Source organism: Drosophila takahashii, chromosome 3R, assembly GCF_030179915.1.
Source record: "Drosophila takahashii strain IR98-3 E-12201 chromosome 3R, DtakHiC1v2, whole genome shotgun sequence".
NCBI classification, from domain to species: Eukaryota; Metazoa; Arthropoda; class Insecta; order Diptera; family Drosophilidae; genus Drosophila; species Drosophila takahashii.
Window position 1 is genome coordinate 35,506,214 of NC_091681.1, and position 250,690 is coordinate 35,756,903.

Here is a 250,690-nt window from a genome sequence, read left to right on the forward strand (position 1 = left end):
GCGACGAGTCACGTGAAGCAGCCGCATTGCGCATACGCCATGTTAGCCCTGCTCGCTTTGCTTTGGTTTCGCGTGCATTGAACCGACTTCCGTCAGGGGTTTATACCTGTACCTATATGCCTATGCCACCTATTAACAGTCCATCACATTTAACTTTTAATAGAGTCTGTCGGCTAATTTGTTTTATCATTCCCTCAGCATTCCCATTGCAATGTCAATTGTTTGTCACCCGATAACTTTTTACTCTGTTGTTTCCGCTTTTTGTTTCTCTTGTTTGACTTTTTGTTTATCACTCCCAAATTGATTTGTTAATTTGCCCGGCTTGTTGGCAAGTCATTAGCACGACACTTTGGGCCCATAAATTGATTGGCCCGAACGCCGGCGGTTAGCACCTCTCAATTTTCTAAAATACAATGGGTTATAATCTGGATTGGATTGCACGCTACCGTGGGTGTAGTGCCCATAATGATTATTAGCTGCCCCGAGGGGCAAATGATAGCCACCAAATATTCCGATGATTTGCGTTTTGTCTGGCAGAACGAACCGCTTTGAATGGAGCCGCAACAACAAACAAGTCACACGACCCGTTGGCCATTCGAAATGACCACTTTGATGATTTGGAATATGCTTTACATTTAAATAAGCGCCGTTAGGGTTACTCCATGAAATTAATTTAAAAATTCTTAGAAATTAGTTTGAGATTAGTTTGCTTTTAATAGATTAAATATGGGCACTTCCAAAAAAAAGTCCACCAAGCCAAAAACCTTGAAACTTGAATAAAACATATTTCCACATGATTTTGCCCCGATATTAGTTTCTAATTAGTTGGATACTGAGCTTAACTACAAATTTGGAGTATAGTTTGATAATTTTTATGACAAACCCCACCAATATACGCAAAAATCAGTTTTTGGCTATTTTTTTGTTATTTTTTGGACCTGTCTTCTGTTGTAAATTTATCCTATAGGAATGCTAATATGTGAAATTTTTCTGTACTGAATGCTTCATTCACATGCTAAACTATTAAGTTAAAAGCAAAACATCCAGCAATTGAGAGATAGAGGTAAAGAAATCCGCTTTACAAAACAGTCGGAAAAAATGTCCCGAGCGACATGTCCCGAGCGAATGTGGTTGAACCTGCATTAAAAAAAAACGGCAAAGAATTTTTTAGTAAGACCAAAAGCATTTCACAGCGACATGTTTGAACAACATTCTAAAAAAAATCGCATTCAAATATTCCATCAGAATTCGCTAATTTCTGGTGTTGTATGAACTTCCCCAAAATCCACTTCTATTTTTGTCCCGAGCGAATACGGCAGTTTTTTACCGATATCTTAAAAACTAAAAGTGTTACAAAATTAAGATTTTTAACAAAAATAGAGCTTGGGAAGAGTGAAAAGAAAAGCCCATAATTAAAATTAAAATCCATTGTTTTACAATTTTTTTTCAACTTTAAAGGTGTGCAAATGTCCCGAGCGACATTTTGGAAGTGCCCATATGTAGATTATTATTATAGCTTCTGTGAGACTTTAGTTCTTATGAAATTCAATTCTTATGTATTTTATGAAATCTCTTTAGCTACACCGCAATATTTTTATTACCTCTGCTTGAGAACTGTGCAAATATATGAAAATCAAACATTTCTTATCAAAAAGTGGCAATTCCCAGAGCAACATTATGGACAAATATTAGTATTGGTTTATTTGATATTCCTTTTCCAGTTTTCAGCTACAGTCGAGCAACTTTCGCCATATCTTTTTTGGGTACCCCTGATGAGTGAGTGTTATGGATAAAAATATACGAGTGCCAGATGCTCATGTGTTTTTGTTATTTCTGTAGGTATATATCTACATTTTGTTTTCTTCTGGCTCGGTCATGTGACCAAATTAATTCAGTTTCGTTGCCACTGCAAATAATGCCGTGATAAAAAAAAACAGGCTACGCCACCTCTTTTCACTCCCCCTAACTTCTCGCCGGATCAAAGCGGATCGCGAATCACGTGAGAAGATGAAACCACTTTGGAAATGGATATGTCGTTATGGCGGATTTCAGGATTCCCCTCCGATCTCTGGTAGCCATTGAACTTGGTCCGTGACACGGTTTCCGCCAGCTTCCTTAAGCCGAAGTTCTCCAAAGGCCGCACAGGCTGACCTCAGACGGCATCGTAAATTCAGAGAGATCATGAATTTGGATACCCGACCGACGGGTTTGAGTCACGTGAAGCCTTACGTCGGGTACTTTACACGCCTCAATGCAGTTCGTTGCACAGCGGGAGGGGGCTTTCCAGGGGCTCAGTGGGCGGGGCAGGCGGTGGGAGGCTACTGATCGGCTTGCGTAATGTTTGGGATCTTATACAATTAACTGAATGCACAATTAACAGTTTTATTTGAGCGGCGATTGTCATTCATTGCAATTGTTTGAGCTTAACTTTAACTTTGTTTACCCGCCTGTCAATGCAGTTTCAGATACGAAGATAGCGATGCACAGAGAGAAACTTTGGATTTATTTAAAGTGCAAAGTTTGTTTAAAAATGTCTAGAATAAATCCATTATATTTTATTTCAATATTAAGAATTTTTTAGGGTTGTCGAAACATATTACTCATATAGAAATCATTAAATTCTTTGTTCTTTTATGAATAGCATTTTAATTCACACAAAGATAATTATATAAAATGTATATTTTGATTGATTTATATTATAAATATCTAAATTTTTATGAGTTTTAGTACTAGTTGGAGTTTTAGTACTTCAACATATGATAACATTTTAATATCCATTGGGAACACATATTTCAAAGATTTTTTTCTGTGTACGAATACAGTTACCCTACGTGTTGTCCATGTTTGATTGTGGGGCATACGCAGTGCATACAAATGGACAAGCCTTTCCGGCATGTGACCCCAAGGAGAGATGAGTTTCCCTTATCAAAACAGCCACACACCTTGAGATTTCACCGGCCAGATAACTGCCGAAATCTGGCCATGCTCAAGGGCCTTTAAAAATATATACATATATCTAAATCTCACCTTAAGTAGGCCGCCCACGCGCACAGAAGATTTATGCCTTCCAGAGAGCCAATCTCCCAAAATCTACTTGTTTTTCGAGATGATAGAAGAGAAAACAACGCGGAGACAGCTCAACGATAAACAGACAATTATCCGCACGCCAGCGAAATTAAAAGCAAATTAAATTTACTCAAAATTATAATTGACTTGCTGGCGGGGGGAATGGTTGGCTATGTACATTTAATTGTTGTCTAATGTGTTTGTGCCCACCCATTCCCCTCTGGCGGCTTACGCTGCGTATGAGTAATGCAAATTGACCGCACAAGTGTTACATATACCCAACTGCGACACATAATGGCCGATCAGTCGGACAATCTCCTAAACAAGTCAGCGACCTATAAATATTCATAACGAATGCCGCGAAAGTATCCCAGTAATGTCGATCAGAGATCAATTGTTACGGAGATCGATGTACAATTGTGGTCAAAGTAATATCTCTTGAATATCTGTGCCATTAAATCTAGTAGCTCATTAAGTACGCTTTTTTTAAAACTTTAAATGAAATGTAGTATTCATCCTAGATAGACAAATTAAATTCATTTTTTGTCAAATGTTTTTATCTGAAATGATTTTTCATTAAAAATGTAGTACCATCATTAAATTCTAAACATTGTAGTTAGATTTTTAATACCTTTCGATTTGATATATTTCATTCACCCTTAATCGTCAATTTACATTTAATTAAAGCCTTTTAATTGTTAATAACTAGTGCGAACTTAGTTATTACCTCATCTTTATAGATACGACCATTATGCAACAGTTTTTTATTAAGCTAGACTGTATGTCTATAAAAATCATCAAGAAAATGACGAAGCAAAATATTATTGTAATGTAGATCATTCATTGTAACAAGATATGATACTCTTTTTAAATCTGTACTAAACTTGTAGTACTATTATTTTGACCTGAATTGTGTAAGGGACATTAAAAGGAGAAGGGAACTTGATAGTTGTCACACTTTTCTCTGGGAAAATCCCCAGAGAAGGGCACCTGATCTTCGGCCTTCATGTAAAAGTTGTCTTGATTTTCATCAGTCCGTTTGGACTCGCAGTTTGTAACTTATTCATTTTCGATTCTGCGCCATCGATCAGCCGCTCGACGCGTGTTTGCCATTTGGGGAGAAGACTGTGCTTGGAAATGACTGGTTAGGCGGGTGATTAATGGCCAAGCCGGGCTTAAATTTGAGGGCTTCCAGACTGACCCAGACAAATAGACAGACAGCAGATGGCATGCAGCCAGAGCGTGTGGTCGAGGAAAATCCCGAGAAAAAAATCCCCAACTTTGGATTCCCCCAGTTTTGGATTCTGCAGAAAAGCTCTTTGCATGCAAATCGAATTGAGGTCCAAAACCAGAAGAGTCTGGCTGATAAAAAACCAGTCCGGAAACCAGGCTCTTTATAGGGGTTTCCAACTACCCGAAGTACAGACATTTGGAATTGCTAGATGATTTATTCGATGGACAGATTGACGGGCTAACCGGTTCGAAGTGATGCCAAAAAAGTAAACATCTCAACTACTCAGGGCGGAGTGGAACTCTCGAGTCCCGGCAAATTCCGGCCATTATCTCGGCCGTATACTTGATTTATGGAGCGCACTCTTCAAACTGATTTATATGCGCCGTCTTCCAAAAGGCTGATTGATTTCCCGTGTCGACAAACGACAAGCGATAGACGTCAGTAGCAGCACGCGATTGTCGGCGGATCATAAAGATATAGGGGTTAAAAAATTGGGGCAAAATTTCGGTAGAGCGGAGAAATTGCTACCTCTAAAACAAATAGCTTAACTCATCCGCGACGAATGAGGCATTACCATTCCCATTAATATTTATATTTGATTTCTTGATTTGTTTATTGCAAGTGCTAAAAAGCCTGAGAAACCTGCAAACCCCATGGGAAGATTAAAACAGAGCACAAAAACCTTTTAAGCCTGGCCTCCATCGGTTAACAAGAAATGCAGGGTGTGAAAATCCGTTCAATTAGCATGCAATAAAATACATTTCTTGACTCGTAATATTGCATTTGGCTGTGGTTCCCATGTTCGGTGCCAGCACGTGCGGAAAAATCACAACAAAGATTGTTGATTTTCTAAAGCAAACAACTGAAAGGGGAAAGAGACTTAGGAGTACCCTGTACTTTAAAATTATGTGTTACCATGAAGTTTTCAATAAACATACAAATATTATTTAATTCAAAGAAACCCCGGAAATGATCATCAACATTATTACATTGACAACTTGATTTATTCTCGAAATAATATTTTCAATATGTTCTATCGAAGGATTACTTGTAGCCTTAAACAGTCAATAAATATATTGATAAACTGTTTGAGCTAACTTGTTTTTATTGGAATGAGATTTGAATATACCTACACAAAAATAATATAAAAGAAACCTTTGAATACCCTGTATTTACATACAATAAAAGCTAATTTCTAAGGGAGCTTAATAATTATTGTTGATATTGAGCTTATAGTAAGAAATAAGTGTACATTGGATTGGTGGTTTTGTTTAATAGGAAATTTCCTAATGAAATTCAGAATGTGTAGGTTTAGGTAACAATCTAAATTTAGTTAGAAATACATAAATTTTTTTTATAGGCTCAATTGAGTTATGTTAATAGGAAGATTATAGGTGGAAAATACGTTATATGGGTGGTTTCCCACCATTACAAGTAGATCCCCATAGTATTGTGAAATACATAAAGATTAATTATAATCAACACATGATATAGGGTTCCCTGCATATACATATATACCCAATAAATGGAGTCGCAGTTCCTTCTGCGCCCATCTGCACCTCCCACGAGGTGTGTTGTCTTACCTGCTGGGCCTGTCCCAAGTTCCATGTTCCTCCCACTCGGTGGTCTGCGTCATTTCCATTTCTTCGGGGCTTACACTTACACGAGGAAAAGCCCCCCGCCCCGAGATCTCCAGAGAGCCGGTTTCAAACGAGAGCGGGAGCTGGAAGATTTCTGTAGAGAGTGCCAAGATCGGATCGTATCGGATCGGCGAGAGGTGGGAGATAACATAACGAAAGCCGGCGGATAGTCTCGAATATGCGCTGCCAGCGTTTCGCGAACCGCGATGCCTATTTACTATATAATCGGTGCCCAGCAGGCGGGCGGTTGTTAGTAGTGCTGCTGCTCTTTCTGCGGCTTCAAATCATTCCCGCAGTGGATGGCCACGCGATCGGTTCGGCTTTCAGAGATCCAGAGTATCGGTTTCCCGAGTGAGAGTGCCATGAAGCCTTAGAAACTTAGGAAATCTTACAGTTAAACAAAAAATCAAACCTAAGAAACAGTTTAAAAAAATCTAAAAAATGAGCAACGGTCACACGAACAGTGGTTTCAACGGGGGATCCGAGGTGTCCTTGGATATACCCACCAATACCCTATATCACACTTCGCGGGACTGTATAGTTCAGGAGGAGCAGGGACCCAACGAGAGCTGTTTGGAGGGCACCCAGAGCTGCTGCTCAAATCTGTGGTCCAATATCTTTAGGAAGAAAACCCTGTACAAGAGATTTCCCATCTTGACCTGGCTGCCGCAGTACAAAAAGGATTATATTTTCGGTGATATAGTGGCTGGGGTATCCGTCGCTCTAACGGTGATTCCCCAGGCTTTGGCCTACGCTGGAATAGCAGGATTGGATCTGCAATATGGATTGTATGCCTGTTTCCTGGGCTGCTTTATATACATCTTCATAGGATCTAGTAAGGATGTGCCCATAGGACCCACGGCCATTTCAGCGCTGTTATCCTTTCAAATCGCCGGTGGAAGTTGGCAAGTGGCCACCCTGTTGACCTTTCTCACAGGACTCATCGAGATCCTGATGGGTGTTTTCCGGTTGGGATTCCTCATCGATTTCGTTTCTGGACCCGTGGGAGCGGGCTTCACCAGTGCCGTTTCCCTGATCATCTTCAGCTCGCAGATGAAGGACTTTTTGGGCATCAAGACCAGCGGCAATACCTTCCTGCAAGTGTGGATTAGCATTGTGAATGATATACACAACATTAGCTGGCCGGATTTTATCCTGGGACTCATCTGTATTACCCTATTGCTGAGTTTGAGGGCCCTGGCTAGCTGCACTTTGGGTCCCAAGGAAGGAAAGACCACCAGTCAAAAACTGTTGACTGGAATATTTTGGACCATTGGAACAGCACGAAATGCTTTGTTGGTTTGTGGAACCGCAGGACTAGGCTACTGGTTGTTTGTCAACGGAAAGGAGAACCTGGTGAAAACCGTAGGTTTTGTTCCCAAGGGATTGCCCTCCTTCCAGCCACCTCCCTTCCACATGGATGCTATTGTGAATGGAACCACTGGGGAGATCATCCAAGAGGCCCAGAGCTTCTGGGACATGGTCAGTACCTTGGGATCTGGTCTCATAGTGGTTCCCTTGATTGCCCTCCTGGAAACAATGGCCGTTGTTCAAGCCTTTGGTGAGTTATTTATTTCATTTCGTGGTTTATTAGACAAGAAAGATGTATAAGTTTACGATTCTGATCTCGTTCTTCCCCGAACAAGTTCAAGAATCTTAAAAATTCGAGTAGGAAATGAATCATCCGTAATTAGTTTTCATTAAAAGCTTGTTTTTAAATCAGAATGACGAAAGCAACGTGTTTTTAAGTTTAAATTTTTAGAGCTTGTAGTTCAAGATTAGTGTCAACTTTTTGAACGGCATGTGCGAATTTTATTTAAATGGGGTCTTTATTGATTTCGATGGTTTTTTTTTAAGAACATATAAATTTTAGTGATATTATATCATTTCTTGATTTAATTTATTGGGTGACAAGATTTTAAATTAGTTTCTTTTCTTTTTGGGTGTTTAACTTTTTTAAGAACTAATGTAGTATTCGGAAATATTTTAAAGGAATATTTAATTTCCTTAATAGATTTAAATTGGTTAATTTTTTTAATAATATTTTGAAACCATTTCTGATTGTTTTCATCCACATTATATTATCCGAATATATGGATTGACCCCGAAAAACACCAGAAAATGAAAACAAATTAATAACACGTGACGGCAGTCACACTTTTATAATTGAGACGGATCATAATTGATGTACAAATTTGAAATTGGGTGTTTCGTCATTTGAATTTGAGTCATACCTTGGTTCCTTTATTCTTTGGGGAAGCACTTGTATTTTATATATATTTTTTGAGTGAATTATAATATTCCCCCTGTTTGTTTTCAGCTGATGGAAAACCCACGGACGCCACTCAGGAGTTGATAGCCTCCGGCGTTTGCAATGTGGCCAACTCATTTGTCCAGGGTCTGCGGAGCAACGGAGGCATCGCCAGGGGAGCCATCCTCAACGCCAGTGGAGTGAGGACCCAGCTGTCCAATCTCTACACCGGTGTGATCGTGATCATCGCCCTGCTCTATCTTACGCCCTGCTTTTATTACATTCCTAAGGCGGCACTGGCCTCTATTATTATTGCGGCGGTGATCTTCATGGTCCAGTACCGAGTGATCAAGCCCATGTGGCATAGTAAAAGTGAGTTAAAAATAGATGGGTTTTACAAGAAAGAGAAGTTGGTTACTAATATGTGTGTGATTTTTCTCTTTGCCCACAGAAACCGATCTCATACCCGGTTTGGGTGCCTTTTTCGCCTGTCTGGTTCTGCCCCTGCAATTGGGCATCCTTGTGGGCATCGGCATAAACGTGGTCTTTATTCTCTATCAGGCAGCCAGGCCAAAGCTGCGCATCGAAACTCTGGCGGTGAGTCATCCATAACTTAAGATAAGGTGGTCTTTAGGAACTTGAAAATATAACAAGAAAAGATTACCCTCAGTGGCTAAAAGTATGCTATAGAACTTAAAAATTCGGGATGCTAGTCAGAGTTATTTTCCCTTAGACTTCTTTACTATTATTAAGTGGTTCTAAAACCTCTTAAGTCTCAAAATATGTTAAACGTTATTTATTAAAAATATTTTAAAGCAAAAAAGTTACGATTAATCCGGTGTTTTTGTATAAATTTATTATAAAAATTAATATATACATTTAAAACAGTTAAAAAATTAAAGTTAAACAGTAGTAACGAGGGAAATCCTTCTTGGAAAATTGAAATATGTAAAATTAAAATTTAATATACTAAGTACCGTTAAAATTTTATTACTAATATTTTTGTACCTAATTTAATATCTGTAAATTTAAAAAAAGTACAAGTGTAAAATCCAAAATAATATTTATGATATTCATAAATCTTCTTTTTCATTACAGACAACTTCTGGCCTGAAGTACCTGATGCTCACCCCCGATCGCTGCCTGATCTTCCCCTCGATGGAGTTTGTGCGAAAGGTGATTAACAAGCAGGGCCAAAAGTCCACTTTACCAGTGGTCATAGATTGCACCCACATCTATGGAGCGGATTTCACGGCCGCCAAGGTGATCTCCACCATGGTGATGGACTTTAAGCTAAGGGAGCAGCCGCTCTTCTTCTACAATCTGCAGCCGCGAGTGGCGCAGGTCTTCGAGGGATTGAACAAGGATCTGATGGTCATATATGATATTACCACCCTGCACAGCAAGCTGGCGGAGAAGTCACCTCCTCCGATCTGAAGAGGGATCCAAAGAAATCCGACGGGAGAGATCAACGCTGCAACCTCGTCATGCGATAGTCTTAGTCTAATCTCGCTCTAGGTCTATGTGTATTAGTACTAGCAACTAGCAACTTAGTCTAGCTCGCCGAGGCCAGCGACTAAAACTTAAAATGTGGACTGCCCACGCTCATCGCCTTAGTTGAAGGTACCATTATACCATTCCATGTGGCTAAAGGCTAGCTCACCTTAATTAGCATTTAAGTTGCGGCAATATTCCACCTTTCCGCAGATCGGTCTGCACAATATTTATATTTATTCGGCCTCTGGCGAAACGCTGTGAATTTCCAGCCAGAGTTCCTCCCACCCGCGATTTTGCCGCTGAGCATAGTATTATTTACGAATAGCGAACGAAGAGTGTTAGCATAAGTACTTAAATAAATCGAGTAAATATTAAATAACCAATTGGTTTTATTTATTTTATTTATATTTTATCACATTTAACAAAATTTAATGAAAATATTTAGATATATTATAGGTGTTATTGGCCCCATTTGCTGCAAGAAATTATGGTATGGCTATTTTTCGAGTCCCTGATTGCCTACTCAGCTAGATTAAATATCTAATCAATTTTTGCCAAGATTTGAGGCTACCTTCAAACCTAAGACGTGTTGTGATTTAATTTGGCGCTTCATGTGGGCAGTAAATCTTTTGGCTCGAACGCATCATTAATAAACGAATCGCTTTTGAGATAAGATTGGTTGAAAGAAAGCTGAAAATGTAAACTCGATTAATAAATGTGGGAAATAAAAACTTTTGGAAAAAATATTTAAAGGTTTGAAATTCCAAATTATAAATATAATACAATTTAAAAACAAGAGAGACCGCTATAGTCGGGTTCGTGTCCCGACTATCTAATACCCGTCACTCGGCTAAAGGGAGTGCGAGGGAGATGGTTATATATTTTTGGATTGCGTATAACTTTTTAATGAATGGTCCGATTTGAAAAATGTCTTCTACATTTCGATAGGTATAAATATACACAACAAAATTGCATTTATACTTCTCGGAAATCTTCAAAGGTGTGACCGCCAGGCACATTTTAAAATCGTTAGTGGGCGATTGTGGGCGTTAGAGGGGGCGTGGCGCTCGTCTGAAATAAACTTGCGCTGCGTAGGAAGCCCAAGAATATGTGTGGAAAATCTCAACCTTCTAGCTTTTGTAGTTTCTGAGATCTCAGCGTTCATACGGACAGACAGACAGACAGACAGACAGACGGACAGACAGACGGACAGACGGACATGGCTAGATCGACTCGGCTAGTGACCCTGATCAAGAATATATATACTTTATGGGGTCGGAAACGCTTCCTTCTAGCTGTTACATACTTTTGCACGAATACAATATACCCTTTTACTCTACGAGTAACGGGTATAATGATAACGTTTAAATTTTTCCCATATTTAGCCTGTTCAAGAACCTTTCCGGAATCAAGTTTCCATCCCTTGGTTGTCAAACATTTTTCAGCACTGTAAAAAACTGTTGTCTCATCGCCCGCTTCAGTTCGTTTAAAAAAATAAACAAAATTGTATCAAGAATTTTAGGCAAAAGTAATAGAAACATTTTGGAGTTATTAAGGTATTGGATAGTGGAATTTCTAGATTTTAGAAACCCCTCTTATAAATTCTCTCCCAGATGAACATAGATGTAGGAATACCTGGGGATGGTGACGGTCCCGGTTTTCATTCGTACTTCACACAGAAAATATCAGAACTGCAGTTTACAGTCATCGAGCGGCAGAAGAACTTGCTGCGTTTGCAGGCTCAACGCAATGAACTCAACTCGAAGGGTGGATTAGATTATATTCTATATTATAATATCCTTTTTAATATCTTTCCCTGTAAGTTACAGTTCGCTTGCTGCGTGAGGAGCTACAGCTGCTCCAGGAACAGGGCAGCTATATTGCCGAGGTGGTAAAGCCCATGGATAAAAATAAGGTTCTGGTAAAGGTCCATCCCGAGGGAAAGTACGTGGTGGATGTGGACAAGGCCATCAATATTAAGGATGTGACGCCCAATTGTCGCGTTGCCCTTCGGAATGAGAGCTATACCCTTCACAAGATCTTGCCCAACAAAGTGGATCCCTTGGTGTCGCTGATGTTGGTGGAAAAGGTTCCCGACTCCACCTACGAAATGGTGGGTGGGTTGGACAAGCAAATCCAGGAGATCAAGGAGGTGATCGAGTTGCCCGTTAAGCATCCGGAATTATTTGATGCTCTGGGCATTGCCCAGCCAAAGGGAGTCCTCCTCTACGGACCTCCTGGCACCGGAAAAACTCTTTTAGCCCGGGCGGTGGCCCATCATACAGAGTGCACTTTTATCCGGGTTTCCGGATCGGAATTGGTGCAAAAATTCATAGGCGAAGGTTCGCGGATGGTGAGGGAACTCTTCGTGATGGCCCGGGAACATGCTCCTTCCATCATATTCATGGACGAGATTGATTCGATTGGTTCCGCTCGGTTAGAAACCGGAACTGGTGACTCGGAGGTGCAACGCACCATGTTAGAACTGCTCAATCAACTGGATGGCTTCGAGGCCACCAAGAATATCAAGGTTATCATGGCCACCAATAGGATAGATGTCTTGGATCAGGCTCTACTGCGACCCGGTCGCATTGATCGCAAAATAGAGTTTCCCCCACCGAATGAGGAGGCCCGGCTGGATATCTTAAAGATCCATTCCCGCAAGATGAACCTAACTAGGGGCATAAATCTTCGTAGGATCGCCGAACTTATGCCCGGGGCTTCGGGAGCCGAGGTCAAAGGGGTTTGCACCGAGGCCGGGATGTATGCGTTGAGGGAGAGACGCGTCCATGTCAACCAGGAGGACTTCGAAATGGCCGTGTCCAAGGTCATGATGAAGGACTCCGAGAAGAACATGTCTATAAGAAAGTTTTGGAAGTAGCTTCGGTATATTTCAAATCAGTCCATTAAATCAGTCTATATATAGACTTTTTTTCCTAAATCATTAAAAACTTAAAAGTACTTATCGAGTTGGTTGCGAAGACAAAGTAAGTTTACTACTTGTATTCATAATTACTAACATTTTAATCTTTATTTTTCTTTTTTTTTTAATCGACGAATACGATGATGATTACCTTCACTTAAGTTTATTAGATGCTGATCGTAACTTTAAAACTAATCCTAAAATTTAGGAATAGTTTGAAGTTGATTTTTACTAACAATTTAATGCAAATATATTGTCCTTAAGATTAATAATCAAATTATCCGGTACAAATATTTATTTGGTTTCGTTCAAAACACTGATTTTTTAAGTGTAAAATCCAGATCTACCTTTTTTGATAAAAAGAGAAATTTTTCTCTTTTATCCCAAAAACAAATAATGTTATTTTTTCGAAATGATAGATAACTTAACTTTATTTAGATCATAGTAAGACTAACTCCTGGCCAGTGAAAGAGTGCTGGCCATGCTGACGCATTCGCTAGCTCCATTTCCGGATTCGGCGTGATCGAGGGAGTCCACGGATCTCGAAAGATCCTGATCATCGGGTCGGAGTTCCTGGTTGAGGGCATGAGTGTTATAGCACAGCACCAACCTTGTGTTCAGTCCTTCAAAGACGCTAACCACACTGGGCTTCAGATTGAAGAATATGATCTTTTGCTGACGCCGCCGAAAGTCGTCCACAATGGAGGATATAACCTTGGCGGCCGTATAATCGGCTGCAAAGATATAGGTGCAGTCGATGACGACGGGCAGAGTGGATTTGCTGCCCAGCTTGAGCACCATATTTCTCACAAATTCCACCGAGGGAAAGATCAGACAGCGATCGGGAGTGATCTTCACGAATCGAATGCCCTGCTGGGTTTCCAGTTGCTCCAAAGTGACTTTTGGCCTGGCTGCATAGTACAGGATAAACAGGAGATTCACACCAATGGCCACCATAATGCCGATTTCCAGGGGCAGCACCAAACAGGTGACGAAGGCCAGGATTCCAGGCACTAGATCGGAACCTGGAAGAATTATAATAAGATTATAATATAATAAGATAATTATGAATACCATTTTCTATTGTTAAACATTTAAAATGAAAACGCGAATTCTTCAGAGCAAGATGAAATAATATTTTTGATAGGTTTCATTGCATAAAGCTATAGATAGATTGTTTCATAAATAAAATAAGACCGCGAATTCTTTAGTAAAAAGAGGAATGCCAAATATTTTTATCGAAAATATAAAATTTATAGCAATTAACATCAAATTGAAATTTTTAGGATCTCTTTTTTTGACATTATCTAAAGCCAAAGAAAAAGGGAAATGCCAATTATTTTTATCAAAAATAACAAATGGATGTTAATTAATATCATCTTGATATTTGTAGTGTCGATTTTTGTTTGATAATTTAGAATGTTATGATTTTTTCTGCGTTTAACTCACGTTTGCTCCTCCACATGGGCGTTACCACCTGGTACTGGACCTGAAAGATCACAGCCGATATGATAATAGCTGCCAGCACCGCCTTGGGGATAAATGCAAAGTAGTCTGTCAAGAAATTCAGGGCCAGCACCACGATGACACCGATGTACAGATTGGACATATTGGTGCGACATCCGCTGGCATTATTCACCGCCGATCGGGCCAAGCCGCCATTGCATCGATATCCCGAGAAAATGGAGGTGGCAATATTGCCCACCCCGCAGGCGATCATTTCCTGGGTGATATCAATCTGCTTTCCCTTGGCGAAGGCCTTGCAAACCGACATGGTTTCGAGGAGGGCCATCAGAGGTACGATAACGAGTCCATAGCCCAAACTTTGAACCATTTCGAGGAAGTTCTGCCCTTCGACTGGGGGAATTCCAGCCGTTTCATTTCCCGGCTGAGCTTCAATCGAAAATGGGGGAAGTGATGGTGTCGGCATGCCTTTGGGTATATTTCCAGTCAGTCGAAAGGGGTTAGTTTCCTGGGCATCCAGGTACATGGTGATCGCGGTAAATACAATCACCACCGAGGCATTCCGCGAGGTGGACAGGAATTTGATCACCTGGTTTATGACCCTCTGGAAACCATTCCTCCTCGCCTCATCCTTCGGGCCAATGGTGAACTTTCCCAGACTCCGCATGGCCAGAAGCAGGAAAACACAGCCGAAACCCAAACAGGTGTCGGCTACCCGGATGTTTTCGATATCCCGGAACATGCTAATCCAGGTGGCCAGAAAGGATCCGCCCTCGCTCTTCACTCCCAGCATCGAACGCATCTGGGAAGTGGACACTATCAACGCCACGGCACTCGTAAACCCAGCACTCACGGGTCCCGAAACGAACTCCACCAGGCAGCCCAGCTTGAAGATGGCCATCAGGATCTCTATGATGCCGGTGAGGAAGGTCAGGAGCACGGATCTCTGCCAGGATCCCTGGGCGAACTGGAAGGTCATCAGGGAGGCCACCGCTGTGCTGCCGATCGTACTGTCCTTACAGGTCCCCAAAAGGACATAGACGAAACAGCCCATAAAGGATCCATACAGGCCATACTAAATATAGAAAAAAATTTCACAATAATTCTTAGCTTTTCATTACTGTGTACCCTAAACATAGAAAAACTCAACAAATTTCTTAGATATACAATTTTTAAAATAACATTTGGTGTCATCCACAATATAGTGAATCATTTTAGGAAGCTTTTCGAAATTACCTATATATTGTAGGTTATATACTTCCTAAATAAGAATTTAGTCATTACAACTGGTAAAACCCTTAGGAAGTAAAATATAGTTCATTGACGCAATATATATCCCAAATATACCACTAACCGCAGTATAAAAAGCTGCGGAATATGAGGCATAACCATTAATTTACATTCAATCCCTTTATTTCGAAATTCGAACTCAAATACGACGGACAAAATGAAAAAGTGCTTCTTCTGTCTGATACTTCTCCTCACGAACGAATTTCTACTAATTAGTGGAAATAAAAACGAACACAATGGATATCCTGAATTAGGAAACAATGGACTTATACCTATAGATGATAACCAGACGGTAAATCAGTTGAGAGGCTGTATAGATCAGTTTTAATGCCCAATTATTTCTATATTCAACAGACAATCTATGCTCCCGAAAATCCCAATGAACTTTTGGAGGTTTGTTTGTTCGAAATTTTCCTGATAAATATTTCTTTAAATAATTATTTTATTATATATTTTTTTAGGAAGAAATGCCTAAGAGAGATCGCTTTAAAAGGCAGGCCTGGGGAACACCAACATCGCGTGATCATACGGGAAAAATAAAAAATAGGACACGGAATGGAAAATAATCGAAATAATTGGTTTTGGAACGTATTTTACCCAGAGGTTACTAAAGAAATATCTATCGATTGGATTATAATAATTATTTACATATAAACACCTTTCATATTAGTAGACCCGACTTTTGGAAAAAGATTCGAGCTATTTTGACACAGTTATGTATTAATAAAAAAGTATTTTTGAAAACTGCACTTCGTAATGTTACACTTTAAAAATCATAAATTCCAGATGAGATCTGAAATCTGCAGGATTAATATCCTTCTATTTTTAAAAGTTTCGAATTATTTCAAGGACAACGATTATATATCGATTTTATTCGCGCAGACCTGCTTCACCCGAGACACACTTGTGATAAGTGATCAAGATGTCACCTATAACTTAACTCGGTGCTTTTCCATTGCCCTTAACTTGTGAATAAGTTGAGAAAACAAGATGATATCTTGATTAACCAATCAAAAGAGGTACACGCTACAAAACTTTTTAGAGGCTTCTTAAGCATTTGAGACTTTTAAAATGGCAATACCATTTTTAAATATATAGTTACATATAGAGACTCACCTCTGGTGGCAGACCGACCACGCCCGAGTAGGCCAAACCCTGTGGGATCACGGTAAGACCCACAGTGAATCCGGCTATCAAATCGCCTATGCAGTCTTTGGAATTGTAGTGCGGTAGCCAGGTGAGGAATGGCAGTCGCCGCAGGAGGGTCTTCTTCCGGAAGATATTGCGGGCATATCGGGAGCAGCAGGATTCCGGATTCTCCGTCTCCTTGGAGGCCTCCAGCTGCTCCAAACTCTTGCTCTTCGAGGTGCGATGGTCAGTGATTAAAATGAAATCCGTGGAGGAGCTGTCGAACTGCGCCTCCAGACTGTGATTAACCTCCGCCCGTTTGCGGAAGGTCACCTCGTTCTCCAGCGTGGACATTCTGGCCGAGATCTCTGCGTGAACTGATGGCTGGGACGACACGCCGCCGGAACCTGATGATCCAAGGGGCTGCGTCACGCGCTCTTATCTCCGGAGGCTGTTTGCCCAGAAACCCGACGCGTGTCGTGTGTGGAAGCGGGATACAGGTTGTATCTTTCAGTTATATCCACAGCGGTTCCATAAACACGCCAAAGCGATCTTAACAATGACCGAAATCTATGTTTATCTTGGAATTGTCGACGACCGGGCAGCCAACTGGCACAAGTGTCCCCGATTGATAATCGGAATTTTTCCATTAATCAAGCGCAATCTGTGGAGAATCGTTAATCAAGTGTGCACTACTCGTTCACCGGGTAAATATTTATCTTCACAGTTATCCATCCACCTCGATACAGCTGTGATTAGAGGAGCTTTTCGGGTTGAAAGATCGCTTGATAATCGAAAGTGATGAGACACACTGTTTTTAGGTATTTAGATATTATCTAACCTTAGGCGGCTACTGTATAATCTGTTCTTATCTCAAAGAGCTAATAAAGTTTTACTATTTTTAGCTGATACTAAGCCCGTTGACGAAAGCAATTTGCGTAGAAACAGTAGTATTTAAAAAGTACTATCTAGACTTTAAATTTTAATCAATAACAAACAAAAAATAGTTTATAAATAAATTCATAACAAAATATGCTTTTCATTCCACCCCCAATAAATCACCATAGTAGCATAAATATCTTTTTTAGTTTTTTTTTATTTAATTTTAAAGTTTTTACATGATTTTTAAAAATTGTATTTTAAAAGCATTGCATTATGTCATATAAAGTAAGATATATCATTACATTATACAATTGTTTGTTTTTCATTTGTTTTGTGTGTTTAACCATAAGTTAAATTTATGTTTAAGCATTTTTATAATTCAATAGCAGTAAATTGTTTTCAGAGACCATGGCTATATATGTATCATATATATATAGTGTGTATAAGTATTATGTATGTTATGTGTTTGTATCATGTGTGTGGTGGTGTGCATATGTGTGGATATAAACACGACTAAAACTAAAAATTGTGAAATATCACCCCATCTAGGGGCTGAACAAAAATCGAAGGACAGAATGGAAGGTAAATAAAATAAAGTAAACGTGTGTATAGCTGCAGCGTAAATGTAAAGATTTCGCTTAAGGAAAGAATTATTTTAGAGCTGCCTGACGGAAAGCTAATCTTCGATCTGCGTGTGTGTGTGACAATGAACATTCGCCTAACTCGTAACAAACAAATGGTTATGATTATATATGGTGAACCGAACACAAACTCGAAACCGAAATCATCTGAATCTGTGAAGAACGCAACAAACATTAAACAAAACAATTTAAGAACAATTCTTCGCGTGAGAACAACAACAACAAGTATGACAACACTATTTTTAGGCTATTGCATTTTTCTCTTTTTCTCTCGGTGTAGCAAAGTGTAGACTCCAATAAATCCTACTGCCAGACGCCAATGGTGTAGTTCCTGCTCAGATGTCCCATGCGACGCTGACGTCCAACTGGAAAATATTCGAAAATCAGAATTAGTAATATTCTCGTTAAACATTTAACAAGATTGGTTCAAACGAGGCATGACGCACAACAGTTGAATAAGCATAGTACAGTGGCCACAGAAAAAAGCTAAGGCTAAGCTAATAGATTTGCTAATCAGGTTTCCTCTTTCGTACATATTTACCCACCCATTTAGGGTCTATTTTCGGGGCAATCTCGGCTAGCAGCGCTAAAATTGACGCTTTTCTGCTGACGGGGTCACCAGGCGATCTTAGGTGCTAACTTATGATGCTTCACTTGATGTGGTGAAATCGAAAAGTATACTTTTCCAGTGGTATATCATATGATGTCACTAAAACTTTTTAATATCTACTTAAGAAGTTCGGGGACTAGGCTTCTCTGTTTAAAACTGGAAAATTATCGATCATTTAGATATTTTCCCAATATTGATTAGATAATATCGATGTTTTAAGAGTAAACACGTATTAAATATCGATAAATGGCAAATTTTCGATATTTTTTCAAGCTTTTTCACTGTGTCTATAATTTTGAATACATTTTCTATATTTTTAATTAAATATAAAATAAATAAAACTGCATTTATAGTACAATGTTTTCCTGAATCTCTAATTTGTTTATATTTAAAAAATATATATAAACAAATGAAATGGACTTTGTATTTGTCAATGAACTGATGCTATAATTAAAAACCGACTTGTTAAAAAAATCACTTAATATTTAAGTTACCTTCGTAAAATACTTAAGCTATTATCCATAAGATACTTCACGTACTTCATGTCGCACATCATTCTTCGTTGTTAGTTCACAGCTGGTTGGTTGGATTCGTTGGGTGGATTGGTTTTCGGGGAGTACAGAGGAGTTCGGTTGGTTTGGGGAATTGTGGATAGACATATAGATCTGTTGTTCTTGTTGCCGTGGTTGCTCATGTTGTAGTTGTAGATGTTGTTCTTGTTTGCTGGGTTTTTGTTGCTTGTTAATTTGGTAATTATTTGATAATCAAATCAAGAGTCAGACAAACAAAACACACACACATATAGATGGCTTTCTGCTTGATTGTTGTTCTTGGGTTGGTGGCATGTTGTTGTTGGTTGGTTGCTTGGTTGCTGCTATATATTTCGTAATTTGTCTTTTTATTTACGCTGATTGAGGCGTTTCACACGTACTGGAAACACAGATACAGGATAACGAGAGTGTGTTTGTGCGTGGGCGGAAGGGCGAAAGAGAAGAAACAAATACATTGGCATTAGTCATTATAGAGAATATAGCATATGTGTGTCATTATAGAGAAGGATTCAACAATTTAGTTTTCGGGTTAGTTTCGAACTTCAGTCAATCAATCAATGTATAAAACAATCAAGAAAGGTAGCAGGTACAACATTCAAGTTGGCCCAAGTTTTTTGGGCTTTATTTCGGGCAAAGGTCCTTAAACACTAAAGCTGTTTCGGGGTTATTAATTATTAATCGGGGTTAATTTTCTTTTCGGCTGCAGATCAACACAACAATTACTTAGACAGAAGGGGGTACCAACTTTTTTGATCTGTTTCGAGATATTCTGCATCGTACTTAATATTTTTTGGTAGGTTTATTCATGGCTCTTCTCTGTCGGTGGTGTGCTGGATTTTTTTATTTTTCTGCTGTTAGTTGGTGGTTCTGATTGAATCATAAAAGTGTCTCAAATCTAGTTTTGTTATGGGTTTTTCTGCTACTATCGGATCGGATCTCTGGGAAACGCACTTAGATCATACATCGCAGTTTAATTCCTATACGAAGAGAACTTTATTAGAGCCGCCAATTCAAGCTCACTGCAAAGAGTTGTCTAAAGTGTGTGGATAGTGTTCTGAGATATGATCACACATATAACATGCAAATGGTTCGGCTGGGGGAAAATCGTGCAAAAACGGTGGGTTTAAAAAGCGAAAACATGCAGTTGATGGTTAAACTTAAACAGTATCATTTACACAATGAGGTCACAACATAAACGGATGCTAGTGTTCATGACTGATCAGTGGGTATTACACAAACAAAAGAGGAAGGTCTAGCTTCGAAGAGCCGAAGCTTCAGATACCCTTGCAGATATACTATATATATTCCATATATAAATTTGGAAAAAATATAAAAATAAATAATTTATAATTCATAGGTGTTATAATTTTCAAAGAAGATCATAAAAGTTACAGATCGGACATGAAAAGTATTTGAGAACTCCTTTAAAGTAATATTTGCAAGAGTATAAAAAGATCTTGGTTTAGTTTACAGTCGATACTGCTATAGATTTAGGCAAACAGTCAGCCAAATGCTCTCTCTAATCGAAAATCTGCGAAAGCTAGTTATAGGCTATATATATCGAAGCTATATATAGCAGAATGCCGGTTGCTCTTTTGGGGGTTTGGTTATTTTTTGCAATTCTTGCGAGTTAGCAGAAGAAATTGAAGTTGAAGAAGTGAAAGGAAGACAATCCGTGTTCATAGATACCTGTGTTAAGCGTTAGAGAAAATTATACACGTGATACGCCTAAACGATTTCTGCTGGGTTATAGAAGAGGCCTTGGATCACCATGGATCACGAGCCTGTTCGATCTGCGATCTTTATCGATATATATATATGGTTTATGCATTTAGTTTGATATTTCACTTCGTTTCTTTGGTTTCAGTTTGCTTTGCTTAGTTAAAGTCTCTAGAGTATATAGATATTTTTTCGGCTAGCTCGGTTTGTCGGCTGCTTTATCTTTAGCTTAAACTTCTGCTCCTGCTTCCTTCTTCTCTGTATCTTTATATATATTATATTATACACGTTCTTTCGTTGTTATGTGCTTCTGTTTTTCTTCGGTTCTTTGGGTTTAGATTACAAAACGCTTTAAAAATGGTTTAGTTTTAGTTGCTTGTTTTTTTTCTGGTCTGCTTATTGAATTCTTGTCGACTTTCTATGCAGATTATTGAAAAATCTGAACTGCAGTCGCAACTCAAGATCTTTTCTTACTGAAAACGAGAAACAGAAAGAGGGGAAGAGAGAGAGAGAGAATAGAACACATAAACAAAAGGTGATAAAGACAGGTCACAAAAAAGAGAGGGGGAATAAATAATAATTATGAGTTTTTCTGACTGTCTCGAGAACGGAATTTCTGAATCGTTTTTGGCTGATATCTCTGAATTCGTCTGTTTTTTGGGAGATAGAAAGACACAAAGATACAAAACACAGAGTGCTGCGATGAGAGTGTGTATGTGGGTGTGCCTGGGTGTGGGTTAATAGCACGCATCTGATCTGAATGATATAGGATATCGTGGCTGGATTATTTACACGGATCGATTTCGAATGGAAAAAGCGGCTGACAACGACGACATGGAAAACGGATATTAACAAAGGGAGTTTTGTGCTGGAATCACTTTCCGGTTTCTGCACAGTACAAAAAAATATTTCCAATAATTACCATCAATAGGTTTATTTTTATATTAAAATATCGTATGGGATTTTACAAATGCCACAGAAAACATATTTATAAAATTTTAGATTCTTAAAAAGGGTTTTAAATCATTTCATTCTTATATATATGTATTCACTTTTTTTAAAATTTAATTAATCGAAAATTAAAATAATCGACATTGTTAAAATATCGAAAATATCGATAATTTTCTAGCTCTAATTCGAGAAATCCCATTTAAATGATAGATTATTTTTATATAAAAAGAAGTATTGCTGGCAATTTGGAAATGATATTTTTTAGGGGTTTTTTTCCGCCTGGTTTTCATTGTGGGGTATGTACAAGTTCTTGGTCGGCAAGATCGCTGGACTGCATCCAGAGTCCAGGGTGTTTGGGTGTGTATTTGGCATTTCTGGCTGGTCAAAACGACAACGACAACATCGAGGGTTACATAACCAATGAGACAGAAAAAGGGAAAGGCGCGAGTGGATCGAATGACTGTCTGTACATGGCTCGAACTTGTGGTTGCTGTTGTGGTTTGCAGTGGTTTTCTGGTCTGTGGTGTTCTGTGGCTCCGGTGGTGCGGCTGCGGCAGTGGCTGCTCGACTTCTCACTCACGTGTGCGCTTGATAGACGCCCTCATCGTCGTAGTTTGGCGTCACGGACCGACTGCCCGGCACCACCATGTTGTCGGGATCGAACTCCGGATCGAAGGCATCGCCGCCGCCCCGGATGACCATATTATCCGGGTCCTCCTCCACTTCATAGTCCGCCGGGGGCTGCGGCGAAGGCGACGGCGAGGGCGTGGCCGATCGGTTATAGGCCACTAGATCCCGCTCAATCTCCATGTTGCCCGGCAGAATCAACTTGGGCAGATTGGGCTTGAGTTTCTGAACGCGGAAGACTGTGTTGTCGATTTTTTTTTCGGGTGTTTTGAGTTTTGAGAGTGGGCGTTGCAACATTTACAACAGACAAGTGGATAATTGGTTAATGTTCTTCTTTTTGGCGAAAGTCACTTTTTTTACATTCTATGGTAATTACAAGAAAAGGGCAGACGAGAGAGAAACGAGGGGGTGGCACAGAATATTACAAAGGTGGCGAGTTCCTGGCTCTAATCTATAGGGGTAACACATGGGTTAGCATCGAGTGGATATGGAAGAATGATATACGTACTGAACCCTCTTACCCTTAAATAATGTATGTAAATTATAATGTGGTAAATAATAGCACTAAAATATATTGAATTTAAGAAACCGCGAATTCTTCAGTACTTTTAAAACAGAGTAATGAAGTAAATAGAATTCATGATATTCCAATACCGCGAATTCTTCAGTAAAATAGGTACCGCGAATTCTTCAGTGCTATTACTTATTCTTTACAATACCCAACTTAATACGATTTATAAATATATCTTATGAGAACCCCGAACGCAGAACGATAACGACAGGTGTAAACGAACGATAACGTGATAACGAAAAGTGAACGATAACGATAACGCAACGAAGGCTGGTGAGACGATGTGAGAATGTAGAACGATGGGGTTAAGTCTGGAGATCTGCAGTGACGATGAGGCTAATGGAGGCCGAGAACGGATTACCTGGTTACCAGACACAATAGATATATAGAGATAAAACGATAGAGTGAAGAGTGGGGCTGGGGAGGACGCAACAAGAACGTGGAGCTGTTACTCTGTTACCAAACGGATGGTTCGCTCATCATTTTAAATCTTCTTCTCATCTCCAGCTCCCGACGAGGATGCGGATGCCACCGCCTCCGCCTGGAGATTGCGCACTAGACGCCCTGCAGGTGGCAAGTTATGGGTTACACTATCGGAAGGATCGGTATCGGTGGTCCAGGTGCGCGCCTTGATGAACTTCTCGAAGGCAGCCAGGCTCTTCAACCTGGTGGGCGAGATATCCTTGGCCGCCTTGGAGTCTGAATGGTCATGATGAATTGCGATTGCGGATGATGATGGCGAAGCGATGGTGGTGCTGGTGATTCCGCTGGCTAACATACCTTGTTGCAATTCACCTAAACGCGCGAGTGAGGCAACTCAGTCAATAAGAAATATACCTAATCCTATCGAGGGGAGGAGGAGGGTCAGCAGTGGAACTAGAACCCGGTGGAACCAACGCTGATGGCGGAATCGCTAGTAGATCGCTGGGAGTCAACTGTCAATCCCTAGGGTCAACTTACTTCTGTCGATGTTGCGCTGCAGGTGAGCGGCCACTCGGTGGCGGGCGTCGTTGAACTCCAGGTGCAAGCCCAGGCGCAAAAGGGAGGAGTTCTTCTCCACCAGGTCGGTGATCTCCATCTCGATCTTGTTGCCCAGCACCGCAGATCGCTGGGGGTAGTTAAATAAATAAATTAATATTAAATATATAAAATTAAATTAAGTATCTATTTGGCATTGAATAGTTACAATTTAATCTAAATTACATTCACCTGATTGGAGGCCCTGAACTCCTCGATGGTGTGGCACTTGAGCAGGGCTTGCACCAGCTTAACGATCACGGGCGGACTGATGAAGTTGGTCTCGACATTTAATACTCTCAGGGTTTTGCTCTTCTCGATGGCCTCGGCCAATAAAAGGGCTGTCTTGTCGGTGAGGCCGACATTTGTCAGCGAGAGGACTTCCAGATGTTCGTTCTGAGGCAGTGCGGCAAACAGTTGCTCGAGCTTCTCGTCCGAGATGTTCTAAAAAGTAATTAAATACACAAGTTAACAAGAAAGGAAGCTACCTTCGGCCAGCCGAAGCTTATATACCCTTGCAGATAAAGTAATGCTCACTCGGTGCAATTCCAGCGATTCCAGATTAAGCGTTTCTATTTCAATTTTGTTTTTAAGTAGTCAAGAATCAAAACGCCTACTTCCTACAAAGTTACAATGAATTTTCTTATATTTGTTTGAATATTCCTATGGAAGCCTTAAGATATAGTGGTCCGATCCGGCTCGCTCCGACATATGTACTACCTGCAATAGAAAGAAGACTTTCGGGAAAGTTTCATCGCGATAGCTTTAAAACTGAGAGACTAGTTCGCATAGAAACGGACAGACGGACAGACAGACAGACGGACAGACGGACAGACGGACAGACGGACAGACGGACATGGCTAGATAGACTCGGCTTTTGGTGCTGATCAAGAATATATATACTTTATGTGGTCGGAAACGTCTCCTTCACTGCGTTGCAAACATCTGACTGAAATTATAATACCCTCTACAAGGGTATAAAAAGGATAAATGATAATAGATAAAATCCAAGTAAAACCTTAATGTTGTTCAAGTTGAGGTCAATCAGCTTGGAGTCATCGTCCTTGACCCGCTTGATGGACTCCTCTACATCTGTGCTGTTGGGCGGATCCATGGGGAAGAGCTTCTGCTGGGTGGACTTTGTGATGCCATCCCAGCCCATGCCCACCGGCTGGCCCTTGTTGAGCAAGGAGGCGTGGTACTGGTCCTGGTTCATCATCGAGTGGAAGCCCAGGATGGCGGCCAGATCGATGATCTCCTCCTGCGTGGCATCGTTCAGCGCGTGCTCGTACTCCTCGCCCATGTCGATGGCGATCTGTTCCTCGGCCTCGATCTCGCGCACATCCCTCGGCGGTGGCACCCACTTCTTGCCGCGCACCTTGCCCTGGACATAGGGCTCGAATTCCGGCTGGTCGGGCGTCTCGATGGCCTGCTTGTTGATGTGCTCGATCAGCTGCTTGCGATTGAGCGGACCGGTGGCTTCCTTGGTGCACTCGTAGCTGTTGCGCTGGTCTGGCGGCAGGAAGTTGTCCTGTTGGTTAAAGAAGATAATGGTTAGAAATTATTTTATTTTATTTTGCAAAAGTCCACTCACATCGGGATCCACTTCTTTGGCCAGTATGGTTATCTCCTCCGGCGAGAGCTGGGCCAGCAGGCTCTCCACATCCACATCATCGTACTCACTCAGATCCTTGCCATACAGTTTGGCCGGGGTGGTGAGCGTGGTTGTCTTTGTGGTGGCTGAAGTCTAGAAAGGAAAATGGATTATTTAATAAAATAATTATTATTAAGATAGATATTTGGGAAGAGTTCCTTAAAAAAAATATTTACATAGATATAAATTTGTAAAAGTTTAATTAAGAGAGAAATTGAGGAAGAGTTTTTTACAGAAAATTATAAATGAAATACAAAATATTAAAATAAAGATAAAATTGGGATAAGAAAAGCCCTTGATAAGGATTTTTATTATAATTATTTATTTTTCCAGAATGTTTAAGGATTATTTATTTATTTTGTTTGGACAAGATAATTTTTAATGTGTAAAACCCATATTTTCCCATCTTAACCATTTGTAAAATATGATTATTATATTTTCTTTTTAAAATAATTTAGAACAATCTAAAATGATGATGAAGAAAATGAAGAAAGCTATCCATTCTTTTAATATGATTCCAAATTTCCATTTAAATTTATCTTCTCAATTTTTAAATGCCTTCATAATTATTAAATGAAAAGTGTGCAGATCACAATGGGTTGTATTTCCTACAATATAATCTGGTTTTCTCATTTCAAATTGCCATGTGAGGATCAGCCAACATTGCCCCTTAATCGCAGGGCAATCTTCCCACGCTTTTGCTCTCCTTTTCTATTGTGGAAAATACATTGTTTTCACTTTTGCACAGCACAGTTCACTTTTGCAGTTTCCCGCTTTTCCGTAGAGAGCGAAAGTTCAGCAAATGCTTTGCACGGGGTTTACGAGGTCTGGTAAAATGGGGTTTTCGGTGTGGTACTTAAAGCTACTTTTCGCACATTTTTATGCTTGAGACGGAGGCTCACTGGCGGCTGGGGGGCGCGGCGTTTGACCTTTGGCACCGGCCGCAGCTTTATCTGCTGGAACTCGGCCACCGGCAGGGCACTCTCCATTTTATTTTATCTTCACAGAACTGAACTGTCAAGAGGTGCCAATCGATATTGATATTAGGAATACGGAACACGGAATATGAAGCGCGCAATATGGCAAATCCAATTATGAATGCACCGAGGCGACTTGCAGCTTTCAGCTTGCAGCTCGAAAAGCCGGAGACTTTTGCGACTTGGGACTGGGTCTGCGTTCCACCACCGACTGACTGGCAAGAGAGACCCGCCGAAACAGCAGACCACCGCACCACCAGACCACCGAATTAAGGCGAGACAACGGCAACCACATCGAAAGCAAAGCGAGAGTCGTGCAACATTTGCTTCGAGCCAAGCCAAAACCCAAAGACAGGCTGCAATCGCTCAGCCAGTCAGTCATCCAGCCATTCAGTCAGTTAGTCAGTGAGTCAGGCGCACAGTTCGGGCCAAGTTAAATCGAGTCACTCAGCCAGTTGGCCCGTGGAGTTGCCAATGTAAATTAGGCACACAAAGAAAAATTAAGGGAGAATAAATATATTTTATACAGAGATTTAACTTTCAATATTCTTATTTTCATTTTAAGTCCCATATCTTGAAATAATATAAATAATCTTACCTACGCAAATTTGTTATGATGTAAGGAAAATAACTTTTAAGCAGAATTGATATTTATATATCTAAAAATTTATTTGCTTTTAGGATTTTCAAGAAATGAATTCTTCAACTTTAATAATATTGCAATGAAAACCCGAATTCTTCAGATAAATGCAGGTAATTTGATATGTGGGCTAAAACCCTTTCTTTAGTCGACTTATAAAACTCAAATAAATCAAATACAGATATTTGTGGTTCCTCTTATGAGATTAGTAATATTTTTTTGTTTTTTCAAAGTTGTTTAACATTTATTTTCCAGTGCAGAAGGCGGGGGACAGGGGCACTCAACTGTGGCATGACTTCTCGGCGGTGGTGTCTGCACTTAAACGACTTCTCGCTGGGAAATTGTTGTGCAACTCTGCCAGATTTCAAATAAATAAGTCAACAAATTGTGGCCCATAAACAAGCCGAGCGGAAGTCGTCGAAAAGCCACGAAATCGACATTAGACATGGAGGGGAAAACAGCTCAAGTGATTTGCATAAGACGATATTGTAAGAAAACTACACAACTTGGAGGGCGGAATATATGTTCTAGCTAAGCGTGACCGAAAAGGGGTATATAGTATTTACTATATAGTATTTAGTGCAGGTAAATCAAGAGTCAAGAGCCGATTGAAAACTGGTTTCCCCCGTGAGGGCAGAAAGAGTGCCAAGGAACCGCGACGGACAGTACAATGGCCATAAAACCGGGGCTTAAACTCCTCTTTGGCCGGCCGTTTACTTAGTGCTTTCGGGAACCGGTTCTTGGCCACAATAGGTACAGCTAAGCTACCATAGTGTACCAAGTACTAGCAAAACAAACCCACAAATGGCCAAGAGATGACGCTCCCAGATACTTTATACGTGTATCTGATGGATACAGCTAACTGGTAACTGGTAAATGCTAAATGCCAGCCACTGACCCACTTCCGAGTGTTGCTCCTCGTTTTTATATACATCTCTCATCGTTTTGGTGGGGGCGATTATGTCAGCTTCTAACGCCTCAAGTTGGAGTCAATTGTTGACATTTCAATTGGGGACAGAGAATAGAACTCCCTCAATGACACAGCAGCGTAGCAAACTCCACTCCACTTCCAATTCCAATCCAATCGAAAAGGAAGGCCTCTCCGGAGGTGAAGCAACTGTAAACTGTGGAATCATAAAAAGTAATTGCAAAAATAATTGAGTTCACGGCACTCCGGAGACACTTCGAAACGCTAGAGAGCCAAAGCAAATAAATTCAAGCCAAAACAAGATATTAAGTCTAGATTTTTACTAGTCGAAGTGGCGATTACCCTCAGCTCAAACAGAATTTACGATCTAGTTAAGCTTTACTTATAAATCTTAGTAAGTTTATGAATAATGGTCTATATTTTGTAAATATTCCAAGGTATTTGTTCAAGGAAAATCTTAAAAAAAGGAGGATTTTTTTCTCAATGAATAGAGAGAGAGAAGTTAAAATAATCTAGTTCTCTTTTTTTCAAGAAGAAAATTATCTCAAATTGGTTATTCATGGTATTTTTCCTGATTTAATCAACTATAATATCTGTTATACCTTTTACTACGATAATAATTCCTTTATCTTTGATCTAATATTCTCTTCTTCTAAGAGTACCTCAAATGAGACCTGTTCTTGGAGACCGAAAAACCCAGCCCACAATGCAAATCTGCACAGTGCCGTAAACAAGACGGGAACCGAACGAAACGTATCTGTCAGATACTCGTCGTCAGCACATTAAACATTAAAAACTGTTAACTGGCGTGCATCTGTCAGTGTTTTGAGTTTGGGTTCGGGTTTGGGCTCCGAGTGAGCCAATTAGAAGTCGAGAGATCCCAGTTAAATGGAGTGGCAGGCTCATTAATTGCAACGGGGCCTTTGCAAACGGTAGTTCGAAATAAACTAACTCATTTGGAGAGCTCTGCTCTTCAGGTTCTCCGCCCACACAGCCTGCAGCCTTCTGTCATCTCATTTTATGCAATTACAAAGCAAGTAGTACTTGTCAGAAGTTAAGGTTGAATGAAAGGCCTCGCTTAATGGAAAGCAGCTGCTTTGATTTTCAGATTTCCAGATTGGTCTGAAGGTTCCGTCAAAAACAGCTTCAGATACACTTGAGCATTCTAAATGCATTTGTTGCGGCACATTGAGTTATTCAAGTTCTTTATTAGGGCAAATAGAGGTAAGTAAGTGGATTTAATGGTATTACTTTTGCGAATAAGGAAACTGTATGCTAAGTTTCCAAAATGTGAGCTTGCTTAAGTAACAACTATGATAATTTTGGCCAAGAAGAATATTTTCGATAATCAGTGTTACTATTTTAAATGCGTTTATTCATTCACAAAGAATTTAAAGATCAAATGGCTTTTTGCTCAAAGCATTTTGTTTGTTGGCTTTTTTGTTTAATTTAATAAATCAATTAGGCTTAAAATCAAAAGGATGTTGCTGCCATAAAATCTTAAAATATTTATTTATCCTTGGCTATTTAGGTCATTTTGATTTGTTAGGTGTTCTTGTCATTTAATCTTCTTAAATCTTTTTTCTAAAATGTAATTTGGGTAATTTATTTAAATTGAGATAAGCTTTAAAATTAAAGTACTGACACATTGCAGTGCTATTTGTGTTGAAATGTTTTAATAGCTTTAAGTTGAGTAGTTAATTTCAGAATTTTATAGGTAAAATTTATAGTATACTATTTTAGCTACCAATTTAATACTTAGGTAAAAAATAAATACAAAATTCCTCTCTAACAATAAAATACCGCTAAAACCCGAAACCGAAACAGGAACAAATCCGGCTTAAGGCCGCACAAACAAATCCTCCTGGCCATGTGTGACCCACAAAAATTGAGCCCCTGAGCGGCGGAAATGTTTTTCGGTGATTCGCACAAATGTATCTTGTATCTCGGTAGTATTTGGGTAGCTGAATGGACGAATGGGCGGCGGTCGCCGAAATGCGAAAATCGGTCAAGGTGCTTAGGCGATTTAATTAAGCGGCAAACAACAAAACAGCACAAACAGTTTTCCAACAGCAGCAGGGGACAAACGGCAATGGTCACGTTTACAGCGAAAAATTTCACATTGCCCGCGGAGCGGAAAAACTGTGGAAAATCAAACAGAAGTGCATGAAAAGTTGGTCTCGCACACGTCGTTTCGTCGTTGTTTCGTCCCACGAAAGCAGGTAGCAATGATAAAATGAAAATGGACCCGGCTAATGACCAACAAACTCGCTGGAAATTCACGTAGGAAGCGAGGGAAACGGCCAGGGAAATTGCAGTTCGCGAGTTTGGAGGAAATCGTAGCAGGAAATTTCGAGCAAGAAACGTTAATTACATTTGCGACCAGGCCCGCTTTTATGGCCATCCGAAACTGAATCCGAGTCCGACAATTAGTCGCGTGGAAAACCAGAAACCGAAGGTGAAAAGATGCGTCCAATGAAAATGAGCGTTTGAGAGTCGAGTGAAAATGCGTATCTGGGGAAATTACCAGTTGCGACACAGGGGAAAAGCAGTAAAAGCAGTTGCATTTTCTTATCTCAATGGTATTTATTTAATTATGGTCTTTTTATTATAAGTTAAAGTGGAAAATTTTAATAGTAGAATATTTTGTGAACTATAATTTGGCAAAATTATATTATTTAATATCAATTTTACTAGTATTTCATGGTAAAAACGATATGTTCCTCATAATATAGGAACAAAATGTGTTACTTTAATAATAAAATCTACATTTCCAACTAAAAATAACCCTTTGATACCTATTTTCCCTTGTGTCAAGCGAAGTACAATGCAATTTTCTAAGCCATTGATAGATTGCCAGCTTTGTAAACCACATCACTTTTTACCCATACGGTTTTTTACTCCTCTGTGTGTGGGGTGAAAAATGTTTTATTGCATTTTTCCCGGGACTCCCCAAAGTGCCTGCATAAATGTGAAATATGCCCGGGCACTTTGGCAGCCTGGTAAGATGGAAGAGAAGTTTCTTGCTCCTAAGCCAATTCCCAGTGCCAGTCAATTGCATATTCAGTGAACACGAATATGCTTTTTATGTGGCAATATTTTATGCAATTTTCATGCCAACAGCAGGCAGCTTATGAGGAGCAAACGAGAAGAAAAGGTGAAGGTGGCCAGGAGTTCAACCTCCTGAAAGTTGAGACCCCAGTTGGTCAGTTGGCGAAAGGGAATACGCTTCTGGTCGAGCTCTATAACTACATATCTATATATATTCTGGTTCTGCCTTCAGTCAGGCGTTTCAACTGCTGAAAACTGAGACGTCGATAGTTCCGTCTCAATGCACTCGCATTTAAAACAAGTGAACTTCGGTTAATCTAAGGGATTCGAATGGCTTATACTGTGGAATTTATTTGAATTAAAAAAAAAACACCTGAAGATTTTTTAATTTTTTTTTTTTTACGAATATTGCTAATTTTATTTTTCCTTTAAATCAACAATTTATACTCGAATTTCGGCTTTTTAATTTAGATTTTTAAGTCAAGCAGTATTTGCAAAATAGTCAACCCATAGAAAAAAGTGTGGTCCCTTTTATAATTATAGATATATTAATTATATGAATTGTTTTTTAATTATGTGAACCCGATTTTTTTATTGACTTGATCTGATTTTTTCAGCATACCCAACTTCCCCCACACATACAGGGTATAGACCTCTGTCTCTGCCGCATCGCTGCAACCAGAAATCTCCGATTTCAAAGCGGTTAAGGGGGAAGTTGGGTAAGGAATCACTGGGGTGCTGGCAGCAACTGACAGTTGGCATGGCCATGGAAAACATAGAAAACTCAGATCAGAAAACTTGGCTGCAGTGCTGAGGCAACTTTCCCGATCTGAATTGAATCCGCACATAATGCACAGATGTCGCTAAAAGTTGCATGGTGGAAAGTCGGGGGGAAAGTGAAATTTGAGCAGCGGCAGACGCATTTAGACAAAATGAGAAACGTGCGTCGCATTCTCAGTTGGAGACTCTGAGCTCCAGTCATCAATAAGATGCCCAAATAAGCCCAAAGCAGCCCAGTAGAATCATAATAAATTATGGTCTTCAGTCTTCTTAGTCAAGAGTCCCGTCCCCGTTGAAAAGTACGCAAATTTATGTAGTTTACATTTGACTTTGAATTTCAAAAGTGCCTTTTTGCTCTGGGTCACGTTTCGGCAAATGTTTTTGTGCCCGGGAATGCTGTAAATAATAGGGAAATTCATTTTTGGGGCGGGGTAATGTGACAAACTGTCATGAGTGGCAGTGAAAGTTAAGTGGTAGACAAATTTAGATGTAAATTAATTAAAAATTCATGTAAATTTTCCCCTTTTTTCCCACTCTTTCTGGCTTTCTGCTGGGGTCTTTGACTTTGTGTGTATATATATCTAAGCATAATAACCATTTGTTTACACACGCTCCCTGGGAATTGTTTAAACAATCGGTTGCAAGTGCAGCAAGTTCGCTGAACCCTGAATCAGAATTTCCACCATGAGGTAATTTTCCAGATTAGAAAATGAAAGAAAAACAAAAGCTAACCACAAAGTGTGGCAACAATCGCGCATGCAATCTTTGTCGCCAGAAAGCACGCGATTTGGGGGCGATTTAAAACGCCACCGCAATAAATCCCACATTTCAGTGGGCGTGGCGCTCGTGCAACAGTATCTATAAATGAAAAACCAAGTCAGTTAGTCAGCATGTTATAAACAGTGCCAAATTAAAATTGCTGATGAAATTTATAGCCTTGCATAAGACATAAAATTCCCACACATGGGAGACTTCAACTATTCATAAATCAGTTATGCGCTGCATTTGATTGAAATTTACCAGGTTAAATAGTGCAATCCATCTTAATATATGCTGGGATTTATTTTATGCCTTGGTAGTCATGAGAAAATTTATAAAGTAGCGTTTTCATGGCTAACATGGAAATTAAAAATCCAAGATTTTGTGCTTTAGATAACCAAATTATGATTTTAACCTTTTTTGCCCACTTTTTCATCCGTTTGTTAAATTAAAAGGTATTATTACCTTTTATTCTTCTTTATAACAAAACTATGATCTAAACTTTTTAGTTCGTTTTCTCATCCGCCGGTTAAACTAAAAGTAGGTTTTTTTATGTTTGGAATGCTTTTATAAATATCACTATCTTTTATCCCTCTCATTTAAAATACCCAACATACATTACCGCACTTTAAAAAGCTTTTTAAGCTCCCATATTAAGCCCATCCTTCAGATGGTCATCTACCCTCCGAATCGAACTCACCTGCAATTAAAAAAAGGAGAACGAAATGCATTATTAAGTGAAAGGGGCCAACTTTGGTCGTAAATAAAAAAGGCAATGTCAGATTTATGTATATTGTGAGCAGAGATAAAATGGCAGCTGAAAACTTTCCCAGAAGACATGTAACAACAATACAGGACAAAAAATCCAGGGGACAGGAGATAGGCAGAGGTAATTACATGAAAGCCACGCAGAGAAAATTATGTGAACAGATTAAATTTGTAAGATAAATTGGAGTGGTGGGCAGGTCGTCGTCTTGTCAGTTCGTAGTCGGTAGTCACTTCCCAGGGAATCATAATAATACATATATTTTGATGGGAGATTGGAGAGATACTCGTATAAACAAGGGCGCATAAAATATATAAAAAAGCGGTTGCGGTAATAAATGAAAATTATGCAAAGTTTCAGCCGGAATGATGAGGTAATGCCCATCCAAGCCAGAAACGGTTAACGGAGCGTGTTATAAGGCCGGAGATTTAGGAGACTCAGGGTACCAGACTCCCAGAAACCCAGACTCTCGTTCTTCAGACATCCTGTCTCAGATGAGTAAGTGGAAATTTATGAAAATGCGAATGGGAATGCGAATGCCGGGGTAATAAATGTGGGCCGGTGGTCTTATGCCCTTCTGGCAGCTGCACTTCCACTTCCATGGAACTCCCAGAAGTTTTAAACCGGCGAAAAACCCACAAGCTTGTTTTTCCTCCTTGTTAACAGCCAAAATCTAAGTGGGCAACAACTTTTCCCTAAAAACTTTGCCTGACAGTTTGCGGGGCTGTTCTGGGAATTTTTAAAAGCTTTAATCGTGTCACGGCATTAGGCGACGATATTATCAACTCAGAACTTTTTTGAATAATATATACATCTATATATTTTTACAAACGAAGGGGTGCTAATTGAACACAGCAGGTCTATTCCACTTGGAAATCAAAATATTAGCAAAGCACTTATTTTTTATGCTTTTCATAAATTCAACGTACGGTTCTCATGTCATGTGTTTTATGTGTCATTTTTCAGAAGTCTATTTATAAAGCCTACAGTAAGTTTCTTGATTGGCAAGCCCATTGTAAATAATTTATTTGATAAGCGGTTTAGCATAACAACGGATGCTCATTGTTTCGATATATCAAACTGGGAAGTTTATCAGGTTGATATTTATTGTCCATATTTTAATAAGCTGATAATATTTTTGTTTTATGAAAAAGTGTGTCATTGTTATTATATATTTTATTCATTCATTATTAGAATAATTTTTTGAATTGGTCTGAATTACACATATTTTGTAAAATTGTTTCCGTTGTAGCTACAATAAAATTTGTATTTTTTATCTACAATTTGTAGTAATAATATTTTTATTTTAAATACTAACGTTTTTATATTTTAAGAAAATAATACGTTTATGTATAAGAATATACCTCAAAGTGAAAACAAACCCATTTAGACAGACTTTCTTTAATTTTTCCCTAATTCCCTAATTAAAGCCCTCATTGTAAGGTCATTTAAAAACCAATGACACCCGTTACACTGCCGAAACGCACTGTAGATAGGCACTTTGTTGTGGATTTTTCGGCGGGCAAACCAGTTTAATCTTTTTTTCGCTTTTGCGGCTACTGATGGTTTTGTCTTTCGTCAATTTTCATGTGTTTGGCGTCAATTAAACGACGGAAATGAGCAATTTTATGTTGGCCGACTTTGCCGTTTTGGTTTTTTTCTTTTTTTTCTGTACTTTTTGTATTCGTGCCCCTATTCCGTGGATGGGAAAAAAGCTTTTCATGTCTGCTTTGATGGCTGTCCATCCGTCCACAAAAAGTAAACGCCAAAGCGGAGGAAAGGCGATTAATTACTCAGCTCAGCGATGTTAAATGCGCTTTTGACGCCCCCGCGGATTTTCTTCCGGTTTTCCATATAAAGTATAGGATAGTACGTGAAAGAAGGTAAAAAGAAGGGTTCCAAAGGGTGGGGGCTCGGTTTAATTGGGGGCAAATGAGAACTGGGATTATCCCAAGCGTTTAGGCAAAGGACCGGCGTTCAAGGGGAAAACTTAATTAGGGAAATCACAAATTCACAAGCCGACCACGGAAAATTAACCCTACCTATTTAAGGTAATCCCTTGGATTATAAGCCACATTTTGCCATTTTACTACGTGCTTTAAGTAAATAATAGCTTATGGGGAAGCTTGGTATTTATTAGAGCCCTTTTTGAGTGATTAAAGGTGTAATAATTTGTAAGATATTTTGTAATGTCTTGCATTATGACGCTTATTTCCCCAATAAGTACTTTCAATAGTAACGGAACGGATGGTCATGATATAGGAAGTACTTTTATAGGTCGATTTAATTTACAGATTTTTAACAAAAAATTAAGAAATATATTATTTGATACATTTTATTTGGAGTATAATGGACAGTGGGGGTATTGTTATAATCAACCTCAGTTAGTCACCACAGTATTCGCCCTTCATCTAACTAAAGATTAAGGTATGATGATAAGATCAGTACCCAGAATCGTCTTGATACCGAAATGGAAATAACCCACGGTTTGGTGCAAAGGTTTATATACAAATTCAGGTGTACAATCTTTTTAAGAAAAGAATTTTTAAAAATGGAAAGGTACCCGAAATCGTAAAGTATTCAGAATCCAATGACTGGGGATATTACTATAATCAACATATTCTGGACAATAAAAGATATAATACCTGACCTTATAGGAGGTTAATCTTTCACAACAACTAACCGAGGGATTTGCAATCTCTACAGGTGGATAGTCGATATCTTTAGCGTCACTGCTGGGAAATGAGTAACTCGATATGGGCGATAAGGTCTCGACATAGCGGTAAACGAATATAAAACAGCTGTTTCAGCGCGATAAGGGAATTTAGTCCGATATTATATAAAAATGCTAAATATGCCGAAAATTCACAAAACAAAAGGCATTAAAAAAGAAAGCGATGACATAATAAGAGCTATTAAATTTGTGAATTAATTAATGGGAGGGGGAATCAATAATTAAGGGGTGGTGGGGGCGAAAAGGGGTGGAAGTTGAAGGTGAAAAAAAACAAAAATATTTGATGACGAAGAGTTTCTCTCTCTCTCTCAGAGAGCGCAAACTCCAGAATTCAAGAGAGAGAGAGCGATACAAAACTGACGTAATCGTGCGGCGGAGAGAGAAAGAGAGAGAAAAACTCGCAGCAAACAAAAAGTAAATTAATGAAATGAAATCATTCAAGGCAAACAACCCCAAAAACAAAAAAAACCAAGAAAAAGACATCAATGAAAAAACAATTTAAACACTTGAGCGGCAATAACAACACTACTAACCTCCATTGTTGTTGTTGTTTTTTGTGGCCTTTTGTTTGAGCGTTTGGATCACCGTTAGCTGCCCTTTGTTGTTGTTGTTATTGCACTGTTTTTGCTTTTTTGACACGCACTAGAATTTTGCCTTTGATTTTTGGGGCTTTTTTTGGGCGTGACACACCAAAAACCGTTAGGAAACCACTTTTATTGACTGAAAACCCGCGTGTTTTTTGGCTCACTTTTATCTCACGGATCGCACCAACAACTTGCAGCCAGCGCAATTGTTTAATTGTTAGTAGTTAACTGCGATATCTGCGCGAACAAACAACTTTATTTTCATTAAGTGGTGTATTTTTAAAAGTGACCGTTGTGAGTGCCGGAAAAATAACAGTCTATGGGGTGGTGGGTGGCTGGCGTTTCACCGTTATTTCCGTACGGTCACACTGCAAACCGGGCTCAAACAGTGTGACCGCAAATCTGGCTCGAATTTAAAAACAGAAAAAATTATTTTTCTAATTTTTTAACTTTGTAGAAATATTTTGATTAATTAATAACATTATTTAAACTTAAAGCCAAAATTGTTTTGTGGTATCTCGGGGACTTTTATACTTCCTCTTTATTTAAGAGAGAGAAGAGAATGTTGCACGATCTGCAGCTTACAGTTTGAGAGCCACCTCATTTTAAAGACCGCCAACATTTCGCAGCTACTGGAAATTCAAAATGAAGTTTTATAATCATCAATTGGAATAATTAAAACCTCATTTTTAATCAAAAAAAAATTAATTAGTTTTATTGATTGAAAATCGAGTGTTACTTATCATTGTCATTACTACCTTTCTTTAGTTAACCAAATATTAAGAATTTGTTTCTAACAAAAAACAACGGTTCAAATCCCAGTTATAAAAGTTACAGTCCTTTTTACAACAGTGATGCCAAATAATAAAAATATTAATTACGATTCATAAACTTGACTATAAACCTAGGCCACAAAAATACCATTTACCTTCGCCCGAAGTAGACCCATTTTCAGTTAGTCCTAAATAAAATGACAAATTTTCCATACGGGTAATTTTTATGGGCACAACATAAAATTAAAATTAACCAGAATGCATGCCATAAATCAAGCGGCTTGGTCCCAAGAATCCAGATGCGGCCTTTTTCCATTTTCCGCCCTGCATATCATTTTCATTCTCGTTTCATTTTATCAACTTTTCTTGTGTAATTTTTTGAGCGAATTGCGTTAAATTAATTAGGGTGGTGGCAAGAGGGGGCCTGAAGAGGGGTCAGAAGGCGAGGGAAAAACTTTCGCGGTATTTCCATAAACAACAATAACAGAAGATGCTGCATACTTTTCAAGAGGAAATGCCGGGCGGTAGTGGGTTAACTACACTGGGAAAAACATAACAAAATGGGTAATAAAAAACTCTTAGAAAATGTTGTATAATTAATTGTACATTGTACATTAATTAAAAAATTCATTAAATTTTATATATTCTTGAAACCCAAAGCACCATTTTTGTTTTCAATATTTATAACAGAAATATTTTTAAATCTAATCTAATTCAAAAAATCTATTTTATTTAAATGTAAAAACATTTAGCACAAATATAGTGTTTTTAAAAAGTTTTTCATGACGTAAATGAATAGTACTTTTTTGCAGTGCATGGGGGGTCAGGGGGCATGGCAGCTAGGGCAAAACGTGATGCGCAGACAAATAGAAGACGTCATAAAAATGCCATTGTAAGTAGTTGAGCTTTCTGTGTTTTTTTATTTTTGGCTTTTGCTGGCATTGTGACAGGAGGTTTCTGCTGTTAGTTGTTGTTGTTGTTGCTGATATCCTTGCAGGCTGTTATCCTTATTGCTGTTGTTGTTGGTGTGGCAAATCGACAAAAGGCACGCAAAGGAGCCAGAAACTCATTTCACTTGTGTCGAAAAGATAAATGCGAAGCGCTTAAAAAAGCAATTACCGCATAAATTGCGCTACAACGCGGTATGACTACAGGGAAGCCCCCCTCTTAAATTACAACCCCTCCCCCTTTTCGTTTTTGTGCACAGGATGCGGCGCATAAAACTTGCTACAAAAGACAGTCCTTCCTTGGCGGCTTTTTCTCACAAAACAAATGTTGGCAACACGCGAAAAACATGCAAAATGCATTGGGAAGAAGCACAGTGGCGGGGCGGGGAGGGGCGTTCACTGAGGGGGGTCCGGCTTAATTGAAAAATCAATAGTGGTCCCCCTCCACCCCCTCCGCAACACACCCGCTCACTAAACTCGCGTAAATCAAGTTAAAAATCGCAGCAATCAAAGCACCTGAAGCGCAATAAAAACTCATTAAAAGGAGCCCTTAAAGTGCACTGGGAAAAATTTATTGAGGATGAATAGTTAAAATAAACAAATTACTTGCAGTCTAATAACTTGAAATAGATTGAAAATATGGAAAAAATATTATTAAAATGTATATCTCAAGTGAAAATGATAGACAAGTGAAACTTTAAGTAAAATAGAAACATGTTGAATATATTTAGGAATTTAACATTTTATAACAGGATGCATAAAACCATACCTTTTTCGACACTTATGTTATAATTAACGTGTTTATTTGATGAGTAAATTATTAAAATTGGTCCTTCAAGCAATTTAAAAATACGTATTTATTTTTTATAAATTACATTACATTAGTTTTTTTCTCTGTGTACTTTCCGGATCCCGTGACGATTGGGGGCCAGGTGTTTTGTCCGGACTTTGGACTCCGGACTATGGTTACAGCCACGGCCGTACTCCGAAATTGGATTTGAACAAATTACAACACATCGATTTCTCATTAGAGGATGGGAAGTGGAAAAGGAAGCCAGGGGGAAATCTAAGGAAAAAGGGAAAAGCGGCAGGCGGAGATGAAGGGAAGCTGCGACATTTGATGGCGACAGAAATCACTTAAAGGGAAAATTTAATTGACTCGACTGCGGAAGTCAGCTGCCAATTTGTTGGCCATGCCCCACTGGCACAGGAAATTTCGTCGACTTCCTGATTTAAATAATAACAAACTGTGCCGATGTCTGCTCAGCCTGCTTTCCCCGCTTTTCCTCACGCTTTCCCTCGCTTTCACATCCTGTAAGTCTAAAGTCTTGCTTGTCACGCCAACTGACGGCAGGGAAAACCCCCTGTTTTCCCTCTCCCAACGCCCCTGTTTTCCCAAGAACATGATTGGCGTCATCAGCGAAGGATCTGCAAAAAGATATAGGGGGTGTCAACGTTGATTTTGGTCAGCGTTTGCCTGCCGGCTTAGTTGAGTGTCAATATTTGTGCGCCTCCCTTTGAGTGGGCGGTGTGTTTTTTGTGGGGGTTGGGGGGCGTGGCACTACAGGCTATGCCAAATTAAAATGTTTGCCTTATGATGCGGCTGGAAATATAAACATGACAGGGCGGAAGGCGGGGCAACACGACACATTGGGGGAAAATATTTTGACTGGTTTTTGACAGATCGATATGATATAAACGATTAAATGAGAAAACCGGGGAGGAAAGGGGTTTAAGTGGATATATTTAAGAATTTGTATAATCCCAGATGGTAATTAACAACAGAATATAACATTTAAATGATAAAAAGAAAATAATTAATATTAATAACAACATTCCAATAATATTATTCATTTAAAATATTTTATTACAAAACAAAAGAATTCATGTTTTTTTATGAATTTTATTTTATAATATATACTCGTTATTCAGCTAACGGGAGTGCGAGGGAGATGGAAATATGCAAATGCCAAAGCTACTGTATCCACCTAGCGGCCATTTAATTTTTGGCTCATAACTTTTTAATGAATTATATTCCTTCTGTAATATGAGACCCTCAGTTAAAGTAGAAATACAAAAGTTTCTTCACTTTAGACTTCTAAATCTATACCAACAAATTCCTTAAGAAAATTTAAATAGTCTTTCTGAAAGCCACGTTAAAGATGTTTAAAAATAACTAAAACCTTTCTAATTTTTTTCCCCGAATTCCCTCTACATTCCGCTGTGTGAATCATCCCTTTAAGCCAGCAATTTGGCAGTGCAATTTTGATAAGATCACCGTTCAGCGAATTCCAGCGATTCCACAAGGATGTGCCAGGATGTGCAGCGCCTTGGCTATTTGTTTCTTGTTTTTCCTGCCTGTTGACTGGCAAACTCTTTGCATTTGTTGAACAACAATTTCCGGCACGAAGGGTCCGAGAACCGAAACCCAAAGAGCCGAATGGCCAGCCGAACGCGAGGCTCAACTGGTGAGGTTTCGGTTGCAGGACGATTGAGGACGAAGGATAAAGGACGAAGCTGGAGCCACGAACTCTGCTATAAGAAGCCGCATCCATTGAACAATATCCAGAGTCGCGTCAGCAACGTCGAACTGAAAACAACGCGACTTGAGCCGGAAAAGCGCCCGGGAAAAACATATCAAAGAACGAAATATCACGCATACGCGGCGTTGAACCGAAAAGAATTGCAAGTGAAGTGATATATAAAAAAAAAAAACAAAATAGGAAGGAAGGCTCGTTAGTGGAATTTTTTGTTGCCTTTTTGGGCAGTTTACGAGCGGCTCAGCATAAATTGGTAATGTGTATATCCTTTTTTTTTATAGATGGGGGGAAGGATATTTCTCATAAAAGTGCGTGAGCTCAGAGTATTTGTCCATGAATGGAATCCCGGCAGCAGCAGGCAGAAAACTCATGAATGAAGCTGCAAGGGATACTTCTAGTGATTTATGCCGCGAGTTTTTCCAACATGGTTGCTTTAATTATATGACTGCCTGACTGCCGAGGGAAGTTCCAACTTTGATGTGGGCATTTATGGAAGCCAAGCACGCAGAAATGCAAATGGAAAGCCGCAGAAAATTGGACACGTGTGTGTAAGGCCCCAAAAACACCGCAGGACATTTAACACTTCATTGACTTTTGTGGGCTCCCCTTTTGACTCGCTGACTCACTGACTCACCGACTGTCAAAGTTTCATTTGCATTTCGTGTGCGACGCCGACAGTGAAAATTAATGGCCGCAATGCCTCGGCAAGTTTTCCCTTTTTCGCCTTGCCAATTTGTTTGGCTTCGAACTCTTTAATAAGTTTCGCCCGCCAGGCGCCGCAAACTTTTGCCTCAGGCCGGAAATTCTTGCCCCAACTCCTTTGACAACCTTTGACCCTTTTCCACAAGCACACACACATAGAATATATACAGAATATATACCCACACGTGTTGCCATGTTGCCATGGCTGTCTGATCCTTCGGCTTTGACATCTAATTTATGAAGCGCTCGAAAATCCAAAAAGAAAAGGCACACTTTTCCTTTTCCGCTCCAAGCAACAGGCTGCACGCTTTCTTTTATTTTCTCGGGGGAGCCGTCTATTAGGGGGTATCACGTAGTCGTTCGTTTTTATTTACTACTATTATACTGCACTGCTGAGGCTAAGATAATAGTGCTGTTAAACAAGTTTAATAGCGTGTGACCATGAAGCAATAAAACAAGTTTGGCTGATGATTATGTTTCAAAGTGAAATTGAAACTAATTGAAACGGAATTGAAAGAACAAATCTCTAAAGAATTAATATTAAATAATAAAAAAGGATTAACAGTTTAGAGAAAAAGTGAGAGAATTAAATATTTCAAAAAATTAACTTTTAAAATGATATATTTCTAAAACAGTATTTATGAAAATTATTATTTTAAAGTGGGTAAATGTATTTATAATTCGAAAGTTGTATAGTTTTTTAATTTAAAGAAATAGCTTAAAAGTGACATTTATATAAATTGGTTTTAATAGTAATCAAAGTATTTATTTTATTTTATAAAGTAGTTAGTATTATTTTGTTTCCAAACTTTATGCCAATTAAATATTTAAATAAACTTTTATTTAAATAAATTTGATTTCAAACATTAAACACTTTTTAATGCAGTTTAAGTAAGTAAATTAAATTTAATAATTTTCCGTTGAAATTCTCTTTTTGTTTTTATTTTGCCTCTAAAGCTTAATTTATTTTGTTAAATTAGTGTTGATTTATTTTGTGCTCAACTAAATATGTGCTCTTTACTTTGTTATTACTTTCATTTTTTTCGCTAGACTGGAGGCTAAAAATAAAGAGCTTAAGGAGAAAACAAATCCCGTTGGCCATTTGCTACCAACTCCCCCATTACTTTCACCTCCCTGCCCCCTTTCTTTATTTCTTTCTTTTTTTATGTTTCATTTTCCCATTGACCTTAAGTTATGTTAAAGAAGAGGGGGCGTGGCAGCTGCGTCACATTCCTCAGTTTGTTAGATTTGCTGCCCCCGCCGAAACTTTTTTAATGAGTTTCATAATCTTTGATGCGCTTCGCTTTGTTTCAAATTCCCGCCCCTTTTTCGAAAGTCGGCCTAATGATGTGCGAGCCATGGAATGTGGCAGGGTCCTTTTGAAAATGGTTTTTCTCCTTATTTTGGGGGCTGGGTGGTGGAGAAAGTGGAGGAGGCAGGACATAGGACATAGGGCACAAAATTCCAGGGGGTCGAGGGCTAAAACTTATTCAGCGAGTGCTACGAATGCGATAAGCGTTTAATTGAAAGCGACCCCAGGATTTTTTGGGGGCGGCAAAAAGGATTTGAATTCGTACTCGGATTCGGATTCCAACTGCGATGTCCGTTCCAGGTCGTCGGTTGCCTGATGATTGCAGTTGGCAGCTCGCATTTTGCATTTTAATCCTCGAATGCAGTTCAAAAACTCATGACCGTAAACCCTTTTTTAAATAAAACTGGAGCCGTTTCTCCTACACTTAGAAAATTGTCCTGCTTATTTGAAGTAGAAGCAAATAGACACAAAAATGTAAGTTATCGGACACAAACATTTTGTTAATATTTAAATTTAATAAAAATTAAAGTTTAAATAAATGTTTTTTAATTTTCAAATAAAATAAATATCATAAATAGATATTTATAAATATTTAAAAAATAATAATAAAATATAAAAAGAACATCAGTGTTATTTCCCACAATAATTTTTACTTTTAGTGATATCGCTCTTGACCTACCGACTAATTAGTTTTGAACTATTACCCGAATCGGCCAATTAAATCATTTGAAAAACCCCAGATTAAATCCATGGCAAGCACTTCAATTATTTCAGGTGTTTGTGGCTATTTTTTGTCGAATTTTACTCGTAAATTCGGTTTGTTTTTTGCGGCCCAACTGGGATGCAATTTGATTTAAATTATTCCCCCACTAATTGAGAGCTCTTCGAGTGGATTCGAGTGGAAGTTGAGAGTGCAGGGGAAAAGGCTTGCCAAAAAGGGGGGAATTTCAAGGGGGTCAAAGAGTCAGGTCGAGTGGCATATGCATTCCGAGCACACATGTTGCTCATGTGGAAAGACCACCCTTCCCTTTTCGCATTTTCCGTTTCCCATTTAAATCTGAGAATCTAATTCCCTTTGTGGCGGCTCAGCTTAAATTTCATTTGTTTAATTTCCTTGCCACGTACGAAGAATTTCGAGCCCTTTCTCTTCTTTTCCAGGCCAACATATTGGGCAACATGCCGAGCCGAAATGTGCAACAAAAGGGGGCGAAAAACATCAGTGGCATCTGGCAACAAGAAATGCAATTGTGCAACACATCCTTGAATCCCTGGCAGAGGCATCTTCCATTCTCTCTCCTTTTTCCAGCCCACGCGGCGTATGCGTAATTTGTGTGTTCTGTTCCCTGTGTGTCGCAAAAGTCGCGGGTGGGAAAATGTCGGGCGAGAACTTTTCGTGTTGCCAGCAGGCAACTCTGGGGAAAAAAAGCGAGGAAGATTGAGACCAGCATGTAATTCACCGGGGAGAAGGACGAGCAGTACAGAAACCAGGCAACGGATTCCCAGTCGCCGTCCAAACATAATCCTTTGTCCACCGCACTCCTTCTTTATCTTTTTCTCAGATTTTTTCCCTGTAACTTTGTTGCCATCTTTTTGATAAATCACTCCAGTGGATACGCTACATTAAATATATATTTCCTGGACTGCCATATATTAATTTTTGTTGCTAAAGAGATTTGTATCGGTACCGTAGAAATATAAAATTAATTTAATGCTAGATACTTTACTTTAATGAGTTATATTTTATTAAATGTACATTTTTGTGCATGAAAAAATTTTAAAGGTTTGAAAACTCGTTAAAAAGTGTCTAGAAGTACGCAACAATATTTAAGCTTATTTTTCATTGCATACTTTTCGACACCTTTTTAAAGTGGTTTCATTGCTAACGAGTAGTAATTTCATAAAAATGTTAAAATTACATAAAATTAACTAAGAGTATCTGTGGTTTTCCAACTCCCACTTGTCACTCATTCATGGATATGTTTCCATCTTGTGGGGTTTCTTTTTCTGTTTCTGGTTCCGTTTTTTTTTCCTCCCAGGCGTGCGTGATGGAGGGATATGAATAATCTGCGCGTTATTTCCATCTGCTTTTCACTCACGACACCCCTCCCCGTTATGCTTTTCATTGCAGCTGGTCCCCATTTGATCCACCTCCGCCTCCGTTGCCCATTTGCCATTTCCCATTTGCACCGACCGTAATGAGGCAATGAGACGCGGGGCAGCCGGAAAAGGAAAAGCAACAGCGGGAAATTCAGCCGAGGAGCCATGACATCTGGAGTCTGCCGGAGTCTGGAGCTTTGGCCTTTGCCCGAGTGAACCGAGGAAAACTAAACCCCCGATCCCAGCGATGCTGCGCGATATCTTTCTGTATTTAGTTCTAATCGTTTTATTTTGCTTCATTTTCATGGCGCAGTTAATCGTCAACGTTTACGCGTTCCAGCGCCAGCCGTCGCCCCACAAAGCGGAGCGCAATGAAATTATATTTGTCTAGAAAGGAGACAAGCGGTCCACCCACAAAAACCACCCAAAAATACAGAGAAAAAAAAACATATATATCAATAACTTCAAAATGGAATTTATACCAAAAAGTTGAACAATTATAGTCACAGAAATTGACAAAGTTTATAAATATCATCTAATAATACTAGACATTAAGGTATATCTAAAATGGGAAAACGGTTTGACATAGAAATCTAAAAAACATAAGCAAATATTTATCTAATAAATTATATTTGTCTAGAAATGAGACTGTATCAGCCAATTTTCAATTTTACGTCAAAATATTACACATATTCATAAGCATTTATAAGTTCAAGTTTAAATTTCTCATAGATTTACACCTCACATACAATACTATCAAACAATAGCCATTTAAATAATCAAAATTATCATAAAAATATCAATAGGTCCAAGAACTCACACCACTCCTTTTCCAGTGCACCCTTGAGGGCCAAAAAAAGGAGGTTGAAAAATGAAGATGCTACAAAAGCAAAGGCTACAAGTCAAGCCGCCGTGGTTTCCATTTAATAAGAAAGGCAACTCAACTAGGTTCAACTCTCAGTTGAGTAAGAAAAGTGGGAAAAAGCTCAGGGGATGAGAGGGGGAAAATGGGATAGGGATGAGAAAAAGGGGGCGCGGCGGAGAGATCAAAGGGGGGATCACCGCAGGAGGAGGAAGATAAACCCTCGAAGAACTGTTAAACTAGGTTGCGCGCTAATTAGTAACGGTAGTCTTGGGAGTGCACAATACGCACCACACACCACTACACACGAAAGCCGCTGAAACACATGAAAACACTGAGCGAAAATATGGAAATTCAATTTCATATTCATTTGTAATATTTATACATGGATTTTATTTTATTTAAAACAATAACTATTTAAAATCCGTAGTAAAGTTGTCTAAAAGTATGCAGTAAATAAGGGAAATCCCTAAGACTTTTTTATAAATTATTTCAAAGCGCTAGTGATTGTTTTTATGGTTTCATGGATTTTTTTTAAATACCTAAGAAACTGATATTGTTATGTTTTTTTTTTCTCTGCATACACAAAGAAACTTTTCCGCAGCGACAGGTCTCCGCGGGAAATGGCAAGGAAAAACCACTGAAAAATCCCCAGCAGCAGAAGCTAAAGAATTCAGTGGAGTTCCGACCACTGAAGAAAGCGGGCAAAAACACAAATTAATTTCATAATTTGTTGCATTTTTTATTGAACACTTTTGCTGCTGCTGCCGACCCGCTTTGTTTGTCTTTCATTACACGCTCTTTTTTATCTGGGATTTTTCCAACAGTATATAAAATTAATTCACATTCTGTTGTTAAAGTAATTGATTGAATGTGACACCGAGAAATTTTCATTTAAAATTTTCATTGCCTACTTTCTGGCGGGCTTTAAATGGGTGGCGTTTTAATTCCCCCGACTTTTGTACTTTCTTTTCTATCGATTTCTGGCCTGTTTTCAGCCTTTTTGGGTTGCTTTTTGTTCAATGGCTGTTTTTCTTTCTATTTCTTTTTTTTTGCGTTTTGTAGCGCTTTCATATTTTTTGGTTGTTTTTCTTTTCGGCACGCCGCAGCGCGTTTTATTGTTTTCTTTTGAGCCTGAGCACTTGAGTCCTCGAGGGGCATACACACACTTGACCCCGTTTGAAAACGACGAGCATTGAAACTTTACAATGGGTCCTGGAAAAGGGGGCGGTGCGCAAAGGGGGCGTGGCCGGGCATTTAACTCTTGCCGGGGCGGTTTAACTTGATTGCTGTCAGTGTGTCCAAATGGAAATTAAAGTTTCATCAAACGCTCAAAGCTCTCTAAGCGGATGTGGGCCAAGTTTGCCCAGAGTTCACTTTTTTCGACGGGTTTCGTTTCGGGCTAAAAATTTAAATTGAAATTTAAACTGGAAAAGTGGTATAAAAGACTCACGCACACACAAAAACACTCACCCATATCGAAGGAGAATCAAAATGTATTAATCGAAAAATATAAAGTTTTACATTTAAACGGAAATCTATTATAGTGGAACATTTTACGAGTACGGTTATATACTCTACTATACATACTTAGATATATGATATATACATTCGAACAATAATAGTCTTAGTCGTCGGTCGATAAGTGCTAAGCAGCCCCAAAAAATTAAATTATACCCTTAAATTGTATCGAACTTGTAGCTAGATCTGAACAATGGAATCGAAGAAATCGAAGCGAGAATCGAAATAAATTAAATAAAGCGAATAAATGTTCTTTGGTGAAAAGGAGAGAAGTGGTGTTTTATTTGGGGGAAAAATAAATTTAAAGCTTAACGTAGAGCTTGAACATAATCGATATTTTCGATATTTTTGTTGAATCGATAATATAGATGTTTTAAAGTGAAAACACAAACCAAATTTCGAAAAAAAGCAAACTGTCCATTTTTTTTTAAACTGTAGTTTAAAGGTACATACAATAAATTTTTCTAAATTTAAAATGTTAATTATTTTCTAGTAATAAACTCAAAATACCAGAAATTCTCCTTAAATATTTGACCAACTGAAATGTATCCTTTGGATAGTAAACCAGGGGAAATCTGCATCTAATTTGCAATGCAGTCATCCCACTGGATCATCTGGGATTCTTTTTCAGCATCCCAAATCGAGGTTAACCCCACTTGGGCCGCCTTGGCTTTGTTGACCCCCCGGGCCTGTTCATTTTCGGCGCATTGAGTGACCAGTCCATTAACGTTCCCATTTTCACTTTGCAGCCCCTTGAGGAAGTGTTAAATGACATTGGGCAATTGGCATGAGGAGGAATGAATACATTATCTCAGCCATTTAGCTGCAAGGAGCGGGAAAGCGGGAAAGACGGCAGAAAACCGCTTGTCATGTCACTGGGTCCTCGGACAAAACTTTTGGCTCTCGTCCAGAATGCAAAAAGAAAAGCCCTCTCTGTTTTCCCATCTGTTTTATTTTCCTTGTATGCAACAAGCTTGGGAAAGGCTCCCTTTCCACCCAAAGAATTTTCCTGGGGCCACTGCATTTTTGCTGCCTTTCCCTTCGCCTACTGCGGGTTTGTTTTTATTGCATGCCAAGATGTCTGAGCTTTCAAAAGACCAACGGACATGATGGGCAACAAAAACAAAGAGCAGAGCCGCTGGGAAAAGAGGGAAAGGGGCAAGGGGGTTGGCAGGCCGAAATGCCACCGAAATGGATTTTTGTTATTGTTATTGTCGCTGGTCTCGTTTGCTGAATTTTATTGCATTACAATGAACTGCGCCTTGACCAAATTTGGTCAACAAATGAAACGAAATGAATGGGAAATTGATGCGAAAAAATGTACAGAGAAGAAAATACATTGGAAAATAAATTTCAGAATTTTTCAATATTTTTCTTATATTTTACTATAATTTATATGAGATGTTTTATATTAAAAGCAAAATATTTCCGATATATTTTCAGGACTTGTTTTTAATTTTATTTTGATATATTTTAGCTGCTAAAATATTAAATGACCCATGTTATTACGAACTATTAAGAAATTAAATTAAACAATTAAACACATTTAATTTACTTTTTAAAAAACCTTTTATGGTCAACAAATATTTCAATAATTAAATAAAAATATTTAATACACATAAAATGTGAAAATGTCAAGTATACAAAATCTGGAAAGCATAAACAAAATATGAGTTGGACTTATCCCATCGAAAATCGCTTAAAGCAGCCGACAGTCAATTTTTCACTTGGCATTGGCCGACAGCTGTCGAAGGTTGGCGAAGCAAACCAGCAGAGTGGGAAAAGCGGGAAAAATCACAGCGACTATATGGGGGAAAATCGGACAACACAACTCACAGTACTTATTTAATATTTATTTAATATTTATTTTGTGTCATTCGCCTGCCCACTTTGATCTGTGCAGCGACAAGTTCTTTGCCAAAGTCAAGTCAGCTGAGGAAAATGATGCGCGGAAATTGAGGGGGCGGGGGTAGACACAGGAAAATGAGTCCTTGTTCCACCCAATTGACAAAAGAAAATCAAAACTAATTAGACGCAAATTAATGAGCCATGCCACAACAGAATCAGCGAGCAAAATCAGCAGCCGCATCTTTGAGAAGAAAAACAAATGTGATGAAAATGCGATGTGAAAATGTGAGAAGCTGACAAACAATTTGGCAGCGTGGACAGCCAAAAGGGGGAGGGGTTTTTCCACCCTCCACTCCCCTGACCTTTAAGCTGAATGAAGGAAAACTGGTGGACTATCAAAATAAACCATCAAACAAAAGAGATGTCATTATCAAAGCTCCCTTAAAATTTCTAAAAATCGAACCAAAAGAGATGTATTTCTCCAGAGCGAGAAAATAAGGGAGAGAATAACCACACACACATTTATAGACTAATACAAACTAATACAAATACCACAATAGAATACAAATACAAATACAGAGGAAATGGGAATGGACCACACGGCGTATGCGCAATTCGCTTTGGCATCGTGCCAACGCTCTATACTTGGAGATCAACGGAAAAAGTTGCTGATTTTTTGCCAGAAATTATTTATAACTGCTTGTTCATGCACAATCACAAATATATATGCATATACACAACTATACTATATATATGAACCAGTATCTGTGTCTTATTTTCGAAACGAATCGCTCTTTTACTCATTTTCAGCTCAGCTGTGTTAACTTAGCCAGCAGAAATGTGTATAAGCCAATTCAAATTATTTCCATCTGATCGTGGAATCGAGTTGGAGATATTCTATTTTCTTATGGAGCGAGTGCATGAATGGAAAGAAGCATTTCTTGTTTAGATGAATGAATACCAAACTTACCCAGAAATACTATAGTTTTTGGGCGTGGATGTTCTCAAAATAAGGAGATTGCTTACCTGCAAAGAGAATGCAAATAAAAGAGGCACAATTAGTTGATTATTTATGATATAGATAAATATATTTCATGGATGAACGACTGCACTAATAAACAAATAATTAAACTGATATATAGCTATTAAAGTATTTTTAGCCGTCAATAAAATTTCTGATCAAATCGATTTGGCCATTAAAGGAAAATATGTAAATAGCAAATTAATAATATAGGGGAGTGTAGGGTAATTTGACGAGTAGGGTAATGTGACGAACTCGTCGAATCTCATATATGACGTCACGACAAAAATTCCAAATAAATGTAGTCGTCTCCCCTCATCGTGTCGACAATGTATTTACAGTAATATTAATAAGAAGTTCCGTAATTTGTTCGTGAGGTAATTTTCGCTAAAAATGTGGTGCGCAAACTAGCAAACCCATTCAATTTACTTGTGTTTCAGCAGTGCCAGAGCAAAGATGAGTGGAAAATAAAATCAGGCAAATATATGCACGTATACATGAGATCTTTATCAACAGTTTTTGGTACCTCGCGTTTTTTTCTTTTGCGCCGTTTGAGAGTGACACCGTTTTTGCCCCAAGTCTACCTTGTAGGGTATCGTGACGAACTTTTTGTAGGGTATTGTGACGAACTTTTTTTATTCAAGAATTTTAACTGTTATCGTTGATTATTTGTAAAAAAAATATAATAATACCAGATAACATTTACTGCTGCAGTTTTATTGTTGTTTTTAATAGTGACGTCAGTTTAATTTAATTTAAAAACAAATTTGCACTTTGACCATTTTTTTTTTTGTAAGTTTGGGTATTATATTATTACTTTTTTCTTTTCCGTATTGAAAATAACCTTTTCGTAAATAATATATAAAAAAATGTATTTTTTTTGTTTGTAAAAAGGATGGTTTACACCAAACGCTGTGGGATTTGGCTACGTTGAAATTTCGAATCCAAATTTTTTTAGAAATATGCTCAGTAAATGTAAGCAACTTTCTGCTTTTACACTTTTAAAAAATATTGATTTTTGGAGAAGTTACATTAAAGAACAAATCGTTCGTCACATTACCCTACAACTTTTAAAAGTGCAAAAAAGTAGGGTTCACGCCAAACGCTGTGGGATTTAGCTGCATTGGAATTTCGAATTTCAAATTTTACAGGGATATGCTCAGTAGATGTAAGCAACTTTCTGCGTTTACACTTTTGAAAAATATTGATTTTTACAAAAGTTACATTCAAAAAACGAATCGTTCGTCACCTTACCCTACACTCCCCTAGTAATAAAAAAATATATAAGAAATTAAATATGCGTTATCTGTTTAGCCAATTATAAAATAAATACGGAATAACAAGCTATTCAACTATTTTTAGCCAGAATAAAATTGTTGTTAGAATAAATTCTGACACGTTTAATTTGTCTAGACAAATTTATGGGCAAATGGAAGCCAATATATGTAAGTAAATGCAGAAATTATAAAGGCATTTAAGGTTATTTAAATATTTTAAATTCGAACCTTTAATTTAATTCCCAAATATATTCGTGAAATAAAGAAGCAGTTATATTTTCATAAAAGAAAATAAATTAATGAATGAATGAATTTAATCTTGATGCATTATAATTGAATGTTACTTGATAGTGCGACACTTGACACGTTTTACTCAAAATTAAGTCATTAATATGCAAAATTGGCTGCTGGAAACGAAAAACAATAAACAAAGCTTATCAAGCGAATAATGCCAAAAATAATATAATTCACAAATGAGTTGGCATACAAATGGAAATGGATTTTTTAGATATATTTAAAGTCCTTTTTTTTTGCCAATAAAACGCTTTATTATCTGATTATTTTGGCCGTCGAAAATATGCAGCCACAAAAGGCCAAAAGCGGCTCAAAGTCAATTAGCCTCTCGACCGAATCCTAATGATCCCCAAGAAGCCCCTTTGTTCCTCCTCCTGACCAAGTTAATTGCACAATATGAGTGAAAAGCAGCTGCCGCCATGCGCCGAGCCACTTGAAGAACATATCATTTATTTTATTACATATATACCATCAACATTTATATATTAGAGTCGGCAAATAAAACAAAATGGCCGAGGAGGCTTTACATTATGGTTCTGGATGGGATTTTCCCTCCCTGGTTTTTCTTCTTTTTTCTGTTTTCATTTTTTCACATGGGAAACAATCGTAAAGTGCTTAATTAATGCCCACCTACATGCGACAAGGTGCAAAAGTGGGGCAGTCTTGTTCCAGGGAGTCGGGTTTCCCCGGGAAAAGGCGACAGGAAAATGCGGAGTAAGAGGAGTCGCATCACTTTTAATTAAAAGATAAAAATTCCCTGTCCAACAGTTTACGAGGTGGTTCAGAGGTTTCTTTTGGAGGCGACGCGTCAAAACGCATAAAACGAAGAACGAGAAACTGTTAAAGAAATTAACACACACAGGAGACAAGGGGAAATTCCAGCTAAAGTGGCAACTGAGCTGCAGGACGAGAGGTGGAAAATATTAAGGGCCAGATGGAAAACTGCTAGTAGGGCAAAAAAGAAGAGGAAAGTGTCGGAAATGCGAGCTTAAAGCGTCTGCATAAATCAATTAAAATTTAATTCAATAAAATATGTAAGTCATCATCAAAATCAACCTGAAGTAGAGTGCGTTTGAGGGATCAAATTAAAATGTTTGAAGTGTAACAAAAGTGGCAAGTAAAAATAAGTTAAACAAGTGCTAGAAAAGTATGCATTTAGCATGAATTTATAAATTTACTGAAGACTTTTAAGAGTATTTTTATTTGATCGAAAATTGAACTGGAATTTATTACTAAATATTAATTTAATAAATAATTAAATAGATTTAGTTTATATATAATTTATAGCAAGAAGCATTTTAATTATTATTCCCAAGACTTCCATATTTTTAATGATTTCCATGGTTAATATTCTTGAGTGACATTAGATAAATAGGACAGCTACCTGCACTTTAAAAATCCCATTAAAAGCCCCTTGATGACTTTCCCTAACGGATATTTGTATCACTATCCTGCTCATCCAGGATTTTACTTCTACTTTTTTCTTTGTGATTTCCTGTTTACTGCATTTTTTAATGGCTTAAACTCCTGAATCGATCCGCAGACTGCATTGACTGCTTCGCTTCCACTTCCCTGATAAACTCTGCCCGGTGTTTTCCAAAGGAATACCCAGAGAGATGAAAGTCAGGCAAAAGGTGAAATGGGGACGGGGAAAAAAAGAGGAAAAGTCAGGGAGCGACAGAGCGGAAGTGTGTGTGTGGATTGCTGGAGCTGTTGTTATTGTTGCGCCTTGATTGCTGCCTGCCATGAAAACCTGCGGATAAAAAGTCAACTATTCGGCCGGTACACAGAAAACAAAACCTATTTATTATTCTCAAGATTTTGTAGGATTAACTTTTTGATTATCATTAATAAAAGGAACTTTTAATCAAAGTATCTTAGAAATAATAGTCAGAAAAAGTGAACAAATCCCTTTTGAATTTTCTTTTTTATTTATAAGATCATATTATAATTTTTAAATGAGATATTTTATTTGGGATAAATTATAAAATATTTTTATAAAATTCAAAATTAATTTTCATAACATTATCGCCCTATAGATTTTATCTCGGATATATTAAAATTTCTTTGAATTGTTTTAAATTGATTTGATTTTCAAGAATGAACTAATTTCTCTCTGTGTACTTATAAATGCTAGTCGGTAGGAATGCTCATATATAGGACTGCTCTGTGCCAGCTGGAGTCAGTCGGAGAATGTTATTTTTTCTTTCATCCCGCCCTTTATATTTTTCCTTCGCTTTTCCTGTACCTGTCCCTATATTTCCTATTCTCTTTTTTTTGCTGATTTGAGAAAGGCAGTGCCAAAATGCCGTTGGGCAAAGGAAAAACAAGCAAGGCAGCAAGGCAAACAAAATGTGTGGCGATGGGTGGTAAAAAGGGGGAGGTGTGATGGCAAGGACACCCAAGTGTTGGTACATTAAGTGAAATGAAATCCTGTTAAGCGAAACAATGAAGCTATTAAAAAAAATATGTAAGCTCCTCCGTTTTTCTATATGTGTAGGTGGGAGGTAGGTGGGATTTTCCCTTCGCAATTTTCTGCATTTTATCCGAGAGCCCAGGTAAACCTCATAATATCGTTTAATAAATACTTTACAGCTTGATTGATTGCTCCTTCAACATTTTGAATTCCGGCAGCGACAGGTGGGCCAGAATCTCTTACATCTAAGTGGCGCCCCCGAATTACCCGCCTTATATATATGAACCCCCCTTACAGTAATTTATGCGGCCAGGCTTTTGCCTCGAAAGGAAAGCAAGCGAAACCACCAGATTGGATCCCATGTGGCTGACTACAATCAAAATGGCAATGGCCATTCTCCGCCCCCAAAGAATATCCCCCCTTATCATCCCAAACTCAAACCCATCGACCTGGAAATGCTTCATCTTCCTTCCCTTTTCAAGTTTGGAACCCTTTTAGTGGTCGAACGAGCGAACCAAGTTCTTTCTCAGAATTTTCTTCCCCCCGGAAAAGTATGTGCATACATTAGTGGAAACCTGGGGGAAATTCTCTGCCTTCGATGGTGATTAATGTGTCTCGGTTTTTGTTTATTTTTCAGGGGAAATCAGCCAGGCGCAAAAGCGTCACTAAATGCTTCAGTTAATTAGCCATCGATGAATAAACCAAAGGAGTATCGCAACTTTGCTTTAAATAATTATTTTTGTTTGGGTAAAAGTTTGTTTATAAATGCATATTTTAGCAGAAATGTTTCCAAGTCGGTGGTGAATTAATTTTAGTGGATAGCGTTTTAAATTATTAAATTTAAAACTGTGAAATTGATGGAATTTAAATATTTATTAATTAATAATAATAATATTTTTAATCTCCCATGAGTTGAAAGAATGAATTTTCTGCTTATTTAAATTTACTAAAATTATATTCATAGGATATTTCCCATTTTTCATAACTAAAAGAAATACAGAAATAAAATATTTCAGTTAAAGACACATAAATAAGTTAGTACTATTGATTTATTTCGCAATACAAAATAAAATCTCGTGACTATTTCCCCAAGAAATTCACAAAAGTCCCAATAAAAACAGCATTTAATTCTATGCTTTTCCTCAGATATTTTCCTTTTCCAACGACTACGAAAAAATATAGAGAATTCTTAAAGACACACTGACGCTCTCGCTGGGAAAAATCGACGACGAGTGGAACTTTCAATCCGTCGGGCATTTGTCAGTTTGACAGTTTTTAGACGACCCACCCACCCACTTTTCCATTTTCGTACCTTGGTGGTGCGGGTCTTGTGCCACTGGGAGGTTTTCTTGGTCGTCGTGGTGGTGGTGGTGGTCTCCTGCTCCTCCTCCACCTCCACATCATCCTCCTCCTGGTCGATGACGTCCTTGTCTTTGGCAGAGTCTGCCATGCTGAATATGTGTGCTTTCGAGAGTGCTGTAATCCTTTCTAGCCCCGAATTCTTTGCATAAATGCTTTCTTCCACTCTTCACTCACTCACAAAATATTATCGTATAATTTTCTTGATTTTTTGTATGACTCATGAACACTTTTTCTCGCTCATTTTTACTGGAAACACATTCGATTTGTATTTTTATTTTGATATCTGCGCATATGAATATGAATAAAATATTATTTATTATTTATTTATTTGATTTGAACGCTGATTTTGTTATTCTTTTCAGCAAAAATCTCTCGCTTTTTCTCCGGTGCGAATTTATGGCTGCAGCTGCCCCGAAAAGTGAAATTCTTAGCTATAATTAATTAAACGCGTTCACCAACAACACCAACAACAATTTCGAGTGCAAATTTGTGCGCCAAACTTGGCCGGCAATTAAATTCTGTAATTATTTGTAAATAAACGGCAATGGACGCAGATTTATGAACTTACAAATCCGCCAAAGGCGTGGGGATTTATCCATAAATTAAATGAGGATTTGACATTCATGAATTATGGAAAGGCAACCCCTTTACCCTCCGTTTATATCAATCCTTTTTTCTGGGAACCATATTTGTGGGTTTGGTGGGCGAAAACTTTGTCTATAATTACGAAAATTACTTCCTCAATTTTAGAAAGAAATTCTCATAAACCAAATCGCAATTAAACTCAGCAGCTGTGATTCACATAGAAATTAAAATTAAAAGCTGGGAAATACGTTTAATAAACCATTTATACATAGAAAATTCATAGAAACCTTTTCTTTACAATCGTATAAATTTGTAAAATATTTTGTATAAATTCAAAGATAAATGTAAGCCCCCAGAAATATATACAATTTTATTGGAACATATTTCCTTTTTATTTAACAAATATTTTAAGAATAAATTCTATTTTTAAGGAAACGAGCTCTGTGGTTTAATTTTTGTATTTTGTGCAGGAAAATGTCCCAAAAATTGTGTAATAAAATTGAGTGGCTTAAAATTCACACTGAATGCAAAGTGAAAAGAAAACTTTGGAGAGGAAAAATATTTTTGGTCGAGTGCGAAAAAGTACATGAATGGAAATGTTTAAAAATGTGTATTTGGCCTTTGTTTATCCTGTCTGCTATTTTTTTTAGTGATTTAATTGTTTGAATTGTGTGTCGGGTCGGCAGGCCTTAAATTCGTGTCAGTTTTTGTGGCGAAAAGTGTTTTATATCAAAAGCATTTTCATTTTAATGCACTTTTATGGACAGCGAGCGTGAATGCCGCTGAAAATCATTTGTTTGCATTGAATTGTTTCTAGTATCACTGTTGTTGATGTTGTTTTTTATGTGGTGTCTGTTGAATTATTATTTGTTTGATTTGGGTTGCATGTTTCTGTGGCGTGTTGCACTTTTTTGGGTTTCGTGTTGTTTGTATTTGTATTTGTATTTGTATGGTGTTTTGGTGTTTTAGTGCCTGTTTTTGTTTCGGCTTCGATTTGCATTGATAGTGCTGTATTATGGCATTATTGGCTGGATCGACGGGCTGGCATGCAAATTTTCAAGTGGAACAACATTTGTCGGGCACAGTTTTTCAGCCTCAGCCTCACAGAAACGCGCGTCGAACGAACTGAGTTGGCCCGAGAAATTCTTTGCCAGTGCGGCTGGCCCCTCGGAAAAAGTGTGGAAAATGCGGGGAAGCGGGAAAGCGGGTAGCTGTTTTTGTGCCGAAAAAGAGAGCTGGCTAATAGAGCGGCGCACACAATCAGCACTTAATGTGGCCGCGGGGAGCTGAAAAATTCCGCAATTCGCTCATCATCATCTTCAAAATGAAATGCCAGCCTCTCTTATGTTATACACTTTAATTTTATTTTATTTCTTATTTTTTATTGTTTGTTATGTGTGTGTAGGTGTGTGCAAAAATGCCTCAGTTTTGCCTTCACTTTTTATCATATTTTTCATATTATTTTTCCACCCTTTGCGTTTTGTGTCAACCGGTCGTATGCGTAATTTGCCAGTTTATATGCCGCTTTTCTCTCTCTTTGCTGTTTGCGAACTTGCCAAAACAGGTGAACAACACTCACGACTTTTAACCGAACACGAAAAACAAATTAAGCTAAAATATTTTAAACATCATAAACATATTTGGTGATTTTCGAATTTGAATTTTGATTTTTGGCTGCGTCGATGCCTCGATCTCGATGAAGTGTAGATGCGACTGCCTTTGCTGGCCAACTGAATGGGGCAATCATTCGTCCAAATCGCTTGTTACTTTGCCTTCTTTGTTGGCCTTTGTCTCACCTTTTGTTTTGATATTTTCCATTTTCCCGAGTGTTAATCAGTCAACCCCTCGCATGATTTTTCCCCTGTTCATTCGATTTTCCATCATCCTTGTCGCGTGCTTATTGCGTTTTTCACTAATAATATATTTTTAGACAAATTGCGTTGCAGTGTACCAGGAAGATGCTTTAGTTTTCCTCAAAAAATTTAGATCTCGCAATCAGTCAGAAAATTAAGGCCTCAAATGGCGGAAATCTCGGCTAATGAGCTGTTTGCTTTTAATTAAACCGAAAATTTTCATTTAATTTGAATAGCATTGATTGGGTTTTCGTTTTTGCGTTTATAAAGGCTGGCTTTTTATCCCAAATCCCCAGCTGTCCTTTTGCCCGTGTAATTAATTGCTGCGCCTTTTACTTTTTTTCACCACCCCTTTTCCCTTTTTCCCCGCGAGCAACAAAAAGTTTTTCTTTCTTTTCTCGACCAACAAAGTTGTACTGTGAAAACCCCCTCCAGCTGGTTCATATAAATAAACAACAACAAACGATTTGTAGGCACAACGCCTGCTAAAAATAAAACGCTCGGATATTTCCACCCAAAAAAGCAAGAAAATAAAATATTATTTATAGCCCAAGGCGTCTGTATGTTTGCATATACGAATGTATGTGCACCTATATCAATATGCAGCGAAATGATTTTTGAATTTCCAATTCGCAGCTGGATTTGCAGCATGTTGATGTAAAAATCACAGATGCAAATGCAGCTCAAAAAAAATAAAAAACGGCGTGGAAAAATTGGAAAAAGTACACAGAACTGCAAGGTAAAAATCAGGCTAGATAAATGGAAAGCATTAATGGGGGAAAACAACTGCAGTCTGGCATTTTCGTATCGATGTTTACAAACAAAGGAGGGGTGGTGGAGGGGAAAATAAATCATCGGCAGGGGAAAGGGTGTGACAGGCGTTAAAGGGCTTTAACCCCGTCAAGCGGAAAATGGAGGAAAATGCGCGACAGAAGGGAAAATTCACTAGCAGTTTGAGAGTCACTGGCGAGGTGAGTCAAGGTGAGTTTCCCGCCCCTCGCTTTTCCGCTTGATGTCAAAAATGATCATTGACATTGTCGCGCACATACAGACGCCAAAAAAACTCTCACAAATACACACACCGGCCAAGGAAAACTCTCACATATATTTAGTCAAAGAGTTGCAGGTGTGCTAAGAGCAACTTTCTCTTCGATAATTAGCTCTTTTTGGCACGCACACACCTGCTGCTCCTGGCAAAAAAAAAAAATTAAAAAATAAAAGAGCTTGAGGTGAGCAAACTGTTGCTTCTTCTTCTCCTGCGGCCTTTTCTTTTATTTTTCTTATTTTCATTTATTTTTATTTGGCTCTTGAGTGTGTGCGTGAGTGCTCACCACCTGATTCATAGTTTCAGCTGAGTGACCGAACTGCTTTCAAGGTAAATCATTTCCAAATTCAGCGTGGCGAGGTGAGTTTTGAAGTTGATATTTGAAAAAGTATAATTGTATTTTCTTTTTGAGATTTTGTACGGTTTTGAAAAACGGAGATTACAGAAGATCTTGGGAAATAAACCTTCATCAAAACTTCTAATTTTTAAGCATTAAAAGAAAATTAATTTTTCAATGAAAGTTAAAAATACACTAGCTTTTTTTTTAATTTGAAAAAAGTGTTTTTAAAAACTTTTAATTTTTAAATGTTATTTTATAGTCAGTTCTTTTATGTGAAAAATTTAAACTATAAACAATTTTCTTTTAATGGAAAAGCTCTACGATTTCCAAAAACCCCAAGGCAATTGCAAATCAAAGTCAAAAAGTTCGCCTGTACTTAAGTGCAAGTAATGGTTGTAATACAAACATTCAAAGCAAATCCCAGGACCTTCCCTGCCCACCGAAAGCCGAAAATGCCCTCTTTAACCGCCGTCTGCAGAGGAATGTTTGGCTCGCCTGACCATGTGCCTGTCTACGCCTCATAAATATTATTTAATTTTATATATGTTTCTTTCCGAGCCATTAAAATTATGTAGGTTATAATTTAAATAATCAAACACAAAGAACGGCTGGGCGAGAGCAAGCGAAGCATCAAATGGAAGGCAGAAATGTTGCTAAAGAATTTCACCTCGTCTGGGGTCGCCCTCCCAAAAAAAAGAAAACACGAGTACCAATACATATATTGTAGAGAAAAGCGGAGAGAACCGAGTGTTAGGCGGAATATTTATAGATTTTGTTATTGTCAAAGTGTGTTGATGGGTCTCGGCATTAAGAAGAGAGGTGACCAAATAACAAGTTCAGGGATTATGGTCTTGGGCCCACGAAAGTCCATCAATGAATCAATTTTTGTAATGAGTAATGCGCTGGACTAAATTTAAATGTATCTAAAGCTGAGATATTGTGGAGAATTATTTTTCATATATATTTTTTCAGCCATATCTACTAGAAAAGTATTATTTTAATTCAAAGGTCTTTTTAAAGAATTCTTTTATATCTAAATTTATACCATTTTTGTTTTTCTTTATTTGTTTATGGCTTAAGCTATAAACAATTATAATTTTAAATTTAAAATAATTCAAATTCCTGTGCCAATTCTTTTGACAATAATTTTGCTACGGTTTTAATTAAATTAGGGATTATGTATTCAAGTCACCCAAATGCTCAAGTTCATTGAACTGTGATCCGAATTTAAGAAGTACTGTGTTTTTCAATAAGTCTTTGTGCAGCACAATGCATACCTATAAATAATTTGCAATCGTTTGTATAGAAAAATATCCATCAGCCATTTGTTTATCTATAGAGTCCATTAGAAATGGGCCCATAAAATGATCATCAAACGATGACAGGCATAAAAACGAGACAGAAATAGAGAAATGGAGGGGGAGAAAGTGAGATTCAGCTGGGACTTTTGATATTCGATTTGCATTTAACGAGCTGTTCGAGTGGTTTTCCCTGCATTTGTTGCTTCTGCATGTTGACTTCGTGTAAATTAATAATTTTTCCCATTTTATTTGGTCCCTGCTAATGGGCAGTTGATTTATGGACGTGCGACCTAAAGCCATTTGACGTTTTTATGGATGTTTGTCCCCTGATTATATGCATTTGTGATTGTGGCTAATAGTTTTCAGCCTCGGGTATTGTATATCAATCACACGCCCTGTTAGATTAAAAGCTAAAAATATTTTTGCAAAGCATATTTTGACATTAGCTACGTTTTGCTATTTAATCAACTGTTAAGCTTAAAATAATTTTAAAATAATTACAGTCTCTCAAAGCTCTTGTGTATCGAATATCAATCATCCGCCCTGTTGTTCTGCTTATTTTGGCATTTTCTAAATTCGATTTTTATTTAATAATACAAATTACATATTTAGTTTAAGAAATAAAAATAAGAAAAATCTCTTTTTGATTTATTATTACAAATGTTTTAAAAATATTTACATTCCTACAAGGAAGGTTTCGAAACCTCTGGCGCGTCGAATATCAATCATACGCCCTGTTGATCACATTCGGAATTGGAGAAATGTGTTTTTGAGAAAATCCCCAGAATAGCAGAGTCGAACCGATTTAGCAATCAAATTGCAGTTGTTCAAATGTCGTAGCGTTTAAATGTCGTCGCCCACTTCCGGGATCAGTTTTTCTTTCTTTCTGCCAGTCTTTCCCCCTCCCCAACCAACTTTTCTCCTCCATTTTCCCTCTCTTTCCTTTTTTTTTGGGGCAAACAACTAATTAGAGAGGCACATGTGGCGATCAACTTCTCATTTGGGGACTTGCAGTTGGTCGCGCATTTCAATTTTATTTCTTTTCATTGATTTTCTGTTCGCTGGTCTCTTTGTGTTTTCTTGATTTTCTCGATTTTCTTGGTTTTCTCTATTGCAAAAGCATCAACAATATCGCCGAATGCATTGCCATCGGCGGGGAGAGACGGCGGGGAGAGACGGCGGGGAAAACAGGGAAAATCGTTTTAGTGAAAATAAATTGAAAATCTTTTGGAACATATTTTGTATGTTGTGATAGATTGCGAGCGTTTTCAGCTGTCAGCCATCTTTGTTTGTAGTACATATGTGGGTGTTTGTTTGCTTTTTGCTTTGCCTGTTTGCCGTTTCCTCCGATGTCTATGCATATCCGCAGTATTCGCTGATTTTGCTTTGTTTGCTGAACTCGGAGTCAACGTGAAAAGCTGGGAAAATGGGAGAGAAAAAGAGGGAGCAGGGCTAAGAAAATTGCCGAGAAGTAGCAAGGATTCCATAATGCACTCCCATGAATTTTCATTGCATACTTTCAGGATCAGCAATCTGATATTAAGCGAAATGAATTAAGTTAACCATCAGTTAATGTTTTATTCGTATGCAATTAATTAGCTTCCTCTGTGGAGAAAATATAATTAAATTAAATCACTGGTGATGAATCAAATGTAATAAAATTTAAATATGGAAGTACATTATTTTTTCTGTAATAAAAAGTAATTTATTCCAATGAAATAAAAAAGGGAATCAAGCAAAAAACGGAATGGATTAACACATTGAAGGAAAATGTATAAATTAATTATCATAACATTAAAGGGGCTTTTACAAAATTAATTGTAATATTTCACAAGTGAACTGAAAACATTATTTCAATGTTAAAAGCTGTGTTAAATTATTCAGCACATTTCAACTTTAATGTAAAATTTTATTAATGTTCACCAAGAGCATAAAATCTTCGTTTTATTGTCTAAAAACAAGCTTATGTGTCTGTTTTCTATCCCTTCTCCCATTTGCATGGCGCTTTTTGATTGATTGCGCGAACGCTGCAAGCTGCAAACAAGACAATGGGGAAATGGCGCTGGGAAATGATTTTCCGAAATGTTCAAATCATTGAGGGAACCGGGGAAAATATTCATGACAGCTGCGGGTGGAAAGTTGGCTGTGGATTGTTGGCTGCGTGTGGAAATCTGGCCAATGCGTGGAGCACTGCAGTGACCGTGGTCTGCATTTAATCAATCTAATGCATTTGGTCCCCAAAACACCCCCTAAAAACACCCCAAGTCATTGGGGAGCACTCATCAAATTAACACCTCAAAATCTCAATCGCTCATGGGGCGCACTAATTAAATAAAAACAAAGCTAAAGGTGGAAATCGCTCACAAAAAAAGATGGCAAAGAAAATGTGCAGTAGCTCAAGAGTAATTTGAAAAATATATATATATTTCTTGATTAAAGACGAGTTTCAAGAATGAGCAAAATAAAACTAAAACAATTCAAAAGAAACGAAAGAGTGAAAAGAAAGTCACAAAAAGTGCAAGCCTTGATATAAGTATTTGCCAGCCTCTTCATCAGCAAAATTGAAAGATGAAGGAAGTCCACCGATTTACTAAGGGCACGGAAATAAAATGCTATGGCTTAAAATAATACAAATTAAAAATAAAACACTATAAAAAATGACAGTATGCAAAATAAAAATGACTAAATATATAATTACAACTTTTTTATTTCTGAAAAAACAATATTTAAAATTTTATAAGCGAAGTAAAAAATGTATTGTATTTTCATGACTCAAGATTTCAGCCAATTTTATCTTATATTTTCATTTATGAAAAGAAAATATTTTTACTTTTTTCCACGTCTTAAAAGCTTTTCGAAAACTTTTATATTTATATTTTCATTTTTAAATCCCCTCTTAGTAATTTAAAATATTTTTTCCAGCGTTATTTTGAGCTACTTAAGCGATGCACTGCGAAGGAGACCGCAAACTGCTTAGCAAAATTGCTAATAAACCAACACAAAGCGCAAACAACAAGGAACATGGAACGGAAAAGGTCCAGGGGGCAGAGGAAAAGCGGGAAAAGCGACAAAGGCCGAAGGCAGATAAAAAGTGTGTCGATAGCAGCTCAGAGTACAAGTAATAAAGGAAAACTCCGAGCGGGAAAGCGATTAAGCGAGAAAAGCGAGCAGGCAGGCAGGCAGTCAACGTTTATTTTTAAACATATTGAAAAGGCAAGAAGAAGCGGTTAAGTTAAGGCATCGGTCGAAGCGAATGAAAACAATTTTATTAAGTGAAAAATACGAAGGCAGAAAATAACCCGCAGCCAAAATAAACAGACCAAAGCCAAGGCACAAAAAAAAAATCGGAAAACAGCAAAGAGGGAAAAAGAAAGGCGGGAGACCGAAGCAGAGTCCTTGGCAGTGGGAAAATGTTCGCACACGAACAAAAACTCAACGGGTTGCCCAGGAAAAGGGGGCGGCAAGTTAAAAGAGGCGGGCCGAATCGAAGGATATGTGATTGAAAGATGCGTCGAAGCGTCGTTGTCGATGTCGGCTCACCTTGAACCACAACAACGCCAGAAACAACACGAAACAACACCGCACGCACAACGCGCAACCAAAATTACACTTTTATCAGGAGATTGTGATTGGGGAACACAAGAATATATTTACACCCTTTTAAATTGAAAATTGAAGCCAATAAACTTTAAAGTTTTCACTATCTTAAAATTTTTTTAAGTATTTAAATATATATTAAATTCATTCGCAGTATTTTAAATATTCCAACACTTTAGTTATAACATAAAAAAATGTAATACAAATGTAATTTCAAATAGGTTTGGTTTGGTTTAGCCAGATTGCAATAAATAACTGTAGCCTTAAAATAACTGTGCAGATCAGACACAATTAAGTGCAAAGAAAACGGAAGCAGACGACAAAATTTTACGAGCCAAGCAGCCGAAACGACAGAGGCGGCGATGAGCAGAAGGGGGCGTGGCCGGGTGGTGCAGGTGACAAAAGCACCGACGACGGCGACTTCTTTACATAAAAGATTGACAAGTGATTTTCACACCTAAGTGGCAAGCGCAGGAAAACACACAAAAGCAGCAGCAACAAAAATGGGGAAAAGTTTTGAGTTGTTTTGGCCTTCCCCCTATTTCCCCCCTTCCCGGGAAAACCGAAAAACCCCTCTCGTTAGGTTATTTTTTTGAAAATTTGTTGGAGGAAATTGTTTGGGGCATTGTTCGTGTGGCTCAGTTAGCTAAGTCGATAGATTTTCTCACCCCGGGGCGGTTTTAATTTGTTGAGTGGCGGTGGCCAGAGGAAAACTGACCATTGGAAATGTTGCACAATTTGATCGAATGATTGAGTGGGAAAACTTTCAAGGGTATGGCATAAAATCTAGTAAATTGCTATGGGAAAAGCTGGAAAACTAAGTTACCGAAAGAGGTGTAATTTATTAGATTAATTCGTTCTCTAACTAAATCTGGTTAGAATGATTGAAGGGGTTACCTTTTAAAATGCGATTTATTAGAGGAGGTGAAAAAAGGGTTTACATTTAAATTGAAAATTTGAGGTTTATTTTGAGCTAGATAAAAAAGGACCGGCAGTATCCCTTCAGAATAAATAAGAGTTATCAAAACTTTATTTTGGTTTTATTTTAATTACAATAAATATTTATTTAATTCTTAAGATTTTATTTTTTATTTATTTAGTTATTTATAGTCTGGTTCTGAGACAATTACAAATGGCCTTCAACCAATATAAACATATTTAAGGAAAACTGTAGAAAAGATAAATCCTGGATTTTTTGCCCTGTTTCATTATTAATTTAAAAATCTGGATAAATCTCTGTGCCAATAATTTCTCATGAAAACTGTTTGGATTATTCTTAAACTCAGAATAATCCCTGAGAACAATGAATGAACCTCTTGAGTCCGGTTTTCTATTTCTGAACCCTCTGTTGAGCGACTTACCGCATCGTCTGTGATGGCCATGATGACCGTTTGGCTTCCTGGTTTTCCTGGATTTTCCTAGCTTTTCTATTGATTCCCGGGGTAGAGAGTCGGGGAAACCGGGGGGTCTAATCCGCTTTTGCCAAAATCGAAATTAACTTGAATGGGGCAATCTTGGCTATTGCGCAGAAAATTCCAATTGAAATTTCCTAGTTTTGCGTGGATGGTATTTTACTTTATATATTTTTTTGATCTCACTGGCACACAAACACTCACACTGTGGTAAACAAGAAGATCGCGCGTCACAAAATCCGAAACTAATCTATTTATTTGGCCAACTGACTGACTGACTGGACCAATGGTCAATCCATTTCAATCCATTCCAGCTAGCTCTCGATATCTGGGTATATAAATCAATAGTTTCGGTTCGATTGGTACGCGATGCGCGCTGCTTTGTTTTGGGGCTTTTGCGATGCAACTAACTGAATGCGATGGCAAATGCAAATTCAAGTCGGAAACTGCATCGAAATGCAATCAAAGTGCCAATTGACGTCGAGTATTTGCTGTTTCTATATTATTGCTCTCAGTATATAAATCGGTATATTTATCGGTGTGTGCGGGTTTAACTTTCGATTTCTCGCCCGTTGACAAATTCCTGGCATTTTCGCGTGCTTTTCACATTCTTTTTTTTCTCGGTATATTATTATTTTTCCCACGACCGACAACCGACGAACGGAAATGGCAGCCATTGTCAGGGCCAAGTGGCCGATTTTTCAGGAGGCCTCTTAATTCGGACTTATGGCCACTTGGTCGCAATTAAAGCCGCTTTCGTTTGAATATTAATGGGCACATTAACCGCAAATTGCAGCCAGACTGCAATAATTACATTCGTTAATTTGCAGCTCGCGAAAAAATATAGGATATAATGGAAATAAAGAAATACGATAGCTGAATAAATTATGCGAACAGCGGGTTTCGCATTGCGAAGTGCGCTGCAAGCCTAAGCATTTAATTACATTTTAATTTCTAAGAAAATTCTTGGTAAAATTTATAATTCTTTAAATAAATATTGCAATTTTTTAACAGTTAAATACAATTTTAAATAATTTTACTAAATTAATAATTTAAATAATAATGGATAATATAAATTTTAAACTTTAGTTGAATTATTTATATTATTCAACTAAATTTAAGTAATTCTTCTATTGAGGTCGGATTTTAGCTATAATTATTTTTAATCGCTTTCTAATCAATTAAAAATATCCGACTATTTTTGCAATGATTTTACAAAGTAGCCAAAGGGCGAAATCGAATAAATAGATTTTCTGCACTGCACCAACGATGAAAAACAAAGCCAATTGAGAGCATGGCCGAATGTCAATTTTCGGCAGATGGAATTATAGGCCGGATTTAGGGGTCAGTCATCCAAATGGAAATACAAATTTATGGGGGATTATTTATTTGCAAGTGGAAAATAGAAGAAGCCGCAAGATGATTCTGTGTAAACAAGCAAATGTCAGTTTGCAGTCGTCGAGCTGTGTTGTTAATTTATTGTTGAATTGGGTTAGGCAAACGTTTGTTCAGCTGAACTAATTTGCAAATTGCGTTTGTAAGTTCTGTGCGTATTAATGTGCATTAATTTGTAGGGAAATGCTAATAACCCGAGGTGACTACTTCTGTTTAATCAGACTGATCCCTTGAATTCAGCCAATTTCCAGTTAATTGCCCTGCTTTCATTTGCATTTGGGATTGGGTTTGGGGCTTTGGAAAAGCCCTTACAAGTGCTCGGGAAAATCTGCAAAATTTCCTCATCCAATCGCCAACAGACAACAATGTTGATCAACCCCACTCCTTTTCATTTTCTTGGGTCGGCACGCAGAAAACTACGCAAAACATTTTGTAAATTGAATTTTATTTGTTAGAGATTTTTGCGGCGCGCTCAAATGTAATTGAAATAAATTCTCAATGGGAATATCCGGCCAAAAAGTTGGCGGAAGCTTATGGCAGGCAATGAAATTATTTGTTTGTAACGCTCTGCAAAATCTTGAATGTAAAACCCAGGGTTTTTCACTTCAAAACACTAAGCTATGGCCGAATTTCCGTTGCGGCAGGTCAAAGTATTTCGATTCGAAAGGAGCGATTTTCGATTTGATCTGGATAAATAAATTAAATGAAATATATGCCAGTCATAAAGCGGATTTTCACCAGAGGGAGATAGATAGAGAGGAAGATAAAGAGAGAGAGAACAAATCGCTCGGCGGAATAAATGGCACGTTCATCATACGCCCCGTGTACACAATTTGGCAGCTTTATTTATATACCCCAGCATGAATGCTATAGCATATATCCCGCACACATATTCGCCTTATGTTTTCACGCAAAACGTTTGCTTTTCAATTATATAAACATATTTCGATTGTATTCAGTATTCAGTGCTCAGTGTTGCGGGGGCCAGTGTGTGCATTAAAATTATAAATTGTTTGAACAGCCAAAAGGCACAAATAAATAAAATACAGAACCAAGAAAGAACGAGGCGAAACGAAGCGAAGTAAAATGAAAGCGAAGCGCATAAATAACTGACCAAATGTACTCGATATTTGGAATAGATGTGCGGTATTTTCTTCTTGATTTTTAAGGGAGGGAAAACTTGGTGAAATCTCCTTGGGAACTGCAACAAGTGAATGGAAGCTAAGCGAGCGTCAAAGGCCAAGAGACGCCTGACATTGAAATGTCTGTCTTGTTTTGTCACGCCTTTCAAAAAACCAACACACTCTTGGAAATACACTAAGAAAAAATGTTTAATGTTTAATAAATTGTGCAAATTTTTAAAATAAAAAGTAAACGATTTTAAAAATCAGCAGGACGACTAAGAGATTTTCTAAAATAATAAAACAAATTGTCTAAATCATTGAAATGGAGCTGGACAACTAAGATTTTTCTATAATAATAAAAAAAGTTCTAAATCATTAAAATGGAAGGTACATAAATTTAAAAATCAGTTGGGGGCATAACAGATTTTCAATAACTTATGGAAGGTTTTAAACTTTATTTTAAGTACATGCTTTGAAATTAAATATTTTGACATTGCATTTTTTTAAAGATTTGTTTTATCTTTGTCTATGTCTAACCTTGAATAACCAACCATTTCCTTATTTTTTTTAATTTAACAATTTCAATTCAACAATTTATCATCTCTTAATAATTTTTTTCTTTATAGAACGGTTTGAATAGTTTTCTATTCACCTTTATTCAAGGCTAGTATTTGTCTAAAATTTTTATTGAATTTTAAATTTTCCTTTCAGTGCCCTCACACACAACACAAACAGACACACTTGCAATACACGATTCAATGGCTGCCAGTGAAATATTTGTTTGGACTTCAAGAGGCGCCACCGCGTTGACAGCTGTCAATGAAAAGGGGGTGAAGGGCGAAGGGATGTGTGGGTGATTCCTGGGGGGTTCCTACTAGTGCAGAAGGTGGCTTAGTGGGTGGTGCAGAGACAGCTGTCCCTGCTCTGATTAGCGTTGCGGCTCTCCACATTTTGCGGAATGCGCTGGCAAATTTGAAAACAATTTAATATGCCAGCCAGCAACAATGAAATCATCGGGGGAAAGGAAATCGCTGTGGTCTACGATACCGATTCGTGGCCTGGCTAATCGCTCGGAAAACTCTGAATGCTTTCCCTCGGAAATATTTCATCGCCCGCCCCAACAACAAACTAAATCCCTTTCGAGCTGAGCTGGCCCCTCATGGATTTCCAATTAAGCTCGGTTCAATATTATGATGTCTAATCAAGGGAATCCTGGACGGGACAGCAGGACAATTGAGACTCGGAGGCCACAGGAAATTCCATTATCCCAGCTTGTGTCCCTCGAATGTCCGTATGTTGTCCGTATGCTGTCCGTAGACTTGTGTGTAATGTGAGTTTGCTGCCTGGTTATGTGAGTTTACGGCTAGTTGCACAAATTAGCATGCCCCATTTGATCGGGACGGCGAAGCTGGGCAAAGATTTGCTTAGCTACATTCCCAAGTCGGCAGGAATATGATATGGGTAAGCCGCCTACCCCCTACCAACCACAAACTTCCCGTTTTTCGGGTGTTTATTTAATAAATACCATAATCATTATGATTGTATTTAATGAGGCGTAATCAGGTGATTTAATAATGGCAAATTTTGATTATCATAAATTTGATTTTTAATATTGTAAGCTAGGTTGTTTGCTGGAAAATAATCAATTTTAATAATAAATTAGTATTGTGACAGTGCTAAATTTCCATAAATATGAAATGAGAATATGTTTATAATTAATGAATAAACTAATGCGAAAGTGTACTGATTCAGGAGAAGAGCCAGGTGATTGTCGAGAGGGGCAGCGTTTTGGTTGTGCACTTCTTTTTTATTTTCTAACTTGAGTTCTGATAACCCAATTTAGGCCATCAAAGACTCGTTTTACAGTTAATAGAATGCCCTTTAACTTTCTTATACACAGCAATGAAATTTAGATCAAGCTTGTAATTAATAATTGAAAGAATGTAAAAATGTATAAAAATTTTTTGTTACCCAATTAATAGTTTCATTTAGCTTGTAACTTTGTAGTAAAAGGATGAAGAATTGAATTTTTTAGCGTAAGGCCAAGTAGCTATATTGAAGTTTGCCTGTAAATTTTACATTATAGTCGAACATTTAATAATTATAAAAATATTTCAATTTTTATTTTTCCGCCCTGTTCCATTTCCAGAGATCCAGCCGACGGCCTAAAATGGGGAGCTGCCAACTAGTTTTATACACCAATAGCGCGCTGCCAACTGATTTTTTTTAACCGATATTCACGCGGCTTAGTGGAGCCTCCGATCTCAGATATTCATTCACTTTTTCCGACTCTTAAATTTATACACAATGAACACGTGCTTCTTTTGCGGCGCCGACGAGCTGAGCGAAGATGGTGGCTACGAGAAGCTGTCGGCCAAGGTGCCCTCCTCGCAGAAGAGCGTCTCGCTGGTGCTGACCCACCTGGCCAAATGCATCCGGAGGCCACTGGACCTGAAGCCCAGTGCCCGGCTGTGTCCGCGGTGCTTCCAGAAGCTATCCGAGTACGACACCATCATGGTCAACCTGATGACCGCCCAGAAAAGGCTCGCAAGTCAGCTAAAGGGCGCTCTAATGTCCGAAATACTAGTGAAGGCGGTGGAAATCCCCGCCGAGTCGGAGCTGTTCAAGGATCAGTATTCCGATATAGTCATCAAAAGGGAGTACCTGACCGAGGATGAGGAGGAGGAGGAGTTTATCTGCGACTCCTCGCAGGTGGAGGTTGGCGACTCCGAGGACAAGTCGATGAAGAAGCGGGTCAAGCAGCACTCCGAGCAGCCGAATCACATCTGCCCCATCTGCGGCGTAAACCGGCGCGATGAGGAGCACTTGGAACTGCACATGAACCTGCACGAGGGCAAGACGGAGTTGCAGTGCCGCTACTGCTCCAAGAGCTTCTCGCGGCCGCCGAACACGCTGCGCCACATGCGGATGCACTGGGACAAGAAGAAGTATCAGTGCGAGAAGTGCGGCATGCGGTTCTCGCAGGACAATCTGCTCTACAACCATCGGCAGCGGCACGAGGCCGAGGAGAATCCGATCATCTGCAGCATCTGCAATGTGTCCTTCAAGACGCGCAGGATCTTCAACCATCACACGAAAATCCACAAGGAGAACCGGCCCAGGCACTATTGTTCCGTGTGCCACAAGTCCTTTACCGAGCGCTTCAGCCTCAAGACGCACATGAAGAACTACCACGAGTCTAAATAAATACATTTAAGTGTATATCCTGGAGTTTTTATACCCACATATTTTGAAAAATGTATAAATTAAATTCTGTTTACTATTATTTAATTTTAAATAATCGAAAATTGACATTATAAAATCATTTGGATAAGCCTTATTAAGTACTAAGGAATAATAAATTACACAAAACAATACCTACCTAAAAAAAATATATATTTAATAAATATTATGATTTAACAAATATTATTATTTGCTATTAGTGCTAGTTTATGCTTTAAAGAAATTAAATGTTTCCAAATTTATCCAAATCGGAAGGTATAAATATTTATAAATACACCTTGAATTATAAATTATACCCTGTACCGCACAAATAACAGCCGTGTAATGAGCGAATCAAATCGGCAAACAAACGGACAACGGTGAAATCAACTGTGAAATTTATGACAGTTTTCCGGTTGCCTAAAATTAAGGATAATAACAAGGGGGAGTGGAAAAGCCCCGCAGCATATCTCCGACTTTATTTAACTAATTTTGCATTTTCAATTCGAACTCGAACTCGACTTGGGTCACGTATCCCTGCGGCTGGAACTTTGACCTGTTAAGCGCATAAAAATGACAAAAAGGCTACGTGACTCATTAGCCGGGTTTTCTGCCCAGCAAGTCGATGGTGGGCGAAAGTGAGAGTGGAAAGTTCAGCAGTTCATGAGTTTTAGCAAAGGACCCAGTGCAATTAGTTCGGTAAGCTGCTCGGGGCGGATTCTATATATAAAGCTACATATACGAACATATGCCCGGGAAACGGCACATCCTTATCCACAGGACTCTGGCTTACAGAGCTCATGCGTTTTCATTTCCATTTCGGGCCCATAAAAACGAGAAAAAGGCCAAAAGACCGACCCAAAAAAAAAAATCAAGCAAATTGCAATGCAAATTTAATTTGGCTGCCATAAAACTCGACGAAAGAAAAGCGGGAGGGGTTTTTTTTTTGTTTTCTGTTTGGATATGGGAACCAGACAGTCGTAAAACAGCAGCGGGAAAAATCGAAGATTTTCCGTGGGTTGCTCAGGGGGGTTAAGGGGAGGAAAATGCGTGGCTGCCGCGCCAAGCCGGAAATGCAATTTGTAATTTTGTGCAACGATTTGTGGCAATTAATTGCTGCCCCACCACTTGCTGCACACAATTTTCTTCAGTGCGCGCCAGACCGCAAGACACGGAAACCTCAATATTTTTGTGCTGTTTTTTCTGATATTTGTTTTTTGCTTTCTGCATTTGTTGGCGGCACAGAATTTATTGCATTTAATTTTTTTGCCATTTTTTTCGGGGCTTTGGGGATTTTTTCTGGCATCGTTCAGCATCGAGTATTTAAGTGATTTCTGCTTAATAATAATTTAATTCTTTTCTTTTTGTATTTTTTATACGCCTTGCTGTTTGAAATCTTTTGTGATAATTTGCGCCGAAATCAAACAGCTGCAAAATTTGTTTTCCCCTATTTTTTGTTGGCTTTTCTTCGACGACGTCGCCTATAGAAAGTGTGGCCGACCCAGAGAGTGATATATACATATGCATACATTATATATAACAGCCTATATGTCCGCCGATTTGTGTGTCAGTGTGTGTGATGTATAATGTAGGGGAAGATTTATAATATTCGTGGGACCGTATAAACAATTTGTTAAGACGCACATAGAGAAATGGCATTTGGTATAAATAATATAGCCAGAGTTCGCCATGTTTTTGGCCAATTTCACAAGCGAAGAGATCAGTATGGCCGAAGATCCCTTCAGAAATTGTGAATAATGATTTATAGTGTTTCATAAGAGAAGGAAATCGTATTTTGGCCATATTAAACATTTATGAAGAAGGTCGGAAGTCTTGTAATATTTTTAGTTTCTCACAAATATGAAGTGTATTTCTCATGAATGGAATCGTTTTCTGCGAAATTAATTAACATATTTATCTTTATACTTAAATTTATTGTTTTGCGGTTTATTCCAATGGAAAAACTGCGTAAACAACACTCGAAACGCAAAACAATTTTATAAAAATTTCCATGTTCTTCTATAAATTTTGATGAAATATTCTTTAGAATGATTGTGAATATCCACTTAACTTAAGGCTTTTGGAAATAGTTCCCAATAGAAATTTCCCAAGTGCTGTTATGGCTAATTGAATTCTTTCCAAATTTAGAATAAATAATATCTGTAAATTTGGAATTATAATTCGAAAAATAATGTCAAGCAAAAATATAACAGAGCTTAATAAAAAATCCCAATACACAACTATTATTGTAAACATAATTTTTTAAAGAATTTGGTAGCATAACACAACATAAAAAATGTTCATTATAAATAAGATCTTTTAAAGTTCCTAGTTTTATTTTTTCTTTCTTAATAGAATGGTTGGTTTCTACCACCTAAAATATTAATAGATTAAAGATAAACAGATAAACTCACCTCAGTGATCTTCATGGTGCGCTTCACCGTTTTGCGGGTAACTTCGGTGGTCTCCTCCACAACATCACCATCCTCATCGATGGTTTCTGTAACCATTTTCTCGGTCTCGCCGGGAATCACCTCCTCGGTTTGCTCGGTGACCACGCTGCTTTTGCTTTGGGCATCGGGTTCGGGCTTGGCCTCCTCGGCGGAGCCACCGAAAACATCCTCAATGTCCGACATTATCTCTGATTTATATCCCTTTTCTTTTTGGAGGATAGGACTCGAGTTGCTTCACTTGTACTTTCCTTTCGTTCTTGTGTTCACTTTCACTTGGTTTCGTTCCACTGATCACTGATCACAACAATAACACATAACACGCAGAAATGCTTGGTTTTTCTTTCTCGCTTTTTGCCTGAAAAAATATAAACGACCAGAGCTAGAAAAATGAATATTTTTTTTGTATATTCCGTTGGGCTCTTGGCAGCCGCAGATTATTATATAAACAAGTGGAATTTCACGGCGCGCTGGCTGTTTTGGTAACTTGTTTTGGGCTTGATAACGGTTGGGTTTCTGTGGTCTTATAGATCCTTTGGGTTTTACGCAGGGCTAGAGCCTTCGATCCTCTCGGGAAGTCCGTGATTTTCGAACTGTAAAAGCGAAACGTCGACCAGCGGCGACGAAAGGCGCGACAACAACGGAGAACGAGTATTCTCGGATGGGAATTACGGAACAATGGGGTCTACGGAAGAACGGAACAATGGGACAACGGAACAACGTAGAGTCGTGATGACAAAAAACGCGGAGAAAGCGAAACAAATTGAATGGGATGTAGCTATAACTTCAATCTGTTTCGCAAACAAATCCGGAATAATTACGGAATAACGGAACGCACACGAGGCGAATTACACGATCACGGGTCTTCTACTTGCTGCCTCTGTCTTAGCTTCTTCTAATTCTTCTAGTTAGAATTCTTCTGTTCTGGCTGCCACCGGAACCGACGCCGGAGAGCAGAGCGAGATGGCCTGAGTCCCGGAGGGTCGAGTGGGGCAGAAGCCCCCAAATGGGGGAGCTGCCAGTGCAAGTGAGACAGCTAGCGACCGCCCATCTCTCAAGAGAGAGCGCCAGCAATTCTCCACACTCTCTCTTCACTCTCACTCGCTCTTCTCTGCCGATCTTCTGCCGCGCTGACGTCTGCTCAATTTTGAATGTTGATCTTCGCCGCGTTTCAAAACTTTTGTTGCTTTCCGTTTTTTCGACTCTGTCTGTCCCTACACGGGGAAAAAATATTACCTAAATAGGACACAAAATCCTGAGAATTTTAGAGTTCTTTGGTATATGTATAGTATGTACTTAAATTTTTTTTTTAAAGTATTATTATCGGAAAAATATTTTTTATATATCTGAGGTGATATTTTATTTCGGGATCTATATAATATGATTGTATTTTCATTATTAAAGCCTTATTTTTCTCCGTGAACAGTTTCCCCGTGCTGTTGTTCTTTCTTTGAGCGAATGTGAAATATGAATGCGAATGAGTTCGCTCGCTAATTGTCCGCCTGTTGCAATTTCTCCGTTAGGCCAAGCGAGTGCAATTAGTGCGGCTGCCGGACGTCTGAGGCCCGTCAAAATGTGAAACTCTACCACTACTGCCACCACCCCTCATTCGCTATCTCATATACTCCGTACTCCCCATACTTCCCATACTCCCCATCAAAGACCCACGCACTCTCCTTGTCAATGTGCGTGGAGCTATTTTGGGTGGATTTAACAATAGCCAGAAAAAAGAGATGGATGATAGGGGAAACTAATAAAAACTATAGACCTGAAGGTACCGAAGAAACTAGAGTGATCTAATAATGAAAGAGTACGAATAAATATTTATCCTTTTTATCAATTTATTAAGTATTCGACTGGTTGACCATGGTACGCAAATGATTTTTAACTCTCCTTTTTTTTTTAAATTTAAAAATACATTTTTAAGACAGAATTTAAGGATTCTAATTTTTTTCTAGGTTTTCTGATCTTTTTATAATATTTTTAAATATCTTTATTTTTTCAAAATTGAATTTTTAATATATATTTTATTATATGAGTCAGTTTTCTGCAAGGAAATCAATATTTATTTTTTATTATTTATTATCTATTTATTAACTATTTATTATTCTCCACCTCTTGCCCAATAAACCCTGTCTTCCCATCGATACCCTATGTGCGCAAACAACTCTGAATCGGGCGGAATATATTGGGCCGATCCGGCTGGCCATTTGGCCGGGCGGCATTTGGCGCTGTCTTTTCCTTTTTCATGCGCTTTTCTTTTTCCCCTTTTCCTTTCCTTTTCCTTCCATTTTTTTTTCTTCAGATTTTTCCTTTGGCCTGGCCGGCGTCGGCGTCTGACAGCTGAGTGGAGGCAGTGCATCACAGCCAGTGGCGACCGTACAGGGTGCCCTGTGGCAGGGGCATCTGTCGGAAGATGTCCATCTCAAGTGATTTCACCTTCTGTTCTGCCTTCTGTTTCTGTCCGATTTTTCATTTTTGATTTCGGATCTCTTGATTTTTTTGTGCTGATTCCGATTTAGATTTTTTGATTAGCGAACGCTTTCAATTGCTGGCATTTCGGGGGCTTTAGTTTTGACAGCGATGTGCGGACTTCCTGTATCGCATCGCGGACTGCACAAGATATATGAAAGACAAGTGTTTTTCGAACGAACCCCCCTCCCCTCTCTATTTTGCCCCCAAAATCAAAATCCGCTGTGTAAACAAAGCGCCAAGACGCACGCAAGACGGAATATTCTAAAATTAATTCTCGAAAATGTCTTTTCAGCTCGGCAAACGCAGCGACATGATGCGGGACAAATGCCTGTATATAGATACATCCAATGGATGTGTGTCTCTGATGAGCAAATGCAATTATGTGGAATAGGAATAGGACGGGGTGGAGTTGGTGGCTGGGTTGCTTGGATGGATGCAGGGTAATGAATAGAGACTTCTTTCGTATTCCCCTCGCGGTGGTCCTGCTCTGCATTCGTGTGTGTTTTGCATGTGGAAAACCACACTGATGACAGACAAGCCACAGCAGGGAAAGCCAAAGGATAACATGAGATAACAGACATCCGAAGCCACTCAAACACCCACACACATACAGCAGAGGCTAGGAATATAGGAGCAGCTTTTAAGGGAATACCAAAATATGTATTTATTTTTATTTTAAGATATAAGATATATATTGTGATTAGTTAAACAAACTAAATAAAAGAAAATTTCAAAATAATAGACTCAAAAATAAATAACATTTAAAATATTTATACTATTTACTCACTTAAACAAAAAATTGGATTTAAAAAATACATTACTTTACTTGTTCATATATTTCTGAAAAAGTATTTATTTTAAAATATATATATCTTAGTTTTTTATTTTCCACTTGTATATTATACAATTTTAAAATTTTTTTTAAATTGGGCTTAAAATTGTAATTTATTTATCAGGGCTATAACTTTGTCGCCATCTGTTGATGCAGGCATAAATATATCCCATCACAGCTGCTCGTGATCCTTTTGGCGTCGAGAAATCAGCGCTCAAATATGATTAATAAGTAATTTCTTTGTCAACAACTGACTGGGGATGGCCTGGTATGACGACAGCGGCGATAACGACAACGAGAATGGGAATGCGAACGGGAACGAAAACGACGCCATGGAAATCTTTAATAAAATACATGCATAAATAAATTATAGGGCAAACAGAGGCGAGGAAAAGCAAACTGGATGGAGATGAACTGCTCTGAAAGGAGGCGAACTGGTAATAAAACAAAGCGGCGACAGCGAAGATACAAAGCTACCAGATACAAAAATACAGATACAAAGGGGTGACATGTGCAACCGAGGCGTGACCGCACTTCCTTTTTTTCCGGGCTTATATATAGGTACTTTTCCACCATCCCCTCATCTCCCATCCCCTTCTCCGCAGCCACTTTTCAGAGCTCCTTGGCCTTGGTGCTTCCCTGTTTATTTCACAGTTGTAAATTGCACAAAGTAAATGAAGTACTTTTTATTATAAGCCAACAAGCTAACGTTGCCTGTATTTAACACAGTGAGAAAAGGACATTGCTGCCATCGAAGGTTTGTTATTATAATAATTATAATATATGCCCTTTAGGTCAGAGAAAAAATTTCACATTTTCTGGTTTAAGATTTTAAGGTTTTCTGAAATGTATTCCGTTACAAAAATTGCTATTTACTCCTTTCGAAAATATTTTATGTTTTCAATATATTTTTTTATTATCTAAAAATCTTAACAAATCAAAAGGAAATATTTACAACAGAATAAAGTTTATGTTTTGACCCCTCCCACTGTTTTTAATATCACTTTATAAATATGCAAGAAAACAAGATGATCTCCCCTTCCACTTCATTGTATACTTTGTATAAATAAATATTGAATTGATTGGCGATTTTAAATATTTTGTTCTTTGTGTAGTCCTCCTTTCCCGCGATCCTCTCGTTCGAGTTTTCTTTGAATGCGCCGTCGTTTGCCAAGTGTCGTTGACTCTCGCTGACCTAGAGGGAAAATAAAACCCAGGAAAATGCCTTGCCAAGATTCATGTGTAGATGATTCTGGGAAATGAAGAAAAGTTTCGCTTTAGTCTCGATTTTCCCTCCGCTCCCCCAACTTTTTCCCCCAAAATGCAAAAGCGGAAGGCCCGAAAACGATTTCTGTCAACTTCTGGAGAATTTTCATTGCCTGCCGTCCATTAATTGAGCTGTCGGGAGGGCAGGCTGGGAAAGCTGGGGAAAATCCGGGGAAAACCAGCTGGCAATCGACCATTGAAAAGTTCAGATTGCTGGCTGGCACACTCGAACACACTCGCACACACATTCTGCCACTCGACATGTTTGACTTGCGATTTTCCTTTTAACTTAAGCGAAATGCAGTTAGCAGCAGCAACAGCAGCAGCCGGAAAATGAAGAAAAAGACAAACACCCAAAAAGAGGTGGAATGCAATTCTGGGGGAAAACTTAAAACGGAAACTGCAAATACGAGGGATTCGCACAGCACAGCATACTTTTAGGTGCAGGGAGCAATGGAATGTCTCTAATCTGGTAGCCAACTACTGCGACTGGTATGCATAAATCTGCAGTGGCGAGGAATCTCCGGATCTCGGTATTGTCTACCCCGCACACCCGGCGAATGAGCAATTTCCCAGCAATTCTTTGGCCATTGCCAATGTTTGCCCTCGCAAGCATGCTGCGGAAAATGCTCGCTTATCGGAATCCAAGTGGGTCTCAACACTCACCGCAGAAATGCACTGGGAAAAAACTATACAGGTTTATTTTTTTTAATATTTAATTATGTTATAACATTAATTTTGAGTTATGTAGAGACACAAAGGCTTTTAAAAAAACATCTAATAGACAATAAGAATTAGTTTACAATAAGTTAGGGTAAATAAATATGTACCATAATTTTTTAATGTAACACATTTTTTTAGAATTTAATTTTTTGTTTTTAATTGGCTTTAAACCTGAAAAATACATTTTAAAGTTAATTTCTCAACTTAAAAAATATTTAACAATTAAAAGTTTAACTACCACATACTTTTTACCTGTGTAAGAAAAGCTTTGGGGATTTTCGATAAAAAGAATGGTAAGGGGGCAACATTGCATCTCTGCTGGCCAAGGAGGTTTATCATCTGGTGCAGGCCGTAAGCTGAAAGAGTGGGTTGTTCGGGAATAGTTGCTAAGTATTCCGTATTTGTATCTGTATCCGTGCCAGCAGTCGTATCTGTATCTGCAGCTTCGCTGCGGGCTGTGGACAGTAAACAGTCGAAGCAGAAATGGAAATAAATAGTTGCCTTGCTCTTTTGTCTAATTAAAACGTTTCATTTCGTTCCAGCTCCATTTGTTGACGTCACACGCACAGGGCACGTATGGGTGTGGGTGTGTGTAAGGACCAGTTATAAGGATGGTACAAGTGAGTATTAGTTGCCAGGAGTAGAAGTTCCTATCACCCATTAGGGGAGAGTGGGGGAATTTCGTCAGCATTTTTTCAAAGCTATTTTTTGTCCATCTTGAGACACGTTATCATATTTCTATTTTTATTGTTGAATGCGGTTAGCACCAAGCTTTAAAATGTGACATTCCCCTATTTTTTAATTAGCTTGGTGATTTATAAAAAAATAAAATGTAAAACCAATATACTGGGGCAATCTCACTACACAGGGGGGTAAAATCACCACACAACTGGGGAAATTTCGTCACCTGAAAAATGTAGGGAGTTTAACGCCTGAAAATATGCTACACTGATCAAGCGTACCATTTTTGTTGACGTCCTATATTTGTTGCTGCTGCTGGTAGTCTGTTCGTTAGCCAGCTCGTCAAATATAAAAATATGTATTTAAAATAGGTGCGAATTTACCCTTAGCGTAGGATGGCGAAATTTCCCCAGACCGTACTTTTTTACAAATAATTATTTTTCTTGCGAAAATAGGCGCGAAGTTAAAAATCACTGACGCAGAAATGCACATTATAGCACTGTGTATTATATAAAAAATCGTGTATCTTATTCCTTTTGAATTGTGGCATACAGAAAAAATTTCGTCGAGAACTAAATGTAGCTTTTGAACTGTTAAAACACATTTAATATTATAGCTTAATTATCTTGGCCTTCTGTGCAAAACAAATGCATTGGTTGTGTCTGGCCGTCTTGAAGGACTAAAACAATAAAATTATATATTTTTACAACTTATGGATTCCGAGATATTGCAGGTGACGAAATTGCCCCTGTGACGAAATTCCCCCACTCTCCCCTACTAATTGCTAATTATTTATTATTTATTTATTATTATTTATTATCAAAATCAGTTTTATAAAGAAGAAATTTTATTTCCAAAAAAATATAAACTATTAATTTTGTAAAACCTTTCCACTTCATAAATAAATTATTTTCATAGCTTCGGTAAAATTTAAAATCTAAAATCTCTTAATCTCTCTTAACATATTTTTTCAAGGTCAATATCAACATTGTAAATGCCAAATTAGCATGGGAAGATCTATATTTGTAAATATAAGGATACATTAAAGAACGAAGATCCCAATTATTGGATATCTTTCAGTCGATAACTTCTCCCCCATCGACCTACTGGTACCGTTTTCCCTCTTTCTCTGTGTGCGTGACGGACAAACGCACGGGCGCACTTTTCCGCAGAACCCTCCCCCTTCATTGCCCGCCCCCCGGAAAAGCCACCATCGTTAGCTGGTCAAATGGTTTCATCTTCATTTGGTTCTGGTCCTGTTTTTCTGGCCAGACATACATATGCCGGGTCCTGCTTCGCCATTATGATGATTTATGAACGGAAATCATTTTTCGCCCAGTGCGGCTTTTCAGGGTGGACCAAAGAGTGGGGGTGGTCCTTGATCTAGGCCTCCCCTTCGAGGACCCCCGCCTCCGCCCCAAAGTATGCAACAGTTTTCAATTTCGTTTCCGTTTGCTGCAAACTTTCCCTTCACACTCGGCTGGCTCTTTTAATTTGAAAACCAATGCTCCTCTGGTTCGGTTATTTTCCGTTCGGATTTCGATTCGCACTCGTTCGCCGTTCGATTTGACTTCATTTTGGGGAAAAAGTTTTGTGCCGAGCAGCTGGCCGCAGATTGATGAGTTTTCTTTTTCGGGTGGAGCATTAATTTCCCCTTAACAAATTCTGCAAACTTTGTTTTCTTGGGGGCGGGAAAGATGAACATGTTTTTTTGAGGGCACGAGATCAACAAGTGGGCATGGGTTGCTCATTTATGGTATTGTATTATGGCATTTTATGGAAAAAGCTTTTTACAAAGTTTTTGGTTTGAATTTAATTGTAGAGACAACAACCAATCAACGCAACTTTTGAGCTTTGAGTGCAATCATTAGATATAAGAAAATGTAAACTTAAAAAATTAAAAAGAATTTTTATTAAAAAGAAAAATTTAAGAATTAAGTGACATAATAAATAACTTAAAACTTGTTAAATATTTTAAAAAATTAAACTATTTCTGGAATATATATTTATTCAATTTTTTGTACAACATTTTTTTAATTGTTTTCTTGTTTATATCTTTCTTAAGGGGATTTCCCTCTACCAAAGACCTAAGATGATTCAGTCTTTCAAGCCGGGTCTTAAATTCCCCAGTGGTTCCAAGAAGTTTTGAAACCCCCGCTTAGGGGAGCTTGAAAAGCTCGATTGGGAGGCTGTGGGGCTTTGCGAGAGAGAACTTTCTCCCCATCTCGAAGCTCTTCCAATCCAATCCGAAGTGGAAAAACAAGCCGAAGCGGGTTTCACGACGGGGCGATACCATCAGTTCGACTTTTGACGCGCTGCCAGAAACATCGTGAGCACCGCTTAACCCAAAGTATATATCCAGGGAAATATATATAATATATAGACTGCGATTCCCAGAGAGTGGGAGTCAGAGTAACAGAAACAACAAGAAACTTACTAAAAGAGAGTGTTCTAGTGCAAGACAAGCTGATGTTTAGTACATTTGATTTTGAGCGGGCTGCAATAAATAAACAGAGCATTTCCCCCCGTTAACAAAAAGTTAAGGCCCGAGAAAAACAACAAGTGAAAGTGCTTCTACCAACCGCAGCAAAACAAACGAAAAACCCAAGCCAAAAAACCAAAACAAAACCAGATCTTTCAGCTGATTACTAAGCGATTTCGTTTTTGTGCATTTGTGATTAACTTATTTTTAGCGCTAATTGTTCCAAATCGAAGGTCACGCAATCCCCGTTCGTTTGCTTCGGTTTTATTTCAATTTGAGTTAATTTCAGTTACCAATTTATTGTTGATCTTCCGGTAAAGAAAAAACAAAACAAGAACAAGTGAAAATAATAAGAAACTATATTTTTCGTTCTTCGGTATCTTATCTGTTATCAGTTACTAAGAACTTAAAGACCATTTTAAATATTTTGATAATTAAATAATTTGATCATTAAAAAAAAATAATAAAAAAATATTGTTTGTAATCAAAAGACAATTTACCTCTCAATTAATAAAAATATTGCCTAATATACTATCATTTTAAATGCCATAAAGTTCTTTTAATTAATTGCCAACCTTGAACTTGTGTAAATTTTCTTCAATATAGAAAAATACATATATATTCCCGACCGATCCCAAGGAAAAACTGACGCAATGAGCGCCGTTGATGCCATAATCAATTACAAGCGCAGCCCCAACGAAGACTTCTACGGTCTGCTCCATTGCGATGAGAACTCATCGGTAAGTTGACCATCTGATCTAATATACCACCTACTATATATCTATTTATCTGACCAACCAACTTTACAGCACCTTTTACCTTTGCTCGAATTGTTTCCCCTAACTTTTGCTAAGCTTGGCTGCCAAACTCACTTGGCCCATCAAACTTTACTCCGAATTTAATTAGGGTCTAATCGAATTGCGGCTTTCAAAAGTGCGACTAATCGAATTGGGGCTTTTAGGTTGGAACAGTTTCGAGCTGCGCTGACTTACATTGATAGCTCTTATAAGCCTTAAAGTCCAAGTGTTTATTAAATGTTCGTGCAGGCTATATAAACCTTCGCATGAAATCATCTTTGAAATCAGATACAATTCGTGTGGCGACTCGGCACTTAGAGAAAAAGTATATAAATAGTTTAAAATGATAGTGGATTGGAAGAAGAAATGAAACAGGTATTTTTATTGTATTGGGATCACAAACCTAAATATATTTGGATGTCTAAAAATTAAGATAAAAGCATCTTCATAATACATCTTACAAAAATTTAATATAATTTACATAATAATTTTGAAATAATTACTTACAGCAAACTTTAAAGAGACTAACCTAACTGAGTGATTATAATGTATTTTAACTGTTTTTCAAAAATATTTGTAAATTTGTCTTTTCAATCTTTAAAAAAGTATAAATTTTTAAATCCATAAATTATTATAAATATATTTTCTGGAAGTTGTATTTTGCCTTAAAATTATGGAATAGAAAAGACTAAGTTAACTTAGTGTGAACTTTGTTTTTCCAATTGTTTTCTAGAATATTTATAGCTATTTCTAGATTTTCTCGCTGTTTGTTTCGAAGGCGAGAGGTTTGCTTTGAGAATTAGTTTCAATTACTCAGTCAGCCATCGTAGATTGGCAGAATTGGCGTTGATCCGCCGCAGCTGCAGTTGCAGCATCGAGCATCGAATGCAGTTTGAGTCAGAGGTCCAGAGACCCAGAGATCCGCAGACTCAAAGGTTTACCCTCTGCACACCAGGAGTTAAGAGCCCATCTAAGCCGAGCGATTGTTGGGTAAACCAACTCCTGTCTGAACGGAATTAACGAGCCCGGTGTTTGGCAGGCAATCTCGGGCGGCTTAATGGCATTTACCCATCGGCAGACTCGATTCTTGGCATCCACCTGACATTCATCTTGAGTTGTCACATTTTCGGGTTCACTTCGTTGCGAGTTTCTCGTTTCTCGCCTGTAATCAAATTTATTGGCCCGGAAAATACGCAAGTTAGGTGGCAGAGCTGTCGATTGCACGGGGAATCTATTGAATTATGCAGCAGCTCCAGGACCCAAAGTCCCGTCATCGATTTTGCTGGGCATGTAAACAAAATCAAATATTTGTAGAGAGCTTGGGGGAAATTCAAGGGGCATTCAAGGGGGAGCTAAGCATTACGACCAGGCCTTTATCACGTAGTCTTTAGTGACCCCCCACCACAAACCTATAGACTATCTCCATTGCCCCGGCAATTATCTCGACTTGGCATCCATTCTCGCCACTCGAGAATGCAGCCATTCCATTCTCATGCAGATTAGTTTTGTGGGAATTTGCATACGCAAGCCAAACAACCAGAGCTACGCAAACTTCGAATGTTTTCGGGGCTAATTTGAGGAGGAGAGCAGAGATCTCCCGGCGATTCTGGCCATTTTAATTGGCCGGGTGCAATCTGATGGGGGAATTAATTAAGTGGGAATTGCAATTGGTTCGGTGTGACTGTGGTGCAAATTTATCGAATGGCCAGGCATTCGATTGTGTAGTGCAAAAGTACAGTAGGCACTTTCCCCTGGGCATCGAAACAGGAGCACGAAATTCTGTGGAACGGATTCCACTTGTCTAATTATAGAAACCCCAAGGCTGCGGCTGCTTTGGCCACGTACACGCTGGCGTATGAGCAATATTAATTGCGCTGAAATTAATTATACGCACCGTTGCAGTGCGGTTGGCACAGCAAATGAAGCTCGTCGCTCAAAGCATGCAAGTAATCCACTTTCTGGAGGAGAAACATCCACGGGGAATGAAAGGCAACTAAAGCAAACCATCAATTCTGTCAACATCATAGAGAGAGATTCTCATATGTATATTTTCCAAACACCATGGTGACCTAAATATGCTTTGCTCTGTGGCAGCTGCTTTTTGACGTTTCCCCCTGCGAACAATAGACTCGAAACCGAATGGAATAAAAAGGGACCCATGCCGGTCATTCTCATCTCTGTGCGGCTGCCTTGGTCCTTTGTGTGCCGACCGATGGTGCGCGAAAAGCCATTTCCATTTACAAGACAATAAACAAGCAGCTTTGTGCGGTGAGCACTGTAGATTTTTGGGTATACGTTACCATAGATACATAGAAATAAAAAGGAAAATCTAGACAAAAAATATTAAAACTACTTTAAAAAGTGCTTAAAAGTGTGCTAATATATTTTGAATACGGAAAATCTGTTTTGCATACTTTTGGACACCTCCAAAAATTACGGAATATTTTGTTTATTTTCCCTTAAAACAATTATCAATTGAATTTTGTTTAATTTTTTTATTCCCAAAAATTAGGTTTTGTTTAAAATGTTTTTTTAAAATTCAATTATTTTTTTTTTAATTTGTAAGTAAGTTTCCCAACTATAAATCATATTTATTAGGCAAACATTTTAAGATAATTATTTTAAACTATACTTTTATTATTTACAAATTATTATTAAAAAGGCCCCAATTTCTCTCAGTGTGCCCTTCAGCATCATCGCCATCATTATTTTTATTTCTTGCCCCGAGGACCATAAAGTCAGTATCAGATCATCGTTGGTAGCTGTCAACTTGTTGCTTTTGGCCGAAAGACACTCGGGCTTAATTAATATCAATTGTTTGCCAAGTGTCAAAAGCCTTTTTGCCCGAGTCAAGGACACTGACGAGTGAATTAATTTGGCAACAGCACTTTAAACCCTTAAAGTTTTTCCGCTTCTCCCCGAGCCAGCTTTCCCAGCCTTTCCCCCAAGTTACAAATACAAGTACAAGTAGTTTTTCCCAAGCCTGCCGCAAAATAATGGCAAAAAGCGACAGCTTTTCTATTACTTTAAGTGGTGCTCAACTGCGCACGAACGTTTTTGCTCGTCAAGTTTTAATGTTTGCTTATTGTTATTTCGTTATTCGTGGTTGGTTGTTTGGGGATTTGATACCCACATTTTGTGGGGTTTGGGGGTTTTCTTCTGCAAGTGACAGCTTTACCTGAGCTGCGGTCTCCTTGGAAATCTGCATGCCGCAGGAGACATTCGCATATCACCCGTGTCCTTGTTTGCCCTCCCATTATGTAATGTCTACCTGATACCGTACATAATATGTTTGCCCCGAAAGGGCATTTTAAATATTTATGCCACAAAATACTTGGTTAATTTGCTGGCAAAGAGAATTCATCATCGCAATTCACTTAACTTGGCTAACTAATTTATGCGTTGCTCTTTCTTTCTTTTTTCAGCCCGAGCAGATCCAGGCCGAGTACAAAGTCCTGGCCCTACAATATCATCCCGACAAGAATGCCGGCGACAAAGAGGCGGAGGCCAAGTTCCAACAGCTAAAGGTAGGCAAAAAAAAAAGGAAGACCAAAAACACCAAACACAAAAAGAGATCCAAGAAAAAGGCAAGCGTTTCGGCATTTTACATATTTAATGAAGTTTCCCAGGGTGTGGCAGCTGCTTTTTTGGGGAGTGTGAGAATTGGGTGGCCTGTAAATTTGACAGCCTGTGGGGCAATATGTTCGAGATGAAAGTTACCGGAGCGAGCTTAAAATTAAAAGATGCTTAAACATGATACTCAGTCTGTTTAAACATCCTCGCAGGGGGAGAAGAGCTTCGAATGTGTAAATACCTCGGGCGGAATTTATCTTTGCATTTATCCCTGATATGTGTAAATTCAAGGGATAAATATTAAGCCACACAATCCGAATTGATTGCCTTAAGAAATTTAAATTAAAAACATTTTAAGTCTGGGAAATAAGGAACATCTAAGGTAAACATTTTCATACCAAAAAGTATTTAAGGTGCTTTAAAGAAGCTTAATTTTACCGTAGTAATAACATTGTTTAGTACAAGTACTTAAGTAAACTTCACTTGGATTTTAATGAATATGAATAAAACTTAAAAAATTATTTTAATAAAAATATTCAGTTCAAAACAATATTAAGTATAATAAATGAAGTGTCTCCTTTTTATTTTCAATATTTTCAAAAAGTATCAAAAGCCAAATAATAAACGATATATTTATATATATTTGAGAAAAGTCAAGTTCGTGAACATTAAAACAATCTCGAGGAGTTCTAAAAGGCGAATATGAATGGAAATGGAGAGCGGAGTGAAAAGTTTTGTTCTGCGGAAGTTGGTGGACTTTTGGAACCGCATAAATGGCTCGAGTTCAGTTCAGAACTTTCTGTTTCGTATCTTGATAAGTTGATAGAGGAAATGGAGAGCATTTTCCTGGAAAACCTCCCTCCCCCTGAAATACCCCTTGATAGTTTCTGTAATTAGCTGTGGCCCACTCAACCGAACGCATCTATTCAAAATCGTGTCTGTCAGTTGGGGAAAGTTTTAAGCTGCATTAAACAATGGCTGCCCTTTGCACACACACATACACACTCACGCACGCACTTAACCCACTTACACAGACATACTATTCAGTGGCTCAAACACACTCACACACACCCTGGCCTCAAATTGAATTTTCCAAGCGACAAAAGAAAAACAAGGCGGCAACGATGAGATAAAATAAATTACCCATACGAAATATATTTTTTGAAAACGTTTATTGATTTTCCCCATCAAAGAAAAAAAATAAAAGGGCGTTGGGGGGTTGGAAAAAGGCGTGTCGGAACCTGACAACTCATTAATGTGTGGCTAAAAACAAAATCAAATTGATGTGGGGGAAAAGTGCCGGGATTCCAAAGGTAGAAATGGGGGATGTTCTGCTTGGTGGGAAAAGTGTAAAAATAAAATTAGAGTTTGACAGGTAATGTGAGTGAATTGTTATTAATTTTAGCGGAGGAAAAACATTTTTATTAAGCAAAAAATAATGAAAAATATATATTTTTAACGTAGTTTAAAAGTTATTACTTCTTCGAAGTTAAGATAACGATTAAGATAAATATGGGTAAATTTTATTTAATATAATGGGGCGTTATACATTTTTTTCTTGTTTACAGAATTTAATTAATTAATTTCCTTCTCAGAATTCTTTAAAAAAACATGTGGGAAAATTTTTAAAAAGAATTGTTGTTTATAAAATGCGATTAACATCCATAAGTCTGCTTTCCAATTAGCTTTTCCAAGAAATGCATTTCAATGAGCATTAAGCTCCTTTTCAGGGAATTCGCTGGTGGGTAAAGCCCGGCAATTCAGTTTATTGTAGCTCCCTCCAGGTTGTTGATGTATTTATATTATGTTTTTCCCGCTCCACGGCGAACATGAAGTTTTAACACACTGAAATAACAAAGGCCAAATTGAGGGCGAAACATGAGTCCCTCGTCCTCGTCCGACCTGCAATATGCATGAGGGTCCTTGGTCCTCGATCCTCCTCGGTTCCTTGGTTCTCCTCAACTGAGGCAATTTCCCTCCCGAATCGTAATCATACTTATGGCTGTCCGGTGGAGCAGGAATGCGCCGTACAATTTACGGCTCGTAAATTTTGGACGTGCATGTGTTCGTGGGGCTCGTAAATATGCCAAAATATCCCAGGATATGCAGGAGGACTTACCTTTATGGCCAGCCCATAAAACAAACAAAAAGCGTGAGCGTATGTGAGCCCATGAAGCGTTTAAAATGAAATGTTGAGATTTGAGATTTTCAAGGGCCAGCATTCCTAGGGAAAGTCCACAGCCACAGCTCTGCATTTCCCCGAGGAGTATGCAAATGAGTCGGGACTTTATCATCCTGGCAACTCGACTAAGAACTTACAACACAATTTGCAGTTGTCAAGCTGTCCCTCTAAATCCCGTCAAGAAATACTGGGCAGGGATCCTATAATAACGAAAGGATAAACAAGAGTGGTTTGGAATATGAAATTGCGTTTTGATTCTTGTCAGGTGCAGATGAGCCGCTTCCGAAACTGTTAATTGCCGCCCTCCAAAGGGTCTGAAATGGAATTTTATTTCCATAAAAAACCGCTCAACGATTGCTGCTAATTGAAGACAAACAAACTCGGGGTTATCCTGGCTGGAGCCTTGTTTGCTGACCCACATAATCAGTGGGTAGTGAAATAATTGATTATCATGTAAACAGGGCACCGAAAAGCAGCCGGAACAATAAAACAGCAGGCCAGCGATGAAATCTCAGAGCCTCAATTGAGCATGTGTGTAAGTGGGTGTCTATCTGGGTATCTGCACTGGGAAAAATAAAACAAACATGCAGAGCTGGAAAATTATTGAAAATATATCTAAAAGTACGCTACAATATTTGAAATGTCTAAAATTTCGATCGATAAATGCAAAAGACGATGTTTCAAAGCATACTTTTAGACATCGTTTAAATTGATTTTAAATCACAAGATATAAAATCATAAGAATCTCAATCGAAAAATAAAAGTATTAATTATTAATGCATACTTTCAGGCACCTTTAATACACCTTTCAGTAATATTAAATTTAGATAACATTTAATTAGTACTTTTTTGTACAGTGTATCCCACTGTGTGTATTGAACACCCTCGAAGCGTGTCGGTGCCTACCGCTGTGGTTATGTGTGTCTGTTGGGTCTGGCCGTAAAAGTAGTCAAGATATATATCAAGCCCCAGCCGAGGCTATCAAAATCACTTGAGCGTGCAAATATGTGGGAGCCTCTCCGCAGATGAGTGTGTATGAGTGCGGGTATTCCCCTAGTGTCTGTGTGTGTGCATGCCAATAAGTGTGCTATAGGAAGGCATATGAAATTGATTAACATGCAGGCACAGAAAACAGAACTTGGGATGGGTCGGCATCCGAAACCTGTGCTGCTGTTTATTTTGCACTTGAGCAAATCCGAGTCCTGACTTTCATGGCGGGCTGATCAGCTTTTAAGAACGGATGGGTTGTGTGTGTGCCTCTTTCATGTTTCAGTTTCATTTCGGAGAAAAATTGATTAAAGCCCGCTTCTTGTTACACACACATTTTGTGCTGTAAACTGAGAAATTTCACTCAATCTGTGCCACAGATTATTCATGACTGAAAACGGGAATTTGGAAGAAAACAATTTCAATGGAATGCCAAAGGACAGGGTCAGTAGAAAGGCTATTTACAAGAAATTGAGACCCTTGCATTTTCTTGAAATATTTTCTTTTGTTGCTTTGATTATAGTCTGTAAGGCAATATATCGTTTTATTTCTGATAAAAAAATATATAAATGAAATATAAAATACAAAATATTTTGACTAGCCCTAAGTTATCGAAAATTAAAACAGAATGGACAAAGAGAAAGATGTATTTAAGTTCGAGATCATTTATCATTAAATTGGTCTAAATTTATGAATTATGAATTTATGGGTCTAAAATATGAAGATATAAATCTAAGAAAATTCAAAGATAAAGGTGAAGGTAAATGGGGATCTGAGCTATAGAGCATTAATCATCAAATTTCTTTAACTTATATGAAGGTATAAAATTACATTGGAATGATCCTTTTATCTACATAAATCCTATAAAATATTAAATTTTTTTTTAATATTTTTTTCCAGGAGGCCAAAGAAACCCTGTGCGACCCCGAAAAGAGGGCCGTTTATGACAAGTGGCGCAACAGCGGCATCTCGATGAGCTACAAACAGTGGCTGGGCATGAAGGAGCATGTCGGTCAGGTGAGAAGATACACGATTGCCGAGAAAGTGGATAAAGAGGTATGCGTTATGGGCCACGGAACTCAGCGAACTCCAGAGAAGTAGCCTTCGTCCTTGACCTCGTCTCCTTCACTCTGTCTAGCCCTCTCACTCGCTCTCTGTGTGGCACAAAGGAACCTCAACTCCATTTCTCTTCTTTTCGAACCTTTTTTGCCCCACTTTTATGTTTCATTCATTGGTTTGTTTGCCACGCTCCTAATGAAATTTGTAAGCCAAGCCGGAGTTCATTTTTGCCGTAGCACAATTAACGCGATTATTCATTCCCCACCCGAAAACCACCCAGTTTTCCCCGTCCTTCGAGAGCTCTATGGTAATTTCCGCTGCCGGGCGAAGCGGAAATTGTCGCCCATCCATCAGCGGCTGACATTGTCCGGTCTTCTAGGGGAGGGGTGGGGATTATGGGCCCCAAATCCGCATTTGCATTTCTAATTTTCAGCTCGGACACCTAGCTGAAAACAAACTTCACGGTGAAAAGGCTGCCAAAGTCGGAAAAAGTCCCTTGAAATCAATAAAATTCAAGGGGAAACTGCAAACAATAGAAACTCCTTTCAAGGTAGTTCATTATGAAAAGGTTGTTCTCTTTGTGCTTCAGTTTTGTTCTTTAATTAGAACTTTTCATGGAGTCGGTCTTGTTATTTTCTTTTACAAATTTAGGGCAGAGTAGGTTTTAATAGTTTAGATTAAATTATTTTATATGAAAAGATATTAATTATAAAATTATTCCCCAGAATCCAGATGAATTTCTTAAATACTGAAGTGAAGAATTTAAAAATATAAATGTTATAGTGAAGATAACAGTTCTGAAATTACTTGCTAAATTTATAAAAGTAAAGTTTATAATTTTAAAGTTTCTGACTACAATTACCGGAATCGGAAATTTCGTTTCCGAATTGAAATTTTCTTTTATTTTAATTGTTGCATACTTTAAGATGCTAAATTTTTTTTTTTTAAATATTATTTCCTAAATTTGTTATTTTGAACTCCAGAACTTTCTTCCAGTTAATTCCACTCGTAGTTTTGAAATTTAGAATACCCCATGGAACCTCTTGTTCTTCTTATTTCTCTGTGTGTCTCTCTATAAGCCCGCTCCTGAGTGCCCGACGAACTCCACCGAATGTACAAACCTCTCTTGAATGTGCCTCTTCATCCAACTCTATGTGTACCCGTGTGTGTGTTTTTGCATGCGCTTCGAAAGAGGACCAATGCAACTGCAGCAAGTAAATCAAGTTGCCTTGGTTCTCGACTGAAAAACCGCGGGAATTTTATCTAATTAAATACCTTTGTGCCCTCTCTGACCGCCAATCAAAGTCCATGCACTGGGTGACTCCCAAGACCAAGGATCGCATGCTGCCGGAGGCCGGAGGAGCAGCTGCCCAGGGGCAGGGATCTGGATCCGGAGCAGGATGCAGCAGCGGTGGCCTGACCGCAGCCTCGCCCAATCCCGCCCATCGGCGGGCCTCGGAGGGCGGGGCGGCCTTGTATTATGGGAGTCGCAAGGGCGAATGGGGCGGCGAGAACACCGATGTGGCCAACAAGTTTCGCAACTACGAGATCTAAGTGAATCCTTGGCCAGACATCAAAAAAGTTTCAATTTAAAAAAAGAAAGAAAACATTTACACAAGCATACATATATACCAAGTCGAACCGAAGAAGATAGAAGTTATGCAATTATATCAAAATATTCTGAAAGGGAAACAAAAGTTTATTATCAATGTGTAACTTAAGCGTTGCGAACTACAGAGCACAGATACTCGTCTATAGATGTTTTATAGGTGTACAAAAAAAGATATAACTAGAAAAATGGTAATTAACTAACGTATATTTAAGAGAAAAGAAACTGTAATTTCAATAAACTCCCCCGACGAAGAAGAATTCCCAGGCGGAGCGGCAAGAATTTTAAGTTGAAGTTACTTAGTCAAATTTTAACGCAGTCAACTGCATAACATAATATATACACACCATAAACTATTGATAAATATATATTTATGTAATCAGTGTATTTGTATATCGATGTTTCAAACTGTACCATGAATGTACCCCCAAGACAATCCCTTGGCAGCAAACAAAACTAAGCTAAAGCTAAAGCTAAAACTGTAACTGAAACTAAACTATAACTAAAAACTAGTGACAGTCTAGCAAATCACCCACCACAAAGCAAAAATAAAGAAATGCATATTGAAAGACATAATAAAGCGAATTTAAACCTTTATACACACGACACATTTGCATAGTCAAAAAAAACTCTCACTCGGTGTCCTTTTTAAATGCAACATTGCGAAAAAATCTCCAAACTGAACTATTTTCCCTAGAAAATCTACAAAAAAAAACACAAAACATCAAAGAAAAATCAAAAAAAAAGGAAGTCAGAAGAGAAATTTATATAAATGTTTTAATGGATAGAGCGGTGAACTTTTCCAACTTATACATGTAGCTGAGAATTATTGTCATTATTATATTACAACTATTATGCGCAGAGCAGAGAAAATAATTACTACATAAATGTTGTTGCTGGATTTAAATGCATTACATATATACAACTACATATGAATGTTTGTTTTAAGACATACGCTATTGAATTTATTCAAATACACACATATTGCGGATAGAGCAGAAGATCAGATCGGAAAGGAAAGGATATAGGAACAGCTGCAGGCCAAAGCCAAATGACCCCGTGACCCCCGGTGACCCCTTAGAAGGGGCGCCTGCGGGGGCGGGGCACCAGCTAGTACTAGCAGGTACGCAATTAATTAGTGTTGGTTCAAACTTAGCTGGCCATACATGTTACAAGCAGCGAGCGAACAGATCACAAATAAATCAACTTTTTTGAAAGGGGTTCCCACTCCTGGCGGACCTCAGGTATTCAATCGTGTGTATTTACTGGGGGGAGATATTTCGGGAAGTACTCTATACGAAAGTAAGTATACAATTGAATTTTCTTAATTTGGAATATATATTATTAAAATTGTATACTCCAAAAAACATTTTTTAGGAAAGTAAATTTACTAAATTACAACGAAATCTTATTAAACTCATATACATTTTTTTATAGTAGTTATATATTTTCGTATTAATAAAGGCATATTTTCATTCAGTTGTAGTATATTTAATATATTAAACTTAAATTCCGTTTCATTAAAGCTTGACTTAATTTTTGTTTAATTATACCTAACTAATATTAGTTTGGTAAATAGAAGCTGCCTGCTCCTCATTTCGTTTACTTAGTTCCAAAATTTGAGCAAATGTAGCCAATGAATCGTCCCAAAGTTCACAAGGTCGTCGATCAGATTGATCATTTTCCCGGATCCAGCGGTTTTGAACTGTAAAATAAAATCACATGAATTATGGGATCCGTTGATTTAATATTATATTTTTTCAAAACAAACCCCATTTGGAACCAGTGATAATGGGACAGGCGCCATGTTGAGTACGAACATCGCCCACTCCAGAGGCATGAAGATTGTGCCAAAAGGCAGCTGTAGCACAAAAATTTGTTTATTATGTAATTAATTAAAAATGGGATATAAAATAAAGTATTTAAGAATATACCCACCTGCATATTTCTGGGGCTTCAAGAGTGTCCTTAGTTGGGGAAACGCAGTGCCACCTCCCTGTTCTACATCAGAAAGCTATGAATAGTTAAAAATGTTTCAGTAATAACGAAAAATAAAAATGCATTTTAATTCTCATTTTATTTTAAGCGTTAACAACCAGTCCAAACTTTGATGTACCTTTAAATCATATATTTTTTGGTTTACTCACATAAAAGAGAACTGTGGCAATGCGATTGCCCAACTCGGGAGAGGAAATCAAACCGGCATCAAACTGTTGAGTAAGGAGAATATTATATTATTATATATATTAAAAGGCTTCCCTAACTTACAGAAGCCTGGTTAAACCAGTCCGTGTGCTGGCCGTAGTGCCCTCCGATTCCGTAGTTGGCAAACTGATGATCCTCAGCGTACTTCATGTTCATATTGGTCATGTCGGATACCCTCTGATCGATGGTGGCTAAGACCTTATGGGCTGTGGCCGGGATAAAGGTGAACTGACTGGTTCTCACATTCGAAACCACAGACTCATTGTTGCTCGTTATGGTGGCCCTAATCAGCCTGTTTTCAGTTAGCTTCCTTATAACATCGATTTCGCTCTGGTAAATGACATCGTGATAGAGCACGAGTAGGGGATCCTGGAAAAGTTCCTCCGCCTTCAAGGGGGCTATCCACAGGAAAGGATGCGTTTCGGTTACATATCCACAGCGAAGATGACGTTTTTGGCTAGGGGTAAGTTGCCAATGGCCACTGCAGGTGAGACTGTAGGCCTGGAACTCACCCACCAGCTCATCCTCGTTGGGAATGGGCTGGAAAATTAAATATATAATAATACATTTTAAACATGTGAAAGAAAGCCACTTACTGGATGTTCTAGAATGGGCTGGGATTTATTCAATAAAGCTTTTTCCCCTAGAGCCTCCAAAAAACTCTCATAATTCTTGGAATGCTCCTCACTGGCTGGTTGAATTTGGACTAACTCCTGGTAGGTTTCGTTGAGACCCCGATAGTCCTCCAATTCTTTCTTGGCTTGAACCAAAAGAGCCAGGATCTGTGGCTTTAGATTCTTTTCCTTTTCGCCTCCTGTCAAACGATCTTTGGCTTCCATTAACCAGGAATGAGCCAATCTGGGATGCTGATCCCGGAGAGCCAATCTGGCAATATCCACACAGTGCTCCGAGTTCAATTGGGTGCTAAGTATTATACAAAATAGGTATTTAAAAAAAGATTTAAAAATTCTAAATATTTAATTACCCATAATCCACGCCATCCAAAATTCCCCTGGCCAAGTCCTTGGCCTTTAATCTGTAAACATATTGCAATCGAAGTAGACCATCTATAGCTCCCTCGAGTTCCTTTTTGTCAGGCATTGTCTCCCGATTTCTTAGCTTCCTCAGGCGATTCAGGGGTTCTAGGGGTAGAAAATCATTTATAAGGATTTTTAAATTATACTTTTTTACCTCACTTTCGCCTGTTGAAGTCTCCATTAAGTTCTCAACTCTTTGCCAATCTACAGTCAGTCTTTTATTCAGCAAATATTGATTTAGAGGACTGTCGAAATAAGCTGGTCCCCATTCACGGGCCTCATTTCGCTCACTCTCAAACTCCCTAAGTCGTCTAATAAATAAATAAATGCAAGACATTAATACCAAATATTAGAATAATATTCAAAAATCTTCTTACGCTTTAAGGAAATCCAATTTTCCCTGATTATCAGCTAGGAATTTCTGCACATGCTGGAGCATTTTCTGTTCGTAGCCAAACACTTTGGTCATCTCGTTTATGGAGGAATAAAACTCCCTTCCAGAAACTCCAGAAAATAGTTGGTGAAGCACCAAGAGAAATACTGAAAACACCGGGAATATCATTCTGACTGAGATCCGCTCTCGAGAGCTCTTCGATTCCAACTGATTCCGGCATTTGACCCCTTAGAATATTACATAAGCTATAAGAAGTCAGGGGTTTCAAGTGACAGATCGGAAACCTGTTCTCACACGCACCTAAAGAAAGTGCCGAGTTCGTTGAGCCAGCAACTGGTTTTTCTTAGATAATAACTAATGTGGGTCTATACTTATGGAATTGGCAGAACACGCAGAAGCTAAAAAAAATACAATAATTAAGGAGATATTGAGATTTTATTGGAATAGGAAACTCAAGATATTGGAATACTATAGTAAATACTAAAGCTGTATTTCATTTGCTGAAACTTTCTATTGATTATTAAGGCTTTTAATGGTAAATATTGGGTTACGTTATAGGTAAAGTGGTTAGTAACTAAAGCATGGAAAATTCTACATAAAGGTGTAACTAATAACCAAATAAATGTAATTAAAATATCACTCTACAAGATTTTATTTTTATTTGTTAAAGTTAAATGTTGGGAGATGCAGAATGTGGATTTGGAAACTGCTGCTTATTTGTTTTCTTCTCTTAATTCAAAGTGAGGGCTCCCAAAAGCGGTATTCAAGATCTGTGGTAAATATGGATGACTTACTGAAAATGGAAGGCGATCTGGTTCGCAATTTGGAAACCTATACGGATGTGCTTATTCAGAAAGCTAAAACTATTAGATGGTGAGTACAAGAGCAAAGTTATCAATACCAGCTCTTATGTAAGCATTAAAGGGGGATCCATCAGATGAAGGAAATGCTAGGAAGAACAAAGACTTTTTGGAACAGCGCTTATATCACTTATTCCCTCATTCGTCACCTGCAATCTGATTGGTTGATGTGGCAGAAATATCTGGAAAAGCCTGTTGGTTTGGGTTCGGAATTCCATTAAAGATGATCTTCAGTATTATTAAGAGTATTTTTTCCCAGAACAATTGGCTTATATAAACACAACTAAGGAAATATTGCCACAGAAACATGACTTTGGGGATGCTGCTGATGCAATTAGAAGAATGCAAAGGACCTACGGGATGTTATCAAAAGATATAGCCAATGGTTTGCTGAATGGAGTGCAATACAAGTAGGTTTAAAAGACCTTTCAAAAGTAAATGTTTGTTAATCCGTTTTAAATTTTAGTTCTTCTTTGGCATCCATTGATTGCCTAGCAATGGCTCAACATTTGCTGGGCCAATTTCGTTGGTCTGCTGCAGAGCAATGGATTTTGGCAGGTATTAGAGCTCAGGATCGGATAGGCTTCAAAACAGATATGCAGATGCTGACAGGACCAACAAAGGCTGAACTCTACAGAACCCTGGGAGAAGTTCAATTGGAGCAGGGTGAGAAAAAGGTAGACCCTCTCAACATTATAATTTAAAATAAAAATCTGTTTATTGTAGGAAATGAAGTAGAAGCTTTGGAAGCATATCAGGCTGCCCTGAAATATTCGCCCCATGATGAAAAAATGTTCCAGGAATATCAGAGGTTGGCAAAAAAATCTCTAACCGAACCGATTCGAGAGGAGCCAGAAGATGTTTCAGAAGATATCGAAGAAATGAGACTGCCACCGTGTTGCAGTGGTCGCTGTGAAGTGCCCAGAAAACTGAAAAGACTTTATTGTGTGTATAACCATGTAACTGCCCCATTCCTGCGAATATCACCCATTAAAACGGAGATTCTATCTATTAATCCCTTTGTGGTGATCCTCCATGAGATGGTATCCCTAAAAGAAAGTGCTCTAATACGATCTTCAAGTGAAAAACTTATCGTGCCCTCCCAAACAGTTAATGCCGTGAGAAAAGAATTTATTGTTGACAATTTCCGAACTTCCAAGTCAGCTTGGTTTGATAGTAATGCCAATGAGGCGACTTTAAAGCTAACTGAGCGCTTGAGCGATGCCACGGGTTTGGATATGAAACATTCGGAAGCCTTTCAGGTCAATAACTATGGTATAGGGGGCTCCTTTGAGACCCATTACGATGCATTGCTTTTGGATGAGGAAAGATTTCTGAACGGATATATCGATCGAATGGCTACGAGTCTTTTCTATGTAAGTATATTGAACATAGCTATAAGTAATACTCATTACCTAATGGAAAGATTAAGAAAACTTATTTTTAAAAGCTCAAAATATTTATTGAAATTTTTCAATTTGAAAATACAATAAATGCTCATCCGAATCTCGGTTTAATCATCATTTCGGCAAAGTTGCTGTCCCTGAACGAACGCCAATAAATATGAGAATCGTATTTTCCATTAAGATTACTGAAATTAAAAAGTCTGTTAGTGATGAAATTTGGATTAGTTTTTAATTTTATATGTATACCTCTCTCCGCAATCACTGAACCACCAGCCACTGGAGTATAGACTAGCGCAATGTCCAGTAGAATTATCATTGTCCCGATCAAAGGTGGAAAACTTCTTTCCTTCGCTGTCTCTCAAGGAGTCTTCGACATTGGGTGGCCCACGATATGATCCCAGTGTTTTTAGCTCATAGAATTCCTGCTCGCTTCCAATTTGGAAGTTATCATAGTAAAAGAAGGCGGGCTCTCCACTTTCCTTGTAAAGCCTGATGTACAGTCTGTGGCGCTTTTCCGTAGTCAACTGATGCAGCTTCTCCAGTCCGATGAAAAACTCTCCCGTTAGTTTTCCAAAACCATCCTTATAGTCCGTCCAGCTGCGATTGAAGTCCACCGATCCATCCTGGCGCCTTTGAATGGTTGTCCAACCAAGCTTCAGTTGGTTATCCTTCATTCTTAGTTCTTTTCCTATATACTCGATTTGTTCTATTTTCTCTCGAATTTCCTCTTCTTTCAATTGATTGCCTGTTTCTGCAGCTACCAGTTTAGCATCTTGTTTTAGGCTATTTCTATCTTTTTGTTTTATAAGCTGAGTTTTGCTCTTAATTTCCTTTTCTGCATCAACCAACTCACTTTCTAACTCACTAATAGTTCTAGTCAAGGAGTTCATTTTATCGCTGAGCTCGAAAATTAGCTTGTTCTTTGATGTTATTTCATTCTCATTGTGTTTAAGGTTTTCAGTCAAAACCTGAATATCTTTTAGTTTTAAATTTACAAAATCTTCTTTGATTTTTAACTCTTCTTCTGCATTTGTCAACTTAATAGTTATGTTGTTTATATCTTTATCTTTTTCATATATTAAGTCTTTAATTTGATTTTGGCAATTGGCGATTGCCAACTGGCTTTGCAAGTTGCTTATAGAATTTATTTGATCAGTTTTTTCCTTTATTATATCATCTTTGCATTTCATTTGAAGTTCTGCAATAGTCAGCTTACTTTGCAGTTCTTTAATAGTCTCTTCCAAAGAAATTGAATTTGTTGTTGGTTTCTCAAGATGAGGACTATTTGATGTCGATTCCATGGCACCATCCACGAGATTTAGCTGCTCCAGCAGCAAAGAACCTACAAAAAGCACGAAGAAGCCCAATTTCATGTTGGCTAATCATCGACTGCGAAATCAGAACTAAACTCAAACCCAACAAAGTGCTCAAATTTTATAGCCACAGCTTTTATCGCAAAAGCTGCATACATATGTACAATGTACATACATATATGTGATAACATGTGATGTACACCAAGAAAAAAACCGGTTGAAACTTTTAAAAAAGAAAGACCAAACTTGGTCATAAAGTTTAAACAAAACTCTACAGTTTATTTTCGAAGCAATGGGGCCATAGAAGTTAGGAAACTTAAGGTTCATCAATCATATGATTTTGTCGTAAACAAATTTGGAAAAAATCTATAAACTCTGGTAAAAAAAGAGTTAAAATCCACTGCGTTGGTTTATTTAAATTAAACTAAACAAAAGTTTGAAAAAAAAAAATATTTTTTGAAATGATTTCTAATTTCTATAACGCAATAAAACCAAAACTCCTTATCTGCCTCATGTGCCGGATGCAATGTTTATACAAGTTTAAAGAAGCATATCATACATTTTAAATATAGAGTTTTTAAATTTAGAAGAATGTGCTAAGGGCCACCGTAACTTGTTATCAATAATGGGTACTGAACTATAGCGTTTCTTTATATTTTATTATTAAATTTGTTTCTAACTTGCAGCTGAAAGACGTTCCACAGGGCGGTGGCACCTATTTCCCAGGACTGAACATCACTGTCTTTCCGAAGTTTGGAACGGTCCTTTTCTGGTATAATTTAGACACGAAGGGCAAGCAGCACATCCGAATTATTCACACCGGCTGTCCTGTTATTGTGGGCTCGAAATGGGGTTTGTAGAGTAGTATTTGATGTCTTAATATTCCTTATAAGTATCTTTATCCCTTTTAGTCGTCAGCAAGTGGATAGACGACAAGGGACAAGAGTTCAGGAGGCCCTGCATTAATAAGCGATCACACACTAAATATTTATCATCCATAGAAAAACTTATTATTTAGCTTTTCACGCAAGCTACCGAAGTATGATTAGTTGTTAAGGCCTAGTACTCACTTCAATCGAAAAGCCTACGAAATAAAAATCTCCATTCAAAGTTTTAATCACGAAATTATCCGCCTGTCATTTTTGTATAGAAATTTTCGATTCGATGCCTTTTTTATTGAAGTGAGTACTGGGCTTACAAATTTAAATATTTTTTTAATCTACAAAAAATACTAGGTCAAGGTGAAACAAATAACCGAATAAATTTAATTATGGGCAAAATTATTGTAAATTGTGAGAGATTTATTTCTTATATTTACGATGCAGTGGGTTCCAGAATGCTGATCGGCGGGTTAGTGCATGTGGGAATACTTTTCCTGACCCTGACTTTAGGACAGGTGCACGAAGAAGATACCCAACAGCGCTTTTCAAGATCTGTGGTCAATATGGACGATTTGCTGAATATTGAGGATTATCTGGTACTCAATCTGGAAAACTTTGCTGAATTGCTCTTCCGAAAAGCCAGAACTATTAGATGGTAAGTTAAGCGTTCTATCTAAACAATTAAGGATTACTCAAGGCAATGTAAACGTTAAAGGGGAATCTACCAGATGAGGAAAATTCACCAGAAGCTAAGGGAGTCTAGGAAATTTGTATTTAATCCATTCGAAAGTTATTCCCTCATTCGTCACATGCAATCGGATTGGTTGATGTGGGAATTTTTCCTGAAAAAGCCTGTTGCTCAAGGTGTGTAATTCTAATTTGGGTATTTTTCACTCCTTGATATTATGTTTTTCAGAGCAATTGTCTTATATGAAGACTATGAAGTCCAAACTGCCGCAGGACCGTGACTTTTTTGATGCAGCTGAAGGGATTCGAAAAGTGCAGGCCACATATAAAATATCATCTACTGATATGGCAAATGGTCTGCTAGATGGTGTGCAATACAAGTAGTTATGGTTTTCCTTATAGAGATGGTTGGTTTTTTAATCGACTCCTTAGCTCTACGCTTGCATCTTTAGATTGCCTCGCAATGTGTGAACATCTGGTGAAGGAATGGCGATTACAAGTAGCTGAGGAATGGATACTTTCCGGAATTGAAACCACTAATCGAGTAGTTTCGCAAACAGAGTTACAGTTGTTGAGGGGATCCATTGAACCTGAACTCCACAGATGCCTGGGAAAAGCGCGGATGAAACAGAGTGAGTATAAACTTTGAGCTACAATTAAATATGGTTAATTTATTAAATGTAGAAAAATATGAGGGCGCCTTGGAAGCCTATAAGATTGTCCTGAAACACTCGCCCCATGACTCAAACATATTCACGGAGTATCTGAACTTGGAAAGCAGAGTTCTATCAGGATTGGAACCAATAGAGTATAAAGAAGAGGAGGATGTCGAAAGCGATTATTTGCCCACCTGTTGTAGTGGTCGCTGTGAAGTTCCCCAAAAACTTCGGAACCTTTATTGTGTATACAACCATGTGACTGCTCCTTTTCTGAGACTTTCTCCCATCAAAATGGAGATTCTATCCATTGATCCTTTTGTGGTGATCCTCCATGACATGATCTCCCCCAAGGATAGTGCTCTAATACGATCTTCGAGCAAAAAACACCTTCTTCCCTCCGCTACAGTTGATGTGGGTGCACCCAAAGGACAGAAGAAAGTGGCTGAGTTTCGCACTTCAAAGTCTGTTTGGTATGATTACGATCACAACGAGGCTACCAGGAATATGAATAAGCGCCTGGGCGATGCAACTGGTCTGGATATCAGGTTTGCAGAGTTCTTCCAGGTCATCAACTATGGATTGGGGGGATTCTTCAATACACATATGGACACGCTGCTTTCGGACAAAGCCCGATTCAACGGAGGCTATGATCGTATAGCTACGGCGGTCTTTTATGTTTGTATTTTTTTAAATAATTTTTAGTACCTTATGTATTTATTAGTTATAAAATATTTTACAGCTAAGTGACGTGCCCCAAGGTGGTGGCACCTATTTCCCTAAACTGAACATCACGGTTTTTCCAAAGGCAGGGTCGACTCTCTTCTGGTACAATTTGGATACAAAGGGTAATGATCACCTAAGCACCCGGCACACAGGATGCCCCGTCCTCGTGGGTTCCAAATGGGGTTTGTAGATTAAAAATATTTTTTATTTTATGATATTTATTTACTTTTCTCACAGTTGTTAGTAAGTGGATATTAGATATAGGTCAAGAGTTCACAAGGCCCTGCATCGATTCGATTTCGAAAGCAAAATACTTGGCATCTGCTGAAAAACTTATAATTTAATATTTTTTGTATTTTGTTTTAAAAATTAAATATTGAATTTACAATTTTAAGTGAAACTAATATCTGTAAAAATGTAATTATAAAATAAGTTGAAGAACTAAAAGTTGTAGCTTCCAATTTTAGTATAATGTTGTGTTAGGAATAATTCTAGATTTAACTGAAACTAATAACCGATTAAATTAAATTATGACAATAATTACCACGTCTGAGAGCTATTTTTGTTATCTTTAAAAATCAGTGGCTTTTAGAATGCTGATCGGCAAGCTAGTGCTTATGGGAATATTTTTCCTGACCCGGACTTTAGGACAATTGCACGAGGAAAATACCCAACTGCGCTATTCAAGATCTGTGGTGAATATGGACGATTTGCTGAAAATAGAGGATTATCTGGTTGTCAATCTGCAAAAATTTGCTGATTTGCTCTTCCATAAGGCCAAAACCATTAGATGGTGAGTTGGACTGTCTATCTAAACAATCAAGGATTTTTTAAGGCACTTTAAGTTCTAAAGGGGAATCTATCATATGAGGAAAATTTACCAGAAGCTGGAAGAATCTAGAAAAGATTTACTAAATCCATTCGAAAGTTATTCCCTCATTCGTCACATGCAATCGGATTGGTTAATGTGGCAATTGTTCCTGAAAAAACCCGTTTCTCAAGGTTTGTATTTGTATTTAGGGTATTTGTGGGATTTTTTGAGAGTATTCTTTTCCAGAAAAAATTGATTTTATGAAGTCTGAGGACCATAAAATGCCACAGGATCATGACTTTGTTGATGCAGCTGAAGGGATTCGAAAAATCCAAGCCACATATAAAATATCGTCTGTTGATATGGCATATGGTCTGCTAGATGGAGTACAATACAAGTGGGTGTGGCTTTTCTTATAAATATTAGTGGTTTTTTAATCGACTCCTTAGCTCTACGTTAGCACCTTTAGATTGCCTTGCAATGGGTGATCATCTGCTGGCGGAAGGGCGACTTCCAAAGGCTGAGGACTGGTTTCTTACAGGACTTAAAACTGACGATCGTCCAGGTTCTCAAACAGAGATTCAGTTGCTAAGGGGTCCCATTAAACCAGAACTCTACAGAAGGCTGGGGAAAACGCGGATGGAGCAGGGTGAGTAGAAACTCAAATCCACTTGTAAGTGATTCACATTAATTCATTAAATATAGCAAACTATGAGGGCGCCCTGCAGGCCTTTAAGATTGCCCAAAAGCTCTCGCCCCATGACTCAAAAATATTCCTGGAGTATCGGGACTTGGAAATAAGAGCTCTTGCCTTATCAGGAATCGAATTAGAAGAGGAGGAAGAAGAGGTGGAAGATACTGAAAGAATGTTTTTGCCCCCATGTTGCAGTGGTCGCTGTGAAGTTCCCAAAGAACTAAGGAACCTCTATTGTGTTTACAACCATGTGACTGCTCCTTATCTCAGACTTTCCCCCATCAAAACGGAGCTTATATCCATTGATCCCTTTGTGGTGATCTTCCATGACATGATCTCCCCCAAGGATAGTGCTCTAATACGATCTATTAGTAAAAATCACCTACATCCATCCGCCACAGTAAATGTGGATGCACCAAGGGAACAGCATATGGTAGCCGACTTTCGTACTTCGAAGTCAGTTTGGTACGATTACGATCACAACGAGGCTACCAGGAATATACATGAACGCCTGGGCGATGCAACTGGTCTGGATATGAGGTTTACAGAGTTCTTCCAGGTCATCAACTATGGATTGGGGGGCTTCTTCGAGACACATATCGACATGCTGCTTTCGGACGAAGCTCGATTCAACGGAACCTTTGATCGTATAGCTACGGCACTCTTCTATGTTGGTATCTCTTCCTATTTAACTATTTTTATTATTTCATTTTCCATTAAATATTCCTCAGCTAAGTGACGTTCCACAGGGCGGTGGCACCTACTTCCCAAAACTGAACACCACGGTTTTTCCGAAGGCAGGATCGGTTCTCTTCTGGTACAACTTGGATACAAAGGGTAATGATCTCATGACTACCCTGCATACAGGATGTCCCGTCCTCGTGGGTTCCAAATGGGGTGTGTACATTACAAATATGTTTTATTTTATGATATTTATTTATTTTTCTCACAGTTGTCAGTAAGTGGATAACAGATATGGGTCAAGAGTTCACTAGGCCCTGCATCGATTCTATTTCTAGTGCAAAGTACTTGGCATCTGTTGAAAAACTTATAATTTAATTTTGTATGCGTTATGTTTTAAAAATTAAATGATAAATGTAGAATGTAAAACTAGTCCTTATAATTACTTAGTAAAAATGAGTCTTGTTTCAGGTGATGTATTTTCTTATTACAATCTCTAAATGATTTATTCATGGTAAATGTTCTTCAGTTAAATTTAAAATTTTAAGTGAAGCTAAAGCTGTAAAAATTTAATTATAATATTAGTTTAAGGTCTGGGAATTTTACCTCCTATTTTAGTTTAGGATTATGGCAAAAAGAATGTTGATCTATAGACTGCTTTTAGTGGGAATTCTTTCTGGAAGGCTGAGTTATTCTCAGGTGTTAGAAGTGAATTCCCAACAGCGATACTCAAGATCTGTGGTCAATATGGATGACTTACTGAAGATGGAAGACGATCTGGTGAGCAATTTGGAAAATTATACGGATGTGCTCATTCAGAAAGCCAAAATTATTAGGTGGTGAGTACAAGAGGAGAGTTGTGTATACCCGATCTTAAGTAAGCATTAAAGGGGGATCCATCAGATGAAGGAAATGCAAGGGGACAGCCCTTATATCAATTATTCCCTCATTCGTCACATGCACGCTGATTGGTTGATGTGGCTGGAATATCTGGAAAAGCCTTTGGGTTTGGGTTCGTAACTCCATTACAGGGTGTTCTTTAGTTCTCTGAACTATCTTCTTTCAGAACAACTGGGTTATTTACAGTCCCTGAATGCGATAATGCCTCAGGTAGATGACTTTATGGATGCTGCTGATGGAGTTATCAGAATGCAGGGGACATACCAACTTTTAGCCAGTGATATAGCTAATGGTTTGCTAGATGGAATGAAGTACAAGTAAATATCGTATTTATTATCTTATAAAAATGAAATCATTAACCCATTATTAGCTCGTCACTGGTAGCCATTGATTGTCAGGAACTGGGTCGCGATCTGATAAATCAGCATTATCTAGCAACTGCGGAGAAATGGATTTTGGCTGGCATTGAAGCCTACGATAGAACAAATCCTCAGTTGGAAATGCAGTTGCAAGGGGTCCAAATAGGGAGGATCTTCTTTGGCTACTGGGACAAGTGAGGGCTGAGTTGGGTGAGTATGAATTAAAGGCAGTAGAGGATTTAATATACTTCAAATTATTGCAGAAAATCACGAGGGTGCCTTTGAAGCCTATCATTTGGCCCTAAAAGAGTCGCCACACGACGTGGAAATTTTCCAGGATTATCTTAACTTTCAAAAAAGAATTCTAACTTCTCCTGAAACCAAAGCAAATACAGATAAGCAAGATGAGGAACATTACACCTATGTTCGTTCTCACTTGCCAAATTGTTGCAGTGGTCGCTGTGAAGTGCCCCCTAAACTTAGAAGACTACATTGCCTTTACAACCATGTAACTTCCCCATTTCTCCGACTTTCCCCCATCAAAATTGAGATTCTCTCAATCGATCCCTTTATAACTCTACTACATGACATGATCTCCTCAAAAGAAAGTTTATTAATTCGGAATTCTAGCAAAGATCACATTTTACCAACCAATTATTATAGTGGCGAAGTACAAGGCTTTGTAGTGGGCCCCTCGCGCTTTTCAAAGTCAGTTCGGTATGAAAATATCTATAATGAGGCAACTGCGAAAATAACCAAAAGGTTAGAAGATGCAACTGGTCTGGATATGAACCACACAGAGCTCTTCCAGGTTGTAAACTATGGTTTAGGGGGATATTTTGAAACCCATGTGGATCTAAAGCTAGGAAAGCCAGATCGAATGGCTACAGCACTCTTTTATGCAAGTATTTTATGATTTTTGGAATACGTTTTCTTTATAAAGCTTCTTTCCTCCAGTTGAGTAATGTCACGCAAGGTGGAGCCACCTATTTTCCAGCACTAAACATAACGGTTTTTCCCAAGATCGGATCGGCTCTTTTCTGGTTTAATTTGGACAATAAGGGCAATCCGCAAATGGAAACCTTACATACCGGCTGTCCCGTCATCGTGGGCTCCAAATGGGGTTTGTAATACAAGAAGTTAGGATTATTTTAATTTTCCAAGATTTTTCTAATCCTTTGCAGTTGTAAGCAAGTTTATACAGGACATTGGACAAGAGTTCAGAAGGCCTTGCATCGATTCAAACACTAAAGAGTTTTTATCTATAGGGAAATTCATGTATTAACATTTTCTTAGGACTTATGAACATTAATCATGGTATATTATAAACAAGGGATCAAGAAAGATCATTTCTGCCCTGTTTCGTGCGAAAAGTCCTTTTCTGGTTTGAAAAAAACAATAAAGGCTTTTATTTCCTTGAAACCGATAAGCGTTATTTTCATTATCAACATCCGGATTCGGGGGAGGATCAAGTAAAATGTGAGAGCCCAAATAGTCTTGCAATCTCAGCAGCGTAGCATTTTGGGGCTGTGACTTTAAAGCAAGATCAACAGTCTCAAGAGCTAGAAGCCAGTTTTCTAAGGGAGAACTCAAAATAATAACTTAAAGTTTTTAGTAAGAATGACATAACTTACTTTGCTCCACATAGACTTCTGCTAGTTTCAAGTATAAATCAGCGGAATTTAACTTCCTAAAAAGGAAGTGTCGTTCCTTATAACTAGGATCATAAAGGATGGATATAGCCAGCTGAAGCCACTGTTTGGATTGTTTGAAGTCTTTCATAGCTAAACTGTGATCTGCCATCCGAAGGCAATCGCGAGAAGATATAGGGGACCTTTTATAAATAAACTTTGATAAACTTTTTTCAAATTTGGAAGCACTTGATAACATACTTGTATCCCAATCCTTTTGAAATGTTTTCTGGAATCAAGTCATAGGTGCTTATAATACTAGAAATATCCTGACAGACTTTTAATACATCTTCTTTAAGGGGTAGATATCTTTTATTCGATATTATAGATTCCAATTCATCTGTGATTTAAAAGTGAATAAAGAGTAAAGTGAATATATGACTTATTGATACCTTTTCCTGGATCCTCTTGAAGAAATAGCTGCCAATAAGTCCAATCCGATTGCATATGATGTATCAAGGAGTAACTTCCCACTGGACTAGATATAATACCCAATTTATCATCTTCAAACTGAATATGATAACTAGCCAAATCAACAAGAGCTCTGGAAAGGATTAATTAGACTTCAAGTCAAGACACTTAGTTGACTAAAAACTCACTCGTTAATAACTTTTAATTTGATTTCCAATGCCTTTATATAGTTTTCTAAGTACTCCACCAAATTTCTATTAAATTGCATAAAGTTTATAAATTTAAATATCGATTCAGCAGGGCGAGTCTCAGATTTTGAAAGAGATATAAAAGTTAGGATAACCCATAATGAAAAACTAAATTGAGTTTTCATGTCTACGATCTCAACTAAAGACTGACTGTTTTCATTACTAATGAAAAATTCGTCACCCTGTAAACCATGACTAAAATAGTTATTAAATTAAATGGAGTGCTTTATTTGTCTAAACATTTTTAACTCCACTTTTAAGCGGTCCTTCCATTTATTTTTTTTACTTTTTCATAGAGATCCTGCACCTGAGTTTGGCTAACAGGGATAAGAACTTCATAAAGTTCCTTTTCCTGGTTATCAAGATCTTTGTAGCCTTTGAGCGTAGTATTCAGCCAGTCTTCTGCCTGAACATAATTTTCTTGGTCGTAAGCATACTGAGCGATTTCCAGGGATTCCATTGGGCTATTTGATTAATCAAATTACATTAAATTGTTCATGGTTTCTTTACCATTACCTACCTAAAGAGAAGATCGTCTTCGTATTCCTCGTATTCCTCGTTGTTCTGTTTCTGAAAATCGATGGCCTCTTTTATGGAATTCATGTATTCATCATTATTTGGAATCTTGGTCAGCAGCTCCCGCATTTCAGCAATTTGCTCTTTAAATTTATATAAGAGAGTTCATTTGATACTTTTTACCAAAAATAGAATAACATTTTAATACCTTCACCCAAGCGTTTTTCCATTAGCCTCCTCCAAATTGGCCAATCGAAATGCATGTGGTGCAATAAAGAGTAACTATTGATAGCATTTCCCAAATATATTTCTCGATCAATTCCAACCTTGGCCTGTTCACTTTTCCTGCCATCTATATAGCTAAAAAAAAAATAAATAAAAAAAAAATGTAATTACTAATAATTTCTTACCGATTTAACACACTGATGTGATTTTGCAGGTCCTCCGAATAGCTTTTCAGTTGGGTCATTAGCTGAAAATCGAGATCAAAATACCGTTCGATCTTTGTAGTGCAAACCCACTTGGGAAAAAATAAAGCCACTAAAGCAATAGAAAATCTCACAACAAACCGCATGGCTCAAGTTTAACAATAATAATAACAAAATCTTGGGTGAAAAAGTAGCGTGAAAAACAAGATTATTTATTGCATCGTCTACAAAATAAATCGATTTTGTATAGAGAACCCGAAGTATTACATTTTAACCGTAAAGATTTACAAGATAATTTATCTAAATGCTTCTCAAGCAAGGCCTACTAAAAACTTGGTCTCTTTCCCTTATCCACTTGGTCATGACTGCAAAAATGGATAGAATTAGTTATTTCAGTTATGTTATCTTAAAAGTTATATATTCTTACCCCATCTGGGACCCACTATGGTTGGACAAGCTGAATGCCCTGTCCTCTTATCGCCTTCACCCTTGTGATCCAGATTGTACCACATAAGTGCCGAACCCTTTTTGGGGAAAACCGTGAGTTTAAGATCCGGAAATACTGTGGCTCCACCTTGCGGGACATCGTTTAGCTTTGAATGATAGTTTCAAGAAAGTTTTAAGATATTTAACATAAAAAACAACCCTTACTTACATAAAATACAACTGTGGCTATGCGGTCCGATAAGCTCACATCGTTCTCCTGCCAAGAAAACCATGTTATAATTTTTAACAAAAGTCCTATCTATCAATCTTACCTTTGAATACCCTAAAAAGTCGAAATGGATGTAGTAATATCCGCCTATTCCGTAGTTCATAACCTGAAAGTGCTCCGCCTCTTCGAGATCGAAATTGCTCATGTCCCGTGTGATTTCTTCCATTTTCAATACCACCTCAACATCTTCTTCTAACCAGAATCCCTTGGTTGTGCGATCCGGGTCTTCTCTAAGGTTTCCATCCTTACCATAAGTCTTGGCTCGTTCAAGTCTACCCTTTGTGAGATTCTGAACGCGAACGATGTTCTCTTCGGAAATCACATCGTGGTAGAGCACTATATAGGGATCGAGGGAAAGAACTTCCATCTTGAGAGGAGCGTAGCGCAGGAAAGCCGAGGTGGTGGAGTTGTACAGGCAGAAGAGTTTGGAGTTGGGACGACACTCAGAGGTGCAGCATTGCTGATATTTACCCATTGGGATATCTTTCTGGTTGGTAGAAGAGTTTTGGAGATATTTGGGATAAAATAAATAATAAAATAAATAATAAAATAAATAAAATATTTTGGAAATTATTTTTAAATATTTAATTTATTATTATTATATATACTCACTTTTATATTTGGTTCCTTTCCAGTGCGAATGTTCATTTGCAAACGAGATTGAACTCTTGATAGACTGAACTTTTCCGGCCACCGTTTCAAGGCAGCTTGCAGCTCTTTCAGGGCAAAAGTTCGCGATCCTAAGATAAATAACCTAAAAATCAGAAAATCAATTGATTAATCTACAAATTCCCACCTAATCCATCTTGAAGTTCCACAAATAGTTCATAGAAACTGGACAGGGGCACTCCCAATTGGGTAAAATAATCCTCGTTCTCCCGATCGGCCGTATACTTGTTCAAACCCACAATTAACCACTCCATGGCCAACTTGAGTTCGTTATTCTTGGCCATATCCTTGGCAATGGTATAACGTTCCATTGCGTTGAGTGAGGAGCTGGGAAATAATAATTTAGTTATGTATAAATATATCTTACTGATTAATATAAATATATCTTACTTGTGATGGACGTTTTGTAAGACTCCCTCGGCCATTTGACTAGCTGGTAGGGAGTAAACCCACTGTATGAGCTTCAAACCCCTTATGCCCTCCTCAATGTCCTTTTTCGTTGGCATTTTCGGAGCAATAGCAATCATATGATCAACATAGGCTAATCCAAAGGTTATATATTTTGAAAACCCTTTCTGAACTAGGGAAATACTTACCCTCCCATGGCTGCTGCTCCAAGTACCAAGCCCAATTTGAGTAGTCCGAGTACAAACGACGAATCATCCGAAAAGATTCAATTGGATCGGTAGGAAAATCCTCTTCATCCTCGTACGCCATCATTTCCAAATAGCTTTGGTTATAAAATATATGAAATAGATTTTAAAAACTCTTAACTTTTCTACTCACTACTCTATTGTATCCACTTTCTTCTGGAGTTCATTGGTAAAGTTTTGTAATATATCCAGTAGGTAACGCTCATGGGAAACTAAGTACCCCATGTCGTATGTCGAGACCGCATAATTATTTTCTACCAATTCAGTTTTGCCTAGGCTCGTTAACAAAAATATTAGGTAAAATAAGGCATATAAACTATTTAGTTTTGACATCTCGAGATAAACTGAGGCAGAAATACCGGAAAAGAATTTAAATATGCTTTTTAGCTGGAAAAATTATCATTTCATGCTTTGATTTGATTTCATTTTATAAATGAGGCGAACAGAAATACTCTCTAACAATATAAATAAAATAAATAAATTAAGTTCTCTATTGATCTTGGGACAATAAGCGTGTAGCTCTCGGGATCTCCACCTACTTTCCATTAGAAATGCCGAAAAAAAGCAACTGTGTAAATGTTTGCTTAGCTGCATTTATGGAAGACAGACAGTCTCCAAAAAATGTTCCTATATGAAACTAAGAACAGTAAGAAATGGAACGCAGAGCAGTGAAAATGTTTCGGTTCAGTATTATTTTTTTGGTACTGAGTTCTTCCTCAATAAATGGCGATTACTACTCGGCTATAAGTGAGCTGGAGAAACTTCTTGACGTGGAGGCCTTTATAGTAGAAAAGTTCGATGAGTATCTAAATAGAGCTCAGGAAGAACAGGAGAATATCAAAAGGTACAGCTATACCATCAATATTTTAAATATTTATTATATAATATTCATTTTTAAAACAGATTTTTGGATCACGTAGACGAGTTGCAAAATGATCGTGGCGATCTCGAGGCTTACTTTGGTAATCCTCTCAACGCCTTTATAACCATTAAACGTCTTGTTCACGACTGGAAGTTCAATGTTTTTGATCCCGTTTTCGAAACTAGTAACTTTGAGACCTACAAGAGTTCTCTAAGCGAATCTCTGGAGAAGATTCAGTTCAAAGGACCCACTCAGGAGGATCTGCAAGGTGCGACTCGTGGACTTCTTCGACTTCAGAATGTCTATCAATTACCTACGGATCAATTGGCCAATGGAGTTTTACTTCCTGAGGAGAAAAATCCATTGGGCACCTCTTTGAGTGCCAGTGATTGTTTTGAAATGGGAAAGAATCTCTGCCAGATTAAGGAGTACTCCTATGGTTCCGAATGGCTAATGGAGGCCAAAAAAAGATCGCATGGCAAAGATCTGGGTTTCATTTCCCCCAATGTAAGTGATGTCGAGATTCTGGAGCAGCTATCACCCGCTTTCAATGCTTTGGGCAATCTTAAACTGGCTCACAAGCTGAATAATGAAATACTGGATAAGAATTCTGAACATGAAGATGCGCTGAGAAACAAGATAGTGTATGAAAATAAGTTGGCTAAGGAACGAAGTCTTAGTCCTGGAAAGAAAGAGGATTTAAACCAATCGAAGGAAAATGTAAGTAGAACCCTTGATTTGCTAACTGAAATTCTAAAAATATATTTATTATATTTCAACAGGAGCAAAAAGAGAGCTACCAGCTTTATAAACGCGTTTGTCAAGGAGAACTCACCCAAACTCCTCGAGAGCAGCGCAATCTCAAGTGCTGGCTAAGCCACCAAGGAGTCCATTACTACCATCTTTCGCCTTTCAAAATAGAACAACTAAATCTGGATCCATATGTGGCCTATGTTCATGAGGTTTTGAGGGATAGTGAAATGGAATTGATTATGGATCATGGCAAGGGTAACATGCAGCGTTCGATGGTGGGACAAGTGGAGAACTCCACCACAACTGATATTCGCACCAGCCAAAACACCTGGCTTTGGTATGAGCAGAATCCCTGGCTTTCCCAGATCAAACAGCGACTCGAGGATGTCACCGGTTTGAGTACGGAAAGTGCGGAGCCACTGCAGCTGGTTAACTACGGAATTGGAGGACAATACGAGCCGCACTTCGACTTCATGGATGTGAGTTTATCGAGTAACTCCGATTTTGGATCTAAAGTAATTCCTTTTTTTCACAGGGCGATGGTCATTCTGTTTTTGGTTGGAAAGGCCACCGCCTCTTGACCGCTCTTTTCTATGTAAGTTTTATGTGCTATTAACTAAATGCAATATAACATCTTATACATATTAATTAAATCGTGTCAGAAACCTAAATATTTTACAAAATATTTTGATTATTTTGGTACACCAAAGTCTCATAAAAAACCCAATTTTCCCCAAAATAATGCGAAATAATGTTCCAAATCTAGAATTTTATATCTTGTTGAGTTCCTAAAAACATTCTAAATCAATTGGCATTAAAGTTTAAAAAATATATTTTTTATCCATTTTTGCAAAAAATTGTGATGTAAAAAAAGTGAAAATATGATATAAATATTTAATGTCTAAAATTATTATCATCAAGAAACAACAAGTACATTTCCAGCCTCAAATAAGAAATATTGTACGTCGTTGATTTCGTAAAAACATGACCATTCTATTGGCATTCAAGTTATAAAAAATTTTTATTAAAAATACATTTTAAAAATATTGATAAAAATTTATAAAATTTTTTGTACATTTTTTTAGCTAAACGATGTCGCGCTTGGTGGTGCCACTGCTTTCCCCTTTCTGAGCTTGGCAGTTCCACCTGTGAAGGGCAGTCTTCTGATCTGGTACAATCTACATAGATCCATGCACAAAGACTTTCGAACAAAGCACGCAGGTTGTCCCGTTCTTAAGGGTTCCAAGTGGAGTAAGTTTACCTAAAACAATACACATTTTTCATAAAAATATCTTAAAAATATTATTACTTACAGTTTGCAATGAGTGGTTCCATGTGGGAGCCCAGGAATTCAGACGACCTTGTGGACTCATCAGCAATGAAGGAAAATTCCTGGACTTAGAGCATAAATAAGGCTAACAAATAATAAAATATTTACCTGCAACATTATCATTTCATAATAAATACCTTAACTGGTTATTAAGAATCCAAGAGATACATAATAAGATCTTTAAAATTCACCATGAAGGTTACTAAACTAAGTTCAAACGAATGGCTAAAAAACTAAACTCACCACTTTCTTAGGTTAAATGGGAAAATGGGGCCTTGGCCTCAGTTTAGCCACGCGATTCAAGCCGGTCAGTCGAACGTTCTCCGCTTGGCTCGAACTTCAGAGCTTATACATAATATAGAAAAAATCTCTAGTCATTGACCCGAGGGCCAAGACAAAAAAAGACTGAATAAAAATCACCGGAGACAACTAATTATGCAAATGCCGATGGCTTTTAGTGTTTTGTGGCTGCTTCAGCTGTTTCTGCTGACGGAAAAGGTTATTGGAACCAATTTCGCCAGGGGAGAGGAGCAGCTGGAGGCTCTTTTGGCCACCGAAACGCAGCTGATCGATGAGTTGCGTGACTATATAGAGAGATTGGAGCTGCAGCTGGAGGAGATCCGCAGGGAGACCTCGGCCATCGAGGAGATTCACAGTCAGGTGGTTGATGTGGAGAAGTACATGGGAAATCCCCTGAATGTTCTCGGCATTCTCAAGAGATTCGATAGTGTGTGGCCAAAGCTAGAGCAGCAGGCAAATGAAACTCTGCTTATAAATTCGGAACAGGCTTCCTCTGATAAGGATTTAATCCTTCCCAGCGAGGAGGACTACGAGGAGTCGCTGAATCAACTGCTTCACCTACAGTCCGTCTACGAATTGGACTCCAACAGCCTTTCCTTGGGCATGGTGAATGGCTTGAAATTGGGGTGAGCAAAAAGAAAAATCACAAACCAAAGCAAGCAAAAATTGTTTGCATAATTTCAGATCCGCCATGTCCTGGGGCGACTGCCTAGAAGTGGCGCGCAAGTCCGACTTTTCCGTGGCTAGATTTTGGCTAGAATCGGCCTTGGAAAAGCTGCCCGCCGCCTCGGAAAACTCCACAGAAGCGCAGAGGGAACGGGAAAGCGGTCGTGTTCACATCCTGGAGGCTGCTCTCAACATTGAATACCGCGCTGGTGGGTTGACCTGGGATTAAGTGCAATATCCCCTCGACTGAATTCCAAATTTCCTCCCATTTTGTTATTTTTTCTTTTCTAGGGGAACTTTCCCGAGCCTTGGCCACTGCCGAGGAGCTGCTGTTGCTGCTCCCAATGAACCAAAACATTCAAAAGGCCAAGAGAAAGATTGAAAAAGCCATGGCCAAGAAGGAATTGCCCAAGGGCAGGCACACAAAGTCGAAGACTAAAGTGAGTAAAAGTTCGTAAGTTGGAAAATAGCTATATTGTAGGTATTAAATACTTTAAAAATTTCATTAATGTTGAAAAAAAAAATTAAAATGAATTTTGTATTTATTAATATAATATGACAAGCATTTTAGACTCTAAAATTTAAAGTAAAATGTAAAATGCTTCTATCCATTCCATACTTCAATTAATAAGCATTTTAAAGTCCTTTAATCTATTGTTAAATTTAAGATAATGGTTTTTTTTAAATTCACAAAATATGATTTACCTAATAACAGATTTATTTGCACAATTTTCTAAAATTGGGAATGTTTTGTAATATAATAAAAAATTCTATTGGTAAATAAGAAGAACTTAAAAATAATATAACTTTTCCTTTCCAGAAAACCAAATCTGCAGAACAGATGCTCATAGAGGAACTCTGCCGCGGGGCAACCCAGAAATCCACGACAGGAAGTCGCTTCAGTCACTGTAAGCTAGAGGGAAATACGCCCTGGTTGCTCCTCCAGCCCTCCAGATTGGAGCCACTCAGTTCAGATCCATATATAGTACTCCATCACGATGTTCTAAGCCCAAAGGAAATCGCTCAATTGCTGGAACTTATAGATGAGGAGGAGGATGATACCAACGGAGTTAGGAGCTATGAACCGCTGAAGCTATCGAAAATGGGGCAAAAGAAGCTGAAGCGGATTAATTATCGCCTGGGTCTCAAGACTGGGGACCTGGATCCTTGGACGGGACGTCGCCACGGTCACGGGCACTCCACCAAATTGGAGGATAGCTCGCAACTCGGGAATGTGGCACGTGTCATGCTGAACGTACGTGGCTAACCGACCTGAGGCCTAATTAATTGACTAATGTGTGACTAATTAAATTCCGGTCTCCACAGTTGCAGCCACCCGGAATGGGCGGGGCTGTGGTTTTTCCGCAGCTGGAGCTTGGCGTGAATGTCCCACGTGGTTCGCTGCTCCACTGGCACACGAGATCCGCCGGAGGCTCCTCCTTCTCATCCTCGGAGTGGGACTACCGCAGTGGCCAGGCAGTTTGTCCCGTGCTCCTCGGCGTTCAGTTGTGTAAGTTTTGGTGAGGTTGGTGGGGGAGAATGTTGGATGGAGGTGTAGATAGAGCGTGCCGGGATTCAGTTTGCGGCCCAGTCGCATTTACCACATCCCAGCTTCCCTGTCATCGCTTGTCAGTAGAACATGTTGACATGTTGAGATACCCTGTACGGAGGGTATATTAGCTTTCCATTTGGTACCTGAAAATTAGTTTTTGTAAAAATTCTTTACGCAAACAAAAATTGATTTTAAAATTTAAAGTTGCATCCAAAGATTTACTAAATATTTTGATTATTTCTATTATTTTGTATATTTATAGAAAATATATATGTAAATATAAAATTCACCTTAGATATTTTTAAATTGTATCTAAAGTTGACAAACATTTTTTAAAATCGTATATCTTAAAATCGTAAATATTCTGTTAAAGTTTAGTTAAGACTTTTAAGCAGAAATTATTTTTAGTTTTTTCTGGGTACCTCTTAGTCGACTTTTCCATTATTGATTATATATATTTAGTTAGTTTTTAATATTATAGTACGTTAATTTTTTTTAAATTCACCTAAGATATTTTTAGATGTTACCTTAAAAAAAATTATTTTTAAAAATCTTATAACATACAATCTTAATTATTCTGTTAAAGTTTAGTGTAGACTTTTAAGCAGGACTTATTTTAAGGTTCTAGGGTACCTCCCCGTCGACTTTTCCAGCCCTTTTGCTAATTTCCATTTTTATACCCGTTACTCGTAGAGTAAAAGGGTATACTAGATTCGTGCAAAAGTATGTAACAGCTAGAAGGAAGCGTTTCCGACCCCATAAAGTATATATATTCTTGATCAGGGTCACTAGCCGAGTCGATCTAGCCATGTCCGTCTGTCCGTCTGTCCGTCTGTCCGTCTGTCCGTCTGTCCGTCTGTCCGTCTGTATGAACGCTGAGATCTCAGAAACTACAAAAGCTAGAAGGTTGAGATTTCCCACACATATTCTTTGGCTTCCTACGCAGCGCAAGTTTATTTTAGCCGAGCGCCACGCCCCCTCTAACGCCCACAATCGCCCACAATCGCCCACTAACGATTTTAAAATGGGTCCTGCGCCCACATCTTTAAAGATTTCCGAGAAGTATAAATGCAATTTTGTTGTGTATATTTATACCTATCGAAATGTAGAAGACATTTTTCAAATCGGACCATTCATTAAAAAGTTATACGCAATCAAAAATTATATATCTATCTCCCTCGCACTCTCTTTAGCTGAGTTACGATTATTAGTCGGGACACCAACCCGACACAGCGTTCGCACTCCCTTTAGCTGAGTGACGGGTATTAGATAGTCGGGACAACAACCCGACTATAGCGTTCTCTCTTGTTATTCATCTCAATTTCGCATGCAGCTGCGTGGACAGGACTCCAATGACGTTGGCCTGATGGGTTTCCATGGTTTTCCCGGGTTTTCCGATGCGATGTGCCACATACGTACATGTGCATTAATTGCCAGCGGGGGAATCAAATAAAGTTGACCTTGGCATTTGATTAAAAATCAGCCTTTTATTGCGTTATTTCCCACTGGGAGTGGCCATTCGAATTCGGCCATTTGGTGTGAATGGTCGGGGCAAACAAAAGGCTAAAATGGGTGGCTTCACTGGGATCCATAATTGTTTGTTTGTTTATTTGCCTATCTATTTGTTTGTTGTTAAGAGGAAGCCCGCGTTGAAATGCCGCCTCTGAAGTCGATAAATCAGCTGAGATTGCCGATCAAAACAGTGTGAGTTATGGTGGTCGGCTTATTAACAAATCATTGCTCGATTTAAAACAATATGAAATGTCGCACCAGTCGGATGTGAAATGTTAATCGGTCCTAGCCTAAAATAAACCGAACTGCAGTCTTAAATATCAAACAGCTAACGGCCAATTAGCCTGTATTAATATGCCGGTCTGGTCTAATCTTGAGCTAAAGACAATAGGCGATCCGAATCCGATTCCGAATCGAATTTAGAATTTAGAATTCGAAACGAGCTCAGCCGATGATAAGCATCAGTAAATCAGCGCAAAACAAGCCATAAAACACGCCGAGCCGCAAAAGCAAAGCAACTTCTCCGCATCGAAACACCGACAGAACTGGCTAATAAAACAGTTTTCTTCAAATCATAGGCCACCGCAACTAGTTTATATCGAGATCTCGCACATGCGAAATTAATTCTCGCCGCCGGTTTTTCTCTCCGCATCTTTTGGGGGATGTTATACCTCCAAAGCGAGATCTCTCAAAGATCCCCTGAAAAAAACGAACAGTTCGCCACGAGTCGCGAAACACGGCGGACTTGAAGATCTTCAAGAGATATACGGATTAAAATAGTACGCGGTATAGCAAGGATTTTTCCTTGAATAAAACCGGATATAAAAAGGATATAACACAAAATGAGGGGACATTTATTACTGGTGGGACTGATGTCCTTACTGCTTCAGGGATCTATGGCCTCGGATTACTTTTCTTCCATCACGGGTCTGGAGGAACTTTTGCACACAGAGGAATATCTCACAAAGGAACTGAGGTCAAAGGTCAATGGCATCAGGAGTTTACTGCAACAATTAGAGGGGTGAGTATAGTAAAGTGTGAAAGGATATAGGAAAGGTATGAAAAAGGATATTTAGGAAGTCATTCTCAAGGAATTACCTAATCACAACTTCAGTCAAAGAATATTATCTTAGACAATATCAAACAATATTATAAACGGAGTACTTGTACATTTATTTAATTCTTATAAATGCAAGACTATTAATATAAAACCGAGATTATTCAAAAGCCTAACCTGAAATCAAACTTAACCCGTATAAATGTTGTCAAGTCACACCTACAGATGAATAGGACGAATTAACCAGTTAAGAAACATTTAGAAAATAATAACTGGATAGCACTTGCGTTTTGGGATATACTCCAAAATCATCCAAAAAAAGTTATCAATAGAGGATATTCCAAGTTCGAACCCTAAAGCATAGGAAACCCAGAATAGTTTTAGCCGCATCACGATTTTTGAAACAATGCTAATTTAATTACAGCCCATTGTCGTTAGCAAATCCATTAATCTTTTATGGCCCCTTTTTCGAGAACTAGTTTACAGAGTCACCCGAAAACACACGAGGTGCCAGACTTTATGTCTGCTTCAAATGTGCGAACAGATGATCTTAAATTAAATTAGTGTTATCGCGAATGACCACCTGTCACCGAATGCAGAGTAGTTAGTTTAATCTGGAGAGTATTAGCCAAAGCGATATTGGATCATTATTGACAGTTGGCTTTGGATCAGCGATCGGCGAATATTGGTTATCAGGTTTCGCCTTTGTTTTTGGCATTTCGCTTTCGTTTTATTGGATCTCGCCCCGATGTTTCTTATCGCAGCGATCATAAAAACTATTATGAATATGGAATCACACATAAATTAGAATTAATTAAGCCGAAATACGAGTATACGGACTCCCTATGACGACACGAGTCTCATAAATCGGCTAAACTGGTAGGTTAATCGCAGAATCGTTCGAAACTCGTTCAATTCGCAGGGAATTGTCTTCGATCGAAAAGGAGCACAGCATGGCTGCAGTGGATACGGAGAACTATCTGACCAATCCGGTGAATGTCTACCGCCTGATGAAGCGACTCCACACGGACTGGCTTTTGATGGAGGGCCGAGTTCAGCTGATGGCTGAGGAAATGAGTGAGTTGGTGGGATGATCCACCTCAAGGAAGTATTATAACCCCTTAGGGGGTTTTCTCTAAACAGACTTCAATGCTACCCGTGAGTATGGACTCAGTTATCCCAGCCAGGAGGACGTGGAGGGGGCTGCTTTGGCCCTCGTTCGCCTGCAGAGCACCTACAAACTGGATGTGGCCCAGGTGGCTGCCGGCATCCTGAATGGCGTCAAATACGGGTGAGACCTCAGAATGAGCGAATAAGCAATAACCAGCCAGGCTTAAAATACAGAGCTATCCCATCTAATCCCAGTTCAATCGAGTAGCTGCCCTTCCCACATAACCCCAATCGAAATCGGTGATATGAGGGGTACACTGATTTTTAGGTTCATTTTGTTACACATTTTCTGGGGATATTTATACCCGTTACTCGTAGAGTAAAAGGGTATATTGTATTCGTGCAAAAGTATGTAACAGGTAGAAGGAAGCGTTTCCGACCCCATAAAGTATATATATTCTTGATCAGGATCACTAGCCGAGTCGATCTAGCCATGTCCGTCTGTCCGTCTGTCCGTCTGTCTGTCTGTCCGTCTGTCCGTATGAACGCTGAGATCTCGGAAACTATAGAAGCTAGAAGATTGGCATTTTGCATGCAGATTCTAGGAATTCCTACGCAGCGCAAGTTTGTTTCAAAATGGTGCCACGCCCCCTCTAACGCCCACCATCGCTTATATACGATTTTAAAAATTTTAATATTTTGGAAAAGTAAAAATGCAGTTTTATTGTGTTTATCAATACCTATCGAAATGTAGAAGAAATTTTTCAAATCGGACCATTCGTTAAAAAGTTATGCGTGATCAACGTTTTCTATCTCTATCTCCATCTCCCTCGCACTCCCTTTACCTGAGTAACGGGTATCTGATAGTCGGGGCATCCGACTATAACGTTCCCTCTTGTTTTATTTTATTGTGTTTTAAATATATGCCTCATTTATTTATGCCTCATTTATTTAACTTCAATTACAAATAATTAAATACCAATATTTTCTTTATCATAAATCTCATATCATTAAAGGTCAGTTTTAAATAATTAAATATTTTTTTTCTCGTAAATCGTTATTTCTTTAGCTTCCGAATGATATAAATTAATCAAGATAAATCAGCCGTTTCCTGAATATCGGCATTCTGAGTAAAAATAGCTCTTCATGCGTCAATGGAATTTCAAATTCAGCTTATAAATCTATAAACCCCCAAAAAGATATTCAACATGAATATTGATTAATGTGCAGAGAACATAGTTTTATTTTCAAAGGGTATACGATAGTTGAAAAAACCAGCTACAACGCTTTCAGCCTTTATTTTTAGCTCGGACATGAGCTGGCAGGATTGCTTCGAGCTGGGTCAACAACTCTTTGAAATGGAGGACTACAACAACACGAAGGTCTGGCTGAGGGAATCGATGGACCGTTTGCGACGTCACAGCAGCCACGCCCACAGCCACTCGACGCCCACCAGCGGCCCGGATACAGTTACCCTCAACAAAATGGAGGCGACGGCCAAGAGTTTGTTCCAAATGGGTGAGCAAAAAATGAAAATTAAATCTAATGGTATTGAGGATACTCATTCACACGATTTTCAGGCGACTTCGATACGGCTTACGAGCTGAGCCAACGGGTCCTCCAGTTCGATCCCAAGCGCATAAGGAACTGGCATCTCGGCGACAAGGGAACTGCTCCCCCAGAGGACATCGATGAGGACAACCTGCCAAAGCACACGGATTCCTACAACGTAAGTTAAAAGAGAAAAAACTAATATACACAACAAAATATGGATATGAAGTGGGGGGATATTATTTGATAGCATTGAGTATCAACTTTGTTTTTTCAAATTCATAAAAATTAATATATTTACGGACATATTGCCATAGCAATTGTCTTAGTCACAATTATTTCTATAGTGTACCCGATTAAGCCTTATAGTAGTTCTTGTTTACAATTTTTGTACAGATAGTTACAGTTATATTAATTCATGGTAAATTTACAACTTTTATAACTTCTTATCCGCAAAAATTTTGGCTAGTCAACTAAAGTCAAAGCTCAAAGTTATCTGTACCATCGAATATTTGGACAGAAAAAATAACCCTGATTTTAAAAGGTATACTATAGTTCGTGGGACGGAAGTTCTACTGTGTTCAATGACTTGAATTTGTTCAGGAATAATATATTATAATAAATAGTATATTTCCGAAAATGCTGATATCAAACGAGAACGCAGGCAGGTCATCGCCAGTGCGTTGGTTATCAGCTAAGCGTGAGGCCTCTTAGTTTTTGTCAACAAGTAGCTGAGCTTCAGTGTGCTAAAGCCGCTCGACTTTAGTCGTTCAACGTATTTAAAATGTTTTATTCGGCAACCTACCTTCTGTGCTCCTTTGCTCTCCTGGCCTTGCAAGGGTCTTGGGCAGCTACCCAGGAAAAGGGACATTCCGTGTGTCTTCTGAATGATCCTCCCAATCAATGTGGGCCATTCTGCCTCAGTAAACTGGACCCAATGCGGGGTAAATTGGTTTCCATTGAACGCAGGCAATATTTCATGCAGTCCAAAATTCTGGCGGTAAAATCGAGGCTGGAAGACCAGGGACTCAGAATGGAAAAACAACTGCTGGCGATGCAATCCGAGTTGAGTAACCAACTGCAGGCCCTTCAGTCAGACATACAAATCAAACTGGATAGCATTCTTCAAACGGTTCAGGTTCTTCAAGAATCAGTGAAAAGTGTTATCACGATGGAAGACTTCCAATCAAGAGTGAACGAAACAGAAGAAAAAATTCCCCCTGTTTTCGAGCAGATCGGGTCCAGGTTCTTTCATTTCGAACATAACCTTGAGCAAAATTGGACAACGGCTGCGGATTCTTGTCGTAAATTGGGAGGATATTTGGCTGCCATTCGAGACGAAGAGGAATTCAACGCCATTAAAGGGAAACTCAAAAACGAAAGATATTATTGGCTTGGCATTAATGATCTAAAGAAAGATGGCGAATACGTATCAGTGGCTTCTGGCAGACCAGCAACATTTCTTAAATGGGCACCAGATCAACCGAACCACTTGGAAAGGAAACAGAACTGCATTATTATAACAAACAACGAAGAAATGTGGGACTTTTATTGCAGATATCAAATGCAATTTATATGCCAAAGTGACAGTGAAGTTTAGAGAACAACAACAAAAATTTAGTTAAATATTATTATACTTAAAAATTAAATAAAATTGTTTAAGAAAATGTTATATAAATTTTTATTGTTCGGTGAAAGTTTTAAACGATTTTAGCGCTATTATTTTAATTTTATCACATAGAAGATGGCGTTATCATAAAAAGGTATATAAAATTCAAAACAAATGTATAAATATTAAATAATAATATTTTTTAAAATCACTATGGAAACTTAAATAATTTTTTAATCCTTCCCCAGCTGTCGCAGGAGTTCGCTCAGTACGAAAAGGTGTGTCGAGGAGAGGTTAATCCCACTCCCCGTCAGGAGTTGCGCTGCCGCTACAGCCGAGGCAGCCATCCCTTCCGGCTCTTGGCGCCTCTCAAGCTGGAGGAGCACAGTCTGGATCCCTATGTGGCCACCTTCCACGACATGCTGAGTACCAAGAAGATCTCACAGCTCCGGGAAATGGCTGTTCCCCGCATGCGTCGCTCTACAGTGAACCCTCTGCCGGGGGGACAGAAGAAAACGTCCGCGTTTCGGGTGAGCAAAAATGCCTGGCTGGAGTACGAGTCACATCCCACGATGCTGGGGATGCTGCAGGACCTCAGGGATGCCACCGGGCTGGACACCACCTTCTGTGAGCAGCTCCAGGTGGCCAACTACGGAGTGGGCGGGCACTACGAGCCGCACTGGGACTTCTTCCGGGACCCCAATCATTATCCCGAGGAGGAGGGCAACCGCATAGCCACTGCCATATTTTATGTAAGTTGTGACACTTGTGTTAATCCCTATGATTTAGTGATGAGTAATTATTTTCTTACTTAGCTGTCGGATGTGGAACAGGGCGGGGCCACCGCCTTTCCCTTCCTGGACATCGCCGTCAAGCCGGAGATGGGCAACGTCCTCTTCTGGTACAACCTCCATCGATCCCTGGACATGGACTACCGCACCAAGCACGCCGGCTGTCCAGTGCTTAAGGGCAGCAAGTGGAGTAAGTTGTCCGCGAGGGGATTAGCCAGAGATTACAGAGGGATTACCATTTTCCGATGACTTTTTTCGATTCTCTATCAGCTTATTTTGAAGCTATATTGCTATATATGTGATACGAATTTTTTGTTTATTTAACACCCTGATATTTTGCTTTACGACATTTTTTTTAATGTTAAATAAAGAATAAATTAATTTATTTTGTAGAGTTTAATAGATTTTTAAAAGTAGCGAAATTAGATTTTAATTTTGTGTAAATAAAAATGCACTACATTTTTTAGACATATATTTCAACTGTAGAAGTAGGTACTTTTGTAAAGTTGTTTGTTGTTGTCAAAATGTGAAAATATGTTTTTTTAATTTTTATAACCATTGTAGTAATAAGTAGACATCGGATTTTAGGTTTTTTTTTGTTTGTGGTCTAAAAAATTTGAAATTTTTAAAATAGACTTATAAAAATACAGGCTTTCAGTAAATGGTGGCATATCAAAAATATGCCTTTTTTTAGGTCAAAGAAGGTTAAGGAATATGCTAAGACTATTTTAACCTATTTGAATAGGTCAAAAAAGGTCAAAAAAGGTTCGGTTTTATTTTTCGCTCATAGAATTGAAAAGATGGCTTCTTTTATTAATGACGAGTCAGTGGTTTATTTAAAAAAATTTTAAACGGAAACAAAGTATTACAAAAATTTTTATTGGCCCAAGGAGGTAAATTTTGTGTTTTTACATATAATTTTGGTTGTTTTTGTTTTGTTATTTGGGTAGAATTTAGATTTTATAAACTGTATAAACTGTTAGTTATAATTTTGTTTACAGTATATAATTATAAGTTTTTCCATGTTACTCGGAGTAAGTTTCTGCCTTTTTTCCGAATGTATTAATTTGTATGCTGAAAAACTCCGCTCTACGTCACATGATGTCAATGGTGAATTGGTATATTTAAGGTGCTGACCTGCCTTAATCATATATGCTGCAGCATCTGTCAATAACAGCATTACTTTGTTCTCCATTTCATTTGGCCAAAAACTGTTCAATGTACTATTTACAAATCTTGATATCGCCGAACTATCTACTTTTTGAATTTCCTTGCAAGCTATTAGGTAAGGCGTAGTTCTTTCGTTTTCAGTTAGTGTTCCCACTATAAGATTTGCAATAAATCTTCCGGCTTTATCGGTTGTTTCATCTATAGAGATCCATATTTTATTGCTTCCTATGTGCTCTTTGATTTCATCCATTTTATGTTGGTAACACCTGTCCAAATAATTTTTTCTTATTGTGCTTTCGCTCGGAATGTTTTCTTTAGTGTATTTTTCTAAAAAGTTGTTAAATGTTGTGTTGCTAAGTGCATTAAATGGTATGTTAGCGGCTACCATTGCTTGGCACAGTTCAAACTGAAAATTGTCTTCCCCTTCGTGGTTGTCAAGTTTTTCAGTTTTCTTCTTATTATGAATATGTAAAATGGTTTGAATGTGTTGTTGTAATTGTGATTTCTTCACTACAGTAATCTTCGGGAGTGGAAAACATTTATATAAAAGCAAACAAGTAAAGAGAACTAAATACAAACACTTACATTTTTTTTACATGTTTCGCAATATATTTTTTCTTCCAATAGTACCAGCTTTTCCGTTGGAAATTCCTCCAACCATTTCAGGCGATTATCCTTTCTATTGGGATTCGGCATTTTTCGTTTAAATTCTCAATCACAAGGCACACGACTATGAAATTATTTTGACTTTAACAGTATCAATTTCAGTTCGCCTACTTAAAGGCATATATTCAAAGCAAAAAAAGGTCAAAAAGGTCAAAAAAGGTTGACATATTCCGAAATATGCTTTTAGGTGGAAGATATGTAAAAAGGTCAAATTTGCAAAAATATGCCGCCTTCAAAATGATCTACGTTACATGAAACAAATTTGTATGCAATCCAAAAAAACTTTGGACTGCTCGTTCAAAATATGTTTTTACCTAAAATCCGATGTCTAGTAATAAGTCACTAAACATTTATTTAATCAAAGTATTTATTTTAAATGTTTTTAATATTTTTTTGAGTTTTATATAAAAGTATCTGATATATATTATCTGCCATTTTAAATAAATTCTTAAATTAGATTCCATTAAAAACTCTAGCCTTACCGAGCTGCTTAAAACTCAGCAGGTACGAAAATGGTTGTAAATTGAATTAAATATGCGTGAATTAAGCCAGCAGCCAAGCGGAGTTGCCATCGAGTTGACCTGCCGCAATTAATGTAATTACTTTCGGCCTGATCTTTGCAGTTGGCAACGTTTGGATACACGAGGTGACGCAGACCTTTGCTCGACCCTGCGACGTTTTCCGGGATCACGAGGTTTCGCTGGAGTACGAGATAATCAAATAAATGAAATAAAATAAAATAAAATAAATTGTGATAGTCAAGTTAACCGCAGCGTGTCTTATTTTGCTCAGTGGGTTAAGGGGCTTTGAGTGCTTTTTGAAACTCACTCAAAACAAACGAGGCGAGCTGGCTTTTGAGATGAGACAAAAAACAAAAGCCAGTTGCGTATTCATTTGCCGGCTTCATTTGCATAAACAAGTTCACGGGCAAAGTTTCGTTGGGAGATTTGAATATTTTGTGAATATTTTGCGGGGCCTGTGAAGTGACAACTGCTGCGAGCAGCAAAGTGAAAGTAATTACCAAGGGAAATTCGCTCTGAAATTCTTAAAGGTTGCGTTATGATTCCTGGATTCCTAGTATAACTGCCAGAACTTCGAAGCTATGTAAATGTACAAGCACGATTCAGTTTATTGAACCTGGCCAAGTACCCACTTTACTTTATAGACTTTATGGGCTCCATTGAAGCAGAACTTTCGGCCCCCGCGGGCAGTTCTTTGACCACAGATTCCAAGAGATTCCGTTCCATTCGATTCGAAAGCTGGAACTGCTCGATCCGCACCCGCAGCTCGAAAAAAAACGCTTCATCACAAACGCCCCGAGCTTTTTCTCATCAGATCTTTGGAAGATCGTCGCTTTTGCCGCCGACTGAAAACAGTTTCCAACGAATCGCGGCTCGAGTAGCAAGCAAAATAAACCGCGATCCGCAATTCGAGAGCCGGTGTCATTTTATCGGTTAAGTGATATGATTTCGGCCACGGGTGTCCTTTTTTTGGTGCTGCAGGTATTATCCTGTCACGGCGAGTTCTTCAGTTCCACCTCGGGTCTCGAAAAGTTATTCGAAACGGAGGTTGTCCTCCTGGCAGAACTGCAGAATTATGTAAATGAAATTAATCAACAAGCTGAGGCGTTGCAGAGGTACAAATTATAGAAATTTAAGACTTTTTAATAAGGAAATTTAAAAAATGTATAGTAAATAAATTACCTATTTTATTGAATTTTTTTTTACAATTTTAAGGAAACCCTAAAAAAAACCTTTGTTTACTACAACTTTTTGAATAATTTTTTTTTTAATTTTAATTCGCAAAGACTTAAAAATTCCTAACAACTTTATACAAACAAGATTCCAAACCCAGTATATTAATAACAATTTTTATTAATAAATTAAAAAAGTATCCTGAGCAAAAGTTATTTTGACACCTTTTACGATGACAACATAAACAAACACTTATTGTGCATAAAATATGAGTAGAATTCAAAAGTTGATAATAAAATTCCAATTAAATAAATATGTAAATTTGATGACAGTGGAATGAACTCCATTAAAAGGAATTCAAAGACCATTCTTCCACCAGTGAGAAGGCATTAGGAAGCCAGATTAAAATGGAAAGTTTTTCAGGTTCTAGCCGAGCCTACTTATCAATACTCATTTTGCCATCCATCCAGATGGTCGGTTTTAATCAGATGCAAATGAGCTGCTCATCTCTCGCACAAGCCAATGATAGTTTACAGAATTGTCAGAAAATATTTCTGATTCAATAATGTGAAAAACAATTGACAGATGTCAGCGGGCATCCGAGTATGAATTTTTCATTTCACATGCGTGGATGACCGCCCACGTGCATTGAATTGAAAATTAATATCTCGAACTCGGTGGGCAGATTTCAGTTTGTTTTTGGCTAATTAGCGATTCGGATGTGGGAGAGATGGCACACCGAGATATTAAATTCTAGTTAGCTTCACTTGGTTTTATTACAATTATGCAGATTTTGCGATGGAACAACCTGATGACCGGTTGCCATAAAAGTGAATGGCAACCCAGCGATTTGTTAATTCCCTAACCGATGCCATTTGTTTTGGCTGCACTGGGCGCTATTTATTTTATGTGCTGCTAATTTCTCCTATTTCTTGGCTTGATTTATTTGCGCCGGTTATTATACTAATTAATGGCTCATATAAAGCACACAACTTTCGGAACCTTGCATTTAATTATCTTGGCGACAAAATCGATTGCCATATCGCTACCATTCCCGAGATATCGATCGATCGTTCGATCTTTCCCGGCGGATCTAAGAAACAGTTGCCGCCTATTTGGTTTATTTTGTTGTCCCGAAATAAGTGTCATCGACTTGGCATATTTGCGAGTCTTGAAATATGGTGCAATCATCGCCTCAGATATGCATAATATACAGTATTATTTTGTTTATCATGCGCATTTCGCAAACCGGATTCCTGGCTATCTAATAAGAAACCGTTAACAAATTGTAAAGTATAATATTTATACCTACCTGAGTCAGAAAACTGGTCTTTTTCTCTCATTTTCGAATCGTGTAAGAAACAATTGTATTATTTCGGGCTACTCATTGTGGATGGCGTCCCCTTTTTGAGCAGAAATAAAATATATTTATTGGGAACAAGTGCTGCCACTTAATCATCAGTTCCATAAAGTCGCGAACAAAAGAACTGAGAACTAGATTGGGATTATGGTTACGCTCCCAACTTAATGACTTCTAAATGAGCCGCAATGCAGGCGACAGGCGTGAAAATAAATGCGTTAATTATACAAAACAGCTAACCCAGCGATAACCCTCTATTCTTATAAATAACTGAATATTGCTGTGTATTTTTAAGCAATTTTTTGTACGTTAATTCTGAAAAATGGTTGCAATCAGCAGGTGTTTATAGCCATTAACACTGTGAAAAAGTTCTAATTTATACTAATGTTACTACTAAGGATTTTTTTCTTAAAGATTTTTAGCTTTAAATATGTAGAAACCTTAAAAATATGTGGTTAGATATTTAAACAAGAACATCTATTTATTTTTATCAGTGTAGATGTTTCTTTAATCTGGTTCCTTGATCTCATTAATTAGAATAAATATTTCTGTACCTCCCCCCGTTAAATTATAGTGTTGCCTATAATATCAGTTTCAATTTGTCTGCTTAAAATAAGCAATTAATTTTATTTTCCAGCTCGAGTTCCATTTTACCAGTGTATATTAGCCAGAGAATTTTTAGTTTTAGTTTGTCCATTCGAAACTAACTTAATTTATGCAAATTCCCTTAGTTATGAGTCTGATTAATGGTTACTTTGTTTATGATCTCAGCGAGATCGATGCCATCCGCGTGGAGCACCTGAATGCCGCCGATGGAATCGATGACTACCTCAACAATCCGGTGAACGCGTTCCGGCTAATTAAACGCCTTCACAGCGACTGGGAGACCTTCGAGGGCAGTGTTTCGGCGGATTCGAGTCGTTCAAGTAGGTTTAGAATAAAAATGTAGTGTATATAAGAAATAACTCAATCTTTAACATTATAGACTACCTCGAGATGATGGCCAGATATAGGGCGAATCTAAGCTTTCCTTCGGCGGACGATTTTGTGGGTTCAGCAATTGCTCTCACTCGGCTTCAGCAGACCTATCAATTGGATGTGGCCGAGTTGGCCAGTGGAATTCTAAATGGCGTTAAATATGGGTGACTAAAAACATATTATAACTAAATAAGTATTTGTACTTGATTGCCAGCACATTGCTTATTAATTGCCTACTCAACAAAGTCTTAAACTTTATGAGCAGTTTAACTTGGTGTCGCATCTTAACAAAGCAGCAATTATATTTTCCTATTCCGGGTACCCATTTCATGATGTGAATTTGAGACTGCGAAATGAAACCTCCAAAAGTGGGAAAGGAAGTGACCTAAAAAGTTTATAGTGCTTGTTTGGTTCATATAATTGTTGTGAAAATTATGGTTTTGATACATATTATAAGTACCCTACTCAATAAACTAAACTTAATAATATATTTGATATTCTAGGTTAGTTAATGTTTAACTATTTATTTTACATTTTTCTTTTAATAATTTTGAAAGAATTCACATTTTAATATATTAAATTCCCTATGCATCAGTATCATTTTAACATTCTAAGTCAATTAAGTAATACTATTCATCAGCTTCAGTTTCTCATATTCAATTTTACTGAAAATATATGTTATCATTAAAGCTAGTAACATTTTTAATCTGATTAATCAAACCTAATTTTTGAATGTGCAATTCCGAAGCTATAATTTTGATAAATATGTATTCCCTTTCAGTTCGGCCATGTCCTGGCAGGATTGCTTTGTGCTCGGTCAGCATCTGTACGCTCTGAGGGACTACAACCACACGGTTCCCTGGCTGCAGCAGTCGATGCAGTTGCTCGGCGAACAGTCCTACGGCTCGGAATCCTCCTCCCTGGACTTCATGGAGGCGGTGGTGGAATACCATCGGGAGATGGGTGCCCACGAGAGTGCCTTGAGTCTGGTGAACCATGTGCTGTCCATTGAACCGGATGAGAGGAGTCACCTGCTGGAGGCTCGCCAGCATCTGGAGGAGTTAATAACGGATGGGGATAAGAACGGGCTGCTCCACATGACAGCTAGAAGACCGGGGGACTACCATGAATCCCGGGAATTTCGGATGTACGAGCAGGTTTGCCGTGGGGAATTAACTCCACCTCCTTCCAAGCAGCGAAATCTCAGGTGTCGCCTGAGAAAAAGTCACTTAGGATATGCTCCTTTCAAATTGGAGGAGCTTAGCTTGGATCCTTTAGTAGTACAGCTGCACCAGGTGGTTAGCTCTCAGGACTCGGAATTCCTACAGAGAACAGCCCGTCCCAGGATAAAAAGATCCACTGTGTATTCCCTAGGAGGAAGTGGAGAATCCACTGCAGCCGCCTTTCGCACCAGTCAAGGTGCCTCCTTCAATTATTCCAGGAATGCGGTGACTAAACTTTTAAGCCAACATATGGCTGACTTCTCGGGTCTGGACATGGACTATGCGGAGGATCTGCAGGTGGCAAACTATGGAATCGGTGGGCATTACGAGCCCCATTGGGACAGCTTTCCCGAAAATCACGTTTACCAGGAGGAGGATTTTCTTGGCAACCGCATCGCCACGGGCATATATTACGTGAGTTTCTAAATCTATAAAAAAAATTGTATCTTAAAAACGCTTTGACTTAAAAACCCAAAACAAAAAATCGAAATTTGTAAAAAGTTACTACTTTAAATTGGTAAATTTTTTGCAGCTCTCAGATGTTGAAGCTGGAGGTGGAACCGCCTTCCCCTTTTTGCCCCTGCTCGTGACCCCCGAAATGGGCAGCCTGCTCTTCTGGTACAATCTTCATCCTTCGGGAGACCAGGACTATCGCACCAAACACGCCGCCTGTCCCGTTCTTCAGGGCAGCAAGTGGAGTAGGTATAGCCCATTGCTGAAAAATAGCCCTATAAAACGATTCCTAATCCCCAGTTGCCAACGTTTGGGTTCGAGAACGCCATCAGGATAAAGTAAGACCCTGCGAGCTACAAAGGAACCAGGAAATCTCATTGCATTACAGGGACTTTGACTGATTTCGTATTGATTTTGTGTAACAAATAAGAAAACCACTCATTAAAGTAAGATATTAATTTATTAAAAGTACGAATTACACTCAATCCCGATAGGCAACGGATTTGTAGCTATCTGAGGTAAGGTTGCAGGGTCGCCGGAATTCCTGGTAGCCCGAGTGCATCCAGATGTTTCCAACTGTTTTGGGATAAACAAATTTAGGATATATAAATGGATGAGTTCACCTGACTTACTCCTTTTGGAACCCACGATAACTGGGCAGCCGGCGTGCAGAGTGCGCACATCCACATCCAGAGATCGATGAAGATTGTGCCACATAACCAAGGCTCCTTTCACAGGAGGCAGGAAGACATTCAGCTTGGTAAATACCGTATAACCACCTTGTTCTACATCAGAGAGCTAAGAAAAAGGGAATATTTTTAGAAATATTTAAAAGATTTATGATAAAGATGTGAAACCCACATAAAACATGCTGGTGGAGATGCGATCTCCCTTGAATTGCGTGGGCAGATTGACCTCAAAGTAATCCGGATGCGGTTCGTACTGGCCACCAACTCCATAGTTGGCCACCTGCATGAATTCCGCCCCGGCTATATCGAATCCGGATACGAACTGGATAACATGGCTTATGTACTTCATTACCGGGGCCTTGTAATCCAGCCAAGTTTGCTGACTGACCCGCAGATCCCGCACAGTGCGCTTTCCACCTTCTCCTGCGACGGCGGATCGAACCATCTCCTCCTTGTCTGCCTCTATAAAGACGGATAGGATCTGTTGGGAGCTCAGCATTCCGTGATAGATGTTTATCTCGGGATCCAAGTGAACGGGTTCCACTTGCAGGGGAGCCAAGATAAAGTAGGCGTGGCGCTTTCCATCTAGATAGCATTTCAGGGGATTTCCACTCGATTCCTCAGGTAATCTTCTTCCCTGGCAAAGTCTTGTATAATTAGAAAACCAAGAGGGATTCTTCTCTTGAATATTCTTTCCTGGCTCCCTGCTCTCCAGATATTTCCGAGTTTGCTCCGCGGAATGTTTGGGTTCCGGCTCGAGGATCTGATTCAAAAGTCTTGCGCCTCTCTTGGGATTACCCAACTCAAAGTTGGCCATGGCTGCATATTCCCTGATATCAGACAAGTACTTATTCTCATCCTTCTCCTCTAGGGGACTATTTCGCAGAAGGACGAACGCCACCTGTAGCCACTCGAGGGATCTCTCGTAATCCCCGAGATCAAAGAGTTGTACGCCTATTTCATAACACTCACGCCAATGCAACTCAGAGTCATAGCCGATACCATTTATAACACCATCGGCCAAATCGGAGGTCGTGAGATTATAGACTTTCTGTAGACGGGCTAAGCCTTTGATGGCTCCCTGAAGCTCCGTTTGATCGGGATAGCCCAAATCCCTGCCCAAAACCTCCACAAATTCACGGAAATCTGGGAAAAAAGATCTTATTAAGGGGTTTTCTTTAAAGAACTATAATACCCACCTTCTCTGGGTTTGTTTTCCAGTATGGATTCAAAGACCAGCGCATCCCAATCCTGAACCAATCGCTTGATCAATCTAAATGCGTGTAAAGGATGACCCAGATAGTCATCCAGTTTTAATTGTCCCATGGCCCACTCATGTTCCCGTTTTATCTGCTCCACATATCTATTAAATATTGGAATTACTCTCTGGACTAAATACTTTGGTATTATAAGGTTTACCTGCGATAAAAGTTGAGCTGGTTTTGCTGGGTCTCCAAGTACGAACGCGTGGCATTTAGGAGCTCCTGTTCCACTTGGGATAAATCCTGCATACTATCCACCGATGAGTAAAACTCTCCTTTCACGGCTACACTTAAAATTGTATAGAGGAATATACCGAAAAACAGGCCATTTCGAAGCGACATTGTGAACACAGAACTGAGAACCAAGACCGACTTATAGAGACTGCCGCGACCAGAGATATCCAAGTTCCCAAATGGAGTGGGCCAAATAGAACGATATATTTTTCCATTTGGAAAGTGTCACGTATCCAGACAAAAACGCTGTGCAAACAAAGATGTCAGGCGCAAACTCCCAAACAAGCGATGCTAAACAAACAACTCGTTCTAAGTATCTACAAATCTCTCCCTCTCTTTCCTTAGAATTTTTATAGCTCTTCAATAATTAATGTTAAAATGAGAGAATGTTTCAATACTAAATTTTTTTAACATTCAAAAGGGATATATTTTTATTCTGAAATTTTATATTTATATTATATTATATTTTATTATATTTTATATTTATATTTAAATATTTATTTCTTAAACTCGACCTATACATGTTTTACCACTCAACATGTTTAGTGTATGATTATTTCATGACTATGATATATTTATTTAAAGACAGGTCTACTAAAAAATTCACTAGTCATTTTATTAAAGCTCTTTTGTGGCTGAAAGTTATTTGGCCTTGAAATGTGAAAAATAAAAAGAAATTTAAAGCCCCATTTTTGCTGATAGTAAAATTATTACAAACTTGACACTTTCATACAATCTTGTACCTGCGTTATCTGCCGACAAATCTTGTCATTCTAAAATTTAGTCCATAATATACAACCATTGATTTTTACAGACATCCAAAAGTAGTTTTTAGAACCGATAAGGCTGTGGTTTAGATGCATGATAGATGAATATATAATTGTTAAAAAGAATTAATTATCATTTAAATTTATTAAAAGTTAATTATCTAGCCGATTTGTTATTAATTTAATAGACTTAACAATATAACAAGTAAATCATAATTTATTCCCATTCATAACCGGTTTAGGTTATTTCGAATTTCTATGGTGTGTGCAAACATCAAGTACTGACAATAATTTAATTCTTATCAACCAGCTTAACTTATCGTAACAGAAAGTTGGCCAAATATATGGGCGCTCAGTTTCCGTGACACGCGACAAGAAATCTATGAAATGATAAGTCGTAGGTATAAAAGGGCGGTGACTTTCTGGAGGAGCCACAAGTTCCACAACGACCAGTCCAAGATGAAACTGTTCGTATTCCTGGCTCTGGCCGTGGCCGCAGCCACCGCCTCCGTGATTCCTGCCACGGAGCAGGAGAAGCTCATTCCCGTTCCCGTGAAGGACGCCAAGATCCAGGGCAGGATCACCAACGGCTACCCCGCCTACGAGGGCAAGGTGCCCTACATCGTGGGCCTGCTCTTCAGCGGCAACGGCAACTGGTGGTGCGGAGGCTCCATCATCGGCAACACCTGGGTCCTGACCGCCGCCCACTGCACCAACGGCGCCAGCGGAGTGACCATCAACTACGGAGCCAGCATCCGCAACCAGCCGCAGTACACCCACTGGGTGGGCAGTGGCGACATCATCCAGCACCACCACTACAACAGCGGCAACCTGCACAACGACATTTCTTTGATCCGCACTCCTCATGTGGACTTCTGGAGCCTGGTCAACAGGGTGGAGCTGCCCAGCTACAACGATCGCTACCAGGACTACGCCGGCTGGTGGGCCGTGGCCTCCGGATGGGGAGGCACCTATGACGGAAGCCCACTCCCCGACTGGCTCCAGGCCGTCGACGTGCAGATCATGTCGCAGAGCGACTGCAGCCGCACCTGGTCCCTCCACGACAACATGATCTGCATCAACACCGACGGGGGAAGGTCCACCTGCGGAGGCGACTCCGGCGGCCCCCTGGTCACCCACGAGGGCAACCGCCTGGTCGGAGTGACCTCCTTCGTCTCGGGAGCCGGCTGCCAGGCCGGACACCCCGCCGTCTTCAGCCGCGTCACCGGATACCTCGACTGGATCCGCGACAACACCGGCATCTCTTACTAAGAGCCTAAATAAAAGTTTAAACATAAATGTAATAACAGGGTTTTGTATCTGAAGCGGGAATATCTGGCTGAGTTCTAACATTGTTGAGCTTGATGATATCATATAAAGTTACCATAAAAGAATAAAACTCCAAAAATCTCAAATTCTAAATTATGTTTTATTTAATATTGCTTACTAGGAATTCACTTGTTTTGTGTACTGTCTATATTTCATTGTCCCATTGGCAAATAAACAACTCTTCATCGCGACACGGAGAATCATACATTTCTGTATTCTTTATCCCAACGCAGTCCTGATTGAGTAAATGGTCCGGTTCGCCACTATTCCATAAAAAAAAGGGTGCTGGTCTGCCAGAAGCTACTGATACGAACTCGTCCTCGTTGTCTATATCGTTGATGCCAATCCAATACCAATCATTTCGAAGTTTCAGTGTAACGGCACTCCATTCCTGCTCGTCTCGGAAGGCAGCGAGATATCCTCCCATTTGACGACAAGATGCTGCAGCCGTTGACCAATTTTGCTTAAGATTCTGTTCAATATAAAAGTATCTAGATCCTATAAGCTCGAACTTTGGTGGTGCGATCTTTGAATTCATTTTGGAAAGGTTTTCCAGAAGAGTCTTTTGTTGACTTCCTGATTGATTTTGAAGCGCATTCAGTTGGTGTTCAATTGCGGTCTGTAATGCCGGCAGATTGGCCTGAACAGCCCCAATTTTGCCTTCTGTTTCGTTCACTCTAGCCTCGAAGTCCTCTCTGGTGATCATTTTCTTTAAGGATTCCTGCAGATCAGCCTTATGCTCGTCCAGCTTTTCCTGAACCGCCAGAAGTATACTATTCACAATGTTAGTGTGGAGTGCCTTCATTTCGGATTGCAACGCCAGAAGTTGACTGTCCAGCCTGCTTTGTTCTGCTACCTGCTGTGCTTCCAATGCGGATTGCAATGCCTGAAGTTGGTGATTCAGTTTGGATCCCTGGGCTTCCAGCGTGGAGTTTACCGTTTGAAGTTGGCCATCCATCTTGCTTTGGATTTCTGTTTTCTCTTCCTTAATTGCAGATTGTACTGCCTGAAGTTGGCTGTCCAGCTTGCTTTGGATTTCTGTGTTCTGTCCTTTAAGTTGGCCATCCAGTTCGCTCTTTAAGGACGTCGTCTGGTCTTCCAGCTTGGACATTAGGGATGTCCTCTGTGCTTCCAGCCTGGATTGAACCGCCAGGAGTTTGGTCTGCATGACATCCTGCTTGCCTTCGATGGAGGCCAACTTGGATTGCATCGGGCCCAGTGTTCTCAGGCAGAATTGGCCACATTGGTTGGGTGGATCACTCAGTAGACACACGGATTGTCCTTTTTCCGGGGATGCTGCCCAAGATCCTTGCAAAGCGAAGACAGCACAGCAGCACAGAATATAACTGGCAGACTTAAACATTTCGAGTGTTTCACAACGAGCGCTCTTCGTATAAGGAAAACAACCTTCACTGTTGAGTTCTGTATACAAACTGATGTTATTTCCCGAAGTCTTTGCTTACGTAGCTAACATGAAATTCTTATAAAAGTATGGTCGGGCTCAAGTGGCCTGAACCTAAGGATTACAAGTGCTAGCTTTGCACCCTTGTAGGGTTTAAGTTACAGATCTTTCTTTACGGCTCTAATCTGCAAGTGCAGGCCACTTCAGGCCAACCGAATATAATCGATAGGCCACAGGTAAGATCAGCGTTTTATAAGAATTTCTTGTTACTTCCCTAAGCAGGGACCTATTTTAATCCTCATCGACCTTGGTTTTTCGGGAACGTACAGTAACTTACGGTAACGTTAGAACGGGGCACTATAAATTTGTTGTATGGTGTCAACAGTTGTTGTAAGTGTAAAAAACGTTTTGCATTTTTTTTTATTTGTAACGTAATACATCGAAAGAGCATCGGTTGTCACGCAATACAATGAGTCAATCCGCTTTTTAGACACTACTACTAAAATATATGGCTGCCATCCGAGACGATCAGGAACTCAACGCCATAAAGGCGAAACTCCCAAACCAATATTATTGGCTTATTTCAGTGGCTTCTGGAAGACCAGCTCCCTTCTTAAATTGGCAAGCGTATCAACCGACCAATAGCAAAGACGAGAACTGCATTCAAATAGAAAACGCAGAAATGTTTGTTTATATGTGTAGCGACGAAGCTAATTTTATTTGTCAATGGGACAATGAAATATAGACTACGAACAATCGATAAAATCAATAAAAAATATTATTATTCACCATTTAATGCTGATGGTTACAGTTTTATTTTATGGTAACTTTATATGATATCAGCCCTACTTTATCAGTTTAGCTGAATCCTTTCTTGGTCCTATATTCCCTTTTCAGATGCAAAACTCTATTATTACATTTATGTTTAAACTTTTATTTAGGAAACCCCCATAAAGGAGGAGAAAGGTGGGGCTCTTAGTAGGAGATGCCGGTGTTGTCGCGGATCCAGTCGAGGTATCCGGTGACGCGGCTGAAGACGGCGGGGTGTCCGGCCTGGCAGCCGGCTCCCGAGACGAAGGAGGTCACTCCGACCAGGCGGTTGCCCTCGTGGGTGACCAGGGGGCCGCCGGAGTCGCCTCCGCAGGTGGACCTTCCCCCGTCGGTGTTGATGCAGATCATGTTGTCGTGGAGGGACCAGGTGCGGCTGCAGTCGCTCTGCGACATGATCTGCACGTCGACGGCCTGGAGCCAGTCGGGGAGTGGGCTTCCGTCATAGGTGCCTCCCCATCCGGAGGCCACGGCCCACCAGCCGGCGTAGTCCTGGTAGCGATCGTTGTAGCTGGGCAGCTCCACCCTGTTGACCAGGCTCCAGAAGTCCACATGAGGAGTGCGGATCAAAGAAATGTCGTTGTGCAGGTTGCCGCTGTTGTAGTGGTGGTGCTGGATGATGTCGCCACTGCCCACCCAGTGGGTGTACTGCGGCTGGTTGCGGATGCTGGCTCCGTAGTTGATGGTCACTCCGCTGGCGCCGTTGGTGCAGTGGGCGGCGGTCAGGACCCAGGTGTTGCCGATGATGGAGCCTCCGCACCACCAGTTGCCGTTGCCGCTGAAGAGCAGGCCCACGATGTAGGGCACCTTGCCCTCGTAGGCGGGGTAGCCGTTGGTGATCCTGCCCTGGATCTTGGCGTCCTTCACGGGAACGGGAATGAGCTTCTCCTGCTCCGTGGCAGGAATCACTGAGGCGGTGGCGGTGGCCACGGCCAGAGCCAGGAATACGAACAGTTTCATCTTGGACTGGTCGGTGTACAACTTGTGGTTTTCCCAGAGACTGACCGCCTTTTATACTAAAACTGAAGCCCTATCAGGTTCTAATAACTAAAACCTGTGAGGATGGAGGGCCGTTTATTGTGGTCAGTTTTTGCTGATAAGTGCGGAGGAAGTGAGTCTTTGGGGAATTTATGACAGCTACTTAGTTGTTATCACGTTTGTAATAACTCGTCTGCATAAAATTCATTAGCTCTTCAATATCAGTGCTCTACTGTTATTTCAATTTTGCAAAAATCAGTTTAAAAAGTTCAATTCCATAAATAATAAATCAGATAAGAAAAGTTTGTAAACTTGCACCTGGTGTGTATCAAACATGACTATTAAATCCCTAATCAATTTGGTTTAAGAAGCGTAAACAAGAGCATTGATATTATAGTGATGTACTTAAATAATCGGTTAAGAGCTATCATAAATTAGAAATTGATTATCGCAAATCAGTACAGTCGTTTGACATCTGGAACTGATAACAGTTTTCATTCAATATTTTCGCCTGTCAATTAGCGTTACTTTGGAAAGTTTTTACTATTAAACGCAGTTATATTTGATGTATTATATATTTATCAATTTAAAGATATATAATTTTTTCTCACCTTTATTTTATGTATTATATATTTATTATGTTCAAGATATATGTTTTTTCCTTACCTTTCCTTCTCAATATTTTATTATGATCCTTTGTATACTTAAGTAATAAAAACAATATTCTCCCATCTTCCTATAAATTCTTTGTTATAAGTGAATTTTTCTTAGACCTGCTCTATGATTCTGTCCAATGCAATAATGCTGGCCATTTTTCTCCTCGCTTGCACTTTTCGCATTTCAGGCGAAATTCGATTGAGTTGAGTTTTCCCGGGGAGCCGCAAAGTATGCAACGCAATGCGGCAGATGCTGTCAGGATAAGCCGATTTGTATCCTGTATCCTCTCACCCTTGCCAATGCAAACACACCCTCGTATCGGAGCTCCACTTACCGCACTTGATGGATGAGTCCTCCGGCTGATGAATCGCCACCCACTAATCGAACATCAAACCCAGATCAGAGTGTGCTTTAAAATGTACATTTTCCCCTCCACTTTATCGCAATTTTAAATTTGTAAGTAGGTACTTGAAATGTATCGATGCTAAAAGCATTTTTATTAAGTGTAGAATAAAATAATTTAAGCTAGAAAGTGTAATTTATTGATTTTGTGCAGGGGTTTATCCACCGAAAAATATATTTATTAAACATATTATTTGTTTGCTTTCCATTTCGATTTTATTCCAATTTTTTCTACTACTTAAACTAGGCAAATATACAAAAGTAGATAAATTCCGTACGAGTCTAGGATCTAGATAGCTAGGTAGAAGTTGGCTCCCCAAGGTGGAACCGCTAAGTAAAACTTTCGGCTGAATGCGGTATGTACAATAGGAAGTCGGTGGCCAAAATGGCGAAGGATGAGATTCCGCACTTAAGATTCGTTGCATTCGCTAACTAGACTCCGGCTTAAATGGCGAACTCGCCGTGATCCTCGTCCAGGGAGCAGGGTCTGCGGAACTCCTGGCCGCGTTCGTGGATCCACTTGTTAGACACTGGGTTTTTTAAAAAAATTAAAAAATACATTATATATTATTTGATAGAATATTTAATCAAGGATAGCGAACCCACCCCATTTGGTGCCTGTAAGTACGGGACAGGCGGCATGCCGAGTCCTTACATCGCCTTCTCCATCTCGATGAAGATTCATCCAAAAGGCTGCCGTACCCTTCCTGGGAAATAATGCTGTGTGGAGGGATGTAAAAACTGTGGCGCCCCCCTGCTCCACATCACTCATCTGAAAAGGGGAAAAAAGATATTTTAAAAAAGAACTTTATAACGAATTTTATAGCTTTATAATTTTGGTTTTTTATTATAAGAAAAAAATTAAATGGAATATACCATTTGTTTACTATTAAGATAATCTTTTAAAAAAATATATAATTTAAATAATTAAATCTTCTTAAGCCATTTAATTAATTGTGTCATTTTAATAAGCGAGTTGTGCAATTTGCAAGCCCTCTATTGACCATTGACCAACAATAGCTTGGTGAAAAAAACATATATATATTCCATAGAAAAGAGAAAACCACATTTGCAAGGCTGCCTTGCCTTTCGTATCTATTTTTCTGCCATTGTGCGTTGCTTTTGCATTCACAGCCATGGAATTCCATTCACTCGCATTGCAACCTACGCAACTCTATTTATAAATAAGCCTTACTAATGATGCAAATAAAGCAAAAATTCAGAGAATTTTATTTTATCAGTTGAGTGCGGGGAAAAACGAGGAAAAACGGCGTGTGTATGTGAATATTTTGTAAAAAAAAAGAAAGGAAAGGGGTGGGCAAAATGAAAAACAAACTTACGTAGAATAAAACGGTGGCAATGCGGTTGCCCAGATTAAGACCCTCAAAGGCGCGCTGTTCCTCTTTCTAGAAATAATATATCCGTTTTAGCTGGTTAAAAATAGTTTATTAATTCCCTATTTTTACTAGGGAAAATACTCACCCTGGCAAAGTCAAAGTGCGGCTCGTAATGTCCACCGATGCCGTAGTTAACCACCTGCAGTTCCTCCGCGGAATCCATATCCAAACCGGTCATATCGGCGGTACGCTGAACCACGGTCTCAATCACCTGATCCTCGTGGGTTTTCAGCCAAGCGGACTTGCTGATCCTGTAGTTCGCCGTCTCCAGGGCTCCAGTCACCGAATTCTGAACAGTAGCCCGGCGGAATCGAGGACGAGCCATCCGCTTGATAATATCAATTTCACTATCATACATGGCATCGTGATAGATCACAATATAGGGCTCCATATGGGCCTCCTCCAGTTTCAAGGGGCCCAATCGCAGGAAGGGCACATTATTCGTTACATAACGACATCGCAGGGGCCTGAGATCCGTGGGCGAGGGCTTCAGTTCGCCCCGGCACAACATTTCGTAGGCCCTGCGCTCGGTCAAATCGAAAATGGCCGGATCACTTTTGGCCACGGGCTAACAAATAGGGATTATTTGTAAGCTATTTTTTTCTTTTTCAAATATATATCTTACCAAATCAGACTTGGGCATCTCGTCGGTGCCATCGTCGCCCTTCATCTTCTTCAACTGCAGCTGGCTGGCAATCTCCTTCTCGTAGAACCGCTTGTTTCCATTGGCCCTCTCGTGATGCGGCAGCAGTTGGAGCAGCTCATTAGTCATGGTCAAGGCGCTCTCTATGTTGCCTAAAAAAAAAGTTTAGAAATATTGGGATTTATTAAGAAGTCTACTTTTAATCTAATATTTGGCACCTCGATTAGAGAGTCTTCCGAATTAAATCTAGCAAATTCTAGCCTTTAAAAGGATCTTACTTTTTAACCTTACAATCTGCTATTTAAATAATCTTTGCAGAATTTAAAAAATTTTTTAAAATTGTTGAAAGTAATTTTCTTAGAGTTTTATTACAGTCACTTGGCTAAAAATCGGTTGAAATATATAATTGCTACTGATTTGAACAACTAACAAACTAATAAAATAGTGCTCCTCTGATTTACAAAAATCAATCAATTAAACAAAGTAAAAAAACGAAGCCATCCTTAAACCTAAATATTTTCACACAAAACTCATTACAGAACGGTCGCTTTACTTTAATCAAATAAAAACACCTCTTAACGAGGTAAAAAACTAGTGACGATCGCACCTTTAACGTACAAAAGTTCTGATATCAACATTTGTGACGAAAAATTATTACACTCGTCATTAAATAGACTTTCTAATCTTTTCTCATTCGGCCCGCCCTAGCAAACTATTCCAGCCTTTTTCCCATTACAGGCATTTTCTATTGCAGCGTGACGAATGAGAAAAGATTAGAAAGTCTATTTAATGACGAGTGTAATAATTTTTCGTCACAAATGTTGATATCAGAACTTTTGTACGTTAAAGGTGCGATCGTCACTAGTTTTTTACCTCGTTAAGAGGTGTTTTTATTTGATATCAGAAGTTTTTGTTTGCTTACTTTTGCTCTCATAGATGCTAATATAAACATTTAAATTTAAATTGGTCAATCATAATTTTTAAACTATTGTATTTTAACGAATTAAGATAAAAAGGCGTAGAAGTATTTCAAAATACCTTTTAAACGAGGTATAGCACATGTCTGTACCTTTTGTAGTGTAGAACTTACAAACTAACGAAATTTAGCTATTTTTAGCTTTTTCCCGCTAAAGTAGCGGCTTTTTCCAAAAGTCGTAGAACAAAAGATTCCTATATGGAACTCTTAAGTGCAAATTTACTGATTCCATGACCCTAAAATACAGTTCGGATACCCTCCCACAAAATTCAATACTCAGGGAGCGTTAGTTGTTCTGAGCTGGCAAAAGTGGCTATTTTCGTTTCTGAATAACTTTTAAACGCGATTTTTAACATAAACATGATATATACCAAAATTTAAGGAATCTCAAGGGCTATACAGTTTAAAGTTGTAATTAAAATCGTTAGAGCCGTTTTTGAGAAAATTAAAAAAAAGCTAAAAAAAAAGTTTAACAAATTTTCTTTTGTTCATATCTTTTTAACTATTACATTTACACAAATTGCATATAGAAGGCGTTTATAGCATTTAAAAATACCTTTCAAACGAGATGCAGTCTGTAGCTTTAGTAGTATAGAAGTTACGGCTTTCCGAATTTTAGCTATTTATAGCTGTTTTCCCGCTAAACTAGCGGGTTTTTCCAAAAGTGGTAGAACAAAAGTTTCTTATATCGATGTGATGAACGTCATATCAAATTTTCAGAACTTAAAAAACATATTTTGGACAAGTGGACAAGTGGACAAGCGGACAAGTGGACAAACTGACAAACAGAATTAAATTTTCATTTTGGGAAGAAGAAGAAAATCATATTTTGGCTATAACTTTTGAACGGAGAGTCGGATTTTGACAAATGACCCCTCATTCGACGGGTATTTTCAAAAGGAATACAACTAAAACATTTCGAGGGGGCATTTATCCCCACCGGCCCCAACAGCTCCAAATTTCGAAATTTTCACTTTTTCACTTTCACCGCTCTCTCTCCCAAGCCAATTTTTTTTCTTGAGGTCTTGGTATGCAATCCCTTAAGTTTTTGCAATACCTTTCGATTGGTGTATTACTCATTACGATCGAACTATCACAGCAGATTTTCAATTTTGCGGCTATATAATAGTAGTCGCCTTCGCACACTCTCCTGGTGCGCTTCGTCACTACATGGACTGCCGTCCATAGTGATACAAAAACGAACACAGCTTTTAACTAAGAAACATCAAAGTGAGTTGACCATCAAGGGGCCCATAATAACATAAATAAATAAGCAGCAGGTTAGTGAAATACTTATTTAAAGTCAAGAGTCTCGTTTCGCACTTGACCGAGCCGCACAATTAATTCATCAGGGTCTAAAAAGGGGTCTTAAGTGCGATAGGGATGCCGCTGCCCCACCAAGTAAACCATTCATTCTCGGCCCGAAAGTATGCCACAGTTTCTAAGAAAGTTTTACCGCCTGACCTCGAACTTCCTACGCCTGAGACTGAAAAAGAAACTGAAACTTAAACTGCCGGGGCCATCAAGTCGATTGGATTGTTTCCAAAGTTACCAAAGCTGCGCACTTATTTATTCATTTGCGTCCAGGTCCTACTAATAAGTTCTGCCTGTCTTACATAGTGGTTCCCAAAGAGTACGGCTTTAACCTCTCCTTTAAACCCCGACCTCCAGCACGACCTCAACTTTTGAAACCCTGTCGGCGACAGGAACTTAAATTTGCATCTCCCGACACATGTGTTCCACCAGCAAGAGGAACCCAGTGAAACCAAGAGGAACGGAAAAGGGGAGGATGGGTATGGGGATCGGGATCCGAGTGGTCGGGTGACAGAAAGCCTGTCACTTGCCTCGAGGGCGGACCCATTTGCGTTGTTTTCTCGTGTCGTTCCTCAACACAATATGGCGGCACTTCCGCCCCGCCCACCGGCAACGCCCATAACTTGTGTGTTGAGCCAGACTTTGTACAGGGAAAAAAAATCTGAATATCAAGCATAATTACTATTTTCATACCATTATACCCCGTACTCGTAGAGTAAAAAAGCCTGGTGCCTACATATTTACAGATTTTGTAAAAGTTAAAATGCCATTTTGTTGTGTTTATTAACACCTATCGAATTGTAGAAGAAATTTGGACAATAAATTAAAAAGTAATGAAAGTGAACCTTTACAAGTCCTATTAAAATACGTTATATTTATGCTGTTTTCGGTTTCATAAGATATACCAAAAATATTGTACATTAATTTCTATCTGTGTAGGACCATCTAGAACCAACAAGCACCCACTAAAGACACAGATACGTGTGCCGGCTCTTTGATGAACGGATAGGGTGCGCTAACCGGGGTAATAAGACGTTAATAAAGCACACAGCTCCCTGGCAGAAGGACGTGCCGATCCTGGATCCAACTCTACGTGATAGCTCCTCCTTTTCACCCGCAACATTGTCGCACCGGCTGCAGATGGCCAACACTTTTTCGCACTTAATGGGCAAAAGAGCAACCCAAGAGCGACTCCAGGTGAAAAGTAGGAAAACTGTGTGGAAACTGTGAAAAGTGGAGGTAGGGGACAGGACAACAGCAAGTGGTTCGGGGACAGAGTGCAATTTCCTGCAGCCAAATGGACCTCGAAAGTGCCATGCAAACGAGCAATGACAACAACGAATTGGGACGGCAAACACACTCTGAGAATTTAATTACCCAATTTTAGTAGGTTGAAAAGCTGAAACTTGAAAGCTTTAAAAATTCTAATTTGCAGATTTGGTGAATTCTGTAAAATTGATAACTGCGTTGTTCTAATATTTAAATTGGAAACATTTACTTTTTTGCATTTTCTGTTCTAACAATTTTCTTGAAATACTACGTTTTTTTTCAAAGTATTCTTAAGGAATTACATTAATTTGAGGATAATTAAATTAAATAATATAGGAAATGTTTAACCTCCTCCAATCTTTAAAATATTTAGAATTTTGCAATTTTTTAAAGAACAAAAAAATTATTTGAATAATATTTCAGTTATGATAATAAAAAAAATTATATTGCATTCATATTCATTTATATTCTCTTATTAACAAATTTAAAAAAGTAGTCTGTAATGTCTGGGGAATTTCCGAGACTCTTCAGGGGAATTTTAAAGCCCCCAATTTTTTGCCAGTGCATCCTGGCACTTAGGGAACAGAGATAAAAAGGAGCCCTAAACTGGACTTGGACTTGGACTCACCCTCCTTGTAGGTGGAGAAGGCCAGGTACTCGAGGATGTCGGCCTTGGTGAAGCTCTGCGTGTGGTTGGTGGGTTCCTCCAGCATCCTGGCCATCGCCTCGTTCATCCAGAGAACCGTGTGGTAGTAGTCGTGGTTCACATACGACTGTCTGCCCAGCTCGAAACAGTCGTCCGAGGACATTTCCGTGCTAAGGGGATAATAAATGTGGTCAGTGTTTATGTACCAGCTTGGTTTTCCCAATTTCAAAGTAGTTTATTTTCCTTGAAAACGAAAATCGAAGCTTACCTGTACTGAATGCCATTCAGTTTGCCCCTCGCCACACTCGATGTGTCCAGTTGGTAGGTGTCCTGCAGGCGGAGCAAGGCCACCGCCGCCCCATTGAGATCCTCGTCGGAGGGGAACTTGAGGACACTTCGATACTGGGTGATGTTCTGAACGAAGTCCGTGCCTACGTCGTGCTCCATGAGGTTCTCCACCTGCCGCCAGTCGGTGGTCAGCCGCTTGGTCAGCAAATAGGCATTTATCGGGTTGGATACATAGCCTGTAATATCGCTGGAGGCATCTGCATGTTCCCGCTGATACTCGTCCATTTTACTAGAATTTTTAAAGAGGGAAAAAATATGGGGTGAAACTTGGCAGACAGTTCACTAAGTGCTTTTCGCGAGCAGGCAAATTGCATTACAACTGGCGGCAAGGAAAGCAAAAGCCAAAGTTTGAACTTGGCCAGAAGGAAGAGAGCTCAAGACCTAAGGCTAAAATAAGCTACAGCTCAAAGTAAATGGCGCAACTTTCTTGTTTATCAATAAGCAAATGCAAAACAAAAGGTTTACCTACTTTTTCACTTAAAAATGCATTGGCTTTTAATGGGTTTGCTTAGCTAGTGGTCTTAATAATTTAAAATTGCTGAGCAACGGAAACAGGCGTGCTTAATCAGCGAATATAATAGATTTTTGCTGAATTTGACTACTCTCAATTTTCATTAATTTTTTATTACCTCTATTTATAAATAAAACTACTTTTTTATTGGTATTCCAGTGCTTTTATTGTATTCTTAAAGTGAAGCATATTTAAACTACACAAAAGTGAACAATAAGTTAAAGTAAAATAAAAGTCTAGCAGTAAGTACAACCCACTTGTTATATACAGTCGTTTTCGGGGGATGATGATCTTCCTCTGGTTATAAATCTAATACTTTGTTTTTGGTCTTTTAGCCGTTCGGTGTGTCAAGTTCTTGCAGTCGAAGTGGATGGTGTACAACTATGTTAGAAACTAAGCTAGGGTTATTAACTAATTCCCCTTGATAGGGGTTAAGGATTACACCACATTGACGCGGTTATCCGGCGGAGGTCGGTGGCACCACAGACTTCCCAGAACTCCCAATGCGATGAAGAACATGGTGAAGGTGGACAGTCCCAGGATAACGCCAGTCGTCACATCGTGTACAGGGAACCCGGGAAAAGGATCCACCACCAGAATCACCAGCAATCCACAGGACTTGAAGAGGCAGAATATGGTGACCAGGATGTATCCGGAACTATAACTCCTGTTAGGCAGCCACTCACAGTGACGCGACTTGAATCCCAGGAAGCCCAATCCCATTCCGGAAAAGGAGGCAACCAGGCCAAACTGCAGGTAAAAGGATTTGCCAAGCTGCCGGGAAAAGAAGGAAAAAGTTATTGAAATGTTTTTAAAAAATAAATTTGTAATATAAAGCGTTTTTAACTCTCGAAAATTATCGTATCATAATGTGCAGGTAAAAAATACATAGTAAACAAGGTTAAAAAAGAAACATAACGAATCCAAGTAATAAAATCGATTTGTAATATTGTGAAAAAACATGTGCATATTTTTCAACAAATTTTAAGTTTAAATGTTAAATCTTTTTACTTTAAACGTTAAATTTTAAAGAAATTGTTAAATAATGATTTAATAAGAATTTAATAAATAATAAACTACGAGAATATTAACGATTAAGGGTTTTAATTGCGAGATCTTTGTATTTTAAAATATTTAAACCAATGCTAAAAATTTGAAAAATTAATAGATATAACTTTATTCTTGGAACCAAAAATATTCCATTAAGTATTAATTATTTTACCACAAAATATTTCCTGTTAAATTTTAAACAAATTCTGAAGTAACGATAATTTTCCTGGTTTCTCAAGATCCCAAGAGTGCTTTGAACTACTTACGTGGGCAATCATGTAGATGATGAGTCCCGCATTCATGGTGCTGCCCAAGACGAGCATCAGGGAGACGACGGCCAGAGTGATGGTGGCATTGGCCATTTTCTGGGGATACGAGTTGTTGTTCTTTCCCTTTCCCTGGATGCTGCTCATGTCCTGCTCCCTCTCCTGCTCCTGCTCCTGGACCCTGGGACTGATCACCGCCATGGAGCGGTCTGCCATCTGCATGGGCAGCGGCTTCACCGTCTCATAGTGAAGTCTCTGTGGGGAGAGTCGAGTTTGCCTCAGGGGTAAACTAGGTGGAACACCCAATCCCACCGCCTGCTGGTGACTTTGGTAGATCTGCTGGCTCTTGTAGATCTCCAGCCGTCGCTCCATCTGCAGCTGCTCCTGATGGGCGGCATTTCGGGGCGTTGAGTGGGCCAATCTCGGGGGCGGTTGCATTTTCCTGGGCGTGGTCAGCAGTTCATGAAGCGCCCTCGTGGCAGCCGCCGCATTTCTTTGCTGCGGAGTCGAGGTCCTTGCCGCATACTGCTGCTGACTCAGTTCCATGTTACTAAGGCAGGTTTCCTGCTGATCCTGCTGCAGATCCTCATCCTCCTCATCATCATCCCCATTTGTGGGCACCACTGCATAACGATGTGCCCGGCCATTGTGCATCTGTATGATCTCCTGGTTCTCATCCACCAACTCCTCATCCTCGGCAGTGGGGACCATCTGGTACCGCTGATTGCTGTTCTTGTCCACTATCAAGAAGGTCTTGCTGCCAAAGTCGCTGCTAAAAGCATGCTTTATCTGGGTTTGATTTTGGGGATTGTTATTTAGATTCCTCTGCTTTGTTGGATAATTTATGCTGGGTGGCAGACTGGCAAACTGCGTTTCCTGATGCGGTTCCTCGTGGAAGGAGTGCGGCTCCTCCTCCTCGTGCAATCCATTCCTGGAGCTATAGCGGTCCAGGTTATCCTGCGATCTGGCCAATCTCTGGGCTGCCTGTCCTGGGACTATGGCATATCTACTGGCCCTGCTGCTGTTTAGTTCCTCTAGGGGAACCAAGGCATAGCGACCACTGGAAGATGGCTGTTTAGCCTGATGTTGCTGCTGCTGATGTTGCTGCTGCTGGTGTTGCTGCTGCTGGTGTTGCTGCTGCTGGTGTTGCTGCTGCTGATATTGCTGCTGCTGGTGTTGTTTCCGCGTCACCGATCGCGTGGACATGCTACGCTGCATTCGCAGTGGACCCTCGCGGGGATCTCGAGATGGAGTACGCGGCGCAGCTGCTCCAAAGTTCATCTGGAGACTCCTATTATAGATGGACTCCACTGCATTGCGCGATGAGCCATTACCACTAGACACTGGATAGAACTCGCTGTTTTGGCAGAAGGCCGGGTTGGTATAATTATGCTGCGACATAATGATAGCACTGTACAACCTTTAAGGGGTGTTCTGTTTTTGGGTTCTCTTCTGGGTTTCTAGTTCCTAGCACTTTTATTTTTCCACGATCCGTTTACTTCGACAACTGCGACTCGACTGATCTAGAGTCTGGTTCCAGTCGGCAGCTCCTCAACTTCCTCCACTTCCTGCGCCGGCGCGCAGTCGAGTGGATCGTGCTCTAAGTCCCCCACTCTCTCTCTCCTTATAAAAAAAAACACCACCATTTACTTGGACATAAGACACCCGTACAATGACCGACTGTGTTTGGCGCGTTCCATTAGGCCAGAAACCGAAAACATCTGCTCCTGAACAGAGAAATGGGGGTTGAAACTTCCAACTGAGACATTTCAACTAAAAACCCCTGGCGAATTGCAGGAGCAGCCGGCTTTTATCAGCGTTTTTAATTCTTATTTACCAACTCATATGCGCTCCCTCGCGGCTTTAATTCAGTTTTGATACCATTTATAAGGGAAACTTAAAGGGTATGATGTATGGGTTTTAAATCTACCCAAGATCATATCAGCACATTGTCACCTCCAAAAATATGACACCATTTACCTAATATGAATCTGCTCTGTTTGGAATTCTATCATAAGAACTAGTTGCTTCTCTATTATTTATTTGTTTTCCTTTCTCTTCTTCGAAATGCTTTAAAAACTTTATTATTTTTTAGACCATATCAAGTTCTTGTTTCAGTCGTCAGCTTTGAATGACAATATAAACTTTAAATGCATGTTTTCAGAGAACAGTTTAGTTTAATATGTACATATTTCTGCCATTAATGTGTCGAGTCATAAACTAGAGCTTCCATTCACATTTCTAGTTTGACTATTTCTACTCCATTTTGGCAGCGTAGAACAAAAAAAGTAAAAAAATTAAAAAATGTAGAAAATTTAAAAAAATATTAAAATAAAATATATTTTAAGATAACAAATATTAAATAACAAAATATAAAATTAATATATCTAATAGGAAAAACAATAAATTCGTATTAAAATTATTTTTTGAATAATCAAATTAAGTTTTTAAAATTTTAATAACAGCTTTTAAATAACTCAAAAATATTTTCATTAAATTAGGAGGTATTTCTGTATTCTTATATTCCCTAAAATTAATACTTGTTCAGTTCTGATGTTTGTGCAGACCGAAAAAACCTTCCCTGAAGGCAGCCCCTCCCCTGATTTTTGTTATGCCCAAGCGACCGTTACATTTTCAGTTGCCAGTGGAAAACAGAGGCCAACTTTACCCGGATCTCACCTCCCACACACATATGCAAACATGCCTTTGAGCTGCGCTTATTTTTGGCAGGCTGCGTGCTGCGTTGTCCTTTCGTGGTGGCCAATTTAATTGCCTTTTGGCCAAAAGCAAATCAGCGCAGCCACAGGGCAAATTGTCAAGCGGATTAGTCAGAAACTCTGAAACTCGGAGGCACCGCAACAGCTGCCCAGTGGGAGAATTTAAGAGGCATTAAATTTTGAGCGCCGGCAGACGGCACGCGACACGGGAGGCTGCATCCAAAGGATACTGAGATACTCAGAAACGAAGATACTCGGATACAGATACTCCGATGCAGATACAGATACTCAAAGGCAGGGGGCAATGACAGCGCACAAGGATAACAGCTGTCAGCTGTTTGCTGCTTGCTGCCGGTGAGGATCCTGCCTCGTCCTTTGTTGTGACAAAGCCAAGGTACAAATGCAGAAACAGGAACAGAACAGAAACAGAACCAGAAGATAGATCCTGAGTTCTGAGTGCGACTGGCATTATTTGATTAGGGGAGTTGCCTCACCGCATCCTGCACTCCCTGCTCTCTCTCCCCCATATTATTTCCGCTGTCACTCCTTATATACATAGATAGATCCCCTTCGTATGTAAGCAAAAGATATGTATCTGCAGTCATGTGTGCAAAGGGCGCCTCATCTGTATGTACTAGAAGGTAAAACTAGGTGCGTGCAACAGCTGCCCCTCGCACGTGGCAAAAGTAATTACCAGAATGCAGCCGACTACCTGAACCTCGTATTCAGGTCCCCCATTTAGAACTTAGAAACATCTTGGCACCATTTGCATAAGATGAAGTTATGTTAAGTAGCATAGGGGTCTACTTGGAGCTTGGGTTTTATAGCTAGGTCTTGTAAGGTCTACATAAGACGCAGTATAAATAGGTTCAAGCCTTTAAATAAACTAGAAAATTACTGTAGCTTTTAATATATTAAAGCCACATTATTTAAAGAAAAGAGGTTAAAATCTGTACAAAAGAATTTAATTCAAGGCATATAAAAATCTGAATTTTATTGTAAGAGATTGTTACTTTTTCTATACATTTATTTTTTATAAAAACCAAAAAAAAAAATCATTATAAATTCCAAGTGACCTTGCACATTTAATTTTTGTTAAATAGGGTTAATATTCACTTAGCACTCCTGAAAATATATTATTTTCTTCAAGTACCATTACAAAAATGTGGTGGAAAACCTCTTTTACTTTTTCTGCATAATTACTCCTGCTGCTTTGGAAATATTAAATTACAAAAGGGCAGCAAAAAAAAACCATGAAATTAAGTAAATTTAATTACTTCACCATTATTACAACTTTTGCTTGAAATTATTAAATAACATTTATTAAAGTTACTGTTCAAGCAAAGCTGCCACAATAAGTTGGAAATCGAAAGGCTAAATTCATTAGAGATAATTAAATGGAAAGGGAATGTTTTTTTTTATTGCCTATTGGTAAACAAAGCAACTAATTACTAATTGTATTTGCTCTTTAGTTATTGCCAAATGAAAAATTATATTTACCGCTCTCAATAGGTCAATTATATGAGCATGGTAAATAATTGCACATTATCATTTGCAAATTTAATTAAGTTTTAGAATGTGGGATTTCATAAACATGGTGGCCAAACAAAGTTTATTAAAAAGGGTAAACTGTGTTGCTTTCAACCCATTTAATGCAAGGTTTCCCAATTAATTTTGTGGCTTATATTTAAAGTCCAATTAATTGCAGTAAATTCGGCAAGGGAACACTCACTTTTTAAGGAAGTTCAGCTTGTTCTCCTGCACGCGTATGTAGCCCTCCAGATTGGTAATCAATACGGATTCAGTCTCAAGAAGTTCCTCCATCTCAGCTAGGGCGGTGTAAACCTCCCCATTCACAGGTAAACCCACGAGGAGCATGACTCCCAGCAGAAACATCAATCGCCAGTCGGCAGCCATTTTAAAATCTGCAAAATAGGGAAAGAGAGAAAACTGTAAGTTTAAGATGCCCTAAAAATTGTTACAAAAATATACAGTGGCCTTAAATCTCCAGCCATGTGTAAGGAAAAACCTCTAAGCTCACTGAACTCGAAATCGAAATCGACTTTTATATTGATTAATATCGCTACCGAGAGCTATGTAGCTACAATACAGAACACAGAATATTTTTATATCAAGGGGCAGCTGTTGCTTGCGTTTCGGGCATTTGGCAATTTATTTTAATGAGCGTTTTTTAATTTGACCTGCCATCGAGCGGATTGTTTTATGGCGTTTACTTTACTGCTGCCGACTACAATAATAAAACGGGTCCAAAAAACATTCGATGACACTCCACTGGCACAGAGAAATGCTCTTTAAGTGTCGGTATTTCCTTTGCCAGCAGCAATTTGCAATTCATACATGTTGCCCTTATTGCCTCTAAAATATTGTCACTGGAAAATGAGCTACAATTCGTTACAGGCGAAAGTGGAGCGAGGAAAATATTAAATTTCAAATAGCTACTTTACGTCACTGAAGCAGTTGAAACTATTCGAGAAGGTCTGACTTTGTTACTTTGTCATTGGGTTTTTCTTACTCAATGGGGAAAATGTTTGATTTTAAATAGAGATTTCTTAGAAATTAAAAATTTAACTTATTTAATTTATTGATTACTCTATAAAAATGTAGACAAGTTGAAACCCAAAATTAAAAATTACACCATTTAGTCTGTCCAATTTATTTAAAATAAAATATATGAAATATACAAGACTTTTTTTAAACATATAAAATAAGTAAGAAATATTATTTTATAAAAACGTAGACTAACCAACCCGTTCAATCACCTATTCACATGTAAATTCACTTTGCCAACCGCGTGTGGCCTTTATGTCTTATGATGTATCAAGTTTCATATATATGGCTGAAACCCCCCAGTTTGTCTCGAGCCAATGTACCCCAATCAGTTTTGAGATGACAGGAACAGCGAATTCAAGTTTGTTTCCAGTTCCGTTTTTGAGGCGGGACTACATAGATTGCGGCTTAGTTAGCGTGCCAATAAATTTTAATTGATATTAATTAGCCGCGCGCTGTTAATTCGCATCTTTAAGATAAACGCGTAGTCATATTTGCATATTTTGGGGAGGGTTTTACTCTGCTCAGTGGGTGGTGAGCCGAAAAAGTCCTCCGAAAAAACCACAAGGACGAATTAAGGGTGATGCATGATGTTGGTGCTGTGAATAATTTATCAGCAGTAATTAATTCTGCCAACTCAGAAGACTGAATAGCAGACTTGTACTTGAGCAGGTAATTGCTCACATTAATCAGTCACTCGGGAGATAAGATCTGTTATTAATATGCGGCATTTTGGCCAACACTTCTGGCCAGCATTTTGTCCGGAATTTGGAATTATGGATGCTCCGAGCCAAAGTCGATTTATGTCAGCTAACATGTGTTAAAAGCGAACCCGGCTGTCAGCAAATATTAAATAATCTCGCCCAGACCGGTTATTCTATGTCCCCCTCTAACATCTGAAATCTAAATCTATTTTGATTTCCATTTCTAGTTGGGAAGCTTCGAAACTGTGATCAGAACGAGGGCAACAGCTATTAAATTTTACTACCCATTCAACTTTCCAGTTTTAGACCCATGTTCCTGATCTCAGATAGAGTGTTTCTGTTTAATTTCTAGCCCTGCATCTCCACGGGAAATTAATTGGGGTTCAAAGAACTCCGTTATTTATGCAAATGTATCTCACAGATACGCGTCGCTGCAGCGGAGAACAAAAAAACCTTTTATTGTGAGTGATGATGACCAAACCTTTAACAGTTCTCCCAAACCAAAGCCAACCGCGTTACACAATCAAACTTATTAAAATGCAAATATTATTTCATCTAGAGTATCTCTGCAGTTCGAGATGAATGAGGAATTTTTCTGACTTCGACAAGTTCACCGAACTCCCCGGCGATCGCTTTACGTTCTCCCATCTCCCATAAAGTGTGGTCCAAAATATTTTGCCTTAATTTGCAGGAATTCCAGTGCAACTGAGGCGAATGTTTGTTGCCATGAGTTGCACAATTTCAGCAAAAGAATTTAAAACAGCCGGAAGAAGCAGCCACCCATACAAAAATAAATTGAAATAAGGTGCGATTTATAATTGTAAGGTGGAGTTGGTGACCTTTTAATATTTTGTGTAGGAAGTTCCATAATAATTTTAGCATTTTTTGGTCATAACTAAATATTTTCAAAATTTTAGATGTAGAGTGATTCCTTATTAATACATTCCAAATATTTTTAAGTTTTCAAACAAAATTCTCAATTATTCTCTTATTTTTAAAAATAAAAATAAATACTCATCAAACAAGTTAATACATTAAATAAAACCATTCAAAATATTGTCTTAAGTCTAACAAAAAACGGCAAGATAATCTGGATTAAGACGGTTGTCAAGCAATGTCGGCTTTCGAAATAATCTCAACTATAACTGTCAGGGTATTAGCGATAATTTGGCCGTATTAAATATAACATCTTTATGGTTATGCAAAACAAAATTTAATGAATTTAGAGCCATTAAATTCAATTCCATTCCAATTCAATAAAAGTTATAATTTACGAGTTGCTCTGGAGCTTATGTACCAAAGTTAACACCCCAAAAAAAAGGGTAATAAAGCTCTGTGAATATTTATTCACCATTTTTTATGCAGAAGCAACTGCCAAGTTGTCTGAGCAGTCAACACGGGATTACTCACATTTCTGGTCGATCAAACTGATGGGCCAATAAAGTCAGAGCGGAATACAAATGAACCGCATACTCGAAATATGCAAAATGCAAAATTATCAACATTTAACGGAGAGCAGGGAATAAATGATTGTGAAATGTCAGGCGGCTCTAATTACCAGGGACTGCGGTTGAAATGTCGCGAAATGACCAGAAATTCACCAGAGGATATAAAAGCTGAAATTGGATTTGAAGTCAAAACTAATTGGCAGCAAATTACAAACTTCGGCCGAGTGGAAGAGAGCAGAAAGTTGATATGGTTACGGAAATTAATGCATGGCCGAGGAAAATTCGATTTCGAGCCCAGTCAAGACGATGATTTTCCCTCACATCTCCTCTTCGCTTCTGGTTAGTTGGGCAACTAATCTCTCAATCAATTTCGATTCACGCCTCATCATCATCACCATCATCCTCATCACTTTTTGCACTTCTTGCGGTGCAAATTGTGGTGCAATGAAATGGACTTTCGTCATCGGATTGCATTTTCCACGCCGGCCACGCCTCTATTTCACAGTCCGCCCATCGAACAACAAAACAAAACCAACTGAAATGCTAGCTCAGCAATATGTTTTTTTCTGTTTTTTTTTCGGCTTGCGTGTATTCTGTGCCTTATGCAATCCTCTTCTTTTTTTCATGATTTTACTGCACTTTTCCGAGGAAGAAAAGCGCGAGGAGAAATGAACATGAAAATGAATTTGCTGCCGGCTTTGTGTTGGACAAAATTCTGTTATCTTGCGCCCAACTTGCAATTAAATTATGAAATATTTTGTGTGTGCAAAACGCTGACTAAGCTCAATGTTCGACCCACTGACTGACTGCGAAAAGTGGCGTTGGCGTTGGCTATGGCGATGAAAATGGGAATGAAAATGGAGATGGTTGACTGCTCCACGGATACAGATACGCAGATACTTTTGTGCCAGGTGCCAGATGAACTAGCATTACTCGCATCGCATCTGGCCAGTCAGCAAATGTTTCCTACCTGGCAAAAAAGTGTCCTTGTTGATACACGGAAAAAGTTGGAAACGGTGACCTGGTTGGCTATACTATATGGTATTGGCTCAAAACAGTGATGCCTAACTATAACATATTAAAGTATCAGTTAACAGTGAATGGGAATATATTTTAATTTACTAAAAAAAGCGCCCACTTTTTCTAGAGGTTTAAGGTTTTTCGAATACCGTTTTATTTAAAATTATGAAATCAAAATTCAAAATTAGGTAATTATTAGTAGACTGCAACTATATAAGGATTTTTATACCCTTGTAGAGGGTATTATAATTTCAGTCAGATGTTTGCAACGCAGTGAAGGAGACGTTTCCGACCACATAAAGTATATATATTCTTGATCAGCACCAATAGCCGAGTCTATCTAGCCATGTCCGTCTGTCCGTCTGTCCGTCTGTCCGTCTGTCCGTCTGTCCGTTTCTATGCGAACTAGTCTCTCAGTTTTAAAGCTATCGCGATGAAACTTTCCCGAAAGTCTTCTTTCTATTGCAGGTACACTCATAAAAATTAATTTCTAAATTTTGGAAATCTCGCCATTGAAACGGCCTACCTTTGAAAATAGAAAAAAAATTTCTTGTTATTAGAAAATTGTCCTTTGAATACAGAAAACCTTTCTTGATGGAAAAAATTCAAGAAAGAATTTTTCTTAAAAATAGAAAAATGAAAATCTCATATGTTTGTTTTGCCGTCGCAGCCAAAACATTTTTGTACGTATTTAAGGACAAAATCACCTTTGAATATATGAATGAAATGACCCTAGAATATAGGAAAGTAGCCATTGACTTCCTTCGGCTGCCGAATGTTAACGACAAGAAAAACGAAGTGGGACGAAGGGCCTACTCGGCCCGACTACTACCCGGCTACCGACTTCTCTGATCCCCCGAGCGTCAGTTGTGAAAAAAATTCGTGAGTGATGGACGTGATTTTCAAGCGGATAAGAGGTGAAGCCTTTTTCCGAATATTCAAAGGTATGTAAATATATAATTTTTTGTATAGCGCGCGTACAATTGTATGTATGTAATTAAAGGATAAATTCCAAATCTCTTTACCAAGCTTACATCAATTAAGTTGAATTGTTTTTTAGCTAAGAGCTACGTACATACATACATTTGTACATAAATTTGTGGGTGTACAGTTCGATAATAACTTTATCTTATTACTCGCATTTTATTTATTTTTCAGAGTGAAAATACCTGCAGTTGCATCAGCCAAATAATTTGTTTTTCGAAGCTGTAATTTTGTTTTAAAACCTTCTAAGGTAAGAAAAATATGTTGTAGGGGAGAGTGGGGGAATTTCGTCACAGGGGCAATTTCGTCACCTGCAATATCTCGGAATCCATAAGTCGTAAAAATATATAATTTTTTTGTTTTAGTCCTTCAAGACGGCCAGACACAACCAATGCATTTGTTTTGCACAGGAGGCCAAGATAATTAAGCTATAATATTAAATGTGTTTTAACAGTTCAAAAGCTACATTTAGTTCTCGACGAAATTTTTTCTGTATGCCACAATTCAAAAGGAATAAGATACACGATTTTTTATATAATACACAGTGCTATAATGTGCATTTCTGCGTCAGTGATTTTTAACTTCGCGCCTAATTTCGCAAGAAAAATAATTATTTCTAAAAAAGTACGGTCTGGGGAAATTTCGCCACCGTACGCTAAGGGTAAATTCGCACCTATTTTAAATACATATTTTTATATTTGACGAGCTGGCTAACGAGCAGACTACCAGCAGCAGCAACAAATATAGGACGTCAACAAAAATGGTACGCTTGATCAGTGTAGCATATTTTCAGGCGTTAAACTCCCTACATTTTTCAGGTGACGAAATTTCCCCAGTTGTGTGGTGATTTTACCCCCCTGTGTGGTGAGATTGCCCCAGTATATTGGTTTTACATTTTATTTTTTTATAAATCACCAAGCTAATTAAAACAAGAGGGAACGTTATAGTCGGATGCCCCGACTATCAGATACCCGTTACTCAGGTAAAGGGAGTGCGAGGGAGATGGAGATAGAGATAGAAAACGTTGATCACGCATAACTTTTTAACGAATGGTCCGATTTGAAAAATTTCTTCTACATTTCGATAGGTATTGATAAACACAATAAAACTGCATTTTTACTTTTCCAAAATATTAAAATTTTTAAAATCGTATATAAGCGATGGTGGGCGTTAGAGGGGGCGTGGCACCATTTTGAAACAAACTTGCGCTGCGTAGGAATTCCTAGAATCTGCATGCAAAATGCCAATCTTCTAGCTTCTATAGTTTCCGAGATCTCAGCGTTCATACGGACAGACGGACAGACAGACAGACGGACAGACGGACAGACGGACATGGCTAGATCGACTCGGCTAGTGATCCTGATCAAGAATATATATACTTTATGGGGTCGGAAACGCTTCCTTCTACCTGTTACATACTTTTGCACGAATACAATATACCCTTTTACTCTACGAGTAACGGGTATAAAAATAGGGGAATGTCACATTTTAAAGCTTGGTGCTAACCGCATTCAACAATAAAAATAGAAATATGATAACGTGTCTCAAGATGGACAAAAAATAGCTTTGAAAAAATGCTGACGAAATTCCCCCACTCTCCCCTGTTTGTTTGACATACTTATGTATGCATGTAAATATCTATGCATGTACGCGGCTCACCCGATCTGAAACCCGATTTTCAACCCTTTCATATTCTGCTCCTCTCTCTCTCTCGCTTGACCTACGCGTCGCGACGTTTCTCTCTTCACCTTCTTAAAACTGACACGATCTGCCCTGCTTACATTCGGTCTCCCTTCGCGCAAAGGACTGTATGTAAATATATATGTATGTATGTACGTGTCTCTCCCGTGCCTCTCTATCTCTGAAATTCGATTTTCAACCCTTCATTTTCTACCTGTCTTGCTCCTCTCTCTCGGTCGTCTGTCCAACGTGTTTGTATTTTGGCTATTATTAACATTACATTATTTCAAAAAAGTTGTTTATCTAAAAACAAATCATTGATATCCCAATAACTCTTTTTTTATAGATGAGGAAAGGCGAAGAAAATGGATCACCTTAGGTTATATGAAGTTCAACAGACCTTGGGTAATAATAATGTTTTCTTGAGTCAAAAATGTGTTATTTAAAAATGTTTAAATGTTAAGTGTTAAATGTTTTAAATGTAAATAAATATAATATGCAAAAGAAAAACTAAGTTACATTTTATTTTTAGGGTTTCAGTGTTAATATAATATAATTTAAACAAGAAAGAATTTTTCTTGTTTAAAAGGTGCCTTTCTAAAAAACCCTTTCTTGTTTTAAGAAATTTAATTTCTTGAAACAAGAAACAAACCACCTTTGAAACAAGAATCGCCTTTCTTGTTTTAAGAAATATTTTTTCTTGTTTTTATGGTGGCTTCCTAAAAAACCCTTTCTTGTTTTAAGAAATTAAATTTCTTAAAACAAGAAATATTTTTTCTTGTTTTAATGGTGCCTTTCAAAAAAACCATTTCTTGAAACAAAGGTGAGGTCGCCTTTGGCAAAAATTCAAGAAAGAATTTTTTAGATTTTAAGGAAATTCTTCGATTTTTTTTTATGAGTGTAGTACATATGTCGGAGCGAGCCGGATCGGACCACTATATCTTAAGGCTCCTATAGGAATATTCAAACATATATAAGAAAATTCTTGTTAATTTGTAGGAAGTAGGCGTTTTAATTCTTGACTACTTAAAAACAAAATTCAAAAATAGGAACACTGAATCTGGAATCCCTGGAACTGCACCGAGTGAGTATTACTTTATCTGCAAGGGTATATAAGCTTCGGCTGGCCGAAGGTAGCTTCCTTTCTTGTTTTATATTCGTCTGCAAGGTCTCCCAAATTGCTTGTCTTGTAAAATATTTAATAATACCATTATTGGCTACACCACTAGTACCCATCTTATCACTAAGTAGGCACCCCGTTGTCAGAGCATTTGTCCATTTTAGGGAGACTTTACTTTGCCACCTGTCCCACACAATAGATGCTCGCTTATCGAAAGCAGCATATTCACCTGTTTCCTGGGAAGCTGTCCTCCGTTTTTCCCGCCGAACTGCGACACTTTTGCTCAAATGAAACTGTCAGCAAACGGCACCAATTCTATAAAATGCAACGGGACAATTTGAGCAGGCACGACATCATTATTCAGGTGCAAATGCTATAGGTGGCACTCCACACAACCCCCCTTTAAGTGGGTGGCTTAGGTGGGTGTGAAACGTTTGCAAGGCCGACTGGCAGGTGGATAGTGGGACTGGTCTGCTGGTTTGTTGGTCTATCGCGACCCCCACAATGTCGTCCATCAATTTTATGAGCGGTGAAGTCGAGGAAGCTGCTGAAGCGACTCCGAGATGGACGGGGCTAAAACCATAACTCAGGCCAGTAGCTCCACTGACATTTATGAGCCACCGAATGTGGACTCAAAACTGTGCATCCGCAGCTGAACTGAAACTACACTCAGAGAAACGGCAAATATTCATCCAATCCGCATTTTAAAATATTTTCAAGCATTCTCGTTATTTAAATAAGACATTATTTTAAAACAAGTTTCCAAAATGACGTTAGACTTAATCTCAGTTGAAGCCTTTGAAAATCTATAAATATTTATTTTTTTGTGGGGAAAGAGTTGACCAAATATTATGAATGTTTTATGTTTCATTGATTCACTTCTTCGCTTTTGGGGGTCAGTAATTTATCATTTCTTGAGAGAGCATGAAATTAACGTTTAAAAATCAAGTATAAATTTGTCTAATTTAAAAATATTTAATCATAACATTTATCAGAAACTGGCATTGTCTTCGGACTTTTCTAGCGCTTCTTTAAATGTCTTTTAAAAACTAGTTTTCTTGACTTAATGACGGCTAAACAAAACTTGAATCCATTTTTGGGTGGAGCCTTTTCAATTTTAAATTGATTCTGTCTTTATTATTGATGCAATATTATTAAGAGGTTAATTAAAAGCGAATTAATGGTATGATTTGTTTGTTAAGAAATAATGAAGAGGTATTTTTTTAAATAATTAAGAGGTTTGGGAGCGAATATTAAATTTATAAATAGGACATATTCCCCCCTGCTGTTTTTTTTCTCTGCACCTGCTCTTTGAGCTCTGGCATTTGCGAACTTTAAGCCTGAGCTTTGTTGGCCACATTGTCTCTTTGGGCCAGTTGCTGTTAACTGTTAATGTGGCACGAAGTCACCAAACTGCTGCCACCGAAGTCTTCCATCTGCTAAATGTCAGGCCCCCAGCCCCCTTGAACTGACCTTCCCCAAAAGCGCGGACCTCCTCTTTATTTCCCATGTCTGCTGCTGTGACATTTGCCCATTCGTAATGGAATTCGCAGAGGGTACGGCTTCCTCCGTAGAAACCCCTTCCTTTTGCATTTTTTGGCCAATCGAATACATAATTAAAATCGCATCGAATCGACTCGTCGATTTCTACGCTGGCACTGTAATTTGATTCCGAGTTCTTCTTTAACTCACCGACTTAATGGACCTCTTTAGACGCGCCTCGGCATCAAACCACTTAATCATCATTATTGGCTTTAATATCATCATCGTTTTGCACAAACTTTGCCCTAACCGCCGAATGAGGTCTCTCCACTTTGCTGATGCGAGAAAATGGAAAAAAAGACAGACAAAAAAGAGTTCTGAGTGGGTAAAATCATGGTCTATGGGCTGCCTAGTTTGTGCAAATTATGCAAACAATTTGGTTAAGTGTAATTGAGTTGGCCGGGCCAAGAGTGCCACATGTTGCAGCTGCCCTTGCCCCCTCGAGAACTTGGATTCGAACTTGGGCGTAATGTGATTTGCCTGCTAGCAAAAGTTCTACTCACAGGGCATAAACTTTTCAATTCCATAAGCGTTAATTTGATTGCCAGCAACTTTGTCTAACCCCGCAAAACCCTCAAGAAAGAAAGAATTAAGTGTGACAGTCGCAGAAAAGGTTTTTAATCTCTTTTAATTTCAGTAAAAGTTAAGGAAAAGTTAAGTTAAAAGTAGAATCTAATTATTCCATAAAAATCACTAGAATGTTAAAATCAATCATCATAATTTTATACACCTTTATAAATGATTTCAAATACCCATTGATGTTTTCCATATTTTCTCTCTGTGCTGGGAAAATGGCATTCGTATTAAATATTCAGTAGGCAGGAAGCAAGGACTCGTCGGTAGTAATTCAAGTGCATTCAGCGAGCTTTCTAATTAGTAATGAATGACAAATGTTCACAGCTCAACCCCCCCTCCCACTTCCCCTTAACACCCAGCATTAACCCATGGCAATGGATTAATAATACCAGACAGATGCCGTCATGGAGCGTGTGCACACATAAATTTTACAATTCACCTTGAAAAGTAAGCATAAACGGCATAAACGTCCCCGCGATGGAAATCGCAATATCAAACCGGTTCAAAGAGTCTATGAAAGATGAGCTGGGAAAAAATGAAATAGTGGGGGATGGGGACAAAGAAACCTGACAAGGAAGTGGGCCAAACGACAGGCTCCTCTTGTAATCACTTTCATTGCATTCCACACCTGGATTTGGATTTGTATTTGGAGGGGGTTTTCATCTTTTGGCCAGGCAGCCTTCACTTTCGTTTTTATCATCCATCTCTATTATTGCCAACCGGTTGTCATTGCCGGACTAATTAGCAAACAAATACTGATCGAATGGGTTTAAAGACCAGAAAGCGAGCAACGAACGAATTCGTGGCTAAATTATAAATTTAATAAATTAACACACCTAACTCGTAAGTTAATTGAGGCTTTTGGAGCCGATTGAGTTTTGAAAAATACGCATACGCATTAATCACCCCAACCAGACTCTAATTGGCGAAGTGCCTCCGATTAGATAAGCAATATCAGCTAATGGGAGCTGCTAAACGGGGTTTGGGTCCGGGATAAATAGAGGTAATTTATATCCTTTGACTTTGTGCAGTACAATACAAAATATTTCTTCATTCTTTCAAATAAATATAAACTCTATAGCTTAAACCGTATCATTTATAATTGAAATTCTAAATAATAATTATTATATCCAAGGATTTTGTTTTTTTAAATACGGTTTTAAATTTCCCTTCATAGGGAAATTATCCTTTTCATAAACCAGTTGTAAGCACCTTGCAGATTCGAAATGATTTTCTATTTTTATTTTTGTTTTAATATTTAAATATACACAATAGTATACAAATTAAATAAAAAAAAACTGTTAAAAATAGTTAGTTTATATTTTCTTAGCCTCACTCCCCAAATAAAACCCTCCTTTTTCCCATAGTTGGCAACGCATCCCGTGAACTAGTTCCAGGACCAGTTCCATTCCCATTTAGGGGTTGATTTTCATCGCTTTCCAGCGAAATGGAGCACCACAACAGAGAGCAAAGAGATGAAGAACTGATGATGAAGTGCACAAGAAGCGCAACCAAAACAAATGCCGACAATTGACTACGTGACTACGGCACTTCCTCCTTTTTTCGCCCCCTAGTCCCCCCATTATATAAACACACCCAGACGGACGTTAAATATATATATGAATGAATATTTCTATGACCGCACAGACTTTTTCGAGTCCAGATATTTAGAGGCTTATCGCCAGAGGAGAAGGGAATATGTAGGAAATGGGGAATATGTGGGGGCAAAGGCGGTCAATTGAATCGCCATGTGGTGACAACAAGTGCATATAATGTATGTATGTACACCACGAAATCAGTATAGTTTTAGTCACAGCATTTCTCTCTCTAATCAAAATCGAATATTTAATTTAGCTGTCCCACATTCCGTTCATTAAGTCCCCATTATTGTTATCAGTGCACGACGGAAGGCGAAGGCGACAGGAGGAACACGTCAGAGATTCTAGAAAATGTATCTCAGAAATGTTTCTTTGACTTACCTTGGGTTTTTGTTTTCCCTGGAACTTGTTGCTGGATATCGGGATAGATGTCAATGGATAGCGCCGACTTCTTTGTTTACAATTCCTCGAGAACACCTCGATTGCATTGCCCGCCCGCACTCTGTATCTTATAGATACATTTTCCGCACTTCACCTGGGAACAGTCGTCGCGAGTCGCACGAATTCACGTATCTTTGGGATATTTTCTTTTAGAACCGATTTCAGGAATGATTTCACTTGTTTCGAGTGGCAGGTCCCTCTTTTTTCCGATGATATTTATAAATTAATCTTTTTAATTCGCGTCCGCGCGCTGAGAAATACCGAATGGAACTGATGGAACTGATTTTGTTTTGTTACCGCCTCGCATGTAGATAAATACCGACTTCCAGAAAGAGCGAATTTCTGGTTTGGGTTTAATACTCAGTTCCATATGAACTGGAAATTTCAGAGACGAAGAGAGACCTACACATCGGAAAAAAAGAGAGGAGAAGATACAGATACATTCCACAGTGAGTAGAGCTCTCTCAATTGTGGTTTTCCATCGAACAGATGTTTTGTGGATTTTAAAAAATATTGGCGGTGGAATTTGAATTCTGAGAAATTACATCCCCTTACTAAAAAACGTAAATAATATTTGCTATATGTATATTAGCGTTGTAAATATTGAAAATACAATTTAAAATTCGTTTAAACTGTAAATATTTCTTATCTTTTAACAAAAAAAGTTAAATCTTTTAATAAATTCTAAACAAAAAAGTCCTCAATTTAATAAATATATTAAATATACCCAAATCCCAAGGGTGAAAAGTCGTATTCCTTAGTTTCAACAAAATTTGGCATCTTTTTTATTCGCGCTAGCAAAAATAAAGCTTTTCCTTCGTCACTTACAAATGGTAAATAAATACATGGATTCAGTGTTGGTTTTTGATTTTCTGATGGGCCCTCCGACAAAGTGTCTGGCCAGGAATATTTATAGGATCACTCTCCATTTGGGGGTTAGCTTAATACTAGTCCTCCTTAACGGTAAAGGAGTGCGTGAGGCCCTCGTAGGGATACTTTCCGCCCAGAATGTACTTGTACTCCCCGGAATGCCGGATGCGATATTCCCCGGGAAGAGTCTGTGGACTGATGTTCCAATAGATGTCCATTTCGCTGAAGCCCAGGATCGTATTGGTTCGGTGCCAGATCATTCTGAAGGGGAGTATATTATGTTAACAATTTATTTTGTAAAGGATAGTAATTAAAACTCACTTAGTTTCCCAGCTGGCATCCGTGTAGGCCACCTTCCAGCGATCCTCGTTGATCTTTCGCTCGATGGTGAAGTAGGTTTTCTCGGTAAAGAGGTTGTTCCTTGGGTTTCCCGATATATAGGTGACCTTCACCGTCTCATTGATCCCGTACTCCTTGTTGGGCTGCGATGTCACATAGCCAAAGTCCGTGTTTATCGGGTGGCCATCAAAGAGAACTCCAGTGTTCAGGGATAGCATAACATCATTCATATAAGGCGGACTTGGACCCGCATCCACAGTTTCATTCCTCATCATAGCCTTGGTCAGTCGCTCAAAGACGTCCATGTAAATGGAATGGGTGTGGGGTCCAAAGATCGTGGAGGCAGCCTCGTAACGCTGGGCCTGGTACTCCTCGGGGGTCACCGTGTAACTGGTGTATATATTCGTGAGTCCAGCGATAATAACCTCGGTATCCAGTCCTCCCACAGCTGAGGCAGCTGCTCGGATCTGATTACGCAATCGTCGTCCAGCCATCGTGGTGAATTCACAGGGCACAGCGGCTATAATCACATCTCCGATCTTTATCAGCTGATCGGAGACAATCTTCGGCTGCCACTCATAGGGGAAGGTAGCCTAGAATGGCAAGAAAATATTATTTAGATGAGTTTTAAATATTAAAACCATTTTAAGATTTTTAATGGAAGACCTTATAACCTGGTGGAGACTTTATTATAACCTTGATTTTTATAGTCTGACAAGTGCTCTGCATTTCGTTTAAGTTTAATTACCAGAGCTAAAAAACAAACAAATGCGTAGATTGTCTTTTAAATGTACTAACGACATCATAAAAACGAAAAACATATTAAAAAAATAAATGTATTTGTATAAATGTATATATCTTAGAATTTTAAAACCTGTACTTTTAAATATGCTTAGATTCTATTCGTAAGAAAGGCAGTATTTAAAATACAATGTAACAAAGCGATCTTAAAGAATTAAACGTTGCATACTTCTAGGCTCTTCAAAAAAATTCTGAATTTAAAGCATTAGAAATTCTATTACTTCAAAGGAAAATTTCTACATAACTATTTATTTTATAATAATAATTTTTTAAGTACTCACCCTTCCGGTGGCCAAAAGAATGGGCTTGGGCTCGTGGCACTTGATGTCCTCCTGCGTGGGAGCAGCGATAAAGTCGCGCACAAAGTTCCACATCGCATTGTCCGTGGTGGTTCCCTGTTCGAAGCTGAAGGCCCCGGGACCATCGGTGGTGCCGGCGGCAAAACTGTAGCCCATGGCCGGCTGACAACCCCTGACCTTGTCGATCTTCCTGCTCAGCGGGTTGTAGGTGCTGCCATTATAGTTGGGCATATCGACAAACTGATGGATGAACCTCACATCGCCGGTGACCTCGCGAGCCGTCGTCTCCTGACTTTGTTCGTTGAGCAAACCCAGGGCGGCATCCGCCAGCCGTTGACCCAGGATCTGGGTGCTCTCGAACATATCCTTTCCAGGACCCGAGGCAAAGCAATCTCCCTCGCCCGCAGGACAACGGGAGGTGAGCAGATCACATTCATTGCCGGAAATCGAACACTTGGGACCCATTATATTAGGGGAAACATCTCCAAGATTCGAGGAACAGAAGGCTCCCACGAACTTACCCTTTCCGGGCATCTTGTTCGGATTGTACTCCTTTTCTAGCAACAGAGCAGCATACCCCACATTATCGCTGGTTACCAGTTTGTTGGTATTATTCATTGAGGTGGCGTGAACGGCATACCAGTTGAAGGCCCCCAAGAGATTGTTTTCCAGATCCACGAATCTCAATTGGGTCAGGGTCTTATCAGTATCGTGTTCGTATTGAGCACGCTCCTCGGCGGGATTTCTCAAGTAGGATGAGGGTGAGCGGTTGATATTCACATTCAGCACTGTGGTTTTGGACAGGAATATGCGGCCATCTACTAGGTTATCCGTAGCTCTTTTAATGCACTAAATATATAAAAAAATAAAAAATATATTGGTATATATATAAACAGAAAAAAAAATTGTACATAAAATAGGGTCATTTCCACCTTATTTGAAATCAATATGATATTATTATTGTCAAATTTATGATACAAGCATATAACTTTATAAATGTTATAAAAATACTGATTTAAAATTCCAAATGTAGTATTTTTTGACCGAATATTGAACTATAAAATAAAATAACAAAATTATATGATGAAAATATGAAATTGACCTGATCTTTTGACATTTTTTTCTTTCTGTCTCATAATACCTACCAAATACAATCCCTGAGCCATCACCTCAAAGGTCTGAGGCACAAAGCCGAGAATGGAGATATCGTAGAGCAGGTGCATCAGGAAACCACCGGGAGCTCCGTGGGTGTGGGTGCCACTGATGGCCACATTATCGTTGTGGTAGAGGTTTCCATAGCGAGCCTGCAGACGCTTTATTACCTCCCTCTTCAGCCCGTAGCCCATCATTCCCGCATCCGCACTCACGAAGGCCACCCGATTGCCCTTCTCGTCCTCCACCACAAAGGCGCGGGCAAAGACGCGGGTGTGGATGCCACGACCCACTTGCTTGATGTTGGCATAGCCCATCTGTTAAAGGAGATAATCGAATAAGATGGTCTATAAGGAGGGAGCTATAGCGATGATACTCACGAAATTAATCTCCACTGGAGGTCCTGTGATATCCGCCCGACCCACGCCCACTTTGTAGGTGGCACTGGTCAATCCGCATAGGGAACTCAGGGCCAAAAGAGCCAAGAAGGCTATCTTGCTAATGGCCATCTTTGACTTTGGAGGACTTAACTTAAATCTGTAAGTAAAATAGAAAATAAATAAAATTAATAAATAATTGCGAATAAAAATGTAATATATTTAATTTGTTTTCTAAATAAACTGCTAATCGCTATCCCTAAATCTAAACTTTCGTGTTTAGATTATATAATTTCCCTTGAGCAATTAGAACGCCTTATCTGTGACATAAATATTTAGCCATATTAAAAAAAACACACACATTTTTTGCATGCATGATTAAAAGCAATAAACTTTTAATTACTGCTAAAAATTTTAGCTGTAATTAAAAAAAAAATGCACCAAGTTTAACCACATTTTCAGCTATTAATAAATAATGGACCCACATTTTAGTCTTGGGCATTTATGACTTTTTAAAGTGTTTGAATGAACAATATTAATAGCTCGATAATCAAATTAACAAGGCGATTAAGCCAAAAATTAATAGGCTGATCAAAAAATATGTTAATGGGTGATATTGGCTTTATATTCATAATTTTATTTGGTGAAGGCAAAACCTATAAGTAACAATCTAACACACTTCTTTTTTCTTTGAGTTCTGATCAATAAATATTCTTTAAAAGTAATCTACAATCTCCATTTAACCAAATCGGAAACGCAGAAATCAAGAGACCCCCGTTTGTATTTGGCAATCCTATCGCATATTGCAAATATCTGCAACAAAACACGATGGTGACGAAAGACACATGGGTTCGATTGACAGTTGGACAGCTGTATTAAAAACCCGGCCCTCATCTATCAATTGGTTATAGATAAAGCGGACAAATGCAAATATTCCCCTCGTCGGTCGTTCGGCAATCGTACTTCGAATGGGGCTGAGATTGGGGCGGTTGTGACCTCCAGCAGACCCATCGACAATGGCATTAACAATAACAATAACAAGCTGCGTAACAATAACAATATACTGTAATAATAATAATAACAAAGCAAACAATCGACCCGCAGTTGCAAGATGACAGGCGGGGGATCTCTTATCAATTTTTGAAGTCCGTCTTCGGAACCGGTTTTTATCAGTTGCGAAAGCAAAGCGGCTTCTTCAGTGGTTCAGTGGTTACTTTACAGTTGCGGTCAAGATACTGGAACCACTTACTCTTAAAAAAAATGTTAATGGAAGTTTTGTAAGTGTAAGTAAAAATAAAAAAACTTTAATAAGTATGAAGTATATATTATGATTTTCGATTAGATCAATTTTAATTTTATGAAGCATTTTTCAAATATTTTTTTGTGTTATATTTTTTCTCTGTGTAAAATTGTTATTTATTTTTCTGCATTGCCTTTCAAACTGATAAACACATTGAGAGCACATGTGGTATAATAGATACTTTTATGCTGACCGCCGTAGTATATCTTTCTTGAAACCAAAAGTAGTTGGGGTTTTCCATTAGCACCCCCTCTTTTCCTATTTTTTCCGCCTGCTTTTGTTTCGAACTTAATGATGAATCGACTTCTTTTGTATGCGCACTGGGTTCCACATAGAACACTTCATTCTCTTTATTCTGTTTCTATTTTTTGGATTCCCGCAAAAGGCGTTAAGTAGGAAATCGAGTGGGTAATTGCCGTGCATGTAAAGCAGTGCCAGTGAATCAGCCACCTGATCCCCATTATTTGTCCTACACTTTGCATAATTTACACACCACGGGTCTGACATTGAAAATTACGAACGAAAATTAAATAAATATATGCTCGGCTATAAACAGCGGACAAAACTATCAGCTGCAGGGCCATCGCACAAGATACAAAGATACAAAACGATACGAAGATACAAATGGGCCGGCAAACACGTATCTTTTGTGCGGATTTCGATTTCGGATACTTTTGCAATCGCCTGGAGGCTCAAAAATGTAACGCACACCAAAAAAAAACGAAAAAAGAGAGCAATCAAAATATATAGAAATGCAAAAGTATCTCTTGATCGCCGGACAAACGCGCCAATTGAGCAAATTACAGAAGATTTCGTTTGATGAGCCTTTTATAAGATGAGCAGAGGTATTATATGGTACATATATGGTTTTCCTGAGGTTACTTGCACTGATTTAGGGATGCTTGGACTTGTTTTTTGAGGGTTATGCAATGGGAATTCCTTTTTTCGTACTGTCTCATTAGCTTCGGCACTCACATTTATGGTTTAAACTTGGTCGGGATGCAATTATAGTGATTGTATATTTATTTTGCGCTTATCACACGCTTTTTATCCGCCCAATTAATGGATAATGTGCAGTATTTGCACTTGCAGCTCGGCGCTTGTCGATGCCAAAAACTGATTTCAAAACACCACTCTGGCCTCCACTTGTTTCGATTTATTTATCTTTCCACGAAACGCGACAGTTTATTTTGTTGTACTTTTTTTTTGGTCCCCGCCCCTCTGAAAAAACGAAACTATCTCGAAATGAAACCGCAGCGAGAGACCCGTGGGATTGGCGCCCAAGTTGGCACTCGACTGATCGGATCGCATCGAGCCAACCGTTTTCAAGCCAAGCTCAATCTCAAACCGAACCTGAATCGGGGACTTCGGCTCTCGGCATTTGCATCTGTGAATGGGTTTTCGGCTCTTCGGTTTTTATTTTTTTTTTGGGCGCTTTGTGGGCGTCAATCCATCAGTTGGTCAGTCGTACAAGCGGTCAATCAAGCTGACGATCGCTCAATCTCTTTATGTTCATACAAATCCATGTTTGATCGGTATGGGGTGTACCAAAAATATAGCACTATCTTACTATCTTTAATCAACAGATAAATATAACCTTTGTACAAATCTATTAGTAATCGTGAAAAAAGATATACTTTACAGGATCAATATATGTAAATCCTAAAATCCTAAAAATTCTTTACAAATTCTAACTATAATTGAATATCTTATAACACATCTACCTTTAGGCTGCCCAATATTCCCACCTGCACTGTTGGTTTTGCCCGATCTGCATGCTTTAAATAATCCACCGATAGCTTATCATATCGCCTCGTTAGTTTCCGCAGATCAGGGGACTTAGATTGGAACACACTTAGTGGTAATACACTCGTGGGTAAACAAGTGCGCACTTTGACTCCTGCAAACACGATATTTTCGCACTCCAAGTCCGCGATATTTGTACGGATAATTGCTTGGAATCTAACTTACCCCAGAAATAAGTTTCCTGCCGACTTCTTTCGGGATCGACCCACGCGCTACTACTGAATGGGCACCCAAAATCGATCCAGCCAGAGGGGTCTTTAAAATAACCAATTGATAAGGTCCAACTATCGCTAAACTTCGAGTGTATTACCCAAGATTAGCCATGTTTTATTTGCAGCGATACGGATTAAGTACGTGCAATTGGAGGGGGAATGTACGGTTTGGTTTCTATAAAAATACAAATTTGCAACGTACTATTAGAAGGCTTTAATCAAAGAATTTTATTTGGGCGTTATTTGACCTTCAAGGTGGATTATTTAAATTAGTATAAGGTTAAGCTAAGATTCACTTGATTATATCAAGTACAAGTTACAAGTTTTTTAATTTAAGACATTACTTTTATTGTATTGTTTTTCTCTCTGCTACAAAAACTAAGGCACGTGTATATTGTAGGTATTTATTATTTTCGGCACGTGTAATTGCCTTTTTGTGGTTGCCAAAATTGTAACAAAACATCTGCCAATTTTATTTACCATTGATAAATCGTAAAAACAGCTTTCATAAATGCAATCAAAATTGGAAACAACTAAAGGAAGGTTTACTTTTTTAATATAAATAGAACACGGGTAAAAATAGTAGATAGGACCAAAAAACAAAATATATAAGAGCAATAAAAAATAGAATGTCTTAAAATATTTCTTTTTATATGAGAATTTAGTTAATAAATCTTATCAAAGCGAAGACGTCAAGATTGTTATTAAAACTAAAAATAAAAGAAATGACATGTGTGCTTATTTTTTAACATTCATATATTTTAAAATAATATAAAGGAAACACCTTATACTTTAATTTAATGCTGAATTAATATTTAAATTAATAAATAATTAAATTAATATTATATCATTTACTGTGGGCAAAATAAAATAACACATTAGCTATTAACAAAACATTCAAAGCAATTTGTACATTACCAGTTTTTCAAATACATAAATAGTATCTAATAAATTCAAAAAGTAACGTATTCCTCGCCTTGGTAGTCGATGAGTTTACCATCGATAAGTATCGATAAGGCATCGATGCCCATTGCAACGGTATCGCGCACAGCTGACTGCGTGGGAAAACATCTGTTTCCAGCTTTTTCAGAGGACGCCACCTGCGTAATTATGAGTAATTCTCCGCGCAAGAAGATTGCGGAATAGCGTTCAATTGGCAGCCAACCAAACTTCGAATCCCACAAACCAAGACAACAGCCAAGGGAATCCCCCAGGAGAGCAGGCAGTGGAAACCCGCAGAAGTCGCTGGAACAAGAGCAACTGAAACCATGTCGAAGGCTGTGAACAACATGAGCATGGGCGTCGTGGAGCCGCAGGAGCGGATGAAGCACCTGTCGCACTGCGGCAACCTCATCGAGGTGGACAAGAACATGCCAGTCACGCGGTGAGTGGGAGTCCTTCGGTTCCAGGGTCACCTTCCACTTTCCCCCTCCAAGGATGCGACCTTGGTTGGCCAAGGCCTCCTGGGTGCTCAGTTCCCTACACACACTCACTTACCCACCCATTTGTCCTTGCAGGTATTATCGCTCGGGCACCGAGATGCTGCGCATGGCCAACGTTTACCTGCGGGAGGGCAACCACGAGAACGCCTTCATCCTCTACTTGCGCTACATGACCCTCTTCATCGAGAAGATCCGCCAGCATCCGGATTATGGAAGTGTCAAGGCCGAGGTGCGGGATATCAACCGGAAGATCAAGGACGAGATCATGCCCACGACGGAGAAGCTAAGGGCCAAGCTACTGACCCACTACCAGCGGGAGTACGAGCAGTTCCTGGCCAGCAAGGAGGCGGAGAGGGTCAGGGAGCTGGAGCGCGAAAGGGAGCGCCAGCGGCAGAAGGAAAGGGAGAAGGCGGCAGGCGGCGGCTCATCCAGCGGCATTCCATCCCTCATCCCGGCCAATCTGCACGTGCTCATCGACGAGGGCAGCCAGCCATCGGCTCCAGATCTCGGCCTGCTCGACCAGGTGGTCTACCCGAATGACTTTCCCACGGGCGCCAATCGCAGCCTGCCGGGATCGGGACTCCTGCTGCCCGCGGCCAGCGAAGCAGCCGCCGATAAGACAGCCAAGTGAGATTCAAACAAGGGTTTCTATTCTAAGCTAGAATTCCAATCCGTCTAGTCATCTCCCTTTACTGTAAACAAACATGAAGCCTCAAGAGTTCCTATAAACATGTCACCGCAGTAGGGTTGCAATTCTATATAGTCAGCAAATCATTTGTTTGCTTATAAACTGCTTTCCACTCATTCGAGGTTTGAAATTGAGAACCTCAAACAAACATAAGGCCTAGGCGAGCTTATCGAACGATCGTCAGCTATAAAACGATCCCACTTTGATTAGAGTTGATAAGAAAACTGATAGGCTCATTAAACTGATAGTTTGATCAAACACTGCAGGGTTTTTCGCGATAATTTTAGAGATTGTGTTTTTCCATTAATGTAATTAAGAGTCAGATTTATCATAGATTTATTAACTATAATTATATTTATTTTTCCAGCTCTAAACCCAGCTTCGATCGCAACCAGAAGCCGTCGTACAACCGCACGGATTCTCTGCTGGCGGGCTCTTTGCGCCTCGTTCACGTGCCCGGGGACACGATGGAGGTGTTCCTGAAGCTGGCCCTGGCCAACACCTCGAAGAACATCGAGACCTGCGGCGTATTGGCTGGTCATCTGTCGCAGAACCAGCTGAACATCACGCACATCATAACGCCGCAACAGCAGGGAACTCCGGATAGCTGCAATACGATGCACGAGGAGCAGATATTCGATGTGCAGGACCAGATGCAACTGATTACGCTGGGATGGATACATGTGGGTGCTCTCTATATATCGCCATTATTTCCCATCTAATTGTAAAATGCTCTCTAGACCCATCCCACTCAGACGGCGTTCTTGTCCTCCGTTGACCTGCATACGCACTGCTCCTATCAGATCATGATGCCCGAAGCCCTGGCCATTGTGTGTGCCCCCAAGTACAATACGTGAGTCACCCGATGAGTCACTTGGGATAGCACCTGCTTATCTGCAATCCATATCTTACTATTACAGCACTGGTTTCTTTATACTCACGCCGCACTACGGACTCGACTACATTGCCCAGTGTCGCCAGTCGGGCTTTCATCCGCATCCCAATGACCCGCCGCTCTTCATGGAGGCGCAGCACATCCGGATGGACAACCAGGCCAAGATCAAGGTCATCGATCTGCGGAGATAGTCGCTCAGAAGCCAAAATTCAAAAGATCTAGCAATAGCTCCAGTTTCGGGTGTCAAACAGAGTGATTAACCAAGGAAATTACAGAGATTTAGAGAGAATAACTATTTTCGGCAAAACACAGAGATAGAGAAAGAGAGATATTGTATTTTTGCAAGCTGCTGATCCCCAGGATCGTCGACTATACATCACTTTAAGCACTCGGCTGCATTTGTTGTTGTTTATTGCGTTCCGGCCTTTCCGTTCGTTGCATTCTTTCACTTAAGAACCCCCAATGTGATTTTCAATTGTGGCTTACCCCTGCGTTCGTTACTATCTAATGTATACCTATATATTTAATATGTTAGGCACTCTTACACACAGCTTACCGTGCAAACTATTCGGGGCGCTCCAAAGGAACAGGAGTCGCGCCTTCTACGGCTTACTACTTGCAATAACCTGTTGTTCAAAGACGAATCATCATGAAATGCTATTATTAAACTGTGCATGCTTACCTATTGTACTAAACCGAATAAATATTTATGACTACTGGTTTATGGTTGCCCATATTTTTCACTTTTAATGGTTATTGCAAGCATAAAATCAGATTTGTAGTGGTCTTGGGGAAGTTATTTTAAAGAAATCAATACCTGATTTTTTTTATTTTAAGGGGAATTCCTGGAACTTTATTTGTTACTACTTCTTTATAGTTTCATTCTTTTCATAAAGTTGGAATTAGCCTACATTCTCATACAATTTTTAAACAAAATTTTATATTTCACTTGTAACGCACTTTTCAAAAACGCAAACTCTGGCCAAAAGATGACGCTCCAAATTTTCCGGCCAACAGCTCAGCTGGGAAATTTCCCTGTGTAAATTCTTTACATTTTCTGCTGTAGGTGAACAGCTGTAACTCTTTCAAAGAATAATGGTTGAATAAAATATAAAATTTAATTCAGAAAATTTTAACAATATATAAACATATTAAAAATAAAATATTCTCACCATCTTATAATATTTAGTTAATTTTCCTACAGAAGCTAAGGGGTGGAAAAACTAACATTTCCCTCGCATCCTAACATTTCCCACCGCAACCACCTTTTGGAGCCCTGTTGGCCAATGTTTTCCATGTTGTCATCCAGTTTAGCGCGTTTTCTCGTCTGGCACGGTCCTGTTTTCCGAGGTGTTCCCAGTGCAGCAGCTGTCCGCCTCCAAACCATCTGGGTGCATTTGAGGAACAGGAACCGATATATAGAGTTATATATCCAAGTGTCAAACCGAATTAACCGCCACACAAGCGGAATTAAGTGCGTAAAAATCGATAAGAGAGCAGTTCCTTGTGAATCGCCCACCTGGGGTCAGGTGGAAACTCCCTACCCCCGAAAACCCTGCTGGATTTGCTGGGGCCAAAAGTCAGAGTAGTTTTAGTCACCCGCTGAGCCGCTGATAATGCCAATGCACATCCCGTTTCCGTTTAATTGGATACCCACTCTGCCGCCAGTCGCCCGATGCCAAGAAGTAAGTGCACTTGCTTTTCACCGAGCTTAGCCTTTGTCTTCCCGTCCGTGGAATCCCTCATCAAGTGGGCGCCAGTTTGCGCTTTAATTACCAGAGCCACCCCCTCCCACCCACCACGCCCACCTTGCCACCCAAGAGGCGGCGGATTAGGTGCTCGGATCTAAAAATAAGTGCGGCTGGAAAAGGAATGAAAAGAGCAAAAGTGCCGACAAACGGAAAAGTAAAAACAAGCTAAATAAAAAATTATTATATATGTAAAAAAAATACCCTTTCATAAAGAAATATTTAAAGAAAGTAAATCGAAACATTATATTTAGGTATGAAAAATATTAATTTTTTTTTTTAGATTTCATTGTGGCTTAATTTGTAAATGTGTTTTCGGAATACATTTCTTAAATGGAAAAGGTTACCCAAAAAATTATTATTATACAAAATCCTACAACTACATAAAATTAAAATAAATACCAATTCCGTTTTTAAAATGCCTACTTGTTCGGCTTTTTGTTCCCAAATTAATTCTTTATTGCCAAAAACCATAAACCCCATTTTATTGAAAGTTATTACCCTTCTCAAGGTTTTAAGAGCAAAGCAATTGAGAAATAAGGACACAAAAGAAGGGTTCTTGATCGAAAGTAGACGGATATAAATTGATTATAGTGTTTTCTGCAGCACATACACATATCATTCATCTTTGTTAAAGCGAAAACCCTAGTAAAGTTGTGGCATTAAAAGCGTTGTTAAAGTGAAGAGCTATTTGTATGTGACAATGCGGAAGTGGAGGTCCTTTTGCGGCGCTTGTGTTGGTGAATCCCCGAGCTGTGCCTGTCGTGCCACAAAAAGGACACCCCATTTAAGAAGAAGGGAAACCGAACTGAACTGAACTGAACTGACATTTGGCTAACCTTCATAACAAAAAAGCCTGTCGGTTCGTGCAGCTTTTTCCGCTCATGATTGGTGCCCGTAATTGTTCATTTTATTTAACAAACTACGGTCCTCGTCTCCTCCAAAAAATTCGAAGGATGTTTCGGTCTTGTTAAAATTCTTCAGAGGGGGGCGGCAGATATTGCTCATTCCCCAGACTGACGTTAATATAATAAAACACAATCTTCGCGCAAGCTTGGCTATTTTTATACCCGCCCAAAACACGCTTTATTCACGTGCCCTCCGCAAATGGCCAACGATGCGTATACGCAATGTCTCTGCCGCTATCTTTTCGCCTGTCTCTCTCAGTTAGAAAGCCCTCTCTTTCGCTCTTTCTAGCGTGTAATTTCACACAGCACGTGTTTACATTGTAAACAGAGAAACTCGAGCAGCTGTGAATGAATGCAACTAAATTTAAGAAAATTTTCACAACGTGAAATCGTCAACCACTTGGCACGCTCGAAAATTGTGACCTTGCCAGCCATGCATGTGAATGAACAGATGGGGTCACATGAATAGGAGCAATCGGGGTTCAGGGAAATAAATTATTGTTAAGTCCATATGGGTTAATTTTTTTTTTTTATGTTCTAATAGATTTTTTTTATTTAATATTAAAAATAATATTTAAAAACAATTATTTAAAAAAAGAAATATTTTCTTTAGGTTTACAAATTTCTGGATTTATCAAAATTTAAAATAGAATTAGTAAAATTGTATTAACGTTGAATATTTTGTAATTTACTATAAAACATTATTTTAAATTTTATTAAGTTTTATTATAAAACTCCTAGAGACTTAACGGCAATTGTAAGATGTGCGATTGAGAGAAACACCTTGAGGCCACTTAGAATGAAATTACTTCCGCGAACACATTGCACCCACGACTCGCACTGCAGTTTTCTATTATCAAGTTAGTTTTTGTTTATGCGCTTAGAAAACGCCCCTTTTAGCCCACATCACACCACCCCGATAAGATCCCCTCTTAAAGTCTTTGCAGTAGATAGTTGCACAGATTGTTTATTGTTTATTGTGAAATTGCAGTGCCAAGAAAAAGAGCACGTCCCGGGCAAAAAACAATAACAAACTGAAATGAGAATCAAAATTAATTTGAATCTGAAATGCAATCGCCGACGGGTTCTCATTTTGTATTTATTATTTTTTGCGGCTCTCTCTCGCTCGGTTATGAAAAGTTACTGAATGCGGGAAAAGCTCTCGATTCTATAATTCCGACAGTTCAGAATGGAAAAGCAGCGCGACGCCAGCGGATGACAAACCGAGGAAATCGCGCGCGTCCCCCAGCAGAAAATCACGATTCGAATTCTGAATAAATATATCCGGTTCGGGCATCGAAAAATTAGTATTTATCTTTGCAAAAACACAGTAGAATATTTTAAAAAAACCTTAAAGTATTGAATAAAACACAAAACACTCGCGAGTGACAATCAAAAATAAATAAACATTAAACTCAAAACTTAAACCAAAGGTTAAACCAACGGTTAAGTGAAGATTAACGAATATTTGAATAGATAACGCGAACGTGGCTGAAGTTTGCCGAGATCCAAAAGACTTTTCGATTGTGTTCTTATACGTATAAGTGAATATGCCAGATAAGGATGAGGTAACGTTCCGTACAGGAAACTAATTAACTATTAGATCTGATAACTGACCGATTGAGGAAGTGCTGCGATCCAGACTAATTAATATCAATAAGGAACGATAGAACGATAGAGATACATTACGAAACAGTCGAAAGATAAATACTGGATATCTCGGAAAGCTTGGCAGGCCAAACAATTATATAAAGAAATAAAAAATAAAACAATATCATACGAGAGCTTTTCGAGCATCCAGCGAATCACCTTCAATCCCATGGATCTGTGGCCAGTTTTTCTCTGCTCACGACTTTGGAAAAGTCACCGCTATCTCAGGCCGAGATTCTCCGATTCTCAGTTTGCATTTCTCAGTTCTCAGTTTGCATTTGCACCGATCGTTCCAGTAATCTCTTTCTATATGCACACACACCTCTCTTGCTTTTGGATTTCTCTCCACTTAATTTGCTGTCGTCAATTAGCCAGCTGACTGTGGTCCCATGGCTCACCCTGCGTATACGTAATGGGCCAATGGTGCAGCTGTTACTGAATTTTCATTATAGTGCCCTCTCTGGTGAAAGTTTTACAATTATGAAAATTGAAATCACTGACTGGCTTAAAGGATTTCAATTTGACAAAAGTCGGCTTACTTTTGGTTGGAATTTCCTGAGCTTCCAATTGCTCATTTGCCTGTCTGACTTCAGTGGGGGTGGGTGTTATTACCCCAGCCAAATGCACAGAAACAACGACAACCACAGCGATAATGAACAGCCGGTTTGACCTTGATGAAAATTGCAAAACAAAAACAAAAGTTTGCCGCTCGCGCAACAAATTTCCATGGCACCAACAGAGAGCAAAAAATTAATTGGGGTTTTTATTGCTGAAAATTAATCAGATTTGTGTGTTAAGAGAAAATCCATATAACGATTATTTTAATAAAAAATAGTTATATAAAGATGAATGTATCTCTAAGATTAGATTGATATGTGCCGCTCAATTTTATATTTTTTAAACATTAATTTATTTATTTTGTATACGAACAAAGATGCATCATAAATTTGACATAAGTCAGCATTTAAAATTATATAAAACCGTATATTTTATGTAAAAATTTAAATCCGTTTTTTCCGTGTATCCACCGATACAGCTACAAAGATACCAAGTAACAGTGACAAGCACGTGCCACTCGCTGCAGGCAGCTGGTCGGCATGAAAGGCGGGGAAGATCAGGGAAAACAGGTGGTGCAACCTTTGAAGACCATGGCCAAGGAGAACTCATTATGCAAATGCAACAAAGCAGAAGTCACAAGAGGGGGGGCAGACAAACATGGGGAGGGGCAAAGGCGGAGACACAAAACCCGAGCAAACAAACAAACAATTCGCTGCTGTCTGCCGTCACACGGGTCGTATGTGTAACATTTTCCGCTCGTTGGCGTTGCCCAAATAAAACAGGAAAAAAGGAATAAAAAAGAAAACAGTTTCTGCTATGCATGAATATATAAAATAACATACAAGTACATTTGGGGGTTTACAAATTGAATCGGGGGCTTAGGCGGAACTTCCTTTGATTATTTTCGGATGGGATTATTTCATGCCCAGTGAACCAGCCAAAAGTCAATTTTATAAAGGGGAAATTGAAAAGGAAAATAAGAGAGAGAGTTTTTATGTAAATTTAATATTTAAAAAATCAGTGGTAGTGGGATTCACATTTTAAGGCTACCAGTCATATCGGCAAAAGTAATAAATAAACAATACTCACTAATTAAAAGTCCCATTGCAAACATGGCAATTTAATTACTTTTCGTTGAAATGAAAGCTCACAGAGATGTGAGCGCCGGCGTCAATATGAATTTTATATCCTCATCAAGTGAACAATTCAATTTTCGCATTTTCACTGTATCCCCATGAATTCTTGATGGCATCGCAAATTGTGCAGCAAATTGCCGGCGAACGAATTCATTTATTCCCCACTGCCAATCGATTGGGAAAGGTCAATACGACACTTTGACGGATCCCACAGACAACTAAACTACAACCAAAAGAGGGGATAAAACCACCAACTAGACTAAACCGCAAAGGCAGTGAGGCAACTACGGGGTACTTGGGTTATTTGCTTCAATATTTAATTATAAATTATATATTTATTAAGATTTTCCAGGTCAAGTAACGGACAAATAAAATTTCTTTCAGTATTTAAATGAACTCGAATAAACCCTTTGGGGATTCCATTCATTATAATCAATTTTAATCAGAAGCTATCTGAAATTGATAACACATCAATCAATGTTGCCTTTTTGCCCCAGGGTATTTAACTTCAATCACCCAGCCAGTCCTGATTTTGACTTAATTATATTTCAAGGATTTCGTGGCTCTGTGATGCTCCATAAATGTTTTCGTGTTTTCGCTGATTTTATTATGAAATCTACTATTGTTTTTCGCAATTTTCTGGCACAAACAAGCGAAGCTGAGAATGTGAGGGACCCCCAGTAAAGAAAACAGAGGAGAGACGTCGGGGAAATTACAATTTCATCGCGTGCTAATCGTATTACGTCAATGAGGCAATTGATAAATGCCAGGGAATCGAATCGAACCGTTCGTATTGTCATCGAAGTTGAACTTGTTGACGAAGCTGCTGACCTTTGGTTGTTCAGATTGTTCAGACTGTTCGAGCGGAATTGTGCATTGAACTGGTGAAAAGAACAAGTAAACAAGTGGTAGAGATTATGATATAGGGTATTAGATACTTGACTTTTGGTTGCCAGGTACCATAAAATAAAGTGGTGAAAGTTTGGCTAACGATTACAATTTTATTGCACTAAATAGTAAATCACAATCTTATCAATTCCAACAATTTGTATACATTTATTACTGAAAATAATTACTTGAAGCTTATAATATGTCATAATCTCTCTTAAAATGTATTACACTTGGATTGTATTGGGTAGTGAACTGGTGGTAAATCATTCTTTAAATATTTCAAACCTTTAGTCGTTAGTTTATAAACAAAAACAATTTGGTTGTCATAAGCTACACTCAGAAAAAAACCATACATTATTATAATATTATTTTAAATTTAAGTAAGATGCAAAATTACCATAAACTATATTCTTTTCTTTATATTCTTGCCATTTACCATAAATATTATAAATAATTTTCAAATTTATTGGAGATCATAATACCAGCTTTAAAAAAATAACAAATTTATTTTGATACCCTATCTCAAAATACCGTTTATAAAGAGAATCGTTATAAGAGAACTTATTGACATTGATAGATAGCATAGCGGAGGAAATAAGAGTGGCGGCCAAGGTAAAAGTTCTGCTCTAGAGCTCTCTTCGTGCTGTTCTCCCAGACTCTCTCCCAGATTTGCTCCCAGTGGTTTTGGTGGTGATTTCTGTGGCGATTCTTCGCTCGCCACTTCGCTCCACTCGCAGTTAAACGCGCAACGGAGGCAGTGGTTTCAACTCGAGCGGTTTGGATTAGATCGGTTTGCATTGATGAGCTAATTAGATGCGGCAATTGTTCGCGGAAACAACATTGAACCAGAAGTAGTCACAGCTAAAAAACAGGAATGCCACTGACCAAGGGTTTGCCAAATGTAAGTTTTAGCTGGGATTCTTGAACAACTGACACGTGTTGCTTTTGCAATTCAGTTTTAAGCGGGAGAGTGCTGAAAAGAGAGTGAGAGACAGTGGCGGGTTGAGAAGGGTGGTTTTGGGTAGTATCTATAAGAAAATGAGAAGAGATAAATCAACAAAAAATATAAAAACTGAAAACTAGCCAAGATATAAGCTTGAAAATCTGCAAATGATTTTGTAAACCCTTTCTTCTACAACTAATCTAATTCTTCTCTTTATTTCATTTCCTTTTCTTCTTGAAGTCTCCGTCGCTTTTGAAGCGCGCCGGCACGGAAAAGTTGCGAGAGGTGTTCCTAAAGTACGCCTCCATCCAGAAGAATGGCGAGCACTATATGACCAGTGAGGATTTCGTGCGAAAGTTCCTAGGACTCTTTTCGGAATCTGCATTTAATGACGTAAGTATTTTTACTTGTGCATTCGCGGGTCATTGCAAGGTTATTTTGCATAGTCTGGTTGATAAGGCGGGGGCCATATCTTATCGGTAGATAACTCCCCATGTGAGCAGTGGCACCCAAGCGACTATAAACATAAATCAGTACCATAACTAAGCGACTCTCTCTTTCTCTGATTCACCGGTTGACCTTGACCCACCCACGAACATAAACTTCAGTACTAAATAACCCGGCAATCACTTGGCTGCCTCGTGTCTAACCGCCAACGTCACAGATTCTATTTTAATGGGTCTGCTTATCAGCTTTATGGTCTGAGAACCGAACTGAACCTGATCGCAGATCGTATGTAGGTGCCCCCGCAAACTCGAACTGAATCAGAAATCAGGTGCCGAAGTCTGTGGGGGCAATTTCTTTTACGGCCCCCCGTTTATCTCCTTTATTAAAGAGTGACTACCGGTCTAATGTTCAATTAACAGAGATTAACCTGTCACTGCCAAAAAAATATTAAATATTATTTATGGATTTAAGAAAGTATTTAAAACATTAGATCGTAAAATATAGGAGAAAAACTAATTTCGTTTTCTTATCACCAATTTTACAGCTTGTTGTTGTCATAAAACTGTTTGTAGAATATTTTATTATTATTTTCTAACATTAAAATTGACTAAAGTACTTAACACACCCATTTTATCAACTACTCATCAAAATTGCTATGATTTGCTACAATTGATAGTGTTTCAAAAATTATATACAATTTTAGGAAAATTAGATTAGCTTTCGAATGTTATAAATCAAATTAGTAGGTCGTCAACTATTTGTATACTCATTTATTATTGTACATTTATTTTGTATATATTTTATTTGAATTCATTAAATTTGTAGGACTAATTTTATATTTTCTAAATAGGAATCGGTGCGCCTGCTGGCCAACATTGCGGACACGAGCAAAGATGGTCTCATCTCGTTCTCGGAGTTCCAGGCTTTCGAGGGTCTGCTCTGCACCCCAGATGCCCTCTATAGAACGGCTTTCCAGCTGTTCGATCGCAAGGGCAACGGCACTGTTTCCTACGGTGAGAAAGAAAACCCTATAATATAACCCCTAAAAATATTTAACTAAATCTAAACATATTTCCAGCTGACTTCGCTGATGTCGTACAAAAAACTGAACTGCACTCAAAGATACCTTTTAGCTTAGACGGCCCCTTTATCAAGCGCTACTTTGGTGATGTAAGTGCAAGGCAATCTAATAATATATATTTTAATGTAATTCTATAATCTAAATAATATTTTTCCCGACCTGTGTGTAGAAGAAGCAACGCCTTATCAACTATGCTGAGTTTACGCAACTGCTGCACGACTTCCACGAGGAGCACGCGATGGAGGCCTTTCGCAGCAAGGATCCAGCTGGCACTGGATTCATCTCGCCCTTGGACTTCCAGGACATCATTGTCAATGTCAAGCGGCATTTACTGACCCCCGGCGTCAAGGACAACCTGGTCTCGGTAGATATCTGGAGGATCCCTCGATCTGAATAGCCCTCTAAAGATATACCGTATTATATTCAGGTCACTGAGGGTCACAAAGTGAGCTTCCCGTATTTCATCGCATTTACCTCGCTGCTGAACAACATGGAACTGATCAAACAAGTCTACCTGTACGCCACCGAGGGCAGTCGCACGGATATGATCACCAAGGATCAGATCCTCTACGCCGCCCAGACGATGAGCCAAATCACGCCGCTGGAAATCGATATCCTTTTCCATCTGGCCGGTGCCGTCCATCAAGCAGGGTGAGTTTTTGTGTTCAGAGAACTGCTAGGGTTCAGTGTTGCCAACTTTGGTTTTAGATTAGCGAAACTGGAGTTTTTATTTACCTTATATAGCCTTTGAAAATTGTATATTATTTTGCTAACTGAATTGTTTACGCTTAAACTGTTTCCATAATTCAGGATTTTAATTAAATCCTTTTAAGTAATTTAAAATGCCTAATATTTTTATTAGTTTAGTAATACATTTTTTAGACAGTTCTATGATAAATAGTTATTTTTGTTGACTTTTATGACGCTTATATTTCGTATTTCGTAGAGTAACAGTTCATATAAAAATCCCATTTCACACACCTTACATTTCACAGCTCTAATGAGAGCGATTTGTAAATTAGTATGTATTAAAATAATATGCACATAAGCCCCGATTAACCTGCTATAATTGTTAGTTAAAGTCTATTTAATGTGTGTCCTAAAAATCACAGTTGTAAATGAGATATTGACTTAACTAGCAAGTAATATTCTCAAAAGTTATAAAGTATATTCAAGCTAAAGTGAGAAAATAGGATGTATAAAGGGGTTTATTTTAAGTGCTATTCTAAAGACTTGTAAATTAATTGGCAATACTACTTTTTCTGTCCGATCACCTTAAACCGATATAAATATTTTGAAAAGTGCATGATTTTCCCCGTGGAAATTCCCAAAAACTGATTGTCCAGTGTTTTGTGCTAATTGCTGTTTGTTTGTTTGTATCTTTTTCTCTCCCTGTGTTTTCTCTTCATTTCTCTGCGTTGCACTCGCAATTCTCATATTCTCAAAAGCTGGTGGAAGCGCAGGAGAAAGATAACTCCGAGTAGGCAAGTGATCTCGTTCTCCTCGGCTTGATTTCTGATTTCTGCTTATTAATTCGTTTATGATTCCAATATACCAATAGTTCCCTGAAACCCCGAAAAACCTAACCCAGTTGGTGTCTCTTAGTTCCCCAATCTTATGTAGAATGAATATGAAGTGAAAACTAATTTTTTAATATTTATGCAAATCTTCAGCCGCATCGACTATAGTGACCTGAGCAGCATTGCCCCCGAGCATTATACCAAACATATGACACATCGTCTGGCGGATATCAAGGCTGTGGAAAGTCCCGCCGACCGATCTGCCTTTATAATGTTGCTGGAGAGCTCCTATCGTTTCACCCTGGGTTCCTTTGCAGGCGGTAAGTTGGGATCATGAACTTTTCTGATTATAATTATTATATTTATAAATATTTATACCTAATTCAATCGTAGCTGTGGGCGCCACTGTGGTCTACCCCATCGATCTAGTCAAAACTCGAATGCAGAACCAGCGCGCGGGCTCCTATATCGGTGAAGTGGCCTACCGCAACTCCTGGGATTGCTTCAAAAAGGTTAAACCACCTCTATTTGATGAAATACATCCATTTCTAACGATTTACGCCCATCGCAGGTTGTTCGCCACGAGGGTTTCCTGGGTCTGTACAGAGGTCTGCTGCCCCAGCTGATGGGCGTGGCTCCCGAAAAGGCCATCAAGCTGACGGTCAACGATTTGGTGAGGGACAAGCTCACCGACAAGAAGGGCAACATTCAAACCTGGGCCGAGGTTCTGGCCGGCGGTTGTGCCGGTGCCTCGCAGGTGGTGTTCACCAACCCGCTGGAGATTGTCAAGATCCGCTTGCAGGTGGCTGGTGAGATAGCCAGTGGCGAGAAGATCCGAGCCTGGTCGGTGGTCAGGGAACTTGGACTGTTTGGCCTGTACAAGGGGGCCAGGGCCTGTCTGCTGCGCGATGTGCCCTTCTCGGCCATCTACTTCCCCACGTACGCCCACACCAAGGCCATGATGGCCGACAAGGACGGCTACAACCACCCACTCACCTTGTTGGCCGCCGGTGCCATCGCCGGTGTCCCAGCCGCCTCCCTCGTCACGCCCGCCGACGTCATCAAGACCCGCCTCCAGGTGGTCGCCCGATCGGGACAGACCACTTACAACGGGGTCTGGGATGCCACCAAGAAGATCATGGCCGAGGAGGGTCCAAGGGCCTTCTGGAAGGGAACTGCCGGTAAGTCGGAATTCACTTTAATTTTTACTGTTTTCTTTTTGTAGTTTTAAAGAATTTGCGTTTATTTAATAGACCATTTGGGGCTTATTTCGATTAAAGCTAATGATAAATGTTTTCTCCGCTTTTCCTGAAGAATTCGCGTTTTTATTCGAATTAATGAACCAATTTTTTTCTGTAATGAATGTTTGGAAAATTTACACTTTTATTTCTTAAAAAGTATTCTCTTAAAAAATATTCTCTAAATATCTTTAAGGAACGTTTTTAAATGATATATTAATCAAACAAAAATTATTTGTAGTTTTATTAAACCAATTTAATATTGAGTACTTAGAATTTAAGACTTCTAAGTGATTTTATAATAATATCTTTTACCTTCTCCCACAGCCCGTGTGTTCCGCTCCTCGCCGCAGTTCGGCGTGACCCTGGTGACCTACGAGCTGCTGCAGCGCCTCTTCTACGTGGACTTTGGCGGCAGCCATCCCAAGGGATCCGAGGCGCACAAGATCACCACGCCGCTGGAGAAGGCGACGGCGACGGTGAGCCAGGAGAACTTGGACCACATCGGTGGCTACCGGGCGGCGGTGCCTCTTCTGGCCGGAGTGGAGTCCAAGTTCGGACTGTACCTGCCGCGCTTTGGACGCGGAGTAGCCGCTGCCACGCCCTCGACGGCCACGGGATCCTGATTGTACTGGCGCCACCGCCTGCCGAGCGCCACGTAGTCGAGGAGATGCAGGGTGGATGGGCAGGATTTGGGGGCTCCACGCGAGATGTGAGATATATTTTTTGCTAGGACGCGTTTACACAAAATACACACACACACACAAGGAAGCACTGAGGATATTTCTAGAGAGGATCAGGGAGGAGCAGCGCCGTATCTATAGTACTATTGTATCTGAAAAGCAGGGTTCGAGCCCTGGGCAACTGTTTTTACCACACACAACCCCAAAAAAACAAAGGAAATTCAAAAAGAATATAGATTTTGGCAATGGTGCATATATATACATACATATATTTAGGCAAGTGTAGAACTGTTTTTTTGTAAACTTTGTTAACTAGTTTAAAGTCTAGAGCAACAACCAATCACTGAACGTCAACTTTTGCACTCAATGTAACTATTAAAGCGATGAAAACCTTTTAATCTTAGTACGAATTTGTTCAAAACAATTATCAAGCAAAGGAAATGCAATGAATGACCTCTTAGCTAATAAAGAATAAATAAATAAATAAAACTCTATGTTGAAACTCTGTGGTGTCTATCTTGAAGGAATGAGGATTGGGTTTATCAGCAATCTGTATGATTTTTACCATGAAGATTGTCATACAAACAAAATGTGTCTTTATGTCATGACTCATAACTCAGGTTTCAGGTATATTCCGCGAACTTTTAGTACACAGATTTTGATTTTTAACAATGTGTTCCGAGTATCAATCTATTTAGTTGCGATTTTTGGGGTTCCGTCCGAACCCATCCTTATCTATTTTTGGTATATTTTTGGTTCTTGGAAAATTTAAGCGAGAGAGAAAGCTTAGTTTAATTCCTATATCAATAAATCTAAAGCTTATACTTTTCTCCGATTCTATGTTTTTAATTATACAGAGTATAAATATGAGGCAACCCATGGGTTGGAATTTCATTAGCTTTACAGTCTCTAAAAATTTAGTTCGCAAAAATAAACATAATGAAATTGGACATCTTCAAAATTTTTCTTGTGATTTTTGTAGTAAAGCATTTTAATGTCGTTGATGGGACCGAATCAGCAACTAATTTAACAGACGAACTCACCAGAAAATTATTTTCTGCGGTATGCACTATTAAAGAAATACAGAGTAATTTGAATGCTGCTCAGGTTCTTAAGATCTTGGAATTACAGCTGGGAATTTATAATTGCCGAAATGAAATCAATAATATAGTCAATCACTTTAACAATACGTGGAAAATGGCGGAAGAAAACCTTAAAAGCAAAGAAGATCTGCTAAAACTAAAAGATCAGCAAATTCTCGATGAAAAGGATAAGGTGAAGTTTATGAATGCAACTATCAAAAACTTGCAGAGTTACTTGGCAAATGATAAAGATATAATTAATGTTTTAAATCGAGAAATCCTTAAGAAAACTGAGCATGTAAAACACAAAGATGAACTCTTGACATTGAAAGAAAATGAAATTAGGAATAAATGTCGCGAAATTGAGAACCTGAACGAACAGATCTTGGCCAAAGATGGTCGAATCGTTGGCCTGAAGAATCAGATTAAAACATTTTCAGAGAAATTAGTTAAAAGAACAAATCACTTTGAAAAGTGTAAGGGAATTGGTTCATTTGAGGCTCCCTGGGACTCTGATGGATGGAATATAATTCAAAGACGTCAGGACGGATCAGTGAGCTTTAATCGAAGCTGGTTAGATTATAAGAATGGGTTCGGATACTTAACAGGAGAGTTCTTCATCGGATTAGAGAAGCTGCACCAGATGACTAAGGATAAGCCCCACGAACTCTACATTGAGCTTGGCAATGATGATGGAGAATATGCTTTCGCTCATTATGATAATTTCCAAATCGGAAGCGAAGAGGAATTTTATAAGCTAAAAAGGTTGGGCAGATATTCGGGGTCAGCCAACAGCGGAGATGGGCTAAGAAACCAAGAAGAAAGGAACTTCTCCACCTTTGATCGGGACAATGGCGCTTGGGGTGGTTACAATTGCATGGAATCATATTCTGGCGGTTGGTGGTACAGTGCTTGTGACCGCAGGTAAGCATATAAAATTAGAGATTAAGTTTAAAGGATTTACTAACATACATTTGAATTACAGTCTTCCCAATGGGAAATACAACTATGATGTTGAGTGGCCTTTCTTCGGTCCCTGTGACATTGTTGAAATGAGGATTAAGAGGATTAACCTATAAAAATATAAATGAACAATATTTTCCTTTTCCTCCCAACGTAACTTCTGGGCAATCATTTGGCGACAGAGTTTCCAAAGTTCAAGGATCGATCCTTTTACGAGGCGGCTTGTCCCAGAATCCAGTAGAAGCTTCTACATTTCTATTTACTTGCGTATATGTTAAATTCAAAATTACCAATAATGTCTGATTTTTTTTTTAAATTTTATTCGTATTTTAAAAACCAAATACATATATCAAATTTCTTTGAAAATTTCAAACTACCACCCAGAAAATTCCTATTTTCCTAAACGTTTGTTCCCCGATTTTTAGATAACTCTCTCTAAATTTACTTCTCTTTTAGACCCTTGACTATTTTAATAAATGATGAAAAATGATTTAGAAAACGAAGTCAAAACCATTAAAGCTACTCCCATTCAAAGTGACCCACAGATGAGGATGCCGCCCTCTTGAAAGCTGCTTGCCAACTCAATCGAGCGTCTAATTCATGGCCAATTGCCACTAAACAGGGTCGAAACGAAACGCATCTGATTAGAATTGTGCATTGGTGGTTGATTTGCAAATCGATGTTGACAAGTTAATTTTAGGCATCGCCCATTTGGTTTTCTGGGTTGCCCAGAAGACTCGGTTTCGAAGTCAACAACTGTCCGTCGACCATGACCGCTAAAAGAAACCGTTAGGGATCTTCAGTCTCCAATATGTATGCCCATATATGTCTGCCCCAATGACCGGGTGCACTGAACGAAATCGGTCGCCGATCACTGACCATCGATGGGTTATAAAAACCTCATAGATGGTGGCACTTCTGATGCAGTTTCATTTTGCTATTCGTGCCGTGAACAATGCGAGTTCAGTCGGGACTAATAGTAATCCTACTTGGAGTGATCCTAAGCGATCGTTTTGCAGCTGGAGAGGATAAGGATAATAAATCATGGATATCCCAGCTGAGAAAGTTACGCGGCGACCTTCGAGACTGCTATCAATCGGGAGTATCGCAAAGTCTGTGGTCATGTTTCCGCTCAAGAAGCTTACACATCTTCGAGGGCATTATGTCGTCGCCCGAGATTTCCCTATACGATGGAGTGCGTCTGGTAATGGCCCCGAATATCACGGCAAATACCTCGAGGCACCAAGATGAACGGAAGGATCTGAAGCATCTCACCTGGTTCGATCAACTGGCCGTGAGTTTGGCCAAGGGTCTGACGACCCACACTTTGCAAGTGAACTTGGGAAAACTAACGGAGAGATATCTAAGTAGTGGTGGGTCTTAGTTTATTTTCTATATCTATCTTTGTTAACTTAAGATCTATTCTTTTAGAGAGTTCTTCCAGCGATCCTGTGGGCAGTGCCCGACTGAGAAGACATCGTTATAACATGATCATCACCATGATGTTTGGAGTAACCGCCTTGGGTGCCATTCTAGTGCCCATGGGCTTCCAAATGTTGTCTATAGTCAGCGGAAAAGCTCTATTACTGGCCAAGATGGCCCTGCTTTTGGCCTCCATTAACGGATTAAAAAGGGTAAGTGGAAGTTAGGTTATTAAGTTACCTATATCTTAAGATATAATAACTATTTACTTACAGGTAGCCAACAATGGATTGCACTATGGACTCTATCATGTTCCAGGAGAGCATCTAGGAGGTTACTATGATAGAGGGGATGTCAGTCATCCCAGAAATGTGCCCATTCCCGTTGCTGTAGCTCCCACTTTGGATATGGGATTAAAGTAAAACGATTATAGAAGAGAACTTTAAAATTGGGAACTGCTTTTCGTACAGCAAACCAAAATATATAAATAAAATAACTCCTAGATTTATCTGAAAACTTGAAAAACTTCCTAAAAATATTTATTAGTAAGGAAATTAAATTGATTTATTTATAAGGAAAATATATTTATTGTTGAGATGCTAAAAGAGCACATCTAAAGTTCCGTTTCAAATTGTTAATTAGGAAAATTGTCTAAGAAAGAGTCAGCATTTAAGTTTAAATAAATTAAATCGTATTTCCATTTGAAAAAGCTTTTCACCTCAGCTTTTCCTTACATGTTGGCAATGCCCCAAGAAAATTCACCAGAAAAGCTAATAGTGGTGGAAAATCAAACAGCGGCAAGTATTTCAAAAAAGTGCAATGGAAATCAAAGTAAAATTAGAAATAAACTAAAACTAAGGGAATAATTATAAAGAAAAGGTTCCAGAAAAATACTTTAAAAATCTTAAGAAAATTATAAACAAAACACAACCTAATACCTCAAAGGAAAACCGCACAGAAGAGAGTTTAGAAAGTTGAGAACTCGGAAAACTCGACTGGCTGGCTGGCTATAAAAGGAAATGCGGCGCTGATAAGGACCAACACTCGGTCGTCGGGCGGCAGCGTTGACGCATCGTCCTTGTTTTTGTCCTGCAACGGTTTCTTCATTTCTTTCTCCCTTATAAGAAAAAGTTAGAATTTAAAAACGGTTTCTCCGGCGCAATTTGAAACCCGCATCAAGTATACGCAACGTATGCCCAGTGAGCATCGCGTGCCTCCGTCGCTAATTCCACGCTCTAATGAAGTTATTGGGTGCGTGATTCCTGCTCTAATCTCTGGTCAGGCCATCAGCAGAAGGATCAAAAGAAGGCGCTCCGGAACTTGAGGGTTAATTGAAAACTCGCCTCAGCCGCCAACAAAAAAAACTGAAACTCAATCTCCCCGCGGGGATTGACTTTATTTTGCGCCGAGGTTTCGAAAATCGGAAGTCGCCATGAAGTTGGTCGTGTATCTCTATTTATCCATGATTGTGCTGGGCGTACAGGTAAGTGTCGGGCTAAGAACTTAAATTGCTATTTTGTGCTTTTGTATAACTGAAATATTAAAAAAACTAAAATTAAAAGTCTAATTTATAATATAATTATAGACACTTCAAATAGAAAATATATAATACAAAACCGTCTAATTATCTTTTTGTTACTGCAGTTAGAATTTGTTTTCTTTAGTTATTTAACATTAATATTTTAATAATAATTTCAAAAGAAACATAAAGTTTTATATTTGAAAAAGTGATTTAAAATATTCGATTTCCCAACAATATTTAAAATTACTTTTACAAACTTTTAGTCGAAAGCCCCGCAGCTAGCACAACAACCCATGATGTTAGTTTTAGTTTTGTAAACTTTGCTATTATCTTTAATAAATAAATTAATAAACTTTTACAAACTGTTTTTCTCAGTTTATCAGTAGGTGACAAAGTCACGCGTGTAATTCCTTGTAATTCGATCAACAAGTTGGGCCAACTTTTGTTTCCACGTTGTTCTAATGACTTGATCTAATTTCTTTCGGCCGAGATTCGTTGCCTCGTTGGATTGATTGATTCTAGGCTTTTGGCCTTATTGCCAAACTTTCTGGCAGCCCTTTTAGCCTTTCGCTTATGCTAGAACAGATTACCTTCATTAGGCTCACGTTGCGAACCGAGTTGGTAATCAATTTATGAAAGTCCAAGCGGGTCAGCGGGTCAAAGTTTGCTGGCCGCGTCGCAAATGAATATTTAATTCGATTTGGTAATGGCCCAATCGGGGCGAAAAAGTTTCCCGTGACATTTGGCTGCAGCCGAAAACCAAAAATAGAACTCGTGCTGACAAATCAGCTAATTATGATTGAGACTCCTCCAAGACAGATAAGATAGCAGCCGCCAAAAATAACCAATCGAATCCATCTTTTTCAACCGTCAAAAAAAGGGTTGAATTGAAATGGCAAGGGTGGGTATAATAAGAAAAAAACTAAAGGTATTTTATGAAATTCAAGACAAAAGTGTAGGAGTAAGAAAAAAATTCACCTTAGCAGTTTTAAAATCGTATTTATTTCGGTTGAAAATAATGCAATAAAAAAGGATCTATAGGAATTAAAATATTTTGTTGCATACTTTTAGACACCTAAATAATTTATTTAAAAAAAAACTATTTATCGAATCCTTTCTTTTTGTAAGTTTGTACAATGAATTTTATATATTTTCGATTAAACATCTGGGGGAAAAAAAAAGTTTCTGCCGTTTATTGAATTTTCTTTGAATACCCGAATAATGCTGGCATGAAATCCATACAACATTTAAATATTAAAATAATACATGCCATTTGTCATGTTGGCCTGCTAAAGACAAAAGCCATTTGGTTATGAAAATATTCGAAAGTGCTGGCCGATTAGGGTTCTATTTTTATACCCGTTACTCGTAGAGTAAAAGGGTATACTAGATTCGTGCAAAAGTATGTAACAGCTAGAAGGAAGCGTTTCCGACCCCATAAAGTATATATATTCTTGATCAGGGTCACTAGCCGTGTCGATCTAGCCATGTCCGTCTGTCCGTCTGTCTGTCTGTCTGTCTGTCTGTCTGTCTGTCTGTCTGTCTGTCTGTCTGTCTGTCCGTCTGTCCGTCTGTATGAACGCTGAGATCTCAGAAACTACAAAAGCTAGAAGGTTGAGATTTCCCACACATATTCTTTGGCTTCCTACGCAGCGCAAGTTTATTTTAGCCGAGCGCCACGCCCCCTCTAACGCCCACAATCGCCCACTAACGATTTTTAAATGGGTCCTGCGCCCACATCTTTAAAGATTTCCGAGAAGTATAAATGCAATTTTGTTGTGTATATTTATACCTATCGAAATGTAGAAGACATTTTTCAAATCGGACCATTCATTAAAAAGTTATACGCAATCAAAAATTATATATCTATCTCCCTCGCACTCCCCTTAGCTGAGTTACGATTATTAGTGGGGACACGAACCCGACACAGGGTTCGCACTCCCTTTAGCTGAGTGACGGGTATTAGATAGTCGGGACAACAACCCGACTATAGCGTTCTCTCTTGTTCATTTCTCGACTCCTGCCATCCATCAAGTGGAGAGCCTGCGATCTGTTTGCTTAATGGCAACATTGTGGGTCAAGTCAGGAAGCCAGGAACCTAGGAAGCCAGGATGTTGGGAATCCACTTCAATGGCCAAGGATAAATGTAAATTTTCCCACCTGCCGTTTGAGCCGTGGGCGGTGGCAGAAACCAAACATTCGAGGGCTGGGAAAACCTGAGCGGAAAACCCAACGATTCGAAGGCAATGAAACTGCAACTGCAACTGACTCGTTCTCATTTCTTGCGGTAGTGATAGTGGGTGTATAGCGGTGGTCACTCACTTTGGACAGGGACGAGATTTTCCTCGAGTTTTTCCTGCGTTTTTCCCCCGACCCCACAAATCCCACTTCCTGCTACTCGATTGCCAGCGAGTCCTGCACTTGATGTGCGCTTAATGTTGACACCGACGCTTTGGCACTTTACAGCCATTTAAGCCAGGACATGACAGCCACACCCCTGCTGTCCCATTTCCGTCCGCATTTTCCTGTTTTCCCTCCGCCGCAGAGCTTCGTTTTTCACTCTGGCAACATGTGAGAGCGACAACAATTAAACCATGAATGTCAACGGGTGCAACTCGAGGAGGGAAGGGCAGGGGAGGGGAGGAGGATAAACAAGTTGTGGAGCGGAAAAGACATGAAAGATAAGCTTTAACATTCAGAGGTGACCTCTAATTGCAGCACCCACAAAATGGGGTGATCAGGTGAGTCTGCCAGGGATTTGCCGCTTTATTCCCTCTAATTTACATACGCTTTTCATTGCCAATTAGGGAAAAGTGCACTGAAAAATGGAGTGTTTAAAAGGGAGAGATTTTATGGCTTTTCTGAACAAATATTTACTTTTACTAAGCAAAGCAAATGTTTTAGAAGTTATCAAAGTTTTAAAATCTTTTAAATCTGTGCCCAAAAGTATGCAATAAAAAATTATTTTTATAGTTCTTCCGAAATTACACTCTTTTGTAGCATATATACATAACATACTTTTATTTAAAAAAAGGTATTTATTTATTAAAGAAAACTAATTCCATACTTTAATTATCACCAATTTGAAATTTCAATATTTAGAACCTTCATAAATATATTGTTTTCCTCTCTCTGTCAGTTGTAATTGAGTTCGCTACAAAGGGCTCTTATGGTCCAATATCCGGCTGGCATCACCCAAAATATGGTTCCTGGGATCCCTCTAATTTCCATAAATTTCCTCCATCATGTAGCAGCAGTTGCGCGAAATTTATGCCGTCTATTCAATTCCGTTCTGGCAGAACGTCTTGCATAAATCTCGAATGCAATATGTTCGATAAAAATCGAGGAGCAGAACTAATTTCCGCTGTGGAACCACACACACATCATCCCACACTGCATTTTAGATTTGCAAAAGCATGACGTCAAAATGGCGGTGAGACCAAAATAACTTTTTGGCCAAATTGCATTTAACAGTTCATTTGCGGTTGCGCGAAATTAATTAAATGATTAAAGCCAATAAAAAACACCACCACTCGCTCGTTCGTGCAACAGTGCGTATGCGTAATCGAATTCATTTGCGGCTTTCCGTTTAAATCCTGGGATTTTCACTTGATGACTATAAGCGCTGACAAACGCCGGGCTTAACTTTTAATCACAGAGTTGAGTGAGTTGCTGACGCAGAATAAAATGGGAAACAAATAAGGAAAGGGTCATTATTAAATACCTACTCAGAATGTTTCTTGGTTCCCCTGGGACTCATTTTTCCTTCCGTTCGCTGCTCATTTCGTAGCCATTCATTTGACTTAATTCCCTGCAATATTCTCCCTGGGCATCCGGCATTATGCGCATATTTGAGCCATCATCACTCAGTTAGACGAACGAATCCTTTACAGAACGAATCGCTGAGTGAAATTTACGCTGGCCATAAAGACGTCTAAATATTTGATGGTCCAATGGCAGCCTGTTGCTCTTCGTCTTTGGACTCTGGCGAGTGATATCACTTATTCATGGTAGCCATTCCTTTTCTTAAAGCCGAACAGCCTTTGAAGCTGTCTCATAACTTAGTCATTCCCCAAGATTCCCCCAATTCCAATTTCGATGCGAAAGTGTAAGTGTTTACTTTTTGCCGAAGGATTACCACCGGATCTCCTGCCGCGAAATGCCGAAAGTCAATATTTACCTGACCCCGCTTGGAAAAAGGATTCGAATTTCGCCAGGTGCTTCCTTCCGCCACCCAAAGTGTCGCTAAGCGAACTTTTAATCAAGTCACAAAAATATTTCTGGCATCTTAAATCCCCGGCAGTGGCATGTGAAGACCTGATTCGCATATCCCCGGCTAATTAGCGGGTTTTTCCCAGAGTGACGGGAACAAAGGAATCTGCCGCCTACGACGACCTTCGCCCCCATTCCCTTATCCTGCATAATAATACTGAAAAGTGCTGGAATTGATTGACTCGGCAGCAGAACAACAGGCTCATTAATCAATTCACGCGACTTCCGAGCTGACAAGATATGAATGAACATTTTAAAATAGAACAGGCCAAAGTAAAAACAACTAATTGAATATTCCAATTTTTTCAATTAGTTAATTCATTAAGAATTCCAGCCAGGCTTTCAAAATTATAAAGAATTTTTTTTACATTTGAAATTCAAGAATAATTTACAGGAAAATAAATTGAGAAATTTACTTTATTTAACTTTTAAAGAAAACCACTAATTTTGAAAAATTAAAATAAATTAAATACATTATTTTATAAATAAATAAAATGCCCGAATATGAAATTATTTTTAGACATTTTTGATAACAATAAATAAGTTAGTAATTTTAATACGATTTCGACTCTTTTCGTGAATATTTATATCCGATGAAATTTATAAAATTAATGTTTCTTGGCAAATTAAATGCCAAGAAACTAAATTCCACAGCTTTGAATTATGATTTCAAATGGAAAGCTAATAAAAGCCCATTATTCAATAGCCAATAAATGCAGAAATGCAGGTTCAATGGCAAGGTGCGTCGACTTACTGGGATTCTTCGCAGGATTGTCACAATGCCCATAGAACTTTTCTATTTTTTCCGTCTATTTTTCTATCCCCTCGCCGCCCACAAAGTTTTTCAGCCACTTTGAATGGCCGGCAGAATCCTCGGATCTCCGTGGCAACTTTTCGGATAGCAATCCAGGTCCCAATGAAACCTTTTCAGGGAGCAGCTGGCGCATCCCCTAAAAATCCGGTGGCAGCATTGTGATTATGCAAATGAGCCCGCTGCCAAGTGTGTTTTCAAAGGGATCGTGTTTATTATTTATTTACAGCCCGTTGACAGTTTATCCAGACTCTTGACTAAAGATTTGTGACGTCAGATTTTTAGGTTTATGTTTTTTTAGGGATATCTTTGGGGATTAAAGTTGGTGCGGCACAAACCGCCACTAATTGACAGTTCCATAACGACTCGCGAAAGCCAAAGCTCGAGTGTTGCGCAAACAAATGTCCGATGCCCCCGAAAACTTTTTGGCTTTTGGCCGGAACTCAATTATTTGAGCCCGCGGCCAATGCGTCACCATTTATCAATTTCCCAGCGGTCTGGGGGCTGCGATTTCAATTAACAGGAAAATCTGGAAAAAAGTTACCACTAATCAATCATAAAATTTGAGAAATGCGAGAAAAGCAGGGCGCAAAAAATGGCTGCGATGTCGTTCCTTAATAAAAAGTTTTAACTTTTTGCCCCCGATTTGTCATACTTAAAATATTTCCTGACCTCTTGGAAATATATAGATAAAAATATATATATCCCAAGCACGTTCTCTGCGTCATCTGCTCTATTCTTGTTTATTGGAGAATCGTGTGTGGTAGTTTAATTAAAAGCGGCTATTGTCCTGTGTCCCGGATGACCTCTTGTCCCCCATTTGGCATCCTCTGCAGTTGCATTTGTGGGCTGGTCGCTAAGTGCCGCATTAGCTGCGCCCCCCGCGATGTTTCTTTCTTTGGCTACAGCAGTACAGAAGTACAGAAGTCGGCGGACATTAGTCGGCGAGGACATCCCGCTGATCCTTGGGCCAGGACCCTTTCCCCCTACTCGTCTGGCTGTCTGTCTTTTGTGTGGAGATTGTAAGGGGCAGGAGGAGGAGTTGGAGAAACAGGAGCCACTGCCTGACTGCTCCGGATCCGAGTCAGTTTTTACGTTCACTTGCAGTCAGCAGGAGGGGAGCTTTACGTAAAAAACATTACTTTCGGAAAAGTTTTATTAAAATGTGAGCAATGTCTATTATTTTCTGGTTAGCGGCTACACAAAAAAGAATTACTGTTTAAATCAATTATAATGGGACATTTAAATGTAGCTTAAGCCTTCAACAATAAATAAAAGCGATGGCTTACGAGCTTAAAAATGGTTTACGAGCTTAAAGATAAAACACAAAAAAAGAATACCCGTTTTTTATATAATTTGTTTTAGGAAAATATATATGAAATAAAATGTTGTATACATTCTACCTACGAAAATACAAACCTTTTCTAGAAAGGGTATTAAGGGCCGGTTTCTCGAGTGCCGGCTAACATTTCTCGAACAGATAAAGTCCCTGCTAAGGCATTTTGGCTTTCTCGAGCAACAATGTGAGAGCTAATTTTGACAGGGACTCGGAGTCCTTGTTAAGCGTTTTTGACTCGATATAATGACAGCTGATTTCCCAAAGCCAACTAAGTAGAAGAAACGAAATCACAGCTGACTTTTCCTTTGAATTATACCCAAACAGCTGATGAAATAATCGAAGCACGCCATTTTTCACGCTTTACAGTACAATTCTGTGCGTTAACAGCACTCTGTAATTGTTTCTCGTTTAGATAAATTTAAGCAGTGGAGAAAGCCGATTTGCGTTTACGAACAGTTTATCCGGTCTTTAAGTTTTTCGAACAGATAGCTATCAGGGACTTTGACAGGGACTCGAGAAACCGGCCCTAAATAATCTAAATTTTTTTATAAAGAATATCTATTAGTGATTTTTTCTGTTCTCAATTTTGTATTTAATGGATATTGAAATAAATATTTTTTGTCTAATTGAATACTTTCCTTTCCAAAATATAATATTTATTTAATACTTACTCCAATTAAGGAAAATTTGTCAGTGCACTGCCTTACTTTCTGTGTAATTTATGTTTCAGGCCTGGCCCAGTGTGAAGCGTTCCTTTGAGCTTTTCCCCAACCCTGCGGTGCCGCACAATGTGCACACGGTCTCAGGTAAGTTAAGATCCCCATAGCCCCCACCTCATATACAGATTCAACGAATAGGGGGATGGGGAAACTTTTGCAGTCAAGTGCCCTCGGCGGAAAATGGAAAATGGGAAATGCACTTTGGCGGCAGCGACAAGTTTAAAGCGCTTTTCTAAACCTTGTTTACTTGTCTCTCAAATTGATTTCTGCATAAGTTGTGAGCGCTTCTGGTAGTATCATCATCCCCAAACCAGCTGGGCACCCAGGGCGTATACGCAATTTGTACAACCAGGCAACACACGAATTTATTGCCCATTAAAATTCAAATCAAAGTGCACTCCAAGTATCCCCCCGCTCGAAACTCTGACCCAAACTGTCCAAATGGAAATGGTAGATTGAGATTACAAACTTGTGGTCACTCGATGGCCATAGAAATGGAATATTGTGATTCCGGCGAAGGAAAACTTAATAAATTTCAATAGGATGGCCAGCAACTCGTGCCAACTTCAATTGACTTAATCCCTCGCCCGGATTTTCTATCCACTTCCCTTTTAGCATTTCCCAGGGGAAAACCATCGTCAAAGCAACCGCATGTCACAGGTCACAGAAAATGTAAAGTTGCATCAGTCTCACAATCTCGGAATCAGGTGGAAACATCAACAAATCTGTGGCTATGCCGATTTATAATTGCTTTTATTTATAGTCAGGGTGGATTTTCTAGAGGGCAAGGGGAGACTTATTTGTAGAGGGAGGGTCAGCTTAATGACGTCACATCCAGAAATAGAAAGACCATTGGGAAGGACAAATAAATAAGCACTTTAATCCTTGGGATAAACAAAAAAGACACCAGGTCGCATCAAAATTTTGCAGTTATGGAAAAAATAACAATTAAATTCGAAATAGTCTTGAACATAAAATGAAAAGATTATTGGATAACCTTTTCTTTTTGTTAGAAAAAATAACTGAAATAAAACTAAAAATTATTTTAAAAATATAAATAAAAAATAAATAAATATTTAAAAAATAAGTTAGTGATTGTCATCTGTCAAATTTGTAAAAAGTGAAAATAAATCTTCAATACTTTATTTACGATATTCTGTTTATCTACTAAAAGTAAATTATCTTTATTATGTACATTAAAAAGTATAATTAAATAAATAACTTTAAAAAATGAAGGAATTCTAGTTCTTTAATTTTAAAAAACTGATCATTTTGTTAATCTACTAAAAGTACATTTTCCTTACTACTTACAAGCCAAATAAAATAAATGAATTTTTAATGGTTACTCATTAACTACCAGCCACTTTGGTTATGATTATTAAACCATAATGCCTAATCAATTATGGATTGTAATAAACAGAAATGTTAAAAGGCCGAAAAAGCCGCCACTCGAAAGCAATTAGCGAGTGTCATAAACAAATTGGCGCCAAGTGACAGGATGGGTGCCCCAATGCCCCGTTTACCCATCCTTCCAGGACCTCCCTTCCCATCGTATTCCCCATCAAGGGATTCACGTACGAGAACATCCCAATCCCACAAAGCCCACACGAGTACATTCCGAGTATGTGACATGCATGTCAAGAATGGGACAAAAAATAAGTCAAATAGTAGTTTAATTGTTTTTCGGCCTGGCTTGGATGGTACGGGGATCCCAGGGAGGACGAGAGGTCATAAAAAGCAAACCCACATATCGTACATGTCGCCTATATAAGAGTGGGTGGCCCGGCTAATAATGCCGGTCATAAATCAGCCAACGATGGCCGGCATTAAGTGGATGCGCATGATAAATTAATTGTTGCCCAGGAGCCAAGTTAAGAACAATCAAAGGGGATTTCAATTGCCCACCCCTAATCTCGGGAGTTCTCCAGGATATCGTGGAAATTTGCCAAGACAAATTGGTTTCGGATTCGGTTTTGCGGACTCGGTTTTGGGGGCTGCTGCACTTAACTTACTGCTTCAAGGCATCAAGTGCATTCGGTGCACCAGGTTAAAATCGTTTCTTGTATTTAAATATAAGCAAATTTGAGACAAATTTCCTTGAATGGAATTCGAATTTTTCTAACTATGTATCAAACCAATTTAAAAACAAAATATAAAAAAAAAAAAAAATAATTTTTTTTCAATAAAGAATCTTTTTAGATAAAATGTTTAAAAAAAAATTATATATTTTTTCGAAAGTTTAAAAATGTAATATAAATATTAAGGAGAGGTTTTTGGTATACCTCTGTCTTTTTTTTTCCTTAAATATTCAGAACCCTCTTTTAAGCTTAGAAACCTCTCTTCCCACCTTTTTTTTCCCAGTGCCATGCCATTAAATCCCACCCTCTCAATTTCCCTCCTTCCTCAGATTGCATGCATGTGGCCTCCGAGGCAGGTGACTACATCTTCAAGAAGCTCAACCCCCTCAGTTCGGCCCTCAATCGGGAGGCAGCTCTGCTCGAACTGGAGGCGGCGGTGGTTCCGGGGGAAGGAACAGGAGGAGGAACAGGAGCAGCCGGTGGAACTGGGACAGCAGATGTCCAGGAACTGCAGCCCGAGGTCTGTGGGCTTTATGTGATTGGGGAGCCAGACACGATTGTCGAGATTACAATGAAACACTACGATGCGAACTGCGAGACAGGAGCCCTAATGGCGGTAAGTGCTCCAAAGTGTCCACTAAATTATGCCCAAGAGTTACCCACTTTCCTCTTCTTCTGGATTAAAACAGTTTGTTGATGGCTGGGAGCTGAATGGCGAGTACTTTCCGGGTATTAAGGATCACCATCGACCGCTGGAGGAGCGTGTTTACGAGTTCTGCAACAATTACAGGCAGTGGTGAGTGCAGATATGATTTGGTATTAGGATCTTAATTTACCTTAATCCCAAATAACTCTTCAGGCCGCGAGTGAGTAACAAGAAGTTCTTCCGTTCGAGTCAGAATGCCGCTTTGCTCCAGTACCGCATTCCCGTGAGAGGCTCCTTTGTGGCCAATGTGCGATTCCACAAGATCACGCAACGTAAGTTGTCACTTTTTAGAATATAAAATGTTTGTAACTTTATTTTAAAAGTTTAATTTATTAAAAGTCTATAAATCATTTATAAAGGTGTCCAAAAGTATGCATTGAAATAAGAATACCATATGTCTGAGTAAATCGAACGGTCTCAAAATATATTGTTGCATACTTTAGGGCACCTTTATTAAAAATCCCATATTTAAAAACCGTGAATATTCTTATACATTTTTCTATACTTTCTTTTACTTGTGATTTTTTAGCCTGTAATATTTTGGTCCAGGAAACGGCTGCCATGTACAAGATGACCAACTTTGGCCAGGCTCGCAACTGCACCATCTCGGCGCTCTTTCCTGCGGTGGTTTCCCTGGCCAGTTTGCGTATAGGCGGCAAGAGTGTGAGGGCCCAGACCAAGGTTAACTACGATGTAATTATAGCCCTTAAATAAACCATATATATTTCTTATAAGCCTATTCCCCCAATCAAGTGTCAAATGCCCAGTGATCGATTAGAGATCGGCGGATCCTCGGGTCTGGATCCCATTGGCATGGAGCAGGCCAGTGCCGTGTGTGGAGCCTCCAGTGACTTGGGTCCCGAACAGGCCATCTTCTGTGGCGTGAGCACCGTGAGATTGGTGTCCTCGGGGAGATTCCAGAACCAGGCGGCCATTGTCCTGCGAAAGGCCGATGTGCAGGATATGGAAATTGCCACGCTCATCTGTGCGCTTTAAGCTCTGAAGAGTCGAAGAGTCGTGAAGCCCAAGGACCCTGTCCAAAAAAAATATGTACATGTTTGTAAAAAAAAAACAAGAGAGTGGAAAACAAAGAATCCTGATCAGCGGACAACACCTCCCCGGAATTCCATCGTAGTGCTTAAACTTAACTCTTAACTTAATCCAGCTAATTCGCAAAGTATTCGCTACCCGAGAGGCATCTTAGGTACTATATATATATATGTATATCGAACATTCTGAGTGTTGACTACAAAAAAAAGAAAAAAGCGTGTGTGTTTATTGGTTTTTAGTTATCTCCAGAGGTTTCGGGTTTTTCTTTAGTTGTTTTATGGCCCCTTTGTTATGGTCTAGGATTATCGCTTTTGATAATATGGTTTAAGAATAGATGGGGGGCAAATTGATAAGTCTTAGCCAAGAACTTTAGATGCAGTTAAGATTGTTAAGAGAGAAGCCAAACTGAGGGCAGTTAAACCAGCGGCACCTCCACCTCCATTGTCATCATTATCATCATCGGTTTCATTTTCCAGCTAAAAAATAAGAAAAACATATAATAGATAGAAATCGATAGTAAATTTCTGGTATTTCATACACATATCGATTTTACCATGAAACTCTGGTAAAATTTATATTACCGAAATATCGTTTCTACGTTTTCGAGCATATCAAGTCAAAATTCATACCACATAATGTAAAATCGATGATAATACTTACACTCTCTGCCAGGATGGCCTGCAGTTCCTTGCAGCGAGTTCGCTCCTGATAATTACTGGTGGCAATTCTACAAATGGTCTTACTAAGACAACTATCATCGCATCCCTCGGCCAACTTGGGATCGGAGTTCGTGAACTTATTGCGCCAGAATTTCCTCAGCAAAGCGGGCTTCTCAGCCATTTCCACTAACAATCCATCGATTCCTGCGGGACTGGTATCCTCGGTGTATTCCTTGGTGAACTGGTACTCCAAATTCCACTGGGGCTGCTCATTGGGGCTCAAATTTGCCTCCGTTAGATTTATGGTATAGGTAAGATGATCCAAAACATGCCAGTTTTCTGGGTCAAGTTCATACAGCCGGTAGTTGGGGTTCTTGTTCGAATAGGCAGTAAGACTTCCACCATTCCAATTGACAACCGTGGCAAAACCCTCCTCCGAATAATGCAGATTCATCTCGTCCTTGTGGGTGTGACCACTGAAGACTCCAGTTATGATGCCATTGAATCGCGTGAGAACCCTGTTGTATTCGTGGGCCCAACTGCTCCAGCAATCGCCATCGCCAGCGGGAATGTGGGTGAGAATGTGGACGGATTCACCCGCCTGCTCAGCGGCTAGTAAAGTATCATGGAACCACTGAAGCTGCTCCTGGATCAAGGAGGCATTGTAGAACAGCCACCAGTTGTACAGATAGCAATCCATGCTGTTCAGTGCCACAATTCGGTGTCCTTCGCTTGGTGAGACTGTGTAGTATCCTCCACGAAGGACGGTGTCCTTGGCCTCGGCGGGCAGCCACTTGGACCACAGACTCCAAACGTGCTCGTAAAGCCAATCCACTTTCAGCTCTGTGGGCACCTCATCGTTGCCGAAACTATAGAATAATTAAAAAAAATAATTATATTAATAAAAACAAATTTCAATGATTATAAAGGCCCATTAAAACATTTTAAAACGCTATATTTTCTTTTTACTAAATTATTTTTATATATATATCTATATTTTTTCTTATCTATAATATTCAATAAGAATATTTTTTTAATTTTCTGATAAAACCAAACACCCAAAATTTTTATTTCTAATTATAAAGAAGTGCAATTATAAACAGGTTTAAAAATAAGAAACCCCCTACAATTTCTTGGAAAAACTCACTACCACTTGAATTTCCCTTTGAAGAAAACGAAAATGCATTAATAGTATTATAAGAATTAAGTGCTGCAAAGCTATAAAATCATTAGTGTCCCCCAATCGTTTAAAAGCCGATCAATTTTAAGTTCAGTAGATTAGTTTCGGTTAGTGGTAGTATTACCTCCATTCAAAATTGTACCAATTAGCTGTAGTAAATATTTACTATGGGGGCTACCATATCATACTTTATGGTTTTGCAGCGGGGGAGCTATGGTGGGAAATTCTTACAATAAACTTTATCTAGACGGAAAATACAGAAGTTTTCAAACAAAAGTTTATTAAAAATTTTACGATATCTATTTTTAGGGCGTTCATTAAGTAGTTTGTAGTACCCATATTCAAAGAGGTTCTATAACATCGCATTTTATAAGCTTTTTTATAAGCTGTATTATGGGAAAAAAATTACCATAAACTTTATCTAGACGGAAAGTACAGAAGTTCTTGCGAAGATGTAGTAGTTCTTTTATGACCCCAATGTTTTTCTATGTTTTTGGGTCAGAAATAAGAGCACCCTTACCGACGAAATAACCAAGAATTACCAAAAACCCATTTCAAGGCAATTTCGGACACGTTCCTTTGAACTTTTCCCCCATCTGGGTGATTAACTTAATAATAATTTTAGGGGGAGTGCAAATTACGGGTACTCTACTCACACATTTGCTGGATGGGGTTCGTGATTTCCAAGGCAGGGATAGATGGGCGTATTGGGGAAGTACTCGGCCAGCAGTCCATCGATTTCGGACAGCATATCCAGATTTCCCTGTTTCGTAGTGGACCAAACGTTGTGAGGTGGAACATCTCCCGTGTGATATATCCACTCGATCTTGTGGTTCTCCTTGATATGATCAAAGGCACTGAGAATCAGCCGCTTGGGGCAATCACAATCACGGTAATCCGACCAAAAACCAGCTGCTGCCGAGGAATCAGATCCTTCGGCCAAAGAATTCCTGCAGCACATGGGTTCATCGCAAGCGGCATTGCTGCCCTCGGCATATTGGGGATCGTAATGGATGTCGGTCAGGTGGAGTATCAAATGATCTCCAGAGCTCTTAGCAGGTAAATTTGAGTTCGATTCGGTGGGGGAATCACCCTGAATGGTCAAAGTCAAATTATATTCATCCTGTTTCACCTGGCAAATGGGAATGGGCAGCATTCCGCAGAAGGATTGCGAATTGGCCACAGTTTCATTCAGAATAAAATCGAATATAGGCCAATTGAGTTCGAATAAACCAGAGCAAACCTCCTGGGTGCTGATGGCAAAGTAATCACAGATACCCAGCAACAATTTCTTGGCCTCGTCATCTCTTTGGGGACCACTCAATTCTCCCTCGGTGAAAGTGCGAGCAAAAACATTTATGGTAGATCTGCATAAAGTGCAAACGAAAAACTGATCGGTGGAACTCAAGTCAGCCATGGATTCCGTGAAAATGGCCTTTTTGCTGTGACCGTTCCGCATATCCTTCCCCAGCTCCTGAAGCCTCTCCGTTTCGATGCCCGTCCGGTGATACTTCAGGTACTCGCGGCTTATCTCTTCCGCCACGCTAGCTGCAAAAAATCCAACAAAAATCCAATCACGGATGTCAAAAATTAGGCACTCGAAGCTGTCAGCTGGCAGTTATCTTTTGGACAACTCCAGACAATTTCTACTTGGTGACTACCTGACTAACTGATCCATTCATATATTGATTGACAGTTTAATTCATAAAATGGGAAGCCATATTTCATTTATATAATCAACGATTCTCATAAAGAAATTTTATAATTTATAGGTATTTAAATAAAAAAGTATTTATCAAAAAAATATATAAGGATTTTTTATGTGCGACTTCTTTAAAAACTTTTTTATTTTTTATGTGAGACTTTTTTTTTCAATTTTGTAAGATTTTTACTTTTGGTAATAAATTGTTATTCTTATAATAATGACAAAGACAATTATATTCCACAATCCTCACTGGTATGAAAGATAAATATCAAATAAGAAAATTAGTTTTAAAGATCTTCAAATATTTTCTTTTTTATTTTTTAAATTTTTATATAGAATTTCTTTTATATTCTTAAGAACCTTTTTTACCCACCTGATATGACGGCAGCTGCTCGCTGTTCCTTGGTCAGATAGTCGGGAACATTTGGCAGGCTGAAGGCGGCACAGCCGACCAAACATATGGCGATCCCCAAAACCGCTGTGCTCCAGATCAACTTCATGGCGAAACTGCTTAAAGGATTGCAATCGAGCCCCTACTTATAGCCTAATATCGCCTATTATCAGCTTATCCGCTTATCAAAGGCGTTGATATCGCCCAAAACGAAATGCCAGCGGTCGTCAGCCCATACTAATTCGAGTTCGAGGACAGATTTCTTGGCCAGCTAATCGGTAAAGGGTAGATTTTATTTGAGTCCCTACAAAAAAGCACTATTCGCATTTAGAGAAGAAAAAAATATTTTTTAAAAAGAGTTTGGTTTACCTAAAATGCTATTGAATCTGTAAAATATTTACTATACATTTTAAAGAAAATGTTTAGTATTATTTCCAAGAAAATATTAAATAACTAAAAAACAAACTGAAGTTCTCCTCTTATGTTTGTGTTTTTTAAATATTTTTTCGATACAAAAAAAAACCTTCGCACTTAAATGGATATGAGCATGGTCATAAATAGTAAAATTGATCATCGTTTCATATCAAGTGTTTTTTGTGTAATTTGTAGTGATTCAGATTATGGCATGATCCCAAACTTTCGATCACGATTTTCAGCCTAATCGATCCATTGTAAATCATTCCCAAAACAAAGCTCTTTTGCACGTGCTTACACTTATCCGTAGGTCCAAATTGGCCAATTGCCTTGGCCATAAACCTGTAGCCAACTGGCGTGTTTTATGGCCAGCACGGTTCAATTGGCTAATTTGCGCTAATCGCCATTAGTCGATAAGGTGCGACAATCGGCAGGAAAACAAAGTCCCAGTCCCCCCACCAAAAGTAAAAAAAAGTGAGCACAAGATTATCTTTCGATGGGGATAAGCGCATACTTCTATTTGCCACTTGAGAGTAGCCGCTTTTAGAATGGAATCCATTCGCATTATATAAGACTTAGGGGGTATTACTAGAGGTGAGGATTACTAGAGGGTAAGGCGGATGGAGAGGACGATGGCCAGCAGGGATCCAATACTGAGCACTGCCAAAGTGGAGGATCCTCCGTTTCCATCATCATCATCTGGAGTGGTAGAACTACTGGGTCCAGGAGTAGTTGCTTCCTCGTTGTCCAGCTGAAGGTTAAGTTTTAAAAATTAGTTTTAAATTTAAAGGTTTCTAGGGTTTCATCTTACGGAAGCAAACAGCTTTTCCCGCAGCTCTTCGCAACGTCCTCGCTGGGAATTGATAGTCACAGCAGCGCGACAAAGAGATCCTGCCAAGCAGGTGCGATCACATCCTCCATTCACCTGCGGATCTGCAGAGGTCACTCGGTAGCGCCAGTACTGAAAGATTGAGGGGTGTTATAAGGTGGCGGAAACTAATAGTTGGTAAGTAATATTTTGTAATTCCCTTAATCTTTTTATAGTAATTAAATCATATTAAATATCAAAATTCTGACATATTTTAGATACTATTTTCCATAAAAATTATGATAATAATTTTTTTTCTAGGAAATAATTTATAGAACTTTTAAAAATTATAAAAATATCCACAATAAAAACATAAATATTGATTAAACTTATATTTGCCAAATAATTTAAATTGTTTGTCTAAATCTTTTATAGCAAAATTTTATAGCTTTTCTAAAATAATTTATAGAATTTCAAAAAAATTATAATAATAGCCACAATAAATAGATAAATAGTCACCAATAAATATATCAAGTAATATCACATATAATACTATCCAAAAAATCATAATAATTTTAATTTTCTCAAGGATCTCAACTCACCTTCCTCATCAGCGTGGGATTCTCGGCAAACTGGTCGAGGAGCTTGTCAATTCCCGCAGGACTCGTGTCCTCGGTGAACTCCTTGATGAACTCGTACTCCAGGAACCACTTGGGCTGCTCATCGGGCGTCAGATTGGCCTCGGTGAGATTGTAGATCCAGGTCTTGTGGTTGGTCACCTCAAAGGTTTCGGGGCTCACGGAGTATTCCCTGTAGTTCGGATTCTTATTGGAATAGGTGGTGACGGCACCTCCGTTCCAGGCGACCGCAGTGGCATGTCCTTCGTCCTCCGAATAGTAAACGAAAAGTTCGTCCTTGTGTGAGTGTCCTGTGAAAATGCCACTGATTGTGGAACTGAAGCGGGTGATGCATCGGTTGAATTCCCTGGCCCACACGGACCAACAGGTTCCATCTCCCGAAGGGATGTGAGTCAAAACATGGACGTACTCCCCGGCCTTTTCGGCCTCCAAGAGGGTATCGTGGAACCACTGGAGCTGGGGAATCTTGTCGGTGCCACTGTGATACAGCCAGAAGTTGTCCGTATAGCAATCGTTGCTGTTCAGAGCGATGATACGGAATCCCTTCCGGGGCACTACGGTATAGTAACCACCCTTCAGGATCGTCTCCTTAGTTTCCGCGGGCAGCCACCTGGACCAGTCGTTGTACAGGTGCTCGTACAGCCACTTGGTGCTGATCTCATCCGGAACGCCCTCGGGACTGAAGCTGGAATTTAGAGTTAAGATAGATTAGAGTTTATGGTAAAGGTGCTCAAAAACATTATAAATTATTGCGTGATATGCAGGAGGAAATCAAAGATAAGGATCTAATGGTATAGGTACTTATAAGTGCGAGTTAATCTATAAGATTAGGATTTTAAATGCATGGCATCTATAAATAGAAAGTTTAAGTTCCTATATGTATAAAAGATTTCTGATTCGGAGTATAAGAAATTCCAACAGGTGTTTGTTCTATTAAATATGAAAAATATATTTGATAGAAAATAGAAAAATATATTTAGTAAAAAATTATAATAGTTGTAATATATTATTTTTAAGACTTAGTAGAAAATTGTAATACATTTAGTATATTATTTGCAGTGTTGGGACATACCTAGATACTTTTACCTAGGTACGTACCTAGGTACAATTTAGTGGTACCTTTTACCTTACCTAGGTATACAAATAATTGAGTACCTTTTACCTTACCTAGGTATTTATTTTTATATACCTTTGGAATTATTAAGGTACTTACATAGGTATTAAACATTGCTCTGATTTAAAATAGCCAAATCTGACTGCGACACTGTAGTATCGTTTCATTGTATCGTTTCGTTTCAGAATTGTAATAGTCGGAACGCAGCATTAATAATTCAGCCGTTCTATTGTTTGTTTTGTGAAGTTAAAACTAATCGCAGTTTTTTTTTATATAATTTTGTGCACGTATGTATGTTCCCATCACTACATCAATTTATTTATGAAACCAAAGTGTATTTGGCGCGCAAAAATTCCGTATGTACGTAAACAAACGGCATATACATGCATATGCACAATATATAGTCAATGTTTCTACATACGGAATTTTTGCGCGCCAAATATGTACATGAGGGTTTCATAAATACATTAATGAAGTGATACGTGCATAAAATTATTCATGCCGCGTGGTTTAAAAATATATGCACAAAATTAAAACATTTAAATTTAAATGAAATGAAAAGATATTGTTTGATTAAGACGACTAAAAACTGAAAACTAGTCTTATTTTAAGTTTAAATGATTACATTGAACAAAACAAAAAAATTATAAAAAATAAAAAATACCTTATAAATACCTTTTACCTTTACCTAGGTACTGGGAAATTTAAGTACCTTTACCTTACCTAGGTATTTATTTTTGACAATACCTTTTACCTTACCTAGGTAAAAAAACACAGTACCTTTCCCAACACTGATTATTTGTAAGACTTTGCATTACTTTAATATCTGTTAAATATTAGATCCTTTAGGTTAAATATTGTAAATTTTAAATAATATAATAGTTTATATGTTCTATGAATCTGTTAAATGTGATTGAATATATTATTTAAGGTATTTGTTAATAGATCCTTAAGGTTAAATATTTTAAATTTACAAGTAAAATGGGTAACTTACAGGTTGAGAGGATGCGGCTCATGATTTCCGATGCAGGGATAGACGGGAACCTCCGGGAAGGCCTGGTTGATCCTCTCACTGACCTTGGTCAGCACCATGGTGTTCTTCTCCACCGAAGTGGCCCACACCATGTGATCCACAATATCGCCCGTCTGATAGACATAGTCGCACTTCGTATTAACCACCGCACTATCCAGAGCGGATTCAAAGGCCTGCCAAGGGAGATCGCAGTCCCTGTAATCACCCCAGTAACCAGCCGCCTCACTAGTTCCCTGGGTCGAGTCCTTATTCCGCTGACAGCACATGGGTTCAGCACAGGTGGCCAGACTTCCAGGTTCGTAGAGAGGATCATGATGGATATCGCTGAACTGGCAGATCCTTATATCGGATTCACTATAGGTAGGAGTATCCGACTTTGGTCCGCTCAAAGCCTCACCTGTATTATCCACAGGCAAGGTCCAATTGTAATCCGCATTGGAACCAGTGTTACAGAAGCTGAACTCCATGAACAGCGAGCAGAAACTCTGGGAATCGCTCTCGGAATTTCTCATAATATACTCCACACTCGGAAGATTGGAATCAATGAGTCCTTCGCAAACCTCCTCCGTTTGCAGATTCAGGCGGCGGCAAAAGTCCATGGCAAAGTCCTTCATGAGTACAGAGCTATTTTCACCATGCAGTTCACCTTCCTCCTCGCGAATCGTGCGAATAAAGACATTCATCACCGAGCGACAGGCAACGCACACAAAAAAGCTATCGCGGGGCTCCAAATCGGGCATATTCCTGGTGAATATATCCTTCTCGCTATGCGATTTGGCCAGCTGATTTGTGAGCTTCAGGAACTCAGGGGTCTCCACTCCAGTCTTTAAATAATTCACATACTCCTTGACCAGACGCTCCGAAATATCATCCGCAATGGCGGACAGGATGTGATCGTCCACATCGAAGTCCACCGGCACTCCGGGCAAGTTTACGGCGGAAACCACCAGGAACCCGGAGGTTAAGGCTAGCAGAACTCCAATTCCGAATACCCTCATGGTTCGCAGAGCAACTGGAGCATAACTTCCAGCGGTGGGGCCACTTATAGCCTTCGGTTATCTCTTTTCGGCCAGCTGGCCAATCCATTGACAAGAGCGGGAAAACCCATTCAGCCGGTTCAGATTAGCCTAATCTGCAATCGTGGAGCTTTCTGAATATTTTTTTATATTCGCTATAAGAGGCGGTCATAATCTGCCTCCGGTGGGGCAGATTGCAGATTTTTGAATAGTACATCGTAAAAGCGGCTATTTTGGCAATTTATTACCAATTGGCATTAAAAACATGAGTTATTAGACCGTTAGTTATTAGCTATAAGGTCCTTAATTAGGAGAGAAACAACATTTTTCAGCCCCTTCTGTATTTGCATCATATACAATCATGAATATTTTAAATGTCGAAGTATTTAGTACAAACTAATAATAATAATAATAATCTTATCATTTCTATTATTGTGAGCTAAATAGAAAAGATAAGAGGTACATAAAAAACTTAAGATTTGCTTTGAAATCATTATGTACTTTATTTATTTTTGATGTGTTTAGTTTTCTTGGTAAACTAGGTTTTTTCACTCCTAGTTTTTTTATTTTTATTATATATTTATTAAAGTTCCCTAATTAGATATACATACATAAAATGCTTAAAAACAAACTAATTAAATTTATTTGAACTTTCAAGCTTTTATAGCAAATTTTTATATACAATTTGAATTATCGCGGCTGTTTTTCAAATAATACGTTGAATTAGTGCGACCGGCGTCCATCTACCAAAATAATACCACTTTTAAATACCAGAATTTCAGTATTTTCACTCAATTGGTATTTCCGAGTGTGACCGCTTCGAATCCCTATAAAATCCCCGAAATACTTAAATCTGGTATATTTCCCCCCAGCCGGACGGTCCGCCATTTCCGCGGTCACACTGGTCACTTTGTCAATCAAAATATTAGAAAAACTCCGTTTCCGCCTCGAAAGTGCTTCTCGGGATCGTGCGAAAGTGTTAAAAAGCGAGCGATCGGTTCGTGGCTACAAAGAGCGCTAGGGGGCGATGAAAATCAAGCAGAAACACACCGTTTTTCGTTCTTAAACTTTTACTTACGGCAGACACGCACACGCACGCACCTCACCGACGCACACTCGCACACACACTCAAACACACACAGACACGCACGCGGAGAGAAGAGCGCCAGCAGCGAGAAGAAGAAGAAGCGGGAGACCATCAAACTTACAATTTGCGAGGTGAAAATAACGAGAACGAAGGTTTTCCCAGCGCCAAAGTTCATAAATCGCGAGTGTGTTTTCATTAACAACATTTTTCCGGATTTATTTACCCCGCCAACCCGTACCCCTTCCCCGTTTTTCTTGTGAAAATGGGGCTGCCCACTTGCTATTAGCTGTTTTCTATTTTTTTTTTTTGTGAATGGAATATATTTTCTGGAGGCTGTCGCGCGCAATTTTCCGAATTTTCCTTCGTTTTTCACTTTTGAGTGCTAAACTTAGTCACCCAGGCGGAAGGACGAAGGCGCGTCCTTGATAAATCGATGTGCCAAAAGGGAATGCAAGAGAAGCGAAGGGCGCGCAAAAGGAAAACAAGGAAATAACGGTGAAAAGCGTGGGCGGCGCGCTGCCTCGAGGACTTCCGCCCCGCCCCCCTTTCCGTTACTGTTTCTGTTTTTCGTGTCCTTGCAGGCGTCTTAAAATTATTGTTTAGAAAGTACTATGAACTTTCCAAGGAAGCCGTATAAAGTCGGTACTATATATTAATTATGGAGCGTCAGCTGATTTGACTTTAGAATTCCCTTGTTTTTACCGGTTTTAGGACTTTATATAGTCATATAGCATTAAAAGTTTGGTATTATACATGCTTGAGGCAGGTCCTTGAAAGATATATCAGCTCTATAGCATCCCACTAGAAAATACAACACACAGAAAGAACCTCCGTTACAAACCATATTTATTATTATTTCTCTATAAGAAAAGATATTATGAAAAATAATGATCTTAACTTTGTAATCTTTAACATATTAAAAACCACTCTTAAAAAGACGATATTCCAACTTTATAGCTCGAAACCAGTGTTATCATGATGGATCTATTACTATTCTTCTATAAGAAGAGATATAACAACTAACTATTTTAGCTTTGAAATTATTTCCATAGTAAATCTATTACTATTCCTCTATAAGAAAATATGTCATTAAAACTAATTTATTGAAATTAATATCTAACTAAAAACCAATCTTAAAAAAAACGGTGCTATTATGATAAATATATTTTTAAAATCTATCCTACGCTTCTTTAAAATTCAAGATTATCATGATAAGTTCAAGACTCATTCAAGTCAAGAGTTCCACAGACCATTGCAAATAATTATTTCATGTTTGGCTGAAATCAAAGTACCATGAGTCAACCTAGTTTCCTAGGAACTTTCTATGAAATTTAATTGATTTTGAAAAGCCGAGACTCGCACTTCCGTTTCAAGTCTGAAAAATCCAGATACAGCCCATAGGAATTTTTGTAGAGTATCTAGTTTGTCATATATGGTGAAAATTATCAACTTTTCGTTAGCGAAGATAAAGATAAGCAAAGGAAGTAGTTACCTATTTACACCTAAAAAGTAAAATATGTAACTTCCTTAATTTTTTGTATCCCTTAAGATAAAAGTCAATTATATCCTCCATCTGCAGATTCCTTGGCACCGAAAGGCTGAGAGGACGAATTGCACCCGCCCGGCACACAGCACACAGCATGTTCAGTGGACATGGGCGGATTCCTGGATAAGCCGAAAACCGCCAAGCACAATGACCAGGGCGAGGGCAACAAGCTGCTCTTCGGGGTCAGCTCGATGCAGGGCTGGCGGTCGGAGATGGAGGACGCCTACTACGCTCGTGCCGGGCTGGGCGATGTCCTGCAGGACTGGAGCTTCTTCGCGGTCTTCGACGGGCATGCGGGTTGCAAGGTGTCGGAGCACTGTGCCAAGCATCTGCTGGACAGCATCGTCAGCACCGAGGAGTTCATTGGCGGCGACCACGTGAAGGGCATTCGCACCGGCTTCCTGCGCATCGACGAGGTGATGCGGGATCTGCCGGAATTCACCCAGGAGACGGAGAAATGCGGCGGCACCACCGCCGTCTGCGCTTTTGTCAGCCTCACGCAGGTGTATATCGCCAACTGTGGGGACTCCAGGGCCGTTCTATGCCGCCAGGGAGTTCCGGTGTTCGCCACGCAGGACCACAAGCCCATTCTGCCCGAGGAGAAGGAGCGCATCCACAATGCCGGCGGCAGTGTTATGATAAAGCGCGTCAACGGCACCCTGGCCGTGTCGCGAGCCCTCGGCGACTACGACTTCAAGAACGTCAAGGAGAAGGGGCAGTGCGAGCAGCTGGTGTCGCCGGAGCCGGAGATATTCTGCCAGAGCCGCCAGGACAGCGACGAGTTCCTGGTGCTCGCCTGCGACGGCATCTGGGACGTGATGACCAACGAGGACGTGTGCAGCTTCATCCACTCGCGCCTGCGGGTGACCAGCGACCTGGTGAGCATCGCCAACCAGGTGGTGGACACCTGCCTGCACAAGGTAAGTCGATCTATTACATTAAAACTTAAAAGATTCTAACACTCTGATCATTTTTCGACCACAGGGCAGTCGCGATAACATGAGCATCATCATCATCGCCTTCCCCGGAGCCCCGAAGCCCACCGAGGAGGCGATAGAAGCTGAGCATCGGCTGGAGAAGCAAATCGAGAAGATCACAAGAGGTTGTCTAAGTCGTCTACTCTGTTTATAACTAATCGTAAACTGTTGATCCATGGCGTAGTGGTCTCCTCCGACTCCGTGTGTCTTTATCGAACCAAAATACGTATACATTGTACCTTGAGCGCCGCGGGCACTTTTACCAAGGCCTTCTTGAGTTGTATTTGCCCCACTTTGTCCCAACTCGATTCCAACCAAATAGTTCCTTCCGAAATTAGTTCCGAAACAAAAGCAATACCAAAGCGAATACCAAACCATTGCCATTACTAATGCCAAGAAAGAACCCGCACACACCCACTGCCAGTACAGTGAAGGCTCTCAGGAATATCGTATTTCTTCATTTCATAATTTGTACAAAGGTTTATTTGCTCATTTTTCTAATATTTCTAAAATTTCTACATAATCTCTTTGAGATGTAACAAGGATATAGATAGAATACCCAGAATCATTAACTTTTTTTTAATTTGAATATATTTTACATAATTCGCCTCATTTATGCTCAGGTTAATATTATGAATCCTTCAGAGAACATTTAGTTATGTCCCTCAAGAGAGCTTTCACCGTATACCTGCTGTTTAGACATGTAAATGGGGGCGTGTGTGGGGGTACTACCAATATCCTATCGCTAATGCCCAGCAAATACCTATATAGCGTGTTACTTTGTCATATCTGGTGGCTGTGCGTGTGGCTGACCAGAGTTCCTCTGCCGAAAGTGTGTGTGTGCCTGAGTTATAGTATTATTTATACATGCCCGTGTGTACTACGGCCACTGCCAAAAGCCAAAAGCGTTCCATGTATGCGAGAGAATCCAGCCCATTTAGCTTTAGTCTAACATATACACCTAAATAATAACAATTATCGACGAACCTGCCCGAGCTAAGTAGTTAAATGACCCGTCAGCCAGTCTGTATATACATTTGCGTATACGTACTCCCCATTTGATACTAGCTACGATGCAAATCAATCAAACGAAATTGCAATATTCAACGTACGCAGGTATTGACACTCAAAACAAACACTTGGAATTGATGTAACTAGTAGGAATAGCGAATTAACACTTATTTACTAAGCAAAAACGTATGGGAGAATGTCTTCAAAGAAGATTCGCTGTAGATAGTCTGTAAATAAGAAGAAAAACCTTACAAGAAAGCAATGAAATCATATATTTTATTAACTAGCCATCGCTCAGACGAACTGTAGTCGCATTACATGGATTATGTATAGAAAGCAATAAACACCAGAGGGGAATTCCTCCGAGACTTCAGTATTCAAAACACCAAAGTGAATATCGGCCGATATTCAGACGTGACCTTGTTGATATAGACAAATACTTTAGCCCCGATTCGTACGATTTACAAATAGCGAATTAGTGAATAGAACTAGAGAGCATGCATTGCCCATAGTAGCTAAACCAATAACGATATTACCTAGTCTAAGCAATTAAATAACCATGGCAAATACTCAATGTCCAGACGAATTACTTAGCCTAGAGTAGACTAGCCAAAAAAGGGTTTTGAATGTTACGTATACGTACTATATACCTAGGTTAATTAAAACCGAATTGTAAACCTTATGCTCACCAACTGTTGTGCTTGTTGTTAACAAAGGCAAACGATTACTTTATGACCCGAAACGATCAAACATATTCCACACAATCTAAGCAATTCCCCGAAATATTGTATTGGTGATGCAGCCAAGAGTGTAAAACACACACTATCCACAGAACATCATACACGTTTTATAGTGATTAATGAATTAATGAATTACCACGGATGCAAGTCAAAAATATAACTTAACGAAAGATTCCAAAAAACCAAAGCAAAAGTGTTTGTCTGCTGTTCCATTGGATTCATTTGGTTTTCATTTGCTTCTCTTCATTTCCTTTTCACACTCTTAATTATTTTACTCATTCCAAAAAACGAACCCCTACATATCATTATTTAATTCTAATCTAATTTTCCTGATTTCTTAAGAGCCAGTTTCAACTAATGCGTAACGTTTATCTAAAGTAATTTGCCAAGAGGAAAATTCTAGCCATTCGCTGTCGTTACTCGCGCCTCGTACTACAAATCCCCAATTTCTAAATCCAAATCCAAATGTCAATGCAAGAACAAGAAACAGAAACAGAAAGCAATTCAAATTTAAGATGAGTGAGCATAAGGTACGTCTATAATTTTGTAGTTTGTAAATTTTCGAAAGCCACTTTGCCATTTCGTTATCGTTTATCTTATCGATTGATTGGTTTGATTTTGTTTTGCCCCGCCCCCGCCTCCAATGAGTTGCTATCTGTGTATTAATTGTAAAGAGTGATCCACGCAATCCGGCAGATAATCGAAATTGCATGCCCCCGTCAGCCACAATAGAAAAATTGAGCAACAAAATCACTTGAAATGTACTACGCAATTTGTTTAAACCTTCAATTTATTTCCATGATTTTTTGAAATTTTTAAAAGCTTTTCTGAATTTTATTTCCTTAAAATTAAGGTGTCCAAAATTATTACAAAATTTCAAAGTCTCACAAAATAGTAGAAAACTTTCTTATAGCTACTTTCTTCCCATCGACCTGCATCAAGTTTGTTATACTCCCTTAAAAATCGCTTGAGATGGCCTCACATTTCCCATTTAGTTGATATTTTATAACCCAGTTCATAAATCTGTATAATGCATTTGATTTAAAGTAGCTTAGCTATGTAATTCGTATTTCTTTATGAACCATTTATGTACATATATATTTATTTATAAACGTCTTTTAAGCTAAGATCATGGCCCTTAAAAAACCTGTAACTAACCCTTATTTCCTCTCTGATATTGTTGCAGACGAGATAGAGTCTAGCAATATAACCGACTACGTGGATCTGCTGAAGTGTCTGCAGAACAGAGACGACATCGAAGGTCTTCCTCCCGGAGGCGGCCTGCAGTCCAAGTGAGTGTGGTGGATCATGATTCCTAATCAACGATTGCTAATCAATTGTGTTTGCCTTTGCAGATATCACATTATCGAGCGCACATTCAAGCAAGAGTTTCCGGATCGACCATGTGATGTACGAAATATTTTCTATAACATATAACTCGGTTCGCTGCGCTTTCGCCAATGCTAACACACTTATATATTTATTTTATCGCTTGCATAGCACCGTTTTTGGTCATTCGATAGCCTTTGAAATTGCCTTGTTTTTTTCTGATTCAATCAGTAGATCGACACCAGAGGATTTGGTAATGATTGAGCTGTCGCAGTTGTTTCATTCGATCGTCACCATTAATCACTGTTAATCACGTCCCCTGCTTAGTCGACTTGTAACCTCTAATCATGGCCACCTATTCTCTTTCTTTTTTCTAGCTGTATGCATATGATGATATATGAATTTTGTAATGCTAACTGTTCATTTTTTAAACCAACCAACAACCAACCAACCAGCAAGAGAACAAAGATAACTAAACACCCTATGCTTCACATATACTCTAAATGTAAGGCGATAATTCAATATGTTGCTTGTCTCGGCCCTCCATCATCGATCTTCCTCCACATCCATTCTGTTTCGCCTTGTTTCGTTTCGTTTCTTCTCGAGAGTACTGCATGTTTCATCTCTTTCAAATCGCTTCTTGCCAAGCCTGCATCCTGCATGAAATCGGATCCCCATCATCATGGTCAATAATCGAGATATTTGTTATTCTTGCAGAGTCCAACGCATTAGGTTGCAGTCGAAACACTAAACAAAACCAGTTAAACAACAGAACCGAAACCAGAACAGAACAGAAAGCAGAGCCACACAACTTGAACGAAGCAAACAAACAAACAAACAAGAACACACACCAAACAGTTTTCTACTTTGATAAACACAAAAGAAAAGAACCTACTAATAATGATAATAATAAGAATAACGATACATTTATAGTTTATACGAAGCAGTCCTAAACACAACAATACGAACAGCCGCGCCCTTAAATAACTCGAAGAAGGTATAGGAGAGATCTAGAACAGAGCGTACCTGAGCAGACCTCAGAGAAGCCGAGGAGGATCGTGGAGAGCCAATATCAGGACTTATCCGATCAGATCCCTCTGCAGGACCCATCCATCTATGTGAATGTTAACCCTCTGTGTGCCCTATCGTTCCGTCACTCCTCATCAATCAGCAATCACCAGTACAACAGCCAGAAAAGAAAACGAAGTGGAAAATGTAATTAAAAACGCGAGAACTTTTTATTTTTGTCAAAGAAAGAAACCATGTATTAACCATTGATTCCGAAACGAATGCGGACTTTTGTAAGTTGTAAAATGTTTGTTACCGAAAAAACACATTTTGTTCACCTTTTTTTTGTATGTATATGAGAAGATGTGTCGTCGACAAGCCTGAAGCGAAACTTAATAATGTAAAGTAAAAAATGTTAAAAGAAAAGCAGAAAAAAATGGTAAAAGAAAACCAAACTAGCAAACAAACCTGTAACTATCTATGTACGGAAACGAGTAACGAGAGAAAAGTAATACCTAAAACCTAAAGTAAGCGAAGCAAAACAAAAGCAAATCCACAATAATGTCCGATCTTAAAGAAACGAGAATGAAACTAAGAACTATTAATTTATAAGAAGCAAGTTGATGATGAAAATCTTAAGAGAGAAAAGCAAAATTACGCTCGAGTTTGTAGTAAATGTTGAAAAAAAAACCAAGCCAAACTTTTAATCAGTCAATCGAACCATCGTTCAGCTGAACGGTGTACCAGTCGTATCATCTCCAGAAACGACAGGTATTATCCTTCGAAGCGGTCAGGATGGCATCTCCCGTGTAACTGTAGGCACAGCTGAATACTTCTCCCTCGTGACCGGCGAGCACCTGGGAGCATTGTCCTGATTCTGTGAGCCACAGTCGGGCTGTGTTATCCGCCGAAGCTGTGAGCAGCATGCAACCGCTGGGACTAAAGCACACCTTGGACACCTCATCCGCATGTCCTGCCATTAGGGACAGCATCTCCAGCTCCGACGATCCCTCCATTTTCCACACCCTCGCCGTGCAATCGCTGCTGCAGGTGGCCAACAGCCTGCCCGCCGCATCGAAGCTTACATCAAGAACCTCGTCACTGTGCTTGGCAGCCAAATAGAGTTCCTGATCCATCCTCCGAATGTCCCATATCCTGGCTGTGGCATCCAGAGAGCCAGTGGCAATCAGGGATCCACTAAAGTTCCACACGCAGTTGGACAACTCGGCGCTGTGGCCACGCAATTGATGGCAGAGACTGTAAAGGATGTTTCTTAAGAAGATCTTATTGTTAACCAAACGATCCAACCCACCTCTTGCTCCGCACATCCCAAATAGCTGCCGTACGATCGAAGGAGCCCGTGAGCAGCAGCTGACCATCGCGATTGAAGCGAGCCGCAATCACCTCGGCTCCGTGCTGCGTCAGTTGCTGGAGTTCATGGGACGTTTCCACATCGTAGATCCGTGCCGTGCCATCCATGGAGGCTGTGGCTATGGTACTTCCATGCATTGGATCAAATTCAGCGGCCACCAGCTCGGCAGTGTGTCCATAGAAAGTGCACAAGCACTGGCCACTGCCGGCGGACCAAACCTTGGCGGTTCCATCGAAGGATCCAGTTACTATTTTGTCGCTAAAACATATTCAAGTGTGAGAATCATATATTCTACTACTAGAACTCTTTTTAAACCCACCAATGCGGAAGATTGAAGCCCACGGAGAAGACCACATTGTCGTGGCCGTTGAGGATGTGCTCCACCTCTGCCGTTTGGGTGTTGATCACATGGCAGGTGCGATCGTAACTACCAGTAAGGCACCGCTCGCCACTGCGATCGAAGGACACGTTGGTCAGCGGCAGGATGTGCGAGTTGTGGCACTTGTGCAGATAGAACTTCTTTTTCACCGGCTCACGCAGCTTCTTCTGAAGTTTCTCCAGAGCCTGTTTCAAAGCGCTAAAGGTGTTCTGAGATCTGGCTACAGTTCCGCTGACAGGACGAGGTGCAGAAGCCTTCTCGGAATCCACATGCGATTTATCCTCTTCCGCTTCAGCTAGGGTTTGAAGTAGAATCCTGTCGGCCAGAGGTTCTATGTTTGTTCTAAAGAATAGATTAATATTTACAAATTAATTAGAAAAATTCCCTAAGAACTTCCCTCCACTTACTTTGAATCTAGGTCAAGCAGATCGAAGTGACGCAGCCGTTCATTGCCCTTCGCAGTTCGATAGTTTATGGCCAGTCCTAGGATAACCCAAGAAAAATTGTTAGCTTTTAAAAAACTTAATGGTTCTATGACCTTGCCCACCTGGCGGATAGTAGCGCAGAAAGATTTTGTTGGCACTCATTGCGAGGTTGTTGTGACTCTGGCAACTGAACTTAGAAATTCCTGCACTGACAGTTTGCTGACCTGCTTTAATTCAGCCCTTGTTGATTCGACTGGCTGCCATGCCAAAGGCCTCGTTTGATCGATTCACCTTGGGTTCCTTGCACTGGGGTCTATGTCGAGGTCTCGAGGGTGAGCGGTTCAAGGATGTAGGGTAATGTATTCAGATTGTATGCAGGAATTTGTCTTTATTTTCTAGGCATTCAAATTTCTATCAAAGCTTTTCTAACCAAGATAAAGCTTTTGGTGGCCAGGTTTTCGACTTAGCCATTCGTGAAACCACCTTAATTACATAGAGTTTTAGTACTCATGTAGATTCAAATTATTTTCTGGCAATATTATTTAGATTGAAAAATAAATGTATGCTTTTTATAACTACCATTTTATTTTTGGTGGGAATATAATTTAAAAAAATATTTTTTAAATTCCAAATTACATAGAGTTTTAGTACTAGCACTTACCCAGCATTTATCTAGCATTTACCTTTCAACAAATATTTTTTAGATTTAAAATTAAAAGAAATATATTATGGGTTTGATAAATATTATTCCTTGTAGTCAATCCTTAAGAACTTTTTTATTAAATTCTATTCTGAATGGTTCCAATAACTTCTTGCTTTATTTCTAATTTTATTTTTAATATTTAAAATAGATTTAATTTGTGTGTGGTATTGCTCATTTGCTTTAATAGTAAACGAATTAGCTTATTGATTTTTGGTCTTTCCCTTTCTTTATAGGACAGGTCAATTTAAATAACGAAAAGCACATGACTAATTAACTTTTCCTGTCTCGAACTGCCGACAGCAACTACGCTGTGAACCCTCTGCGGAGTAACCCTTGACCTACGATTGTCCTTTGGGAAACCCCTTTGGCATTTGACAGGCACCAGGAGCCAGCAGCTAAATGGTCTCTGGCCATTAAACCTAATTAGCTTGTTTAAGATGGGAAAAGGAAGCCCCGGGACCCCAGAGGCCAATTGGCTGCCTGGTCGACACCTGGTCGCATTTTTAGCAGATTTAACATATGTCCCACGTGGGCAGACACAAACCCCGACCGCACCTACAATTAGATTGCTTCACCTGGCTCCTTCGCCTTCACCAACGTCTCGTTTCGGCATTTTCACTAATTTAATTTGTTCAGTAATCGCTGCTTGGGGTTTGGGTTTTGGGTGGGGAAGTGAACGACAGTCGTTGAGAATCGAGTCAGACACCCGAGGAACGCCCATTAGCCAGCCGAAAAAAAGAAGGCAACCGGGGGGATTTTCGGGGGAAGACCATAGCCAATAATGATAAGTAATGATTAGATATTATCGCACCCAATTTCGGTGCACAGCAGCGGCAGAACTGAAAGCGACAGGCGGACGTTGAACAAAGAAAAACTAAATGGACAGGGAAAAAGGTGAGGAAATCTTGGGGGTACTGAGAAAAAATATGAGACTTGGCCACTTTATTACATTAATAACATACAAAATAAATCGTAGATATTAAAAACATTAAAGATCAATTCGGAAGATGATTAGGTTTTTTACTTTAAGTTGAATCTTTTATAAAATATTTTTTGTTAGTGATTTACTAAATATTGTATTTCTGGATATAGGCAAACAACAAACTTTAATTTCAATTTATGTTATTAAATATTTTACAAAATATTATATTTCTGTGCTTGGAAAAACAATTTTATTTAATTTCATTTATTTTATTATATTTTCCTACTTGAAAAGAATCATGGTCTTAAACTCTTAGGAATTTTAGGATATATTTAGGATAATATTATTTTCCTTAGTGTCTTGGAAAATTGCGCAGAAAACTTGTGTGGGTGGGAAAAGTGCGATAAGATGGCGAGAGTCTGTGTCTTTGTCAATAATAAAACATTTCATTGAATGTCCATTGAATGCCGAGCATGGGGAAAATGACAACACTGCGAAGATGGAAATGAAAATGGAGACACACGGGGCTTTGGATCGTTTCAAGTGGGCAGGAGGCACCTGGGAGGTCATCATCCCCACGCCAATCACCACCCCCACCCCCCGATGAACAAAAGCAACAGCTGTGTCCCCGGAATTTTCATCTCTTCATTTGTACGCCCCATGTAATTGGGAGACCCACAGGACTTGTGGCAAAACGGAAGCTTTAAGGAAATCAGAGACGAATAAATGAGAGTACGAATGGAAATAAAATCAATTTAAAAGCCCATAAAACGCTTTCATAAACAAAGCAACAGTCGGGGGCAGGCGAAGAGCAACGGTCGGTAGGATTTGAATTTATGCTCAATAAATTTTTGTTGATTTCCGGCAGGCGGTTTTGGATTCACTCGAAATCTCTGTGTGTCTGCTACCCATGAAAATGCGGCGTTGCATAAATTATAGGCACACACATATGAGCCTTACCTTTCACCAAAAAAGGACGAAGAACAGAATAAAACTGATTATTGCCGCATTTTATAGCTGCACAGAAAAAAAAGATATAAAATATGCTATTATTTACCTAATTTCATATTAATAAACAGCCGATATGATTATTGTCAAATTTACGATCTAAACATATCAACTTAATATTTTTTCATATCAGTTATTTCATAAAATTATAGAATCACTATTTTAAATTACCAAATTTAGTATTTTTTGAACAAGTAATATATTAAAAGAAAAACATAATCTTTATTTATATCAAAGTCAAGTGAATAACTTGGTCCTTAAAAATATAAAATTGACCTGCACATATCAATCTGATCTTTTGTCAATTATTTTTCTGTGCGCATTTTATGGCTGTTGGTTTGAAAGTCGGGAACCGGGTTCCTCGTTAACCATTTTTGGGCCAAAATACTGCTTGAGTGGCACAAACTCAGGGAGAAAGCGACCACATTTTCTAAGCCGATAGACCAGTCGAATTAGAGGGATGAGCTGCTGCTCCTGCTGCCCCACTTTGAGCAATATCTAAACAGATTTTCGGTTTGTGTTTGACTAAGCGACATAAAATTCGATTTTTGTTTTCCTTTCCGCTTGTCCTGCCCGCGGTTGTTTTTGGGAACTTGTTTTTGGACTTTTTTTTGTATGTTTTTCATTGACGTGTGTGGCCGGTTTTCAGGTTTTTAGCTAAAAGGAGTCGTTAGTGGCTCTCTAATTGGAGAGGGAGAATGGGAGACTGGCTGGCTGGCAGGACATCAAACGGTTGGTAATCGAATTGCCGTGCCAAGCGGCACTAAAATCATTTTCACAGATTTCCGAGCGAGAGCAACGTCCACTGTGCGGTAGTTAAATGGATGGATGGTATTGAATTTTATGCATATTTGTTTACTTCGCTCTTTATTTTCGGTTTTGGTTACTTTGATCAGTAAAAACAAATAGCAAAGGCACTTTGTTTTGTTAGGAGATTTTTAAAGGATTTTATATGATACTCTATTTGCAAGATCATATATTTTTTCAAAAATACTTTATTTGCTATTTTAAAGCAGTATTTATATAACTTATACGAAATAATAAAATGTCAAGTTGATATGTTTGAATCATAAATTTGACTTTAATCATATCGGCTTTTTATTATTTAAATGAAATAAGGTAGAAAGGATCCTATTTCATATAAATAGAATAAATATATCCTGCAATAACACTAATTTCCAAAGCAATCCTCAGCTTTAATAAATATCTAAAATTCTGAAAACTAAATTTCCCTTTTGCTTAGACACCATTTTTGAGTCAATAAACAACCTACAAACCTGAGCCTGTGCGAATCCCCATTTATGACGCATTCTGCGGCCTGCCCATTGAAAAGTTTATGACTTTGATAAATTAAATTGTGCCTGGCCTAAAACACACAACCAGAAGCGAGCTATCCCTTCGGTTTGAATATATCAAAATCTGAGTTTTAGCCGGCAGCCAGGCAACCGGCCAAAGTTTATGGCCAAATTGTGTGCAGGCTGGAAGCCTTAAACCGTTTATGCCCAATTGAAATGCAGACGCATCGAAATGTTATAAAATTTAATAATGGCCTCCTGTGCAGGTTGGCCGTGTGTGCTCATGTTTTGAAGTTTTATTGTGGGCTTTATTATAAAGAAAAAAAAAGTTCGGCAGGCAGTTTGTGCGGTTTAGCGGCCGCATCAAGTATACGCACCATAAATCAGGGTCAGCGACGGCAGAAGCTCCCTTTTTTCGGCCCAACGACGTATTAAAGGCATTAAACTCGCTCTTAAATCGCCAACATGGCCGTTCGTCATAACGGTAAGTGGTGCTTAAAATGAATTATGCATTGCCCTCTCGGTTGATATTATATTAAATCATATATACGGGTAGTCAGTCCTCTTCCACGTGCGCAAAAAACAAACGTATGTGCTTTCAAGGAGGCCCACATTCGGTGGCCGAGATTTTCCTGCCATTAACTGCTACCAATTCAACTGATTTTACCGATTCCACTGGTCCCACTGGCTGAAAGATGAATGGCATGTTAATTTGTGCGCATTATATTGGCCATTTATCTCCTCACTGATTTCTGCGGGGCTTCGCCTTTGCCATCAACTCGCTTTTGCCTCAACTGCGAATGCCATCGATTGGCTGCACTTGACACCGAATGACAAAGTAGTAAACAATTAATTATGCAAATGGTCGGACGTTCAATAAGCCATGTCTTAGCTCCGGGCATTCAACAAGTATCTCAGGGATGCACAGGGAAAATATGTATATAACAAATTAATAAAATATTTATTTATGGTGCGTGCCACAGAAATAACTGGGTTTTGGAAATCACTTAAATGTCAAAATATGTGTTCAAAAGAATGCAGTGAATAAAAAATAATCGTCTTCCTGTATGAATTCAAATCATTATTGGGTTAAAAATATATTGTTGCATCCTTTTAGTCACCATATATTTAATTTTAAAATACTGAATATTGCTGAAAAAAATTTAAAGTAGTCTACTAATATAATTACTATCCCCAATTTTATTTTCTTATTTATCTTTCTCTTTCAGGGCAGTGGCATTTCATATTTTATTCCTTTCTAGTGAACAATAATCAATTCTATCAAATTCACTGGGCCCAAAGGTGAGCACTTTTAATTATACGTTTGTTTTGCCATTCACTATTATGTATTCAAAATGTTATCGTTGTAAATTATAAAATGGAATCCATTAATGCAGCTAGAGGTATGTAAATGCATATAGTCTGTAGTTGCAGCCACACACAGCGGAATGGTGGCTATGCAAAATTCATTTTTCCCAAATAGTTTGCAATGGGAAATGTGCGTTAAATTTATGCAAACAAGCGACGTTGGCCAAAATGGCTGCTCTTTCGGTTGTGGGTTGCCGCTTGGTTGGCTGATTCCATGTGTGGAAATGACTTTTGAAGCTGCTTATTGAAGTTGTTTAAGTTCATGCATAGTGCATATTCGAAGGGAACTCCACTAAGAACTCAAAAAAGTTTAAGTTTAATCATAACCATAAAAAAACATTTTAAAAGAGGACAAATTATTTAAAAGTTATGAGCAAATAAAGCATCTTCCGATAGATGGCGCCTTTTTGCTCCTTTCATATCTCTATCTCTCTCACACTCATTCAGGTGAGTAACGAGTATTTGATAGTCGAGCTAGTATTTATAAATACTACATCATCAACGTTTAATCAATTTTACAATATTTCTATAATTGTGCCACTGCTCAAAATTCATGAATATATTTGCGAAACCATTGGCGCAATTAATGTAGTGTAGCCACTTCCCTATATATATTCGGGTTAAATTATTATTACTCAAGAAAATGAAACACTTTTGGCCCTCAAAGTTCACAAATATGAATTTAATTAACATCAATTGGCAACATATTTTCAATTTGCACCTGTGCAACGGCAACAACAAACAAAAGTGAAACATAACCGAAAGGAAATGGTCGAGTTAATTGCATATTGCGTATACGCCACGTTGCCTCTACGAGGGCCACGAGTGGCAAATGCCAAACGTTTTTGTTATTCCGTTTACCAGTTGTTTGGCACGAGTTTGTGATTTCACTTTATTTTTTTTGTGTTTTGTTCGGTTTGTTCTGTTTTGCCATACTTGTGCTTATGGGTAAAGTTTTGCTGGGTTTCTGGGTTCTTTCTGGCTGGCAAAGTTCCTCCATATTGGGATTTTTGCGATTCTGCTGGGCGGTGGATTCAATGAAATCCGTTGGACCGCAATGACCACAACTTTCGCCAGCAATCTCGATCTGATGTGACTTCACTTTGCCCAGGCTGCAATGCAGTGCAACTCAATCAAAATTTATTACACATACGCGCCGTTGTACAAAAGGCCGAGGTAGAATAGCAGGGGAGAAGCCCTATCATCGGGCTTAAGGAGTTTGCTGTAGTTCTGGACGAGCTGCTGTTCATTTTCAATTCGTTTAATGGGTCACTTGGGCGTGCGGCCCGAAACTTTTCACGAGCTGGCAAACAAGCCATAAAAGTAAATAGCCAGTTCATGTTTTTGCACAGAAACTAAATGCTAGGCTTCATAATCTCACAAATCGGGTCAAAAATCGAGGATATCTAGCCCTTTCAGTAAGCTTGATTTTAACTTGTTACCAAATTGTTTATGTGGAAATAAGAAATGTTACTAAGAAGTAAAAGTAAATCACAAATCAATAGTGTTTTGAAATTACATTACTTTTTGTGTCTAAAAGTATGCAACAATTTATTTTAAACCCAAACTTATTCACTGCCTACTTTTAAACACCTATTTTTATTCTATTTCAAATAGTTTTTTTTTTTAGATCAAAACATTAAGAATGTTTGGTTAAACGTAGTTCTAATATTCACTGACATATTCCAATTTACAACTATTTTTTCCTGTGCATAAAAGGGCACAAAAGTGGGTGGTTCTTGGTTTCCTGGTTGGTCCTTTGGCAACCACAAAAGCGCACGCAACCGCACACCTGCAACATTTGTGTGTGCGGTCTGCAAAACGACCACTCCCCCTTCATATGGCGAAATCTCCATCGCCCATCGTCACAGGGCACCTTAAATATAATCGCGGGAAATTTAGACATTGTTGGCATTCGTGCAAAATGATATTTGAGAAAGATAATCGCCCTAATCCAATGATACGGCACACACACGCCCACTCAACCAACCAGATTGGCAGAGGGGTTCAAAGGACATGGAGGAAGATGGCGGCGGAGTAAGTCATTCAACCGCTCGTTCCTTGGGCACAAAGTTCCTCTCACGTCGCCTATTAAGCTCACTTTCAAGTCAGCCCCGGGCGTTTGTAAAATAAGCTTAGCTGCCTGACTTTCCCTTGCCTGTATGTGTTAGCCAGAATGTCCTTTTCCTTGTGCGTGTGTGTGTTTGCTTAGCACCCGCACGTTTGCCTTTTATATTTTTCGAGGCACATGCAACACCTCAGCACGCAGATCCCGCCGCAAGTCATTCAGTTCGTTCACCCAACTAAGTTCAAATTTTATGCAGGTTTTCTTATCTAAAATCACAAGCCAAAAAGGTTGCTAATTTTATTAAGTACCTCAAATATTGTACTAATCCTGAAGCCATTCTAGGTGTGGTCAAGTTTTAGGCAATAATATCCCATTCGGCAAAGGTCAAAATTTTAGTTTAATATTAACACATTTTGGTTTTCTAGATACCTTAAAATACTTTAATAAACCATGTTATTTTTAAATAAGCTTCTCAACGAAAATCTTGACATAAATCCCTATCTGCTATTAATTCGACTTACTTAATGTATTCGAGAAAATCCAATCATATCGTTGGCACAATTTGTCTGCCTGTTCGGTTTTTATTCAACTCTTATAAATGATTTTCATTCGCATTGCAATTTAGATAAAATCGCTTTCAGCACAAGCACATTTCCCCAAACAGCAGTTGCAAAAAAATATATAAATTTCTGACAATCTGTTAGGGGGCGTTTTTCTCGGCGACTGAAATCGCTTTGTCACGTTTTAATCGCTTTCCAGATTAAAATAAACTCAAAAGTGCAACAAGGATGTGAGTGCGAAAAGCTCCAGAAATTGGAAATGTATATATTGCATGGGGATTACAATATTCGGCGATAAGTAGGGTATTTTGAGACTTTTTAACCACCCATGGGCAGGTTTTACTGGCATGAGTTGTTTTTTGGTTTTATCTTTTTCGGGAATTTATTGCTTACCATCAAGCAGGTGGCGTTGGTGGTGAGCGCCACGGGGAGCAACTCGTTCGTGTTGGCACGTTAATTGAAATTCGTGGATCCCAGGTGGGGCATATTCATCCATCGACAAGGCGAACAGCGGGCCTGGGACAGGAACCACAATTTATGCGGGCACTGATAAAAAATACAATATTAAAATCACACAAATCACTAGTGTTTTGAAATCACTTTAAATCGTCACTTCAGGTGTCTCAATGTATGCAACATTATATTTTAAACTCTGAAATACAATTATAAATTATTCAAAGCCTACTTTTAGACACGATTGAGTAAGGGCCGTTTTCTCGTCCATTTGTTATATTTACGATTTCTAGGTTTTAACCCTACTTAAAATATAACAAACGGACGAGAAAACGGCCCTAAGAGTCCTTGTCAAATCTGAATTCTATTAATACTAACTTATAAATATTTTAAAAAATCATCGCTGCTAATCAAATTTCAGGTGTTTCCTTGTTAAAAATCATTTTATTTATATATAAATATAAATATAATAAAAAAAATATCTAAAAAAAATATTTTTAGATTTAAATATTTAATGTAAGGATTTAAATTGAATGCCAAAATTTCCTTAAGTGTACATACTGAGTGCCCCGTGTGTGTGCATGTCCTGTCTGCCGTTGTGCGTTGCATGTTGCATGTTGCTCCTTGCGCATTGCTCGTTGCCTGTTGCCCATTTGGCCGCCCCTTCCCTTTCCCCTTTCCCATCCCCTTTCACTTCAGCCCCCTTGCAACGTGTTGAATTACATAATTTAAAGTTCGCTCTGCAGCTGCATAATCCCGGTGGCTGCTGGCTGCTCCACAAGTGTCACACACATGGCGCCTGGTCGTGGTCCTTTTATTAGATCAGTGGCCCACCGGCAGGATAAAGTTTACCCGACACGAACAACTTTTCTCGGGCATCGGGCAACGGGCACCGCCTGGCCAAAACCAAAGCCAAAGTTGAAAATTAAATTCCTTGCGTAAACACACTTTACTCTCCCATGGAAAACAGAGGGCGGAGGCTAAGGCTCTAACCCTTGCATCGATATCCCCTCCGTATACGTAATATGCAAATGTAATCAGTGCCCACATTTTATGTTCCTGCCTGTATGGACGTGAGTGTGTGCTCCACTTTTATGTGCGCCTGCCAGCGCAACTTTGTGCCCAAGAATTACTTGATCCGTGGCCAAGTCAGCTTTTATTTTAGGACTATTACTGAAAGTAGCAGCCGATGGTCTTATGTTGGTCAATTAAATAGTAGTTTTTAGAGGATTTTTTCATAAAAAAATATTATTCTTACTTAAAACCTTGATCCCGAATTTCCACCCAAGAAAATATCTGCATATTCGCGGAAACGAAGGATCAAACAATCAAAACGGTTCGCATTTTAAATATAAGATCATTTTTGGCTAATTTACAGGCAAAGCAACCCTAAGATAAATACATATTTTTATAAAAAAACGAGTTCCTGATTTTTAGCTTCAACAACTAAATTCAAGATTCTTGAAACTATTTTTTAAATGCAATATTCTCTAGAATGGGGACAGGAAATCAGTCACAGGCCCTCCCTATTTTGTACTTCCATTTTTCCATTTGACATGTAAAATGAATTTTCCGCTGCCGACAAACACACATGTCCATATCCTTACGGATATTTTTCCGCCTGCTCCAAATGAAAAACATCCGCATATGGAACTAGTTTGGCATCTGAACAACAATGGCATAAAAAATGCGGAAAATATCCCCCAGCTGGGCATTTTTGTCTAAGCTCGGCTGGCATTGTTTCCATTCGGGGGCCATCCTCCAGATTTATTTCGATTCTATTCTCCACTCGCGGCTGTCAATTTTAATCAATTCAACACGAAGCGTCCATCCACTAGAATAATTTCAAAGGAGAAACTAGTACTAGAAATGTGGGTTTCTACCCACTTCTTGTACATTGTATTTTCCTAGGATTAATTTTTAAAAATTTACGACTCCTTAAATTTTAAAAATGTATCCAAAGCCGTTCGGAAACCTTGTAAGCCAACATTTCTTTTAACCTGTGCCGTAAACTTTTGCCAATTCCCACTTTTTGTAAGGGTTTTTTTTATAGCCATAATGGAAAAACTTTGCTTGAATACGGATTTCATGCTCTCATCTCGAACTGCAAAAAAATCCTATATATAGAGGTGTGTGCATTTGTCGCCTTTACAGTAATTGAATGCTTGGATTTAATTGGAACTGCACGCCCTGTTGATTTCACACACAAACTGAATGCATACACATTATTGACAGGGCGCCGAGTTGATTCGAGTTGAGTTGAGCCGCGCTCAGGTGCTTGACACCTACCACTACACACGGCCACACTGAGCGAAACAGGGGGTGGCTAAACTTGATTTTAGATTGGGAACTATAAGTCAAAATGATGAAGATTCGAAATAAAACAAAATAAAACGCAATAGTCAAATACTTTGACTATCAGATACCCTTTACTCAGCTAAAGGAAGTGCGAGGAAGATCGACACATGCAGTCGTCAAAGCTACAGGCTCCACCTAGCGGTCATTTCATTTCTTAGTCATAACTTTTTAATGGATTGTCCGATTTTAAAATGTTCTTCTACACAAAAAATGGCATTTACACTTTTACAAAAACTGTTAAGATGTAAGCGCCAAAGCAAATGAAAATGTTGGTTACTATTTTATTTTATTAAAATATTTTTAAAACACAAAAAGAAAGAAATATAGTCTCAGATTCCATACATTAATTTTTATTATTTTAATAAGCTCTCTGGTAAACAAATGACATTCAATGATTCTGAGAAAAATGTTAGTTTTAAGAACTTTTATCAATTTATTGAAATATTCCCAACTCGATTCTCAGTGCTGCGAGTCGCCTGCTCTGGGCCATCGAATCCGGTGCAAACCGAACGTTGACTTATTCATATTGTGATGACTTGGCTCTCACATTTTTTTTTTTCGGCAGCTTACAATTCTTGCCAATAAAATATAAATGGAAAAACCGGAGGGCACACCTACCTACACACACCTGCCGGCGGTTGAACTGAGACCCAGACTCCCCGCCCTAATTGCCATGGCAGCTCGTTAGCTTCAAAGAGCCCGCGGCGAAGCTGGCTAATGGCAGAGCTAATACTACTACTAAGACTAATACTAATGCCGATGCTAATGCCGTTGGCCCGATGGCCGTTGGCCGCCACTCGACCTGGCCCACACAGAATTGGCCAAGCGGCCATCAGGTAAACAACACGAAAAAATATTAAATGAACCGCAAAATTGTGCAGCTGGCCGAGCTTGGCAGCGAAAAAAGAAAGGAAAATACAACATCATAGCGAAAGGAGAAGGGCGCTTGTCTGTGGGTGAAGGGCCCCCGATGAGAAGCTAAATATAAATTGGCATACTTGCACCCATTGACTCGGCCTTGGATTTGATCCTTAGATTTCGAGTACGCAGCACCCGACACATTCATAAATTTTTAAAGCCGAGTTCGGCTTTTCTTTTTCCACTAAGCAGACCACTTTCAATTGCCCAGCCCTGTTATTATATATATATATAGTACCCCACGAAGCGCGTCCAGCCGCAGTGTAATGGTCTTTGTCTGCCTCATCCACTCCTGCGTATCCTGTCCCTTCCCATTTGTGTCCTGTGTCCCTTACTGCAGGCAGTTTGCATAGCAGCGGATGGAATAAAGAGCGTTGCCTACTTATGGGCTGAGCAATTGCCGAGCATAAATTGGCAGGCTAAAATGTATAAAAAATGTCAACAACACGATGACTAGGATACGCCCTCTCCAAGGAGTAGAGATTTTGAAAGGGGCCACTAATAAAGATACAAAAAGAAGTAGAAGAAATCCTAAGGGGTTGAAGGCAAGAAGAGGATACTAAAATTGGTTTTGAAAAATATTTAAATTAAATTTCAGGGATGAACTATTTTAAAGAAAATTTTTATTTTTATAAAAAATGAATAATTTTAAACTTTGCAATTGGAATAGATTTGTGAGATATTATTCATTGGTTACACAAATCCATTGGTTTGAAAAATATTAAAATAATGTCCAAATTACAATTTATTTTAGATGGGGCTTTTCGACTTTAAGAAATGTTTTTAATTGTATAAAAACCTGTATTAATTAAAAGGAATAATTTTACTTTCCAATTGCAATAGATTTCTCAAAAATCTATTTCTGTGACATTTATTATTGGTTTTCTGAATAATTTAATTTTATTTTCAATTAAGTTTTTCCATAGCTGTCAGCCATAGTTTCATTTCCCTTTTTAGCGAGAATCTCTGCGAATGAAACTGGCAGCAACATGGCAATCAGAAGCACCCAGACAAACTTCCAGCCCACCCCCAATACCCCACTGATAGGAGAACTCAACCCGCAACCCACCCAATCATCGGGACTTCCCCGTCGCTCCCCAATCGACGCAATTTGTATTATGCGCCTCAGCGCCTTTGCACTTAATGCCTTATTTGTATTTAATCGCGGCTTCCGTTTCAGTGGCATTCACATTCCTCCACCTCCTTTTCCGAAGATCTCCCAGTCTTATTCAATGGGAGTTTGAGCAGCAAACTTACAGACTACAGATATAAACGGGAAATGACACAATTTGCTGCTTTTTTGCCAGTTTCTCTGCCACTTTGCCCTCCCAATTACCAACTGCCGTTGGCTGTGCTTGACATTCGTCAGTTGGACTCGATTTTCGGGGGAGGATATTTCGCCACTACTGATTGTGGACCATGTTCAATTGCCCAACGGAGCCTGGCCGCCTTTGACCAGTTTTTGGGGAAATAGTGAGGCTTTAAGTTCTCTTAAGTTTAGTTTCCTGTGACTAAAATACGATAGCTTGCATTCTGTATTCAAAAAAGTACACAAAAATCTATATGCGTTCGGTAAATTTCTGGTATTGCATACGCATACCGATTTTACCATGTAATACTGGTAAAAATGATATCAAATAATAACATTTTGCAAATTTCTTTCTGTCGTAGATTGTCTGACATCGAAAAAGAGAGAAAAAGCAAAATGGCGACTTAAATTACGTAAGTGGGAGGGAGAAAGACGTATTCGAAATTCAACTTGAGATGCCGCATATTAAGTCAAAATTGATACCGCATATTATTAAATTGATCATCGTTTCATATCAAGTTTTTTTTTGGGTGTAGTGCGAAATTTCTTGGTCTGTGTATGATATTTTCTCCTATTAAAACCCTAAAATAAACAATTGCCGTAACCGCTCTTAAATCAGTCAAAGAGGCCACTCGAGGCAGACAATCATGGCCATTCGTTAGTCGCTACTGGCAATTATTATGTGCGATAATGCCCGGATGACGCGACGAATTTGGAAAGTTTTTTCGTTATGCCTGGGGTCGAAACAGGGACCGGAAGGTCCCCATTTGTTTGGGCAGTTTAAAGTTTTCGCATTAGCCGTATGACATTTACATTTACCGTGCCTCATGGCACGGAAATTAAGGCGGCCGCAGGACACAAAGGAGCAGGACGGGCAGGAAAAGCAGGAGGGCTGGCATCCGCCTTGCGGTATGCAATAAAAAGCAAATGTAACGCAAAATGTTATTACGCATACGCCATGTGTGCCGCTGTGTCACCGTCGTGCTGCCTTGTTTGTCTTTAAAGGTTCGCCGTCCGCGCATTACTCGGTATCTACACGGGAAAAAAATGTGTATATATGATAATGATATGATGGTAATTTTTAGGAGCTGAAACATCAGTTTAGTAAACGTTTTTAATCCTTTAAAATATTATTTTTGTATTTCCAATACAATTCTAAACACAAATAATCAAAATAAAATAAAAATAATATTCTTTAAATGTGTACATGATCTTAAAACTAAATTTAGGTAAAAAGTTTAAAGACTGATTTGAAGATTACCTGGCTTTAAGTATTTATTTATTAGGAAATGTATATAATTAAATGTAGAAAATCAAAAATAGAAAAATCAAAATAAAAAGAAATAACTAAAACTAAGTTCAGATAAAAAGTTTTCTAGGATATGGGATTTTTTCCTCTACATTTGCGACCCCCTCAGAATTTTTTCACCACCCTCTCCTTTGTGTCTGTCTGTGGCTTTGAGGTCGAGCAAAGAGCCGGAGCTCGTCCTGCCCTGAGCTTTTAAAATGCCATTGTTTGCAGCTGCGCTTGGCTTCACCCGACCTCCGACCCCCAATGACCTTCCCAAAGACCCGCTCCAGGCGTTTAACTTTAAGAGCAGAAATCTCTCTTTATTTTCGTTTGCCGCACATCTTTTATTATTATTTCACTGCAGTCCATGCTTCATTACGGCCTTCTAATTTATGTGGCTCAAAGTCAATTTTCCATTCGGGCCTCTTTATGCCGCAGTGGGCGGTGGGCGGAGGTCGGTGGGCGTGGCATTTAACCAATCTGTCGACATATGTTACTGGGCCCTTGATTGATGCGCTCCCGATGAGGCGGATGTGGCTGGGATTTCAATAAAGTTTTATGCCATTTCAACGACCGGAGGAAACTTTCGAAACAATAAATCACCGATGACTGCGACGACAACCACGTATCCTCCTGTCTGCTGAACCTGAACTTCTGTTCCGACCCCTTAAAGCCAAAGGCAGTGAAAGCTGGGGGTAAAACGAGAAAGAAATGAAGAAAGTATAAATAGAGAGTTGACTACGCAGACGAATACCCTGGGGAATGGGCGGCTGATATATTTTGAGATGGACTCAAGGACGCCTTTGATGCACGCGCCATGATGGATTAGCCGGTGTCATCACTTTTACGCTCCACAAAGTCTCTAATATTTGTGTTTATTATGCGGATTATACTCGTGTATTTATATGCTCTCGAAAAGTTTCGCCTCGCTTCGTTCATCATTCAATCAATTTACAGGGGTTACAAGTTTTACCTAATTCATTTAGAATAAACTTTTGTGTTTTGTCACCTGTGGCATAAATGTGTGCATAAAACATGTACATGTTTTTCCAACTCCATCATAAAAATCTGTTGAAGAGAAAAAAATAAAAGAATTTAAAGAGGATTTTTAAAATGTTTTTTGTTTAAATAACAAACTTTAGAGCTTAGAGATTAATGTCAAGAATCGTTTTGCTTTAAGGTGCATACTTAAAAAAGATGCATTCTTCAAAAAAGAAAATAATAGAACTTCGAGTTGATATATAACATATTTTTTTGTCTAAATAATAAACTTTAGGGTTTATAGTTTAAAAATCCCCCTTTAAGAATTGCTTTAGAATTCCTACTTAAAGGGCATTTAATATTTCTAAAGATTACACTTTTTGGTTTAGAGATTTATGTCGATGTTTTATCCTCTTTAAAGGGCATTTAATATTTTTCCTTTTTGTATCCTTCCTTTTTTTTCACCGCCATGTGAGAAGACATTTCGGATTTGCTGCCAGCTTATTGCCGTTCATGGTGCAAAGTGGTATGCTGAGGCTCCCGAATTGAGACACTCAGAGACCCGTACACACATTAAGTTTCGCCCCAGGACCTACGCACACACACACACTCACACTTACACTCATCCTTGGAATTAACACCATAAATTTTGCAGCCTAAACTATGCCTGGCATGCTGCCTTTGCCATTGACTTCCAGGGGAAAGAAAAGCGAGAAAGTGGGCAGCCAAGTTGTTTTTCCCCATTTTGTTGCTTGTTTCTTGTTTCTGTCGCCCTTGGTCCTGGTTTGTTTGTTCTTTCCTCTCTGGGAAAATGGGCTAGGGGAAATGCGAGGAAAAGTGCTTCTTCGGCTCGGAGCAGTTGAAAGTGGTTTTTGGCCGCCCGACCGCATTTATATAGCGCAAAGTTGCACCCGCAGCAGATTTCAAGTTTTTATCTGAGCCTGACAATGATGCTGAACCGACTTTAGTTACACAGTTGAAGCCACAGACATTTCGGCCAAGTGGCTTAGTTGTTCGGGGCCGAGACTGAGCTGCTTTTAATTTATATGGCCAAAAAGGTTGACACGCAGACAACAAAATGGAGAAGAGTTCCTGACTCTCGCCAGTGTACAAAGTACAAAAAGGAGCCATAAATTTTCGTACTTAATCAGCGGGCGGTGGCTCTTCATGTGGATGATGAGGAGTGTGGAGCCCTTCGAGTGGCTGTGGCGTATACGAAATGTGGACAACGGGGCGTATGAACGTATTTTTCTGCGCTTACTAACAAACGATTTGTCCTGGACCTAAAGGTAATCATGAGGTGACTGACAAAGGATCAGTGATACAGTGGAAAGAAATTAGGAGCTTACAAAAATAGTTTAATTATTTTCCCGCTTTTTTATAAAAAGTTTTTAAAGTTGTAAAAATAGTTTAAAACTTTCATAACAAAAAATAAAGATTTAGAAAATCTTTTCAAACTTTAAAATTAATTGAGATAAATAACCCGCCTTTTTATGTTCCAACTTTATTACTTTAGCCATAAATGTCTTATTTTATATCTTTAATACTTTAATTTTACAACAGTTTGCAATGTTTTCATAGTTATACATACATCTTTGGAATTGTAATGGTAAAAAATGTTTATGAGTTTGAAAACAGAGTTCTAAAATTAAAAAAAAAATTACATTTATATTTTATTCCTCATATGTATTCATTTCTATGATTTTATTTTTCTCTGTAAAGCGAGAGATGAGAAATGTTTTAGCAAGGGCAACTGGAGAACAATTAACTGTCAGCGCTTGTTCCCAATAATGCAAACTAATTTCAATGTCGCCCAAGGAGCGAACAAAAGGGCGTTGCATCCACATGGCAGACGACCCAACCGAATGCAACCCTGAACAAGGAACAATGTACCGAGTACGCATATAATTTTTCATTGAGCTGAGGATATAATCCCCGAGTTGGGAGCAAATGGAAAACGGAAAACAGAAGCTGCAGCCGAACAATGGCCCTTGGAATCCGCTTGGCATCCAACGGATGATGCGTCCGTATCTCTTGGCCATTAATGCTGATTATACGCTAATGTCAGAGGGCTAGGACTCGGTTTTGAACCCACTGAACGGTAGTGGATTGAATGGAGGAGGAGCTGCTGCTGCAGCCACAATGCAATTTAGCTGCTTTGAGTGGCAAAAAGTTCGCTGTTCGCCATTCGCAAATCGCTGGGGCAGGTGGCTGCGCCTTTCCCGGGGGATAATTATAATGCCATTAGCATGTTTAGTCCACAATCAGATTTGGTCGCGTTTTTGCCCCTTAGGAGTCCGCCCAAATTGGCTGCGGCCGCGGTAATCCTGCGAAGCCATCGTCCTTCTCGTCCTTCTCGTTTCCATGCAAATCCAAATAGAAACTTAAATGTTTATTTACGCAGCCAAGGCAGCCGAGTGGCTGGGCGTGTCCCCTCTAAACTATTTTGTCGCATTTTGCATATTGCAAATAGCCAAAGGACACCCTCGGTTAACCCATGCTGGCCCCCCGGTCCTTTTGGGCAAAGCAATTTCAACTTTCCATTCGGCGGGGGGAGGGCAAAGCAGCCATTTCTTTTTTCCGGCTTTATCCCCACATGAATTCCTAAAGCGGATTTCATTACTGAGCGGAGGATCTCTGAATGCTGTTCTAATTTAAGCGACAGTCAGCAGAAAATTCTGTCGGAAGGGAAAGTGCGGGTGGTTCGGAATAAGTTAAAAATTCCCTGGAACAGATGACTCATGTGTCATGCACGCCGTAAATTTCGAGAGAAGTTTCTCTGAATTTTGTATTAGATTTATGTCACTTCTTGTGAAAAACTTTAGTAGAATAGCATTTTTCAAGTTTTTAACACCGATTTTTCTTGATGTTAAGATTCAAGTACACAGAAAGCAGTCTTAAAGTCTTAAATTAAGAACATTTATTCATGGAAACATTCAGACCAAAACGATTTGTCTTTGATTATCACCCAAGAAAAATCAGGGTTTATATAAAAACCTTTTTAGTCTGAATTAATTTTTTAAATATTTAAAAAAATCAAGAACAAAACGCAGTTTTATTAAAAATTTGATTCTTAAATTGGTTGTTTTCCCCTCAATTTGTAAACTATTATATCCTTTTTTTCCCAAAGAAATAAATATTATGTGCTCCCAATTTGGCAACCCATTTATTTCTAATTTATAGTTGCTGCTTCTTTCTTTTTCTCTAAAATATCCTCTTAAGCTTATTAATTAAATGTCCGAAACTCAGCTTGAAAAGACTGTTTATCCTTATCCACTTCCACCTTGAAAATGTTTATTTAAGTGGACTCTGTCGGAAACTTGCTTGAAATTGAAAATTGAGTTTGCCAAAACAATTCCTCACTTCAGCTGCTTCCATTTGCGTTTCCATTTAATTTGGCCTGCACTTCTTGGCTGCAATGGCTGAAACCGGCTGAGTCATGCGGCATTTCTAGCCGGCTTCCAATTGTTCGACTTCCTTCTTCGCCTTTTGGCTTTCCAACACGCGCCGGGGCGTTTCCTTTCTGGCCATTTCAGCCAGTTTGTGCCATTTTGGCCATTTCCCCGCCTGTTGGCAGTGACACAAATCGCTGAATACCTTCTAAAGGAGTGCGACCTTTGTCTGAACTTCAAGGATCCCTATTTATTCGAACCGGAGCCAAGAATAAATGTTGGCAGACAGGAAGGAGTGCGGCTGAGGCAACGGCAACTTATTTTCGTTTGCCAACGCATTGAAGTCTTCCACTCGATTTGCAGTCCAACTTGGGTCGTTGGCGAAAGGCAAAACCAAAAACCGGTGGAAAGTTGCTCCAGTTCCACCAGTTCCTCCCGTAAGCTGTTTACCCTAACGCATCACTAAGCTCGCGCTGCACAAAAATAAATGCTCACAAACTTGCAGGTGAACTTCGCGTCTTTCCCCTCTTCCTGGTTTAAAATTAGCAGGCGACAAACTGTTGATTCTACAAGGGAAAATATATATAAGTATATTTATCGAGCGACCCTATCATGTCAGCCTTTCACACAAAAGCCTAACCAGATCCCGGGGCCATGGACCCATTCAACTTTACGCTAATGTCACATGCTTTGATTACTGCGCCGTGAAATTTTATTGATTGGCCCAGGCAGCGTTGGAAACCGAAACCAGTCGGGTCTTGAGTCGACAAACCCATCCCGACCCACCTCCCCATTAACATTAACATCCATATCCATATCCCACATCCACATCTCCAGTTTCACATCCCACGTTCTCGGTACCTGGCAAACCATCAGATTGAATGCACTCGCTGAGGCGAGCAATCCGAAGATGCTTCGAAAGTGCAGCTGATAAGTGGGCATCTCAAAGGGTTCAGTTTTCCCTTTACTCGATGCTGAAATTTTACTTTGGGTTCAGCGATTTCGAGGACTGCTTTTACACATGACATTTTTGTATCTTTTAAGCTAATTAAAGAGCATTTCCTTTAATAATCTTTTGTGTCTTTTCTATAATAATTAAAAATCACAATAATATTTTAATGTTACAAATTATATTATTTTTTTCATTACAGTTCCTGGTAAGAGCTTAGGTGAAATACTTTTCAATAAACCTCTTTTTTTTAATAAATCAAAGCAATGCAAATTTATATCCTTAACATTGTTAAACTACATATTAAATTTCTCAAAATATTGTTTATCCACCTGGATTGTCACCATCGAAGCCACATTGGTTATATACCTCAACGCCTCTTTTTCTGCCGTAAGTCCAAGCGTTCAATTTCACTTACGATGTCCTTCACACCGGTTGCTTGCTTAAACATCAGCAGTCAACATAATAGCACTACAAAATATAAACAAAATTTTTAATCACTTCCTAAAATTTAAAAATGTTAAAGCTTAAATGAATTTGGTTTTACAAATATCTCTTTAATGTAAGTAAGTTCTGTAACTGGAATTCCTAAAATATATGAGATGTGCACTGAAAACAATTTAAATATTTTAATTACTGTGGTAGAAAGGGTCTAAAATTAATCATTTCTAGATTATCTACAAAATGTTGGATATTTTTTTAGAGGAAATGACATTATTTTGACCACAACTGTTGGCAGTAAGTGTACTGCATATGATTGTTCGAGAGTCTGAGAGTCCGTAGGAGGATATTAACCGTGGCCGGGGGTTCGTTCCGGTCGTGAATTGTATACCGTGTATGTACGTTTGTACACTCATAGAAATTTTTACCCTAAATCGCCCTAAAAAACTGACTTTTCGCCCGTGGATTTAGAAAATCGCCCATAAATCGTATCCGCTGGCGATTCGCCCGTGTATTTAGAAAAATTTTCTAAAAAATCCCGATGGAAATTTGGTTTAATTTAGGGTGATTTTTCTTGAAATAAGAAATATTTTCCTGTTTTTAGGGTAATTTGCCCTAATTTTAAGGTGTATTTTTCTAAAATTAAGGGCGAATTTTCTGTTTTTATAGGCGAATGCCCTAAAAAATTAGACAAGTTAAAAAAAATCGTGTTTGAGCATGCTTAACTGAATTTGGGAAGCATGTTTTTTTTTTTAATCGTCTATATTCTGGGAGCTGGGACTGCTTTAATTAAACAACACCGGCGGAGGACACCGTTGCATATTATTGTATTGGTGTGTAGCTTATATGGTAGCTTAAGAGGGGGGCCCGATCTATACAGCACAGCCGTTAGAACTGAAAAATCATGTTTGTAAATGAATTAGGGAAATAAATATGAGGAGAAAAAACAACTTACTTTTTTTGGTCATTGCGAGAATCGAACCCACGACCTCTCGGTTTAGAGTCTAACGTCCTACCGCTGCACCACAGACCCCTCGCGCAAGACGACGAACAAACTCTGCACACATCTTATTTTCTTGAGGTCTACGTTATAATATGACTAAAGGCAACTAAACCGTATATTTTTTTTCCTGACGACTGTGACAATTAGTCCCGTTTTCTTGCCCGCAAACACAAAGTATGCTTTTAACTCAGAACTCCCATACGTTTTTAAGGTTTAAAGACTACTTTAATTTAAAATTCGGACGAAAAAATGTCCTCAGTATTATAATGTTTACAAAAAAAAAAAAAAAAACATAAAAATCAAGTTGAATCACACAGGGTTCGAACCCACAACCCCACGACCTTAGTCCTCATATAGCAAAGTTGAAAGCGCAAGTGATTAGACCGCTGGGCTACCGAATTTCACACTTTTGGAGTGATTTTTAAGGCGAATCGCCCTTGTATTTAGAAAAATTTTAGAAAAAAAATTAGGGCAATTCGCCGTTGGATTTAGAAAAGGTCAAAACGAAGCAAATCGAAAAAAATCGCCCTAAATATTAGAAAAATAGAAAAATTAACCCTAAAAATATTTTTTTATGGTCACCTGCCTTAAATTTATGGCAAATTTGTCGTAAAAATAGAAAATTTTTCTCAGTTCAAAGGCGAAAAATTTTTTAGGGCGATTTTCTAAAATGTAGAAAATTATTTTTATGAGTGTATAACGTCTGAGAGTGAGAGGCCAGAGTCCGGGAAAAGTGTCCTGCATGGGAGGTAGTTTTTATCTACAGCTCCGCTTGACAGCTGGAGATTTCGCTTTGCCCCCTTCCGCCGCTGATTGCTTACAATGTGCCACGCCCACCTCCTCCTGCCGCCTTCCTTTTTGTATTTTTTACAGAAAAAAATTGCAAAAATCCCTGTTGGAGCAAACGTTGTCGCCGGCTTCGTCATCGCAGCTAAAATTGAATTGGAATTGCTTCAGCTCCACTGGCAGGCAAACGACAGGCAATCTGTTGAGTCGCCTCTGATTGAATGAGGGGGTCGGTTCGGGACCAAGGTCGTCCGGGGAGGTGGGGGAGTGGCAGAGGCGGTGGGTGGCAGCGGGAGAAATGCGGAACGAATGCGCGTAATGCGCTTGGATGGCTGAATCAAATCCCGACTGAGATACGAGTGCGATTTAATGATAACATGTTGTGCGACAAGCCCCATCGTCATTATCTGTCATTTTCGGTAAATTCACAGTAGCTATTGATCCGTGGAGCGTCTTTCGGGGCACAACGGCCTTCTGAAGGCTGTCGAATATAAAGAAATCTATAATATGTGCGTTCATAATTGTATCGAATTCAAAATATGTACCCTAATAATTAGCAGACGAGAGCTAAAAATACAAAACGAAAACAACTATATTACATTTCCTTACAACAGAATTGATTACAGTAAATATTGGTATTAGCAAATGTACATTACCTTTTTTTAGCCAAATTTTATATGTTTAAAATCGTTATCGTTAAAATTATCTTACCCACAAAAAAAATAGATTCTAAAATTCAATGAAAATAACTTAATGTTGAATAATATGATAATTTTGCTCACGATATAGAAATTTTTTAAAATTATTATTAAGTTACCTTATAACCTATACATACTGTAGTTTCATTAGCAACAACACGGCTGTTTAAAAAAAATCAGTAACGGCACAAAACCAAATTGTACCAATTGTGATTATAATTAGCGCAATTACGATAAAAGCGCTGCAAACATTTTTGAACCGTGCGTCGATAAGCAGATTCCAAATAAAGGCAGCAATCGCGATAAAGAGAACATATGTACGCAAAGGTGTTATTCTATGAAAAACCTAGCGAATTCGACTTGTGAGTGGGCGAATCAATTGTGTAAACAAAACAGCACAAAAGATACAAAGATACCGAGGAAATGCTAATTTAACGTTGCGCTCTCTAATTTGAAAGTGCGGTCAAGGCGCTCAGCTGTTTGGCGTTTAACAACACCGTTTTTTTTTCTCAGGGGGTGCAGTTGGTGGGGGTAGAGAGAAGGGTATAAGACTAGGGTTGTCAGGTAAACCGGGTTTCTTAAGAAACTTATTAAATGCTTTTACTGCTTATAAAAAGTTATAAAATTGGAAAAAATGTTATTTAACTTTAGTTTTTAAATAAAACTTTAAAACTAGGATTGTCAGGTAAAAAAAAAATTTTATAAATACAAAAAATATATTTAGAAATAAAAACTATTTTAAAAAAATCATTTAAAATATCATTTTTTAAGTATTTATTTTAGTCAGTCTCGCACCCCACCTGACAACCCTGCTGCTCTCTCGCGCCGCCGCTCTCGCTCTCTTGCGCACACGTCATCAGCTGTGGCCCACTAACAACAAACAGATGTATTTTCGTGTTGTTGCTGGCTGCATTGAGTTTCCCCACAAACTGCAGGCTGAAAAAAGCGAATAAATAAAACAATCGGTGGCAAACATTCCGCGGTAACGCAACAAATAGCAGCCAAGCAGCACGTGCTGCTGCCACTTGTGCCAAAAGTAAAAATAAAACACTGGGGAAAACGGGGCGCCGCATTTGACATTGAACAACATTCGCGGGTGCAAAAATAAATCTAGGAAATAAACCGCACACAAATACAAATATAGCATATAGCGATATCAGCTGTTCGCAAGTGCGTGCGGCGGAAAAAATTCATTATTAATTGTGCCATCGGCAAAGAGAGAGGTGCTTTTCCATTTTCCACATTCCTCCCCCCGCAGCGGCGATTTTTCCGGGCCAGCTAGAACTGGAAATTGCAAGCATATCAAGCATTTATTCAAGTCTTGCGGTTGTGTAATCAAAGAGTCCGGGAAAAATGAGCGCTACGAGTGTCCAGGAGAACCAGCCCAAAAAGGCGGCGGCCGCCTCCAATGCCATCAAGTTTCTCTTCGGCGGTCTCTCGGGAATGGGAGCCACCATGGTGGTGCAGCCTCTGGATTTGGTAAGTTCTAATCTAAATAACTCTGTATCCCAAAAATCTCAACGGAACCCTGTAAATTCCGATTCCCAGGTCAAGACCCGCATGCAAATCTCGGGAGCTGGCAGTGGCAAGAAGGAGTACCGCAGCTCGCTGCACTGCATCCAGACGATAGTGGGCAAGGAGGGACCTTTGGCCCTGTACCAGGGCATTGGAGCCGCTCTGCTGAGGCAGGCCACCTATACCACCGGAAGATTGGGCATGTACACCTACCTGAACGATCTGTTCCGGGAGCGATTCCAGCGCAGTCCCGGTATCACGGACAGCATGGCCATGGGAACCATTGCGGGAGCATGCGGCGCCTTCATAGGAACCCCCGCGGAGGTGGCCCTCGTTCGGATGACCTCCGACGGCCGGCTGCCGGTGGCCGAGCGGAGGAACTACACGAATGTGGCCAATGCCCTGGCCAGGATCACCAAGGAGGAGGGCATCACGGCCCTCTGGAGGGGCAGTCTGCCCACCGTGGGTCGCGCCATGGTGGTCAACATGACCCAACTGGCCAGTTACTCGCAGTTCAAGACGTACTTCCGCAACGGCCCGCTCAAGATGGACGAGGGCATCAAGCTGCACTTCTGCGCCAGCATGTTGAGTGGCCTGCTGACCACCATCACCTCGATGCCGCTGGACATTGCCAAGACCCGAATTCAGAACATGAAGATGGTGGACGGTAAGCCGGAGTACCGCGGCACCGCCGACGTTCTGCTGAGAGTGGCCCGTCAGGAGGGAGTCTTCGCCCTGTGGAAGGGATTCACCCCGTACTACTGCCGTCTGGGTCCGCACACCGTGCTGACCTTCATCCTGCTGGAACAGCTCAACCAGGGCTACAACAAGTACGTCCTGGGCGTGGACAAGAGCACTGGCCTGTAAAATCTGTATCTAAACCATATGAAACGATCAACGATGAACGATGCGAACCATGCGTGTATATAAAACGTTAAGTTTAAACAAAAACATAGGGCATTTAAATGTCGGCAATTCCGGTGACAATATTACATGATAACGATTAGCTTGAATGTTGAAACAGTTTTTTGTAGCGCCATAAGTGTAAAGTGGATTCTCAATAAAGCACAAAATGTTATAGCAAACCTGTTGGTCTTGACTTCAAATTTGGGGAAGGTTAAGTAATTATAATTTTGGGTAAATAAATAAAGATGTGCTTTACACACAAAAAATTCGATATGAAATAGGGTCAATTCTACCTTATTTCATATCAATAAAAGATATTTGATCATATCATACCATATTTGGTTTTTTTTTTTAAACAAATAATGCAAAATAATACAAACGAAATATGTTTTTATATCAAAACGATCTTTAAAAAATATAAAATTGACTAGCACATGTCAATCTGATCTTTTGTCAATTTTTTGCTGTGTACAACTCTTTAAGTTATCTTAGTTTCATAAGCTCAACAATAAAGTGTAGTATAGCTATATTATTTTTTAAGAAATTATAAGCAGTTTCCCTCGATTATGCTGGTGTTATTTATAGAATGTCACCTGTATATCGCGTGGGTCTGGCTATTCAACCGCTATCTAGTCTTCAAAGTCACTTCGGGTTGCCAACTTCCAAGTTCGTCATGTGAAGTGGGTGGTGGTGGTGTGAGCCCCGCCCATATGTTGTTATTGCAAATTAATTATATTCCGTATGTCTAGGTGGAAGACACCTACTCACATAGCTACTGTTTGCTAATTCCCCCGATAAACCTTATCACTGGCTCATTGCTGTTCCTTGTTTGCCGGTGCAAAGTATAAATCCCAACGATAAACTCCGGGGGCTGAAGATTGCATATTTGTTTTCGCGCCCCCCTCCATCGACAGATTTCGCTTTCATTGATAAGGAAAAAACATGCTGATAACCTGCTGTTCAAGTTGTATTTTAATAAACAGTGAGGCCATAAAGTTAGCGTTCTTTGCTTTTCATTTCGGTTTTGATTGGTGGTACGGCTTTATGACTGCCGATAATTGGATTATTTGGTTTGTTTCATTTGATAAATTCCAGCAGTCGGTCAAAGGAATCCGAAGGCAGACCGCAAAAAAATTAATTTAAATTTGTTTGGCCGCCAACGCTTTTTTGTTGCTGAATTTTTATTTATTACAAACTGGCCATAAAAATCCTCGTGAGAATTTATTTAAAAAGTTTTTTATTATGCCATAAGTTTGTTAACTGGAGCGTTACAGTTTTCGTGTGGCGGAAGTGGGTTTCGGGGGGTGGGGGATTTGAGGGGGTTATAATAAGCGAGAATTACCCCGAAGAAGCCGAGGGCAAGAATCGCATATTAAATTTATTTTATTGGGCTTTAGTAGAGTGGAGGGGGCTCAACTCAGAGCCTCAGGAATAGTATTTTGGGTAATAAAATGTTTTCAGCTTGGCCGGCATTTAACCACTTCTCCATCCACTGCCTTTCCCCTCCAGCTGGTACAACAAATCAAAAGTTTATCTCGTAAATAAATGAGCAAAATCTTACTTGACCACGGGGCCCAGGGTTTGCTTATATTAAAAAAAATTTGCCTGCACTCGCTCACACACAAAAAGCTAAGCTCCATGCTTGGAGATACTTTCTGCCAGAGTTTTCCGACAAACTTTAAGCTGAAGCAGGCTAAAGATTCTAAGGGATATTAGTTATCCTTTGGCTCCAGTACTTTGGGGTAATTAAAGGCAGAAGAGGGCTAAGGGCTGAGCTAAGTAAGTGGCTTCATTAGGGGTAAAAGGAACTTACTTTCGATTTATGCCAGGGCAGTCACGACTTTAAGGATTAAGAAGGGCAGTGATTGCTAAGATACAAATTTTAGATTTATACGTATTTTAAAAAATATAATATTTAATAATTTTTTTTTCAGAATGGTACACAGTAAAAAAAAAACAAAAGATGATATTTATGTGTGCTGGTCAATTATATTTCTTATCTTATATTTTTATAAAGTTTATAAAATAACTGATTTCATTTATCAAGTTGATATGATTAAATCATAAAATTGATATTAATAATATTGGCATTTTATTGATAGGAAATAAGGTAGAAAGGACCCTATTTCACATAGAATTTTTTTC

The 250,690-nt window shown here is 39.0% G+C and overlaps 37 protein-coding genes and 1 long non-coding RNA gene across 60 annotated transcripts; 22 read left to right on the forward strand and 16 right to left on the reverse strand.

Moving 5' to 3' along the window:
• The first annotated feature begins 6,184 nt into the window (after window positions 1-6,184).
• On the forward strand, window positions 6,185-10,071 carry LOC108059706 (sodium-independent sulfate anion transporter). The gene is made up of 4 exons (XM_017145117.3): window positions 6,185-7,501; window positions 8,261-8,563; window positions 8,643-8,788; window positions 9,290-10,071. The coding sequence occupies exons 1-4, from the start codon at window positions 6,382-6,384 to the stop codon at window positions 9,626-9,628; spliced, it is 1,908 nt and encodes a 635-aa protein (XP_017000606.2). The 5' UTR covers window positions 6,185-6,381; the 3' UTR covers window positions 9,629-10,071.
• A 1,016-nt stretch (window positions 10,072-11,087) lies between these two features.
• Rpt6R (Regulatory particle triple-A ATPase 6-related) lies at window positions 11,088-12,628 on the forward strand. Its single transcript, XM_017144984.3, has 3 exons — window positions 11,088-11,244; window positions 11,302-11,455; window positions 11,518-12,628. The coding sequence occupies exons 2-3, from the start codon at window positions 11,302-11,304 to the stop codon at window positions 12,567-12,569; spliced, it is 1,206 nt and encodes a 401-aa protein (XP_017000473.1). The 5' UTR covers window positions 11,088-11,244; the 3' UTR covers window positions 12,570-12,628.
• Window positions 12,629-12,832: 204 nt separating this feature from the next.
• Window positions 12,833-17,110, reverse strand: LOC108059705 (sodium-independent sulfate anion transporter). Its single transcript, XM_017145114.3, has 3 exons — window positions 16,482-17,110; window positions 14,061-15,150; window positions 12,833-13,636 (listed from the first exon to the last, which is right to left on the reverse strand). The coding sequence occupies exons 1-3, from the start codon at window positions 16,845-16,847 to the stop codon at window positions 13,062-13,064; spliced, it is 2,031 nt and encodes a 676-aa protein (XP_017000603.2). The 5' UTR covers window positions 16,848-17,110; the 3' UTR covers window positions 12,833-13,061.
• Window positions 17,111-17,219: 109 nt separating this feature from the next.
• On the forward strand, window positions 17,220-23,877 carry LOC138913363 (uncharacterized). The gene is made up of 2 exons (XR_011419057.1): window positions 17,220-17,314; window positions 23,553-23,877. It is a non-coding gene; the product is annotated as an uncharacterized lncRNA (long non-coding RNA).
• On the reverse strand, window positions 17,570-75,152 carry tmod (tropomodulin). Of its 8 annotated transcripts, XR_011419055.1 has the most exons (10): window positions 75,070-75,146; window positions 74,196-74,589; window positions 25,657-25,809; window positions 25,081-25,593; window positions 24,255-24,506; window positions 24,006-24,153; window positions 20,867-21,369; window positions 19,923-20,154; window positions 19,166-19,556; window positions 17,570-18,381 (listed from the first exon to the last, which is right to left on the reverse strand). XR_011419055.1 is itself a non-coding variant. In XM_017145059.3 (8 exons), exons 2-8 carry the CDS (start codon window positions 74,415-74,417, stop codon window positions 18,264-18,266), a joined length of 1,692 nt encoding a protein of 563 aa, XP_017000548.2. In that variant the 5' UTR covers window positions 74,418-74,589; window positions 75,070-75,152; the 3' UTR covers window positions 17,570-18,263. The 8 variants fall into 8 exon arrangements, 1 of the variants encoding a protein (XP_017000548.2); XR_001770040.3 differs by lacking the exon at window positions 19,923-20,154; XR_011419056.1 differs by lacking the exons at window positions 19,923-20,154; window positions 20,867-21,369 and having other exon boundaries at window positions 75,070-75,142.
• Window positions 41,220-46,296, forward strand: LOC108059676 (uncharacterized). Its single transcript, XM_017145060.3, has 2 exons — window positions 41,220-41,448; window positions 45,338-46,296. Exon 2 carries the CDS (start codon window positions 45,554-45,556, stop codon window positions 45,695-45,697), a length of 144 nt encoding a protein of 47 aa, XP_017000549.1. The 5' UTR covers window positions 41,220-41,448; window positions 45,338-45,553; the 3' UTR covers window positions 45,698-46,296.
• Window positions 70,867-71,810, forward strand: LOC123003308 (serendipity locus protein delta-like). Its single transcript, XM_044395462.2, has one exon. The coding sequence runs from the start codon at window positions 70,867-70,869 to the stop codon at window positions 71,764-71,766; it is 900 nt and encodes a 299-aa protein (XP_044251397.1). The 3' UTR covers window positions 71,767-71,810.
• A 7,357-nt stretch (window positions 75,153-82,509) lies between the features above and the next one.
• Window positions 82,510-94,149, forward strand: jdp (DnaJ domain-containing protein). Of its 2 annotated transcripts, none has more exons than XM_017145112.3 (5): window positions 82,510-82,558; window positions 83,297-83,430; window positions 86,913-87,014; window positions 91,130-91,285; window positions 92,594-94,149. In XM_017145112.3, the coding sequence occupies exons 2-5, from the start codon at window positions 83,344-83,346 to the stop codon at window positions 92,840-92,842; spliced, it is 594 nt and encodes a 197-aa protein (XP_017000601.1). In that variant the 5' UTR covers window positions 82,510-82,558; window positions 83,297-83,343; the 3' UTR covers window positions 92,843-94,149. The 2 variants fall into 2 exon arrangements, with proteins under 2 accessions (XP_017000601.1, XP_017000602.1); XM_017145113.3 differs by having other exon boundaries at window positions 91,130-91,246.
• A 223-nt stretch (window positions 94,150-94,372) lies between these two features.
• On the reverse strand, window positions 94,373-97,046 carry LOC108059635 (prolyl 4-hydroxylase subunit alpha-2). 4 transcript variants are annotated; one of them, XM_070217589.1, is made up of 10 exons: window positions 96,834-97,046; window positions 96,517-96,679; window positions 96,299-96,450; window positions 96,088-96,244; window positions 95,699-96,026; window positions 95,166-95,642; window positions 95,045-95,107; window positions 94,836-94,911; window positions 94,669-94,758; window positions 94,373-94,602 (listed from the first exon to the last, which is right to left on the reverse strand). In XM_070217589.1, the coding sequence occupies exons 2-10, from the start codon at window positions 96,606-96,608 to the stop codon at window positions 94,451-94,453; spliced, it is 1,587 nt and encodes a 528-aa protein (XP_070073690.1). In that variant the 5' UTR covers window positions 96,609-96,679; window positions 96,834-97,046; the 3' UTR covers window positions 94,373-94,450. The 4 variants fall into 4 exon arrangements, with proteins under 4 accessions (XP_070073690.1, XP_017000482.2, XP_070073689.1 ...); XM_017144993.3 differs by having other exon boundaries at window positions 96,517-96,760; XM_070217588.1 differs by having other exon boundaries at window positions 96,517-96,778.
• Window positions 97,047-97,199: 153 nt separating this feature from the next.
• Window positions 97,200-101,402, forward strand: LOC108059602 (prolyl 4-hydroxylase subunit alpha-1). The gene is made up of 7 exons (XM_017144951.3): window positions 97,200-97,406; window positions 97,458-97,597; window positions 97,653-97,803; window positions 97,860-98,059; window positions 98,120-98,769; window positions 100,799-100,964; window positions 101,024-101,402. The coding sequence occupies exons 1-7, from the start codon at window positions 97,225-97,227 to the stop codon at window positions 101,128-101,130; spliced, it is 1,596 nt and encodes a 531-aa protein (XP_017000440.3). The 5' UTR covers window positions 97,200-97,224; the 3' UTR covers window positions 101,131-101,402.
• Window positions 98,831-100,335, reverse strand: LOC108059619 (angiopoietin-4-like). The gene is made up of 2 exons (XM_017144977.3): window positions 99,046-100,335; window positions 98,831-98,984 (listed from the first exon to the last, which is right to left on the reverse strand). Exons 1-2 carry the CDS (start codon window positions 100,170-100,172, stop codon window positions 98,891-98,893), a joined length of 1,221 nt encoding a protein of 406 aa, XP_017000466.3. The 5' UTR covers window positions 100,173-100,335; the 3' UTR covers window positions 98,831-98,890.
• A 23-nt stretch (window positions 101,403-101,425) lies between the features above and the next one.
• Window positions 101,426-103,439, forward strand: LOC108059612 (prolyl 4-hydroxylase subunit alpha-1-like). Of its 2 annotated transcripts, XM_017144963.3 has the most exons (7): window positions 101,426-101,648; window positions 101,709-101,857; window positions 101,910-102,060; window positions 102,113-102,312; window positions 102,365-103,014; window positions 103,079-103,244; window positions 103,300-103,439. In XM_017144963.3, the coding sequence occupies exons 1-7, from the start codon at window positions 101,449-101,451 to the stop codon at window positions 103,404-103,406; spliced, it is 1,623 nt and encodes a 540-aa protein (XP_017000452.2). In that variant the 5' UTR covers window positions 101,426-101,448; the 3' UTR covers window positions 103,407-103,439. The 2 variants fall into 2 exon arrangements, with proteins under 2 accessions (XP_017000452.2, XP_070073748.1); XM_070217647.1 differs by lacking the exon at window positions 101,709-101,857 and having other exon boundaries at window positions 101,502-101,648.
• A 201-nt stretch (window positions 103,440-103,640) lies between these two features.
• LOC108059611 (prolyl 4-hydroxylase subunit alpha-1-like) lies at window positions 103,641-105,677 on the forward strand. The gene is made up of 7 exons (XM_017144962.3): window positions 103,641-103,855; window positions 103,916-104,064; window positions 104,120-104,270; window positions 104,323-104,522; window positions 104,579-105,237; window positions 105,299-105,464; window positions 105,520-105,677. Exons 1-7 carry the CDS (start codon window positions 103,656-103,658, stop codon window positions 105,624-105,626), a joined length of 1,632 nt encoding a protein of 543 aa, XP_017000451.2. The 5' UTR covers window positions 103,641-103,655; the 3' UTR covers window positions 105,627-105,677.
• Window positions 105,678-105,860: 183 nt separating this feature from the next.
• Window positions 105,861-107,929, forward strand: LOC108059615 (prolyl 4-hydroxylase subunit alpha-2-like). Of its 3 annotated transcripts, none has more exons than XM_070217651.1 (7): window positions 105,861-106,087; window positions 106,139-106,260; window positions 106,335-106,465; window positions 106,519-106,717; window positions 106,771-107,408; window positions 107,465-107,630; window positions 107,692-107,929. In XM_070217651.1, exons 3-4 carry the CDS (start codon window positions 106,350-106,352, stop codon window positions 106,703-106,705), a joined length of 303 nt encoding a protein of 100 aa, XP_070073752.1. In that variant the 5' UTR covers window positions 105,861-106,087; window positions 106,139-106,260; window positions 106,335-106,349; the 3' UTR covers window positions 106,706-106,717; window positions 106,771-107,408; window positions 107,465-107,630; window positions 107,692-107,929. The 3 variants fall into 3 exon arrangements, with proteins under 3 accessions (XP_070073752.1, XP_044251519.2, XP_070073751.1); XM_070217650.1 differs by having other exon boundaries at window positions 105,862-106,087; window positions 106,315-106,465; XM_044395584.2 differs by lacking the exon at window positions 106,139-106,260 and having other exon boundaries at window positions 106,315-106,465.
• Window positions 107,465-109,008, reverse strand: LOC108059616 (prolyl 4-hydroxylase subunit alpha-1-like). The gene is made up of 5 exons (XM_070217649.1): window positions 108,798-109,008; window positions 108,591-108,742; window positions 108,400-108,538; window positions 108,142-108,341; window positions 107,465-108,084 (listed from the first exon to the last, which is right to left on the reverse strand). The coding sequence occupies exons 1-5, from the start codon at window positions 108,980-108,982 to the stop codon at window positions 107,816-107,818; spliced, it is 945 nt and encodes a 314-aa protein (XP_070073750.1). The 5' UTR covers window positions 108,983-109,008; the 3' UTR covers window positions 107,465-107,815.
• A 53-nt stretch (window positions 109,009-109,061) lies between these two features.
• LOC108059617 (uncharacterized) lies at window positions 109,062-109,962 on the reverse strand. The gene is made up of 4 exons (XM_017144974.3): window positions 109,784-109,962; window positions 109,582-109,733; window positions 109,378-109,516; window positions 109,062-109,321 (listed from the first exon to the last, which is right to left on the reverse strand). The coding sequence occupies exons 1-4, from the start codon at window positions 109,945-109,947 to the stop codon at window positions 109,114-109,116; spliced, it is 663 nt and encodes a 220-aa protein (XP_017000463.2). The 5' UTR covers window positions 109,948-109,962; the 3' UTR covers window positions 109,062-109,113.
• A 30-nt stretch (window positions 109,963-109,992) lies between these two features.
• LOC108059639 (prolyl 4-hydroxylase subunit alpha-2) lies at window positions 109,993-112,186 on the reverse strand. The gene is made up of 9 exons (XM_070217648.1): window positions 111,972-112,186; window positions 111,782-111,915; window positions 111,576-111,726; window positions 111,313-111,512; window positions 111,129-111,256; window positions 110,560-111,003; window positions 110,457-110,504; window positions 110,229-110,394; window positions 109,993-110,166 (listed from the first exon to the last, which is right to left on the reverse strand). Exons 1-9 carry the CDS (start codon window positions 112,169-112,171, stop codon window positions 110,102-110,104), a joined length of 1,536 nt encoding a protein of 511 aa, XP_070073749.1. The 5' UTR covers window positions 112,172-112,186; the 3' UTR covers window positions 109,993-110,101.
• A 156-nt stretch (window positions 112,187-112,342) lies between these two features.
• PH4alphaSG1 (prolyl-4-hydroxylase-alpha SG1) lies at window positions 112,343-114,946 on the forward strand. The gene is made up of 6 exons (XM_017144990.3): window positions 112,343-112,682; window positions 112,742-113,420; window positions 113,483-113,932; window positions 113,989-114,048; window positions 114,539-114,704; window positions 114,769-114,946. The coding sequence occupies exons 1-6, from the start codon at window positions 112,492-112,494 to the stop codon at window positions 114,864-114,866; spliced, it is 1,644 nt and encodes a 547-aa protein (XP_017000479.3). The 5' UTR covers window positions 112,343-112,491; the 3' UTR covers window positions 114,867-114,946.
• Window positions 114,947-115,068: 122 nt separating this feature from the next.
• LOC108059646 (prolyl 4-hydroxylase subunit alpha-1) lies at window positions 115,069-118,769 on the forward strand. The gene is made up of 6 exons (XM_017145006.3): window positions 115,069-115,709; window positions 115,768-115,958; window positions 116,041-116,189; window positions 116,570-117,004; window positions 117,076-117,259; window positions 118,635-118,769. The coding sequence occupies exons 1-6, from the start codon at window positions 115,219-115,221 to the stop codon at window positions 118,655-118,657; spliced, it is 1,473 nt and encodes a 490-aa protein (XP_017000495.2). The 5' UTR covers window positions 115,069-115,218; the 3' UTR covers window positions 118,658-118,769.
• Window positions 118,770-118,945: 176 nt separating this feature from the next.
• PH4alphaNE1 (prolyl-4-hydroxylase-alpha NE1) lies at window positions 118,946-127,491 on the forward strand. Its single transcript, XM_017144989.3, has 8 exons — window positions 118,946-119,834; window positions 120,793-120,947; window positions 121,014-121,161; window positions 122,287-122,498; window positions 122,561-122,709; window positions 124,389-124,892; window positions 124,956-125,121; window positions 127,391-127,491. Exons 1-8 carry the CDS (start codon window positions 119,656-119,658, stop codon window positions 127,489-127,491), a joined length of 1,614 nt encoding a protein of 537 aa, XP_017000478.2. The 5' UTR covers window positions 118,946-119,655.
• A 674-nt stretch (window positions 127,492-128,165) lies between these two features.
• PH4alphaMP (prolyl-4-hydroxylase-alpha MP) lies at window positions 128,166-132,946 on the forward strand. The gene is made up of 6 exons (XM_017145131.3): window positions 128,166-128,403; window positions 130,593-130,747; window positions 130,807-130,963; window positions 131,581-132,436; window positions 132,555-132,720; window positions 132,776-132,946. Exons 1-6 carry the CDS (start codon window positions 128,231-128,233, stop codon window positions 132,874-132,876), a joined length of 1,608 nt encoding a protein of 535 aa, XP_017000620.2. The 5' UTR covers window positions 128,166-128,230; the 3' UTR covers window positions 132,877-132,946.
• On the reverse strand, window positions 132,917-134,831 carry PH4alphaSG2 (prolyl-4-hydroxylase-alpha SG2). The gene is made up of 5 exons (XM_017145133.3): window positions 134,584-134,831; window positions 134,364-134,527; window positions 133,337-134,310; window positions 133,108-133,273; window positions 132,917-133,051 (listed from the first exon to the last, which is right to left on the reverse strand). Exons 1-5 carry the CDS (start codon window positions 134,766-134,768, stop codon window positions 132,957-132,959), a joined length of 1,584 nt encoding a protein of 527 aa, XP_017000622.2. The 5' UTR covers window positions 134,769-134,831; the 3' UTR covers window positions 132,917-132,956.
• A 1,044-nt stretch (window positions 134,832-135,875) lies between these two features.
• On the forward strand, window positions 135,876-136,842 carry Jon99Fii (Jonah 99Fii). Its single transcript, XM_017144957.2, has one exon. It carries the CDS (start codon window positions 135,887-135,889, stop codon window positions 136,697-136,699), a length of 813 nt encoding a protein of 270 aa, XP_017000446.2. The 5' UTR covers window positions 135,876-135,886; the 3' UTR covers window positions 136,700-136,842.
• Window positions 136,843-136,901: 59 nt separating this feature from the next.
• On the reverse strand, window positions 136,902-138,119 carry LOC108059603 (C-type lectin domain family 4 member M-like). The gene has a single exon (XM_017144952.2). It carries the CDS (start codon window positions 138,117-138,119, stop codon window positions 136,902-136,904), a length of 1,218 nt encoding a protein of 405 aa, XP_017000441.2.
• A 949-nt stretch (window positions 138,120-139,068) lies between these two features.
• On the reverse strand, window positions 139,069-139,979 carry LOC108059606 (serine protease 1). Its single transcript, XM_017144956.3, has one exon. It carries the CDS (start codon window positions 139,944-139,946, stop codon window positions 139,134-139,136), a length of 813 nt encoding a protein of 270 aa, XP_017000445.2. The 5' UTR covers window positions 139,947-139,979; the 3' UTR covers window positions 139,069-139,133.
• Window positions 139,980-141,195: 1,216 nt separating this feature from the next.
• On the reverse strand, window positions 141,196-166,117 carry PH4alphaEFB (prolyl 4-hydroxylase subunit alpha-1). Its single transcript, XM_017145100.3, has 9 exons — window positions 165,782-166,117; window positions 153,893-154,085; window positions 147,537-147,845; window positions 147,251-147,438; window positions 143,046-143,215; window positions 142,506-142,988; window positions 142,364-142,429; window positions 141,630-141,795; window positions 141,196-141,553 (listed from the first exon to the last, which is right to left on the reverse strand). The coding sequence occupies exons 2-9, from the start codon at window positions 154,075-154,077 to the stop codon at window positions 141,468-141,470; spliced, it is 1,653 nt and encodes a 550-aa protein (XP_017000589.2). The 5' UTR covers window positions 154,078-154,085; window positions 165,782-166,117; the 3' UTR covers window positions 141,196-141,467.
• spdo (sanpodo) lies at window positions 148,263-151,686 on the reverse strand. Its single transcript, XM_017145099.3, has 2 exons — window positions 149,444-151,686; window positions 148,263-148,901 (listed from the first exon to the last, which is right to left on the reverse strand). Exons 1-2 carry the CDS (start codon window positions 150,842-150,844, stop codon window positions 148,566-148,568), a joined length of 1,737 nt encoding a protein of 578 aa, XP_017000588.2. The 5' UTR covers window positions 150,845-151,686; the 3' UTR covers window positions 148,263-148,565.
• Window positions 166,118-166,598: 481 nt separating the features above from the next.
• On the reverse strand, window positions 166,599-172,263 carry CDase (neutral ceramidase). The gene is made up of 6 exons (XM_017145109.2): window positions 171,955-172,263; window positions 169,683-169,839; window positions 169,296-169,619; window positions 168,133-168,999; window positions 167,033-167,643; window positions 166,599-166,972 (listed from the first exon to the last, which is right to left on the reverse strand). Exons 2-6 carry the CDS (start codon window positions 169,809-169,811, stop codon window positions 166,789-166,791), a joined length of 2,115 nt encoding a protein of 704 aa, XP_017000598.2. The 5' UTR covers window positions 169,812-169,839; window positions 171,955-172,263; the 3' UTR covers window positions 166,599-166,788.
• Window positions 172,264-173,927: 1,664 nt separating this feature from the next.
• Window positions 173,928-176,741, forward strand: LOC108059707 (STAM-binding protein-like A). Of its 2 annotated transcripts, XR_011419226.1 has the most exons (6): window positions 173,928-174,381; window positions 174,515-175,066; window positions 175,495-175,810; window positions 175,868-175,980; window positions 176,048-176,514; window positions 176,574-176,741. XR_011419226.1 is itself a non-coding variant. In XM_017145118.3 (5 exons), the coding sequence occupies exons 1-5, from the start codon at window positions 174,266-174,268 to the stop codon at window positions 176,211-176,213; spliced, it is 1,263 nt and encodes a 420-aa protein (XP_017000607.2). In that variant the 5' UTR covers window positions 173,928-174,265; the 3' UTR covers window positions 176,214-176,741. The 2 variants fall into 2 exon arrangements, 1 of the variants encoding a protein (XP_017000607.2); XM_017145118.3 differs by having other exon boundaries at window positions 176,048-176,741.
• Window positions 176,742-180,059: 3,318 nt separating this feature from the next.
• On the forward strand, window positions 180,060-189,327 carry aralar1 (calcium-binding mitochondrial carrier protein aralar1). Of its 2 annotated transcripts, none has more exons than XM_017145103.3 (10): window positions 180,060-180,246; window positions 184,097-184,249; window positions 185,154-185,316; window positions 185,382-185,473; window positions 185,554-185,748; window positions 185,812-186,035; window positions 187,058-187,224; window positions 187,298-187,416; window positions 187,476-188,085; window positions 188,470-189,327. In XM_017145103.3, exons 1-10 carry the CDS (start codon window positions 180,229-180,231, stop codon window positions 188,766-188,768), a joined length of 2,040 nt encoding a protein of 679 aa, XP_017000592.2. In that variant the 5' UTR covers window positions 180,060-180,228; the 3' UTR covers window positions 188,769-189,327. The 2 variants fall into 2 exon arrangements, with proteins under 2 accessions (XP_017000592.2, XP_017000591.2); XM_017145102.3 differs by lacking the exon at window positions 180,060-180,246 and adding an exon at window positions 183,639-183,814.
• A 695-nt stretch (window positions 189,328-190,022) lies between these two features.
• Window positions 190,023-190,986, forward strand: LOC123003313 (fibroleukin-like). The gene is made up of 2 exons (XM_044395498.1): window positions 190,023-190,831; window positions 190,893-190,986. Exons 1-2 carry the CDS (start codon window positions 190,023-190,025, stop codon window positions 190,984-190,986), a joined length of 903 nt encoding a protein of 300 aa, XP_044251433.1.
• An 839-nt stretch (window positions 190,987-191,825) lies between these two features.
• On the forward strand, window positions 191,826-192,714 carry Osi23 (DUF1676 domain-containing protein Osi23). The gene is made up of 3 exons (XM_017145030.2): window positions 191,826-192,243; window positions 192,302-192,504; window positions 192,568-192,714. Exons 1-3 carry the CDS (start codon window positions 191,826-191,828, stop codon window positions 192,712-192,714), a joined length of 768 nt encoding a protein of 255 aa, XP_017000519.2.
• A 637-nt stretch (window positions 192,715-193,351) lies between these two features.
• LOC108059697 (corticotropin-releasing factor-binding protein) lies at window positions 193,352-204,876 on the forward strand. The gene is made up of 7 exons (XM_017145105.3): window positions 193,352-193,775; window positions 200,967-201,042; window positions 203,363-203,649; window positions 203,723-203,829; window positions 203,893-204,011; window positions 204,269-204,432; window positions 204,493-204,876. Exons 1-7 carry the CDS (start codon window positions 193,725-193,727, stop codon window positions 204,733-204,735), a joined length of 1,047 nt encoding a protein of 348 aa, XP_017000594.2. The 5' UTR covers window positions 193,352-193,724; the 3' UTR covers window positions 204,736-204,876.
• A 110-nt stretch (window positions 204,877-204,986) lies between these two features.
• LOC108059696 (sphingomyelin phosphodiesterase) lies at window positions 204,987-208,833 on the reverse strand. Its single transcript, XM_017145104.2, has 4 exons — window positions 208,707-208,833; window positions 207,285-208,176; window positions 205,450-206,317; window positions 204,987-205,265 (listed from the first exon to the last, which is right to left on the reverse strand). Exons 1-4 carry the CDS (start codon window positions 208,831-208,833, stop codon window positions 205,146-205,148), a joined length of 2,007 nt encoding a protein of 668 aa, XP_017000593.1. The 3' UTR covers window positions 204,987-205,145.
• A 791-nt stretch (window positions 208,834-209,624) lies between these two features.
• On the reverse strand, window positions 209,625-213,751 carry LOC108059711 (sphingomyelin phosphodiesterase 1). The gene is made up of 4 exons (XM_017145121.3): window positions 212,693-213,751; window positions 210,549-211,269; window positions 209,950-210,099; window positions 209,625-209,889 (listed from the first exon to the last, which is right to left on the reverse strand). Exons 1-4 carry the CDS (start codon window positions 213,727-213,729, stop codon window positions 209,743-209,745), a joined length of 2,055 nt encoding a protein of 684 aa, XP_017000610.2. The 5' UTR covers window positions 213,730-213,751; the 3' UTR covers window positions 209,625-209,742.
• An 876-nt stretch (window positions 213,752-214,627) lies between these two features.
• alph (protein phosphatase alphabet) lies at window positions 214,628-228,826 on the forward strand. 7 transcript variants are annotated; one of them, XR_001770050.3, is made up of 7 exons: window positions 214,628-214,965; window positions 216,414-217,300; window positions 217,365-217,482; window positions 220,295-220,400; window positions 220,464-220,518; window positions 220,815-220,942; window positions 221,155-221,940. XR_001770050.3 is itself a non-coding variant. In XM_070216142.1 (6 exons), the coding sequence occupies exons 2-6, from the start codon at window positions 216,488-216,490 to the stop codon at window positions 228,809-228,811; spliced, it is 1,125 nt and encodes a 374-aa protein (XP_070072243.1). In that variant the 5' UTR covers window positions 214,628-214,965; window positions 216,414-216,487; the 3' UTR covers window positions 228,812-228,826. The 7 variants fall into 7 exon arrangements, 3 of the variants coding, with proteins under 3 accessions (XP_070072243.1, XP_017000555.2, XP_070072242.1); XR_011418893.1 differs by having other exon boundaries at window positions 221,371-221,940; XR_011418892.1 differs by lacking the exon at window positions 220,815-220,942 and having other exon boundaries at window positions 221,371-221,738; window positions 221,809-221,940.
• LOC108059681 (dynein assembly factor with WD repeat domains 1) lies at window positions 221,868-223,866 on the reverse strand. The gene is made up of 5 exons (XM_070216140.1): window positions 223,744-223,866; window positions 223,604-223,679; window positions 223,137-223,538; window positions 222,758-223,075; window positions 221,868-222,702 (listed from the first exon to the last, which is right to left on the reverse strand). The coding sequence occupies exons 1-5, from the start codon at window positions 223,781-223,783 to the stop codon at window positions 222,198-222,200; spliced, it is 1,341 nt and encodes a 446-aa protein (XP_070072241.1). The 5' UTR covers window positions 223,784-223,866; the 3' UTR covers window positions 221,868-222,197.
• An 18,172-nt stretch (window positions 228,827-246,998) lies between the features above and the next one.
• LOC108059717 (mitochondrial 2-oxoglutarate/malate carrier protein) lies at window positions 246,999-248,724 on the forward strand. The gene is made up of 2 exons (XM_017145130.3): window positions 246,999-247,603; window positions 247,673-248,724. Exons 1-2 carry the CDS (start codon window positions 247,478-247,480, stop codon window positions 248,504-248,506), a joined length of 960 nt encoding a protein of 319 aa, XP_017000619.1. The 5' UTR covers window positions 246,999-247,477; the 3' UTR covers window positions 248,507-248,724.
• Window positions 248,725-250,690: the final 1,966 nt, after the last annotated feature.

What these genes read in the sequence shown, in the direction of transcription:
- LOC108059602 (XM_017144951.3), top strand. Translation starts at nt 97,225, where the DNA reads ATGTGGATTTGGAAACTGCTGCTTATTTGTTTTCTTCTCTTAATTCAA. An exon ending in CTGAATGGAGTGCAATACAA is followed by an intron (nt 97,804 to 97,859) that starts GTAGGTTTAAAA and finishes TTTAAATTTTAG; the next exon opens with TTCTTCTTTGGCATCCATTG. An exon ending in TATTGTGGGCTCGAAATGGG is followed by an intron (nt 100,965 to 101,023) that starts GTTTGTAGAGTA and finishes TATCCCTTTTAG; the next exon opens with TCGTCAGCAAGTGGATAGAC.
- LOC108059705 (XM_017145114.3), bottom strand. Translation starts at nt 16,847, where the DNA reads ATGTCCACGCTGGAGAACGAGGTGACCTTCCGCAAACGGGCGGAGGTT. An exon ending in TGGTCGGTCTGCCACCAGAG is followed by an intron (nt 15,151 to 16,481) that starts GTGAGTCTCTAT and finishes TTCTATATTTAG; the next exon opens with TATGGCCTGTATGGATCCTT. An exon ending in GCCCATGTGGAGGAGCAAAC is followed by an intron (nt 13,637 to 14,060) that starts GTGAGTTAAACG and finishes TAATTCTTCCAG; the next exon opens with GTTCCGATCTAGTGCCTGGA.
- PH4alphaEFB (XM_017145100.3), bottom strand. Translation starts at nt 154,077, where the DNA reads ATGGCTGCCGACTGGCGATTGATGTTTCTGCTGGGAGTCATGCTCCTC. An exon ending in AAGCTGAACTTCCTTAAAAA is followed by an intron (nt 147,846 to 153,892) that starts GTGAGTGTTCCC and finishes TAAAAATTCTAG; the next exon opens with TAAAATGGACGAGTATCAGC. An exon ending in AGATGCCCAAGTCTGATTTG is followed by an intron (nt 142,989 to 143,045) that starts GTAAGATATATA and finishes CCTATTTGTTAG; the next exon opens with CCCGTGGCCAAAAGTGATCC.
- PH4alphaNE1 (XM_017144989.3), top strand. Translation starts at nt 119,656, where the DNA reads ATGAGGGGACATTTATTACTGGTGGGACTGATGTCCTTACTGCTTCAG. An exon ending in CTGAATGGCGTCAAATACGG is followed by an intron (nt 121,162 to 122,286) that starts GTGAGACCTCAG and finishes CTTTATTTTTAG; the next exon opens with CTCGGACATGAGCTGGCAGG. An exon ending in GCTTAAGGGCAGCAAGTGGA is followed by an intron (nt 125,122 to 127,390) that starts GTAAGTTGTCCG and finishes TGATCTTTGCAG; the next exon opens with TTGGCAACGTTTGGATACAC.
- PH4alphaSG1 (XM_017144990.3), top strand. Translation starts at nt 112,492, where the DNA reads ATGGAACGCAGAGCAGTGAAAATGTTTCGGTTCAGTATTATTTTTTTG. An exon ending in GAACAGGAGAATATCAAAAG is followed by an intron (nt 112,683 to 112,741) that starts GTACAGCTATAC and finishes TTTTTAAAACAG; the next exon opens with ATTTTTGGATCACGTAGACG. An exon ending in TCTTGACCGCTCTTTTCTAT is followed by an intron (nt 114,049 to 114,538) that starts GTAAGTTTTATG and finishes ACATTTTTTTAG; the next exon opens with CTAAACGATGTCGCGCTTGG.
- LOC108059612 (XM_017144963.3), top strand. Translation starts at nt 101,449, where the DNA reads ATGCTGATCGGCGGGTTAGTGCATGTGGGAATACTTTTCCTGACCCTG. An exon ending in AAAGCCAGAACTATTAGATG is followed by an intron (nt 101,649 to 101,708) that starts GTAAGTTAAGCG and finishes TAAACGTTAAAG; the next exon opens with GGGAATCTACCAGATGAGGA. An exon ending in CCTCGTGGGTTCCAAATGGG is followed by an intron (nt 103,245 to 103,299) that starts GTTTGTAGATTA and finishes CTTTTCTCACAG; the next exon opens with TTGTTAGTAAGTGGATATTA.
- Osi23 (XM_017145030.2), top strand. Translation starts at nt 191,826, where the DNA reads ATGCGAGTTCAGTCGGGACTAATAGTAATCCTACTTGGAGTGATCCTA. An exon ending in GGAGAGATATCTAAGTAGTG is followed by an intron (nt 192,244 to 192,301) that starts GTGGGTCTTAGT and finishes CTATTCTTTTAG; the next exon opens with AGAGTTCTTCCAGCGATCCT. An exon ending in CCATTAACGGATTAAAAAGG is followed by an intron (nt 192,505 to 192,567) that starts GTAAGTGGAAGT and finishes ATTTACTTACAG; the next exon opens with GTAGCCAACAATGGATTGCA.
- jdp (XM_017145112.3), top strand. Translation starts at nt 83,344, where the DNA reads ATGAGCGCCGTTGATGCCATAATCAATTACAAGCGCAGCCCCAACGAA. An exon ending in CCAAGTTCCAACAGCTAAAG is followed by an intron (nt 87,015 to 91,129) that starts GTAGGCAAAAAA and finishes ATTTTTTTCCAG; the next exon opens with GAGGCCAAAGAAACCCTGTG. An exon ending in CCGAGAAAGTGGATAAAGAG is followed by an intron (nt 91,286 to 92,593) that starts GTATGCGTTATG and finishes CGCCAATCAAAG; the next exon opens with TCCATGCACTGGGTGACTCC.
- LOC123003308 (XM_044395462.2), top strand. Translation starts at nt 70,867, where the DNA reads ATGAACACGTGCTTCTTTTGCGGCGCCGACGAGCTGAGCGAAGATGGT.
- LOC108059646 (XM_017145006.3), top strand. Translation starts at nt 115,219, where the DNA reads ATGCAAATGCCGATGGCTTTTAGTGTTTTGTGGCTGCTTCAGCTGTTT. An exon ending in GTGAATGGCTTGAAATTGGG is followed by an intron (nt 115,710 to 115,767) that starts GTGAGCAAAAAG and finishes GCATAATTTCAG; the next exon opens with ATCCGCCATGTCCTGGGGCG. An exon ending in CAACATTGAATACCGCGCTG is followed by an intron (nt 115,959 to 116,040) that starts GTGGGTTGACCT and finishes TTTCTTTTCTAG; the next exon opens with GGGAACTTTCCCGAGCCTTG.
- LOC108059676 (XM_017145060.3), top strand. Translation starts at nt 45,554, where the DNA reads ATGCTGCGCGATATCTTTCTGTATTTAGTTCTAATCGTTTTATTTTGC.
- LOC108059681 (XM_070216140.1), bottom strand. Translation starts at nt 223,783, where the DNA reads ATGAGTGCCAACAAAATCTTTCTGCGCTACTATCCGCCAG. An exon ending in TCTGCGCTACTATCCGCCAG is followed by an intron (nt 223,680 to 223,743) that starts GTGGGCAAGGTC and finishes GGGTTATCCTAG; the next exon opens with GACTGGCCATAAACTATCGA. An exon ending in CTGCTTGACCTAGATTCAAA is followed by an intron (nt 223,539 to 223,603) that starts GTAAGTGGAGGG and finishes TCTATTCTTTAG; the next exon opens with AACAAACATAGAACCTCTGG.
- LOC108059707 (XM_017145118.3), top strand. Translation starts at nt 174,266, where the DNA reads ATGTCGAAGGCTGTGAACAACATGAGCATGGGCGTCGTGGAGCCGCAG. An exon ending in TTACGCTGGGATGGATACAT is followed by an intron (nt 175,811 to 175,867) that starts GTGGGTGCTCTC and finishes AATGCTCTCTAG; the next exon opens with ACCCATCCCACTCAGACGGC. An exon ending in TGTGCCCCCAAGTACAATAC is followed by an intron (nt 175,981 to 176,047) that starts GTGAGTCACCCG and finishes TTACTATTACAG; the next exon opens with CACTGGTTTCTTTATACTCA.
- LOC108059635 (XM_017144993.3), bottom strand. Translation starts at nt 96,701, where the DNA reads ATGATATTCCCGGTGTTTTCAGTATTTCTCTTGGTGCTTCACCAACTA. An exon ending in AGCCCATTCTAGAACATCCA is followed by an intron (nt 95,643 to 95,698) that starts GTAAGTGGCTTT and finishes TTAATTTTCCAG; the next exon opens with CCCATTCCCAACGAGGATGA. An exon ending in TATCACTGGTTCCAAATGGG is followed by an intron (nt 94,603 to 94,668) that starts GTTTGTTTTGAA and finishes TTTATTTTACAG; the next exon opens with TTCAAAACCGCTGGATCCGG.
- CDase (XM_017145109.2), bottom strand. Translation starts at nt 169,811, where the DNA reads ATGGCCATTAGCAAGATAGCCTTCTTGGCTCTTTTGGCCCTGAGTTCC. An exon ending in CTCCAGTGGAGATTAATTTC is followed by an intron (nt 169,620 to 169,682) that starts GTGAGTATCATC and finishes CTCCTTTAACAG; the next exon opens with ATGGGCTATGCCAACATCAA. An exon ending in TTCTTTTGGCCACCGGAAGG is followed by an intron (nt 167,644 to 168,132) that starts GTGAGTACTTAA and finishes TTGCCATTCTAG; the next exon opens with GCTACCTTCCCCTATGAGTG.
- LOC108059617 (XM_017144974.3), bottom strand. Translation starts at nt 109,947, where the DNA reads ATGCGGTTTGTTGTGAGATTTTCTATTGCTTTAGTGGCTTTATTTTTT. An exon ending in GGAAAAACGCTTGGGTGAAG is followed by an intron (nt 109,517 to 109,581) that starts GTATTAAAATGT and finishes ATAAATTTAAAG; the next exon opens with AGCAAATTGCTGAAATGCGG. An exon ending in GAAGACGATCTTCTCTTTAG is followed by an intron (nt 109,322 to 109,377) that starts GTAGGTAATGGT and finishes TTAATCAAATAG; the next exon opens with CCCAATGGAATCCCTGGAAA.
- LOC108059711 (XM_017145121.3), bottom strand. Translation starts at nt 213,729, where the DNA reads ATGAGGGTATTCGGAATTGGAGTTCTGCTAGCCTTAACCTCCGGGTTC. An exon ending in GAGCCGCATCCTCTCAACCT is followed by an intron (nt 211,270 to 212,692) that starts GTAAGTTACCCA and finishes TCTAAATTCCAG; the next exon opens with CTTCAGTCCCGAGGGCGTTC. An exon ending in ATCCCACGCTGATGAGGAAG is followed by an intron (nt 210,100 to 210,548) that starts GTGAGTTGAGAT and finishes TCAATCTTTCAG; the next exon opens with TACTGGCGCTACCGAGTGAC.
- LOC108059603 (XM_017144952.2), bottom strand. Translation starts at nt 138,119, where the DNA reads ATGTTTAAGTCTGCCAGTTATATTCTGTGCTGCTGTGCTGTCTTCGCT.
- spdo (XM_017145099.3), bottom strand. Translation starts at nt 150,844, where the DNA reads ATGTCGCAGCATAATTATACCAACCCGGCCTTCTGCCAAAACAGCGAG. An exon ending in TCATCTACATGATTGCCCAC is followed by an intron (nt 148,902 to 149,443) that starts GTAAGTAGTTCA and finishes TTTTCCCGGCAG; the next exon opens with CTTGGCAAATCCTTTTACCT.
- alph (XM_070216141.1), top strand. Translation starts at nt 216,488, where the DNA reads ATGGGCGGATTCCTGGATAAGCCGAAAACCGCCAAGCACAATGACCAG. An exon ending in AATCGAGAAGATCACAAGAG is followed by an intron (nt 217,483 to 220,294) that starts GTTGTCTAAGTC and finishes ATATTGTTGCAG; the next exon opens with ACGAGATAGAGTCTAGCAAT. An exon ending in TTCCGGATCGACCATGTGAT is followed by an intron (nt 220,519 to 221,370) that starts GTACGAAATATT and finishes ATACATTTATAG; the next exon opens with TTTATACGAAGCAGTCCTAA.
- tmod (XM_017145059.3), bottom strand. Translation starts at nt 74,417, where the DNA reads ATGTCGGACATTGAGGATGTTTTCGGTGGCTCCGCCGAGGAGGCCAAG. An exon ending in GCACCATGAAGATCACTGAG is followed by an intron (nt 25,810 to 74,195) that starts GTGAGTTTATCT and finishes TTTCCTTTCTAG; the next exon opens with ACTTCAGCCACCACAAAGAC. An exon ending in GGCGTCTATCAAGCGCACAC is followed by an intron (nt 18,382 to 22,427) that starts GTGAGTGAGAAG and finishes AATATTTTCCAG; the next exon opens with TTGGACGTCAGCGTCGCATG.
- PH4alphaMP (XM_017145131.3), top strand. Translation starts at nt 128,231, where the DNA reads ATGATTTCGGCCACGGGTGTCCTTTTTTTGGTGCTGCAGGTATTATCC. An exon ending in CAAGCTGAGGCGTTGCAGAG is followed by an intron (nt 128,404 to 130,592) that starts GTACAAATTATA and finishes TTATGATCTCAG; the next exon opens with CGAGATCGATGCCATCCGCG. An exon ending in TCTTCAGGGCAGCAAGTGGA is followed by an intron (nt 132,721 to 132,775) that starts GTAGGTATAGCC and finishes CCTAATCCCCAG; the next exon opens with TTGCCAACGTTTGGGTTCGA.
- Rpt6R (XM_017144984.3), top strand. Translation starts at nt 11,302, where the DNA reads ATGAACATAGATGTAGGAATACCTGGGGATGGTGACGGTCCCGGTTTT. An exon ending in CAATGAACTCAACTCGAAGG is followed by an intron (nt 11,456 to 11,517) that starts GTGGATTAGATT and finishes TGTAAGTTACAG; the next exon opens with TTCGCTTGCTGCGTGAGGAG.
- LOC108059616 (XM_070217649.1), bottom strand. Translation starts at nt 108,982, where the DNA reads ATGAAAACTCAATTTAGTTTTTCATTATGGGTTATCCTAACTTTTATA. An exon ending in AAATTAAAAGTTATTAACGA is followed by an intron (nt 108,743 to 108,797) that starts GTGAGTTTTTAG and finishes AATCCTTTCCAG; the next exon opens with AGCTCTTGTTGATTTGGCTA. An exon ending in AGAAGTCTATGTGGAGCAAA is followed by an intron (nt 108,085 to 108,141) that starts GTAAGTTATGTC and finishes GTTCTCCCTTAG; the next exon opens with AAAACTGGCTTCTAGCTCTT.
- LOC108059606 (XM_017144956.3), bottom strand. Translation starts at nt 139,946, where the DNA reads ATGAAACTGTTCGTATTCCTGGCTCTGGCCGTGGCCACCGCCACCGCC.
- LOC108059717 (XM_017145130.3), top strand. Translation starts at nt 247,478, where the DNA reads ATGAGCGCTACGAGTGTCCAGGAGAACCAGCCCAAAAAGGCGGCGGCC. An exon ending in TGGTGCAGCCTCTGGATTTG is followed by an intron (nt 247,604 to 247,672) that starts GTAAGTTCTAAT and finishes TCCGATTCCCAG; the next exon opens with GTCAAGACCCGCATGCAAAT.
- LOC108059619 (XM_017144977.3), bottom strand. Translation starts at nt 100,172, where the DNA reads ATGAAATTGGGCTTCTTCGTGCTTTTTGTAGGTTCTTTGCTGCTGGAG. An exon ending in TTCAGTGATTGCGGAGAGAG is followed by an intron (nt 98,985 to 99,045) that starts GTATACATATAA and finishes TTTTAATTTCAG; the next exon opens with TAATCTTAATGGAAAATACG.
- PH4alphaSG2 (XM_017145133.3), bottom strand. Translation starts at nt 134,768, where the DNA reads ATGTCGCTTCGAAATGGCCTGTTTTTCGGTATATTCCTCTATACAATT. An exon ending in CAGCTCAACTTTTATCGCAG is followed by an intron (nt 134,528 to 134,583) that starts GTAAACCTTATA and finishes AATATTTAATAG; the next exon opens with ATATGTGGAGCAGATAAAAC. An exon ending in TATCGTGGGTTCCAAAAGGA is followed by an intron (nt 133,052 to 133,107) that starts GTAAGTCAGGTG and finishes ATCCCAAAACAG; the next exon opens with TTGGAAACATCTGGATGCAC.
- aralar1 (XM_017145102.3), top strand. Translation starts at nt 183,788, where the DNA reads ATGCCACTGACCAAGGGTTTGCCAAAT. An exon ending in TGACCAAGGGTTTGCCAAAT is followed by an intron (nt 183,815 to 184,096) that starts GTAAGTTTTAGC and finishes TTCTTCTTGAAG; the next exon opens with TCTCCGTCGCTTTTGAAGCG. An exon ending in CGGAATCTGCATTTAATGAC is followed by an intron (nt 184,250 to 185,153) that starts GTAAGTATTTTT and finishes TTTTCTAAATAG; the next exon opens with GAATCGGTGCGCCTGCTGGC.
- LOC108059611 (XM_017144962.3), top strand. Translation starts at nt 103,656, where the DNA reads ATGCTGATCGGCAAGCTAGTGCTTATGGGAATATTTTTCCTGACCCGG. An exon ending in AAGGCCAAAACCATTAGATG is followed by an intron (nt 103,856 to 103,915) that starts GTGAGTTGGACT and finishes TAAGTTCTAAAG; the next exon opens with GGGAATCTATCATATGAGGA. An exon ending in CTAGATGGAGTACAATACAA is followed by an intron (nt 104,271 to 104,322) that starts GTGGGTGTGGCT and finishes TCGACTCCTTAG; the next exon opens with CTCTACGTTAGCACCTTTAG.
- LOC108059639 (XM_070217648.1), bottom strand. Translation starts at nt 112,171, where the DNA reads ATGTCAAAACTAAATAGTTTATATGCCTTATTTTACCTAATATTTTTG. An exon ending in TTACAAAACGTCCATCACAA is followed by an intron (nt 111,513 to 111,575) that starts GTAAGATATATT and finishes ATTATTTCCCAG; the next exon opens with CTCCTCACTCAACGCAATGG. An exon ending in TAGCCACAGTTGTATTTTAT is followed by an intron (nt 110,395 to 110,456) that starts GTAAGTAAGGGT and finishes TATCATTCAAAG; the next exon opens with CTAAACGATGTCCCGCAAGG.
- LOC108059696 (XM_017145104.2), bottom strand. Translation starts at nt 208,833, where the DNA reads ATGAAGTTGATCTGGAGCACAGCGGTTTTGGGGATCGCCATATGTTTG. An exon ending in AGCAGCTGCCGTCATATCAG is followed by an intron (nt 208,177 to 208,706) that starts GTGGGTAAAAAA and finishes GATTTTTTGCAG; the next exon opens with CTAGCGTGGCGGAAGAGATA. An exon ending in AGGCCATCCTGGCAGAGAGT is followed by an intron (nt 205,266 to 205,449) that starts GTAAGTATTATC and finishes CTTATTTTTTAG; the next exon opens with CTGGAAAATGAAACCGATGA.
- LOC123003313 (XM_044395498.1), top strand. Translation starts at nt 190,023, where the DNA reads ATGGCGGAAGAAAACCTTAAAAGCAAAGAAGATCTGCTAAAACTAAAA. An exon ending in TACAGTGCTTGTGACCGCAG is followed by an intron (nt 190,832 to 190,892) that starts GTAAGCATATAA and finishes TTTGAATTACAG; the next exon opens with TCTTCCCAATGGGAAATACA.
- LOC108059697 (XM_017145105.3), top strand. Translation starts at nt 193,725, where the DNA reads ATGAAGTTGGTCGTGTATCTCTATTTATCCATGATTGTGCTGGGCGTA. An exon ending in AGACAGGAGCCCTAATGGCG is followed by an intron (nt 203,650 to 203,722) that starts GTAAGTGCTCCA and finishes GGATTAAAACAG; the next exon opens with TTTGTTGATGGCTGGGAGCT. An exon ending in AGACCAAGGTTAACTACGAT is followed by an intron (nt 204,433 to 204,492) that starts GTAATTATAGCC and finishes CCCCCAATCAAG; the next exon opens with TGTCAAATGCCCAGTGATCG.
- Jon99Fii (XM_017144957.2), top strand. Translation starts at nt 135,887, where the DNA reads ATGAAACTGTTCGTATTCCTGGCTCTGGCCGTGGCCGCAGCCACCGCC.
- LOC108059615 (XM_070217650.1), top strand. Translation starts at nt 105,876, where the DNA reads ATGGCAAAAAGAATGTTGATCTATAGACTGCTTTTAGTGGGAATTCTT. An exon ending in AAAGCCAAAATTATTAGGTG is followed by an intron (nt 106,088 to 106,138) that starts GTGAGTACAAGA and finishes TAAGCATTAAAG; the next exon opens with GGGGATCCATCAGATGAAGG. An exon ending in GGAAAAGCCTTTGGGTTTGG is followed by an intron (nt 106,261 to 106,314) that starts GTTCGTAACTCC and finishes ATCTTCTTTCAG; the next exon opens with AACAACTGGGTTATTTACAG.
- LOC108059706 (XM_017145117.3), top strand. Translation starts at nt 6,382, where the DNA reads ATGAGCAACGGTCACACGAACAGTGGTTTCAACGGGGGATCCGAGGTG. An exon ending in GGCCGTTGTTCAAGCCTTTG is followed by an intron (nt 7,502 to 8,260) that starts GTGAGTTATTTA and finishes GTTTGTTTTCAG; the next exon opens with CTGATGGAAAACCCACGGAC. An exon ending in GCCCATGTGGCATAGTAAAA is followed by an intron (nt 8,564 to 8,642) that starts GTGAGTTAAAAA and finishes CTTTGCCCACAG; the next exon opens with AAACCGATCTCATACCCGGT.